The 279,513-nt window shown below is 37.8% G+C and overlaps 31 protein-coding genes and 3 long non-coding RNA genes across 66 annotated transcripts in view; 24 read left to right on the top strand and 10 right to left on the bottom strand.

Moving 5' to 3' along the window:
* The first annotated feature begins 7,624 nt into the window (after nt 1-7,624).
* On the top strand, nt 7,625-8,101 carry LOC103451365 (GCN5-related N-acetyltransferase 3, chloroplastic-like). Its single transcript, XM_008390779.2, has one exon. It carries the CDS (start codon nt 7,625-7,627, stop codon nt 8,099-8,101), a length of 477 nt encoding a protein of 158 aa, XP_008389001.2.
* Nucleotides 8,102-8,969: 868 nt separating this feature from the next.
* Nucleotides 8,970-10,063, top strand: LOC103450986 (pre-mRNA polyadenylation factor fip-1-like). The gene is made up of 2 exons (XM_008390402.4): nt 8,970-9,438; nt 9,619-10,063. The coding sequence occupies exons 1-2, from the start codon at nt 9,347-9,349 to the stop codon at nt 9,872-9,874; spliced, it is 348 nt and encodes a 115-aa protein (XP_008388624.2). The 5' UTR covers nt 8,970-9,346; the 3' UTR covers nt 9,875-10,063.
* A 760-nt stretch (nt 10,064-10,823) lies between these two features.
* LOC103430578 (uncharacterized) lies at nt 10,824-22,425 on the bottom strand. 4 transcript variants are annotated; one of them, XM_029090111.2, is made up of 16 exons: nt 22,015-22,355; nt 21,208-21,438; nt 20,471-20,785; nt 17,547-17,651; nt 17,278-17,467; nt 16,216-16,478; nt 15,614-15,743; nt 14,873-14,949; nt 13,585-13,833; nt 13,428-13,504; nt 12,973-13,064; nt 12,788-12,823; nt 12,456-12,538; nt 11,937-12,005; nt 11,508-11,633; nt 10,824-11,153 (listed from the first exon to the last, which is right to left on the bottom strand). In XM_029090111.2, the coding sequence occupies exons 1-16, from the start codon at nt 22,147-22,149 to the stop codon at nt 11,094-11,096; spliced, it is 2,238 nt and encodes a 745-aa protein (XP_028945944.1). In that variant the 5' UTR covers nt 22,150-22,355; the 3' UTR covers nt 10,824-11,093. The 4 variants fall into 4 exon arrangements, with proteins under 4 accessions (XP_028945944.1, XP_028945945.1, XP_028945946.1 ...); XM_029090112.2 differs by lacking the exon at nt 12,788-12,823 and having other exon boundaries at nt 22,015-22,425; XM_029090113.2 differs by lacking the exon at nt 17,547-17,651.
* A 5,693-nt stretch (nt 22,426-28,118) lies between these two features.
* LOC103423578 (sodium/hydrogen exchanger 2-like) lies at nt 28,119-31,990 on the top strand (the record flags this gene model as incomplete). Its single annotated transcript, NM_001328858.1, is given in 15 exon segments — nt 28,119-28,152; nt 28,400-28,768; nt 28,890-29,008; nt 29,344-29,441; nt 29,556-29,615; nt 29,692-29,738; nt 29,824-30,018; nt 30,125-30,171; nt 30,277-30,343; nt 30,454-30,554; nt 30,671-30,772; nt 30,873-31,011; nt 31,101-31,163; nt 31,310-31,393; nt 31,653-31,990. Coding segments are annotated over 14 exon segments (1,635 nt in total). The 5' UTR covers nt 28,119-28,152; nt 28,400-28,591.
* Nucleotides 31,991-32,501: 511 nt separating this feature from the next.
* LOC139189924 (cysteine proteinase inhibitor 5-like) lies at nt 32,502-32,837 on the top strand. Its single transcript, XM_070809194.1, has one exon. It carries the CDS (start codon nt 32,502-32,504, stop codon nt 32,835-32,837), a length of 336 nt encoding a protein of 111 aa, XP_070665295.1.
* A 23,254-nt stretch (nt 32,838-56,091) lies between these two features.
* Nucleotides 56,092-57,372, top strand: LOC103423667 (aspartic proteinase nepenthesin-1-like). The gene has a single exon (XM_008361753.2). The coding sequence runs from the start codon at nt 56,092-56,094 to the stop codon at nt 57,370-57,372; it is 1,281 nt and encodes a 426-aa protein (XP_008359975.2).
* Nucleotides 57,373-77,419: 20,047 nt separating this feature from the next.
* LOC114820043 (cysteine proteinase inhibitor 5-like) lies at nt 77,420-77,788 on the top strand. Its single transcript, XM_029089930.1, has one exon. The coding sequence runs from the start codon at nt 77,420-77,422 to the stop codon at nt 77,786-77,788; it is 369 nt and encodes a 122-aa protein (XP_028945763.1).
* Nucleotides 77,789-80,537: 2,749 nt separating this feature from the next.
* LOC139189923 (cysteine proteinase inhibitor 1-like) lies at nt 80,538-80,921 on the top strand. The gene has a single exon (XM_070809193.1). The coding sequence runs from the start codon at nt 80,538-80,540 to the stop codon at nt 80,919-80,921; it is 384 nt and encodes a 127-aa protein (XP_070665294.1).
* An 82-nt stretch (nt 80,922-81,003) lies between these two features.
* LOC103446138 (FRIGIDA-like protein 1) lies at nt 81,004-83,833 on the bottom strand. Of its 2 annotated transcripts, XM_029090109.2 has the most exons (4): nt 82,802-83,799; nt 82,163-82,338; nt 81,577-82,075; nt 81,004-81,460 (listed from the first exon to the last, which is right to left on the bottom strand). In XM_029090109.2, exons 1-4 carry the CDS (start codon nt 83,700-83,702, stop codon nt 81,402-81,404), a joined length of 1,635 nt encoding a protein of 544 aa, XP_028945942.1. In that variant the 5' UTR covers nt 83,703-83,799; the 3' UTR covers nt 81,004-81,401. The 2 variants fall into 2 exon arrangements, with proteins under 2 accessions (XP_028945942.1, XP_008383437.3); XM_008385215.4 differs by having other exon boundaries at nt 81,004-82,075; nt 82,802-83,833.
* A 580-nt stretch (nt 83,834-84,413) lies between these two features.
* LOC103413973 (superoxide dismutase [Cu-Zn] 1-like) lies at nt 84,414-86,020 on the bottom strand. Its single transcript, XM_008352399.4, has 5 exons — nt 85,897-86,020; nt 85,735-85,766; nt 85,544-85,619; nt 85,018-85,071; nt 84,414-84,631 (listed from the first exon to the last, which is right to left on the bottom strand). The coding sequence occupies exons 1-5, from the start codon at nt 86,018-86,020 to the stop codon at nt 84,609-84,611; spliced, it is 309 nt and encodes a 102-aa protein (XP_008350621.3). The 3' UTR covers nt 84,414-84,608.
* Nucleotides 86,021-90,563: 4,543 nt separating this feature from the next.
* On the bottom strand, nt 90,564-93,675 carry LOC114820066 (FRIGIDA-like protein 4b). The gene is made up of 3 exons (XM_029090108.2): nt 92,412-93,675; nt 91,772-91,947; nt 90,564-91,684 (listed from the first exon to the last, which is right to left on the bottom strand). Exons 1-3 carry the CDS (start codon nt 93,310-93,312, stop codon nt 90,722-90,724), a joined length of 2,040 nt encoding a protein of 679 aa, XP_028945941.1. The 5' UTR covers nt 93,313-93,675; the 3' UTR covers nt 90,564-90,721.
* A 285-nt stretch (nt 93,676-93,960) lies between these two features.
* LOC103450984 (superoxide dismutase [Cu-Zn] 1-like) lies at nt 93,961-96,772 on the bottom strand. 4 transcript variants are annotated; one of them, XM_008390400.4, is made up of 9 exons: nt 96,468-96,734; nt 96,112-96,158; nt 95,839-95,928; nt 95,625-95,726; nt 95,415-95,510; nt 95,253-95,284; nt 95,062-95,137; nt 94,532-94,585; nt 93,961-94,177 (listed from the first exon to the last, which is right to left on the bottom strand). In XM_008390400.4, the coding sequence occupies exons 3-9, from the start codon at nt 95,912-95,914 to the stop codon at nt 94,155-94,157; spliced, it is 459 nt and encodes a 152-aa protein (XP_008388622.1). In that variant the 5' UTR covers nt 95,915-95,928; nt 96,112-96,158; nt 96,468-96,734; the 3' UTR covers nt 93,961-94,154. The 4 variants fall into 4 exon arrangements, with proteins under 4 accessions (XP_008388622.1, XP_070665732.1, XP_008388620.1 ...); XM_070809631.1 differs by lacking the exon at nt 96,112-96,158 and adding an exon at nt 96,026-96,060 and having other exon boundaries at nt 96,442-96,648; XM_008390398.4 differs by lacking the exon at nt 96,112-96,158 and having other exon boundaries at nt 96,468-96,772.
* A 757-nt stretch (nt 96,773-97,529) lies between these two features.
* On the bottom strand, nt 97,530-102,756 carry LOC103451360 (coiled-coil domain-containing protein SCD2-like). The gene is made up of 17 exons (XM_029090107.2): nt 102,462-102,756; nt 102,012-102,339; nt 101,214-101,842; nt 100,827-100,899; nt 100,635-100,676; nt 100,464-100,526; nt 100,232-100,281; nt 100,106-100,133; nt 99,841-99,969; nt 99,694-99,754; nt 99,367-99,474; nt 99,098-99,219; nt 98,860-98,929; nt 98,725-98,763; nt 98,385-98,425; nt 98,027-98,156; nt 97,530-97,866 (listed from the first exon to the last, which is right to left on the bottom strand). Exons 2-17 carry the CDS (start codon nt 102,321-102,323, stop codon nt 97,748-97,750), a joined length of 2,016 nt encoding a protein of 671 aa, XP_028945940.1. The 5' UTR covers nt 102,324-102,339; nt 102,462-102,756; the 3' UTR covers nt 97,530-97,747.
* A 604-nt stretch (nt 102,757-103,360) lies between these two features.
* Nucleotides 103,361-105,609, top strand: LOC103450983 (protein CANDIDATE G-PROTEIN COUPLED RECEPTOR 2-like). The gene is made up of 6 exons (XM_008390397.4): nt 103,361-103,844; nt 104,325-104,516; nt 104,685-104,847; nt 104,946-105,048; nt 105,148-105,229; nt 105,310-105,609. Exons 1-6 carry the CDS (start codon nt 103,542-103,544, stop codon nt 105,385-105,387), a joined length of 921 nt encoding a protein of 306 aa, XP_008388619.1. The 5' UTR covers nt 103,361-103,541; the 3' UTR covers nt 105,388-105,609.
* Nucleotides 105,610-107,162: 1,553 nt separating this feature from the next.
* LOC114820065 (uncharacterized) lies at nt 107,163-110,925 on the bottom strand. Of its 5 annotated transcripts, none has more exons than XR_011573792.1 (5): nt 110,554-110,899; nt 110,305-110,451; nt 109,314-109,395; nt 109,106-109,192; nt 107,163-107,613 (listed from the first exon to the last, which is right to left on the bottom strand). It is a non-coding gene; the product is annotated as an uncharacterized lncRNA (long non-coding RNA). The 5 variants fall into 5 exon arrangements; XR_011573793.1 differs by having other exon boundaries at nt 107,163-107,374; XR_011573794.1 differs by having other exon boundaries at nt 107,163-107,374; nt 110,305-110,445.
* Nucleotides 110,926-115,947: 5,022 nt separating this feature from the next.
* On the top strand, nt 115,948-117,600 carry LOC103414133 (ankyrin repeat-containing protein BDA1-like). The gene is made up of 2 exons (XM_029090106.2): nt 115,948-116,595; nt 116,674-117,600. The coding sequence occupies exons 1-2, from the start codon at nt 116,023-116,025 to the stop codon at nt 117,481-117,483; spliced, it is 1,383 nt and encodes a 460-aa protein (XP_028945939.1). The 5' UTR covers nt 115,948-116,022; the 3' UTR covers nt 117,484-117,600.
* Nucleotides 117,601-121,000: 3,400 nt separating this feature from the next.
* Nucleotides 121,001-130,881, top strand: LOC103451353 (ankyrin repeat-containing protein BDA1-like). Of its 3 annotated transcripts, none has more exons than XM_017336324.3 (3): nt 121,001-121,146; nt 129,260-129,847; nt 129,926-130,881. In XM_017336324.3, the coding sequence occupies exons 1-3, from the start codon at nt 121,060-121,062 to the stop codon at nt 130,781-130,783; spliced, it is 1,533 nt and encodes a 510-aa protein (XP_017191813.3). In that variant the 5' UTR covers nt 121,001-121,059; the 3' UTR covers nt 130,784-130,881. The 3 variants fall into 3 exon arrangements, with proteins under 3 accessions (XP_017191813.3, XP_070665730.1, XP_070665731.1); XM_070809629.1 differs by having other exon boundaries at nt 121,002-121,153; XM_070809630.1 differs by lacking the exon at nt 121,001-121,146 and adding an exon at nt 126,454-126,488 and having other exon boundaries at nt 129,286-129,847.
* A 6,327-nt stretch (nt 130,882-137,208) lies between these two features.
* On the bottom strand, nt 137,209-167,312 carry LOC103451352 (acyl carrier protein 1, chloroplastic-like). 4 transcript variants are annotated; one of them, XM_070809628.1, is made up of 5 exons: nt 167,181-167,312; nt 161,931-162,046; nt 161,500-161,610; nt 150,013-150,135; nt 137,209-137,496 (listed from the first exon to the last, which is right to left on the bottom strand). In XM_070809628.1, the coding sequence occupies exons 2-5, from the start codon at nt 162,000-162,002 to the stop codon at nt 137,368-137,370; spliced, it is 435 nt and encodes a 144-aa protein (XP_070665729.1). In that variant the 5' UTR covers nt 162,003-162,046; nt 167,181-167,312; the 3' UTR covers nt 137,209-137,367. The 4 variants fall into 4 exon arrangements, with proteins under 4 accessions (XP_070665729.1, XP_070665727.1, XP_070665728.1 ...); XM_070809627.1 differs by lacking the exon at nt 137,209-137,496 and adding an exon at nt 149,301-149,585; XM_070809626.1 differs by lacking the exons at nt 161,500-161,610; nt 161,931-162,046; nt 167,181-167,312 and adding exons at nt 150,444-150,554; nt 150,868-151,088.
* LOC103451355 (ankyrin repeat-containing protein BDA1-like) lies at nt 146,115-147,818 on the top strand. Its single transcript, XM_029089929.2, has 2 exons — nt 146,115-146,807; nt 146,886-147,818. The coding sequence occupies exons 1-2, from the start codon at nt 146,235-146,237 to the stop codon at nt 147,699-147,701; spliced, it is 1,389 nt and encodes a 462-aa protein (XP_028945762.2). The 5' UTR covers nt 146,115-146,234; the 3' UTR covers nt 147,702-147,818.
* Nucleotides 167,313-169,760: 2,448 nt separating the features above from the next.
* LOC103450980 (vesicle-associated protein 2-2) lies at nt 169,761-173,971 on the top strand. 4 transcript variants are annotated; one of them, XM_008390393.4, is made up of 9 exons: nt 169,761-170,358; nt 170,789-170,842; nt 171,132-171,202; nt 171,313-171,394; nt 171,802-171,917; nt 171,992-172,171; nt 172,387-172,833; nt 173,040-173,117; nt 173,590-173,971. In XM_008390393.4, the coding sequence occupies exons 2-9, from the start codon at nt 170,794-170,796 to the stop codon at nt 173,704-173,706; spliced, it is 1,140 nt and encodes a 379-aa protein (XP_008388615.2). In that variant the 5' UTR covers nt 169,761-170,358; nt 170,789-170,793; the 3' UTR covers nt 173,707-173,971. The 4 variants fall into 4 exon arrangements, with proteins under 4 accessions (XP_008388615.2, XP_070665725.1, XP_017191560.2 ...); XM_070809624.1 differs by having other exon boundaries at nt 170,047-170,235; XM_017336071.3 differs by having other exon boundaries at nt 170,217-170,362.
* Nucleotides 173,972-177,303: 3,332 nt separating this feature from the next.
* Nucleotides 177,304-180,211, top strand: LOC103423575 (uncharacterized). 2 transcript variants are annotated; one of them, XM_017329055.3, is made up of 4 exons: nt 177,304-177,510; nt 178,136-178,253; nt 178,347-178,572; nt 179,905-180,211. In XM_017329055.3, exons 1-4 carry the CDS (start codon nt 177,407-177,409, stop codon nt 179,931-179,933), a joined length of 477 nt encoding a protein of 158 aa, XP_017184544.2. In that variant the 5' UTR covers nt 177,304-177,406; the 3' UTR covers nt 179,934-180,211. The 2 variants fall into 2 exon arrangements, with proteins under 2 accessions (XP_017184544.2, XP_070665718.1); XM_070809617.1 differs by having other exon boundaries at nt 177,350-177,516; nt 178,142-178,253.
* A 1,435-nt stretch (nt 180,212-181,646) lies between these two features.
* On the top strand, nt 181,647-182,692 carry LOC139190015 (uncharacterized). The gene has a single exon (XM_070809613.1). It carries the CDS (start codon nt 181,796-181,798, stop codon nt 182,555-182,557), a length of 762 nt encoding a protein of 253 aa, XP_070665714.1. The 5' UTR covers nt 181,647-181,795; the 3' UTR covers nt 182,558-182,692.
* Nucleotides 182,693-183,410: 718 nt separating this feature from the next.
* Nucleotides 183,411-185,858, top strand: LOC139190016 (FRIGIDA-like protein 5). The gene is made up of 3 exons (XM_070809614.1): nt 183,411-183,844; nt 184,684-185,217; nt 185,543-185,858. The coding sequence occupies exons 1-3, from the start codon at nt 183,673-183,675 to the stop codon at nt 185,746-185,748; spliced, it is 912 nt and encodes a 303-aa protein (XP_070665715.1). The 5' UTR covers nt 183,411-183,672; the 3' UTR covers nt 185,749-185,858.
* Nucleotides 185,859-189,609: 3,751 nt separating this feature from the next.
* LOC108170932 (uncharacterized) lies at nt 189,610-202,704 on the top strand. 6 transcript variants are annotated; one of them, XM_070809621.1, is made up of 11 exons: nt 191,167-191,308; nt 192,514-192,582; nt 193,412-193,489; nt 194,187-194,248; nt 200,907-200,944; nt 201,084-201,136; nt 201,246-201,360; nt 201,568-201,608; nt 201,988-202,017; nt 202,142-202,218; nt 202,467-202,704. In XM_070809621.1, the coding sequence occupies exons 6-11, from the start codon at nt 201,131-201,133 to the stop codon at nt 202,579-202,581; spliced, it is 384 nt and encodes a 127-aa protein (XP_070665722.1). In that variant the 5' UTR covers nt 191,167-191,308; nt 192,514-192,582; nt 193,412-193,489; nt 194,187-194,248; nt 200,907-200,944; nt 201,084-201,130; the 3' UTR covers nt 202,582-202,704. The 6 variants fall into 6 exon arrangements, with proteins under 6 accessions (XP_070665720.1, XP_070665722.1, XP_070665724.1 ...); XM_070809623.1 differs by lacking the exon at nt 201,084-201,136 and adding an exon at nt 201,693-201,781 and having other exon boundaries at nt 202,467-202,606; XM_070809618.1 differs by lacking the exon at nt 201,084-201,136.
* Nucleotides 202,705-202,872: 168 nt separating this feature from the next.
* LOC139187565 (leucine-rich repeat receptor-like serine/threonine-protein kinase BAM3) lies at nt 202,873-204,221 on the top strand. Its single transcript, XM_070809192.1, has 2 exons — nt 202,873-203,733; nt 203,946-204,221. The coding sequence occupies exons 1-2, from the start codon at nt 202,873-202,875 to the stop codon at nt 204,219-204,221; spliced, it is 1,137 nt and encodes a 378-aa protein (XP_070665293.1).
* Nucleotides 204,222-205,140: 919 nt separating this feature from the next.
* LOC139190017 (uncharacterized) lies at nt 205,141-206,762 on the bottom strand. The gene is made up of 2 exons (XR_011573980.1): nt 205,632-206,762; nt 205,141-205,550 (listed from the first exon to the last, which is right to left on the bottom strand). It is a non-coding gene; the product is annotated as an uncharacterized lncRNA (long non-coding RNA).
* Nucleotides 206,763-214,363: 7,601 nt separating this feature from the next.
* On the top strand, nt 214,364-216,955 carry LOC103450981 (uncharacterized). 2 transcript variants are annotated; one of them, XM_017336348.3, is made up of 4 exons: nt 214,364-214,593; nt 215,221-215,338; nt 215,432-215,657; nt 216,646-216,955. In XM_017336348.3, the coding sequence occupies exons 1-4, from the start codon at nt 214,442-214,444 to the stop codon at nt 216,672-216,674; spliced, it is 525 nt and encodes a 174-aa protein (XP_017191837.2). In that variant the 5' UTR covers nt 214,364-214,441; the 3' UTR covers nt 216,675-216,955. The 2 variants fall into 2 exon arrangements, with proteins under 2 accessions (XP_017191837.2, XP_070665717.1); XM_070809616.1 differs by having other exon boundaries at nt 214,400-214,599; nt 215,227-215,338.
* A 2,012-nt stretch (nt 216,956-218,967) lies between these two features.
* Nucleotides 218,968-224,646, top strand: LOC103451351 (FRIGIDA-like protein 5). 2 transcript variants are annotated; one of them, XM_029090087.2, is made up of 4 exons: nt 218,968-221,263; nt 222,224-222,766; nt 223,085-223,260; nt 223,381-224,646. In XM_029090087.2, the coding sequence occupies exons 1-4, from the start codon at nt 219,136-219,138 to the stop codon at nt 224,305-224,307; spliced, it is 3,774 nt and encodes a 1,257-aa protein (XP_028945920.1). In that variant the 5' UTR covers nt 218,968-219,135; the 3' UTR covers nt 224,308-224,646. The 2 variants fall into 2 exon arrangements, with proteins under 2 accessions (XP_028945920.1, XP_008388988.2); XM_008390766.3 differs by having other exon boundaries at nt 218,977-221,263; nt 223,088-223,260.
* Nucleotides 224,647-224,951: 305 nt separating this feature from the next.
* Nucleotides 224,952-227,281, bottom strand: LOC139190014 (uncharacterized). Its single transcript, XR_011573979.1, has 4 exons — nt 226,812-227,281; nt 226,536-226,668; nt 226,282-226,367; nt 224,952-225,312 (listed from the first exon to the last, which is right to left on the bottom strand). It is a non-coding gene; the product is annotated as an uncharacterized lncRNA (long non-coding RNA).
* On the top strand, nt 226,562-232,467 carry LOC103423662 (FRIGIDA-like protein 5). 3 transcript variants are annotated; one of them, XM_070809612.1, is made up of 5 exons: nt 226,562-226,702; nt 227,763-229,366; nt 230,125-230,703; nt 230,972-231,144; nt 231,256-232,467. In XM_070809612.1, exons 2-5 carry the CDS (start codon nt 227,773-227,775, stop codon nt 231,922-231,924), a joined length of 3,015 nt encoding a protein of 1,004 aa, XP_070665713.1. In that variant the 5' UTR covers nt 226,562-226,702; nt 227,763-227,772; the 3' UTR covers nt 231,925-232,467. The 3 variants fall into 3 exon arrangements, with proteins under 3 accessions (XP_070665713.1, XP_070665712.1, XP_028945923.1); XM_070809611.1 differs by having other exon boundaries at nt 227,757-229,366; XM_029090090.2 differs by lacking the exon at nt 226,562-226,702 and having other exon boundaries at nt 227,607-229,366; nt 230,128-230,703.
* A 4,147-nt stretch (nt 232,468-236,614) lies between these two features.
* LOC103423663 (FRIGIDA-like protein 5) lies at nt 236,615-241,050 on the top strand. 2 transcript variants are annotated; one of them, XM_029090086.2, is made up of 5 exons: nt 236,615-236,746; nt 236,973-238,646; nt 239,049-239,618; nt 240,296-240,468; nt 240,580-241,050. In XM_029090086.2, the coding sequence occupies exons 2-5, from the start codon at nt 236,993-236,995 to the stop codon at nt 240,862-240,864; spliced, it is 2,682 nt and encodes an 893-aa protein (XP_028945919.1). In that variant the 5' UTR covers nt 236,615-236,746; nt 236,973-236,992; the 3' UTR covers nt 240,865-241,050. The 2 variants fall into 2 exon arrangements, with proteins under 2 accessions (XP_028945919.1, XP_028945918.1); XM_029090085.2 differs by having other exon boundaries at nt 239,046-239,618.
* Nucleotides 241,051-245,865: 4,815 nt separating this feature from the next.
* Nucleotides 245,866-250,615, top strand: LOC103430495 (bifunctional 3-dehydroquinate dehydratase/shikimate dehydrogenase, chloroplastic-like). Of its 2 annotated transcripts, none has more exons than XM_029090083.2 (11): nt 245,866-246,308; nt 246,787-247,019; nt 247,987-248,092; nt 248,181-248,399; nt 248,493-248,839; nt 248,914-248,977; nt 249,123-249,231; nt 249,341-249,484; nt 249,679-249,827; nt 249,981-250,143; nt 250,267-250,615. In XM_029090083.2, the coding sequence occupies exons 1-11, from the start codon at nt 246,288-246,290 to the stop codon at nt 250,308-250,310; spliced, it is 1,599 nt and encodes a 532-aa protein (XP_028945916.1). In that variant the 5' UTR covers nt 245,866-246,287; the 3' UTR covers nt 250,311-250,615. The 2 variants fall into 2 exon arrangements, with proteins under 2 accessions (XP_028945916.1, XP_028945917.1); XM_029090084.2 differs by lacking the exon at nt 245,866-246,308 and adding an exon at nt 246,341-246,479.
* A 5,062-nt stretch (nt 250,616-255,677) lies between these two features.
* Nucleotides 255,678-260,613, top strand: LOC103430484 (uncharacterized). Its single transcript, XM_070809768.1, has 3 exons — nt 255,678-255,802; nt 257,198-257,351; nt 257,439-260,613. The coding sequence occupies exon 3, from the start codon at nt 257,555-257,557 to the stop codon at nt 260,105-260,107; it is 2,553 nt and encodes an 850-aa protein (XP_070665869.1). The 5' UTR covers nt 255,678-255,802; nt 257,198-257,351; nt 257,439-257,554; the 3' UTR covers nt 260,108-260,613.
* Nucleotides 260,614-277,714: 17,101 nt separating this feature from the next.
* Nucleotides 277,715-279,513, top strand: part of LOC103430494 (uncharacterized) — a 1,868-nt gene continuing 69 nt past the window's right edge. The window contains exons 1-3 of one of the 2 annotated variants that reach the window (XM_017330978.3): nt 277,715-277,935; nt 277,996-278,771; nt 279,029-279,513. The exon at nt 279,029-279,513 is cut by the window's right edge and continues 69 nt beyond it. In XM_017330978.3, the coding sequence (XP_017186467.2) occupies nt 278,727-278,771; nt 279,029-279,481 (498 nt within the window). In that variant the 5' untranslated portion in view covers nt 277,715-277,935; nt 277,996-278,726 and the 3' untranslated portion in view covers nt 279,482-279,513. Of the gene's footprint in view, nt 277,936-277,995; nt 278,772-279,028 lie in introns of those variants that run through there. The other variant, XM_017330979.3, reaches the window with a different exon arrangement.

Here is a 279,513-nt window from a genome sequence, read left to right as displayed (position 1 = left end):
AAGATAGACTCAAAGGGAAATGTAAAGAGACATAATGTCAAATTGATGCCCAAGGGATTCATTCAAAGAGAAGGTACCGATTATAAAGAAACTTCTAGTCTAGTACCAACGAAAGATGCATTCGGAGTAATCATGGTGATGGTTGCACATTTTGACTTGTTTTGCATCAAATGGATGTAAAAACGATTTTCTTAAATGGTGATTTGGAGGAAAGTATATATACACGACACAACCGGAGAGTTTGAAGGAGAAAGGGAGAGAGCATTTAGTTTTTGTAGATTGAAAATAAAAAAACAAATCTATGGTTTAAAACAGGCGTCGAGACAGTGGTATTTAAGGTTCCATCATGTTGTTAAGGATCATGGCCTTGTGAAAAACCCTTATGATGCCTGCATTTATTTGAAAGTCAGTGGGAGCAACTTCATTATTTTGGTACTCAATGTTGATGACATATTATTGGCAACAAATGGTTTGATTTTCTTAGATGATACAAGGTCTTTCATGCAAAACAATTTTGAGGTGAAAGATTTAGGTGAGCCCTCTTATGTGATCGGCATCGAGATTAAAAGAGAGAGAGAGAAAAAAAAAGATTGTTAGGGTTGTCACAAAGTAACCATTGAGAAAGTTTCAAAGAGATTCAACATGTCAGCATGCGACATAATTGAAATGTCTATATCGAAGAATGCTAAGCTAAGCACTATGTGTTCATGATGGCTAATGGAACTGTCTCTTAGAGGAGTGCCAAGCAAGACATCGTTGCATTCTTCGACAATGGTGGTTGAGTACTTGTCTTGCTGTGAAACTGTGCATTAGGTAGTTTGGTTCAAGTATTTTATCACTGGTCTTCGTATTGTTGACTCAATCTCTAGACTCATTCAGCTTTACTGTGATAATAGTGCAATGATTTTCTTCAAAAAGAACAATAAGAGATCCAATGCTACAAGGAACCTGGAGATAAGTTTCTTGTTGCTCGTGAAAAGGTGATGGATGGTTTAGTTAAAATTAATTATCTGGAGATAGGTTCTATGATAGTTGATCCGTTGAACAAGGCCATTCCAGTGGCAGTATTCAAGAAACATATGAGGAAGATGGAAGTGCTGGAAGTTTTTGATACTGCAGAACGGTAGGAGTTTTGATCATGTTTAAGACATTTGTTCTTGGACATTGGTTGATTCAGGTATTTTTGGAATTTACATTAAAGTATTTATGTTTAGATCATCTTAACTAATAAAGTAATACGCTGCTAGTCGCAAAGGTTTCCCAAAAATTGCAGTGTTATAGTTATGATACAGATACATTATGAAAGTGTATTTTGGATGACAATTTGTTTGAATTGTTGTAACAGAAAAGCAACTTAAGGGTCTCAATACGAGACAATAAAGTGGACTAGTTTACTGGTTCTGAGGGAGGACCATAATGCAGGTGTATTATAGAAGCATTCATATTATTAGAGCGTGACTTCCCTTTAGTTCTTCATGAATACTAACTTATGACAGAAACTTGTTATCGGGGCTTTGTTAATCTTATTCTCACGTCCATTCAAGTATGATTTCTTATTAGGTGGTACTGTGATAAACAAGTGTTGGCTCTAGTGGGAGAATGTAAGCTTTGTTAGAGCTGCTCACTTGTTTAACACGTGCTTAAAGGATTGAGATCATAAGAGATTAAGATTGACTATACTTGTAAGCTATCCAAGAATGTACGTGGACTGATATATAGCTAAAGTAATTTTGATATGAGTAGATATATATATATATATATAGTGATATGAATAGTATGGCTTCGTGGTGATAAGGGTTATCAGTTTGATAGTTTGATAAGGATTACATGATGGGAAGTATCCTTATCAAACACCACCGTTTAGGATATATAATAGGGTCCTTGCTCTCACACTAATTACGCACAAAAAGATATCAAGCCCCATTGATTGTAGCAGTGCATGCGGTCTGTGTTGACAGTAGAAGAACCCTTAGTTCATTGCAGCAATGGCATCACAAGGTTAGTGGTTAATTTGGTATTGTGATTTACTTAGTTCGCATATATTGATCGTATATTCTCTAACCAAAGAGTATATTCCTGCCCATGTGGTTGTGATATAGAATCAAAGCGGTTTTTCATTTGTACATACTAGATCATGAATTAGTAACATTCCTCGTACTTGACATATATATATTCCTCAACAGCCTCATTCACAACTGATTACTTTTACAATGCATCGTATACAGTTTTTCTTGAAAGCCAAAGAAATCTCATGGTTCTTAATGCTTCCATATTTTATACCTAAATTTGAGTTTATTTTAAGAGGCCCAAATCCATATTAGTCTTATGGTAAAAGACTACTAGATTTTTCATTAACCATATGATTTGTTCTCCATTAACCTTGACTAATGGCGATGGATGTTGCATGCACGATAGTTCAAACGGAAATTAAAGTCATACCTTAAGCAGCTAAGAATAAAGAGCTACAACGTTAGAAAATAAATTTTCTCGTCTATTCAATTTGGACAGCCGACCCCACATAGTGAGATCTAAGGCTTTGTTGTTGCTGTTGTCTATTCAATGTGGGGATATACAATCATATTCTCCATCATTTCAGTAACTAAAACTTAAAATTCATGTGATCAGGAGATCTTTGGTAAACTTCCTTATTTACATATAATCAATAATTATTATTATATGAACAATGTTATTCTAATTCACACATAATTAGTTGTTTACAAACATATTATTTTTCATAAAGCAACGTCTAAACTATTACTTTAATTTACTAGGAGGAGGGAATTCAAACTCAAGTGTAAAGACTAAGTACACTACTTTAACTAATTGGTCTAATTCATGGATATATGCTACAAGTACATCACATATATATATGTGTGTGTGTGTATATATTATGTATAAACTTACATATATGTCTTGATACAGTAATAAAGACTTTTATGTAGACAATGGCCAATGGTGTGACAAACTTTTTCTTCCCCTTCTAGTATAACTTGGTTGTTTCAAAATATATTGACATGTTCAAATAAAATTTCATCAAAGATGATGAACTTCATGTAAATAGTTATTTCTTAGTCTATTGAGGCATCTGTTCATCAAAACATCATGTTTCCTATATATTTTTTTAACTCAATTGTCATACTCTCTACATATGCATGACCTATGATGAAAACCGAGTTTAACTTTTTCTTTTTCTTTGTTTGTACTAGAATAAAACCAACGAAACTTTGCGACCAACAGACATGTCAAATTTGTTTCTATATTGCATATGACATGTAAATGCAAGCCAACAAAAGGAACCTCATCACTATATTATTCTTCTATCAAAGTATGATGTGAAGAAATATCTACCAATTTTGTACCTTTCCAATATTTTTATATCCAATTGATGACTAAAAGGAAGCAATTCATTCTTGAAGGTTTATTTTCTTACATTTTGTACGGTACTTTTTTATTATGTGAATCATATAATTAATTTGGCATAGAAACTGTCTTTTAATATGTTCCACACAGGTGTGAAATCAAAATGGAGGTACATGTGCAATGTTTGGACCATTGAAATGCATCATATGCTGAATATAGTGTTCATTATATATATATAAACGCTTTTAAGTATACAGTTGACATGCTAATATTTCTATACGGTCGAACTCATTAATAATAATCTGAACTAAGAATATAGTTTGAGGGTTAGGACATCTAAAATTACCTAATATTTCCCCTACTTGATTGTCCTACGTGATGCAATTGATATTTGTGACCTTAAGTGACAAAGCAAAGACCAAGCAATAGTGGATTCATGTACATAATGAAATTGGCACACGAGGAGGGAAAGAACTCTTTGTTTTGATCCAGCTGTGGATTCATGTACATATTGAAATTGGCACACGAGGAGGGAAAGAACTCTTTGTTTTGATCCAGCTTGGTGTCCTTCCAGGCTTCCACACACTGAAAAAAAAAGTACTCATGCATGCCCGTGACCTACTGTTATATCATTCCATCATATGATCTGCTGGGTCTTGCATTTACACAATGGTTAAACTTTTCATAAATTAGGGTTGTGATGAAATGGTCGGAACCAAGTGTTTGTTTTCGAGGCAGGACATGACTACATACTCCATAAGTGAAATACTATAGTAAAAATTAAATTATATCGATCTTCTCGTGAGCATCTCCAACATCCTAACTAAATGAGGTTTTTTGGCATATTAATAAAAAAGTAAAAAAAAGCCAACTCCAACATGTTAGTTAATAGATCTACAAGATTTGGGACCGGAAGATAGAAAATTTACATATTAATATAAATTAAAAGGTGGAAAACTTCAAATCAAGACCAAAGTGTACACTCTAAAATGAAATTAAAGTGTAAATAATGCATGAAGATAAATGAGGAAAAGAAAAGAGGAGAGGGATGAAAATTTGAATGTGAACTAGTTGAATGGATGAGGTGAGGTAACTACCAAAGGTTTGACTTTTGGGCTTGAGAATTTTTGTATAGATTTTTAGTTTGGGCTTTAGTATTTATATAAAACAAGGGCTAAGGATTAGATTTAAAAAAAAAAAAATATATATATATATATATATATATATATATATGACCCTTCAATTTTAGTTGTGCATACTATATTCAATCACACCTCATCAAACAATGAAATATAATACATACGCTATGTACATAGCTCTAGTGGCTAATGCTAGAGATTAGTACTAATTATTAAGTTTAAATCGTGTAGGTACGTGTCATGCATATCATAACACTGACTAAAAAAAACTTACGAAATAGCTTAATCTAGTGTTTTTTTTTTTAAACTGCAAAACCGCAACAATATATAAAAAAAGAAATGGTCGGTCCACGTATAAGACATCTGTGTTAAAAAAAGTTAAAAAGTCAATACATATACATTATGAACTTTTTGCTCTGGTGCCACGATAACCCATTTCTATTTTGCATTTATTTTTAGGATAATGTTAAGGCGTTAAATTTGTAGATCAAATGATGTGTTATTGTTTGGATCTAAAATTACACAATCGGCCAGTGCAATCAAGACTGATGAGTGAGCATAGCTCCACACATGCGGATAGGAAAGTTAAGATAATTTTGTTGTTGTTAAGGGATAATATTATGATTTTTAATCATGATAATTATCTTTTAATAATGAATTATCTTAACATTTTTTTTATACGAGATAAATGTGAAGCAAACTATATCGAAGCAAACAGAACATTTCAATTTAATTCGGGATTCTTAGCATTCAACCCGGGGATTGAGCATCATGCATTATGAGAAAAGTCCTAGCACATGGTGGCATAAGTTGGTAACCAAGGTGGAGTCCAACTTGAAAGATTAATTACGTGAAGTAAGCCAATGCGATGCATGCATGGGATAATTATCAGCAAACTCGAGGTTGCCAAATGAAGTGGATAAAGCCTGATATGCCAGGGCTTTGGAAATGAAGTTTGAACGACAATGCTTATCTTTAGCAAAGATGGAATTGGCATGCCATGATTTGTTACGTGGTTTTGGTTGAAATGCATGGTTAGCACCAAAGACGCTGAGTGCCACGACTTTCATTGGATAATCATCTACGCATAACGATTATTATTTGTGGTGATTGATGGCCACGGCTAGATTTTGTGCTAAGTTAGTTCTATAAATAGAGAAGGGAGTGCATCATTCAAAGCCTCTCCAATTCAACACACAAAACTACCATGCGCAAACTCTCGCTCTATGCGAAACCTCTCAACAACCTTGAGATCTTTATTTTCTTTTTCTCTCGCCAACACATCTTTAGTTTGGATAAACAACACTGGAGCTGTAGAATAAGCCGATCAAGGAGCACCTTCAGTTTGGATAAACCTCACTGCTTCCCGGCCGACTGATAACCTATCCAAGTCTCAGTCAACAAGGATTTTCGAATCCTTGTTGGTAGAGGTCATCTCATCAGCCTTATCGGCGAAGCGAGGTGTTACCAGATTACTACATTCGGCACATTGAAAGCTGAATCTGATATTGAACTTTGCAAAACTAGCAGCCTTGTCTTTAGGCTTTAGAACCCAAAGGCCGAGATGTGTTCCTTCCTCGGCCGCAGTCGCAAGATCAAGAAATCAGTAGCGCGCTCAACACAAAATCAACACATTTTACTCCCTGGCCGAGCTCGGCCGATGAGTTGGCATGCCCCGCACACAATCGAATGACGTAGTTAGCTTATTAATTAATCGGTCTGCGCGCCACGTAGGCTTGGTAGTTTTTAGGGTCAACAGTTACTGATAAGAAATAAGCACGTTAATCAATAGGGATCACAATTCTAACCGTTAAACCCGATAATCGTGGATAACCGTCCAAATGGATTGGATTTGGATATGAAAATTCGGGTATGGTATGGATATGGGGAAAAACTGTGAACTTTATTCGGTTATGGTTTTGGATATTGTTATAAGGGTCCCCAATCCATATCTGTCCCCGAATCTAACCCGAATATATTGTGTGTGTATATATATATATATATATATATATATATATATATATGTGTGTGATATATAATATAATTTTATTCAATTTACCGAACCCTCCCTATACTAATTCATTATGCATGCATCAAACCCTATACTATCTTTATTATGCACCAAACATCATGCATGGGGCATACCAACAACCTCATCAATTCAATACTCTTAGAGCAACTCCAGCGTGAGAACCCTCCCCCCAGCTATTCACTATTCAATCCATCATGTGAACAGTAACTGCCCTTAGAACAAGTCCACCGGAGTGGACTTTGCCCAGCACTCAGTCCAAATAGTAGCCCAGCACCTTGTCCATGTCCTCCAGCCCGCACAACAGCCTGGCACCCAGCCCATGTTGGTCTCTGGGCTAGCACAAAACAGGTTGACCAAGAAGTCGGGCCATTTTGCTGGTGCATGGCCATGTGGCCGATCCTGGGCTCTTGGATTTGAATATTTTTCAAATCCAACAGTCCAAATTAATTAACTACATTAAAATTAATTAAAAATATAAAAAAATACAGAATTTTTTTTATTCAAAAATACGGTAAAATTTTAAAAAAGTTATTTTTTTTCTATAAATACCTAACCCTCATCTTCCACCTTACACCACATTTATTTAGTGTGTTTTTTTTTTAAGTTTATTTGATGAGTATGTAATTTTATTTTAGTGTGTATTTTTTTTTTTAAGTTTATTTGAAATTTTATCCGAAATTGGTTAAAAATCTTATCTGAAATAAACTTAAAAAAAAAACACACCAAATAAATGTGTTGGGTGCCAGTGCATTTTTTTAGGGGTGGAGATGTCTTGGCCTATTACTGTTCACTCCAGTCTATTACTGTTCACTTGAGTGGATAAATGTGCTAGGTGCTGGCGCAAAGTCCTTAGGGGTGGACTTGCTCTTAATGAATAGTAACTACCTTTTGCATCTCTACCGTTGCACTTGAATAACCCTGGCAATAGGCAATAAATTTTTTTTTTTAAATAATACAGAATAATTTTTTAATTGTAATTTCGGATAAGATTTTTAATCATTCTCATTGCGCGACATGTCATTACCCGAAAAGACAATTATGTATACCCATTATCTTCCACTATCAACACAGAATAAAAGCAAAGAGAAAGAGCATGGAGGTCAGTGCAGTGGTGGCTACGGCGGTTACCGCCATGTCCGTCAAGAGCATGGAGTTGAAATGGGTGAGCAGTAGAGGCAAAACCCAGATGGAAAAAACCATAAAAACGCCATCAAAGTCCAAATCGCCATTTCCCCTGCAAGCCATGGTCCCAATTTTCATATCCACAAACCCATCTCACGTACACCCATCCGACCTTCGAGACCTCTTCACCACCTACAACCTCTCACCTCACCGGTTCCCCAATTACGCTGACGATGGCGGCGTTGAAGCCGTTAACTTGCACAAGTTGTGCATTGCTCTCTCCCAAAGCTCAGTCCTAGTCTCGGTCTTCTGCAAGCCAAGTGATTTAATTGGTGATTCATCATCGTTATCGTCTTTCATCGAAACACAGCAGCAAAAGAGAAGGAAGAAGAAGAAGACAATTGGTTTTGGGGAGTTGCTTCAGAATGTCGTCGTTGCGCCAGGATGACGTCATGTCCACTCGGGCTCTCGGGCTGGCAATTCCTCACAGGCCCAGAGCTCGAGCCTCCACTCTCCCTCGAGCTACCCACGTTGGAGCTTAAAGGCCGGGCTATCTGGCCCTATTTCGTCCCCCATCCCCCGAGCACCAGCCCACGCTGGAGTTGCTCTTATTGTTATACTCAACCAAATTAATTCATTGAATCATTTTATATATCAATTATCAAATGTTCCAAGTTTATCAGATTCATCTCTCTTCAAGAGTCTCACTGTCAAGAAATTAATTCATTGAATCAATTTGTTTTGTCTTCCTTCCGTATTTGTTTTTGTCCTTTTTTTTTATTGGACCAATTTATCATATTGGCTTATCATAAACAGCTTCAAATATATTGTTATGTTTTTTGTAATTGGATGTTGCTATTTAATGATGGAATTAGTATCTACTAAAATTTATAGTACATCAATTGGATGAATATAATTTTTTTTTAAAATTTTTTGACGAAGATGGATATAATCGATAACCGATTGAAAATCCATTACCCAGTGAATATGGTTATGGATAATCACCGGTGGTTAATTTGCGGTTATGGATATGGTTAATTTTCGTGGTTATGGGGATGGATATAGCATTTCCATCCCCAAACCGAACCGTTGTCATCCCTATTAATCAACACTTAAATAATGATCCAATCATTAGCATCTACATTATTTGGTTTACAAAATTTGATTTAGAAATTTAGTCTTTCTAACATTACCCTCATTTTTATGTTGTTGGGGACAAAAGGGGAGGTTTGAACGTTAGGTTTATGCATGAACGTTTGGTTTGTTACTTGCCCGAGAAGTAGATGAAACAACAAATGTCCCATTGCTTTTTCAATCTAACAACCTACCAGCAAAAAGATGGAGAAATATCAAGAATATTGAATGCAATACTTGGCCATTAAGCTCTGTCTCTCTCTCTCTCTCGGCCATTAAGCTCGCTCGGTCGCTCTCTCTCTCTATATGTGTTAACTTAATTATACAGCCGACATGAAACTATACAGCCGACATGAGTTTCATGCATATATACTTAGCCATTAAGCGTGCTCTCTCTCGCTCTCTCTCTACAAGAGTTTCATGTATATATAGCGGACAAACTTCAATAGCTGCATTGCAAGTTCATTAAGAAAGGAAGCTGCAGAAATATCCTTAGGGCTTTTTTTGATCAAGAGAGAGTGAGAGAGATTGATCAGATCATCATCATCATCAGAGAGACATGCCACCAGGAGGAGGGCCGGGAGGAGGAGGACCGGGAGGAGATTGCTTAGGTTTCCTATGTGGCGGTCTAAGCAACTTTATATCATCTTGGTGAGTTTAGTAAAACTCAGAAATTGTTTATTTACGAGTAAAATCATGTCTGACTAGTCAGGATAATATAAGTATTATCCGTGAAATTATCCAAAATGTAGCTTCATCAGCTAGCTGCTTATATCATTGTTTTCAATTTTTTTCTTACTTATATCATCTTGGTGTGTACTACTACTGCAGTGCTTATTTCCTGTGCTGCTGCTGCCTGCTTGAGGGCTGCTGTGGGCCAATGTTCGGCGGAGGACCTGGTGGCGGTGGTGGACCTGGTGGCGGTGGTGGACCTGGTGGCGGCGGTGGATGGGGCGGCGGTGGACCTGGGGGCGGACCTGGTGGCGGTGGGGGATGGGGCGGCGGTGGACGTGGCGGCGGTGGTGGTGGTGGACCTGGCGGCGGCGGTGGTGGTGGGCCTGGAGGCGGCGGCGGTGGTCGTTGGTGAACATCATCAGCTCATGATGTTCCAGGCTTCTGGGTCATGATGTTGTTGTAACCTGTCTGAAACTGTTTCTGTTTAGTTTGAATATATATGTTGGCATGTTGCAACTGCTATGTCTGATGCAACTTGCACCTCAGTATTCTTTCTTTGATATGTAGCCAAACTGCGTGTTTAATTTAATTTGTTTGCAAATTTCCTTCATGTTTCTTACACCTTTGGGCAGAGATAATTGCTCTTATGCTGCTGCTCTGCATCATTTCAACAATCTAACTATAAAAGGTCGTACCCAGTGCACAAGGTTCCCGCTTTACGCAGGGTCTGGGAGAGGTGAATGTCGGCTAGCCTTACCCCCATTTATGGAGAGGCTGCTCTCAATTCAACAATCTAACTATACTAAAACAAATAGACGAACGCAATATTTTCCTACAAACAATGAAAATTTTCACGATAACAGTCAAACGATGAAAACAAATCCAATATATTTGATTAATCTTTTGAGGTGATATTAGTTTGAAGATAATCTAAAAAAATGAACAGAAGATATCATGAGATGATATTGTAAGGCAAGTCCAAACAGGTGGTTAGCGTCATTTTCATGTTACTAACTCGTTAACGTCTTTATTTTTTTATTATTTTGATCAGAGGTTAACGCCTTCAATAATGTTCTTGCAACTTCATATTGTCGGATCATCAGCAATACAAAATACGTAGCGTAAATTTGTTTATGGAAATCTGAAATATCATGCTCATACTTTTTTTCTGCTGGTGTTTGTATTTATGACAGAGGTTTGTATTAGAGGGGAAATTTTTTCAGTGTACCGCAAACACAGTCCGGTACACCAAATGTCACAAAACTATTGGTTGAAAGTTTTTTTTTTTTTAAAGTATCCAGCTAATTGTTTTGTGCCATGTGTTGTGCCGGATTGCGTTCCCAGTACACTTAAACACAATATTAACGAAGAATCATTTGACATTTCTCATTGCCTCAGAAATATCATCGGACAATACTAAAAATACACAAAATGTTACTATTGATTTTTCTGTCTAAAATTACACACATGCGAAGTGCATGATAATTTGTAAAACCCATTTTCCGGCTTATGGACAAAGCCTCCCCCTTTCTACCAATCTATACAACATCATCACAGACACTTGTTCAACATTATAACCCGCTTCGTTGAAAGCATCCGCTGCGAAGTTGGATCTACGTATCAACTGCTTCCTATTCTTCATCTTCTTCATCTTCTTCATCTTCATCTTCTTCTTCGGCTTCTCTCAACCACTGAGACATAAGACACACAAGACGTAACTGCTGTGAAGCAACGCGAACATCATACGAAATTTAACTAGAAAAGATGTACTATGTAGTACATGCCATCAATTTTTGGTTGCCAGAAATCAACTTTGTCTTTTCCGGTCAATAAATTAACCCAAATTGTAAACTGTTCTCATATGTCGAATGCATATGGTCATAACAGACTTCTATGTTAAATTTCGACGTATTTCAGGTGAATTTGCAAAATGGAAAGAACAGATAATTGCACTCGTGCAATGGCAGCATGCGTGCGTTATATTATATAATGATCATTAATTATCGCGTAAGGTAATAGAACTGAAATCAAATAATAGTACTTACTTGAATAAAGTCTGCTGATTGCTTGACATAAACTCTATCTGCTTCCTCAGCATTTTTCTTTTCGGCGTCCCACCTCATAATGGCTTCTTCTTGTATAATTTCTAGTTCGTACAGTTGATGCAAAATCTGTAAAAGAAACTTATAACGGTGAGAAAATAAATTAAACTCATCAAAATTGCAAACGAAAGTAAGGATACTAAAAAGGCCTAAGTTACAACAAAAGACTCATTAAACTTTTGTAACGTGTTTATTCAAAATTGTTTCAGCGATGGCTTTATCCGTAGGTTTTCATTGTTTAAGAAAGCCAGCCTGGCAAAAGCACTCGGCAGAAACATCCACCAGTTCTATGATCTTTGACATACTTAATATGAAAGTAGAATTGTTGTATCTAGTCATACATATGATCATAAACTATGCAGGAAGACGTACCTTGTCAAACACAGGAGAGAATTCCTTAAGGGACTCACACATTTCTTCAAATCTAAGTATCACTTCAATCTGGAAATTGAAAAAATACTCGGTACATAACACTAACCAAAATAAGCATCGCAATTCTGTGAAGATAAAACTTAGATCACAGTTTCTACAGGAATAATCAGCATCGCATTAGCAACCATTGAAACTAAGGGATCACGGTGTCCAGCATGTTAATGCGAAACATGGAAATAATATTTACTGATTGGACTTAAGATGCATTAAATAGAATATGATATTCGACATACTCAGGGTTCAAGTCAAATGGAAACAAAGGTTAATATGACTGCAAAGGGAACACACACACTATATCGTCATGTGAAAGTAACTGAATAATGCAGATATAAAAATGAAATCATCACATCCGCAGAAGCTTTAGAAGGGAGGGGACATTTCACATGTAACTCCATTGTAGAGTTTAATGGTTGAAGAAGTGCATACAAGCATGAAAGAAAAGGATTTTCAAGTACAAACCTCCTCGTCTATTTCTGCTAGGTAAGACTTCAGCACTTTTTCCCATTTTGTAAATATGTTAACAGTAGCTTGAACCAATTCACCTAAGAAAGGAATTGAACAAGATTTGTTGAGACCATATGTCAAGAAGCAAGACAAACAATGTTAGCAATACGAAAGTAGCTCCCACACTGCAGCTGAGCAAAAATTACAGTGTAATAGTAAAAGTAAGATATGGATGCTGTAAAACAGACTTAGGAAACCTTTGACTAATTCGTGCATGCACATCTTCCCCCAAATGTGATCTTAACTTGTATAATAGAGAAAAACTTTCCAAAACCCAAACCACCCACCTTTTCTTTGGCACCTCAATGAATTATTCCTGTGTACTATTCCAAGAGAATGCTGATTGTTAAACAAGGGAATAGAAGCATATTTCTCAAAGGTTATTAACACAAGTTCCCAATCATAAAAAAATTTCTTTACATGAAAATTATATAAACATTGGGATGAGAATAGCAAGCTGAGGAAAATTTACCTGGTGAACCATATGGAGTTTCTAATGCCAATTTCATCATTGAATAAAATAAAGCTCCAGCACAGTCTGCAGCTACCTTGTTGTATGACAACCTGCAGCAGACAAAAAAGTGGCAAGCACCAATCATAAAAGTCTACATACTAAAGAATTATCTTGATAAAAAGTATACAAAATATGGATATAAGATTGTGCAAGAATTGAAGAAATTAAACAAAGAATAACATTTTGCCAACAACTTGAAATATACATTTTATCAAAAAAAAGTAATCATGAATGGTTTAATTAAAAAATTCAATATACATTAGCACCATTTCATCAGATACATGTTTGTGCCTACAACTTGAAATATTAACAGAGAATACCATTTTGTGTACCTTCAGAAAAGTAAAAATAAAAGATGGAATAACAAGGAAAAGAGTAATTGATAGAGTTGTAAGGGAAAACCGAAGAAATACCTCAGTGAATTCACTTCTAATATGACGTGGTCTACTTGTATGTTTTCATGCACAGCTCTTAAAAAGGTTGCTTCAACCTGCAGATAACATTGTAACTTTTGAGGATCGACTTTGTATACGTGTATTTACCATCAGCATTCTAATTGACATTGTTCACCTCTCTCTCAAAGTCGGCAGAATCCTCTATAGACACTACATCGTCGCCTTCAGAATCATTAGAATCAGGTTTTAACTCTCCTGAAGGTGGGAGGGAGCTGCCATCTTGAACATGCTCCAAATCATCATCTGCAGCATGTATTGCCTCCAAAAGTTTGTCAGCAGGAATGGGAGCAACTGAATGCCTCCACTCCTCATCGTGGCCTCCTTCACAAATTGACCAAACATAACCAGCCCCACCAGTACCAAGCTGATCAATAATAGCAACTGGTATCAGAGAATGTCAAGATATATGCAACAGTACAGTCAACAATATATGAAAAATTGCAAGTGAGACACAATATTCTCATTATTTACAAGAGGGAATTAAGGAACTAAAACAATGTTGTAGATCATAATTGCAAAAACATGACCACTATATAGAGAAATGTACAAGTTTCTTTATGTAGCAAAAAATGGAATGGGTTTTGTTCAAAGTCAAAACAAACAGTGGTCATTAATTTACTTTCAAATGTTCTTTCAAGTCAACGATCATTTTCAACACTCTCCCCTCCCCTGTTAGTGTTTGAATTCAAACTATACTCACACTTGGGGGCATCCATCTCTCAGGGTCATTCAAACACTGATGAGGAGAAAAAATGTACACCCTCCCCCACATTTACCTATAAATTGGAGGGACCATGCTGTGAGCAAGCTAAATCGTAAGTTCGTAACTAATTTGTATACATGGATCCACACATGTAGTCGTATTTCAGTCTAGATTTCAAGGGATTGTGTCATCCGATGCCATGTCTGAGTGAGAGTATAATAATCAAACACCCATAATATTAATGCTAATCTAAGCCCATTTTTTTCTTTTAATTGTTTGTCTTAAATAGAGGTCGCACTTGGTGCGATGGCAAGTGCCTTCGCCCATGAGCGGTAGGTCTCGGGTTCGAGACTTAGGAGCAGCCTCTCCATAAATGGGGGTAAGGCTAGCCGACATTCACCTCTCCCAGACCCTGCGTAAAGCGGGAGCCTTGTGCACTGGGTACGACCTTTTAATTGTTTGTCTTAAATCTTCAAAACCTAAGTATCTACCCTAACGAGCTTAGCCCTTCACCAAAGCTTGACTGCACTTGTGGTACAATTTATGCATTTACAGGTAGAGAAAGTACAAGATATCTTTAATAGATTGTCTGATGTTGCTGGAACAAAAATTAATAAAATATGTGACTGAAAAAATACTTCAAAGTTTACTTGACGCCCTACGGACAACACAGAATCAAGCTCCATAGTATTGAGCTAACCTCAGATGTGGGCCAACAGTTAGCCTCCATTCGTTGGTTCGTTGTTTCCTCATTTAGTTTATCAACAGGTGTGATAGCTGCAGGTAACCACACAATAAGGTTAAAACATCTCTTACTATTAATAACTAGTATAAACAAAAGGAATTAAATGAAGTTAAAAGTACTGAACGGCTGTCCCAAACAAAGTATGCAATATCCACTACTAAATCCAGACAAACAGAGCTGAAAATCAATACAAATTTCATCAAACAGACAACTAACAAGTATAAATACATTATTTCATGAGTAATTTTTCCACCAAAGATGTTATAAAGCTTATGCCCCCACCTCAAGTTCCTTAATTTGAAATACAATTTCCGTAAAAGCAAATAGCAATCCATTTACAGTTCTGCATTCTGGATGACATGACCCAGAAACTTAGGAGACATTTCTTACTAAGTTATGGAAATCAATAACCATCGTCATCCACAAAATAGAACAAAGAATCCAGTAAGTCATTCTGTTACAATTTCTTTTCATTAGATTGGTTCATGTGACAGAAATTTCCATGTTCACCTCATAGAAACCATTCTACTCCAAAAAATTTACTGCCTAATTATATGTAGTATCTAAAGAGCAGCAATATGACTAATAAGAAGCAGATGCCTTACAAGTCACACATGGCTAAGGCCATTCTTTTGCACTTAACAGATCTCAACAAGACCAAACATGAAGCTTAGGGGCAAAATTTGAAAGAATTACATGACATTTCTGCAATCCCGCTGCTATTGTCAGCATACTCCAGCTCGTCGTCACTATCTAGCTTAGTTGGCTGCTGAAGTAGAGATACCTTTGAGTATGAAAGGACATTAAATTTTTGTCCTATAACAACCTGAAGGGTAAACAGTGTAGAAGCACATTAAGATCGAAAAGACATCAGAAAGCCACAAGCAAAAACATATGTATCTGGCTCATACAAATTTAGAAAGAAAAAAAAAAGGAGGAAAGATCAATTTGCAAAGAAAAACTAAATTTAGCAGGCAAAGGTTCACATTCCCTTCTAAGAAAATATCAGGCATGACATCAAAATAACAGTAAACAAGAGAAATGCAGGTATTCTCAGAATTAAAGGCAAATACACTGCAAACTGAAAATGTGATTTAAACATGGAGTTTGCAAAAGATAACAAGGCACAATTTTAATATCAAGGGTACATAAGTTAAAATGTACATAAGTTATAATGTAAACTGCTTAGTAATTGTTTTGTACAATTTTTTTCAGGTTTTTTTTTTAATTTTTGGAGCATTATAATGTACACATTAGGCAGTTCAAAATAGTGCTATAACATGATTAATGGCACGTACCTTGAAAGACAAAACTACACCAGGTTCCAAAACTGCTCCAGACCTCATGATCACTCCATCACATACAATAGCATGCCTCAGCTTGCAGCCATCTTCAATAGTGGCATTATCCCATATATAGGAGCCTTCTATTGACACATTTGATCCAATAGAGCACCCTTCCCCAATAACAGAATTTGAAATTTTGGTGTTGTTCCCAATTTTGGTGCCACTCCCAATGACTGTAAAAGGCCCAATCTGTGCAGAGCGCGATTGCCCTGTGTCTGAAGAGTAGCTAATTTATCAAATCACACATAATGAGATAAAAATAGTTAACCGGTTAAGTTCGCAATTAGAAGACAATCATTGCAGAAGCAACGATGCTATTACTATGTTTATAGAACAGATCACCTGCGATATATAAAAACTTATAGCAATGCTACGAATTATTGGTCAAATGGGAAAGAGTGTGCAACTTTAGTATGTAAAGGTCATGTTATTACAGCAGTTGAGCAAGGAATTATTATTATTATTATTATTTTCAAAGTTCACCGCTCATGATTAAAAGACACGTATTTGTTTAATTAGGCAAGGATTAGGAAATAAAGTCAACTTATTAACAGCATTGGATACCTTTGTAATGCCTCTTAATGTTTTTATTATACCAAATAGTTGGTAGTCAAATCTTACTTTCACTAGGGAAGGGCAGATTGTAAAGGTAGGAGAGGATGACAGAGAACATTTATGGTCATTATAGATGCGAATTAGAAGAACTGGCGCAACAAATTTTTAACTACCCAAAAAAAATAATAATGATTTTATTGAGACGGCCAAATATAATAGAGAACAATTACTGAAAACTAAACCATGTTTAAGATTGTGGGTTAGATCAGATGTGACAGAACATCATAATTTTTTTAGAAAGGGACGGGGCACTAATCATACAGCATCAGAAAGAACATGCATTAAGACGTTCACTGTTAATAGCAACTCCCTCCCCAGGAAAAAAAATAGTAAAATAAAGACATACATAAGTATATGCAATTTATGTCACGACTCACATGTCAATATACTGAACATTACCTGATGCTCGATACATCCCCTGTCTTTCCAGTTTTATCGAAGAATTCCCAAAAAACTTCACATCTGGCACCAATGGGTAAGTCCATCTCTGAATTATGTCCTTACTAACTGTATCATAGCTTCGGAAGTTGTCAATCCTAGCCGCATAACTCGAGTGAATTTCATGTGTGAATATTTTGTAACCCATAATCTGAACGGATAGATGGGAAGAATTGCAAGGTTAATTATAAACAGAGAACAAACAAAAAGATCTCCAGTACAAGACATACATCATCAACAAGCAATCCCTTCACAAAATGACGTAGATGTTGATAATCAAAATTGTCTGTGAAAAGGCTAAGGACTTCAGGAGAGCATATATCAATATAGCAATCCTGCAGATTTTATCAATAACAAGTTGGTAGAACCGTTGTTAGAATAGAACACACAATTAATTCAGGGGAAAACACAATTAAAATGAGAATAGTAATTGTGCAAGAAAGAATATTATCTACACAGAAGAAACTGAAGCATCTTGATCACAAATTTATTTCATAATATTGATCAATGTTTTAAAAAACTCGCCTTGAGGCGCGCCTAGGGCGCCCTTGAGGCTGGGCACCATGGCTAACGCCTCAGTTTAGCTGGAGTGGGCGAAAGGCTTCGCCGGAGCCGCCTAGGCGCGCCTCAGTGAGTTTTTTTTTTTTTTTTACTCCCAAACCCAAATTTTGGGTAGGATTTTAACTGCCTCATACCTCTTCCTTGCACTTTTGTCTCTATGCCTTTTTTCTGATTTTTATTTTTTATACAGCCTCTCCATAAATGGGGGTAAGGCTAGCCGACATTCACCTCTCCCAGACCCCGCGTAAAGCGGGAGCCTTGTGCACTGGGTACGACCTTTATATAATGGATGTGTGTTGTTTGCGTGCATTGTTATATGTGTGCTCATTGTGCTTTTCATCCTCTATTTTATGCATATATAATATAATATATGTATATATATGTGTGTATATATATATTTATAATATATGTGTGTGCTCAGGGTGATTATTGATTAATAATCTTCTTATTTTTAAGAGGTATTCATCAATTCCCCCTGAACTTGTGATCATTGGCCAATTTCCCCCCTCAACTTTAATTTTAGCCAATTTCCCCCCTCAACTCTCATAATTAGTCAATTTCCCCCCTCAACTTTAATTTTGGCCAATTTCCCCCCTCAACTCTCATAATTAGTCAATTTCCCCCCTCAACTTTAATTTGGCCAATTTCCCCCTCAACTCTCATAATTAGTCAATTTGCACTCTACTGTTATTTTTTTTTAATTTTCCATCTATTCTTTTTTGTTTTCTTTCAATATTTCTAATAACTTCCAACAAAGTACTAAAATTAACATAAACTCACCTACATAATATAGGGTAAAATGTACAAAAACATAATACAATTAGTATGTGATATGGGTTGATTATAAGAAAAAGTTATGAATCGGGTTTAAAGCATGTAGAAGAAGAAATAATAATCATAAACTCATGGATTAGACCTATTTCAATAAAATGTGTTATTCTTAATAAGGAGTCGAAAATTATGAATTGACTAGCCATTTTTGCCCTAAAACTCGATTCTCCACAATTTACTTGAACTTAGCTTTCACTTTTATAAAGAAAATTGTATTCACATACAAAAATGTACACATCAATCCTTTTCGTTATCAATTTTGTATAGTAAAAAATCAAATAAATTTACTCCATACTGATTTATTATGACTAATAATACTATCTATGATAAATTGTAAAATTCTAAATTTTAATCTATTTGTAATAGGATAAAGACATAGGAAAATGATTAACATACATCTTATTTAGTTTCTTACACTCACTTGTTTACTTATGATCAAATTAAAAAATTAACAGTAAGGTGCAAATTGACTAATTATGAGAGTTGAGGGGGGAAAATTGGCCAAATTAAAGTTGAGGGGGGAAATTGGCCAAAATTAAAGTTGAGGGGGGAAATTGGCCAATAGTTACAAGTTCAGGGGGGAAATTGATGAATACCTCTATTTTTAATATAATATATGTCCGCTCAGTGTATATATTAAAAAATTTAGGTCCCGTGAGGCTTCGCCTCATGCCTAGGCCGGGCTTCCCCTCGGACGCCTCGCCCACGCCTCACACTTTTAATACACTGATATTGATTCAATTCTTTCTTAGGGTTCATGCGCTTGCCACACACAGAGAGACTATAAACCACTGGGGGGATCATAAGCCACATTGCCCCAAGAAGATAAAACAGCCTTTTAATAATATGAGACACATGGCCTAAACCCCTTTATACCCCCAGAGAATTCAAAATCTATCACCAATAAGTTCTAAACTTCTACATAACAGGAAGGACACCTTAACTTCAAGTTACAATTGGTATTCCAAAAGTAGTGGAAACATGTGAGGCAAAAACTAAAACTACTACAGCTTCCAATTGGCGTTATGCTAAATATAATATCTTAATATAGGTGAACTGATGAATCAAATAAACCTAAAGGGATGCTTCTATAGAAACAGAAAACTTCAACAGTAAGTTTTCCTGATTGTATTGAATGAATAATTCAGTTACACAGGTGTCAATATATATAGCCTTAGCTGCCTTAGGCTAATTACAAAAGTACCCTCAACTACCTAAACTAATCACAGTTACTAACAAAAACAATTACATTTATCTTTAACAACTCTTTAACAGTAACTATATTGGATGACTTATCATTCTCCCTAATAGCTTCATCATTCAGTTTTGTTAATTACAGAAGCAATCAGGGTCAATCCATACCAACTCTTATAATAAGAGATTTAGCCTGAATCATAAGTAAGGCTACTTTGCTTCATTTCACATGGTGATACTTGGAACAAAATTAGCAAAGAGATTCCGCATACTAAAGGTTTTTAATTTCTGAATTAGGAGTTTTTTCAAATCTCCTTTGTTTTGATATTCTCACAAATTCCATGTCGGATGTCAACTTTTTCTTCTGGATATCTATTTTACTGGGTAAGTACAAATGTAGACCTCATGGAGTAGTTGAACATCCACAAGCACATTACAATAAAAGACCCCACCAGATGACACTAAAACAATGAAGAGTTACTGAGGCTCACTACAAAAAGATCTAGTAGACTTTCTACAGAGATTAATAAGCAACCACAGAACTTTAAGGGCAAGGTTGAGATGTTACCTGTTTGTCATTATGTAAAGTAATTGAAGGGTTATCAGCAATCAACAACTTGTCAAGATAGATGGATCCTTTTGTATGGTCTTCCTTGTCCTCATAATATAAAAGTTGCTTTGTATTAGGATCTGTTGCCATAAACAGCTCATCATTGCCCAGTCGAGATTGATGAGTGATCTGAGAAGGCTTTGACCGTTTTATAACTATTGTCATCACAGCATTACTATCTTTTTTTCTTCTCTCTTTATGTTCTTGAAGTACCTGAGTAAGCGACATGTTGCTCAGAGTGTCCCCACTAATTAGAACAAAATCTCCATGTATCTGTAGAGAAAAGAGGAAAAATAATAAAAATTCTAGTGTATGAAAAATGTAGCAACTGTAAAGTTTCAGAAAATGTTTAGATTAACCTCACTAAAAATAAATCATTGCAGGAGTAGCAGCAAAACAGGAAACTAACACCCTACAAATTCTCAGATTCTATTGCACTATCTAAAAATTTCGGAGAAAGTCGAGTAACTCTAGTACAAGTTAACCATATTAAGAATTAGTGACCAGGTGTGATAATGTCATTTGGATTAGTGGGAAATTTTTCTCAAATGCCATCGATCTAGTCTGCTTTTCAAACACAAAACGTCATGCCAATATTGATCTTACGTCAAAATGGAAAATATAGACCTGATTCTGAGTATACTTGGAAACATAAGGAAAAAAAAAACACAAGAAGGTTAAGATATGAGCAATACCACATTGCGCTCATATATCAAGCGCAGAGCATCTCCAGCACTAACAGAATTATGTGATTCAATCGTTGTGACTGTGAAGTTTGGTTGAGCAAACCACTCTGAACTCTCCAAATAATCAATCACTTGCTTAGAATGAGCACAACAAAAAACAAAAACCTCCTCGACACCAGCGGACTCAAGCCATGCTAGCGTGTAATTGATCATCGGGACATTTACCAATGGCAACAGCACCTTCATCAAAGAAATAAAAAAATTAAAATTCATAGTTTTTTGTCATGCATATCAATGGCACTACCTATAAGTTCATCACTACACCAAAAATCCAAAGAAAAAACAAAAATTCGTAATACCCTTCTTCGTTTTCCAGCTTCACCATCAAGTGTTAGCATTTAACAAGAGCAGTCGAAAACATGTTAAAAGTTTTAATCCAGTAGCCTAGTAGTAGAAATTTAGTCATCAACATCCACTAATCTCAATTAAATCAATTATCTATCGTATTAACCCAATTAGCAACACTAACATCTGTTTACTTGCTAATTTTCGAAACTATCATAGAAACCCAACAAAAAAAATATCGAAATTTCGCAAATTTTCCGAAAGCCCTTGTTTCCATTCCACTAAAACTGCATTATAAATTATTTGAATCATTTACATATATACATTTACATATATACATTTATGTATATATTATTATACACACATACATATATTTAGGTATATACATATATAAAATATGATACATATATATATATATGTATATGTATATAATGCATGCATAAAGATATACTGAGAAAGAAAGATACATACTTTGGGGCGCTCGAGAGTGATGGGTCGGAATTTGGTGGTGAAACTATCAGCTAAGAGGATGGCCTGCAAGGGGACACGTGCCAGTTCCTCAGGGTCCTCTGAAACCCTGGGTGCACCTCTTTTCTGTGCGCCCATTGTCGTCGTCTACTTCCGATGAATTAATCGAAGAACGGAGAATTGGAGCTGTCAATTTAGAAAAACCCTAATAAAAACCCACAGTGCGACCAGAGAGAGAAGCAATATTCCGACTGTGGTTCTGCGAGTCGTTTCCTCTGCGGTAACGGCGTTCGCCGTGAGACTGCCTGGCCAATAAATAGTGGCCACGTGGTCGAAATTGTAAAAGGAATAAATTGTCCAATTGGGCTTTGGTTAACGGGATCGGCTCGTTATTGAGCGAACAAATCACGGTCTCACATGATATAAAAAGCAAAGCCTTTTTAGTCGTAAATACTAATTTGGTACTCAGGTATTTTTATAAAAAATGGATATAAAAAAAAGTTAAGCTCAAAAAGGTATTTGGTAAATAATTAAAAACAGTTTATTTTCATAGTTTTAGGTGAAAAAAAAAACTGAAAACGTGAAGCAAAAAAAATGAGTTTATTCTCACAGCACAGTAGAAGCAGTTTTTTTTCAAAACACAACAATACCAAACCAGCCCTAAACTATAGCATTACTTTGTTAAACATTAAAGAAAGAAGAGTCAGTGGAGATTAAACCGGCACTAATATGCACATGCGTGATTGCTCAGTATTGAGCTATAGTGTCATCTGCAATATTTATTTATTTATTTTGAAACTAGTGTATTCGAGTCTTTGACCCAACTAAACACTAGCCCCCCTCCTAACCCCACAACATTTGGGGGAGCGAGAAGCTCTATCATTTGTTAGGTGGGTACCGTGGGAGAGAGTCGAACCTCAAACCACTTGGGAGCAAAATCAAGGACCTGATCGCTAGACCAACCACTCTTAGGTCATCTGTAATATAAGAAACAAACTTAAATGATGAGTAAGGATTTAACATAAACACAATATGTGTGAGCAACGAAAAAACAATGGATAGAATCATGAAGTTCAATGGTTGAGCAAAATATGAAACTCTTAGCTACAAAAGTAAACCATATCATAAAAGAGAGTTATGATAATTTATGAGAATTTGGATAGTAGGTGTGCTAATGTATCTTATTAGAGTCCTTGATACGATGTTAGGGTTACTTGGATGCTACTCCAAGTTTTTCTTCTACTTTACATCATTAAAAACTTGACTAATAATAATAATGATATATTATACAATGGTCCAAATAGATAGTCACATAAGTAATAATGTTTACAACACGAATTAGAAAATTGGATAAACATTGAAAGAGTAGGCACAAAACATAGAGAAATTCTAAGGTCCGCCTATGTGACCACACTCGCAAAGACCAAACCCAGCCCTTGTATTATAGTTCCACACAATAATCTTGTCTATGGTCGCATGCTTGTGTGAGGCACAATAACTTGTCCCAAAACATGGCTTTACTAAATAAGTTAACCCAAAACGTTTCAGGTTCGATTAAGATGACAATAAATCATGTTCAAGTTTACTTATTTATGTGTCGCTCATGGGATGATCAATATGATTTTTTTTCCCCTAAGTAAGATGCATAATACTTGTAAGAATATTATAACATTTTTGTTGTGAATATTTTTACTGTTGATTGGGCATAAAAGTATGAACAAGAAAAATGCATGTCTCAGAAAAGGCAGACCCCAAAAAAGAGGACCTTACATATGCATGATTCATGATCAACTAGATGCAAACTCAATATTTACTTATTCCTTGAAGATGGTCCATCTAAAACACCACTAAAATAAGAAAAAATAAATCGAAACATTTTTTTTTATCGGAGTCAGATTCTTTTCCCTACAAACTCTCACCTCCATTCCTTTTCCTCTTGTTGTTCTTTTTTTTTTTTCTCTCTCTCTCTCTATAAGACGTCAGTATCAAATATTAATATGATTTAATCGTGACCGTTCAAATGAGAGAAAACCCAAAAAGATGGGACTTTAAAATACTAGTTTTCCCGTCTTTCATAATTTATTTCCTTCAAGTTGTTGGCTGATAAATGTCAATTAATTTTACTAAATCATGTCAAAAAGAAAAAAAAAACTAAATGTTTCCCATCCAAATGAACTTGTTAATGAATAAATCTTTTTATTACAAGATTGTTAATCAATCTTTAATTTTTAATAGAATTTTCCTTTGAGATTCAAAGCTTCTTTATTCGCATTATAATACGATGGTGGAGTCACCTCATGCTGCTCGTGAGACTTGTCAGACAATTGCTGTGCTGGCTCCTTGTTCGTGACTTGCGAATATGATGGTTAAGATGAGGGAAAATTTAATAATAGTTTAATTGAACATTTGCATTTACTAATTTACATAAAAACATTTCATCATTATCCATTAATTTGGTACTTAGTCCTTTGCATATGTCTATTAAAGTAGGATGATTAACAAATAGAAATTTTTTTTCTGCGAATAAATAGAAAGTTATAGTTTTTTTTGTCAAAATAGAAAGTTATAGTTAATGTGTTTAAAAATACCATGATATGCATATTGATTGCTTTATTCACTTTTCATATACTTTTGACTACAAGTCACTTAATACTTTCATATTAATTATTTTAAATTAAAATTATCTTAATACACTCTATAAATTTTTCAATACTACCCTCGAACACCACACTCTTCATCCCACATCAAACTCTATGTTTGTTCAAATTGCGTGTTAGTCCCACAAGTCGTTTTCTTTCTTTTCCGAATAAGTCAGTTATTATCACGTATTCACAATTTAAGATAAATATTATTTATACTCGTTATTTATATTTTTTATGTCTTGTGGGAGTTTAATATTAAGACCAATATCAATCCTGCTAAGCACAAGATCCAGAATGTTCCTGTTTATTTTACAAACATTAATATTAATATATAATAATTCAGCAGAACTCGCAAAAGAAAACATCGTTGTTGAGGAGAAAATACTTGTATAGATATTTTGGATGCATTTCCACGTGAACCCCGCCATACGGCATGCATTTTCTGATACGTTAGTTTCAAAAGTTGGCCTACTTTTTTATTATTTTCTATCAGAAAGTTGGCCAAGTTGGCTCAGCATCAGCCCCACATGAATCTCATACCCCACCAAGATCTATATCCATCCACTTAACACGTGGAAGGACAAAGCCCTCAACCTCAAATTATCGTTGATAATTATTATTAGCTATTTAAAAAAATGTTTATGTTTCGGATAGCTGTTTAGCCGAAAGATTTTTTTAGTGTGCTGGAAATAAGGAGTGGTCATAGGATCCTTACCGGATTATTGTAGTCGTGTTTGTTCATCGTATATCATGCGGTCAGTTTTTATTAGGTACTATTTATATTTAAATTTTAAATTTTAAATGATTTATAACCATACAATATACGATAAACTGACACAATTGCAGGATCCGACGAGGATCCTGGTTCTAAGGAGTGGTACACTGAATGTTATTAAACAAGTGGAGGAACAATTAAAAAAAAAAAACTTTCCTCTATTTATATAATGATATATAATGTACTATCTCGTTTTACGAGTACACCGAAAAACTTCTCATCTCTGAGGGCTGATAAACTGATAGTACAATGGAATTGTCCTGCTATAGCTTGCAGTCACGTGACTATCATATAATACACTTTAAAAGATAGATTGGTAGTCTTCCATAATATAAGGACCTATTTATTTTTTTCCAAAAAAAAAGAGTGTATAAAGTTAACTTTAAAGGGTAAATTAGATATTAGATTCACAACTTATAAGCAACGTAAAATGGCTTAATAGGCAAGAAAATGACGTAATTACCCTCTAAAATGTGTCATGTAGCTTTAGTTGATGAAAAACTGGATAAAACATCATTGAATATAATATTATGAATGAAATTAGTAGTTTTTAATTAATTTATGAACTTATTTTACCGAAAAAATAATTTTCACTGAGATGATAATTTAAAAACTCTATCGATAGTCCACTCTTTCTTTTATTATTTGGTCGAAGAGTCTAAAGCATTTGACAATCTAAAATCCGATGAATGTTATACTCTGATACATAGTAGAAAAACTCAAATAAAACAGTGTAATGCTTAAGCAAAACGAAAGACAAACACAAACGGATATAGTAGTAGTCCACTCGGGCACTAGAGTCTTTTGATCCTTTTCTGTCCCAACACACACGTACACAGTCGAATCTGTGGATCCAATCTCAAATAAGATTCTACCGACATCACTAAATTGGGGCGGATTTGTAATTATCGAAAATAATAAGAAGTGAAAGCAAAGAGAAACACAACCGAATACAAATAAAAAAGAAGAAGAAAATAGTGGAAAGAGATATTCTCCGAATCCCTTCCACCAAGTTCTCTTTATTAAACAATTTGAATTTTTAAAATTTGATCTAATGATTAAGATTATTATAATTTTTAAAAGTAAATTATTGTTTATAACTATTGAATTAAATTTCAAGAATCCGAATTAATTGATAAGGAGGATTTGATGAAGCAAATCGAAGATGATTTCTTTTCGAAAAAAGTGGCGTGATTTCGCAATTTGACATCAACGTGGATGAAGTTAAGAGTGAAGGGGTCCACTTTGGACAGAGCCAGCTTAGCCAGATGTGGTGCTTTCAGTGGAAAAACTCAATTTTATTTATTAAATCAATTTAGTATTTGGTTAAATCAAATACATAATCCTCTAAACTTGTCTTTTACTTCATAATTATCCAAACAATACTAATAAAAATAACATAATAAAACATGCACTTACATAATTTGCATTAATCAAAAACTCCTAAGTCCATACAAGGTGGAGATGTTATTGGGCATATTTGACATAAAAAATTCTTTCAACCGAAATGTTATTTGCTGAATGAATTAAAAATCTTTGTGATTAGAAATTAAAAACATTAGCGTCAAGTTTAATTTGAATTAATTTGAATTATGGGTTTTTGTATTCAACTAACATTCAAATCAATAGAAATTTTGTTTCAACAAATTTTTAGCAAATACAATCATTTAGAGTCCTATATAAACAAAATAACATTAAACAATTTATTTGGAGAAGTACAATTGTAATTTACCATTTTCTTTGAAGATTGTCTAAAGGTGACAATAAAATGTTTTTATTGGAAAATAATTTGTGGCATGAATCAAATTACAACAATTTCAAAATGGAATATTTTTAGGGAATTATAACGAAAAGCTCCTAGTACTGTTCACTTTAACGAAAAATCATATTTTTACACTAAAAAGTCAATCTTGGTACTATTTATCTTATCATTATCATTAAAACTCAACAATTTAAAGCTCTTCTCATTAATTTTTATATATTTTTAACTCAGACCTTTTCTTCTTTTTTAAATAATTTTACTTTTTGGAAAATTTTTTATTTTTTATTTTACAATAATACAGTTATTTCTCAAAAGGAAAACAGCGACGCGAGTGGCTGAATTTTGGTGTCTTTGCCCTTCCTCAACGGCCATTTAATCAGTAAAACACGCCCAGGCACCCGATAATTTAAGATCACCAAACCAACGGATCCGATCCCCACCGCCCGCCGCATTCCGCTACATCCCGGCCGCATTAGATCAAGCATCGCCTCCTTCCCTCTTTCGTTTTCTGTCATCCGTCTGTTTTCCCCAAGTTAAAAAATCACACGCTTCTCTCTCTCTCCCCTCCCTCGCCTTCTCTCTCTACAACTTTTTCTTCCATTTATAAGTCCACGGATTTTCTCTCGTTTTCTTCCAATCTCCATATCTCCAACTATTTATCAAAATTTTCTCTCACTTTCCTTCGTTATCCTCCATTTTCTCGGAAAATTACGATTGTTTTGGTTTGAATTAAGCAGAAGCGATTTTCTTATTTGTCATTTGAGCTCGGGAATCCTCGCATTTGCTGTCCATTTTGGGGTTTCCGGAGAATTTCGGAGCTGAAATTGAGTTCCAGCTTCCTCTGTTGGAACTCTTTGAGTCTTTGTCTTCGTGAATTTTAGACCGTTCGATCCAGAATCACGAGGTGGATTTACCGTTTTGCCCAATTTGCTCCTGCTATGCATGTTCTTCGAACCTCCCTGGTAAGCATTTTGTTATATAATTGTTGGAATTTTGGACAAATTGGTTTGTTAAATTTTCTGTTTTATGCGTTTGGATGCCGAGAAAATGGAGGAAAATAAAAGAAAGTCAGCCGCTTTCTGTCGTTTGAATCCGAAAACATTCTTAAAGTAGTTGCTTTCCTGCATTTTCTCAATTTTCTCAGCAACCAAACGATGCTTTTTGAACTTTTAGCATTCTAAAAGTTGTGTTTTTTTCGTTTTAATGCAGAGTTCATAAGGTTTACGATATTCGAAGATTATTGAGATGGACAGTGCGGAGAGATAGATTCCACAAATTCGAAGATTCTGCAAATACGAAGCTTGAAAGGGAATCTCAATCTTTTGTGCTTTCTGTTGAAAGATTGTTCAATTAGTTTGTCATATATTTCTGCTGTGTAATTTATTCCAAGAGGTGGATACAATGGCGGTTCCACATTTGAGCATGTTGATCTCAAAGTTACAAAATCTATCCACTTCGGACCACTCGTCTGTGGTTTCGATGAACCTTTTCGTGGCACTACTTTTAGCTTGTATTGTGATCGGACATCTTCTCGAGGAGAATCGATGGGTGAATGAGTCGATCACCGCCCTTTTGATTGTGAGTATTTGCTTAGGTTACTGATAGAAACGAAACAGAACATACGAAAAGAAAAGTTTGAATTATACGCGATTGGTGTGTTTCGGCAAATTGTGATTGATTTTATGTGGTTTGTTTGTAGGGTATATGTACTGGAGTAGTTATTCTTCTGATCAGTCGAGGAAAAAGTTCGCATCTTTTGGTTTTCAGTGAAGATCTTTTCTTTATATACCTCCTTCCGCCTATTATTTTTAATGCCGGGTGAGTTTTCTTGCCGTTTATATATTTTTCTAACAAGTGTATTAAATGAGGTGTTGGTTATATCCTGATAGGTAGTTGATGTTTGTTTTGCTTTTAGTACGTACGTGCAATCCTCGGCACAAGTGTTTCTATTTATGTTTTTGATGTTTCCCGTAAACTATTACAGTTGTTTTCGCCTATTTCCATCCTGCAATCAGGACACCAATTTTCCTTTTTTGTGTCGAAGTTTCCATTTTCCATTATGTTGGTTGATCTCATATTGGTAGGTAATCAATAAAAATTTTCCCCTCCGAGCTTATGGTTCGTGTTTTGGTCTTTTGCTATGTGTGTATCAGGTTTCAGGTGAAAAAGAAGCAGTTCTTTGTTAACTTCAGCACCATTGTACTGTTTGGTGCCATTGGTACATTAGTATCCTGCACTATCATATCATTAGGCATGCTCGTAACTCTGAACATGCTGTTTCCCCGATGTGCACAGGGGTGGTTATGACTTATGAGTTATACTCGAATTTGAAAAAGTTCACTTACTTTGTCTTTGCTTGATTCAGGCGCTACACAATTCTTTAAGAAATTGGATATTGGAACTCTGGAATTGGGGGACTTTCTTGGTATTTCACTTTCTTTGCTCCATTTGTTTCTTTGGATTCTATTTGGGTTCTAACTATTTTAATCTCATATTCGTAGCGATTGGTGCAATATTTGCTGCAACGGATTCTGTTTGCACGTTGCAGGTATGACACATCCTTGTCGCATCTGAGTTTTCAAACAAATAAAATATGAATAGTTTGACACTAAATTTGTTTGCCCAATGTCCAGGTGCTCAATCAAGATGAGACACCTTTACTCTACAGTCTTGTGTTCGGGGAGGGTGTCGTTAACGATGCGACATCTGTGGTTCTTTTCAATGCTATTCAGAGCTTTGATCTCACCCACCTTGATTCCGGCATTGCCTTGCACTTTCTGGGAAACTTCTTTTATTTGTTTTTCGCAAGCACCATGCTAGGAGTGTTTGTAATTCCCTTTCCCTCTCTTTTCCGTGTGTCCATATACACAAATGTGCTATATTGTTTTTTTCCCCTTACTTTTTGTACCTTAGCATAACTTCCCTCTCTTGCAGGCAGGGCTGCTTAGTGCTTACATTATAAAAAAACTTTATTTTGCAAGGTATATCATTATTAATTTATGTATTCAAGTTATGCCTCGTTCACACCACAAACCAAGTAGACAAGATATTTTTGCTGACACAACCTGGTTTGTGTCATAATTCAGGCACTCTACGGATCGTGAGGTTGCTCTTATGATGCTCATGGCATACCTGTCATATATACTGGCTGAAGTAAGCTTTTCTTCTACTCTCCCTTCTTCCGGCTTCAAGTCTCTAGTTGGATCTTTTTGCTTTGGTCATACAAACAACTATGACAATGACATACTTGACGTGTGTTGCAGTTATTCTATTTGAGTGGCATTCTCACTGTGTTCTTTTGTGGGATCGTGATGTCGCATTACACTTGGCACAATGTGACTGAGAGTTCAAGAGTTACGACCAAGTATGGCTTCCTTAATATTACCTCCAAGCCATTCGAATGCAATGGTCCTGTTTAGGACACAGTTTAATAATAGGTCATTTAACTAATGATTTCAATTTTTCTACACATTTTTACAGGCATGCTTTCGCAACCTTGTCATTTGTTGCCGAAATATTTATCTTCCTTTATGTTGGTATGGATGCCTTGGACATTGAAAAGTGGAGATTTGTAAGCGACAGGTATGCCCTTGGAAAGCAGGATGTTTTGGACCTTGTACATATCTGTTCATAATGTTATGACTTATACTAACTCGTGCGGTGCCTGACTTTGCATTCGTAGTCCTGGAACATCAGTGGCGGTGAGTTCAATACTGCTAGGTCTTCTTATGCTAGGAAGAGCAGCTTTTATTTTCCCCCTATCATTTTTGTCAAACTTAGCAAAGAAAAACCAACATGAGAAAATCAGCCTCCGGCAGCAAGTAAGCACACTGTTTCTTCAGCGATGCTTTTTTTCCCTCAGATACAGTGAATTAACAGATTAAACTAACAAACATTTTTCTTCTTGTAGGTGATAATATGGTGGGCTGGTCTCATGAGAGGTGCTGTTTCGATAGCACTAGCTTACAATCAGGCAAGTTATATGTTAATTACTACCTACTCGTCATAGAGAAAAGCAAAAAAATATGGCGTTCCATGAGAACTTATTATAACCAAATTCTATATACTATGTAAGGAAAGAGAGATGGTCTCATGTAATACAATTTTCATTCAATGCAGTTTACGAGGTCAGGCCACACGCAGTTGCGAGCAAATGCAATCATGATCACTAGCACGATAACTGTTGTTCTTGTCAGCACAGTGGTAAGACATCTGCTCTGGATTATGTACTTGTGAACGTTTTTGTTTCCTCATTGATCCTGTTTTCTTACGAATAACGGTAATCTGCCAAAGATTTATCCGTTTCTCAGAGAATTAGCTGGCTGGGCTTTTGTGGTCTGCCAGAAGTTTAGTCGTTCTATCATACTTAAAGTTTTATTAGATTTGCGGTAGTTCCAACGTGCATCATACAAGTTAGTTTTGTTGGACACCATAGTGATTATCATCTTTGGACTTTGTTCAGGTGTTCGGATTGATGACAAAACCTCTTATAAGGTTCTTGCTGCCTCATTCATCAAAACAAACAACCAGCATGCTGTCATCAGAACCAACCACTCCAAAATCAATCATTATTCCACTTCTAGGGCAGGATTCTGTAGATGATCTCGTTATCCAAGATATTCGACGGCCAGCCAGCATTCGCGATCTTCTGACGACTCCATTTAATAGGCACACTGTCCATCGCTATTGGCGTAAGTTTGATAACGCCTTCATGCGACCGGTGTTTGGAGGCCGGGGTTTTGTTCCCTTTGTTCCCGGCTCACCAACTGAACGGAACAACAACGTTCAGTGGCAATGAGAACACCGGGAAGATACATAGCCGGGCAAAATGTGAAATAAATTGTACCATATATTCACCCGAACTCACTCAGCGTGCGATATAATTCTTCGATCCTTGGTTTTTTATTAGCTTATGAAAGGAAGTAGTGTACCATAATATGCGACCATGTTTGATCTACACTGTATTTTGTATAGCTTGTTCTTTTAATTGGGGTTGTCTTGTCTTGTCTTTTGTCCCAAGCACATCGGTTGAATCTGAGACTTCAATGTTAATGTAATGTAACAATGTTCTGTTTTCTGTTTTTTTACATGTAACAATGTTTTGTTTGTTTCCAACAATAATTGTAATGTTTTTTTTTAACTTTTTTGTCTTTGCAAATTAACCCATCAGGGTTAGTAAAAATACGGGATAAAAGTAAGGAAAACTAATAAAAAAAGATTGAAAACTGCATTGATTACAATGCATCCTCAAGACTTGGAGTTCGAATTACCCAAAATAATATTAATTCTTGAGCAGAACTCATTGGTTACAATGCATCCTCATTGCTTCTTTCTCGCACTCTTTGCTCTACTGGTTTCTCTGGTAACCACTACTGCACCAAACAACGTTCCCGGTACCTGGAAGCCTACAAACTGCATTGATTTAAACACGACAGAGATCGGAGAGTGGGCCGTTTCTGAGTACAACAAGAATGTCACAAACAAGTTAGTGTTTGAAAATTTGATTTCGTCTGAGATAACATTTATATCAGGCACCTTATATTTGCTTCTTGTTGCTGCTAAGAACGAGTCTTTGCACAATCCCGCTGAATACTACAAGACATCAGTCGAGGACAGGGATCCGGCGGGAATTGATAGCCTTTTTTAAGATAAAGGCCATAGAAACTAATATTTAGTGATCTCAAAATTGTTGAGCATGTCAATTTGGATGCTTTACTTGCATCACCCTTTGTTAAAATAAAGAAATTGACGATTTTATGTGGATCTGCTTTACTGGTATTTAGTTTACTTATTGTCCTCACGTAATAGTTGCTCTGAAGTATCTTTCAATTTTTTAACCACAAAAATATGATATGAAAAGTATTAATATTGAATTATATCCATTTTTTAAGTTTATGATAATTATAGCAAAAGATCGATATGAAAGTACTTATATACTCTTAAACTGAAGTTTTCTCAGAAGAACCAAAAACCAAACAGGTGCTTCAAACTCAAAACAAGAAGTTCAAAGTAGTCTCCAACTTCCAAGTTAACCCATAAAAATTTAAAATTTACTAGAGGATTACAAAAAACCCCCACAAATCATATTTCCATTGCGGATCGAACGGGTTGAAGAGATATGGGAAGGTCGTTCGATCCCTATGATAGGATCCCAAATTGAGCTTCGAAGTTGATTGACCGAAGTCGCGCGACTTTGTCTATATAAAAACAGATTGGATCTCAACAAACCTTATTTTTATTTATGGCCAAAACAAGAAGAATTCAAACCAAGAATCTCAAATTGTTGTGCTAGGACAGAACCAAACCAATTGGAACCAACTCAAGCTAACCCACAGGAAATATATCAAATGAAATGCAAGAATAAAATATAAAAGACACCAAGATTTTAATGAGATTCCTGAACAGTCAGTGTAACTGGAGTACGTTCTCGAAGCAGTAGAAGCTCACCTTATAATCCACTATCAATCAAATGAGAGTTTACAAAGTTTTGGCAAGCTCACAACCCAAGACCCTAATACAACCAATAGCTCTCACATACCAAAGAAACAAATAGAGAGAAATATAATGAACAATTTCATCTATATACAAAATTCAAAACTATTACAACAACAACTACCTTGGTGGATGATTACTAACAAAAAGAGAGGAGCCCTCTTCCAATGGGGATACGGCACCCCTTCTTCTCTACTCTGATGCTCTGCTGCTCTTTGCTACTGCAATCAGAAAATGCTCTCTGTTTTCTAGTCCTTTTTCAACTCTCCCTCGGTTTCTCTCTTTACCAAAGGCAACAAGTGGGAGCACGAAAACCGAATTCTCTACCTTTGAAAAAGCCAAAGCAAAAGGAATAATCATTCTGGGGTGTGCTATCCACACACCCCTTTTTACTTCTCCCACACCCCTTATTAATTTCTATCATTTGATCTTCTTTAATTCATCCAATCTGACCACCGAAAATTAAAAGGGTGTGAGAGAAGTAAAAAAGGGTGTGTGGATATCACACCCCAATCATTCCTCAACAGACATCATCATTTTCTTTTCACCAAAGACACATGATGTTGTCCACCTTCCTTTTGTTTATATTATTGATTGTTTATTAGCCGAAAGTTGGCCACTTGGCCACTAATTCTACAATCTCCACCTTGGCCAAGTTCCGAAAACGCCATGACAAGCCAAAACAACATAATTAACAATCAACACAAAAAATTACTCCCAAATACTAGCAAGAGAACAACTCATGCCGAGCCAAATGCTTCAAAACTTTCTTTTCTTTTGGTCTTCAACCTAGGACAATCTTTCTTCCAATGACCCTTATTACGACAAAAGACACATTCATCCATTTCCAAGGTTTTTCTACCTTTAGAGTTTCTTCTAAGTCGAGAGTGTGATTTTTTCCTACTAGAAGAGGATCTCCTTGATCGGATCATATTTATATATATTTTTACTTCGAATTCACTCGTCTTTTTTTAGTTAGTTCCTTATATTTTTAAGCTATTTACGTTATTTTTGTGAAACATCATCATATTTATGTTTTGTAGAAAGAATAAAGAAAAGAAAAAAAAAAGAATAAAAAAATAGCAGAAAAAGGAAATGTGTGCAGGGAGAGAAAGAAGTGAGATGTGAAGAATGGAAGGAAATAATAGAATAAAGAAGAAGTGGAAGGAGACAGCGTAAAAGAAGGAAGAGAAAGGAATAGCTGCGTGGGCAGCTGAGGAGAGAGGTAAGGTAGCGAGGCTGCCAGGAGGAAAAGGAATAAAATGAGCAGAAGGCAGTGCGGAAAGGGAATAATGCTGCCCTTTGGCAGCGAGGTCAGAGAGAAGCAGCAAAGCTGCAGTGCCAGCGCGGGGAGACGTGAGGGACGGCAGAAAAGAAGTCAGAGAAGTGAGGTGCATGCGGGAATAGAAAAATAAAAAAAGAAAGGCTGCGTTGGCAGCTATGTAGAGAGAGAACTGGCGCAGGAGATATAAAAACGTGAAAGGGAGAGAACGCAGGGGGGGAGCTGCCTTTGGGCAGCTCGCAGAGACGCAAGGGACAGGGTGAGCACAGGGAGCTGCCCTTTTGGGCAGCGTGAGAGTGGAGAGAGCAAAGGAGAGGGCAGTGAGGCAGAAACGGGGCAGCTTGAGCATGAGGTGAGGTCAGAGAAGAAATCAGCGCGAGGGGAGAGAATTGCAGGCGCAGGAACGAGAAACCAACGGCACAGAACGCTACCCTTGGCAGCGTGGGCACGAACGCAGCAGATTCTCTTTCGGTTAAATCTTTTCAAACTTCTATTTTATTTCGGTTTTAATAATGTGTAATTAAATTTATTTTGGCTAGAGGTTAATTCAAAGCCATGAATATATTTGTAATATGAATTGATTACCTTCGGTTGTGATTTTATAAGTTGTGAATTCAATTTACTTATCCGTTCGTATAAAAACTGATTTGTGTATGTTGGTTGAGAGTGCACGCTTAATTTACATGCATGAATTTGATGCTAGAATATAAGTGAATTTCACCTAATCGTTATGAACTTATATTCACAAGTAGTAAAGGTTGCTAGTCACAATCACGTTAAGTAAATTCTTGGCATAAGTTTCATGCAAATCATAGTAACGAGTGTCCCGTCAATGCTTATGTTTTTCATAAAACTTAATGATTCTTGCTTGTATCTCTATTATGCAACTCATGTAGGGAACTTGTAGGGAATGTTTTGGGTTGTCGTATGCAATCATCCAACCCAATAACTTGTGGAAAAACTGAGGGTTAATTAGTGCAATTCACGGTTAATTTGGGGCGTTGAGTATTCATAGCTTATCGAAAAGCAACTGGAAATCATTTTGTATGCAAGTATAACATGTGTGGAGAAGAACCCTCTAGCTAGTCCGTCATTTATCATTTTACCTTAATTTTATGTTTTTGTCAATTCTGTAATTTAATTAAGTTTAATTTACTTTTCATCAAAACCAAACACCCATCCATTATTAAATTATATTATTTATTTAGTTTTCTTTATTGTTAGTCTTTTAATTTAATTTCCGTCCATTTCAGTTCCTAGTGTTTAATTTAATTGTTTTCATTATTTTGAGTCATTTTAAGTGTGTTTCGAGTTATTAGAGTTTTTAGCCTAGTTTTGTGTCCTTGAGTCTTATTTAATATTTTTAAGTTAATTTAATAGATTAGCAATCCCTCCTAATCCCCGGCCTAGAACGATACCCTACTTACATCTATACTACAATTGTCAAAAAGAGGGTTTAATTTGTGTGTCAAGTAATTTTCGCATCAAATTTTGGCGCCGTTGCCGGGGATTAGCAACTTTGCTAATCCTTTTATTTTTGTTTTTGTTTATGTTTATATTGGTGTTTGTGTATTTTACTTTTGATATTTGATTTATTTTTCTTTCTTTGATTTTAGGTTCAAATGGAGCCGAGGGAAATTTAAAGGAAAGATGCGTCCGGCTAAAGACGTTAAATCAAGCGCTTCTTGGGAGGCAACCCAAGCATTCAACGAAGGGAGACTTTGGAATCACTAACCCAATCAGCTTTGCATTCTTCCACCCTTATCTTTACTGCTTTCATTTTGTTTTGTTTAGTTAGTTGTGTTATTTGGTTGATTTCTGTGAGTTTGTGTTATTTAGTTTAAGTGTGGGGGAAGGTTAACCAAAGTCTCTTTACATTAATTTACATATAAAAAAAAAAAAAAGATAAAATTTAAAATTAATGAAAAAAAAAAAATACATAAAAAAAAAAAGTACAAATATTTTACAATGATGTAAACTAATAGTATTCATTGGTCGGGTGGTGCTTCAGTAGTAGGCGGGGCTTCAGCAGTCGGCGGGGCCACAGAAGGAGGAGGCGGCAGAGGTTGATCAGTTGGAGCTTCACTACGCGGTGCCGCTCCAGAAGACGAAGGCAGATGTTGTTGGAACAAACCCACAAACCTCCGATGATCAAGTAAAATTTGACCATTGGTGTCCTGCATCTGGTCAATCTTCCTCTTCATGCTGGTGGCATAGCTGTGTGCGAGCTTGTGCAATTCTTTATTCTCATGCTTGAGCCCTTTAATCTCTTGTTTGAGACTCTGTATTTCAGCCACCAACGACTCAACATGACGTGTTCGAGCATATAGGCGTTGGGCCATGTTGGACACAGAACTCGCACACTGCACGCTAAGAGCCAGAGACTCCTTAACCGCCAATTCATCAGACCGTCTAGCGAGCAGTCTGTTATCTCTGGGAGTGACAAGGTTCCGGGCCACCACCGCAGCGGTCATGTCATTTTTTATCACCGAATCCCCCACGGTAAGAGGACCGGTGGGAGATATGAAGGATGGGTGCCATATGTTGTCTGGTGAAGGCGGAGCTGCCTCTTCACCAAGGTTCAAGTCAAAACGACGATCAGAAGGGTCAGACATTTTTCAGAGGTGGTGAAGAAAGAAGAGAGTCGGAATGATCAAGATTAAACAAGTGCAAGAAGGGAGTGTTTACAAGAGGGAGCTCAAGTGTGTTGTGGAACACAATTAGCGCCTCTATAAAAAGAAGAAATCGGAGAGGCGCTCCTCAGAGAAGCGTCCTCTCGCAAATCGAAGAGTCGGGGCTCCTTTCTCAAACGCCTGATTCTTTTCTCAAAAGAGGAGTTTCCTTTCTCAAAAGCCGGATTCTTTTCTCAAAAGAGGCGTTTTATTTCTCGAAATTATGGGCTTGCTCAGAACCCACGAGCCGAACCCCGGATTTCAAAAGATAAATTTGTCTAGACGTGTTGTCACTCGTCACAGCTTTGCGGAAATTACGGGCAGCTTTGTCAGAAAGCGCGTAATTTGTACTATTCATCCATCCACCGGCTGCCGACAATGAGTGAGAGAACAGTTCCGGTTGTGAAGAAAAGCCCTATAAGTATCTACCTTCGCCTTCCACAGCAAAGGCACACCCTCTCAACACTTCTTCATCTCTCTGAAATGGCTTTCCAACAAACCCTCTCGAGTCACTCTGTATTTCTTATCCCCTGGGATACCCCTGCAACCAACCCATCCAGAGCACAAGTATTTCATATCATAAAGGTTGAGAGCACGAGTATCTCATATCATGCTTTCTCCTGGTCCTTTCTCCAGCCAGCACTTGCTCTCGAGTGCTCATCATCTTATGTTTCCGCTTCGTCTCTCACTTATAAGGGAAGAAGATGAAACCTCGAAGCATGTGGAGACAACGTGCTGATTCATCCTCAGCTAGGGAAAAAAGGGGAGAAAGAAAGCAAGAGGTGGGCACTTGGAAAGATTGAACAAAGAAACAGACCAACACCTCTACCTCGTGCCTGCCCGCCATGCTAAAGAAACAAGCAGAGAAGAATGCAGACTGTGCAATTCTCGCTCAGAATTCCAAACCAGTTCAAGAGGAAAGCTGTGGAAAGTCAACAAGCACGACCAATGATCACTTATTAGTTCTATTCATTGTCTTTTATCGTGATTTTCAATTTTTCGTTTGCATTTTTCATATTTTCTTGTGTTACTTAAATGAATTATTTCTTTTCTTTGCAGAAACTTTTGGTTATTTCCACCCTTGAAGTTGATTGCAGAATTTTAGCTTGGGGGGTCATCGCTTGATTTTACTGCAAATTAGGGAAGTTTTCAGTCCAATTGTTTTATTTTGTTTCTTACTATTTATTTATTTTATTTTTATTTGCATTATAGTGTTTTCTGACATTGGGGACAATGTCCAGTTTAAGTTTGGGGGTAAAGAGTATAAAAAAATGACCAACTTGAAATTTTTTGTACCTTCGACTACAAACTGGTTTCATTTGTTTCTGTGTTGTTGCTTTTTGTTTTCTTAATTAGTTTTGTTTTCTGTGAAAAAAAAAAAAAAAAATAAATCGGAAAATTTAAAAATCCAAAAATATTGTCTTGTTTCCCTTATTGTTTTGAATTAGATTTTTTTTGTTAGTTTCCCGACCCAATGATATAATTGGATAAAATTTGAACCATGATCATCAAGAACTTAGTTAACATGTGTTTTGTGAGATTCCTAATTCTCTTGTTAGTTTTGTACATGTTTGATCATCTTTGAAAAACCAAATGCACATAGCCTTGTTAATGTGAAACTAAAGTATAACTTAAAGCTTCATATGTGAATTTAGTGACCATATACATCCTATGTGAGTTTTTGAGCCGATTGAAAGTGTGTGCATTTTTCATACACTCCTATTCTTTCATGTGTGATGAACTTATGTGAGATACATCTCTAGAACTTGCGTAACGATCTTTCGAAATGTTTGTCATTGATTGCATGAACTTGGAAATGATAGAGGCATTAGGTTTACTACTACGGCCCAAATAACCATGTTTCCCAAATAAAAATGATATCATTAGATTGCCAATTTGAACCATGTATGTTGAGCCTTTTATTTCTTATCACCAGATATGTCTACCATTATGCCTGAAACATTTTTCCTTACCCTTTCCAAGCAAGCTAGTGAGCAATGTGAGATTGCCTTATGAGAATGTTTGTGAAGTACTTTGAAGGTCTTTGTCAAAAGAATAAGTGTGGGGGTATTTCATGTTTGTAGTGAAAAAAAAAAAAAAAAAAAAAAAAAAAAAAAAAAAAAAGAGAAAGATTGTATACAAAGAAAATAAAAAGTTTTTCAAGTTTCAGTTAAGGGTGTGGTTGGAGGTGTTAGAAGAATTGTTGGAGAGCTTGAGTTCTTATAAATCTAAAGAAAAGAATTGCTTGCAATGTAGCTTGGAATTTGTGTTTTCCTATTCTTTCGTTTCAATAACCCTATCCCTAAGCCTCATTACATCCAATAAAAGTCCTCTTGATTTAAGTTTTGCAATTATGACTGTGGAGAAGTGATCTTTATGCAAGCTTATAGTAGAAATTTCACATTTGGTTCTTTGAGCGAAACACATTAAAACTAAACACATGTGTGATTGAGTGCATATCCCGTGAGAAGGTTGCTAGTTTGCATATGATGATTTAAAAAAAATAAAAACGTGAAATTGCATTAGCATGGCTATCTCACACACTACACTTCAAGGATGATTTAAAGATTACTGCTAATATTTGAATAAGGAAGATGAACTTGGATTAGTTTCTTGATGCTAGCTATGATTCTTGATGATTTGTTTTCTTAAATGAAATTCTATGAGGGTCACATAGAGGGAAGCTAATGTTTTTCTTGTTATTTCTTGTTCTTGTTTTCTTTGTTTTGCTCGAGGACTAGCAAAAGTTAAGTGTGGGGGTATTTGATCGGATCATATTTATATATATTTTTACTTCGAATTCACTCGTCTTTTCTTAGTTAGTTCCTTATATTTTTAAGCTATTTACGTTATTTTTGTGAAACATCATCATATTTATGTTTTGTAGAAAGAATAAAGAAAAGAATAAAAAAAGAATAAAAAAATAGCAGAAAAAGGAAATGTGTGCAGGGAGAGAAAGAAGTGAGATGTGAAGAATGGAAGGAAATAATAGAATAAAGAAGAAGTGGAAGGAGACAGCGTAAAAGAAGGAAGAGAAAGGAATAGCTGCGTGGGCAGCTGAGGAGAGAGGTAAGGTAGCGAGGCTGCCAGGAGGAAAAGGAATAAAATGAGCAGAAGGCAGCGCGGAAAGGGAATAATGCTGCCCTTTGGCAGCGAGGTCAGAGAGAAGCAGCAAAGCTGCAGTGCCAGCGCGGGGAGACGTGAGGGACGGCAGAAAAGAAGTCAGAGAAGTGAGGTGCATGCGGGAATAGAAAAATAAAAAAAGAAAGGCTGCGTTGGCAGCTATGTAGAGAGAGAACTGGCGCGGGAGATATAAAAACGTGAAAGGGAGAGAACGCAGGGGGGGAGCTGCCTTTGGGCAGCTCGCAGAGACGCAAGGGACAGGGTGAGCACAGGGAGCTGCCCTTTTGGGCAGCGTGAGAGTGGAGAGAGCAAAGGAGAGGGCAGTGAGGCAGAAACGGGGCAGCTTGAGCATGAGGTGAGGTCAGAGAAGAAATCAGCGCGAGGGGAGAGAATTGCAGGCGCAGGAACGAGAAACCAACGGCACAGAACGCTACCCTTGGCAGCGTGGGCACGAACGCAGCAGATTCTCTTTCGGTTAAATCTTTTCAAACTTCTATTTTATTTCGGTTTTAATAATGTGTAATTAAATTTATTTTGGCTAGAGGTTAATTCAAAGCCATGAATATATTTGTAATATGAATTGATTACCTTCGGTTGTGATTTTATAAGTTGTGAATTCAATTTACTTATCCGTTCGTATAAAAACTGATTTGTGTATGTTGGTTGAGAGTGCACGCTTAATTTACATGCATGAATTTGATGCTAGAATATAAGTGAATTTCACCTAATCGTTATGAACTTATATTCACAAGTAGTAAAGGTTGCTAGTCACAATCACGTTAAGTAAATTCTTGGCATAAGTTTCATGCAAATCATAGTAACGAGTGTCCCGTCAATGCTTATGTTTTTCATAAAACTTAATGATTCTTGCTTGTATCTCTATTATGCAACTCATGTAGGGAACTTGTAGGGAATGTTTTGGGTTGTCGTATGCAATCATCCAACCCAATAACTTGTGGAAAAACTGAGGGTTAATTAGTGCAATTCACGGTTAATTTGGGGCGTTGAGTATTCATAGCTTATCGAAAAGCAACTGGAAATCATTTTGTATGCAAGTATAACATGTGTGGAGAAGAACCCTCTAGCTAGTCCGTCATTTATCATTTTACCTTAATTTTATGTTTTTGTCAATTCTGTAATTTAATTAAGTTTAATTTACTTTTCATCAAAACCAAACACCCATCCATTATTAAATTATATTATTTATTTAGTTTTCTTTATTGTTAGTCTTTTAATTTAATTTCCGTCCATTTCAGTTCCTAGTGTTTAATTTAATTGTTTTCATTATTTTGAGTCATTTCAAGTGTGTTTCGAGTTATTAGAGTTTTTAGCCTAGTTTTGTGTCCTTGAGTCTTATTTAATATTTTTAAGTTAATTTAATAGATTAGCAATCCCTCCTAATCCCCGGCCTAGAACGATACCCTACTTACATCTATACTACAATTGTCAAAAAGAGGGTTTAATTTGTGTGTCAAGTAATTTTCGCATCAAATTTTGGCGCCGTTGCCGGGGATTAGCAACTTTGCTAATCCTTTTATTTTTGTTTTTGTTTATGTTTATATTGGTGTTTGTGTATTTTACTTTTGATATTTGATTTATTTTTCTTTCTTTGATTTTAGGTTCAAATGGAGCCGAGGGAAATTTAAAGGAAAGATGCGTCCGGCTAAAGACGTTAAATCAAGCGCTTCTTGGGAGGCAACCCAAGCATTCAACGAAGGGAGACTTTGGAATCACTAACCCAATCAGCTTTGCATTCTTCCACCCTTATCTTTACTACTTTCATTTTGTTTTGTTTAGTTAGTTGTGTTATTTGGTTGATTTCTGTGAGTTTGTGTTATTTAGTTTAAGTGTGGGGGAAGGTTAACCAAAGTCTCTTTACATTAATTTACATATAAAAAAAAAAAAAAGATAAAATTTAAAATTAATGAAAAAAAAAAAAATACATAAAAAAAAAAAGTACAAATATTTTACAATGATGTAAACTAATAGTATTCATTGGTCGGGTGGTGCTTCAGTAGTAGGCGGGGCTTCAGCAGTCGGCGGGGCCACAGAAGGAGGAGGCGGCAGAGGTTGATCAGTTGGAGCTTCACTACGCGGTGCCGCTCCAGAAGACGAAGGCAGATGTTGTTGGAACAAACCCACAAACCTCCGATGATCAAGTAAAATTTGACCATTGGTGTCCTGCATCTGGTCAATCTTCCTCTTCATGCTGGTGGCATAGCTGTGTGCGAGCTTGTGCAATTCTTTATTCTCATGCTTGAGCCCTTTAATCTCTTGTTTGAGACTCTGTATTTCAGCCACCAACGACTCAACATGACGTGTTCGAGCATATAGGCGTTGGGCCATGTTGGACACAGAACTCGCACACTGCACGCTAAGAGCCAGAGACTCCTTAACCGCCAATTCATCAGACCGTCTAGCGAGCAGTCTATTATCTCTGGGAGTGACAAGGTTCCGGGCCACCACCGCAGCGGTCATGTCATTTTTTATCACCGAATCCCCCACGGTAAGAGGACCGGTGGGAGATATGAAGGATGGGTGCCATATGTTGTCTGGTGAAGGCGGAGCTGCCTATTCACCAAGGTTCAAGTCAAAACGACGATCAGAAGGGCCAGACATTTTTCAGAGGTGGTGAAGAAAGAAGAGAGTCGGAATGATCAAGATTAAACAAGTGCAAGAAGGGAGTGTTTACAAGAGGGAGCTCAAGTGTGTTGTGGAACACAATTAGCGCCTCTATAAAAAGAAGAAATCGGAGAGGCGCTCCTCAGAGAAGCGTCCTCTCGCAAATCAAAGAGTCGGGGCTCCTTTCTCAAACGCCTGATTCTTTTCTCAAAAGAGGAGTTTCCTTTCTCAAAAGCCGGATTCTTTTCTCAAAAGAGGCGTTTTATTTCTCGAAATTATGGGCTTGCTCAGAACCCACGAGCCGAACCCCGGATTTCAAAAGATAAATTTGTCTAGACGTGTTGTCACTCGTCACAGCTTTGCGGAAATTACGGGCAGCTTTGTCAGAAAGCGCGTAATTTGTACTATTCATCCATCCACCGGCTGCCGACAATGAGTGAGAGAACAGTTCCGGTTGTGAAGAAAAGCCCTATAAGTATCTACCTTCGCCTTCCACAGCAAAGGCACACCCTCTCAACACTTCTTCATCTCTCTGAAATGGCTTTCCAACAAACCCTCTCGAGTCACTCTGTATTTCTTATCCCCTGGGATACCCCTGCAACCAACCCATCCAGAGCACAAGTATTTCATATCATAAAGGTTGAGAGCACGAGTATCTCATATCATGCTTTCTCCTGGTCCTTTCTCCAGCCAGCACTTGCTCTCGAGTGCTCATCATCTTATGTTTCCGCTTCGTCTCTCACTTATAAGGGAAGAAGATGAAACCTCGAAGCATGTGGAGACAACGTGCTGATTCATCCTCAGCTAGGGAAAAAAGGGGAGAAAGAAAGCAAGAGGTGGGCACTTGGAAAGATTGAACAAAGAAACAGACCAACACCTCTACCTCGTGCCTGCCCGCCATGCTAAAGAAACAAGCAGAGAAGAATGCAGACTGTGCAATTCTCGCTCAGAATTCCAAACCAGTTCAAGAGGAAAGCTGTGGAAAGTCAACAAGCACGACCAATGATCACTTATTAGTTCTATTCATTGTCTTTTATCGTGATTTTCAATTTTTCGTTTGCATTTTTCATATTTTCTTGTGTTACTTAAATGAATTATTTCTTTTCTTTGCAGAAACTTTTGGTTATTTCCACCCTTGAAGTTGATTGCAGAATTTTAGCTTGGGGGGTCATCGCTTGATTTTACTGCAAATTAGGGAAGTTTTCAGTCCAATTGTTTTATTTTGTTTCTTACTATTTATTTATTTTATTTTTATTTGCATTATAGTGTTTTCTGACATTGGGGACAATGTCCAGTTTAAGTTTGGGGGTAAAGAGTATAAAAAAATGACCAACTTGAAATTTTTTGTACCTTCGACTACAAACTGGTTTCATTTGTTTCTGTGTTGTTGCTTTTTGTTTTCTTAATTAGTTTTGTTTTCTGTGAAAAAAAAAAAAAAAAATAAATCGGAAAATTTAAAAATCCAAAAATATTGTCTTGTTTCCCTTATTGTTTTGAATTAGATTTTTTTTGTTAGTTTCCCGACCCAATGATATAATTGGATAAAATTTGAACCATGATCATCAAGAACTTAGTTAACATGTGTTTTGTGAGATTCCTAATTCTCTTGTTAGTTTTGTACATGTTTGATCATCTTTGAAAAACCAAATGCACATAGCCTTGTTAATGTGAAACTAAAGTATAACTTAAAGCTTCATATGTGAATTTAGTGACCATATACATCCTATGTGAGTTTTTGAGCCGATTGAAAGTGTGTGCATTTTTCATACACTCCTATTCTTTCATGTGTGATGAACTTATGTGAGATACATCTCTAGAACTTGCGTAACGATCTTTCGAAATGTTTGTCATTGATTGCATGAACTTGGAAATGATAGAGGCATTAGGTTTACTACTACGGCCCAAATAACCATGTTTCCCAAATAAAAATGATATCATTAGATTGCCAATTTGAACCATGTATGTTGAGCCTTTTATTTCTTATCACCAGATATGTCTACCATTATGCCTGAAACATTTTTCCTTACCCTTTCCAAGCAAGCTAGTGAGCAATGTGAGATTGCCTTATGAGAATGTTTGTGAAGTACTTTGAAGGTCTTTGTCAAAAGAATAAGTGTGGGGGTATTTCATGTTTGTAGTGAAAAAAAAAAAAAAAAAAAAAAAAAAAAAAAAAAAAAAGAGAAAGATTGTATACAAAGAAAATAAAAAGTTTTTCAAGTTTCAGTTAAGGGTGTGGTTGGAGGTGTTAGAAGAATTGTTGGAGAGCTTGAGTTCTTATAAATCTAAAGAAAAGAATTGCTTGCAATGTAGCTTGGAATTTGTGTTTTCCTATTCTTTCGTTTCAATAACCCTATCCCTAAGCCTCATTACATCCAATAAAAGTCCTCTTGATTTAAGTTTTGCAATTATGACTGTGGAGAAGTGATCTTTATGCAAGCTTATAGTAGAAATTTCACATTTGGTTCTTTGAGCGAAACACATTAAAACTAAACACATGTGTGATTGAGTGCATATCCCGTGAGAAGGTTGCTAGTTTGCATATGATGATTTAAAAAAAATAAAAACGTGAAATTGCATTAGCATGACTATCTCACACACTACACTTCAAGGATGATTTAAAGATTACTGCTAATATTTGAATAAGGAAGATGAACTTGGATTAGTTTCTTGATGCTAGCTATGATTCTTGATGATTTGTTTTCTTAAATGAAATTCTATGAGGGTCATATAGAGGGAAGCTAATGTTTTTCTTGTTATTTCTTGTTCTTGTTTTCTTTGTTTTGCTCGAGGACTAGCAAAAGTTAAGTGTGGGGGTATTTGATCGGATCATATTTATATATATTTTTACTTCGAATTCACTCGTCTTTTCTTAGTTAGTTCCTTATATTTTTAAGCTATTTACGTTATTTTTGTGAAACATCATCATATTTATGTTTTGTAGAAAGAATAAAGAAAAGAAAAAAAAAAGAATAAAAAAATAGCAGAAAAAGGAAATGTGTGCAGGGAGAGAAAGAAGTGAGATGTGAAGAATGGAAGGAAATAATAGAATAAAGAAGAAGTGGAAGGAGACAGCGTAAAAGAAGGAAGAGAAAGGAATAGCTGCGTGGGCAGCTGAGGAGAGAGGTAAGGTAGCGAGGCTGCCAGGAGGAAAAGGAATAAAATGAGCAGAAGGCAGCGCGGAAAGGGAATAATGCTGCCCTTTGGCAGCGAGGTCAGAGAGAAGCAGCAAAGCTGCAGTGCCAGCGCGGGGAGACGTGAGGGACGGCAGAAAAGAAGTCAGAGAAGTGAGGTGCATGCGGGAATAGAAAAATAAAAAAAGAAAGGCTGCGTTGGCAGCTATGTAGAGAGAGAACTGGCGCGGGAGATATAAAAACGTGAAAGGGAGAGAACGCAGGGGGGGAGCTGCCTTTGGGCAGCTCGCAGAGACGCAAGGGACAGGGTGAGCACAGGGAGCTGCCCTTTTGGGCAGCGTGAGAGTGGAGAGAGCAAAGGAGAGGGCAGTGAGGCAGAAACGGGGCAGCTTGAGCATGAGGTGAGGTCAGAGAAGAAATCAGCGCGAGGGGAGAGAATTGCAGGCGCAGGAACGAGAAACCAACGGCACAGAATGCTACCCTTGGCAGCGTGGGCACGAACGCAGCAGATTCTCTTTCGGTTAAATCTTTTCAAACTTCTATTTTATTTCGGTTTTAATAATGTGTAATTAAATTTATTTTGGCTAGAGGTTAATTCAAAGCCATGAATATATTTGTAATATGAATTGATTACCTTCGGTTGTGATTTTATAAGTTGTGAATTCAATTTACTTATCCGTTCGTATAAAAACTGATTTGTGTATGTTGGTTGAGAGTGCACGCTTAATTTACATGCATGAATTTGATGCTAGAATATAAGTGAATTTCACCTAATCGTTATGAACTTATATTCACAAGTAGTAAAGGTTGCTAGTCACAATCACGTTAAGTAAATTCTTGGCATAAGTTTCATGCAAATCATAGTAACGAGTGTCCCGTCAATGCTTATGTTTTTCATAAAACTTAATGATTCTTGCTTGTATCTCTATTATGCAACTCATGTAGGGAACTTGTAGGGAATGTTTTGGGTTGTCGTATGCAATCATCCAACCCAATAACTTGTGGAAAAACTGAGGGTTAATTAGTGCAATTCACGGTTAATTTGGGGCGTTGAGTATTCATAGCTTATCGAAAAGCAACTGGAAATCATTTTGTATGCAAGTATAACATGTGTGGAGAAGAACCCTCTAGCTAGTCCGTCATTTATCATTTTACCTTAATTTTATGTTTTTGTCAATTCTGTAATTTAATTAAGTTTAATTTACTTTTCATCAAAACCAAACACCCATCCATTATTAAATTATATTATTTATTTAGTTTTCTTTATTGTTAGTCTTTTAATTTAATTTCCGTCCATTTCAGTTCCTAGTGTTTAATTTAATTGTTTTCATTATTTTGAGTCATTTTAAGTGTGTTTCGAGTTATTAGAGTTTTTAGCCTAGTTTTGTGTCCTTGAGTCTTATTTAATATTTTTAAGTTAATTTAATAGATTAGCAATCCCTCCTAATCCCCGGCCTAGAACGATACCCTACTTACATCTATACTACAATTGTCAAAAAGAGGGTTTAATTTGTGTGTCAAGTAATTTTCGCATCACTCCTCTTCGATGATCTACCTCTAACAAATAAAGTTTCAGAGGTACTATCATGATTTTTATCTCTATGCCTCATTTCATAATTCATCAAGGCATTTGACACATCTTCAAATTTCACAGTTTTTTTACCATGCATAATAATGGTAACAAAATGCTCATAAGAGTCCGGCAAGGAATTCAACAATATAAAGGCTTTATCTTCATCCTTAATATCCGCATCTAAATTTAACAAGTCGGCAATCAACTTATTAAAAGAATCAAGGTGTCTAATCATTTTTGTACCTTCTTTGTATTGGAAGCGGTAGAGCTTTTTCTTCAAGTGTAGCCGGTTCTCTGCACTCTTCGTCATATATTTGTCTTCCAATTTTTGCCACAACACACTTGCTAATGTTTCCCGCATCACAAAATACTTTTGAGTTTTTGCAAGGTAAAACCGAATTGAAGAGCAAACCTACAAATTTAATTTCTCCAATTCCGGCTTCGACATAGCTTCTGGCTTCTCTCCCAAAACGGCAAGTAGATCTTGTTGAGCTAACACATCTTTGACCTCACATTGCCACATCCCGAAGTTGTTTGTGCCATCAAACTTTTCCACTTCGAACTTTGCATTTTGCACCGTAGTTCTTGCAAACCGGGAGCTGCTTCCAAGAGGATTCTCATCTTGCCCATCTGACATATTTAGCAACTAGTCAGTACCCAAGAGCAACCAGTGCTCTGATACCAATTGTTGTGCTAGGATAGCACCAAACCAATTGGAACCAACTCAAACTAACCCACAGAAAATATATCAAATGGAATGCAAGAACAAAATATAAAAGACACCGATTTTAACGAGATTCCTCAACAGTCAGTGTAACTGGAGTACGTCCTCAGAGCAGTAGGAGCTCACCTAATAATCCACTATCAACCAGTGTTCTAAAAAACGCCCTAGGCACCATCCGAGGCGTTTTATTGCAAATCGGCTTGAAAAATCGGTCGAGCTCTAGGCGGCCGCCTAGGTGATGCCTAGGCGGCCTAGGCGGTGCTAGGCGGCTGGGCGGTTCTTTTTTTTCTCTATTATGAGTTTCTAACTTCTAATTCATAATTTCAGATTCTATGAAGATGAGGGAAGATAGAGTGTGAAGAGAGAGAGAGAGAGACAACAAGTGAATTTTTGCAACTTGTCTATGTGAAGACGAGGGAAGAAAAAATGCATCTGCAGCTCGTCTGTGAAGAGTGCGAGAAGAGAGAGAGAGAGGGTTGAGCTTCATAAGGAGGCCGATGCTACCGGCGGCACCGAGAACGGTGACCTTCCATTCGGGGACGGAGGCGGATGAGTAGCTACGGTGAGCGGCGAGCGACTTGGTGTACGGATCTGGCGATGGAGATTGATGGCCTCATTTTTTTTTTTGATTTGGGAGTGTCGAAAGCTTGCTGCTTCGAATTGCTAAGACTGAAACAACAATAAGAAGTTAACAATGACTAATTTACAGACAGAGTGAGAGATTGGGTACTGTATATATTTATGGTTGGCTCCTAGGGAATCCAAGGTCAATAGCATGGTTTTAATAATGAAAACCATGGACTCTGACAAGGTTTTAAACTTTTAATTATGAAAACCACCTATGGACAGGTGATGTGAAAGAGTAGAGATGAGGTGGACGGTTTTAAACCACCCATGGGCTTTTTATATTTTTAAAAGTTTTGCATGTATACATTGTGTATATATATTATATATACACATGTATATAAATCTTATATAAATTATAAATTATTTAGATAATATTTTTTTTCTTAGGCAAGCATATTATATATGTACAAAAAACATTCACATATGTATGTTCTTTTATAAGAAATAACATATTAGTAAATAATTATTTACATTTGATATAATAAATTTAATTAATTCATAAAATATATAAGAAATTTACCTAAATCCACCTAGGCTGCCTAGCCGCCTAGGCGCTAGCCCGCCGCCCGACTAGCGCCTAGCGTTTTTTAGAACCTTGCTATTAACCAAATGAGAGTTTACAAAGATTTGGCAAGCTCACAACCCAAGACCCTAATACAACTAATAGCTCTCACACACCAAAGAAACAAATAGAGAGAAATATAATGAATAATTTCCTCTCTATACAAAGCTCAAAGCTATTACAACAACAACTACTTTGGTGGATGATTAGTAACCAAAGAGAGGAGCCCTCTTCCAATGGGGATGCGGCACCCCTTCTTCTCTGCTCTAATGCTCTGTTGCAACTGCAATAAGAAAATGCTCTCTATTTTCTACTCCTTTTTCAACTCTCCCTCGGGTTCTCTCTTTACCAAAGGCAACAAGTGGGAGCACAAAAACCGAATTCTCTACCTTTGAAAAAGCCAAAGCAAAAGGAATAATCATTCCTCAACAGACATCATCATTTTCTTTTCACCAAAGACACATGATGTTGTCCACCTTCCTTTTGTTAATATTATTGATTGTTTATTAGCCGAAAGTTGGCCACTTGGCCACTAATTCAACACAAATATAATGGTTTATACTTTTAACAGCTACCAACTCTCGCATTATGAATTATATATAACAAATATATCTAGCACAACAAAATATGGGCCAAGTTTTATTCTGCACTCCGTTCAGTCTCTCTAATATAACCCAACAGCGAGACGATTGAAATTGACATGCACTAAACCCTAAATGTGAAATACTAAACATCAGAGCCATCATCTTGTCTTAAGAGCAATTCCAATGTGTAAGGGCTCCTCATGACAATTGGCAATTGAATCCCCTCTAATGAATAGTAATTGCCTTTAATGAACAGTAATTGCCTTTTGCATTTCCACCTCTAAGATGAATAGCCATGGCAATAGGCAATAAAATATTAATATTTTTTATTTTATAAAATGATAAAAAATAATTTAAATTTAAATTTTGAATAAGATTTTTAACTGATCTCGTCACGTCACGTGTCATTATCCGAAAGTACAATTTTTTTGAATAGATTTCGAAAAGATTTTTAACCAATTATGTCGCGCGACATGTCCTTACCTATTTAGAATCGTTGAAAATATTGAAATGCGGTGTAAGGTGGGAGAAAATGGTAAGGTATTTATAAATTAAAAAAAAAAAAAATTTTAATTTTTTTTCTTCAGATTTTTAATTAGTTTTAAAAAAAATTATTAACTTAATTAATCTGGACCGTCGAATTACAAAAAATTTGAAATCCAACCATCCAGAATGAGACACGTGGCCCACCCAAACATTTCTTATTTTTTCTTTTTCTAAAAAAGATTTAAAGCTGAAAAAACTGGACTGTTGATCTGGAAATCAAACGGTCCAGATTCAAAGTGACTGAGTGGGGATGACACGTGAGTCCCATCGTCTAAAAATACGCTCGAAACGCACGCCTGACGCAAAATTTTTTATAACGTGGCTGACGTCATGCCAAAATCAACCTTGCATCACTCCCCCTCAGGCACTTGGGCCTTTGACTCCCACTACCCTCTCCCACAAGCTCCCCTTTAGCCCAATTGCCCGAATAGGCTGGGGCTAGTTTGGGAGGGGATTGGATTGCAAATGGAGCTTGTCCACAGGGCAAAAGAGCACGCTAAGTGCTCTAAGCTCCTGAACAACCTCGTTTGAAATCTGTCCCGTACACCAAGTCTATACTCTTCTGGCGGGATAGGTAACGACTCATTTTTTGCCGCAATGACAAGACCATAAAACGTGCTTGAAATAAACACGGTTTGCCCCCAAGTCACTTTTTGAAACACTAACTTGTTCGAGCCTGTGACATTCTTCTTGTATTCTCAGACCCCCACCTCTGCGATGCCTATCACATATGGATCCTTGAGGTCTTTAATTCCCTTCCAAGGGTGATTCGCTTCCTAGTCGCCGCAGCAGCGACAAGAAGAGTAACTGAGTAAGCAGAGTAAGGAGTGCAGGAAGCAATGAGGATGCATTGCAAAAAGTTTTTTTGGTCTCAGTAATGCAAATCCTAATATACAGATCAAGAACAGTCTTACTGGTGCTTATGGTTTTATATAGCAAAGCTATACCTTGAATGCTGCCTGATTCCGTTTATCTTACAAATTGGAAAAGATGGATTTTGCTTTTTTTTTTTTTTTTTTTAAATTATTCCATTCCAAATAAATCAATGTCATAGATAAGGACTGTGTATGTAAAATGAATGTGAGATGTCAAATATACAAAGTTCATATATGTGATTAAATTGCCTGAATAATTAGAGCATCGTGTAATGGTTTGCACTTTTTTCTCTCTTTAGTATTTTTAAAGTTTTAATTATACAAAAGGAAATTGATTTTTAATTAATCAATCTTTTTTATTTGCTTTTATTCCACGTGGATCATAGTTAGCATCCATTTCAACAAAAATGTTGACGTCAGATTTGCCATGTCATTACTTCATGGTCAAATTGACAATTTGATTAACGGTTGTATGAAATTTCTAAAAATGATAAGTAAATATATAAGATTGAAATATTTTAAAATTTTGTATAAGGTTACACTCGCACCTAAACTTGAGAGTGTAAATTGTAATTCACCTTTTATGTCTTTTTAATTATATTTTATTAGCTTTTAATAAAGTACTAAGACCTAGTTTGGGAGTGAGGTGCTTAAAAAAAAAGCACCTGTGAAAAAAAACTATGAGGGTTTTAGGTGTTTGGTAAACTGAAAAAAAATGGCTTATTTTGGAAGCTGCTGTGAGAATAAGCTAAAATCAAAGGAAAAAGCTGAAGCTGCTATTTGCAGCTTTGGAAAATTGGCTTTTTTTCAAAGCACACGGAGCTATAGTGCTCCTTTAATGAAAAGACTCACTATCAGATTGTTTTTTTTTCCAAAAGCACTTTTACAAAAAAGTTTACCAAACGCTCTGCTGATTTATTTCACAGCCGCTTATTCTCACAGCACAGCCGCTTATTCTCACATCAGCTTTTTTTCAAAGCACAGCAATACCAAACCAACCCTAAGTAGTCTATCACCATTAATTGAATGAAAGCAGCTTTGGTACCCATGCAATGCATGCATGTACATAATATGGAAGCTCTAATAATTCATGAATGTTAAGAGAAAAACAAACTCAGTTTCACTGATCTCGTGATAGAAAATGGAAAATTAGGGTTTGGTGAAAAATATCTTCATTGCATATGAAAACAACCATGAGGAACTCGGAGATCGACTAGGTCCAAGATATATTTTCTCTCGATCGATCGGTTCCATCTGGCCTGGCCTCGACCTGCTAGAGAGTTCACTTGCGCAGTCAATCGAATCCCAACCACGAACAAGATGAATCCGAAATCCTTGTCTTTCAAATTCACGTGTCATTATACCTATGATGGAATATATGTGCTAAAAAGTTGATAACTTAAAAAATACAATTTTCCACCACTTATGTAGAAACACACCACTCATATTCCAGTCACAATGAAAAATTTCTCATCCAGGTCATTCTTTATCCCGTTGAAAAAAAAGAAGGAAAAAAGCATGTTAAATTCCGGCCGCACGATCTCTTTAAAAGAGACCCAATGGCTAAGCGCATCATCCCCATTTTTTTCGTTAAAATCGGATCCCTCTCCTTAGAGAGTCTATATATGTGTGTGCACGCGCCTATGCATTACTTGATGGCTTACTTGGGTCAACGTTCACATGGTGGCCAGTGGAAATTCCAGCCATGTATCTACGTGAAAGGCTATAAAGCATGCATGAATGTATGGGTCGATGAAAGTTACTACTACGTACATCGGTACATGCACGTACATGATAGCATTTGATTCAAGACCTTGTAGTTGTAGCTAGCAATCGAGAAGAATATCTATAATATTAATGTACATATGCTAGTGAAAGAAATGAATTCAATCATCATATGATCGAGTTCATTACTTGGATCCCATTTGCAAGTGCAAATCACCTGGCAAAACTTGATTGAATTAGAAACTTAATGAGAATATTGCCTCTTAAATTAGTGGGTTGTTTTCACATGCAATGCAATGATGGAAATATTATGGGATCAAGCAACGAAATATTGTTCTTTTTTTTAATGACCAACTAGTGATCTTGTCAGGGCAATCCACATTTTTTGGGACCGAAAAAACTCACAGAAGCATTTCAACTTTATCCTAACCACTATCGTGTGAAACTTAATGAGAATAATATTGAATCTTAAATTAAACGGGTTGTTTTCACATGGAATAGTGGAAATATTATGGGATTAAGCAATGAAACTTAATGAGAATAGTGCATCTTAATTTAATGAGTTGTTTTCACATGGAATGCAATGGTGGAAATATTATGGGATTAAGCAATACCTTAATTGTTTAATCTGATGTAAGTATATACTACTAGATTAAGTAATGCCAGCTTTAATTAATTAACTAATTTAGCATAGAAATTAGGCTCTCTCTTCTTTTACAATAAATTAGCATATGCCTACAAACTAATTAACACATATACACATGTAAATACTCCAAAAAGAAAGAGAATCGTAACAAAAGGGAATAGCTAAAAGAAAGGAATGAGTACTGCATATGATTTTTCATTTTGGTTGTTCACGTGCAACAATGGCAAAACTATGGACTAAAAAAAGTAACGCCCTATATATGTACATGCACCCTATATATAATATAATTAAGTAATGACAAAATTAATATAACTTATGGACGTAGAACATTTAAAAAGATTAGATAGGGACGGTGTGGTTTGGACGATGTTTAGGGGTTTTAGTAATTTGATTATTGAAAGTGATTCTCTTCAGCTTGTTGGTGTCCTCTCGGACCCTTCCATCAATTTGTTGAGTATTGGGCATTTTGTGGAAGATGCCAAGGTATGACTCCCCACAGTCATTGAAGAAGTATGTATCCATGTCCGCCGCCAAGCCAACGGAGTTGCCCATCGTCTCGCTCGTTTCAGCCTGAGTACTAGGGACCATTGCGAGTGGATCGACTGCCCTCCTCTTTTATTATTGACCTCCTCTTTGAGGATTGTTTGTAATTTTGAATCTGGGGATAGTCCTCTGCTTGGACGTGTAACTTTTTAAACTCAGGTTCCTGAGCTCTCTAAATGAAAATCATATTGTTTCTATCAAAAAAAGAAAAAAAAATCATTAATTTTCTTAATTTACGTTGTAATTTCAATGTGTGACACAACAAATACATCCCAAGTTGCATGATTATTTTTCTCTCATACATATATAGAATATATATTTCTTTTTTTCTTTCTTGCTAATGACATCTTGTAACATGTTAATTATAAGTCTCTTACATACAAATTAGCATGCCTAGCAAGTAATTGACACATCACACACACATGGACTGACTGCTACACTTGTAAATATTCCAAAAAGAAAGATAATTATGCAGAAGGCAATAGCTTAAAAAAATGAGTACTGCATGCGTCTGAAATGTTTTCACATACACTAATGGCAATTTTATGGATAAGAAAGTAATATAACGATGATAGTGGATTGTCAAATACACGGCAAAGTTGGTGGCAAATTCATGATAATCTACCATTTTGATGGCCAGAAAGACACATAAAAAATTCAACTTATCCTGCATAGATAATAGTGGATTGTTAAATACACATCAAATAATGTTCTTTCATAGTAATATCGATGTGTCCCACAAAAAATATCCAAAGATCCATGAATCTTTATATTATCGGTCATAACTAGCAAGCTATGAATGCATAAACTCCAAAACCTTTAACGCTTTAATTTAAACGGAAAAATAGAGGATTGATCGATAGGGGTAGAACCATTCATGTGAACAAGCTATTTTGGATAATCCTTGCTTAGAATATCAAACCAATGACATATATTATATATAGTAATTTTATTGCGTGTACACAAAAGACGTACGCATATATCAATCGTTACTAATCAAAATTACTTATTAATAAAACTTTTTTTGCCAATTAAAAAGTAGTGAAAAGACCAAATCAAATTAACTAAATGCTAAACTAATTACAACACAGTAACTTTTAACTGCTATAAATACCTGCAATACTAACACTTAATTAATCAGTACAATCTGCCAATTGAAGTTTGTAACATAACCATGGCCATCAAAATTCTGTTTCTGATCCTCTTGATATTTGTTTTTGCCCCCCCCCAAGTCCAAGGTAAAGGCATAACCCTAACCCTGAAAAAACTCCCTTTTCGTCCGAATACTACCACCCAAATGTCTGCATTAGCTAGCACTAGCAGCCGCCCTTTGAGTGCCAGAAAGTCATTTTTCGGTGTATTTTACGTCGAGCTCCTAGTCGGAACCCCACCGGTCAAATTGAACTTGTTGGTCGACACTGCGAGCAGTCCTATGTGGGTCCAGTCTGCCCACTGCACGGACTGTTTTCCGGTATCCTCCGTCCAGTTTGATCCCAACAGGTCCATGACTTTCCAATTCATGCCTTTCGACCACCCGATCTGTGTCCCTATCTGGCTCCATCCGTCCGGGAACTTCTGCTCGTACGAGCTTGAGTATGCCGATAACCAGGTTACAATCGGCACCTTCGGTCTGGACACGTTGACGACCGTCACTACTTCAAGTGCTGCTGATCAACCAACTCAAATTCAGGGCGTTGCTTTTGGATGCGGTGCAATCAACCGCATTAATCTTCCTGGCGACGCGGGTCACCCCAACAAGATATCCGGAATATTAGGACTAGGGATAGACCATCCCTCCAGTTTCTTGCTCCAACTGAGTTCGATAACCCTTAAAAGATTCTCTTACTGCATCCCGTACAGGGTCGGAGCCGTGTCCTCATTACGCTTCGGTGAAGACGCACAACTTACGGGCACGGACATTCAAACCACTCCACTTCTGGAATCCTCCTCTGGCTTCTACTACATAAACATGACGGGGATTAGTTTAAATGGATCCCGTCTCCCAACGGACCCCAGAATGTTTAAGGCGTGGGGCAATAGCGGGGTGGTCGTCGATACTGGCACAGAATATTCTCTCTTTGCTTCCAAGGTGTACACACTGATACACCAAGCAATGAAATCTTATTTTACTGAGAACTACTCAATGAAACCGCTAAACAAAACGCGGTCTGGTTTGGAGCTCTGCTACAGCATGGTAGACGTGCTGAGGACAAAGAAGCGCAGAGGGTTAAAGTTTGTTGCTCCAGAAGTTATCTTCCACCTGGATAGAGCCGACCTCAAGCTCAACGAGGCCACTACTTTTAGAGCTGATGAGGACTTGCAGGAGTTCTGCATGATGATGGCGGCGATATCATCGGGAGAACCAAACATTTTGGGAGCATTCCAACAGTACAATAATAGGTTTCTAATTGATGTTCCGGAATCTAAATTTTCGTTCACCGCAGAAATGTGTTAATTAAATTTTTATCCTGGATGAACGAGAAATCTTAACTTAGTAATAAGAATAAAAGAAAATATTTTATCCAAACCCATAATTTTATCTCTAAACCCAATTATCAAACTTTATACCTTTTTTTTTCAAAGTTGTGTAAGATTTTATAGGGTGAGTGTAAACAAACCTTAATGTAAATATATATGCCAACATTAAGATAAGAGATTAATATGGCCATATTGATAAATGGTGGGAAAATCATCTCTAATTTCTAATCTTGAATCTCTAATCTCTAATCTATAATATTAGAAACCCATAAAACTACTTTGGTGTCTCAAGGCTTTATCAATATCAAGACTAAAACACCCCTCAAACAAAAAAATGTAAAACTGATCGAATTTGATGCATAAAAAAACGCAGGGGCAATTTTGTTAGAAAATAATTAAAATTGTTTATTGAAAAATAAAAGATAAAAAACATATAAAAAAGGGAACGTGCCGATCAAACTCAAAATAAAAAACCAACGTGGGAGAAGAGGGGTAGAAAAAACTATCTGCAGTTGCCATCAGTTTTAAACTCCCCCACTTTGAATCAAATTTAATGTTTGGCAAATCTCCGCTCTCATATTTGGCTGCAACTAAATCCTAAGCAGACCTCTGCTCCCGCTGGTCCACCTCCACCTCCTATCCTTCTCCCTCCCTTTCAATTCTAACCTACCCTAATTTAAATTATTTAAGGGTTCTTTCCATATAGACCCATACAACTCGTAATTTTTAGAAAAACCCACCTATCTTTAAACATCCAATATAAACCCAAAATTCAAATATGTAGCCACATTAGAAATTAAGTGACCTATTACTTCAGATAATTTACAACATATGCCACAACCCTTCTAACGTTTTCTCACACACAACCCTCCAATTTTGGCTTCATCGTGCCCGCAGAATATGGGTGTAAACACGGAAAATTCCTGAAACGAAAGAGACAAGAACAACGTGCACAAACAAATATTTGCGTTTGATGATTTTGGGTTACAATCTCTCTTAAATTTGATCCTCTAATTCGATCTCCATAAGGTATTGATTTGTGGATATTTCGTTGATCCAAGGGCCGTCGAGGCTTGATCTTGGATGAACTGTTGGAAGTTTCTTCAAGGGGGCCGTGGGCTTGATCTTTGAAGTTGGATTTGAGCGGATCTTCAAGGAGCCGCTGGGGCTTGATCTTGAGGATGAATGTTTCTTCAAGGGCCGTTTGAGGCTTGATCTTGAATAATGGTGATGAGCGGATCTTCAAGGGCTTTTGGGCTTGATCTTGAAGAACAGTGATGAACGGATCTTCAAGGGCTTTTGGGCTTAATCTTGAAGAACGATTGGATGTGTGGATTTGTCTACGTTTGTTGATCCAAAGGGCTGTTGGGGCTTGATCTTGGAAGAACAATGAACGAAGAACGAAGAACACTTTCTTCAAGGGCCGTCGGGGCTTGATCTTGAATTGGTGGATGATTGTTGATCCAAAGGGCCGTTGGGGCTTGATCTTGGAAGAACGATGAACGAAGAACGAAGAACGCTTTCTTGATTCTTCGGGAACCTGGATGCTTGAGAGCTTCGGAGTTTCAGAGCTTCAGAGCTTCAAGGTGTAATATGAATTGGTTCCTTTAAATGAATGAAATGGGCTTGTATTTATAGAATTTTCCAATGCCTAATTTTGAATATAATATCCCAGATGAAATAAGTCGTTTCTGCCAAGTGTTGACACGTGTCCTATTTGATGACTTTTCCAACTCATTTCAATTTTCGTTGAGTCATACGCTACGTGTAAAATTTATGTAATACATGAGCGTTGACACTTTGATTTATCGGTCAACATTTATTTACGAAATTTCGATGCCTACAATGGGCATTAAATTATAAGGAAAACTAATGAAAATGACTTGAAAACTTTGAGTTTTAACGATAAGGACAAAATAAAAGGTAAAGTGAATGATACCATGATTGCTTTTTTAGTGTAAAAATATGGTTTTTCGTTAAAATGATCAGTACCGGAAGCTTTTCGTTAAAGTTCCCTAAATTCTAATTACTCCTCTTGACGTTGTTTTAGCTGCTTATAATTATATAGTTACATGTATTTGAAATAAAGTAATATTTTTTTATTTTGTAGGTAAACCATTACATATATTCGTCACATTATTATTAGGGTTAATTACACTAACATCTCATGAGGTTTATTGAGTTTTCACAAAACCCCCTCACATTTGAGACATTACACTCATGTTTTAATTCATTTTCACATAACCCCTTCAGTCAAAATTCTGCTAATAAATGGACAACGTTACCCTTGTCACTAATTAATTAAATAGTAAAGAAATATATTAGAAAAAGAAAATATTAAAAAAAATAAATTAAACATTAAAAATAAATTAAAATGAAATAAATCAAATGCAAACCTCTATCAAGTTACTGTTAGTAAAAACATCAGGCTGGCATTGCGGGAGGGTCTTCATCAGGTTAAGAACTGAAAATGCCTCATCAGTCAGATTGTTCAGAGACAAGGATGAAAATTTTCTTAATTTTTCTTTAGATTAAGGGCAAAAACCTCAAGAGCATAGAGATACTGCTTCTTCTCAATAACGTCGGACAGGGCCTCGGTGACAGTGTTGACCTAGGCCTTGGCATTGTTCTTCCGATCCACCTTATTCTTCACATTTTTCAAACCGGAACGAACGGAGATGAAGCGGAAGGATTGCAGGTTTTTCTGTTAGTCGCCGGAGTTGATGTATCCGAGACGCCAGGGAACTCGCCTCTCTTCCAGTGGAGTTTTTGTTGAGAGGAAGAAGATGCGGGATGAGAGAGGAAGAGAAGGAGAGAGAGAGAGAGAGAGATTGAAGAAGCCATGGATGGCTTTGGCCTGCAACATTGTTAAACCAGTGGCAGGGTAGTGAGTAGTGAGGGTGGGGCCGGGGAGAGGAAAAGGATGAAGGTGGCAATGGTGGGACGACGAGAAAGGAAAACGGCGGGGAGTGGAATTGGGGAAGGGGTTTAGGTTTACTCTTTTTTTTCCTTTTCTATTTTTAAGTTTTTAATTTAAGGAGTTTTAACAAAACATTTCCATTACTATTTATTTTTACTTTTGCCTGGTACTAGTCATTACACATTTATTTGTCTTTTTTTATATTAAAACTAAATGTATTTTTGTTTACTTTTAGTTAGTTTTCCTTTTAATTTACTCTTTTAATGTTTAATTAATTTTTTCAATGTTTAATTTATATTAAATGTTTTTTTAAAATATATTTCTATTTAATTAATTAATTATAAGGGTAAAGTTGTCAATTTATTAGTAGAACTCCGACTGAAGGGGTTATTTGAAAGTGAATTAAAACGTAAGGGGGTGTTAGTGTAATGTTTTCAATGTGAGAGAGTTTTGTGAAAATTCGATAAACCTTACGAGGTGCTAGTGTAATGATCCCTTACGTATGTAATTATATTTGAAAAGAATATGTAGTTTGATTATGGAAGTAATTAAGCTCACAAATTAACCTTCCTATAAAAAATTAACCGTCAGTTGCTTGAAACAAAACCCAACAACAAAGATGATGAGGAGAGCAGTCGAGAGAAAAAGATGATGAGGGACCATTAATTCACCAAGGACTGAAGCGGCAAAACAGGATACGGAATGCACTAAAGCATCTTGATGACTTTTATTACAAACAATGTGAGTCTTTGTTCGTTGGTTGATGTATTTTAATTTTTAAAGAACTTTTATGAAAAGGGCTTGAGTTCAATTTATTTTAATAAAAAAATTATGCTATAATTTTATTTAATGAAAAAGACTTAAATTTTAATAAAAATGACAAAAGAACTTAAATTTTAATGAAAAAAACATAATTTTCGTATTAATTTAAAAAAAAAAAAGATATTTGACGTGCGGATCCACGCATCCTCAAACAAACTGTTTATGAAACTTTCTACATTGTTTATGAAACTTAACGGTATTACACTATTTATGAAACTTAATGGTACTACATTCTTCTTTCTCCTCTTCTTGAATTTTCTTGGCACATTCTCATCTTCCAAACACATTTTCTTCGATACTTATCAAATTTTCTCTGTATCTCTTCAATTTCTTAACTTTCTACATTAATTACTTAATTTTCTTCTATTGTCCACCCATCTGTGGCTTCCTCTTCTCCTCCACCTACAATCTCACCTTCTCCCCTTGCAAATGAAATCAATACAATCAAATACACCCATGGACATGAGCCCATATCGTGCCCCCACTTCATGTTCTTCAATTTTAGAAGCATCTCAAGTCTTCAATCATTTCAATATTTGTGTGGACTTAAAAACCTTGAATTTTGGTTACCATACAATTTCCGAAGCATCTCACAGCGCTGGCGGTTTCATGGATGAAAATTGTTGGGAACATCGCATTCATCTCAATGGTGCATCATGTAAATCAAAATTATAGGTATAAAAGGTAGTCTTCAATGCTTCATATGTCCATAATATATAGTTTGTAGTGTGAAATCTCATCCTCGGAATTTCACCATTTATTACGTATTTAGTAATTTAAATTCGTATTTTGCGATTACGTTATCTTTACTAATTATAAGTTTAGCAATTGATTAGTTATCGAGTTGGAAGTTTCATAATCAATCTTTATCTTTCGTTGACATTTCGAAGTTACAACTAGTGTTTTTAAATAAATCTTGAAACCACGAACGTATAGGCGAAAGCCGTTTGCGAGTCCGAATTATAACGGTATAGTTACGGACGTTTGAAGTAGTGAAAATATAGATTGTGGGAATTATTCTAATTTCCACTTATGGGGAAAAGGCCCAAACTTTTTTTTTTGGATTAATGGACCGGTTACTGTAAGTGGAATTGGACATTTTAGGTGATGGAAAAAGATTAGTCAGGAGCCTTAATAGGGGACACATCAGATTTTTTTTTTTTTTAAGAAGGAGAAAGAACCATAGGAAGGAATGACCAAAAAGAGGAAAAAGAGGATTTTACCCCTCCATTTCCGTCAACCCATTTGCACACGCCCACTGGAGTGGGTTCCAACCATTTCCACCATTTTTTTCAGGAGAAATTCAACCATCCATCACCTGCAACCTCTTCCACCATCTCCCATCTTCCATCTCCACCCAAGTTTGAGGGTTTTTAGGTCCAAAATAGTGTAAAACCGTGCGGGTGACCCAAGGAGTTTTGCCGGCGATTCCGCCATTCTGGCTAGCCTCACCACCCACCACCACCCTTAATCAACTCCCCTTGGACCCAGGAGCAAGACGCAATCAGTTGTAGGGGCGTTGGAACACCAAGGAAGCCAAATTGAAGAACACTCACCTTAGGGTTTCGTTGGGTGAGAGCCAATTTGAGGGGCATTCCTGGCCAAATTGGACTCGACTACAGGTATAAAGTTTACTCTACTTGTTGAAATCTTCATTCTAGTAAAATTTGAGAATTTTTGGGAAAAATCGAATTTTCCGATACGTGACATTCGATTCATGAAAATGCTGTTGATTGTATATTTTATCGGTAAGGTCTGCCACTTGATTATTCTATTAATTGACAATCTTATCATTGAATTGAGATAAGATTTTAATATGCTATTGTAGATATTGTTTAAGGACTCTAGGGACTTATAAGTGAAAATCTAGTGATTAGATTTTACGAAGGAAATGACGTAAGATCATGGACTCTACATTAGAATGACGGTTCGATTCCTCATTAAATGTTGTTGTGGGAAATATATAAGAGTTTTAAGTATGTGAATTATCTAAGGAAATCTAAATGTGGTTTGTACCTTGTTAGGCGGTGATAGAACATGATGCCTTGACTCTCGTGTTTGAGTGCGTTAGTGTGGATCTCAGGTGAGTGATTCTAATCTATGTGTTATGGTTATTGCTTTGAAATCTTTTGTGCTAATAAACTTTGTGATTACGCTATGGATTCTTAAAATAGTTCTGATGCTAAATAATTGTTGCTAGTAAGTTGTCGTCGATCTACTTATGAAACATTAGGTGACTTGGATATTTGAACTGTGATGGATTGTGTTTTGAGATATATATGTGATGGTTGATAAAAATGATGGATTGTGTTTTGGGATATATATGTGATGGTTGATAAAAGTGATGGATTGTGTTTTGAGATATATATGTGATGGTTGATAAAAGTGATGGATTGTGTTTTGGGATATATATGTGATGGATGATAAAAATGATGGATTGTGAAGAACCATTACCCTAGTGTCATGGGGTTAGGTGACACTAAGTTTGCACCACGTAGCAATGGTCCTGGATGGTCCTGCTTGGTTTATCCGCGTTAGGGGACCATACTATTTGTGGATCGCGCTTGGTTAATCCGCGTTGGGCGATCCTTATAGCCTAGGTATGGCCATACACATTTAAAGGTGATCATGCTTGGTTAATCCACATTGGGTGATCACCTTTCAATAGTTATAGGAGTGACTCTGCTTGGTTAATCCGCATTGGGGGGTCACTACCTATTTGGTTACTTTCTTAGGGGTGGCTTTGCTTGGTTGATCCGTTTTGGGGGGTCACTTCCTATTTGGTTATTTGCGTAGGCTTTGGCCGAACGACGTCTCTCTAAATCTAGTTTTGAATATATCTATGAATGTGGCTTTGAGAACTTTGAGTTTTGATTTAGAAAACTCGTTGGACGTATGTGTGACCCCTTCGGAGGTTGCAAGGTTTGGTAGAGATTTCTTATAACTGATTTATATTCAAGGTTTATAATTTTGAATGATGGTTGGTTTTATTATTAGTATCATATACTTGTATTATTTATCGCTCACACAAGCTTCGTAGCTTATCCGGGTTGTTGTTTGCCCGGTGCACCATTTCGATAGTGTAGGCACTGATCTTACAGGTAACAAGTCTGAGTATAGCTTCGAGAGGTTCGTAGGTGGGGTAGCGGTACAGTTATTAGAGATTTGGAGTGCTAGGTTACCCCTCTATCCTATCTTGTACTTTATCTTTGGGACTTTCTTTTGACCATCTCAATCTTGTTCTTAGTAAAGCAAAGATTATGCTTCTTTTTGGGAGGTACATATTTGTAAATATTTAGTGGAGAACTTAGCCACCTTCATATTATTTTGGTTTATTAGTTAAAGTATTTTATTCCTTAACTTATACCGTATTCAACGGACGTTATTTTCCTTGTCACGTGTCGATTCTCGACGTATGTTGGGATTGAGGCGTGACATGTAGTATGGTGTGTATGTATATATATAAATATATAGTATGTAGTATGGTGTGTGTGTGTATATATATATCTATAGTGTGTGTGTGTGTGTGTGCGCTGTAAAATAGATATTGGAGCAACCATGAGTGGAGTTGCTTCGGGCAAGGCAATTTTTGGATCCCAGTTGATGAGTACTGGAAAAAGAAGTAGCCGGAAGATGTAGTGGCAAAGGAGACTGCACGCGCATTTGATAACTGTTTCTTTCCTCTTGTCCTTATCATTAAATAAAGTTATTAGATGTTTTTTTTTTGTTAAAATTCAAAGTTTTGAAGCCCTTTTTATTAGTTTTCTTTATTTTTTATATGCTAGCTTTTCATGTAATTTTGTTGTTCATTGTATTGGGTGGTTTTTTCTTTTCTTTACACACTATTTGATTTGCTTTGCATCATTGTTAGTTTTAATAGGTACAAGAGGCCTATGACTAGCGTTCTACCATTGTTTTAATGATTTTAATTATGTTTTTACATGTAGAATATAATGTGAGAGGAAAACAATGAGAAAAAAATGCTACCAATAGAAAATAAAAGAAGAAATTAATAGAGAAATTATACATTATAGATTAATCGAAAGTAAAAAATAGATAGAGGGAGTTGGAGCAAGATTACAAATAAACTCATATAGATTCTAGGGCCGCGCAGCGCCCATGATAGATAAAAGGCTAACAAAGGAAGAAATCAGTAGAGAAATATAATCTAAAGTAAAAGATAGAGGGACTTCGAGCAAGATTACAAACAAACATCGTATATTAATTAAAAGATTTTAGGGCCACATAGCGCCTATGTTTAATAAAACTCTGTATGTCGCGCATAACGTGCGTGATGTAAAAGAGAATGCGCAAGGCATGAAGAACACGCATGAATTGTTTTTGTAGTAAAGATGTCCTTACATATGCTATAAAATATAAAGCACAAAAAAATATGGGCGAACTTTTATTCTGCATTCGGAATAGTCTCTCTATTATAAACCAAAGAAGAGAGTTATTGAAATTAACAGACACTATACCTTAAATTTGAAATACTAGACATAATGGCCTTTTGCTAAGCCCATGAATAGCCTGGTTAGAAATCGGTCCCATACACTGAGTTTATACTCTACTGGTGGGATAGTTAACGACTCATTTTTTGCCGCAATGACCAGCCCATAAAACGTGCCTGAGATAAACGCACTTACCCCCCAAGTCACACTTTGAAACACTAACTTGTTTGTGCCTGTGACATTCTTGTTGTATTCTGAGACCCCCCACTCTGCGATGCTTATCACATATGGATCCTTGAGGTCTTTAATTTCCTTCCATGGGGGACCCATTTTCTTCGTTGCGGGCACCGCGGCAAGAAGAGTAAGCAGAGTAAGGAGTGCAAGGAAGCAATGAGGACGCATCGTAGTAGGTTTTCGGTTCTCAGTAAAGCAAATCGAAATGTACAGATCTTCTTTCTGGTGCTTATGGTTTTATATAGCAAAGCTATACATCGAATGCTGCCCGATTCCATGTATCTTTTAAAAATTGGAAAGGGTGGATTTTGGTTTTATTAAAATATATACTTTCTAAATAAATAGAGCATCGCGTAACGGTCTGCATTGAATTAAATTTTGGAGCATCGCGTAACGGTTTGCATTGAATCTAGTCTTTTTTTTTTCACAATAATTCTATTCAGACACAAATATTAAGTATGGAAAAGTGGGTACAGAAGATTAAAGCCAATTTAAGTCGCTTGTTTCACTTAGTACTACGGTCTAGTGGTATTCCTCTTCATTTGTAAGTGAGAAGTTTTAGATTCAATTATTGCCAAAGGCAAAGTTGAACCACATTATTATGGCAAGTCTATTGTAATGTTTAGCCCATTCCCCCACTTCTCCTTTGTGTAGATACTATTGTTTGCTCAAAAAAAAAAGGACAGTATATGATAGGATTTTTAGTACCTGCGCAAATAGGGTTAAAATCATTGAAAATACTTGCAAGAATACAAAGTAATTGTAATATAAATGCTCATGCAAGGTTGTTGTCCCCAAAGATTGTTTGAATAATTTGTGTTTAAACTAACTCATAATTGAATATTAAAACATATTTTATCAAAGATTTGAGATTTATGAATTTAAATAGATTAAATTAACAATAAAAGAAATCTGAAAGTTGTAAATAATGGTAGCAAAGAAGAAAAATATTTTAAAATTATCAATTTAGAGAAATATAGGGTTTAGCCATCACAGTCACAATCCTATGCAATTCTATCAATTACTTATGAAATTCCACATACATGCTTTGAAGGTTAGGTTTTCCTAATGCATATTTTCCTTGTGATGTTCAAGCGAAAACAAATATCTAACATGCAATTCGTCAGTAATGTTCGGATCAAATATAAACATGCAAGACTCATTAAGCTTTGTGAAAACCCTCTGAAAAACCATGCAACCCTTAAGAGCGTGATGTTCGCCGTGAACTTACAATTACTAATCACAAGAAGCCCTCCTCAATTTTAGGGTGATGTTCCAACATAAATTGCATCAAATTACTTGTCTAAGTATCCTAATGGTGATCAATCATTAAAATATATAGAAAGTTTTAATCGCAGTGATTAATAATTCAAAGCAAGCATACATTCATTCATAAGCAAGTTAATAAAATTAGATATTCATGCTAAGGCTTATGGCCTTGCCCTAGCAAAGGAATTAGTTACGCATGCTCTTAATAAAAATTAAAGAAAATATTATTAAGAAGAAAATGAATGAAAACACCTTAAAGTATAAAATCTCCAAGAGCCCTATCAATTATTCTCTGTCTCCAAAGTTGTATAAAAGAAAGCGTAGCCCAAACTAGGGCTAACTAAAACCTTAAGGGTGCGTTTGTTGCACCGGACTGTCTCGGACTGGACTAACTTTAGGGACTAAGTTGGACTGACTTAGACTAGACTAAGTTGGACTAGCTTAGTGAAGCGTTTGGTGCAGCGTCGAACTAAAAAACAGGATAATTCATAACTATAATATTATATTATATAATACACATCTAATAATATTTTATTATTAATTCAATAATATTTTATTACTAAATCAAGCTTTTTCTTTTTTATTTCCAAAGTACACAGCCAGACACTCCACTGCTCTCTCTGGAGAGTTCTTCCCTTTTCTTCCTCTCTAGTTTCGTTCCCCATCACTTCTTTTCTCCTTCTTCTTTCCTGCAAGACAACATCCTTCAAATCATTTTTCTTGCAAATCGTCCCCCGTGCTACTTGAACAGAACTCATTGTTTACAAAATGCATCCTCATTGCTTCTTCCTCGCACTCTTTGCTCTACTGGTTTCTCCGGTACCCGCCACTACAACAAACAACGTTCCCGGTAACTGGAAACCTATAGACAGCATCGATTTAAACGCGACAGAGATCGGAGAGTGGGCCGTTTCTGTGTACAACAACAATGCCACAAACAAGTTAGTTTTTGAAAAACTGATTTCGTCTGAGATAACATTTGTATCAGGCACCTTATATTTGCTTGTTGTTGCGGCTAAGGACGAGTCTTTGCCTAATCCCACCGGAAATTACAGAGCTTCAGTACACGACAGGGATGGAGCGCCGCGGGAATTGATAGCCTTTTTTAAGATAGAGGCCGTAGAAAATAATATTTAGTGATCTCAAAATTGTTGAGTATGTCAATTTGGATGCTTTACTTGTATTATCCTGTGTTAAAATAAAGAAATTGACACGTATAAATGAAGGATTTTCTGCGGTGTGGCTTTACTGGTTTTTGGTATTTGGTATTTGGTTTACGAATCCTCCTCATCTAAATTACGGAGAATGAAGGATTTGAATTCGGATCACAGTGGTCTAAACGGGAAGGACCTATTCACCATAACAATCCACGTTCCTTTTTCTTTTTGTTGACAAAAAGTTTAGGGGGAGGGTCTTAGCCCCATTTTTTGTTTTTACAAATTGTCCACCGAGGGATTGCTGACATCAAGGCTCGAACATTAGGAGCGGTCTGATCAAATAAGGGATCAGACCACTCTTAGAAACATGAAAAAAAAAAGCAATCTCTCATAGTTCAGTCACATACGGTCCCACATAAGTTCTCCATATGTAGCGTCGTCCTTCAGAATTATTTGGTAAGTTTTGAATAGGCTGCTAGACAGATGTACTGAATGATGTGCATTGTGATATTATACGCGATGGCCATTGTTCGATTACTGAAACCCGTGAAAACGGTGCCATAAAATTATGTTCTTAGAAAATTTGTTGGAAATTTATGTAAAAAAATATGAATCTTGATACTGGGTTGGATGATACTGTACAATTATCCTTTGTGTATTACATGGTATACCATGTTTTGTGTGTGACATAATAGTTTTGTACACTTCAATTATTAGTCATGTGTAGTTAATTAATAATTTGGATTAATTTAATTAATGTATTATGTATGATCTGCTTACATTTTACAATGGTTTGCTACTGTTTGTTTCATTCTTATTTGTCTTCTAATTATTTTATATTTTTAGGCTTTTGGTTTCTATTGGCTTTTTACTTGGGTTTGGGATGGAGAGTACTGATGTATGCTTTCTGATTAAAGAATTAGATGGTTGCGGTTATAACGACACGTTTCATTTTGGTTAAGTTGATATTTTTTTTTTTGGGATCTCTTTACTTTGTGTTGGTTTTTCTATGAAGAAATGCGATAACATGCTTCTAATAAAATTAGTTCTTCATATAGGGTTTGCAACTGCAGATCAATAAATTTCAAAAAGAAAAAACAATGTTGGACTTCATTGGTCCGTGGAGAGGAGAAAGCCAAAAATTTTATTATCTTTTTACGAAAAAACAGGCTTTATAGTTTGTACTTTATGTATTACTTTAATGTATTCCTAGGAAAAGAGTGAATCTCATATTTCATTATTTTCTTTTAAGTATAAACATATCTTTGTATACTGTTTAAGGACTAAAATTATCCATTGCAGTTTGAATTTGTCATAATTAAAATCAAGTTCATTATTACCTAATGCGTGTTCTGCCAATGCTTTGACGTTAAACAATTGTAGAGAAAAAAATATCGTAAGGAGATAATTGAAAGAAAAAAAATATAAGAATATCTAAAGCAACATATATTTAGGGCGCGTAGCGCCCGTGATGCAAAAATGCCTCTTGCATATGCGTGAGCTCGTGCGGAGAGGCTAGTTATATTTAAAAATAATTTGTAGTTTGATTATGGAAGTAATTAAGCTCACAAATTAACCTTCCTATAAAAAAGTAACCGTCAATTGCTTGAAACAAAACCCAATAACAAAGATGATGAGGAGAGTAGTCGAGAGAAAAGGGAAATGGATCCTCAGTCCAGGGCGGACCACTTCCCGGGCCCGTTCCACCATTGTAGCACGATATTTTCCGCTTTGGGCCCCGACCACGCCCTCACGGTTTTGTTTTTGGGAACTCACGAGCAACTTTCCAGTGGGTCACCCATCATAGGAGTGCTCTGGCCACCTTCTCGTTTAACTTCGGAGTTCCGATGGAACATGAAGCGAGTGAACTCTCAAAAGGTCTCGTGCTAGGTAGGGATGAGAATATACATTTAAGGATCACTCCCCTGGGCGATGTGGGATGTTACAATCCACCTCACTTAGGGGCCCGACGTCATAGTCAGCACACTTCCGGCCAGGGATTGGCTCTAATACCATTTGTCACATCCTGGCCCGGGACGGACCATTTCCCGGGTCCGTTCCACTACTGTAGCACGATATTGTTCGCTTTAGACTCCGACCACGCCCTCACGGTTTTGTTCCTGGGAACTCATGAGTAACTTCCTAGTGGGTCACCCATCATGGGAGTGCTATGGCCACCTTCTCGCTTAACTTCGGAGTTCCGATGGAACCCGGAGCCAGTCCTCACGGTTTTGTTCCTGGGAACTCACGAGTAACTTCCTAGTGGGTCACCCATCATGGGAGTGCTATGGCCACCTTCTCGCTTAACTTCGGAGTTCCGATGGAACCCGGAGCCAGTGAGCTCCCAAAAGGCCTCGTACTAGGTAGGGATGGGAATATACATTTAAGGATCACTCTCCTGGGCGATGTGGGATGTTACAATTGTCACATCCTGGCCCGAGTCCACCACATTCCGAGCCCGCTCTACCACCGTAACACGATATTGTCCACTTTGGGCTTACCATTCCCTCACGGTTTTGTTTTTGTGAACTCACGAGCAACTTCCCAGTGGGTCACTCATCCTGAGAGTGCGCTGGCCTCCTTCTTGCTTAACTTCAAAGTTCCTATGGAGCCCGAAGCCAGTGAGCTCCCAAAAGGCCTCGTGCTAGGTAAGGATGAGAATATACATTTAAGGATCACTCCCCTGGGCGATATGGGATGTCACAATCCACCCCCCTTAGGGGCCCGATGTCCTCGTTGGCACACTTCCGGCCAAGGATTGGCTCTAATACCATTTGTCACATTCCGGGCCCGCTCGACCATCGTAGCACGATATTGTCTACTTTGGGCTTAGCATTCCCTCACAGTTTTGTTTTTGGAAACTCACGAGTAACTTCCTAGTGGGTCACCCATCCTGAGAATGCTCTGGCCTCATTCTCGCTTAACTTCAGAGTTTCTACAAAACTCGAAGCCAGTGAGCTCCCAAAAGGTCTCGTGCTAGGTAAGGATGGGAATATACATTTAAGGATCACTCCCCTGGGCGATGTGGGATGTCACACCGGATCCCTTACTTCTAATCCACAAAATCAGGGAATCCGTGCCGTTAAAATTTGATCAAATGACTACCAAGAAGGGCCCACTTTAAAAGTTATAATAACTTCAGTCGTTGGATCAAATTTCAATGGTACAGATTCTCTAATTTGGTAGATTAAGAGGAAGGAATCCGGAGTGAAATTCCAGAGAAAAAGATGATGAGGGACCATTAATTCACCAAGGACTGAAGCGGCAATACAGGATACAGAATGCACTAAAGCATCTTGATGACTTTTATTACAAACAATATGAGCATTTGTTTGTTGGTTGATGTATTTTATTTTTTAAAGAACTTCATGAAAAAAGTTTGGGCTAAGTTTATTTTAATAAAAAAATTATGCTATAACTTTATTTAATGGAAAAGAATTTTAATGAAAAACTCTTAAATTTTAATAAAAATGACAAAAGAACTTAAATTTTCATGAAAAAGACATAATTTTAGTATTAATTAAAAAAAAAACTGACGCGCGGATCCCTGCTTCTTCAAACTGTTTATGAAACTTACAACACTGTTTATGAAATTTACTACATTGTTTATGAAACTTACTACACTGTTTATGAAATTTACTACATTGTTTATGAAACTTACTACACTGTTTATGAAACTTAACAGTACTACACTGTTTATGAAAATTAACGGTGCTACATTGTTTATGAAATTTAACAGTACTACACTATTTATGAAATTTAATGATACTATATTATTCTCTCTCATCTTCTTGAATTTTCTTGGCATATTTTCACCTTCCAAACACATTTTCTTCTCTAATTTTCTTCAATACTCATCAAATTTTCTCTGTATCTCTTCAATTTCTTAACTTTCTACATTAATTACTTAATTTTCTTGTATTGTGCTCCCATCTGCGGCTTCCTCTTCTCCTCCACCTGCAATCTCACCTTCTCTCTACAAATTAAAAAAATAATGCAAATGAAATCAATACAATCGAATACACCTATAGACATGAGCCAAGATCGTACCCCCACTTCATGTCCTTCAATTTCAGAAGCATCTCAAGTCTTCAATCATTTCAATATTTGTATGGACTTAAAAACCTTGAATTTTGGTTACCATACAATTTCCAAAGCATCTCACGACACCAACAGTTTCGTGGATGGAAATTATTGGGAACATTGCATTCCTCTCAATGGTGCATCATTTAAATCAAAATTATAGGTATAAAAGGTAGTGGCTTGGTAAATAAAGTTGCACAAGGTACTCTTAAGTGCTTCATATGTCCATAATCTATAGTATGTAATAGGGTGTGTGTGTGTGTGTCTATATATAGTACAAATATATAGAGGTGTGTGCTGTAAAATAGATATTGGAGCAGCCATGATTGGAGTTGCTTCAGGCAAGGCAATTTTTGGACCCCAGTTGATGAGTACTGGAAAAAGAAGCAGCTAGAAGATGCAACAGCAAAAGAGACTGCACACGTGTTTGATAAGTGTTTTTTTTCCTCTTGTTCTTATCATTAAATAAAGTTATTAGATGATTTTTTTTGTTGTTGTTAAAATTCAATGTTTTGAAGCCATTTTCATTATTTTTCATTATTTTTTATATGCTAGCTTTTCATGTAATTTTGTTGTTCAATGTATTCAATTGGGGTGGTTTTTTCTTTTCTTAACACACTATTTGATTTGGTTTGTATCATTGTTAGTTTTAATAGGCACAAGAGACCTATGACTGGCGTTCTACCATTGTTTTAATGATTTTAATTATGCTTTTACGTGTAGAATATAATGTGAGAGGAAAACAATGAGAAAAAAATGCTACCAGTAGAAAATAAAAGAAGAAATCAATAGAGAAATATAATCAAAAGTAAAAGATAGAGGGACTTCAAGCAAGATTACAAATAAACTTCGTATATTAATTTAAAAGATTTTAGGGGCACGTAGCGCCGATGATTAATAAAACTCTGTATGTCGAGCATAACGTGCATGATGTAAAAGAGGACTTTTGCACGTGCAAGGCATGAAGAACACATATGAATTGTTTTTGTAGTAAAGATGTCTTTATGTATGCACAAATAAAATATAAAGCACAACAAAATATGGGCGAACTTTTATTCTGCATTCGGAACAGTCTCTTTATTATAAACCAAAGGCGAGAGTTATTGAAATTAACAGACACTAAACCCTAACTTTGAAATACTAAACAAATTTGCCATCATCTTTTATTAAGCGCATGAACAGCCTGGTTAGAAACCGGTCCCATACACCGAGTTTATACTCTTCTAGCGGGATAGTTAACGACTGATTTTTTGCTGCAATGACCAGTTCATAAAACGTGCCTGAAATAAATGCGCTTACCCCCCAAGTCACACTTTGAAACACTAACTTGTTTGTGCCTGTGACATTCTTGTTGTATTCTGAGACCCCCCACTCTCCGATGCTTATCACATATGGATCCTTGAGGTCTTTAATTTCCTTCCACGGGGCACTCACTTTCCTCGTTGCGGGCACCGCGGCAAGAAGAGTAAGCAGAGTAAGGAGTGCGAGGAAGCAATGAGGACGCATCGTAGTAGGTTTTCGGTTCTCAGTAAAGCAAATCGAAATGTACAGATCTTCTTTCTGGTGCTTATGGTTTTATATAGCAAAGCTATACATCGAAAGCTGCCCGATTCCATGTATCTTTTAAAAATTGGAAAGGATGGATTTTGGTTTTAATAAAATATATATTTTCCAAATAAATAGAGCATCATGTAACGGTTTGCATTAAATTAAATTTTGGAGCATCGCGTAACGGTCTGCATTGAATTAAATTTTGGAGCATCGCGTAACGGTTTGCATTAAATCTAGTCATTTTTTTTCTTCACAATAATTCTATTCAGACACAAATATTAAGTATGGAAAAGTGGGTACAGAAGATTAAAGCCAATTCAAGTCGCTTGTTCTACTTAGTACTACGGTCTAGTGATATTCCTCTTCATTTGTAAGTGAGAAGTCTTATGTTCGATTATTGTCAAAGGCAAAGTTGAACCACATTATTATGGCAAGCCTATTGTAAGGCTTAGCCCACTCCCCCACTTCTCCTTTGTGTAGATACTATTGTTTGCTCAAAAAACAAAAAAAGACAGTATATGATAGGATTTTTAGTACCTGCGCAAATAGGGTTAAAATCACTGAAAATACTTGTAAGAATACAAGGTAATTGTAGTATAAATGCTCATGCAAGGTCATTGTCCCCAAAGATTGTTTGAATAATTTGTGTTTAAACTAACTCTGAATTGACTATTAAAACATATTTTATCAAAGATTTGAGATTTATGAATTTAAATAGATTAAATTAACAATAAAAGAAATCTGAAAGTTGTAAATAATGGCAGCAAAGAAGAAAAACATTTTTAAAATTAACAATTTAGAGAAATCTAGGGTTTAGCCATCACCATCACAATCCTATGCAATTCTATCAATTACTTATGAATTTCCACATACATGCTTTGAAGGTTAGGTTTTCCTAATGCATATTTTCCTTGTGATGTTCAAGCGAAAACTAATATCTAACATGCAATCCGTCTGTGATGTTTAGATCAAATATAAACATGCAAGCCTCATTAAGCTTTGTGAAAACCCTCTGAAAAACCATGCAACCCTTAAGAGCGTGATGTTCGCCTTAAATAAACTTACAATTACTAATCACAAGAAGCCTTCCTCAATTTCAGGGTGATGTTCCAACAAAAATTGCATCAAATTACTTATCTAAATTTCCTAATGGTGATCAATCATTAAAATATATAGAAAGTTTTAATCGCAGTGATTAATAATTCAAAGCAAGCATGCATCCATTCATAAGTAAGTTAATAAAATTACATATTTATGCTAAGGCTCATGGCCTCGCCCTAGCAAAGGAATTAGTTACGCATGCTCATAATAAAAATCAAAGAAAATATTATTATGAAGAAAAGGAATGAAAACACCTTAAAGTAGAAAATCTCCAAGAACCCTAGCAATTATTCTCTGTCTTCAAAGTTGTATAAAAGAAAGCGTAGCCCAAACTAGGGCTGACTAAAACCTTAAATATATCCCTAAAAGCCAACGGCACAATCCCTGAGAACCAAGTCTCTTATTTCCACTAGGAAGCTAACTAATAATAAAATATATTAAGGGGTGTGCTATCCACACACCCCATTTTACTTCTCACACACCTCTGGATGATTTCTGTTCGTTGATCTTCTTCAATTCATCCGATCCGACGGCCGAAAATTAAAAAGGTGTGTGAGAAGTAAAATGGGGTGTGTGGATATCACACCCCTATATTAAAACATAAAGTCCTAATTAAGTTAGGATAAACTGCACATAAAATGTCCAGCCACGTTTTTGCCTCAAATCTCCTCCAAATCCGGCACAAGATAGTTTGTTTTGAAGATCGGGACACTCTGAACACATCTCCAGAAGGCCGCAAACCCATTCGAGGTCATCTTGGGCTTTAAAAATGCAATTCAAGCAAAAAAAGGTCACTTTCCAGCACCGCGCACTGCTCATGTATTCTATCGTCAGAAAATCATCGTTTGGTAGAAAAAATCTGATATTTTGATACGATCAACCCAAGTGACTCACGAACGTCCTCCAACTGGAATTACTCAAAAATTCGTCCATTTGGTCATGTTTTGCTCTAAAGGAAGTCGAAAGTCCTATATCACAAATACAACTCAAAGTATCAAAATTCTTTCAAAATATTAACCAAAATATACTAAGAATAGGATTAAATATATAATATAAAATTCACTCATCAGTATATTAATATAGTTTGGAGTGTTGGTACGTTTACAATATCACCGTTCTTTTGTTACAAATACTATCGTTTTTTTTTTAGAGAAACAACATAACAATTTTATTCATCATCATGGGGAATTACAATTAAGGAGGACATTCTGGATTATTTATGGAGCTCACTTTTTTTTTTTTCTTTTTTTAACAAACAACATTATTTATACTAAAGGAGAGTGGATGAGCTTAACCTCATAATGAACTAATAATAATGTCCTCATCAAACCAACAACTTGAATAACTAGAAATTAAGACCAACTTGGCCAATCTATGGGCCGCCGCATTGGAGGTTTTACGAACATGACAGTTTTGAAATCGCAAAATCAGTGAGACAAGCTTTAATATCTTCAATAATTAAATCGAAGCCAGAGGATCGCCCATGTGCACACTGTCCAGTGCTTCAGTAACTTGCAGAGCATCAACTCCAGAAAAATCTGCTGCCAGTTCCGCTCCAAGGCTAGGAAAACTCAGTCACGAGCTGCTAGGACCTCAACAATTTTTGGGGAGGTGACGTAGAGATATTTTGCGAGCGAAACCTCTAGCGCTACCGGCTTCATCGTGGAATACAATCCCGATAACCCCAGTATTTGTCGTGGCGTTGAACGCTTCATCAACGTTAACTTTAAACCAACACGGAGGAGGAGGGCGCCATCATTTTTTTGTTACAAGTACCATCATTTTTTTCACCCACAATTTAACGTTTTATTTGTTTAATTTTATAGATATTTTGTTGGTTTTTTTCCTTTGAAATATATCAAGGATAGTCTTAGCAAAGCTATACATTGAATGCATTGCTTCCTGATTCCGTTCATCTTACAAATTGGAAATGATTGGTTTTGGTTTTATTAAAATCTTTACTTTTCCAAATAAAATAAAATAACCTGAATAATTAGAGCATCGTGTAATGTTTTGCATTGAATCTAGTCATGTTTTGCACAAAATTTTTATTTGGACACATATTGAGTATGGAGAAGTGACTTAAAGTCAATTTAAGTAATTTGGAAGCGTTAAAATACAATGTATTAATTTTTAAAATAATTACATTGAACTGCTCAAATTTTACATTTTAAAAATAATATAATTTTTTGTATTTCTGCATATCTATTTTATGACACGGAAGAAATACCGATCATTTTGAAAAATTTCGCAAGCTTATCAATCTTGACAATTATTACTTTCTATACCAGCTAGTCTGTCTCGATTCAGTGCACAATATCCATGCTTATCTAATATATAAACAAGTATTTGACGCTATGTTGTACAATTCTCCATGCACCAATAAGAATTGTCTCGAGTCTTATTGCTCCTTGAACAGAACTCATTGTTTACAAAATGCATCCTCATTGCTTCTTCCTCGCACTCTTTGCTCTACTGGTTTCTCTGGTAACCGCCACTACAACAAACAACGTTCCCGGTTCCTGGAACCCTATAGACGGCATCGATTTAAACGCGACAGAGATCGGAGAGTGGGCCGTTTCTGAGTACAACAAGAACGCCACAAACAATTTAGTTTTTGAAAAACTGATTTCGTCTGAGATAACATTTGTATCAGGCACCTTATATTTGCTTGTTGTTGCGGCTAAGGACGAGTCTTTGCCTAATCCCACCGGAAATTACAGAGCTTCAGTACACGACAGGGATGGAGCGCCGCGGGAATTGATAGCCTTTTTTAAGATAGAGGCCGTAGAAAATAATATTTAGTGATCTCAAAATTGTTGAGTATGCCAATTTGGATGCTTTACTTGTCTCATCCTTTGTTAAAATAAAGAAATTGACACGTATAAATGAAGGATTTTCTGCGGTTTTTCTTTACTGGTATTTGGTATTTGGTTTACGAATCCTCCTCACCTAAATTACGGAGAATGAAGGATTTGAATTTGGATCACAGTGGTCTAAACGGGAAGGTCCTATTCACCATAACAATCCACGTTCCTTTTTTTTTGTTGACAAAAAGTTTAGGGGGAAGGATCTTAGCCCCATTTTTTGTTTTTACAAATTGTCCACCAAGGGATTGCTGACATCGAGGCTCGAATCTAAGCCTTGGTCTAACGAAAAGAGATATTTACAACTCAACCAACTTTCGTTGGCACCACTTGTGATTTCTTTTTTAGACAACCACTTTGCCAATGGTTGAGTTGAGTATGTCAATTTGGATGCTTTATTTTTTATTTTTATAAGAATCTAATGACTATTTATCTACACCCAACAAACATCCCAAAATTACCCTCATCAAAATCAAAATGGATAATTTTATCATCTACTTAAAAGGGTAAAAGGCAATGAATGAAAGCGTCCATAAACATAACAAATCAAAAGTTTCCAACACCGTCAGAAATCATTGGTTGTGAATATAAGTTACCAATAACTACTGGATTGAACTAAAGGTGAAAATGGCCGGGGTGCTGAGACGGCACTACATAGCCACCGCTGGAAGACACTGACCGGTCATTGTATTTAGGCGCTCCAAGCGGATCCCTATAGGCACAAAGGATGGAACTGTTCAGGCTTGCATTGCGCACCGGTGTAGGGCTTGCTGCTGATCCAAACTGTCCAGTTCTTCCATTTGCAGGTATACTTGTTCTGTATCCTGCGACTAATGGGATCAGATCTGAAGTTACATGACCACTGCCCCAATTCTTTTTCGTTAACTTCAGCACATTAGTATCCTGCACTATCATATGATCATTAGGTATGCTCGTAACTCTGCACATGCTGTTTCCCCTACGGGCATGATGGTGCTTATGACTTATGAGTTATACTCGAATTTGAACAGCAAACTTACTTTGTCTTTGCTTGATTCAGGTGCTACACAATTCTTTAAGATATTGAAAATTGGAACTCTGGAATTGGGGCACCTTCTTGGTATTTCACTTTCTTTGTCCCATTTGTTTCTTTGGATTCTATTTGTGTTTTAACAATTTTAATCTCCTATTCGTAGCAATTGGTGCAATATTTGCTGCAACGGATTCTGTTTGCACGTTGCAGGTATGGCACATATCCATGTTGCATCTGAGTTTTCAAACAAATACATACGAATAGTTCCACATTGGATTTGTTTGCCGAATGTCCAGGTGCTCAATCAAGAGGAGGCACCTTTACTCTAGTCTAGTGTTCGGGGAGGGTGTTGTTAACGATGAGAAGTCTGTGGTCCTTTTCAATGCTATTTCATAGATTTGATCTCACGTCATAATTCAATTATCGACTTCTATGTTATTTATTTTACAAAATTTTCTCTACAAATTTATTCTCCCTAGCATTGTCCATATTTTTAACACTTACAAACCCTAATACTAAACCGTAAATTTGAAATACTAAACATCAGAGCCATCATTTTTTCTTAAGCCCCTGAATAGCCTGGTTAGAAATCTGTCCCATACACCAAGTCTATACTCTTCTGGCGGGATAGTTAACGACTAATTTTTTGCCGCAATGATCAGCCCATAAAACGTGTCTGAAATAAACGCGCTTTCCCCCCAAGTCACATTTTGAAACACCAACTTGTTTGTGCCTGTGACATTCTTGTTGTATTCTGAGACCCCCCCACTCTGCAATGCTTATCACATATGGATATGGATCCTTGAGGTCTTTAATTTCCTTCCACGGGGGACTCACTTCCCTCGTCGCGGCGGCAGCGGCAAGAGTAAGCAGAGTAAGGAGTGCGAGGAAGCAATGAGGACGCATCGTAGTAGGTTTTCGGTTCTCAGTAAAGCAAACCCAAATATACAGACGAAGGACAGTCTTACTATTGCTGAACTGCTGATGGTTTGATATAGCAAAGCTATAAATTGAATGCTGCCTAATTCCGTTTATCTTACAAACTGGAAGGATGGATTTTGGTTTTTATTGAAATTTGTACCTTTCCAAATAAAATAATGTCACAGATAAGGGCGATGTATGTAAAAAGTAATCTTTTAATATGTTCAAAACACGGAGCGATATGTCATATGTTATTATACAAGTGAAAAGAAGTGTTTCTTTCAAGTTTTTCTCCACTTCTGTAATGACATATGACGTATGTGCTTATATTCCGAGCACATTGCAAAATCTCTTGCATGTAAATTGAATGTGAGATGTCAAATATACAAAGTTCATATATGTGATTAATTGCATTGAATCTAGCCATTTTCACAATATTTCTATTTGGACACATATTGGGTATGGAAAGTGACTTCAAGCCAATTGAAGTCATTTGGAAACGTTAAAATACAGTGTATTAATTCTTTATCTCTTCACATACATTATAACTAGTGAAGCATCCGTTTGAATACTGATTACTTCGAAAATTTTGTTGTTATTATTGCTTACTATACTAGCCAGTTTGTCCCGATTCAGTGCACCATATCCATGCTTATCTAATATATACATACACAAGTATTTGACCATATGTTGTATAATTATCCATGCATCAATAACAATTTTCCCAAGACTCGTCGCTTCTTGAACCGAACTCATGGGTTACAAAATGCATCCCCATTGCTTCTTTCTCGCTCTCCTTGCTCTGCTGGTTTCTCTGGCAACCGCTACTACAACAAACAACGTTCCCGGTACCTGGAAGCCAACAGACGGCATCAATTTAAACGCGACGGAGATCGGAGAGTGGGCCGTTTCCGAGAACAACAAGAATGCCACAAACAAGTTAGTATTTGAAACAGTGATTTCGGCTCGGACATCGTTTTATGAATCAGGCACATTATATTTGCTTGTTGTTGCGGCCAAGGACGAGTCTTTGCCCAATCCCACTGGAAAGTACAAAACAGAAGTACTCGATAAGGATGGAGGGCCGCGGGAATTGATAGCCTTTTTCAAGATAGAGGGCGTAGAAACTAATATTTAGTGATGTCAAAATTGTTAAGGGCATGTCAATTTGACTGCTTTACTTGTACCACCCTTTGTTAAAATAAAGAAATTGATGCATATAAATGAAGGTTTTTCTGCGATTTTGCTTTACTCTAAATTACGGAGAAACAAGGGTCTGAATTCGAAACACAGTAGTCTAAACGGAATCATTGGTTGTGAATGTAAGTTACCAAGAACTATAGGATTGGACTAAAGGTGATAAATGCCTGGGGGGTGCTGAGACGGCGCGCCATAGCCACTGCTGGAAGGCACCGCCCGGTCATTGTAGTTAGGCGCCCTAAGCGGATCCCTATAGGCATAAGGGATGGAACTGTTCGGGCTTGCAATGCGCATCGGTGTAGGGCTTCCTGCTGATCCTAACTGTCCAGTCCTTCCATTTGCAGGTATACTTGTTCTGTATCGTGCGACTAATGGACTCAGATCTGAAGTTACACGACCACTGCCCCCAAGTTCTGGGTTAGTATGTACATGAGACGGACCCGTCAATCCATAGTCTCGAGCTGTTAAGTTCACGAGCTGGCCACGGGTACCAGGAGAGGAACCCACCAAATCATATGATCGAGCAGATAAGTTATTAATAGTATCAGGAGCGTAGTGTGCTGAATCATAGTATCGAGAAGGGTATTCCGCACCTTGACCGATGAATGAGCCTCCTTGCTGATGATGAGATGCTCGCAGTGGGTTCAAGGTGGAAATGGTGCCATAAGAAGTACTGGGCGGGGTGGTTGCTTGTCGGGGCATTCCAGCCGACGATAGCAAGTATTCTGCACTTCGACTGTCATACAAGCTTTCTTGGCGAATATAAGATGGTTGTATAGCGTGTACTGTGGCTGGTCCTCTGAGAGAAACAGTTTGAGCAGCTAAAGCTGGAGCTGTTCGAGGATGCTTATTTCTGTTCTGCTTATTTGGCTGATCTGGGGCAGTACGTTTCTTTCCACTCAGGGGTTGCGGCTGAGCCTTAGGGCCAAGAGCTCTTAGAGTTGCTTTCCTCTCTTTTCTCCCCCTTTTCAGCTGCCTAATGCGTTTTCCGAGGGTCTTGGGATAATATTCTGGTTCAACAACAAGGTTGTAGTTCTCAACGCAATGTTTTATGCCTCTTAGAGCAGCTATTTCTTTGTCTATGGACTCATCCTGCAGGGGATTTAATGATCAACACTATATAAAAGTTCATTCTGAGTCTAAGGACGGTTGATGAGGCAAAAGAAACACCACCTATACCTGTGCTTTAAGACTGTCTTGCCCCCTCTCGGAACTAGTCCTTGCATCTTTCGTGATGAACTTTAAATGTGCTTTAAGCAAGGGTACAGGGGGGAACTTGTCAAACTGTCCAAATGCACGACTGAATCTAACAGCATCAACCCGCTTATTCTCTGATATAAGCTTTTGGATGAAATCTGCGTCACAAAAAAAAAAAAAAAAAAAAAAAGAGTTAACCGACTACAAAAAAAGGAGGTAGCAAAAACCAAAAACTAAACATTTTCTATTTCAAGACATATATATCAGGAGAATTTCTAGCAGAACTTAATAGAAGACATCTAAAATAACAAGAGCATAACCTTCTTCCCATGATTTCTTCTAAAACCGTAAAGGCAACCTCACAAGGTGACATTCGTTGTATCAACTATCAACAGATACTTACATAACTTTGTCCGTAAGGGTGCACTCAAACTAAGTAGATTTCCCTGAAACTATGTATGCTTTTGTTTAGAAAAATATCACACAATCTCCACCATACCGAACCCATCATTGAATTCATAGGAGTAAAACTACAAGTACTCAACACTGAAAGCAATCTATAAATTAAATGTCTCATAAAAAGATAGGAACAACAATAAAGAAGGCTCTCCAAAAACTCACCAGAGGCTTTATCGGCGAAACCAAGGGACCTAAACAACTCCGGTGCAGAATTCTGATCTGCTACGCAACTAAAAAGCTTCAAAATCTCATCACTGTCAAACTCACCACCCATCCCAAAAGCATCCAGAAGCTGAAAAAAAGCCCAAACCTCCGAAGAGTTCGACATTTGAGTTATCACCTTTGCCTTCCAAGCCAATGCAAGCTTCATTGCCTCTCTGATGATATCGGGTTTAATCACTGGTTTCACATTCACCAGCGCTTGTAACAAAATCGCACAACTTTTCCTAGTAACAGTGACGTCAAGCTCCTTACCTCCCATATTCGATTCTGATGGATAAAACCATTTCACTGCCTCGAGCACTAGCTTCCCAGCATCCACAGAAGCCTTAAGCGCATTCGCAACACCGTCACGCACCAAACCCCTCTCTTTCAAATGCTCGTTCACATACAACAGCAACGCCTTGCCGTCATTTATCGGGACGCCATTGCAGGTCGACATTTCCGGCAAAGGCTCGTCGGTTTTGACTTGGGTTTCGACGGAATCGAATTGGGTTTTCAAGGATTGGAGGGTGGCGGTGACTTGGGATTCTTTCGAACTCAATTGGGCGTCACCGGAGCCCAATTGGGGTTCTTCGGAATTGGGTTTAAAATTCAATTCGGGTTCTTTGGGTTGCGATTGCGGAGCCGGAGCGACATGGGCCTCTTCCGATTGTTGTTTTTGGAGTTGGTCGAGCTTGGATTGGATGGAATTGTCGATGGAGCGGAAGTGCTCCTCGAGGTCCTGCCATTGGAGGGTAAAGTTGGCAACTTTGGAGGCGTGGGTCTTGAGGAGGTTGAAGGATTTGCGTAGCTCCGGCGTCATGTGAAGGTCGCCCGAGATTTTGTCGACGGTGGTCGACATCGCTTGGCGAGATTATATAGTAGAAACCGGAGAGCGGATTCGATTGTAATTTGCTAAACTAATAATGGAACCCTAGAAATTGTGGAGGAGGAGTGGCGTCAACCGAAACCAGTTAACGTAAGTTCGTTTCGCACGTGAGTTTGTGTTGTTGCTATTAAGCAAATTTTGGCCCAAAACTATTTGTTTGGGCCAAATCTGTATAAACTCAAATTTGACCCCGTGTCCGTTTGTGATTTGCTTACGGAAGACACACTTTTGTTTGTAAGTGCTTTTGACTCACGATCTTTTTTGTTGTCAAAAAAAATGTTTTAGCTCTTTCAGAAGCAGTTTCGATTTGCTTATGTAGGACGCACTTTTGTTTATAAGCACTTTTATGACTCACAATCTTTTTTGATGTCAAAAAAAAATGTTATAGCTCTTTCAGAAGCAGTTTCATGCTCCCCAATCCATTTGCGATTTGCTTATGAAAGACACTTATGCTCATAAAACGTATTTACAAGTTTTCTTATGACTCGCAATTGCTTTTGATTGTCATAAAGCGTTTTTAGCTTTTCCACGAGCAATTTCAGGCCTTGATCCATTTGAAATTTGCTTTTGTAAGACGTACAATGCTATTGGAACGCTTTTAGAACAAGCGTTTTTTTATCACTTCCAGAAGTAGTTTCAGGCCTTGAAATAACGATCAACGAATGAGAACGAAAGAAACACACATGATCAAACTCATAAGCACTTTATGCATCCAAGATTTCCAGTCAATGAAGTTTGGACAGAATTTTAAACACCAAACACTGTCAGCTAAACAAGACATGTATTTTTCTTATTCAAAAGAGTTCTAAATTTCTCTCAGGCTTATAGAAACTTCATACATTTAACTGAAACTCCATGTCTTTCGCTTGGTGCTCAAGTTCATCCTTGCAGACCGATAATACCTGCACAAAAGTAGACACACCGGAACATAATTAGAAGCATGTTGACGGACACGAATCAGTATAACTACGCAACACAGAGATCTCCACAATAACATTATAAAAACTACGCAACCTAGGTAGATGCCTATAGACAAACACAAAAACAGGGGCCGTGTATATAAACCACAACTTGGTTTAAGTTTTCCATCCTCATCTGGAATGGTGACGGAGACGGTCCAAGATTTTGCAAATAGTCATCTATTGTAATTTTAGGGAAGACATTCCGTTTTCTATCGATGTTGAAAGCGCCTTACCATGATCATCCAACAAGAATGGTCCAAAATTATATGACATTTAATTCTATAGCAAAAACATTGGGTTTGATGAGATTAAGCAAATTAGCTTACCACAAGCTACCCTGCCACCAGCATTTCCAGTGGATTTGCTAAGCTCATGTCCACCTGTGTACAGAAACACAAGTATTGGATTACATTGGATATCGGATTCCAAGTGCATTCACTGTGAGTAGAGAAATAATGTAGCCGTAAGGTTGTTCATGCTTAAACCTAAATGGTAACTAAAATTTATAAGGAAATAGAAAATAACTCTGAGGAACAACAAACTGACAGTCACCCGCTAGTCTGTAGCTCATTTGAAAGGATGAGGAGCACAAGATAGAGCAATGATGAAAACCAAAATACCGATCCCCAAATGATTTGCACCTATGTAGAAGCTATTGTATACCAATTGGAATCAGAAGCAGGCTAAAACTACCCGTACGTACAAGAGTGCTCACTGCAGGTCACAGATAGACGTGAAGTGGGGTGACCCACTGAATGATGATAAGGCGCGCCCATCACACTGACTAGCTAATCAGTACTATAAGATGGAACCACTTAAGAGAGAGAGGAGTGAGAGAACAATAAAGATTACCCTTGCCCAGGTCATTTGGGTCGCCATGGACAACAACTGCCCTACCAATGACAGAGTGTGGTCCGGTTAGAGGTATCTGCAAACAATAATGTAACCTTTATAAAAGATGAAATGAAACTCAAGAGCTATCTGAATACGTAAGTTTTAATAATAGCATAAACAAATAATAATTGGGGAGGTCAATCACAAACCTGCTTGTCAATAAGAGTGAAGGTTGCAGTTCCTGAAGCAAGGAGATAAGAAACACATTAAGCTGTCATTAGCCCGTAAGTATCAAGGCGTGAAAACATAAAAGAGTGTTCCAGGCAATTACAAAACAGTTAGAAAGAGCAAAAGAAGAAAAGGTTATCTACCATCATCCCCAACAGTGACATTTCCAAGGTCGCCAGCATGACGATCCTCATATTTTTTTTCTTTCTTCTTGCCTTTTTTTTTTTTTCTGCCTTCCCTTCTTCTCAAATTTTCTTCCGCTTCCATGGCTGCTTCTTCTTCTCTTCTTACCAGCTCCCTTCCTAATATTTCCTATCTGGTTTCCATCAAACTTGATCGAACCAATTACATGTTGTGGCTTGCCCAGTTTAATCCCTTACTTAAAAGTAATGATCTTGTTGCCTATGTTGATGGTACAAAAACATGTCCAACCAAGTTTCTTGAGAATACTTCTACTCTCAATCCCGAGTACGTAACTTGGCAGCGACAGGACCAACAATTGTTAAGTTGGATTAACTCAACTTTGACACCCAATGTGCTTTCCATCGTCGCAACCTGTGACACATCCCAAGCTGCTTGGGATACTCTGAAAACACGTTTTGCTTCTCAATCTCGCACCCGTGTTCTTCAACTTAAGCACCAGATGCAGTCCACTAAAAGAGGTAACATGTCCATCACAGACTATGTTGATAAATTAACTAACTTTGCTGATCAATTGGCTCTTGCGGGAAAACCTGTTGATGACGATGATCTTATGGAGCTGATTTTGAATGGTGTTGGTCCTGCTTTCGAAAGTATAGTTACTTCGGTTCAAGCAAGAGAAAATCCTATGAGTCTTGACGATATGGTTGCTTTGCTCTTGAGCGCTGAAAGCCGTATGGACGACTATAGCACTACTTTCAGTCCTGATCACACCACAACAGCTCTCTTTGCCCCTTCTGGCTCCACTCCCAATCCTGGTCGTGGAACCACACTTCACCGAGGAAATGGTCGTACATCCTCATTCCGTCGTGGTGGTTTTCAAGGTCGTGGCTTTTTTCAAGGTCGCAGTGCTGGTAATCCTTTTGTTGGCCGTCGTGGTGGTTCAAACAGTGGTTTGTTTCATGGTGGATCCGGTCGTGGCTCGTTTCAGAATCGAGGACTTCTTCCTACACCAAATGCTGGTCTTCGTCGCTCTTCCTATCTTCCCAACCATGCTGCGGATGCTCCTTCTTCCTCTAATATTTGTAACTATTGTGGTGATCATCGTCATTCTACCGCAAATTGTTTCAAGTCTCCTTTTTCCGAAGGCCGCTATCCACAATCACATGCTATGATGGCTGCCTCTCCTGTGGTTAATGCACGGTTCCCTACATGGTATACCGACAGTGGCGCATCGTCCCATATCACCAATGATTTAGCTAATTTGAGCCTTTCCACAGAATATACTGGCCAAGACCAGGTCGCGGTTGGTAATGGTGCAGGTTTGTCTATAAAGCATATTGGTTCTGGTTTTGTGTCTCAATTTCCTTTAAATTCTGTTTTGCATTGTCCTTCTGCTTCTGCTAATCTATTGAGCGTTCATCGCTTTTGTTGTGATAATCATTGCTACTTCATTTTCACTCCTACTGATTTTTTTGTGAAGGATCTATCCACGGGGAAGACGCTTTTCCACGGCAAGAGTGAGAATGGATTGTATCCGTTTCGTGTGGAAAAGTTTCCTTTCAAGAACGTGGCATTATTTGGACAACGAACCTCTTCATTTATGTGGCATCAGCGTTTCAGTCATCCATCTCCTGCAATTTTTAAAAAAATTATGTCCTCTATTCCTATTAAGGATTCTAGTTCCCTAGTTTTTGCTCTGCTTGCCCATTGGGCAAAAGCACTAAATTACCTTTTGCTTTGTCTCCATCAGTTTCAGTTTGTCCTCTTCAATTGATTCATTGTGATGTTTGGACTTCACCAATTGCCTCTGTTAAGGGTTCCAAGTATTTTATAATATTTCTTGATGATTACTCTCGTTATACTTGGATATTTCCTATGAGATTTAAACATGAAGCTTTTTCTTATTTTCAAAAATTTAAATTGCTTCTTGAAAATCTTCTATCTATCCATACTGTTTATAAGATAAAATCTTTCCAAACTGATGGCGGGGGTGAATTTATGAGTAAGGAATTTCAACAATTTTTAATTAATAATGGTATTGAGCACCGGTTAACATGCCCTCGACTGCTTTAATTTGGTGTGATAACACAAGCTCCATTGCATTGGCATCTAATCCCGTGTTCCATGCTCGAACAAAACATGTTGCTGTGGATTATCATTTTGTGCGTGAGCTTGTAGTGGCAAAGTCATTAAATGTCTATCATGTGTCTACTACTTTTCAGATTGCAGACATATTCACCAAGGGCTTATCTGCTGATCGTTTTCATTTCTTAAAATCCAAGCTCGTTCGTCGTCCGCTCATGAGCTTGCGGGGGGATGATGAAGCTAATAATGATGAAGCTAATAATCCCACTAGCTGTCCACTAATAATCCCACTAGCTGCTGTACAACCTGGACAACAGAAGGAATACTCCCACTAACTAGCTGTACAACCTGGACGACAGAAGGAATACTCCCAGCCAGACAATCACATGGTTTCTGCCATCTTTATTTTTCTTTAGTTTCTGTCACCTTTATTGTTGTTTATTGCATGCGTGTATGTAAACTGTATATAAACCATGCTGCCATTGCAGCAGTGATAAGGTTGAATGATAAGTCATCAAAAGACAATATTCTTTACTCTACAGTCTAGTGTTCGGGGAGGGTGTTGTTAACGATGAGACGTCTGTGGTCCTTTTCAATGCTATTTCATAGCTTTGATCTCACCCACCTTGATTCCGGCATTGCCTTGCACTTTCTGGGAAACTTCTTATTTTTGTTTTTCGCAAGCACCGTGCTAGGAGATTAATTTTGTAGGCAAAATTTGCAATCATAAGTGTATATACTTTTATGGTAATGCTAGGGAGACTAAATTTGTAGACAAAATTTACAAACTAAATAGTATGTCACCAATAGGAATGAATATGTTCATCAACGCTTAAGTCATAATTCAATTATCGACTTCTATGTCATTTATTTTACAAAATTTTCTCTACAAATTTACTCTCCCTAGCATTGTCCATACTTTTAACACTTACAAACCCTAATACTAAACCGTAAATTTGAAATACTAAACATCAGAGCCATCATTTTTTCTTAAGCCCCGGAATAGCCTGGTTAGAAATCTGTCCCATACACCAAGTCTATACTCTTCTGGTGGGATAGTTAACGACTAATTTTTTGCCGCATATGATCGGCCCATAAAACGTGTTTGAAATAAACGCGCTTCCCCCCCAAGTCACATTTTGAAACACTAACTTGTTTGTGCCTGTGACATTCTTGTTGTATTCTGAGACCCCCCACTCTGCAATGCTTATCACATATGGATCCTTGAGGTCCTTAATATCCTTCCACGGGGGACTCACTTCCCTCGTCGCGGCGGCAGCCGCAAGAGTAAGCAGAGTAAGGAGTGCGAGGAAGCAATGAGGACGTATCGTAGTAGGTTTTCGGTTCTCAGTAAAGCAAATCCAAATATACAGATGAAGGACAGTCTTACTATTGCTGAACTGCTGATGGTTTGATATAGCAAAGCTATAAATTGAATGCTGCCTAATTCCGTTTATCTTACAAATTGGAAGGATGGGTTTTGGTTTTTATTGAAATTTGTACCTTTCCAAATAAAATAATATCACAGATAAGGGCCACGTATGTAAAAAGTAATATTTTAATGTGTCCAGAACACGAAGCGGTACGTCATATATTATTATACAAGTGAAAAGAAGTGTTTCTTTCAAGTTTCTCTCCACTTCTGTAATGACATACGACGTATATATGTGCCTATGTTCTGAGCATACTGCAAAATCTCTTGCATGTAAATTGAATGTGAGATGTCAAATATACAAAGTTCATATATGTGATTAATTGCCTGAATAATTAGAGCCTCGTATAATGGTTTGCATTGAATCTAGCCATTTTTTCACATAATTTCTATTTGGACACATATTAGGTACGGAAAGTGACTTAAAAGACAATTGAAGTTATTTGGAAATGTTAAAATACAGTGTATTAATTCTTTATCTCTTCACATATATTATAACACGTGAAGCATCAGCTTGAATACCAATTATTTTGAAAAATTTCTCGTCGTTATTATTGCTTTCTATACTAGCTAGCCTGTCTGTCCCGATTCAGTGCACCATATCCATGCTTGTCTAATATATATACCCACAAGTATTTGACCATATGTTGTATGATTATCCTTGCATCAATAACAATTTTCCCAAGACTCATTGCTTCTTGAACCGAACTCATGGGTTACAAAATGCGTCCCCATTGCTTCTTTCTCGCTCTCCTTGCTCTGCTGGTTTCTCTGGCAACCGCTACTACAACAAACAACGTTCCCAGTACCTGGAAGCCTATAGACGGCATCAATTTAAACGCGACGGAGATCGGAGAGTGAGCCGTTTCCGAGAACAACAAGAATGCCACAAACAAGTTAGTATTTGAAACAGTGATTTCGGCTCGGACATCGTTTTATGAATCAGGCACATTATATTTGCTTGTTGTTGCGGCCAAGGACGAGTCTTTGCCCAATCCCACTGGAAAGTACAAAACAGAAGTACTCGATAAGGATGGAGGGCCGCGGGAATTGATAGCCTTTTTCAAGATAGAGGGCGTAGAAACTAATATTTAGTGATGTCAAAATTGTTAAGGGCATGTCAATTTGGCTGCTTTACTTGTACCACCCTTTGTTAAAATAAAGAAATTGATGCATATAAATGAAGGTTTTTCTGCGGTTTTGCTTTACTCTAAATTACAGAGAAAGAAGGGTCTGAATTCGAAACACAGTAGTCTAAACGGAATCATTGGTTGTGAATGTAAGTTACCAAGAACTATAGGATTGGACTAAAGGTGGTAAATGGCTGGGGGGTGCTGAGACGGTGCGCCATAGCCACTGCTGGAAGGCACCGCCCGGTCATTGTAGTTAGGCGCCCTAAGCGGATCCCTATAGGCATAGGGGATGGAACTGTTCGGGCTTGCAATGCGCATCGGTGTAGGGCTTCCTGCTGATCCTAACTGTCCAGTCCTTCCATTTGCAGGTATACTTGTTCTGTATCGTGCGACTAATGGACTCAGATCTGGACCACTGCCCCCAGGTTCTGAGTTAGTATGTACATGAGACGGACCCGTCAATCCATAGTCTCGAGCTGTTAAGTTCACGAGCTGGCCACGGGTACCAGGAGAGGAACCCACCAAATCATACGATCGAGCAGATAAGTTATTAATAGTATCAGGAGCGTAGTGTGCTGAATCATAGTATCGAGAAGGGTATTCTGCACCTTGACCGATGAATGAGCCTCCTTGCTGATGATGAGATGCTCGCAGTGGGTTCAAGGTGGAAATGGCGCCATAAGAAGTACTGGGCGGAGTGGTTGCTTGTCTGGGCATTCCAGCTGACGATAACAAGTATTCTGCACTTCGACTGTCATACAAGCTTACTTGGCGAATATAAGATGGTTGTATAGCGCCTACTGTGGCTGGTCCTCTGAGAGAAACAGTTTGAGCAGCTAAAGCTGGAGCTGTTCGAGGATGCTTATTTCTGTTCTGCTCATTTGGCTGACCTGGGGCAGTACGTTTCTTTCCACTCAGGGGTTGCGGCTGAGCCTTAGGGCCAGGGGCTCTTAGAGTTGCTTTCCTATGTTTACTCTCCCTTAGAGTTGCTTTCCTATGTTTTCTCACCCTTTTCAGCTGCCTAATGTGTTTTCCGAGGGTCTTGGGATAATATTCTGGTTCAACAACAAGCTTGTAGTCCTCAACGCAACGTTTTATGCCTATTAGAGCAGCTATTTCTTTGTCTAAGGACTCATCCTGCAGGGGATTTAATGATCAACACTATATAAAAGTTCGTTCTGAGTCTAAGGACGGTTGATGAGGCAAAAGAAACACCACCTATACCTGTGCTTTAAGATGGTCTTGCCCACTCTTGGAACTTGTCCTTGCATCTTCCGTGATGAACTTTAAATGTGCTTTAAGCAAGGGTACAGGGGGGAACTTGTCAAACTGTCCAAATGCACGACTGAATCTAACAGCATCAACCCGCTTATTCTCTGATATAAGCTTTTGGATGAAATCTGCGTCACAAAAAAAAAAAAAATAATAATTAAGAGTTAACCGACTACAAAAAAAGGAGGTAGCAAAAACCAAAAACTAAACATTTTCTATTTCAAGACATATATATCAGGAGAATTTCTAGCAGACCTTAATAGAAGACATCTAAAATAACAAGAGCATAACCTTCTTCCCATGATTTCTTCTAAAACCGTAAAGGCAACCTCACAAGGTGACATTCATTGTATCAACTATCAACAGATACTTACCTAACTTTGTCCGTAAGGGTGCACTCAAACTAAGTAGATTTCCCTGAAACTATGTATGCTTTTGTTTAGAAAAATATCACACAATCTCCACAATACCGAACCCATCATTGAATTCATAGGAGTAAAACTACAAGTACTCAACACTGAAAGCAATCAATAAATTAAATGTCTCATAAAAAGATAGGAACAACAATAAGGAAGGCTCTCCAAAAACTCACCAGAGGCTTTATCGGCGAAACCAAGGGACCTAAACAACTCCGGTGCAGAATACCGATCTGCTACGCAACTAAAAAGCTTCAAAATCTCATCACTGTCAAACTCACCACCCAACCCAAAAGCATCCAGAAGCTGAAAAAAAACCCAAACCTCCAAAGAGTTCGACATTTGAGTTATCACCTTTGCCTTCCAAGCCAATGCAAGCTTCATTGCCTCTCTGATGATCTCGGGTTTAATCACTGGTTTCACATTCACCAGCCCTTGTAACAAAATCGCACAACTTTTCCTGGTAACACTGAAGTCAAGCTCCTTACCTCCCTTATTCGATTCTGACGGATAAAACCATTTCACTGCCTCGAGCACTAGCTTCCCAGCATCCACAGAAGCCTTAAGCGCATTCACAATACCATCACGCACCGAACCCTTCTCTTTCAAATGCTCATTCGCATACAACAGCAACGCCTTGCCGTCATTTATCGGGACGCCATTGCAGGTCGACATTTCCGGCGAAGGCTCGTCGGTTTTGACTTGGGTTTCAACGGAATCGAATTGGGTTTTCAAGGATTGGAGGGTGGCGGTGACTTGGGATTCTTTCGAACTCAATTGGGCGTCACCGGAACCCAATTGGGGTTCTTCGGAATTGGGTTTAAAATTCAATTCGGGTTCTTTGGGTTGCGATTGCGGAGCCGGAGTGAGATGGGCCTCTTCCGATTGTTGTTTTTGGAGTTGGTCGAGCTTGGATTGGATGGAATTGTCGATGCAGCGGAAGTGCTCCTCGAGGTCCTGCCATTGGAGGGTAAAGTTGGCAACTTTGGAGGCGTGGGTCTTGAGGAGGTTGAAGGATTTGCGTAGCTCCGGCGTCATGTCAAGGTCGCCGGAGATTTTGTCGACGGTGCTCGACATCGCTTGGCGAGATTATATAGTAGAAACCGGAGAGCGGATTCGATTGTAATTTGCTAAACTAATTATGGAACCCTAGAAATTGTGGATTTTTGGATTTGGGGGCGGAGGTGGAGGAGGAGCGGCGTCAATCGAAACCAGTTAGGTAAGTGCGTTTCAAAAGTGAGTTTGTGTTTTTGCTCTTAAGCAAATTTTGGCCCAAAACCAATTGTTTGGGCCGAATCTGTATAAACTCAAATTGGGACTCAAATTTGACCCGTCCGTTTGTGGTTTGTGATTTGCTTACGTAGGACGCACTTTTGTTTGTAAACGCTTTTATAACTCGCAATCTTTTTTGTTGTAAAAAAAAGTGTTTTAGCTCTTTCAGAAGCAGTTTCATGCCCCAATCCATTTGCGATTTGCTTATGAAAGACACTTATGCTCATAAAACGTACTTACAAGTTTTCTTATGCCTCGCAATTGCTTTTGATTGTCATAAAACGTTTTTAGCTGTTCCATGAGCAATTTCAGGCCTTGATCCATTTGAAATTTGCTTTTGTAAGCCGTACAATGCTATTGGAATGCTTTTAGAACAAGCGTTTTTTATCACTTCCAGAAGTAGTTTCAGGCCTTGAAATAACGATCAACGAATGAGAACGAAAGAAACACACATGATCAAACTCATAAGCACTTTATGCATCCAAGATTTCCAGTCAATGAAGTTTGGACAGAATTTTAAACACAAAACATTGTCAGCTAAACAAGACATGTTTTTTCTTATTCAAAAGAGTTCTAAATTTCTCTCAGGCTTATAGAAACTTCATACATTTAACTGAAACTCCATGTCTTTCGCTTGGTGCTCAAGTTCATCCTTGCAGACCGATAATACCTGTACAAAAGTAGACACACCGGAACATAAGTAGAAGCATGTTGACGGACACGAATGAATATAACTACGCAACACAGATATCTCCACAATAACAATATAAAAACTACGCAACCTAGGTAGATGTCTATAGACAAACATCAAAACAGGGGCCGTGTATATAAACCACAAATTGGTTTAAGTTTCCATCCTCATCTGGAATGGTCATCTATTGTAATTTTAGGGAAGACATTCCGTTTTCTATCGATGTTGAAAGCGCCTTGCTATGTTCATCCAACAAGAATGGTCCAAAATTATATGACATTTAATTCTATAGCAAAAACATTGGGTTTGATGAGATTAAGCAAATTAGCTTACCACAAGCTACCCTGCCACCAGCATTTCCAGTGGATTTGCTAAGCTCATGTCCACCTGTGTACAGAAAAACACAAGTATTGGATTACATCGGATATCGGATTCCAAGCAAATTCACAGTGAGTAGAGAAATAATATAGCCGTAAGTTTGTTCATGCTTAAAACCTAAATGGTAACTAAAATTTATAAGGAAATAGAAAATAACTCTGAGGAACAACAAACTGACAGTCACCCGCTAGTCTGTAGCTCATTTGAAAGGATGAGGAGCACAAGATAGAGCAATGATGAAAACCAAAACACCGATCACCAAATGATTTGCACCTATGTAGAAGCTATTGTATACCAATTGGAATCAGAAGCAGGCTAAAACTACCCGTAAGTACAAGAGTGCTCACGGCAGAGTCACAGATAGACGTGGAGTGGGGTGACCCACTGAAAGATGATAAGGCGCGCCCATCACACTGACTAGCTAATAAGTACTATAAGATGGAACCACTTAAGAGAGAGAGGAGTGAGAGAACAATTAAGATTACCCTTGCCCAGGTCATCTGGGTCGCCATGGACAACAACTGCCCTACCAATGACAGAGTGTGGTCCGGTTAGAGGTATCTGCAAACAATAATGTAACCTTTATAAAAAATGAAACGAAACTCAAGAGCTGTCTGAATACGTAAGTTTTAATAATAGCATAAACAAATAATAATTGGGGAGGTCAATCACAAACCTGCTTGTCAATAAGAGTGAAGGTTGCAGTTCCTGAAGCAAGGAGATAAGAAACACATTAAGCTGTCATTAGCCCGTAAGTATCAAGGCGTGAAAACATAAAAGAGTGTTCCAGGCAATTACAAAACAGTTAGAAAGAGCAAAAGAAGAAAAGGTTATCTACCATCATCCCCAACAGTGACATTTCCAAGGTCGCCAGCATGACGATCCTCATCTTCAGGGGCACCATGCTCTTTTCCATTAGGATTGAAGTGTGGCCCTGCAAATTGATATTGGTCATTAGATACAACACAAAGACAATTTACGGATACAGAGTGGAGATTAACTCCTTCAGAACATAAAGGAGAGACAATCACCGGTCAATGGTCCTTACCAGTTGACAAGCAACCGTTTGTTGTGTCTCCGAAAGCATGGACGTGGAAACCATGAAGTCCAGGCTTGAGGCCAGAGATACATCCAGTCACAGTAGTTGGACCTGCAATGAAATAAAACAATAATCAATTCAACCGATTGTTTCCCCTTCTTCGGAAAACACAGATATGATAGCAAAAAAACCATCCCGAATAATCAATTAAAATTTAACCTACCATCTCCCTCCTGGACGAAGTTGATGGTTCCTTTAACACCCTCACTGGAGCCGAGAACAGCAACACCCTTCACCATGATTTCAACGTGATCTGAACAAAGTAACTATTAGATAATGAACTACGCAGGGCCTGAACAAAAGAACCGGAAAACAACTCAAGTGAGTAAAGAAATTAAACTTAAAACTACCATGTTCAATTTCCATATATTTTCATCAAGTTCCTCTGCAGGCCAGAACAATTTTAAATTTTTATCATAAAAAGACATAAACATACCAAATTATTTTTATCAAAATTGAGCAACCACTGAGAACTGATGTGATCTATGATTAAAGTAAAAAACAAATTAAAAAAAATACTAAATTAAAGTAAATAATCAAGAATTTAAGCTGAGTCACACTAATCCAATTCACAATTAAAACAAAATAAAAAAAAATTAAAACAGCTGCTAAGTTATGAAGGATAATAAAGGCAGATCTTCAAGATCATCATCAAATTCAAGCTGTAATTACAACAATAACCATTTCAGATAAAAGAATCAAAACCCATATCACAAAATCTTATCTTTTGATTAAGAATTAAAAAAAGCTGAGAAATTTAAGCTGCAAGATATCAAAGATTCAAGCTTTTACCTCAGGACACCCCTTTGAGAGCAGAGAGAGAGAGAGAGAGAGAGAGAGAGAGAGCGGAGAATACAACGGCGCTTGATAGATTGAACAATCTGAACCAGATGCCTTGTGCAAATGTGGGAGCTTTGACCTTCCCGTTATAAAACAAGTGGTGTGTGACTAACAGCAGACAGTCTCACTCTCTCACACATACACAGTGACGCATGCCGAGCCATTCTGTCACCACCTACCCGGCTTTGGGGTAAGACGGGGATTTCACAGTGCCGTACTGGGCTGGGCTTAGCCGGAGGAGCTTCTCCAGTGCACATGCCTATATACACATGCTATGTGCACATTTTTCTATTAGCCGTTTGATCAAATCTTAAATGGTAGACATTAACTTAGGTCCTAATTAGGTCTTTCTAACCCAGTAGCAAAGGCAGAGATTCATTCCGGATCTCATTATCGGGAGCACAAGGACCAGTAAATCTAGACTATTCAAATTGAATATGACAGTTCTCATCAACTTATTTCGCTGATCCATCTTATATAAACCAAGCACTTCGGTTTCTTTTTCACACAAACCAAGAGCTCGTGTTTCTTAATTCTTAAACTCCATACACTAGAGATTGGAATTATGAGGGATTTAAAATAAAATTGAATGATGTGGCATGTCTAACTCATTTGCGTGATAGAAATATAGTATAGAATTATGATAAGAATAACATTACTTGCAAGCATTGTTTAAATTCAATAATATTTTCATTAGTCTAATTTAAATTGTAGATATAGAATTCAAACTTGAGTGCATAGTTCTAACCAACTTCACCTTAATTATATAATTTTATTTGTATGTGCTTGTGACTATTTTAGCGACATCATTGTGTGCCAATTTTTTATGAGAATTTTCCCAAATAAGCTAGTAGACTTTAAACTTTTTACACTGTTTCTAGTTTCAAACTTTCAGTTCAAAAAAAAAGAAAAAAGGATCCCGAGTTAACAAGGCTCCTCGCTTTATACAGGTCGAAGAAAGAACCTCTATCGTACACAGCCTTATCCTTACTTTGCAAATAAACTGTTAACGACTTATTAACGACTTTGACTTATAGTACCAAACGCTTCAATCTGTCCATCAATTGGTAGCTTCAAATGTACAGTAAGAAATCTTGTACACAAAGAATTGATTGAATATCTGATGATTGAGTATACTTTGGTGTTTCTTGAGATGAAGAGACCTCTTTACATTCAGCTGTAGCATAACTGGTTAGCATTGATCTTAAGCTTGCTCAACAAGTTTTCATCGATCAGAAGTCGTACAGACTTTGCGTTCTATGCATCGAATCATGCTCGAGCCATTTCCGAGATTCTCTCCATAACTGGGTTTCGATTCCCAGCTTCTTCAGCTCCAGAAGACCGCGCTCAACTGTCAAAACCGGAAGAACCCGCCATATCAGATTTGAGCAGATATCATCTATCATGTGTCGCACTAAATCAAGAGCTAGTTGTATGTTGACGGACACGAAGAAAGAGATGAGTTTAGCTAGAATGTTAACTATTAGAGTAAGAGAGAGAGAGATGAGTACTATCAACTGCATCGTGCGAGGTGGCGGGTGACTTGGAGTTGTGGTTGATCCAGAATTGCAAACGCTCATCTGCTATATCTGGTTCCACGCCATGGTTTGTAGCTCTTCTCCAGAAATATGCAAGCCAAGCCTGCAACAGCATCGATCGTCTCAAAGTGTCATATATAACTGTTTTTTTATTCGAGCGATATTCTATTCTAACCTAAGATTACAAGATTGGGGATTCGAACTTAGGTGTAATCACTGTAGCGGGAAGCTCACTACTCTAGTCAACTGCGCTAGGCCTGAATTTTGCGTAGCATCGTAAGTGTTTACATGTTGGAAATATAAGAAGAATGCAGAAGGCGAAAAACAATACCTGCTTGAAAAGCACATCTTCAGACTCCTCTTTGCTGAGTTCTAAAAACAATCAAAACACAAGTATCAAAATGTGGCAACTTTGGTCGACGTGAAAAGAGACCATAGCTTGGAGATGTGCGAAGGGTGTTCAGATGAACTTGTAATTGCAAGGGACGCGTTGCTCAAGAAGATGCTGAAGAGGGTTAGAGTGGTGACCGGTGCATGACGATGGTGTAGGTGAAAAAGGAGGATCATGAGGAGGGTCGAGAAAGAAAAAGAAGACGTGTAGTGCGCGAAAATGATGTTTGCAGTGTTTGTATGAAGCGACCGGGTGTATATTTTATATGGTGAAATCTTACCAAATGCTTCAAACTGTCCATCAATTGGTAGCTTCAAATCTACATGTAGAAAAGAACTTGTCAGGCAACTATCATGATATTTCTCTCGATTTGATTCTAATGAATTGCTCAACTGTGAATAAAAAATCCCTTCACCTATAAGACCAGTTTTCTTTGAACTAGGGCGTCGATGTTTAGCCATTGCAAGTGCCACTGCTTCCTCTACCTTCGAGATATGACACGAAAAACTGGTCATTGCAAGCAATGAATACTTAAAAAAAAATGGCAATACAGATCAACAGATCAATCAAAAGCTTTTTTTGTTTCATAAACTGACTTGCTAATCATGAAAGAAACAGGTAATATTTTTAAGATCATGAGGATTGGGGAAAACCTTCAACGAAGCAAGTTCGCGCAGACCCTTCTCCACCAAGAGCATGCTCTCAATGTTTCTCTCGCCCAAGAGTTCATTCAAATCTCGTGGACTATCTTCTCTTTCATCTAGATCATTGTTGTCTTGACAGACCAAAATTAAACATGAGTGAAGCGGATCGCTAGAGGTTCAGTTTTAAAGATACTGAGAAATTAGGTCTGTGTTTCTAACAGAGAAGGCAAAGATAAATGTACAAGACAACCAATAAAGATGGAAGCACTCAAACTAACCCATCCCCTCTTTCGCTTTTTGTCCGGCTTCTAATATAGCTTGAACAGGAAGAGGAGCAAGCGATGACCAGAATTCGGATCTTGATGCCGCTATCTCAGCATGAATACCTGCCAAAATACCCTATGGTCATTCAGTAATCACTCCTAAACCGTTTATTTGCATCATTCGGACATCTTAGAGACCTTCAGTTGAACAGTATAAATTCTTCAACAGAAGGCTTTTTCTGTATTTTGATGACTAGGCATTAGAGGATTTGCATTTCCATGTTCCGGAAACCTTTCAATGGATAGGAAGTTTTATTTTGGGGATTAAAATTACTTGCTTACCATGCTCAACGCATAAACTCCAGTACCGAGCTAGCCAAGATCTCTTCAAGACCACCTCTTCCTATGATAAAAAAACTGAAAATCATGTAAAAAGGGTAAGAAAGAAACAAGAACTGACCAATAAAAGCTAAAAATATGAGCACAAACCATCTCTTCGCGACTCAGTATCATTCGTTGAGTCGTAATCCGAAGCGATCTGAGTTCGTACTCTGCTTCGTCATTTCTACCACCATGAGCGCTACCACCATGAGTCTGTGCAGCCTCTCTCAAAGCAGCCTGTGATGAATTGTGTTCAAACTCATTGGGTAAAAATTTGTTCAATCAACTCAAATCAAATCACGAAGACATGCGCTATGACATGCACACACATGAAAGACAAGGCAAAGTGTGTTTGTTGAAACACAGCACACACCTCCCTATGCTGCAGTGCTGCCTCCTTTCTGAAAATAAAACACATCGACGTAAAAGTTAGCATTCTCAAAGTAATAATCAATCTGGATTGGTATGCAGGTACACGCATGAAATCTTTGAAGCTTGCCTGCTTAGAAGACGGGCTTCCAACGTCACACCTTCGCCAAGATTAGCAACCTAAAGATCACACACAAACAATGAAATAATACCGGATTGGCCAGCACATCATCATACATGCTCATGCTGAAAATCAACTGTATTTACACCATGAAACAAACCAAAAAATTACGAACCAATAAATGTGATACTTAATAAGTACATTGCACTTGATTTCTGCCTTGATAAATTTAAAACATTACCTGTTGCTCGAGCTGTCGAGCTCTTGCTTCTGTTTCGTCGCACCTCTCTTCTGCAACTCGAAGCTGGGGAAGCACATATCAGAATGGAGTGGCAGAAAGAAATATACGATAACCATAGCACATTATAAATGTTACATTAACACCATTAGAATGTTTAGTTCATTGCATCACCTTTTCGAGTAAATTTTCATTTTCTTCCTGGAGCATATCAAGCTGCAATGAAATTCACCTCATTAGTTGATTTTCCACTAGATAACTTTTCTTTTCAACTATCCTAGTCTTCGCCCGGCAAACTTAAAATTTAGAGTCTATTAACTTGAAAATTGTTTCAAACAAGAATCAACCGGAGAGAAGAAAATATACCTCATCTTCTAAAGCAGAAGAACGCTGCGCCCGATTTTCTCTCATGTTAAAAGTCCCTAAATCCAAAGACATCCTGACAGTCGACCAGAGCAAGAAACGATTAGATATAACACGTGTCGAAGGGAATTGAAAGAAACTGCTTTAAAGAACTAAAGAGAAATGATTTCAGCACTCCCTTTCTCTCGACCTGCACTCGTCTCCTTTCTTCTAGCCATTGCATTTATAAACAAAAGGAGAGTTAACTAACAGAAACAACGAAAGGAGTGCAGAATGAAAAATGAGAGTGCGGAAATCATCTCCCTAATTTATATCAAATCACCACGGATATCAAGACATGAAAGTATTGATGATGACTCAGAAAGTAGTAAATCTTTAAGTGCTTGATACCTTTTATCTCTCCGAGTATCAGCTGAAGCGTCTGATCCACCGGCAGTAGATGGTGGCCGTAGTGGTATAGGTGCTGGCTCTCTCCGATTATCAGCTGGAGGATCAGCAGAAGAGGGTGGCCTAAGTGATATAGGTACACTAGCTGGCATGATGTGGACTGGCTTGGTTCCTAACTGCGGACGGGCAACAGCTAAAGAGCGTGCAGAGGTAGGTTGTTCGACAGCACTGGTAGCCTGAGATGACCGGGCAGAGTTCAGGCCTGAAATAGAACGAGCAGAGGTAGGTTGTTCGACAACATTTGTTGGCTGAGATGATCGAGCAGAGTTCATGCCCGATATAGTACGAGCAGAGGTAGGTTGTTCGTTGGAATTCGAAGGCTGGGATGGTCTAGTAGCGATTGAAGAGCGAAGAGAATGTGGTTGTTCGACAACAGGGTTAATGGGTTTTGTGTTGATGGATTGGTATGTTCGGCTTGCTGGTGTTGAATGAGCTGATGACGGTTGTTCTGCGTACTGATATGGTCGACTAGATGGTGTTGAATGGGTAGAAGATGGTAGTTCCATGGAGTTAAGAGACGGTGATGATCGTCCCCGTGTAGATGTAGAATGTTCTTGAGCGGCACGAACTGACTAATACCAGAATAACATTTAGGCTTCAATTCAAAGTAAGCACATATTATGTTCATAAAGATATAATCTCACATTCAAATACGAATCACTAAAACGCTATGTTGTCAGACTGTGAATCGGAACCATTGAATCCACTATGTAACATCAACATTAACCATAATCCAATTACCATTGGAGACCGTGGGCGCATTGATCTTCCGCCGACAAGTCCAAGGCTGCCTGTGCGGCTTGACAAGCCAGGATCATAAGAAAGATCGTCATCATCCTCACCGTCGTCGTCAGCTGGTTTGTGAGCCATCACATGTGCAAGCCTTTGCGCTGCGGCTTTCGTGTGCTGCACTTTCCTGGCACCCACCATTCCAACCGACCCTGACCTCCCATGGTGGTTCATTGGCGACATCATTGGCGAAGTTGGTGCCCCCGGGGTGCCGCCACTACTATTGCTCTTCTGCCTGACATACACCGGCCTCATCCGATCCATAGCTTAACTGCCTCCACTGCCATTGAAATTTGATGAACGCCAAGAGAAATTACCAATGCAATTAATTACATGCATAAAAATCAACAAAAAAAAAAAAAAGAAAAAAAAAAGAAGATGAAATCTTGAGCAGAAGGAAACCTGTCTGTGAATCTTTGAAGGCAAATGCAGCTCCAAATGCCTCAAATTTCGTGATTTAACGGAGTGCTATTACTTGCAACGCAAGAAACTAAACTCTGATGGCTTCGGTTTTTCGACGAAACTCAACAATGTCACATTATCCAACAGAATCAAAATCTTGAAGCTTTTACGAATTCTGGAGCGGGAAGCTGAAAGGATACGATCCGAAGATTGAGGCGCCGAGGGAGAAGAGTTAATGGAGCTTCTGGCGTTGATTGGGACACGTTTGGTTTGAACCAGTTGGTGCTAAAAATTGAAATAACTTTATTTTAAATATTACTAGATTTTGATTAAAAACAAAACAAAATAAATATCAATATGATTTTGGTGTTTTCATTATAAAAGATTTTGTTCGATGTATTCCATCTGATGACTTAAATATAAAAGAATGTGTGAGAAGTTAAAAAAAGTGTGTGTAAATTATCTTTTATATTGAATTTCGTTATACTTTGATGACAAATGGGTGAGGGAAGAGAAAAATACAGTTAAAAAAAATTGTGTGAAATTATCTTAATGGCTATGATTTTTTCTTTTATAAATTTTTGCTGAATATAAGTAGAGGACCAAATCAAATTTTCATGCTTTTCTAGATGACAAAGAGGGCCATATAGTAAATATTCGGTCTAATTAGTTTTTCAATTGGAGATAGTTTATTTTATCTTATTATTTAAAACAAATCTCAATATTTGGACGTTTCCTAGTTTATGCAAACGATATTAGGGGATGCACGAGTTAATACACTTAACTAAATTTGTAAGTTGTTTTTAATCGAAGGCGTATTACATGAACAAATAATCTTGACTAACTAAGTATAAAATAAAATAATAATAAAAAAATAAAATAAAAAAAGGAAAGAAAAGCCCAAAGCCTACCCGCCAGCCAAACACTTCCCCAACCTTTCTAGTCATCGCTTCTTTACCCAACTTTGGTGTACTTATTTTCCAATCATCCCTGAAGCCTCAAAACCTAGGGTTAGGGTTTTCGATTTCAGTCCCCAAATCGCCACTCAAATTAGGACTAATCTTTTCCCCCAATTTAAAAATGCAAGCTCCCCAAGAAGCTTCCTCGCAATCCGGACTCCCAATTCCACTCACCCAGGCCCCAAATTCAACCATAGACGACGGCGTTTCGGGCTCCGAATTCTACAGCTGGCTCGGCGAATGTCATGGGTTCTTCCACAATGTGGCTCTGATGGTGCCCTCGCTTCTCTTCGTCCTGTATTTGGCGTTTCAATCGAGAAAAAGCTTCTCGAAGCTCTCCCATGGCCGCTCTTATATCATGATTGCCTACTACGGGTGCCTCTGGCTTGTTAGCTTGCTCAATCTTGCTTGGTGCTGTTTTCAGGTTCGTGTTTCATTTTCCCCTTTTTGAAGTTTGCGGCTTTGTCTTTGTTCCTCGTTTAAAACTTGAATCTTTTAGCTGAATAGTAGCATGGTTATGGGTAAAGTTTAAGGCTTTCGGTTATTAGTTTTGGTGGAATCTTGTTAATTAGTAGTATGATTGTTATTTGGGGCTCATCTCTGACTGTTTCGGTAGGAAGCACTTCTGCAAGTAGTGCTTTTATTATAAACAAGTCGAATTTCTTATAAAAGTCCCAAGTGCAGGCGCTTCTACAAAAGCATTTTAAGTTTTTCTGTCAAATGTAGTTACAAGTGCTTTTGGTTGTGAGAAAACACTTTTGCCCTTCTAGTTGTAGAAGCAGTCCCAGAAAGGCCCTTGGTTTGCTAGCTGTATTTGATTTGGTGGATGATGGTTGTTCCCATTTCGAGACATTTATTGATGGTTTTGCTAAGATGTGGTTGAATTGTCACTGCTTTGGTTCAGGCATGGGAGTGCAGTCCTGGAAAAGAAGTAACATGGAATATATTATCTTTGTTCACAACCTCCGGGATGCTATTTTTGGAAGTAAGCTTGCTGGCATTTTTGCTTCAGGGGAATTATGCAAGTGGACTGGAAGCTTTGACACGGACTTTTTTTATCTCAGGGATCCTTGTTGTTTTGGATATACTTCTCAAGGTATCGCTCGTTCTTTTTCGTGAAATGGATTTTCACCCTTATGACCTATGTATGCTTGTTAGTTACTTCAAGAATATACTAATGGAAACATATATGTTGTTGGAAGTGCACATTGGTGCATTATTGTGGTGCATAACGGACTTACAATTATACTCTGTTTTCTTCCAGGCAATATATCTATTTGGACTTGGCATTCCATTGTTCATTGACAATAATGACCGTGCACATCGAACAAAGTGGGCCTTGTGGGTTGTCCACAGGCTAGTGATTACTGCAATTTACGGCTTCATATTGTTCATGTACCATTCCAAGTGGAGAGAGAGGTTACCAGGTAAGTTCACTGTTCATCAGCTGTTTAATAAAATCTGATGTCTTCATCGATTTCATAGATATTTAACAAACTCTGATGTCTCTTTTCTTGTTCTGTAGCAAGACCTGCATTCTACAAGTATACCGCTATCATGTTTACGTTAAACGTACTAGTACTGTTTGCTTGCTTGCTTACTGGAAATGGGGCTGGATTTGGATTCTGGTATGTGTGTAAATTGGTCTTTGGTCTGAAGTTTCTATGTTGCCAATAGTTTAATTTCTAAAGAGCTTCTATAATTAATTTTCAAATTTTTATTTACAGGCTATATAGTGCTACTATTGTCTGTTATCACGCCTTTTATCTTCCACTTCTGTACGTAACATTTCTGGCAGACTTCTTCCAGGTATTTGTAACTACGCATTTCTTATAGCATTATTGTTATATTTCTTTCCCTATTGGTAATCGACGTTTGGATGAAAACAGGAGGAAGATTTAAATTTGGAGAATGTGTACTATTCAGAAATGAAAGATGCCGGTTTCTTTGACGCGGATTGGGAGTGATGCACTAACCTCCGTATCGAATATGGTTTTGGTTGTCCGGGAACTCTAGAACTTAATCGCTAGATGATCCGGTTATCACACGCTGTACATAGAAGTCGATATCTTACTGGATTAGCAAAATATGTCAATGGATTGTGTCGTTTTTAAGTGTTTGTATGATGTTATAGTGTATCTTGTGTTGCTTTTGGCAGTCACAGAATAATGGAAGATGTATTTCAGAGATTCTTAGCGCTTATGCAACTGAGTTAAAATTTGATATGATCAATTTGTTCTAGTGCTGTTTTGCTCATCGTGCACCGGTTAAAATAAAATGAACCTTAACTTATTTGTTAGTGACATGATTAGTGGAAATTAGTGCTTTTAAATTAATTAAAAGCTCTTGAAGTGCGTTTGAAAGAAGCATTTGCCATGTACCACAGTTAAAGACGTGTTCCTCTTCGCTTATGAGATGTTTTAGATTCGAATTTCGTATACTTCATGTTCGATTAAAATAAAAAAACTTATTATATTAAATGTTTTATAAGAGGAAATTAGAGCAATGATCCTGTAATTTTAATTGAATTCGAGCAATGGTCCCTCCATTAAAAATCTTTAATCATTGATCATTTAACTCATCAAAATGTGCAGTTATGGTCCTTTTCGTCAACTTCTATCAAAATGAGTCAAGTGTCATGTGCGTGAGGTTGAACCAACGAGCAAATATGGAAAATCAAATGTGGTAATAGGGGCAATGGTCCCACAAATTTAATTCAATTAGAGCGATGTTCCCCTAAACTTTAACCAATTAGAGTAATGATCACTCAACTTTAACCTAATTGTAGTAATGGTCCGTCCACCATGACTCATTTTGACGGAAATTCTGATGAAGTTGACGAAAAGAACCACATCTACACATTTTAATGAGTTAAGGACCAACGCTCTAATTGGATTAAATTAAAAGACCATCATTTTCTTTTTTTTTACAAATAGGGGTAAAAATAAAATAAAAATGGGGACAAAAGTGACTTCATATATTCTTTATATTCGCAAATTTTTCCCAAGATCGTTTTGTCTTATCTGAAAAATATTCCCGTTGGGACACAAAACTTGATTCACTTAAACCAGTGCACCTGTTAAAAAAAAACCGCGGGTAAAACCCAACTGCAAAAGGATCTGACCTCTCTTCACAATTCCGACCACCAACTATGGCGGCAACTCAACCGTCCGCACGACCCCTGCTTGTATATTTCCGAAATATCTCCGCCTCCACCACCGCCTTTCCAACCCACACACATCATCGCTTCTCTCCGCTACCAAAGAATTTCAGCAATCGGATCCAGACGGAGATTGCCCTGAGACTGAGAGCTCCTCTCTCCTCCATTTTTTTGTTCTCCGAGCTTCTCTTGAACCCCAAATTCTCAAAGGTATGGACTTTTTATTTTTAGTTTTTGTTTGCATTTGGGTTGTTTTTGTTCTGCCTCAATTTTGGTTCTTGATGAATTTTTGTCAATTTTATTTGCTGATTTGATTTGATTTTCCTTCATATTACCCATAACTTATGTTGCTATCCCCGAAGCCGCCCGAAGCAAGAAATTTTAAACGCGTCGAATGGTTAAGTTGGCAATGGAAAGTCATGTAAAATTATGGAGTGGATGCATTTGAATTACAGTGGCGACAGAGTTAACGGCCGGTGCTGTAGTTTTGATATTACTAGAAAAATTGCCCGCGCGCTGCTGCGGATTTTGAAATCGTAATGTAGGACATGGATGAATAATTTCAACAGAAAGACACATAAATTGTGAATCATGGGACGTCTTAACAAATCATATTCAAACAACATCCTTAGAATAAGATTTGACAGTGCATTGAAGACAGCAGAGTATGAAACCATCACAAAAATTTCACCATTCCAAAACATACACTTGGGGAAGTATGGAAAAAAGTTTACAAAATGAAACGCAGATATGAGTACAACAGTCGGTCAACGCTTTGCGAAAGAAAACTTCAGCTACAAAGAAGAATTAAACACAACAAATTAGCAGCCAGCAAAGCAAAATAATGTCATCCACAACATTGGCAGTGTCTTGTTAAAAAGTTACATGACAAAGAATGAAGGTTCCCATCCAGTTCCACAAATGTTCCTTTCTCAGCAAGGAAATAGAAACCATAAAAAGAATACCAAAGAATGATGTGGAGCCTTTATTTCTTACTCGGCTGGTTCCATATTGTTTGAGCAATAGTAGTTCACTGGGAAATGAATAATGATAAAAAAATAAAAAAAATCTGTGCAAATAGTTTAGCCTAAATCCAAATTCCAAAAATCCATAAAACACTAAAACCAAAAAATACACATCAAACACCACAGAAATTAGAGAATCCACAAACAATTGAGGTCTAACTCTCTGTTTCAAAGAGGAGAAAGTCCAAAAATAAGGATATCCCCTTGATTAAGCCTTGAATAAAAAAACAGGGTGTATAATGATATACCTCAAAATGTCAAGGAACCAACTTCGCCCTCCAATGATCTAAATTCCCAAAATTCCCAAACATAGTAAATCCATTAGCAATTCTCAAACATGCTCAATTTGGACAGAAGGTAAACCCTTGTAAAAAATTTCCTTTTATTTTTCACTGAAGAAAGAATTACTTCTATACTTTGTAGTAATCAATTGTTCTCAGACAAACACATACAAATTAGGATGTTCAAAGAGTTGTTATTACAATGAGCTATAATCCATACAGACACCACAAATTAGGATGCTCAAAGAGTTGTTATTTCTGGCAGGCATCACATCATTTTTTTACACTCAGCTATAATCCATATGGACACAGATATCGCAAGAAACCATCCCTTTCATTTCTGTATATTCAAGTAATTGTGCTACGGCCACAATTAAAAGGAATTAAATTGTAAACAAACACACCACACTGAATGATTAAGTAAGCAAGCAGATCTCAATTAGGAGTCATGCACCAAGATTTTTTTGGCATCACCAAGTTTCTTCTTATGCAGCCTTGGGTGTGTGTTTGCTAGATCAAACCCAAATAGGAAATTACTAAGTCAACTAACTAAGAAAATGAGTATATAATGCTTTTGAGTAAATACCAAAATGTTTAAGATAATAACCAAATGGTAAAACCATAGTTAGCCAAGTCTTTTGAAGAATATAGTTACATCTGGACTTATGAATTTGACGGTTTGAACCACACATTGAAAGGTCTTGTTTCTTATCAAAATAGATCCCTCTTAAGAAATGGACTTATATATGCACTAAATTTGAATACTAATTAGGAGATAAACCCACAAATTCATAATCAATCAAGTTACCAAGGTCCTAAATTCCTAATCACAAAAAATCACACTGATCAAATTAATTAGTTTCAGCAACCCAAAAATAACTTTTAAGAAATTACAAACTTTGACAGAAAGAATCCTAAGAAAATTAGCAGTATACACAAACCCAAAACATAATTTAGTTTAATCACACATCAAGCCTCATCAAAAAGAGAAAATACAGCAGTATAAACCATAACAGAAGCTTGGAAATGGAAAAAAGAACCTGCAGTTAGGTTTCTTCAGAAGCAATGAGAGAAAGAAATGGCAGAAAGGAACCAAGAGAGAGGGAAAATACAATCTATCAATCCCTAAATTATAAGAACAGAGGCCGAACAGTGAAATAACAAATGAAAAAAATTTCTTACATTCAACTAACACAAAAAGAGTTACTCTTGAGCTTACAATTACGATTGTTGTTTGACCGAGATCATTCAGCTCAATCTCCTCCCTTCATCTGTTTCTTACGCTTTCTCTGTTAATCTCTCAAACCTGAAAGGAATAACAATATCAATACAAACACGGTCAAACATAGCCACAGAAGCCAAACACCAACAACCTCTCACATCCTCCACCCAAAAACACACAGAAAGAAAAAGGAAGAAGAATGTACGTGTTTTCTCCTCTTTTCTTTTCCTCCTCAAAGTCACCATGTTTCTTCGCTTTTGAGCCACCTCTTTCCCATCAATGTGTACCTGAGTGAGAAAGAATGTATAAAATACCTGGAACGCGAACAGAAATAAAATATAAAATGAAAGATCTTAATTATGAAGGCCTATTACCACAATAAAGTTTTGTTAAATGAAAGTAAATTCCATTAATTTGTCATGAATTTCATATCACGTTCATCATCCATTCATGCAATAAAACCTCATGGCCAGCACTCCTAAGTGCTTAGGATAAGTACACACGTAAGATTAGACTCCTTACCAATGAAAAATATATCATCTGTAAAAAGAGCTTGTCTGATGCTAAGTGCTAATTAACTACATTAATCATGCTTGTTAAAATGATCTCTCGCCATTTAATTAACGGGACCATTGTTTTCTCACCACTTTTACTCATGGTGCATGCTCACAACCTCTCCAAAAATTTAAGAGGGGTAATAATAGATCTTGGTTTAGTTGAAGAGCAAAATGCTCCCTTAACTGGCACAAGTGTGTTAAACGATGTGGTAAATCTCATACCTCCAAGGGTTGAATGCAAGAACACTTTTATTAAAAAGGCAAGGGAATCCTACTTGACTATAATTACCAATAATCAAAAGCAACTACAACCAAGAGGTACTTCTCCTCCTTTTTAAAAGTGGGTATACATATCAACTTGTTATGGGACAGGAATAAATAGGAAGATAATTGCTATCTATACCTAGCATCACGATTTGATGGAAATTAATTGACTGGTAAATAAATTACTCTAAATTGATCAACAATAGAATTGTATTCACCTATTCAGAAACTTATCTCAAATTAGGGTCCCGATGGTATAAGATATTTCCTAAAATAATTGGAGAGGGACTAAATTCAAAGCTGAAAAAGAAGAAACTTTTGGGGAAAAGTGACTGGAAAACAAAATGATAAATCAGCTAAGCAAAAAGTAGTTACATTTCTTCTTCAGGTTCATTCTTCAGCGCGTTTTTGGCTATACACTGGAAGGCATCATCTACATGGCAGCCCTGTTTTGCAGAAGTCTCAAAGTATGTTTCCCTTGGAAGCATACCAGGCCTTTGCTTTCTTATCGGACACCTACACCTAAAAGAGTATAACCACATGCATACACTAAAAGAGAGGAACGACTGATGCAGAAACGTCCTAGAACAACAACGTAGAACCTCCAGAATCTAGATAACTTACCGCTCCACTATTTCCACCATTTGATGACAATTTGATGTTTAGGCCAGTCCATCTGACCCAGAGAGACGAAGCTCCGAGTTACAGAAATGGAGGCCAGGTTTGTGCGGTTTTGGTTTTCGGAAGCAGGAGCCGACACTATTGCAGAGATCGGCTAGAGTTGGTGGTGTGGCTGCTAGGGTTTCACTTTGAGAAAGGGAAATGAAGGCGTGTGTTACTGTCTCTCTCAATCTCTCAATCTCTCAATCACCGACACCAACCCTTGATTTGAGGAGAAAAAATCAACCCTAGCCCTTTTTTGGCAGCCTCACTCCTCCATGTCTCTTTCCCTCCCTGCCATCCCACGCCTATCTCCCTCTCTGCATGTGCAGCCCTTGCCTTCTGAAAATGGCAGAAACGTAAATAATGCAAAATCAAGGGCCCATCTCACAACAAAACTGGCAAAACTGTAAATATACGAAATCTGTTCAGAGACAATATTACCCTCCTAATTTTTAATAATTACCCTCCAACTCAAGCACAAATATGATGGTATTGGAGTAAATAAAACAAAATCAAGTGGCAAACATTTGACTGTAGCTTAGTGATGGTATTGGAGTAAATAAAACAAAATCAAGTGGCAAACATTTGACTGTAGCTAAGCTACAGTCAAATCCCTCCTCAATTTTAGAATAGATAATTTATTGGTTCCCAATTGTTCAATCGCCATCAAAGAATAGAATTTTACGGCTTAATTTTTCTGTATTCTACAATTCTGAATAAAGGGTACATACAATTCTTATTACAAAAGAAAACAAAATAAGGGACACAATATTCTTCCAAAAACATGATTCTAATTATTACAAAATATTTTCATTCCTTTTTTTTCCTAAATATTGACTTATTCAAATACTCCCCCTCAAGTTGGAACATAGATATTACGCATGCCCAACTTAACAAGCGAGTCATCGAACCTCCTACTACACACAACATGGGTAAGAATATCTGCAAGTTGTTCCTCTGAGTTCACAAACGGTATTGACACAATCTTCTTCTCCAGCTTTTCTTTGATCAAAATGTCTAGCAACCTCAACATGCTTAGTCCTGTCATGTTGTACTAGATTCTCAGCAATTTCTCTAGCGGACTTATTATCACAATACAACTTCATTGCCTCCTTATGTTTAAAACCAAGACTCCAAAGCAATTTTCGTAGCCAAAGAATCTCACACACACCATGTGCCATACCCCTATACTCGGCTTCGACAAAAGACTGTGATACCACATTCTGCTTCTTGCTCCACCACGTAACCAAATTACCTCCAACAAATGTAAAATACCCAGATGTAGACCTTCTATCAGTCACATCACCTGCCTAATCAACATCAGTAAATCCCTCAATTTTCATATGTATATGATATTCATACAAAATTCCTTTACCTGGGGCAGACTTCAAATATGCCAAGATTCTCATTACTGCTCCCATATGATCTACACTAGGTGAGTGCATAAATTGACTTACCACACTTACGTCATAGGCAATATCCGGACGAGTGTGAGACAAATAAATCAGCCTCCCCACTAGTCTTTCATATCTACCTTTGTCAACCGGTTCCTCATTTGGATAAATCCCAAATAATGTTTCTCGACGATGGGAGTGTCCACGGGTTTACAAAATTACATCCCAGCATGCCTGTTTCTTTTAATAAATCCAGAACATATTTACGTTGAGACAAGAAAATACCTCTAGATGACCGAGCGACTTCCACACCAAGAAAATATTTCAAATCTCCCAAATTCTTCATCTCGAACTCGACTGCAAGGTTTTGTCCTAACTTCATCATCTCTTCAGAATCATTACCCGTTATTATCATGTCATCCACATAAATAATTAAGGTCGTCACTTTACCACTTATCCGCTTCACAAATAATGTATGATCCGAGTGACTTTGATAATACCCTATCCTCCTCATAACTTGAGTGAATCTACCAAACCATGCACGAGCTGATTGCTTAAGTCTGTAAAGTGACTTTCGCAGCCTACATACTCCAGTTTTCCCTTCGACATTGTACCCCAAAGGAAAATCCATATATACCTCTTTTTCCAAGTGCCCATGAAGAAAAGCATTTTTCACATCAAACTGTTTTAGTGGCCAATTCAAATTTGCAACTAAAGAAATCAGAACTCGTACTGTATTCATCTTCGCTACTGAAGAAAAAATTTCCTGATAATCAACACTATAAGTTTGAGTATAACCCTTTGCTACTAACCTTGCTTTATACCTGTGTACCGATCTGTCTGCCTTGTACTTGATCGTAAAGACCCATCTACACCCAACCGGTTTCTTGCCTTTAGGTAGCTCTTTTACCTCATATGTATCATTCTTGTGTAGTGCCATCATTTCTTCATCCATTGCAGCAGCCCATTTAGGATCCTTCAAGGCCTCCTCAACTCGGGTTGGTGCTTGGATTGCTTCCACATTATTTACCCAGGCTTGGCGTTCCGGTGCAAGGTTCTTGCATGACACATAATTTGCTATTGGATAATTTACTTTTCCTTCAGGAGAAAACCTGTTCGGATGAACACCATGATTTTGCCTTGACGGCAACTTATACGTACTTACATCATTATTTGGATTAGTTACATGAGCATCTATAGTACTTACCTTAGGGATATTTAGAGTAGACACATTGGGTGGCACTATCAAGCTAGAGAGAGAAGGTGATGTGGGTTCTGCAGGCGGCACTTCTTCTCTTTAAGTACTTGGTTCTGCAATAGGTTGCTGGACTGTTATAGCTTCCTCGGCAGTTTCTTATCGAGAGACTGGTGTCCCAATTTCATCCTTGTTGTCAACACATGCTCCCCCTGAACTACATATCACATTCTCTGGTACCTCTAACCACCCAAGATCAACTTGATCACCATTAGTGTTCTCCCTCTGGTGATCTAAAGGTGATGGGATCAAATAATAAAAATACTCTGATTTAGAAAAAGTAACATCCATAGTCACATACATATGTCGAGTTTTAGGATGATAACACTTATACCCTTTTTGTTGGGAGGCAAACCCAACAAAAACTCACCGAATGGCACATGGATCCAATTTGCTACAATGAATCTTGTGAATATGAACATATGCTACACATCCAAACACATGAGAAGTAAAGGTATTAGTGGATACTACAGGAACATGTTCAGTCAATACTTGAAGAGGTGTACAGAATTCTACAACCCGAGATGGCATACGGTTAATCACATACACGTCATAGGTAATGGCTTCAGGCAAAAAACGTTTAGGCACTGACGCACTAATAAGCAAGGCACGAGCAGTTTCCAAGATATGACGATTCTTTCTCTCAGCAACCCCATTATGTTGCGGAGTATGCAGACAGGTAGTTTGATGAATAATTCCACGATCTTGTAGAAACCAGGATAACTTAGAATTTATGTACTTTCCACCATTGTCATACCGTAAAACTTTAATATCAGTGGAATACTGAGTTTTAACCATCTGTTGAAACAGACGAAACACATCACAAACCTCACTTTTATTTTTCAACATATACAACCACGTCATACAAGTGCAATCATCCACGAAAGTAACAAACCACCTAATTCCTGAAGTAGTACTAACAGGGGAAGACCCCCACACATTAGTGTACTAGTGCAAATGGAAAAGATCTTCTATTCATACTTGGAGGGAATGAAGCACGATGATTTTTGGCTAAAATACATACTTCACATTTCAATTCTGAATCTTCAATACCACTGAACAAATCAGGTAATATATGTTTCAAATAACCAAACGATGCATGCCTCAAACGACGATGCAATAACAATACCTTTTATATATTACTATTACGTGACGAATGAACCAAATTAGCTCTTCTAGGAACCATGTCATCCACATAATATAGCCCCTCTCTCTTAGTGTCACGCCCAATGATCTCCTTTGTCTGAATATCCCTAAAGCAAGCAAAATGAAGGATACATTACTACAACACAATCCAATTGTTCAGTGACTTGAGGTACAGACAATAAGTGATGGGACAATGACGGAACCAATAAATAATTTTGTAACGGAATAGAGGGTGTAAGAGACACTGTTCCCTCCCCAACAACAACATCAGTAGTATCATTGGCAGTTGCCACACACTTTCTATGAGAATCTTTCATTGACTAAAACAAAGTTCTATCATACGCCATATGATCCGTTGCACCAAAATCCAAAATCCAATCTGTATTCATCATAGTAATAGTCCATGAAAACTACTTGCAATAGAATATTCTCACAGCAATCACACCAATATTCAATTATTGCAGTAGACTCCACAGATAAAACTTGTAGATACTCAGCAAAACCAATATAATAACATACGGACAGTAGCAGTGCTATAACAGCAGCATGCCACTGTGAGCTTCTGTGATTATTGATGCACGACAAGTAACCAATCAACTAGTTGATAACTCACGTAATACCTCACGCTGCAATCCAAGGCAGCAGCAAAAAACACACTCACGGGGTCAATTGCAAGATCACAGCAATTGTAGACCACTTTTCACGCTGCAAAAACACAAGCAGCAGCACTAAAAGGCAAAAGGTCGTACCCAGTGCACAAGGCTCCCGCTTTACGCAGGGTCTGGGAGAGGTAAAAGGCAGAGAAAAAAAATGGATTGTACGCTGCAATTCCAGCAGCAGCCAATCCCTATTTTTTTCCCCTTTTGTTTTGGCAGACAGCACGGCAAAACAATACAGGGACAGCAGCAAAGCACGAAACTTTATACTACTCACGGTAAAACTTGTAGCAACACGTTTACAGTGCTGGACTTGATTACAGTCGCAACAGCATGAAGTTTTTGTTTAGGGTTTTGGATTGAAAACTAGCTCTTGATGCCAAATAGAATTTTACGGCTTAACTTTTCTGTATTCCACAATTCTGAATAAAAGGTACATACAATCCTTATTACAAAAGGAAACAAAATAAAGGACACAATATCCTTCCAAAAACATGACTCTAATAATTACAAAATATTTTCATTCCTTTTTTTTCCTAAATATTGACTTATTCCAATACAAAGCTTGTATATTCTTCACAATGGACGAGCTTTGATGGCGATGTAACATCTTGAAACATCGACATTTTACATGTCAAATGTTATTTCTTTGTTCCAAGAAACTTCCAACAATGACGCTGAGGCCACTATACGATGTCACGAAATTTGACTGAAAGATTTTTCTAAGTTTTCCTGAATTATTATAGTTATCTCGTAAATAGATTATGAATTTACATTAATAGAGTTCAAACAATTAGTCTGCTACGTGTCTGATCCTGGAATTTTGTACCTTAACAAACCCGAACAGGTTATGTTTATATAGTGAAGATTTCTTTGACTTTGAGAGTGCTGCATCTAGTGAAAACCTGTTCACCCGCTAAGGCTATATATAGACACTCAATGGAGATGAGGTGCTTATCAATTAACACAACCCTTTGCAATGGATGCAAGGCTGTTTGACGCTTCTCAGAAGGGAGATGTCCAACTTTTGCATCAATTGCTGGCAGAGAATCCACTTCTACTCCATAGCCTTGCGCTAACTTCCACAGATAATCCTTTACATGTTGCTTCGATTGCTGGGCATGTCGACTTTGTCAAGGAGGTTGTGAGGTTGAAACCAGATTATGTCGAAGAACTGAACCAGGATGGTTTTAGCCCCATGCATATTGCATCCGCCAATGGGTATTTGGAAATTGTAAGGGAGATGCTGAGGGTTGACCGGAGACTCTGCCAGCTAAACGGAAGAGATGAGTGGACTCCTCTTCATTATGCCGCTAGCAGGGGGAGGGTAGACGTAATTAGAGAAATGGTCTTGGCTTGTCCAGAAAGTGTTGAAGATGTGACCGTACAAGGGGAGACTGTTATTCACCTTGCTGTTAAGTGCAGCCAGTTTAAAGCAATCAAATTTTTGGTGGAATTGGTTGCAGAAACGAACAAGGTGCACATCCTGAACATGAAGGATAAGCATGGCGACTTAGTTCTTCATCTAGCAACCTGGAAAAAACAACATCAGGCAAGTACTATTTGAACCGTTGATCAGTACCCATGAATTTTAGTCCATATTGATTTGTTAGTTGACTAATGATCGCAGGTGGTGGAAGGATTAGTTGGCAGTGAAACAATTGCAGGAGCCTTGGAAGTAAATTCTGTAAACGATAGGGGTCTCACAGCTTTGGATCTGGTCTTCCCAAATGAAACCGGTGATTGGGAAATGGAGGCAATCCTTCGTGGTGCTGGAGCTTTGAGAGCAGGAGATATAGTCCACTCTGGTTTCCAATTCTCCAATTCTCATAGCCATAACCATAACCACACGTCATCAGAGACTCATCAGTTGCAGCAGGAGCCGCAGAAGACAAATAGGTGGGAATACTTCCAGTTCAAAAAGGGCAGAGACAGTCCTAGCGATGCACGTAACGCGCTGCTAGTTGTCGCTTCACTAGTGGCTACGGCCACCTTTCAAGTGGGACTCAACCCTCCAAATGGAATTTGGCAGGATAGTAGTGATGTGAATAATAATGGGACTGGCAGCAGCAATGAACCAGTACACTTGGCAGGAAGGTCCATCATGGGTTCTTATAGTGAAGTTTCATTCGTCATTTTTGTGGTTTTCAACTCGATTGGATTTTACTTTTCACTTTACACCATGATCGTCCTCACAGTCAATTTCCCTCTCCAGTTGGAGCTTCAAATCTGCATCATAGCGGTATACACCACCTACAGCACTGCGGTTGTCAACATTGCACCATCATATAACACTTGGCTCTTTATCACTGTGTTCACATCGGTTTTGCCTTTTTTGGTCGGAATTTCTGCCAAATTGGCTAGGCACCCGGTCACGATCAGGCTTACAAAACCTCTCGGAAAATGGATCCTTCGGTTCTTTGAATTAATTTGGTGGTAAAATTGTTATTGACGGCTGGAAAGTAAGGTTCTAAAAGACACTAGGCACTAGTTGAGCGGCGAGTTGGGGCCTAGCGCCTAGGCGGCTAGGTTGAGCCTAAGCAGGCGCCTAGGCAGATCTAAGTAAATCTATTGTATTTCGTGTAAATTAGTGTCTGTTTATACTTAAAATATATGTAATTTCATGATAAATTAGAAAATAGAATGACATATATATTATGAAATATTGGAACATAATATAAATATGGGGAGCAAACATATAATGTTTGTTTATTGAAGTGTTCAATAAGTTTCTTACAATTTATTGGAAACAATAAAATGCAAAAAGAAAGTTATCTATTTTCTATCTAAGTGAGTTGCAACCTAGGCAGGTGTCTAGACGGGTCTGGACGGGCTATGCGGGTGCTTAGGCGGTCTACACGCCATTTCTTAATTTTCAAACACTTAGGCATTAATCGAGACAGTGGGCAGTTACCTAGCGCCTAGGCCTAGGCGGAGATTTTTATCAAGCTATTCTTTATCTCGTGAAGAACTCAATTCCCCCGAACAGGTGTATGAAGGACAAACATGAGAACTCAGTTCTTTACCTAGCAATCTCTACGAAACAACGCTAGGGAAGTAGAATCTGATCACCTGTTATTGTTAAGAACCCCGTTAAGATAACAGGTATAAAACGAATACGACAAACATGAACCGTTTGCCAGGTATTTTCAAACCTATAAATGTTGACTTAATTAATTTACTTCCAAGGGTTAAGCCTGATGCAGATGTTCCACCCTATGATGTCAACTGAAAGATTATTCAAAGTCTATCTTGATTATTATAGTTATCTCATCAATAGATTATGAATTTACATGAACAGAGTTCAAACAATTACTCTTCTGCATCTCGGATTCACGCGCATTTGAAACTTGAGTCTCAAGCTACTCTTCATCTACTAAAAACGACCGCACCTATTGGATGAAGTGGGACTTGTAGGTTGTCCACAACCTAGTGGTTGCTGCAGCTTACGGCTTCATGTTGTTCATGTACCGTTCCAAGTCCATATCGAAGATGGTTTCAGTTCTCCAGGAATTCGACAAGTTCATCACAAGACGATATGATTAACACGCTCACTGTATATAGGGATTCAATCTGTTACTGCATAGCAAAATACCTGAGTTGATTGTGTCCTTTTGGTGTTGGTATGATGTCGTATTGTATCTTAGTTATGCAATAAGTATGCATTGACGGTTTTTGAGTAATTGATTTCAAGTTTTTTTTTTTTTTTTTTTTTTTTTTTTGGAGAACCTCGGCGGTACGAGGGAATTTTATTGATAGGAAAAAAGAAGTTACACCTAGACAAGGGGGACATAAACCTAACCCCTCATAGAACAAGAGAAAAGAAATACAAAAGAGAAAGGGGGGGACATGCACCTTACCCCTTTTGAGAAAGGAAATGCCGGAAAAAGAAGGGGGGGACATAGACCGTACCCCTCTTGGAAAAGAAAATACAAGGAAAAGACTAGGCGGACATAAGCCCATTGATCAACTGTGGTTCATAGCGTATTAATCAAAAGAAAATGAACTTTAACTCTTTTGTTTCAAATCATACAACGACATGATTAACGGAAACGGATTGAGATCCTCTCCGGATTTTACACTCTGGAGTCCAGGAACCAAGAAATTCGAAATCCTGCTGTCACTATTAGCGCATCACACTGGCCCACCTCACTCAGACTAAAAAATTCAAACCGTTCAACTTAAATCATGTAGTCCGAATTTCTCAATCTGTGGGCTCCAGAGTGTTCAAATCGTTCAATTTAAATCATGTAGTCCGAATTTTTCATTCTGGCTCCAGAGTGTTGAGATCCAGATAAGATCTCAATCCAATAGAAACTAGTGCTTTTAAAGCGTTTTCAACTTTTCATATCATCAAAAACATAGCACCCGACTTTTTGGAATAAACACTTGTTGTGTCATTCTGTTTGGAAGCAGTTGCATTTCAATGTGATTAATATTAGTGCTCTTACTAAAAATGCTTATAAGGGGATAAGTGCGTCTAAAAGAAATATTTTCAAACAGGGCCTAAGACTAGTTTAGGACTAGCAAAGATGTTATAAGTTTAATTTGCCTTTTCCGTGAACTGTTCTACCTAGCATGTCACTTGAACTATGTCAGCAGACATTGTAAGTTTATTCTTCAAGTGATCAGAATTCCACCGAGCAAAAGAAAGGGACCGAAAAACATACACAAACTCGAAAATTCATAACTTCATAAGAAAACCACTCAACCACAAGGTTCGGATTAACACAAAAAGACTGAGTACAAAACCAGTTTACCACGTACTTATCTCTAAAGGGCTAGGATATGAAAATATTACTCGACTCTGTTTCCATCGCTTCTAAGCCTTGTTCTTCTCAATGAGCTTCTTAATAAGATCCGCGGCATCCTGCACAGTTGCAATGGCCTGAGCGCTATCCTCTTCCACACTAACACCGAATTCCTCCTCATGTCCCATCACAATCTCAACCTGGATGCAGATTTACATCAAAATAAGTTGGAAGTACAACATATTACAATGCATGTAACTACAGGAAAGGTAACTAAGGCATAGAAAAACACGAGAAGTTTAAAGTTTGATGGTCATTGATTTTTAATTGATGGACTAGGACAGGTTTTAAGCCAATCCTAGTTAAGGAGGCCAAACAAACACGGTCTAATGGTCATTGATTTTTAGTTGAGGGACTAATGCTCAAATTTGGTGTTTTTATTATTGTTAAACAATAAATTTGTTAGATTAAATATTAGATAAATAGGGGTAAAAAATGAGCGACTAATGATCAAATTTGATTAAAATTAAAGGACTATCGTTATAATTTTTTTTATATAAATAGGGGGAAAAATAAAAAAATGGGGACATACTTAATATTTAGAGAAGGGTAAAGAGAACATAGGTAGTGCTCTTGCCTTTGTCAAACAGTGGGCAAAACTTACTTTATATATTCTTCGTATTCGCAAATTTTTCCCAAGATCGTTTTGTCCTATCAGAATTATATTCCCATTGTGACACAAAACTTGAATCGTTTGAACTTGTCAACCTGTAAAAAGAAACCGCGGATAAAACCCACAATTTATGTTGCTACTGCTGAAGCCGCCCGCCATAGTGAAATAGTAGTTTGAATAAACTATGTGTTTGTCTCCACCAAGTGAGATTGCGTGTGTTCTGAATAAGCTTTAGTTCTGGTTTCATCAGATGCAGATGAAACCGCAGGTTGATATTGTCGTTGATATGGCGTATGACAATCCCGTTGATGCGCGAAACTTTGAGCCAATCTTATAGATTGTAGGAAGAGAAATAAACAGTGGGTTTAATCTAATGAAGTAGAAATTTTAAAAGCGTCGAATGGTTAGTTGGCAACGGAAAGCCTACTAAAATTTTCATGGAGTGGATTCGTTTGAATTACAGCGGCGATAGAGTTAAAGGGCCGGTGCTGTTAGTTTTGGTATTATTTATTGGTTCCCGATTGAACAATGAAAGGATTCTTTGACCGTGAGGGTGCTGCATCCCGGATTCACGTGCATTTGAACCTTGAGTATGTCAAACTATTCCTCATCTAGTGAAAAACTATTCACCTGCTCAGGCATGTATATATATACACACACTCCAATGGAGATGATGTTGGTATATGGTCCAGCCCATGATCAATGTTCTAGATTATTCTAGTAAGCAAGAGAGATGGCTGGAGCATGCTAGACAATTCTAGCATGTTATTAAGTTGATGGAAGAAGCTAGAGAGTACTAGCTTCCTTGGTTGCAAATGGAAAGATCTAGAAGCCACACTTTTGTGGCTAGTCTAGATCTTTCTATGCTAGAGGTTTGAAGAATACACTAGAAACTAGTAGAATGCCAAACCCTCACCTATAAATATGGGTGTGATGTTGTAGTGAAACAACAAATCAAGAGAAGAGTGAGTAGCAAAGGATCAAGTCCAAAGCTAGAGTTCCACTCCAAGAGTGAGAGTGAGAGTGAGAGTGTTCCACTACACATTGTGTAAGTGAAGTTTAGAGTGATAGAAAGTGTGTGTTATACTTTCTTGTATCCATCAAGCCTTGTCTTTGGCTTGGTAAGACTACTCTTGTTGTATTCATCTTTTTCATATAGTGAAGATTCCTTGTTTGGTGGACGTAGGCATAAATTGCCGAACCACATAAATTCTTGGCGTCCATTTTCTACTTTACCTTGTGCATTCTCTATCTTGTAGTACCGACATTCCTAACAAGTGGTATCAGAGCCCGGTTGGCTCGTACTACGAGATGGAAGGAAGTGGCACTATGATCAAACTCACCAACTCCAATTGGGTAACATGGAAGCCAAGGATGGAGGACATTCTCTATTGCAAGGATTTGCATGAGCCAATTGAAGGAGATGCCGCTAAGCCCGAGAGCATGTCCGATGCCGAGTGGAAGAAGATGAATCGCAAGGCTATTGGCACAATTAGACAATGGGTGGATGATAGTGTTTTTCACCATGCGTCTAATGAAACCAATGCTCGCGAGTTTTGGACGAAGCTTGAGTCCTTGTTCGAGAAGAAGACCCCAGCCAAGAAAGCCTTCTTGATCAAAGAGCTCATCAATGTGAAGTACAAGGATGGTTTAAGTGTAGCAGAACACTTGAACAATTTCCAGAATATCATCAACCAGTTGGCTACTATGAAAATGACGATCGAGGACGAGCTACAAGCGCTCTTGTTACTTGGATCCTTGCCAGACAGTTGGGAGACCTTTGTGGTGAGTATAAGTAACTCTGCTTCTAATGGTGTTCTTACTCTTGATAATGTTAAAAATAGCATGCTCAATGAAGAAACAAGGAGAAAGACTTCTGGCACAGATAGCAGCCAAGTATTTGTCACAGAGAACCGCGGAAGAAGCAAGAGTAGAGGGCCTAGAGGTCATGGCAGGAGTCCTAGCCGATCCAAGTCAAGGTTCAGGGGTGCATGCCACCATTGTGGCAAAGAAGGCCATATGAAGAAAAATTGTCGAGTTTGGAAGAGAGAGCAAAGGGAAGGAAACAATCAGAAGAAAGATGATACTGGCAATACCACCGCTGTCATATGTGGTGATGTACCAGAAATATTGTCTGTTGGTGAATGTCTGCATATGGGCAACTCTGACAGAGACATTGAATGGATCTTTGATAATGGAGCTTCCTTCCATGCTACGTCCAAACGGGAGTTCTTCAGTACATACAAAGAAGGTGACTTTGGCATAGTGAAGATGGGGAATGAAAGCTATTCCAAAATTCTTGGAATTGGTGATATCTGCTTAAGAACTAATCTCGGCTGCCAATTGATGTTGAAAGATGTGAGACATATTCCTGATATACGTCTCAATCTGATATCCATCGGTACCCTTGATCGACAAGGATATTATCACCATATTGGCGAAGGAAAATTGAAGCTTACTAAAGGCTTAATGGTGGTAGCAAGAGCACGACTTTGTTGTACGTTGTACCGGTCAAATGCCAAGGTTTTGAAAGGTGAGTTGAATGCTGTGGAAGACTCATCTCTAGACTTGTGGCATAAGAGGCTAGGCCACATGAGCGAGAAAGGCCTACAAGTTTTGGCAAAGAAGTCTCATATTCCCTTTGCCAAAGGTACGTCGTTAAACTCTTGTGAGCATTGTTTATTCGGAAAACAAAGAAGAGTTAGTTTTTCTGTTCCATCTACAAAGAAAGGAAACTTGTTAGATCTTGTTTATTCAGATGTGTGTGGTCCCATGGAAGTCGAGTCACTTGGAAGAAATAAATATTTTGTTACTTATATTGATGATGCTTCACGAAGGGTGTGGGTGTATTTGTTGAAATCCAAAGACCAGGTGTTTCAGACATTCCAGGAGTTCCATGCCATGGTGGAGAGGGAAACTGGGAAACCTCTCAAGTGCCTTCGTAGCGACAACGGCGGCGAGTACACATCTCACCAGTTTAGAGAGTATTGTGTAAAACATGGCATACGTCATGAGAAGACAGTTCCTGGAACTCCACAACATAACGGTGTTGCTGAAAGAATGAACCGAACCATCATGGAGAAAGTCAGGTGTATGTTGAGGACTGCAAAGTTATCTAAGCAGTTCTGGGGTGAAGCTGTAAGGACAGCCTGCTATTTGATCAACCGATCTCCATCAGTACCATTAGGTCTTGATGTTCCAGAGAGAGTATGGACTGGTAATGATGTGTCTTACTCTCATCTGAAGGTGTTTGGTTGCAAAGCTTTTGTGCATGTGCCCAAAGAGCAGAGATCGAAGTTAGACTACAAAGCTACACCGTGCATCTTTCTTGGTTATGGCGGTGAAGATTTTGGTTACAGATTATGGGACCCATACCAGAAGAAGTTTATCCGAAGTAGAGACGTGGTCTTTTATGAAGATCAAACAATTGGGGATTCGGATAAAGAGGCACAACCAGATGGCGCAGTCAGAGGAGTTGATCCATTAGTTTCAGATGAAGAAAGTCACGATGACATCCCTGAAGCAACTGCCAATGAAGTGCCTGCAGAATCAGATAATGCTGATCAAGAGGAGCCTGATCAAGATGTGCCAGACCATGAGATTGCTGATGAGGGGGAGCCTAGTCAAGAAGAGCAGATTCAAGGAGAATCCAATCAGGGGGAGCCTCTAGCCCCGCAAGAGAATGAAGATCAGGTCAGAAGATCCAGCAGAAGTCGAAGACCGTCTACCAAGTATTCTTCATCAGAGTATATCATGTTGACTAATTATGGAGAGCCCGAAACTTATGAGGAGGCCAGGGCTCATAACGACAGTGATAAATGGATGAAGGCAATGGAGTCAGAGATGGATTCCTTATTAAAGAATAATACCTATGAGCTGGTGGAGCTTCCAAAGGGCAGAAAAGCATTGAAAAACAAGTGGGTGTTCAAATTGAAAAATGACGACAACATGACAAGGTACAAGGCTCGTTTGGTTGTCAAAGGTTTTGGTCAAAAGAAAGGAGTTGACTTTGATGAGATTTTCTCACCGGTGGTGAAGATGACTTCCATTCGAGTTATCCTTGGTATGGCAGCAAGCATGGATCTTGAGCTCGAGCAGTTAGACGTTAAAACTGCATTTCTCCACGGTAACTTAGAAGAGGAGATATATATGGAGCAACCCAAAGGCTTTGAAGTCAAGGGTAAAGAAACTTTGGTGTGCAAGCTCAAGAAAAGCTTATATGGTCTTAAGCAGGCTCCGAGACAGTGGAATAAGAAGTTCAACTCATTCATGGTGAGTAATGGGTACAAGAGAACTCATGCTGACTCTTGTGTCTATATCAAACAATTTTCTGGAGGTAAATTTATCATTTTGTTGCTTTATGTTGATGACATGTTGATTGTCGGTCAAGATGCTTTTATGATTAAAAAGCTCAAAGAAGAGTTATCTAAGTCCTTTGACATGAAGGACTTAGGGCCAGCCAAGCAGATTTTGGGCATGGAGATAATTCGTGACAGAAAATCCAAGAAGTTGTGGCTGTCACAAGAAAAGTATGTTGAACGGGTGCTTGAAAGGTTCAACATGAAAGCAGCCAAATCGGTAAGCTCACCTTTAGCCAATCATATCAAGTTGAGCAAAGAGTCGTGTCCAAAAACATATGAAGAAAAGGAGAAAATGGCAGTTGTTCCCTACTCTTCAGCAGTAGGAAGTATCATGTATGCAATGGTGTGCACACGGCCAGATATTGCTCATGCAGTAGGTGTGGTGAGCAGGTTTCTCTCTAATCCAGGGAAAGACCATTGGGAAGCTGTTAAGTGGATTCTCAGATATTTGAAGGGGACTTCTAAGATGTGCTTGTGCTTTGGCGGTTCCAAACCAATCTTGGAAGGATTTACAGATGCTGACATGGGAGGTGACCTTGATGGTAGAAAATCTACGTCTGGGTACTTGTTTACTTTTGCAGGGGGAGCCGTGTCTTGGCAATCCAAGTTGCAAAAGTGTGTTGCTTTGTCTACAACCGAGGCTGAATACATAGCCGCTACAGAAGCATGCAAGGAGTTGTTGTGGCTGAAGCGGTTTCTCCAAGAGTTGGGTTTGAAACAAAGTGATTATGGCGTTTATTGTGATAGTCAGAGTGCTCTGGATTTGAGCAAGAACACTGCATACCATTCACGCACCAAGCACATTGATATTCGTTATCACTGGATTAGAGATGCTATCGAGAACAAGATGCTACAGCTGAAGAAGATTCATACCGATAATAATTCTTCAGACATGTTGACAAAGGTGGTCACAAAATCAAAGTTGGAATTCTGCATTAAGGCTGCTGGGATGGACTCCAGGTAACTTGGAGTCATGATCAGAATTCCTTCCTCATGGACTGGAGGGGGAGATTGTTGGTATATGGTCCAGCCCATGATCAATGTTCTAGATTATTCTAGTAAGTAAGAGAGATGGCTGGAGCATGCTAGACAATTCTAGCATGTTATTAAGTTGATGGAAGAAGCTAGAGAGTACTAGCTTCCTTGGTTGCAAATGGAAAGATCTAGAAGCCACACTTTTGTGGCTAGTCTAGATCTTTCTATGCTAGAGGTTTGAAGAATACACTAGAAACTAGTAGAATGCCAAACCCTCACCTATAAATATGGGTGTGATGTTGTAGTGAAACAACAAATCAAGAGAAGAGTGAGTAGCAAAGGATCAAGTCCAAAGCTAGAGTTCCACTCCAAGAGTGAGAGTGAGAGTGAGAGTGTTCCACTACACATTGTGTGAGTGAAGTTTAGAGTGATAGAAAGTGTGTGTTATACTTTCTTGTATCCATCAAGCCTTGTCTTTGGCTTGGTAAGACTACTCTTGTTGTATTCATCTTTTTCATATAGTGAAGATTCCTTGTTTGGTGGACGTAGGCATAAATTGCCGAACCACATAAATTCTTGGCGTCCATTTTCTACTTTACCTTGTGCATTCTCTATCTTGTAGTACCGACATTCCTAACAGATGAGGTGCTTATCAATTAACACAAACCTTTGCAATGAAGATGAGGCTCAAGACTTCAATGGCTGCCTGGCTGGTGATGGCTGCAAAAAGCCAACAAGAATCAACTTTCCAAACTTTTCCGTTCCGTTGGGCTTGGGCAGTTGGGCGTTGGCTGCTGGGATTTTGGGGGCAAAGCTGCTCTCTCTCTCTCTCTCTCTCTCTCTCTCTCTCTCTCTCTCTCTCTCTCTCTCTCTCTCTCTCTCTCTCTCTCTCTCTCTCTCTCTCTCTCTCTCTCTCTCTCTCTGATTGGTGAATGAGATGTTGAAACAATAAAGGGAGACAGGACATGAATAAGTGAACATGACATTTAGTATAACATGAATATGCATGTGGATAGTAAATACTAGGCAAGAATATGCATAGGTAAATAGTAACTATTAATTAACCATTTTAATTAACACTTTACAAAAATTGTTTAAGTATAAAAAAATCTAATACAAAGAATAGAACACTCTGAATACAAGACCACAACCATTCCAAGCAGCTTCGCGTATACAACAGAACCACAACCAACCATTCCAAGCAGCTTTGCGTATACTTTCCCCTTTGATTTGAACTTTGATTTGGTGGTTTTTGAAATGGGGGAATTTGATTTGATGGGAAGATAGGGAGTTATTATGGCAGTTTCGTGCTGGATTGAGGTTGGTAAAGAGTCAGGACAATATCGAATCATTTAGGGGTATTTACGGAAGTGTAGATTTGTAGTGTATTGGGCTAGTAAGTTTGGACCGTAGACAATAGTTTGGGATGATTTTTTTTATTAAACTTTGAGCCATTTTGGTTAAATAACATTTTGAAATGGTTTTTGGTTAAATATTTGTTGGCTCAAGCTCTTTTCATTAAAGCTCCAAAAAAAAAAAAAAAAAACACCGCGTGTAAAACCCACAATTTATGTTGCTATTGCCGAAGCCGCCGGCCATAGGAATATAGTAGTTTGATAAACTATGTGTTTGTCTCCATTAAATGAGCAAAGCAGGTTCGCGTATACAACAGGACCACAACCAACCAACCATTCCAAGCAGCTTCGCAAATACAAATAAACATTCCAAGCAGCTTCGCAATAATGAACATATGATTCGGTATAAATAGGGAGTACGAATAAGGCACTTGGCTGTGGAATCAGAACCATCATTGATTCCCTCTCCGCTCATAAGCTGCAACGTGGCAGCACCCCAACTCACCATCTCTCTCCTTTTCCCCCCACCCCGTGACCCTCTCCTCTCTCTCTCTCTCTCTCTCTCTCTCTCACTTCCAGTGCACTCTCTCGAAACCCTCTTCACGGCAAATCGTAGGTATAAACCTCTTCATTTCGCCTTGTACTTCGTTTTCATACCTAGATTGCACCTCTAGGTTGTTGGTTATGGCGTTGACCGGAGCTAGGAAGCTCCGGCCTCCTTCTCTGGCGAGATCAGGAAACCAAGACCTTCGGGCCTAATCCCATTCGAACCAGGCCCTTTGGACCGTGCCTAAACCCAGCCCAACCCTTTTAATATTTATTTAACTATTTAATTTGTTAAAACCGTAAGGCATTTGGGCCATTTCCCTTTGGAGCCTTAGGCCCGTGCGCCTTAAAACCCACCCTTTAAAGGCTTAAGGCCTTCGGGCCGTTTCCTTTCACCTCAGGCCCTTGGCCTTTATGGCTGGGCTCTAAGCCCAAATCCCAAATCCCTTAAGCTCTTTTCCCCTAAACCCAACCTACCTAATAACTAAACCGGGTTATATACCTTTTAGGCTCTATATGATGCTATATATTTATTTAGAGGTATTCATCAATTTCCCCCCTGAATTTGTAACTATTGGCCAATTTCCCCTTTCAACTTTAATTTTGGCCAATTTCCCCTCTCAACTCTCATAATTAGTCAATTTCCCCCCTCAACTTTAATTTGGCCAATTTCCCTCCTCAACTCTCATAATTAGTCAATTTGCATCCTACTGTTAATTTTTTAATTTGATCATAAGTAAACAAGTGTGTGTAAGAAACTAAATAAGATGTATGTTAATCATTTTCCTATGTCTTTATCCTATTACAAATAGATTAAAATTTAGAATTTTACAATTTATCATAGATAATATTATTAGTCATAATAAATCAGTATGGAGTAATTTTATTTGATTTTTTACTATACAAAATTGATAACAAAAAGAATTGATGTGTACATTTTTGTATGTGAATACAATTTTCTTTATAAAAGTGAAAGCTAAGTTCAAGTAAATTGTGGAGAATCGAGCTTTAGTGCAAAAATGGCTAGTCAATTCATAATTTTCGACTCCTTATTAAGAATAACACATTTTATTGAAATATGTCTGATCCATGAGTTTATGATTATTATTTCTTCTTCTACATGCTTTAAACCCGATTCATAACTTTTATTATAATCAACCCATATCACATACTAATTGTATTATGTTTTTGTACATTTTACCCTATATTATGCAGGTGAGTTTATGTTAATTTTAGTAATTTGTTGGAAGTTATTAGAAAGATTGAAAGAAAAAAAAAAGAATAGATGGAAAATTAAAAAAAAATAACAGTAGAGTGCAAATTGACTAATTATGAGAGTTGAGGGGGAAATTGGCCAAATTAAAGTTGAGGGGGGGAAATTGACTAATTATGAGAGTTGAGGGAGGAAATTGACCAAAATTAAAGTTGATGAGGGAAATTGGCCAATGACCACAAGTTTAGAGGAGGAATTAATGAATACCTCATTTATTTATGTAATTACGTGAAAATTTATTTTTATCTTTAACTTTTCTTAACTTGATTTTTTTGGAGCCAGGCCCAAACCTTTGCAATGGATTCAAGGATGTTTGACGCTTGTCAGACGGGAGATGTCCAACTTCTGCATCGATTGCTGGCAGAGAATCCACTTCTACTCCATAGCCTTGCCCTGACTTCCACAGAGAATCCTTTACATGTTGCTTCGATTGCTGGGCATGTCGACTGTGTCAAGGAGATTGTGAGGTTGAAACCAGATTATGTTGAAGAAATGAACCAGGATGGTTTTAGCCCCATGCACATTGCATCTGCCAATGGGTATTTGGAAATTGTAAGGGAGATGCTGAGAGTTGACCTGAGATTCTGCCGGATACAGGGAAGAGATGAGTGGACTCCTCTCCACTATGCCGCTAGCAGAGGGAGGGTAGACATAATTAGAGAAATGGTCTTGGCTTGTCCAGAAAGTGTTGAAGATGTGACCGTACAAGGGGAGACTGTTATTCACCTTGCTGTTAAGTGCAGCCAGTTTAAAGCAATTAAATTTTTGGTGGAATTGATTGCAGAAACGAACAAGGTGAACGTCCTGAACATGAAGGATAAGCATGGCAACACAGTTCTTCATCTAGCAACCTTGAAAAAACAACGTCAGGCAAGTACTATTTGAACCGTTGATCAGTACCCATGAATTTTAGTCCATATTGATTTGTTAGTTGACTAATGCTCGCAGGTGGTGGAAGGATTAGTTGGCAATGAAACAATTGCAGGAGCCTTGGAAGTAAATTCTGTAAACGATAGGGGTCTCACAGCTTTGGATCTGGTCTTCCCAAATGAAACCGGTGATTGGGAAATGGATGCAATCCTTCGTGGTGCTGGAGCTTTGAAAGCAAGAGATATAGTCCACTCTGGTGTCCAATTCTCCAATTCTCATAGCCATAACCATAACCACACGTCATCAGAGACTCATCAGTTGCAGCAGGAGCAGCAGGAGCAGCAGAAGACAAATAGGTGGGAATACTTCCAGTTCAAAAAGGGCAGAGACAGTCCTAGCGATGCACGTAACGCGCTGCTAGTTGTCGCTTCACTGGTGGCTACGGCCACCTTTCAAGTGGGACTCAACCCTCCAAATGGAATTTGGCAGGACAGTAGTGATGTGAATAATAATGGGACTCGCAGCAGCAATGAACCAGTACACTTGGCAGGAAAGTCCATCATGGGTTCTTATAGTGAAGTTTCATTCGTCGTTTTTGTGGTTCTCAACTCGATTGGATTTTACTTTGCTATTTACACCATGTACGTCCTCACAGCCAATTTCCCTCTCAAGTTGGAACTTCGAATCTGCTTCGAAGCGGTATACTACGCCTACAGCACTGCGGTTTACAACAATGCACCATCAGATAACACCTCGCTCTATATCACCGTGTTCACAATGGTTTTGCCTTTTTTGGGCCCATATCTTGTCGAATGGGCTAGACACCCGGTCATAATCAGGCTTACAAAACGTCTCCGAAAATGGATCCTTCGGTTCTTTGAATTAACAAGCAATTTTGCCCGATGCCGTGGGTCTAAAACCATGTTAAACGTATAAAATATATTAAAATATATTTACTTCTATATCAAAACATATTTACATCTTTATGATCAATAAAAAACAAAAGATACATGTTTGTACAATATGTTACAACACTCTGAGGCTTATGTCTTTAGTTCTAGTGATTCATACTTCCTCAGCAAATCAACCATTTGTTCTTTACCAATGTCCAAGGCCTGTTATGGAGAAGGCAAATGGAGTATAAATGTCAATGGGGCTACCAACACGTAACTTAAATTTAGTTACGAAAGTATATTAAATTTAAAAGCAACAAATTAGAAGATAGCTAAATTATGTAGAAAGTCATAATAATAATAATAATAATTTGGATGAAGCACATAAAACTGGAGTGGCCTTAATGCATTTATATTGAAATCAAAATAGAAGAAAATTCAATTAGGCTGGAATGGAAAATTTTAAGCTTTTAACATAATAAATTCGCCGGCACATATTGCACATTCGATATGTGGTATGACAAAACTCTAAAACTTATCCGAGTTTACACAATTATACTTGGCACTCGTCAGTTTTCACCTATTACAAATGCAAAGCAGCACTACATTCCAAAGTTAATTTCAATAGGAAATACTACTCTCCAATGATTTTTCCGAACAAAGATAAAGAAGTCTCCAATGATTAGATGATGCGACTCAATCGACAAAGTCAAGCAGAGATCGCCACCTACCTATTCCAAAGCCAAAATTTCAAGCGGAAATCTATATAATGATTTGATGAGATGACTCAAATGTGAGAACCAAGCAGAGAGCACTAAAAAATAAACCTCAGTAATCGAGCAACAAAATCACAAACCAAGGGATCCAGCTATTAGGATGTACTCGGTTATCTTTAAGAATACATAACCTACTACCTAAAGCCTATAATGTTACGTCACCAACAGTCATAGATAAGAACCAAAATAAGCACCATAATCCAAAACACATGATTTTATCAAGCAAAGAGAGGGAAACAATTCACCATACCAAATTAAAGGAACCAAGTTTCAACCAAAAGTTGCACCAATTCCACACAAAAATGTAAACTTGTACGGAAATTACTATGACTTGAACAAAATTCAAGCTACCCATCAACAACTAACAGAAATACCAATATTTCCAACAGAGAAAAAAAAAACCGCAAATAAAAAATCCAACATATTGTATACAAAGATAATAGCTTTACCTCCCCGAAGAACAATAATTGAAATTTTAGCACTTGGATTTGTTGGGTGGAAGCAGTGGAATTAACTCGGTATTCGACTGTTCATTCTCAGCTTTTCATGTTGTTGTTCAGTCCTCTTTATCTTGATAAAGTTTATTTCCCGAAAAAAAAAAAAGATTTTGAGAAAAGTATTTCATGAGCTGCCAAAAAAAAAGTCAAGAAAATGAATATAGTTGTTCTATATCATCCTATTGAAACCATTAAAATAGTTTTTACATTATGTGAAGCAATTTATATGAAAGTAAAATTCAATTGAAATGTCAATAACAGAAGATCTAAATTGTTCATATATTAAATCATCATATAAGCGGAGGACCTTTTTACCACAACTTGATCCACACTGTTAGCAACTGAAATAGTTTGATTCTTTATAAACAAAAGGAAAAGGAAAAGAGAAAGACAATCAGCATTTGAAATCAAACGATCAAATTGAGATACAAAAACTTAATATGTGCTTACCTCCTCCTCTTGACTTTCAACTCCCTGCATATTTTAAAAAAATTACAGATTAAATTAAATAAAAACAATTCAATAAAATTAATCACAAATTTCATTTGAGTAATCATCAAAATCGAGAGTGTACATAGGTGAATTATGGACAATTTACTATGGCTCAGTCAAGTAAGGACCAATTGTAAAAAGTAACATGAAGTCAAAGTGTAATGAAAAAAAAAAAAAAGAGGAAATAAAGATGGTAATATTATGACAAAAACAGCAGCAAGAGACCTTAATTAATTAAGGTGGCTTATTTTAGTGAGCAAAGAAAAGCTAACAATTAACAAAGCATGAATTTATTTGAGAAAAAAACACAGGATGAAATAACATTATCTCTTTTCAAAAGAATATAAAAATACTACCAGGGATTCAAAAATATTAGTTAACGCAAACAAACAGCAACAAAAGCCATTAGACATAAGGTAAAGTACCAAAAACTTGATCCAAGAAAAAAACTTGTTCCAGGTATTTGTAATTATGTGTTTCTTATCCATAGTATTATTATTAGTATTCGTTTCCTATTGGTAATTGACGTTTGGATGAAAACAGGAGGAAGATTTACATTTGGAGAATGTACTATTCAGAGATGAAAGATGCCGTTTCTTCGACGCAGATTGGGAGTGATGCACTAACCTCTTGGATGGAGTCTCGTCCATAGATGGAGGAAGAGTATGCGCTCTACGGCTTACGCAGTATCGAAGATGGTTTTGGTTGTCCGGGAACTCTAGAACTTAGTCGCTAGATGATCCGGTTATCACACTCGCTGTACATAGAAGTCGATATCTTACTGGATTATCAAAATATGTCATTGGATTGTGTCGTTTAAGTGTTTGTATGATGTCATATTGTATCTTGTATTGCTTTTTGCTGTCACAGAATAATGGAAGTGTATTTCAGAGATTCTTAGTGCTTATGCAACTGAGTTAAAATTTGATATGATCAACTTGATCAATTGTTGTTAAAATAAAAATGAACCTTAATCTATTCGTGAATGATTAGTGGAAATTAGTGCTTTTAAATTAAGCCCTGGTTTGGTATTGAGGTGCTTCTGAAAAACGTAGGTATTAAAGCTTTTTTGTGTTTGGTAAACATTCAACTTCAGCTTTTTTTTCACAGTTTTGGATGAAAAAAAAAACCAAAAACACAAAGCTACAAAACTCAGCTTTGAAAAATTGGCTTTTTTTGCTTGCCCCCTCGTGAGATTGAATCTCTTGACACAAATGCAATGCCGATAACTCCTTGTAATGCTTCCCTATCTGCCTAACTTTGACCCACTCCGATGAAGCCGATGAAGAAGAACTCGAGTTCTTGGCAAGTTTTTGCTCCAACGGTGGTGACAGCAGCGGCGTCGTGTTTTCCCTCTCTTTCTCCCCAATCAACACACTTACAACGGTCCCCACGCCTCGTATGATGTTCTTCAACAAAGCAACCCCTATTCTCTTACTCATGCTCAGGCTCTTCGAAACAAACAAATTCGCCCTTGCACCAACCTTCCTGTCATCGCCACTGCCTTCGCTGGAAATGCTCTGTCTTCGCATAACCTCTTTCACCACCGGCGAGTAGCCGACACATTTCTCGAACTCGTCCATCATCAATTGCTTCCCCGTTTGGAGATTAGGAATGTGATTGTGTAAATACTAGTATATCTTGGAACATCTCTTATATTCCTATTAGGAGTAGATTACCTATTAAATGTTGTAATCCTAAAGGGTAAGGAATTAACCTTCCATACTCCTATAAATAAAGGCACAATGGGATGGAATAGAACACATCCACAATTACATATCTATCTCTTCTTCTCTCTCTATGCCGCACTCTCTCCCTCTCTCTATGGCCTCCATAATTGTTTAGTAAATTATGCCTACAACATGAATTGATTTTTCTTTTTTATTCAGTGGTTTGTCTAATCTCCAAATTTGAATGGTTTTTTTGTTAATATAAATTTTTGAAGGCTGTTTTAGTCAAAATGGACGGCATAACTCTTCAGTTTGATCACATACAATAAAAATTGATAGAAGTAGTCCCTGAGTTTGTCTACCTTCAATCATTTTAGTCTTTCCCTAAAAAATATGTTAATATCCTCGTTAAATTGTCATGTGAGCGACCACGTGACCCCCTTTTTAAGGTATTTTTTTGTTGACTTGTATTAGGATTCCTATAATCTTGGGCTTAGTTTAGGGCGTATCCCTTGTAATCAATTGTAATTATTCTTTTCTTATTATGATAGCCATTGTATATGATTGTATGTATATCTCTAAATAAGAAGATTACAAACACATTGGAAAGCATTCTTTCTTCTTTTCTGTCAAACCGAACTCCTCCAGTTAACAAGTATATTGACAGATTTTTCACGAAAGGACGACAAACTCAGAGACCATTTCTATCTTTTTTCAATGTCAGTGTCTAAAGTGAAGAATTGTGTCAATCTCAAGAACTATTTTAGCTAAAAAAGAAATTTTGACACTTAACACTCCGACTCCTTACCATTCAGAATCCACAATGTTGTTTCAAACTTCCAAGGGTTAGGGTAGAAGCCCTAACCTTGAGGCCTGATAATGGTTCGGAATGTCACACGTCATGACACAATATTTGAGCATTCATGGAATCCAACAACACTGCAACCCAAAGACTATTTCTATCTTTTTTCAATGTCAGTGTCCAAAGTAAAGAATTGGGTCAATCTCAAGAACCATTTTAGCTTAAAAAAAAAGAATTTTGACACTTAACACTCCGACTCCTTACCATTCAGACATCCACAATGTTGTTTCAAACTTCCAAGGGTTAGGGTAGAAGCCCTAACCTTGAGGTCTGATAATGGTTCGGAATGTCACACATCATGAACCAATTTCCCTCTGCAGTTGGAGCTTCAAATCTGCACCTCAGCGGTATACTTCACCAACAGCACTGCAATTATCCGCATTGCACCACCATCTTCTTCTTACATGACGATCTTTATCTACGTGTTCACAATCGTTTTGCCTTTTTTGGTCGGACTTGCCTGCAAATGGGCTCGGCACCCTGTCGTAATCAGGCTTACCAAACCTCTCGAAAAATTGATCCGTCGGTTCTTTGAATTTTTTCGGTGACAAAATTATTATTGTAAAGTTTGTGATTAAATTATTGTTGTAAAATGTTTTAGGCAGTTTTTTGTACGATAACATGGAAAGAAAACAAAATAAACAAAAAACTTTGAATTAATTTTTCTTTTTTATTCAGTGGCTTGTCTAATCTCCAAATTTGAATGGGTTTTTTAATATAAAATTTTGTAGGCTGTTTTAGCCAAAATGGACGGCATAACTATTGATCACATACAATACAAATTAATAGAAGGATTCTCTGAGTTTGTCCACCGCCAATTATTTTGGTCTTTCTCCCAAAAATTTGTCAATATTCTCATTAAATTATCATGTGAGCGGCCACGTGACCACTTTTTAAAGGTATTTCTTGTTGACTTGTATTAGGATTCCTATAATCTTGGGCTTAGTTTAGGGCGTATCCCTTGTAATCAATTGTAATTATTCTTTCTTTATTATGATAGCCATTGTATATGATTGTATGTATACGTCTAAATGAGAATACGAACACATTCTTTCTTCTTTTTTGTCAAACTGAACTCCTCCAGTTAACGAGTATATTGACAGATTTTTCACGAAATGACGACAAACTCAGAAACCATTTCTATCTTTTTTCAATATCAGTGTCCAAAGTGAGGAATTTTGTCAATCTCAATAACCATTTTAACTAAAAAAAAGGGAATTTTGACATTTAACACTCCGACTCCTTACCATCCAGACATCCGCAATGTTGTTTCAAACTTCCAAGGGTTAGTTTCCAAAAAAAAATAAAAAAATAGTTTTCAAAAGAACTTCCAAGGGTTAGGGTTGAAGCTGAGGCAGACATATTCCACCGCTATGATTGACGCGCAATCTTGAGGCTCAAGCTATTCTTCGCCTACTGAAAACCCATATAGAAGTCAATCTGTTTTTGAGAAATTGATTTCAAGTTTGAAATTATCAACTTTGTCAAGCATGGCTTCATAGCTTACCAACAACAACAAAGCCTTATTTCTCACTTAGTAGAGTTAACTGTGTGAATTTTAGTACGTCGTTGTGCTCGGTTTTGTACTAAGTCTTCTGTTAGCTCTAAGTACTTCATGTCTTTTCTCAAGTCTCTTTCCAAATCTTTTTAGATCTTCCTCTACCCTTATGCCCTGAGCCTCCATCTCGTAATCGTATTTTCTAACCGGAGTATCTGTAGAATTTCGGTTCATATGTCCAAATCACCTTAACCGATTTTCTCTCATTTTATTTTTAATTGCAGCTACTCATACTTTACCTTGGATCTCCTTGTTCTTAATCATGTTTTTTTTCGTGTGCCCACACATCCAACGAAGCATTCTAATCTCTACTACCCTCATTTTCTGCAAGTGTTGATGCTTGGCTGCCCAGCATTCTGTGCCATAAAACATTGTTGGCATTATTGCCGTCGTATAAAATTTTCCCTTGAGATTTGGTTGCATAGCATACCAATGAAAAGAAAATGAACCTCAACTCTTTTGTTTCAAATCATGCAATGACATGATTAATGGAAAGTAATGCTTTTGAAATAACTAAAAAGCGTTTTCAAATTATCAAAATTCAGTTGTTGCAGATTTGCCATCGTTATGTCACAGAATACGTCTCGAGCAAAAAAATAGGGATCGAAAAACATAACACAAACTCAAAATCTTCATAACTTTTTAACAAAACCACGAAACTACAAGGTTCGGATTAACACAAAACGACCGAGTACATAACCAGTCTACCAAGTACTTGTCTCTAAAGCAGGCTAAGAAATGAAAACACTACTCGACTCTGTTTCCATCGCTTCTAAGCCTTATTTTTCTCAACGAGCTTCTCAATAAGATCCGCCGCATCCTGCACGGTTGCAATGGTCTGAGCGCTGTCCTCTTCCACACTTATACCGAATTCCTCCTCAAATCCCATCACAATCTCAACCTGGATGTAGATTTACATCAAAATAAACTGGAAGTAGAATACATTAAAATGTACTTAACTACAGGATGGATATACAAACAAGAGAGATTTAAAGGTTGACTCCAATAAAATATCCCGATAGTCTCTTAATTCTTCACTGCTTAAGAATAAATCATCGAAATTATAAAGAGGACAACTTTTGCTACAAGAACAGGATAGAACGACTCCGGTTGAAGAGAGATCCATTTTATGTAACAAGTTTGCAGATGAATAACAACCGGGAAAAAAATAACATCAACGACTAAACTCTAGTTTACAAACAGAGCAAAACCATGCTTATAGGAAGACAAGATTCAGGGAAAACAATGTGTCAAGTAGCATGTTAGCATATTAACAATTATAGAATGTACCGTATCGAGAGGATCTGTTCGCGTCAGGAATTTCCGTCGGGGATGTTTCCTGGCCGACGAGCACACAGCTCCCCGGGAGGTTGGCGCCGGTTGAGGGCTACTGTCGGGCTTCTGCTTCACTGTCGGGCTTTGTCGGGTAAATCTCGTCGGGCAAGTCTTGTCGGGCAAGTCTCGTCGGGCAAGTCTTATCGGGCAAGTCTTGTCGGGCAAGGCTCGTCGGGCAAGGCTGAAAGAGAATGACAGAGTTAACTTTGAGAGGTGCCTTTGTGGGGCCTTAGGTGTAGGCCTTGAGGCTCACAATCAAGGTTAACTTTTAGGTGCTCAGGTGTGCCACTGCCATCTTCAGTATGGTAGATGTGAAATGGATGTCGAGTTTTGGTTGTATATATGTATATACCCAAGAAACCGTGTTAGTTATGACAAGTGCCTTTGTGGGGCCTTAGGTGTAGGCCTTGAGGCTTCCTATCAATAACTAAACCAGTGCTCGAACACATCATATTTGTTCTCGTGAATGCATGAGTCTTATAACTATTATACTTCTGATTACCCGAGTCCGAGAGGTAGAATGAACCCAAATAGGTGCCTTTGTAGGGCCTTAGATGTAGGCCTTGAGGCTTCCCATTAGAGTTCGTTCTTATACTCAAACGTTCTAGACCGCAGAACGGAATGAATCCAAATAGGTGCCTTCATAGGGCCTTAGGTGTAGGCCTTGAGGCTTCCTATCAGAATCCTTCCCATTCTTAAGCGTTCTATGATAATCATAATGTAATAGAAATAAGACTAAGAGGTAGGTCGATTACTTGCACCCCAAGTAACTTCGGACTTCTCGTTTATCAAGGATTGTTATGGATGGGTTAAGTCCACATAAGGTTTTTTTTTATGCCTTGAGGCCAAGGACTTTTAACTAATCAGATTTACATGCCCGAGGGCTTAGGACTTGGATCTGGTTTGAACACTGAAGATATATTCAAATCGGATCCGAGTACTGAGACAGCCTTTTAATAGTCATCTTGCTAGAAATAACTTGAATATAACTGGAAGTATACAACATATTGCTAGGCTAATGAATGAAAAGACAAAAACAAAGAAGGTCGGGCAAGGTTTAACCTTGTCGGGTAAGGCTGATGGTCTTGCAGGTTCCTATCTTTGTAGTTTATCAAGGGTCTGAAAGCCTTAGAGAGAGAGATTTACAAAAGATGAATCGATACTACAACAAGGTTGAACAAGGTAGCAGAGCTATTACAAGGGCTTGAGTGAAGGTTTTATCCTGCGAGGGATGAAGGCTTGTCCCGAGAGGGATGAAGGCTTCGGCTGACTACAGCTTCATTTTGAAGGCAAATCTGGCTTTGAGCTGAGTTTGTGCTTGCATTTGTTTGTTTGATTGAGTGTCCTTATTCCTGGTTTCTCTTTCTTCTTATATAGACAACTCGACTTGATCTCCTGTAGCAGCAACCTTGCCCGAATGCGGTTTGAAAAGTGATGACTCATCAGCTATTTTACATGTACTGCCACCATAAAGTACTTTATGGGCTGTGTAGCTGGTCAGTCTATACCACTTGGCCTTTGGATAGGTAAGCAAGTGGTCCTCATGAGCTGCACCAAGTCAGAAAAGGCCCCTTCTGCTTTCTGGGCTTTGACTGGGCTTCGGCTGACTTTCCCTTCGGGCCTCCTTTTGGGCCAGCTCCTTTCTTGAGCCCAAAGTTCAAGTTTTGATCCAAACAGAATCAGCTCCAAGTTCAGAAAACTTTGACTCGCCAGTAACAGCAGAGTCATCTGGCAATGCAAGTTGCTTCCTTACTATCTTAGACACCTTCGCCATTGTTTCTGGTTTGGCCTGCTCAATGGCAAACAGTTAGCATTACTACAACTCACAACAACACCATGATTGTCAACTTATTACGTTTTTCAAATAAAAGGTCGGCTTTCTCACTATCGGTCATAAAAATGTACATGCCTACGGGTCCCTGGCCACAAAAGAATGTTCACGTTTCACTTCAAAACCAAGTTTTACTCTGTTGCGTTGCAAGTATAAAGCTCGGATTGAATTGTGCACATAAACTAAACCTTGAACTTGAAGACTGAAACTTTTGACGCTTACGACGAAACACCAAATTATTGTCCATAAAGAATACAATGTGTAAAGATCTAAGCATAAAATAAGAACAATTCAAACAGAAACACATACAGCGCAGGAAACGCGAAGCCGCAAGGAGCGTTGCTGTAACCCGAAAGATCTAAGCATAAAATAAGAACAATTCACTCATACTCCAGTATTGGTACTTCCTGACGATAGTGGTAACTTTGAGATTTATAGTGATGCTTCCTTGAATGGTTTAGGATGTGTCTTGATGCAGCATAATAGAGTAATCGCCTATGCTTCTCAACAGTTGAAGATTCATGAAAGGAATTATCCTACTCACGATCTTGAGTTGGCAGCCATTGTTTTTGCTTTGAAGATTTGGAGGCATTATCTCTATGGTGAGAAGTGTAAGATCTTCACAGATCATAAGAGTCTTCAGTATCTTTTTACTCAGCCTGATCTTAATCTTCGTCAGCGAAGGTGGATGGAATTACTAAGTGATTATGACTGCACTATTGAGTATCATCCGGGTCGTGCAAATGTGGTAGTTGATGCATTGAGTAGGAAACCTCAAGGTCGACTTAATGCTTTGTATGCTTGCCGTGTTCCTCTTCTTGCAGACTTGAGAGCTACTGGAGTAAAGTTGGAGATCAAAGAATAAAGAGAAGCTTTTCTTGCTAGTTTCCAAGTCAGGCCAGTTTTGGTTGATCGTGTATTTGAAGCTCAGATGGTTGATGAAGAGATTCAAGAAATGATTCGATTGAGAAATGAAGGGAAAAAGAAAGACCTCAGGATTCGAGAATCAGATGGCATGCTTATGCAGGAGAACAGAATGTATGTACCGAGTAATGAGGAATTAAAGAAGGAAATTCTGGATGAAGCACATTGTTCAGCTTATGCGATGCATCCAGGAGGGACTAAGATGTACCATACCATTCAACCATTTTATTATTGGCCGGGTATGAAAAGGCAAATTGCAGAATATGTAAGTGGGTGTATTGTTTGTCAGCAAGTCAAAGCTGAAAGAAAGAACCCTTTTGGACGGATGCAACCACTTCCCGTTCCTCAGTGGAAATGGGAAAATATAACTATGGATTTTGTATATAAGCTTCCACGTACACATAATGGATTTGATGGCGTTTGGGTGATTGTAGATCGGCTTACCAAGTCAGCACACTTCATTCCAGTGAGGGACAAGTATCCTCTGAATAAATTAGCTAAGTTGTTCATCACGAAGATTGTGAAGTATCATGGAGTTCCAGTGAGTATTATTTCTGATCGAGATCCAAGATTTACTTCTAAGTTTTGGATAGCTTTTCAAGAAGCTTTTGGTACGAAACTGCTATATAGCACTGCTTATCATCCTCAAACAGATGGACAATCAGATAGGACTATTCAGACGTTAGAGGATATGTTGAGATCTTCAGTGTTGTAGTTTGGGGATTCTTGGCATGATCGCCTAGACTTGATGGAATTTGCCTACAATAATAGTTTTCATTCGAGCATTGGTATGTCACCATTTGAGGCACTTTATGGTAGAGCTTGTCGTACGCCATTGTGTTGGTCAGAGGTTGGCGAAAGAGTGCTAGAGGGTCCAGAGATTGTGGATGAAACTACTCAAAATGTTCAGGTGATTAAGTCTAACCTGAAAGCGGCCCAGGATCGACAAAAGAGTTTAGCAAATAGACATGCTACTGATCGAGTATATGATGTGGGTAATTTGGTATTCTTGAAATTGTCACCTTGGAGATGTGTAGTGCGATTTGGAAAGAAATGCAAGCTAAGTCCTAGGTACATATGACCTTATGAGATCACTAAAAGGATTGGTGAAGTTGCTTACAGATTGGAGTTACCTCCGGAGTTATCTAAGATACATAATGTGTTTCATGTCTCGATGCTTCGACATTATGTTTCAGATCCTTCACATGTGATTCCTTCTCAACCTTTGGAGATTAATCCAGATTTGACGTATGATGAGGAACCAGTGACTATCTTGAATTGGAAAGATAAAGTTCTAAGGAATAAGACAGTGAGCCTGGTAAAAGTAATGCAGAGGAACCACTCAGTGGAAGAAGCTACTTGGGAGACAGAATATCGAATGAGAGAGATGTATCCAAGGTTATTTTATGAGTGTTAGTGGTTTCATTGGTTGTATGAATTTCGAGGACGAAATTCTATAAAGATGGTAGATTGTCACAGCCCGTCCCGGAATTTCATTTCCGAGGACTTGAAGTTACGAAATTACCCTTGGTCGTCAAGTGGGGTTGTGTGTGTGTGTGTGACTTAATTAAGTTGGTTTTTTTTTGGGTGATTTCACTAAAGTTTAGACCTAAAGTGATCTAGAGACTTAAAGAAAGTTGGATTGTGGTTTGGTTTGGATGGATCACACACACGGGACATATACACTATTTCCTTCCCCGTACCCTCTCTCTTTTCTCTCTCAGCTTTTCTCTCTCTCTCTTCCTCTCGAAACCGTACGGACACATTCACCCACGATCATCCAAACACGGTTCGAAGTTTTCAAGGACACCATTGTACTCGTGAGGACCCTACGAACACATCCATACCCATTTCAGGTAAGAAACCTTTCGATTTCACGTTGAAACCTCGAGGTCCGATTTGAGTACTGCTCATGAACTTTGTAATGGTTGGTTTTTAGGACAATCCAAGCTCACATTGAGCTTTAGGAGGTTCCCACGAAGCTCAGGGACGTTCGTTTGAAGGTTTTGAATGTCGGGATCACAAGGTTCGAAGGTGACCGGTTTTGGTGAAATTTCCTGACGTGATTTCGAAGGATTTGGAAGTTTTTAAAGGTATAGCCTTCTTCCTCTCATAATTTGTGAAGTTTTGGTGAAAAGTTCATGGAAAATGGTTGAGAATCGAGCGAGAAAATGGCGATTACAGGCCTGCCCAGTTTCCGGCACCGGCGAGTTTTTCCGGCGACTGGAGGTAGGGGCGCGTGGCTATCCAGACGTGTGGGGGCGCGTGGCTAGTCCAAATGTTTTTCTAAAAATACCTCGACGTCCGTGACGTCGAGTAGGTCACTGTGGTATATTCATATACCCAAATTGAGCATCGTATGAGAAGTTATTACGTATTATTGCCTATGTGATTTAAATAACGTTTTTATAATTGTTTCGCATATAGGTGAGACCTATCCTGAGGACGAGCACGTTCAACGACGTCACGGGGGTTACGACCCTTCGACTTATCAGTGAGTGGGCAGTATTTTCTGTATTTACCTATATACTATTGATTTTTCCCAGAAATTGAATTTAAATGAAAGTTTGTTTTTAAATGCTATGCATACATTATATGAATTAATAATTGATGCATATATATATGTGAAATTGTGTTGTGGACGCACAGGTGAGTATCAGGTGAGTTCTATATTAATCATGTGATTTATTGTGATAGGAATTGTATTGAAAGCTCAAACATGCACCCCTGGTGTTAGTGCTTATATTATTCACCCCGCACCACACGCTCACCTTGGATCCAAGTAGGTGCATGTCGTACAGACCATTAGAGGGTTCCGACATATCGTACAGACCATGAGAGGTGGTTCCGACTCGTAGGTGACTTTAGATTATTATACAATTGTTGATGAGAGAAGCACTAGAGCGTATTTTTACACCATTCTTATCGTACATACTATTTTAGGTGGTTCCAATTTATGTGCAGAGTAATGCCGTACAGGTCACTGTGGTGACTCTGGTTGGATTGGATATTGAGCTATAGAATTAACCGTACAGGACCAACTGCAGGGTCTCCGGTTGATTCCTTATTTCACCTGTTATATTGATGCATCCTTATTCTGATTGACGTTTATGGCATGGCATACTTTCTGGTTTTTGGTAAAGATTTGCGATTTGAGATATATGAAGATTTATATGTATATTATGTTATTTTCTGGGAAAGTATACAGGTTTTACAGCGAGGGGTTAGAAATGTTGTTAAATTGAAATGTTTTCGAAAAGCTTTGTTTTACTGACCCACTCAATTTTGTTTTGCGCCCCTCCAGGTCCTAGTTAGCAGTTAGTGGTTGACGAGGACTTCTACGGCGTTCTGACAGACTCCTTGAATGTAGGACTCACGTGCGGGTGTTGTAATTTAGTTATAGTCCTACTTGATTGCACCTAGTACTTATGCTCTGAATTTGTGTGTTTCACACTTAAACTCACTCTAGCATGTTAGTTGGATATTACTGCTAGTAGTTGGTTTTTATTCCTTCGTATTTCCTTTATCTTTTGCTTCCGCATCGCACTTTTGGTTACGTCACGCTTACGTGACGGCCAGCACGCCTTGATTCTAGGATCGGGGTGTGTCATTTAATGTGTATTTTTATTTAATCTCTCCATATTAAATTTTAATTTTATTAATATGCACATATTTAGGTTTTTTTTAATTAGAAATGAATTTAAATGAGAAAATATTAAATAAAATTTGTGATACAAAAATATATAAATACATAAGTGTACAAAAATAATTGTGCCAAAATATATAAAATTGACTTTTTTGTACCGAAATATTTGCCCCTACATGGTTGTACCGAAATATATTATAATGAACCTAAATGTATGTACCGAAATGTATTATATTGAATTAATGATCTAAATGTCAATACTGAAATGTATGTACCAAAATGTACGTACTGAAATGTATATACCAAAATGTATGTACCTAAATGTCAATACCAAAAATGTATGTACCTAAATATCAATACCAAAATGTATGTACCTAAATGTATTTACCGAAATATAATAATTGAATTAATGTACCTAAAAGTCAATACTCAAATGTGTGTACCAAAGTGTACGTAACGAAATGCAATATATTGACCGAAATGCATTATATTGAATCAATATAACTACATGTTTGTACTGATGGATATAGCAAAATATTCAAATGTATTAATGTACCTAAATGAAGAACATACAAAATTGTTATCGGAATATATATTGCAAATTTTTTACAAGATCGTTTTGTCTTATCTGAAATATGTTCGCATTGGGACACAAAACTTGAATCACTTATACTTGTCAACCTGTAAAAAAAACCGTGGGTAAAACCCACAATTTATGTTGCTATTGCCGAAGCCGCCCGCCATAGGAATATAGTAGTTTGACTACTACTATGTGTCTGTCTCCAGTAAATGAGATTGTTTGTGTTCTGAATAAGCTTTAGTTCTGGTTTCATCAGATGTTCATGGTGGCCTAACTAGGGTTGATATTGTCGTTGATATGGAGTATGACAATCCTGTTGACGCGCGCGAAACTTTGAGCCAATCTTACAGATTGTAGGAAGAGAAATAAATAGTGTAGCCTTAGTACTGGTTTGGTACTGAGATGCTTTTATAAAAAGTGGTTATCAACAAAAGTTGAACTCAAAAGGTTGTAAACACTTAAAAACAGTGAAGCAACAAAAATGAGCTTATTCTCACAGTACAACAGAAGCAGTTTTTTTTTCAAAGCACAGCAAAGCGTCGAATGGTTAGTTGGCAATGGAAAGTCTACTAAAATTTTGATGGAGTGGATTCGTTGGAATTACAGCCGCGATAGAGTTAAAAGGACCCGTGCTGTAGTTTTGGTATTGTTTACTGCTTCCCGATTGAACGATGAACGAGCTTTGATGGCGATGTAACATCTTGAAACACCGATATTTTACTTGTCAAATGTTATTTCTATGTTCCAAGACTCCTTACCATTCAGGTATCCGCAATATTGTTTCAAACTTCCAACGAATGACGCTGAGGCCACTATATGATGTCACGAGATTTCGACTGAAAGATTATTCTAAGTTTATCCTGAATTATTATAGTTATCTCGTAAATAGATTATGAATTTACATGAATAGAGTTCAAACAAGAGAACTTTAACGAAAAGTTCCCGGTACTGTTCACTTTAACGAAAAACCACATTTTTATACTACAAAGTCAATTATAGCACTATTCATTTTACCCTTTATTTTGTCCTTATCGTTAAAACTTAAAAGTTTTCAAGTCATTTTCATTAGTTTTCTTTCAAACAATTAGTCTGGTACGTGTCTGATCCTGGAATTTTGCCCCTTAACAAACCCGAACAGGTTATGTTTATATGGTGAAGTATTCTTCGACCTTGAGAGTGCTGCATCCCGGATTCACGCGCATTTGAACCTTGAGTATGTCAAGCTATTCTTCATCTGGTGAAAAACTATTTACCTGCTCAGGCATATATATAGACACATTACAATGGAGATGAGGTGCGTATCAATTAAAACAACCCTTTACAATGGATGCAAGGCTGTTTGACGCTTCTCAGACGGGAGATGTCCAACTTCTGCATCGATTGCTGGCAGAGAATCCACTTCTACTCCATAGCCTTGCCCTAACTTCCACAGATAATCCTTTACATGTTGCTTCGATTGCTGGGCATGTCGACTTTGTCAAGGAGATTGTGAGGTTGAAACCAGATTATGTCGAAGAACTGAACCGGGATGGTTTTAGCCCCATGCATATTGCATCCGCCAATGGGTATTTGGAAATTGTAAGGGAGATGCTGAGGGTTGACCGGAGACTCTGCCAGCTAAACGGAAGAGATGAGTGGACTCCTCTCCACTATGCCGCTAGCAGGGGGAGGGTAGACGTAATTAGAGAAATGGTCTTGGCTTGTCCAGAAAGTGTTGAAGATGTGACCGTACAAGGGGAGACTGTTATTCACCTTGCTGTTAAGTGCAGCCAGTTTAAAGCAATTAAATTTTTGGTGGAATTGGTTGCAGAAGCGAACAAGGTGTACATCTTGAACATGAAGGATAAGCATGGCGACACAGTTCTTCATCTAGCAACCTGGAAAAAACAACATCAGGCAAGTACTATTTGAACCGTTGATCAGTACCCATGAATTTTAGTCCATATTGATTTGTTAGTTGACTAATGATCGCAGGTGGTGGAAGGATTAGTTGGCAGTGAAACAATTGCAGGAGCCTTGGAAGTAAATTCTGTAAACGATAGGGGTCTCACAGCTTTGGATCTGGTCTTCCCAAATGAAACCGGTGATTGGGAAATGGAGGCAATCCTTCGTGGTGCTGGAGCTTTGAGAGCAGGAGATATAGTCCACTCCGGTGTCCAATTCTCCAATTCTCATAGCCCTAACCATAACCACACGTCATCAGAGACTCATCAGTTGCAGCAGGAGCAGCAGGAGCAGCAGAAGACAAATAGGTGGGAATACTTCCAGTTCAAAAAGGGCAGAGACAGTCCTAGCGATGCACGTAACGCGCTGCTAGTAGTCGCTTCACTAGTGGCTACGGCCACCTTTCAAGTGGGACTCAACCCTCCAAATGGAATTTGGCAGGACAGTAATGATGTGAATAATAGTGGGACTGGCAGCAGCAATGAACCAGTACACTTGGCAGGAAGGTCCATCATGGGTTCTTATAGTGAAGTTTCATTCGTCATTTTTGTGGTTTTCAACTCGATTGGATTTTACTTTTCTCTTTACACCATGATCGTCCTCACAGCCAATTTCCCTCTCCAGTTGGAGCTTCAAATCTGCATCATAGCGGTATACACCACCTACAGCACTGCGGTTGTCAACATTGCACCATCGTATAACACCGGGCTCTTTATCACCGTGTTCACATCGGTTTTGCCCTTTTTGGTCGGACTTGCTGCCAAATGGGCTAGACACCCTGTCGCAATCTGGCTTACAAAACCTCTCGGAAAATGGATCCTTCGGTTCTTTGAATTAATTTGGTGATAAAATTGTTATTGTAAATTGTTATTGACGGCTGGGAAGTAAGGTTCTAAAAGACACTAGGCGCTAGTCGGACGGCGAGTTGGGGCCTAGCGCCTAGGTGGGTGCCTCGGCGTATCTAAGTACATTTATTGTATTTCATGTAAATTAGTGTCTGTTTATACTTAAAATATATATAATTTCATCATAAACTAGAAAATAGAATGACATATGTATTATAAAGTATTGGAATATAATAAAAATATAGGGAGCAAACATATCATGTGTGTTTATTTAAGTGTTCAATAAGTCTCTTACAATTTATTGGAAAAGAAAAGTTATCTATTTTCTATCTAAGTGAGTTGCAACCTAGGCAGGTGTCTAGGCGGGTCTAGACGGGTTATGTGGGTGCTTAGGCGGTCTAGGCGTCATTTCTTAATTTTCAAACGCCTAAGCATTAATCCGGACAGTGGTCAGCCACCTAGCGCTTAGACAGGACCTAGGAGGCGCTAGACGGAGATTTTTAGAACAGTAAGAAGAAAACAAAATAAACAAGAAGCTTTGAACTGATTGTTTGTTTTTTATTCAGTGGTATGTCCAATCTCCAAATTTGAATGGATTTATTTTATAAGAGTTTTGACATTTAACACTGACATCTTTGAATATTCGCTCGCATTTGGATCTTGAGCCGCAAGCTATTATCTCGTGAAGAACTCAATTCCCCGGAACAGGTGTATGAAGTGAAGGACAGACATGGGAACTCAGTTCTTTACCTAGCAATCTCTACGAAACAACGAAGCAAAGTAGAATCTGATCACCCGATATTGTTAAGAACCTGTTAAGATAACGGGTTTTACACAACATAACCCGTTAATATAATGGGTATAACACGAACACAACAAACATGATCCGTTTGCCAGGTATTTCAAACCTATAAATGTTGACTTCATTAACTTACTTCCAAGGGTTAAGCCTGATGCAGATGTTCCACTTTATGATGTCAACTGAAAGATTATTCAAAGTGTATCTTAAATTATCATAATTATCTCATCAATAGATTATGAATTTAGATGAACAGAGTTCAAATAATTACTCTTCTGCATCTCGGATTCACGCGGACTAAAAAATTCAAACCGTTCAACTTAAATCATGTAGTTCGAATTTCTCAATCTGTGAGCTCCAGAGTGTTCAAACCGTTCAATTTAAATCATGTAGTCCGCATTTCTTAATCTATGGGCTCCAGAGTGTTGAGATCCAAAGAGGATCTCAATCCAATAGAAAGCACTAAAGCGTTTTCAACTTTTCATATTATCAAAAGCATAGCATCCGACTTTTTGGAAGAAACACTTATTATGTCATTCTGTTTGGAAGTGCTTGCATTTCAATGTGATTAATATTAGTGCTTTTACTAAAAATGCTTATGAAGATAAGTGCTTCTGGAAGAAATATTTTCAAACAGGGCCTAAGACTAGTTTAGAACTAGCAGAGATGTTATAAGTCTAATTTGCCTTTTCCGTGAACTGTTCTACCTAGAATGTCACTTGAACTATGTCAGCAGACATTTTAAGGTTATTCTTCAAGTGATCAGAATTCCACCGAGCAAAAGAAAGGGACCGAAAAACATACACGAACTCAAAAATTCTTAACTTCGTAAGAAAACCACTCAACTACAAGGTTCGGATTAACACAAAAAGACGAGTACAAAACCAGTTTACCGCGTACTTATCTCTAAAGCTGTCTAGGATATGAAAATACTACTCGACTCTGTTTCCATCGCTTCTAAGCCTTGTTCTTCTCAATGAGCTTCTCAATAAGATCCGCGGCATCCTGCACAGTTGCAATGGCCTGAGCGCTATCCTCTTCTACACTAATACCGAATTCCTCCTCAAGTCCCATCACAATCTCAACCTGGATGCAGATTTACATCGAAATAAGTTGGAAGTACAACATACAACATATTACAATGTACGTAACTACAGGAAAGGTAACTAACACGGATAGAAAAACAAGAGAAGTTTAGAGTTTGATACTGAAAAATACCCCGATGGTCTCTTAATTCTTCACTCCCTAGGAATAAAATACTTAAAATTATAAAAAGGACAAATATTTCACCAAGAACAGGATAGAACGACTCCGGTTGAAGAGAGATCCATTATAAGGGGGATTAAGAATTATATGTAACAAGTTTACAGATAAATAACAACCGGAAAAGAAAAAAAAACAACGGCCGATCTCTAGCTTACAAACAGAGCAAAACCAGCTTATAGGAAGACAAAATTCAGGGAAAACAATGTGTCAAGTAGCATGTTAACATATTAACAATTACAGAATGTACCGTATCGAGAGAATCAGCTCCAAGTTCAGAAAACTTTGACTCGCCGGTAACAGCAGAGTCATCTGGCAATGCAAGTTGCTTCCTTACTATCTTAGACACCTTCGCCACTGTTTCTGGTTTAGCCTGCTCAATGGCAAACAGTAAGCATTGCTACAACTCACAACAACACGATGACTGTAACCTTATTACGTTTTTCAAATAAAGGCCGGCTTTCTCACAAAAGAATGTTCACGTTTCACTTCAAAACCGAGCTTTACTCTGTTGCGTTGCAAGTATAAAGCTCGGATTGAATTGTGCACATAAACAAAACCTTGAACTTGAAGACTGAAACTTTTGACACTTACGACGAAACACCAAATTATTGTCCATGAAGAATACAATGTGTAAAGATCTAAGCATAAAATAAGAACAATTCACACAGAAACACATACAGCGCAGGAAACACGAAGCCGCAAGGAGCGTTGCTGCAATCCCAAAGAAAGGGAGCTTCTTCCATAACCAGCAAGTGAAACCGACTTCAAACCATTTGTCCTGGATAATGCCTGTTCAAAAATGAATAATTCAACAAAATTCAAATAAAAAAATTCAGTAAAATTCAAATTGTTCATGCATTTTTTATCAGTACCAATCAAAACATGTGCAATTGGGTACAATTTCAAAATTACAATTATATATGTAAAATCATATAATTCCAACACCAACACAACAAAATATAAAGCTGTATAATCGATAAAACTATACAACATAATTAATTGTTACTAAAATTAAAAATTAACAGCAAATAAAATGAACTATAAAAAACTAAAAATGATCAAAATTGTAAATTAACAGTGAAATCAAAGAAATGGGGTTTACGAGATTTTGGTGGAACTGTTGGGTGGCGGAGCGGAGGAGAGAGATTGAGGAAGCTCCGGCGACGGCGGCCATTGATGGAGCTCCGGCGAGATCAAATTACAGGAGGAGGGGGAGAGACTCAGACGGCGGGACCGAGGAGGGGAGAGTGAGGAAGAGGGGTCATTGGCAGGTTGGTATTTATGGAGCGGTGAGAAGGATTCTGTGGTTGACACGTGTACTGTGACAGAAGGCAAGAGAGAGTGAAGCGAAGGGAGCCGGATCTCCGGGCCATAGTGTCTGGAGTCTAGGGATTAATTCATTTGGGTTGTTGATTAATGTGTAAAAGAAATCAAAATCGAAGGCAAGAGAGGGTGAAGCGAAGGGAACCGGATTCATCTAGGTTGTTGATTGATGTGTAAAAGAAATCAGAATCGTTGATTTTGTGTAATGGTCAGGAAAATGAGTTAATAAAGACTGTTAAATTGAATTTATGTGACCTAAATGAATTAATCCCTATGATCTAAACACTAAGGTCCGGATCGGAAACAATTCCGAAGCGAAGGGAAGCGAATAGAGAGAGTGACTGCTGCAATGGTCATCTGACTCGTTATGAACCGACGGTACAAATGATTTCGACTTAATGGGCCTTATTGGGCCTGAAAAGTTGGCTGTTAAACTTCTGAAATTTTTTTATTTTTTTATTTTTACAAACAACAATATTACTGTGTTAATTGTTAATGGTTAAAAACAGGTGGATTTATACGAATTAAACTCGCACCAAGGTACATAAGTGATATTGCTTCATGAATATCAATTTGTGATATAAAAACTGCGACTGTTTGAGACTTTTTGTAACGTCAAAAAGTGTACTCTTAAAATTAAGTGTTAAAAGTTTAAAATATTTCTGAATTGTGGAAACACATTTTAGGCGCTTCTTCCTAAGCACTTCCAAATACTTTTCGAGTAAACATTTGAAACCTTTTTCCTAGCAAAACTACTTTTTACAAAAGCACTGATGTACAAATGTGCCTCCACTCTCAAACGAGCCGTAAAATATGAAGTTTTTTTTTTTGTTTTGAATTTTTGATTTAAAATAAGAATCATTTGAACTTGAATTTTTAATTTGGTTAACTTTGGATGAGCATGAAATTCGGATGGGATAAGACAAGATGCAACAAATTTTTCTTGGTCTTCTCTTTTGCATGACCAAATTAATAGCTTCTCCTTAAAAATTATGAAAACCTTTTGGGTGCATTTTTGTTAATCACCTTTAAGTAGTGGTAATTCTCATCATCCTATTTATTACCATTGAATAAGTTTAAATTTTGAAATTTGTGTTTTGGATGAGTTTAAATTTTGATATTTATGTCTATTTACCGCACGAATCTCGAAAGTTAAACTTATTAACCGATTATAAATAGGGTGATGAGCAAGGGGAGGAGCAAAAACATTCCCAAAACTTTTTTGAGAAATGCCAAAGAGGCCCTCTCAAAGTGAGCATTTCTATGAACTTTCCGTCATCTCATAATTTAACGTCAATTTCTATATCAACGTTATAAAACTTTATGGTGAAGACATGAGATGTAAAAAATTCCACTTTTAAAAGAATCCTCCATGTATTTCTCAACTTTTATATTAGTTTTCACTTTTAAGAAACTTTGACCTTGATGTTATAACTCTGGAACCTTCTCACATCCCAACTTTATTCGCTAATTTTATACAAAAGCCCAATTTAATTGGTATTTATTTGGTTTGATTCGATTGGACGGAAATTCTCGTCATAAAATTTGAAAAACTCTTTAAGTTGGAGATGTGATTCCAATGCCACGATGAGGAGAAATTTTTAGTTGTGACCGAAACACAAATAGTACATCACGTGTTTTAATATGAGTGGTGAGAAATTTTATTTTTTAAGTTATTAACTTTTTAGCACACATATCCCACCATTTGTATAGTGACACATGGTGTACCATCCCGTATACCGGTCACACTGAAAATTTTCTCCACAATGAGCTTCTGTCAAAGAATGTGATGCTTTGATATTTGAAGTATCCAATCACACATGGTCACATGGAAATACTTTTATGTCCCATAAAATGCTTTTATGACAGAAATTGTAACATCTCACATCGACTAACAAAGAGAGGGTGATGTGCCTTATATGTACATGCTCACCTCTATATAGCACGAAGTTTTTTGGGGACTCACTAGCTTGGGATTCCATCGGAACTCCGAAGTTAAGCAAGTTCGGGCGAGAGCATTCCTAGGATGGGTGACCTCTTTGAAAAGTTTTTGTGTGAGTTCCCAGAAACAAAACTGTAAGGGCGTGGCCGGGGCCCAAAGCAGACAATATCGTGCTACGGTGGAGCTGAGACTAGGATGTAACATAAATACTTTAAGCGTTGTAAACGCTCATTTCTTGAACAAATAATATTATCTATACTAAAAAGAATGGACGTTATAAACGCTTTTAATTACTAAAAAAACTCTTTTAGAGGTTATGGAAGCAAAACCCAAAAAATATACTCGTTAGAGTTTGGACGTGCCTATAGTCAGAAAGATCCACTTCAGATCTATGTGCCCATAACTCGCCGATTAAGAGATTCAGACCGTTCAAGAGAAAGAAATAGATTGTGGCCGTTCAATTTTTCAGATTTTTAAGTATTTGTCAGCATGCTGCAACTCTTGATTTATTCTCTAAGATATTTCATCATTTTTATACAAGTATTTGTTTCTCTCAAATCACATTGAATGACATCCACTCTAACCTTGATTAACTAAATGTCATTCCTCATTTCATCTAGATATGCAATAACATCTGGAGAGATGGCAGCAGTGATGGTAACAAGGAAAAGTAATAAAAATATGGGAGCATGATGTGATTTGACGGAAAGTCATTTAAGGTGTTATGAGACCCTAGAGTAAAACAAAGGGAGAAGAGTGCCGGAGAACATTAATTGAAACAATAAAGAGAGTCAACAATTAGATTTGTCTATCACATCAAATAAAAGTAGTAAAGCAGCCAATTCCAAACCTTGTTCCGTTTTAATAAAATATTTATGATAGGGGTGTGCTATCCACACACCTCATTTTACTTCTTACACATCCTTTGTTAATTTCTATCCGTTGATTTTCTTCAATTCATCCTATCCGACGACCGAAAATTAGAAGGGTGTGTGAAAAGTAAAATGATGTATGTAAATATCACACCCTTTTATGATATGAGGTACCCTATATCTTTTGGGTAATGGATGAGATGTTCCAAGGATACCAAAAGACTCGTTAACGCAAAATCTAAGGAACAACTTTTGGCTTTCTTTATGTTGAGTAATTTTCATTGTGTCAAAAACATGATATGATATTTCAAGTGTCATAATATAAGTAGTTGAAAATTTTCTTTCTCAAGTATCCAACTATTTGTGCTATAAAACGGGTACCTGCGTTTCTTTTTCAAGCCATCCAAAAACAAATTAACATACTGAGAGTGTGGTATGAAATTTGGTACCTGCGTTTCTTTTTCATGGATGCTTTATTTTTTGTACAATAACTTTCTAAAAGCTTTATATTCCCAAGATCTTGTGGAGAGGTAAATACGTTTCTATGTCTTGGCTGAAAATGATACATTTCTATAAGATTTGACTTTGGCTAAAAGAAGATATGTTCCTGTAAGACCAAATGGGAAAATGATACATTTCTATGGAATTGGATCCTCTCCTGAGGCAAATCCTCGGGATCCTCTTAACATAATAATACGGACCGTTGGATCAATCCAACGGTTACAAATAGGAATGTTTCTTTAAAAGTTATAATAATTGTAGCTGTTTGATCAAAATCCAACGATCTGTATTAGTGGGTCAGGAGGATCCTCGGTGAGGATCTAATTCCCATTTCTATGCCTTGGCTAGAAATAGATATACAACTTTGGTGACTCATGCAATGTAGCAGAAGTGTACCCTTAGAGCAAGTCCACCCCTAAAAAAATGCGCCAGCACCCAGCCTATTTAATCCACTCAGTGAATAGTGATAGACCCTAATGAACAGTAATAGATCAAATGCATCTCCACCTCTAACAAAAAATAGCCTAGTCAAATTTATTAAAATATTATTATTTTTTACTATAAAATAATAAAAATAATAATTTTATTATTAAAAAAAAAAAAAAAGGTAAGTCTAGCACCTCCACGGTTCCACTAGAACCCTTTATACTCTCCCTCTACATCCTCCTCAATTTGTTTCTCCGATCATCCCCAAACACCAACTCTTGCCACTCCCAAAGCGTCAACCTCCATTTGCATCTCTCTCTCTCTCTCTCTTTCTCTCTCCATTCGGATTTGGAACTGCGTCTGTTGGGTAGAATTTTTGGGGTGGGTTGGTGATGGGTATTGGCAGTCCGAGAGATGCTGCAGTGGTATGCGTTGGTTCAGGGGAGGGGATGGGTGCGCTTTAGGTGCTCATATTCCTCTCCCTCCTTGGCTCCTTCCCTCCCAACACTTTCTCCTGTCTCGACCAGCTTCGCTCCTCAACCTCCACAACAACTCCCTCTCTAGCGCAAAAGAAAAAAAAGGTGGTCGACGTCATGCTGGTGTCAGCATGACGTCAGATGGGCTGGTCCATGGCTCTATCGATTCTAGGCTAGCCTAGAGACCAACTTGGGCTGGGTGCCAGCCTATATGCTGGGCTGGAGTGGATTGGCTGGGTGTCAGCCTAAAGAGTCCCTGGTGGAACTGCTCTTAGAGAGAGGGTGAAAAACAATTTTGTATTCGTGTAAGATAGAAAAGATTCCATACCCTTATATGGCAAAAAGCTCTGTGACCAATTTGCCAAAACTTTCAACATACGCACATGAAAAAAAATGAATAATGTGCATCTCTAAATAATATACAAAGTATCACGCACGTTTTTTACGCAACTAATTTGTTGTTTATTTTAGGAACCTTATCTTATCACTATTTTCAATGATTATTTTGAACAAAAATATACAAACCATGACCTCTATTTCCTAAAGGATTCTTTTTTAACTATCGTCACACAAAAATATTAAAATTCTAGAAATGCACATCATGTGAATAAAAGAAAAAACTATGGTGGTCACGAAAGCTAACCAAAAACTTTGCACACAAAATTTCTTGCTATGATATGCATGCCCATATCTATTAAAAAATAGCATACCAAATTATTGGTATGTTACGTAATCCAAATTTGTGTACAAATTAGTATTTTGATATGTTATTTATTTTTTATTTGGATACATACCAAGCTACTGGTACATTTATATTATCATAATTTTGGTATGTAAAAAGTTAACAGCAAGTTATGTGTAACCCTAAAACTTATCAGTATGTTTCAAGCCAATATGGGTACATTTTCATTCGGAACGTGTATGTTTCAAGTTAGTAAGCATATAGTTTAATTAGATATGAATAAGTCTAATCTAGCACATGTATGTTTTAGTTTGAGAATAAATTGTGTACATTATAATTTGAGAATAAATTGTGTTGGTACATGTCAATGTTTATTTTTAAAGAACGATAATACATTTCAATTCAATCATACTCAAATTTTTAGAGACTAAAACAAAGAATGATAAATCTTTACTATCAAACAGGTGGTCAACAACATAAAAAATAAATAAAAAATTAGGGCCACCACCTACATCTATCGCATTCTCCTCTCGTCTTCCCCAAACCCTTTTCCTCTTTGCACTTCCGAACAGCCGCCATTGATCACCACCACAGCGGGCCGTCAATAGCACTCTGATTTTTTTATTAGTTTCTAAAAATCAAACATAATCCTCAACTAAAAAAAATTAAATTCTCTCTAAACAGAACATAACTTGACAACTGGAATCTAAAAAAAAAAAACAATAATGTTAGGAAGACCAAATTTTGTGGTTATAGATGATTGGATTATTAATCACATATCGATTAACATGTTTGTTTTTTATTGATAACACATCATTCAGTTTACAAACTTGGTTTACAATTTTGATCTCCCTTGCATTATCCAAAAAATAAAAAAAAATCAAATTCACAACAAAAAATGAAAACCCAGATAAGTTCAAAGAAAATGAACATAAAACACAAAACGGTATAGTCCACAATCCAAAGATGTTGTAACGACGCCAGACGAGCAGCAAAGCCCCAATTTCTGTGCCTTTATTTATATAGTAATAAGAAACTTCTCTCCATGTAATACAAACTATGTTTGGATGAGAGAACTAAATTTGGAATTTTGATAAAAAGTTAGAATTTATAAATGACATGGACCAATTCCCTTATTTGGATATATAAACAAAAAAATTTAGAATTTCCGCGTGGAAAAAAAAACTTATGTTATAAATTCAAATAAGGGAATTGATGCATATCAATTTATAAATTTTGACTTTTATCTAAATTCCAAGTTTATTTCCCTCATCCGTTAGAATTTGGGACCTCCAATTCCAAGTTTAAATTTCATGTAAATATATGTCATTTCTAAATTTTCATGAGTGAAAATTTAAAAATAACAAAATCCGTTTCAAATTCCATTGTTTTTTTTTAGGTTAACCAAATAGGAACATTCACAAATTCTAAAATATAAAATTCCGTCATTTCTATTTTCATCCTTTAGAATTTCTTAGTAATCTTAAATTTCATCATCAAAACATAGTATCAAGATTCCCAAGTCCTAATCTCTCTACATTAAAATTTACACCATCACAATATATATTAAAACTTATGTCACAAGAATATTTTACTTACTAATCAGTACTTTTTGACTATTTTTTTTTATCCCTACTCAATACTTTTTGATATTTCCCTATCAGATACCCTGCATAGGTCTATATCTCTTTTACTCCATCCCTAACCATCTCTTTGCTTCCCAACGCCCTTGTTTATCAATGCTTCCCCCTTAAAGCTGCAAACTCAGTCCTTTCAATTTCCCATCAATTCAATCTATCGACAAACAGTGTGAATGGCTACAATTATCATTTTCTCAGGAGGCAGTTGCATAGCTATGTACTTCGCAAAGTTTAAATACAAGGTACTAATATTTACTTCACAAAGTTACTCCCTTCAATTTCTGCTTCTTTCTCTCTTCCCAAATCTTGAAAATGGCTAGCCCACCATTTCAATTTTCTGTAAACGCTACTTTGCCGATAGTTGAATCCGTTTCAGACTCGATCTATAATGCGTTTTACTATCCATTAGACTTTTGTTCCCCTGCAACCGAACACGGTTTGTGGGTGCAAAATCAAATATTAATGATGCATAATAAAATTTACAAAATTAAAGGACGGGTCACTTTCAACAGTAGCAGCCTGGGTAGTGTAATGGAAAACCAGATTGCTTTATGCGAGTCTGTGGTAGTGTTGCAAAACAAGTGTATAGAAAATAGGCGGGATGCCCAAGTTAATGTTATGGTTGCCATAATACAGGTGCGATTTCAGATTTTTTTATTTTATTTTTTGCGTATGTTTTAGACTTGATGAGAGTAGCGTACTAATCAAACTCATCATTCTGGCTATGAGAAGCTTAGGTTTTTAGACTTCCAACTCCTTTTCAGCTATCTGAGCTTCCATTTGTTCGCATACTAGTTGGAAGGGAGCAATAGTCTTAAGCCTGCTTCTAGTTCATTTTGTTCTGCTTCAAGTTTATTTAGTTTCATCCGTAAAACATCAACCTGACCATAGATGACATTTAGCCTTTCACCAATGGCAGTACAGTCATCACAAAAGATTTGAATGATAGAGGAACTAACAGAATGATGATCAATAAATTGCTTTGCTTCTTCTGCTCTTGCGAGTGCCTCTAGGAATTCCTGATGAGTTTCAAGAATGACAGTAAAATGAGGGACAAGTGCTTCCTGATGGACTTGAGGAATTACGCATGTCCTAGCTAAAAGAGATATGGCATCAAGCACATCTTTGGTTGGCTTGGCAACTTGTCCCACATCAAAATCTTGATTCACCCATGCTTGCAGAAGATCTCTGGCCTTTTCAATCTTTTTCTTTTGAATTCTAAGCTTGGGATGACTAATGAACCTTTGGAATTTGGCAAGTTGGAGCAACACAGATGAGCCAGACCCAAGAGTAGTTGTCACTAGTTGAGTTGGTACTCAGAAGTTATTGCATATCTAGATTAAATGAGGAATGACATTGAGTTAATCAAGGTTAAAGTGGATGTTATTCCATGTGATTTGTGAGAAACAAATACTTGTATAAAAATGATGGAATATCTTAAAGAAGAAATCAAGATTTGCAGCAAGAGTTGCCGCATGCTGACAAATGCTCAAAAAGCAATGGCAATCAAGTTGGACAACCTAATTGAAGTCATGGAGAAGGGACTTAAGAAGGTATTACCTGCAAGGCCTCAGCCTACACCAACGACACCAAGAGTCAGAATTTATGAAGTTCCCGATAAGCTTCTTATCCTAGATATGTCAAAAGTATTGTTTGCCAATGGATTGAATTGATAGGAAATTAAAAAGCATTGATAAACAGGGGCGTTGGGAAGCAAAGAGATGTAGACCCATGCATGGTATGTGATAGGAAAATATCAAAAAGTACTGAGTAGGGATAAAAAAAATTAGTCAAAAAGTACTTATTAGTAAGTAAAATATTGTTGTGACATAAGTTTTAATATATATTGTCATTTCACTTCAAAACCGAGCTTTACTCTGTTGCGTTGCAAGTATAAAGCTCAGATTGAATTGTGCACATAAACTAAACGTTGAACTTGAAGACTGAAACTTTTGACACTTACGACAAAACACCAAATTATTGACCAAACAGCCGGTTTGTCTCGAGAAGCTTCTTATTATGGATGTTAATAGAGTTCTCGAGAACTTCATAAATTCCGACTCTTGGTGTCGTTGGTGTAGGCTGAGGCTTTGCAGGTAATACCCTCTTAAGTCCCTTCTCCATGACTTCGATCAGGTTGTCCAACTTGATTGTCATTGCTTTTTGAGTATTTGTTTGCATGCTGGAACTCTTGCCACAAATCTTGATTTCTTCTGTAAGATATTCCATCATTTTTATACAAGTATTTGTTTCTAGCAAATCACATTGAATAACATTCACTCTAACCTTGATTAACTCAATGGCATTCCTCATTTCATCTAGATATGCAATAACTTCTAAGTACCAACTCAACCAATGGCAACTACTCCTGGGTCTAGTTCATCTGTGTTGATCTAACTTGCCAAATTCCAAAGGTTCACTAGTCATCTCAAGCCTAGAATTCAAAAGAAAAAGATTGAAGAGGCCAGGGATCTTCTGCAAGCATGGGTGAATCAAGATTTTGATGTGGGACAAGTTGTCAAGGCAACCAAAGATGTGCTTGATGACATAGCTCTTTTAGCTAGGAATTCCTAGAGGCACTGCCAAGAGCAGAAGAAGCAAAGCAATTTATTGATCATCATTTTGTTAGTTCCTCTATCATTCAAATCTTTTGTGATGACTGTACTGCCATTGGTGAATGGCTAAATGTCATCTATGGTCGGGTTGATGCTTTAAGGATGGAACTAAAAAGACATGAAGCAGAACAAAATGAACTAAAAGTTGGCATAAAGAGCAGGTTTGAGGTTATTGCTTCCTTCCAACTAGAATGCAAACAAATGGAAGCTCAAATAGTTAAAAATGAGTTGGAAGTCCAAAAACCTAAGCTTCTCATGACCAGAATGATGAGTTTGATCAATGTGCTACTCTCATCAAGTCTAAAACATACACAAAAAAATAAAAAATAAAAATAAAAATCTGAAATCGCACCTACATCATGGCAGCCATAACATTAACCTGGGCATCACACCACTTGTTTTGCAGCACTACAATAGACCCGCATAAAGGAGTCTAATTTTCCATTACATTACCCAAGCTACTACTGTTGAAAGCGACCCGTCCTTCAATTTCGTAAATTTTATTATGCATCATTAATATTTGATTTTGCACCCACAAACCGTGTTCGATTGCAGGGGAACAAGAGTATAATGGATAGTAAAACGCATTATAGATCGGGTCTGAAACGGATTCAACTGCCGGCGAAGTAGCGTTTACAGAAAATTGAAATGGTGGCCTAGCCATTTTCAAGATTTTGGAAGATAGAAAGAAGTAGAAATTGAAGGAAGCAACTTTGCGAAGTAAATGTTAAGTACCTTATATTTAAACTTTGCGAAGTAAATAGCTATGCAACTACCTCCTGAGAAAATGATAATTGTAGCCATTCACACTGTTTGCCAATGGATTGAATTGATGGGAAATTAAAGGGACTGAGTTTGCAGCTTTAAGGGGGAAGCATTGATAAACAGGGGCGTTGGGAAGCAAATAGATGGTTAGGGATGGAGTAAAAGAGATATAGACCCATGCAGGGTATGTGATAGGGAAATATCAAAAAGTACTGAGCAGGGATAAAAAAAATTAGTGAAAAAGTACTGATTAGTAAGTAAAATATTGTTGTGACATAAGTTTTAATATATATTGTCATTTCCCTTCAAAACCGAGCTTTACGCTGTTGCGTTGCAAGTATAAAGCTCAGATTGAATTGTGCACATAAACTAAACCTTGAGCTTGAAGACTGAAACTTTTGACACGACGAAACACCAAATTATTGTCCATGAAGAATACAATGTGTAAAGATCTAAGCATAAAATAAGAACAATTCACACAGAAACACATACAGCGCAGGAAACACGAAGCCGCAAGGAGCGTTGCTGCAACCTGAAAGAAAGGGAGCTTCTTCCATAACCAGCAAGTGAAACCGACTTCAAACCATTTGTCCTGGATAATGCCTGTTCAAAAATGAATAATTCAACAAAATTCAAATAAAAAAAATTCAGTAAAATTCAAATTGTTCATGCATTTTTTATCAGTACCAATCAAAACATGTGCAATTGGGTACAATTTCAAAATTACAATTATATATGTAAAATCATATAATTCCAACACCAACACAACAAAATATAAAGCTGTATAATCGATAAAACTATACAACATAATTAATTGTTACTAAAATTAAAAATTAACAGCAAATAAAGTGAACTATAAAAAAAAAAAACTAAAAATTATGAAGATGGTAAAATAACAGTGAAATCGAAGAAATGGGGTTTACGAGATTTTGGTGGGACTGTTGGGGGGCGGAGCGGAGGAGGGAGATCGAGGAAGCTCCGGTGATGGCGGCCATTGATGGAGTCCCGGCGAGATCAAATTACAGGAGGAGGGGGAGATGTTGGAATTTATTAGGTTTATTTAGGAAATTAATTAGAGATTTGTTTTGATTTTGTAGTAGGGTATTTTTGGCATTTACGCATTAGGGTTTCTTAGGTTTATTGCTTTATAAATAGAGCTTGTAATTTAGTTTGAGGATCAAGTTAGTCACAATGTAGTCTCTAGGGTTTTTGTAGCCGTCTCGGCATTCTCAGTTTGTTCAATAAAATTCTTATTATTTTATAGTCTTATTTGTTCCGCACTCTGATATTCAACTTGGTATCATAGCGGGTTTGATCCTTAGGGTTCAATCCGTTCTTGTTGGTATCAATTTGTTTTGTCGCATTTTGTTTTTGGGTTTACTTTTGGTCTCGTTTAGGCTTCGCTTCCGCTTTGCTCTGTGTCCCTTGTTCTTGGTCACTCTGTTTGGTCTCGTTTAGGCTTTCCCTTCTGCAGTTTGACTTTTCACTAGATGAAATGTAAATCCAACCGTGAATCTGCATGAAATGTAAATAACACAAGATGTATCGTGGTTCACCCCAAGGTTTGGGCTACGTCCACACTGATTATATTATATTTCTCTGTTGAAGAGGGAGAGAGAGAGCTTAGAGCTTAGGGGGTGTGAGGAAGCTTTGAGAGGGGGTGAGAGGCTTCAGAAATGGCCTCTGAGAGTGAGAGTGAGGCCTCCCCCTAATTGTGAGGGTGATGGGTCCTTTTATAGAATAAGGACTCCTCACTTATTACATATTTGCCCCTTCCTTTATCCCATAATTACATTTAAGTCCCCCGAGTATTTGTACGAGATCTAAATACGAGGCCCTAAATATGGTATAAACAGTAGTCCCCTAAGTCTTCAGTCAAGAGAGTCTTTTGGCTGGAGACTTGAAATTCAGTCCATGTGTGGGCCGAAGTAACTAGATGTCATCTTGAACTGGTGCTTGATATGAGGCGGTGCCCAATCTGAAATGATGCTCAACTAGAAGTAGCACCTGTTGCGAGGCCGCTCTGCTTGTGGCTTATATTGCCTTGGTTGGCTCGGCTTGTGGTGTTGAAGGTGAGGGAGTCCCTTTTATAGAATAAGGGCTCGTTCCTCAATACATAAATGATGGGTTAGAGTTGATGCTCGCGGCGAGGCGGTTGCTCAGCTGGCGGCGTTTCTCTCTAATGAAGGTGAGGGAGTCCCTTTTATAGAATAAGGGCTCGCTCCTTAATACATAAATAATGGGCTAAGTCCCCCAAATATTTTTCATGAGGCCCAATTGAGGCCCAATATATGGTACATAATGTAGTCCCCCAAGTCTTCGGTCAATAGAGTCTGTTGGCTGGAGACTTCAAATTGAATCCATGTATGGGCCGAAGTGGCGGTATTTGTATACCCTGCACTGAAGCTTTGTAGGTGAAGCTTTGCAAGTGAAGCTTTGAAGCTAGAGCTCTGTAAATGAAGCTTTCGAAGCTGGAGCTTTTGTAAATGAAGCTTTTGAATCTAGAGCTCTGTAAATGAAGTCTTTGAAGCTAGAGCTCTTGTAAATGAAGCTTTTGAAGCTAGAGCTCTGTAAATGAAGCTTTTGAAGCTAGAGCTTTTGTAAATGAAGCTTTTGAAGCTGATTGACATGAGTGATGCTCATGAATGTTTATGTTGATTGACATGAGTGATGCTCATGGATGTTGTCATGAGTGATGCTCATGAATGTTAACATGAGTGATGCTTATGAATGTTGACATGAATGATGGTCATGAATGTTTATGTATGATTGTCATGAGTGATGCTCATGAATGTTTATGTATGATTGACATGAGTAATGCTCATGTATGACTTGAAGTACTGGGCGTACTTTTGATCACCTGATTGGTGGTAATAGCGGCAGGTTGTCGAATAATTGTGGAGTACTTGACGTATTTTTGATCGCCTGGTTGGAGCTATTTTGGGTTTCTGGGCCTCCGCCCTCCACAACATTCCAGTCCAACCCATTTATTTTGGGCTTGTCGTTGTTCTTTTTTTTTTTTTTTTTTTTTTTTTTTTTTTTTTTTACCCTCTGATGGGGTTTCTACAGATGTCTTCGAAAGATAAGAAAAATAAATTACATCACTTTGTAAGGAAACCTTTATCTTCCTTCTAGGTCTTTCCGTAGCTTTCTCAGAAAATAGGAACATGCATGATGCAAGTGTGAGCATCTTATTTGGCTTTAGTAAGATCTTATTTTTTCTTTTTCTTTTGCGTTGTCCCCATGTGCTCTCGAGGAGAGCCTCCATTTTTCTTTTTCTTTTCTACTTTTGCTTTCTTAGTGACATGATGGCTGGATTGCTTCACTGCAATTGGCGCATGCCATCTCCACAAACTTCTTCAGACCCTTTCCTCCTTTTCCTTTTTCTTTTCTACTTTTGCTCCCACTGCATCTCTGTCTCTTGGCGAAACTAGAGGGTTACCTCTCCTTGCTTTTCTTGGACAGCAAGGTCGTGCCCATCACTTTTATTTTTTCTTTTTCTCCACTCCATTTCTTTGCCCATCCATGTTCCTCATCCCTGTCTGATGGGATCCTTTAGGCGCAATTTTTGATAATCTTCAAATCCCTAAAGTAAAATCATCACTGCAGGTAATCATTTTGTTTGCCAAACCACTTGCTTTTCTTGGACAGGTTGTGCCCATCCATTCCCACTCCTCGTGCCCATCAACAAAGAAAAACTGAGTAAAGGGAACTTTTCCAGGTCTTTGGTACTACCACCTTTTGACTTGAGACTTTTTCTCTTCCTAACTTGGTAGACATAGAGAATCACCAATCATAGTGCAGCTATTCCGGCCAACTTATGACGTTGAGAAATTGGAGGCCCTCGAGGCCGGAGACCAACTGATCTGGCAGGTCGCCGGAGATCACCTTGCTGGAGAGACAGAGGACCTGAAGTTCTACGTATTGAAGGTCGCCAACCCAGATGGTCTGATCTCATCGTTGGGCCCCTGTTTTTGTGACGGCGGCTGCTGCTGCTGCAGCTGCTTCGGCGGTTGTTGATGCACCACAGCCTGAGGCTGCTGCTGGTACTGATTGTGGTGAGGATGACCGTAAGGCATGTAACGCTGCGGTGTAGAGAGCGCGGCCGGAGCCGTCATTGTCGACAAGCATGGTGGCAAGGATGACTTCGATGCTAGTACTGGTGACGAGTTCGAAGAAATCGACGATTTGAGCATGGACGTCGCCAGTTTTGGGTTGGATCTGATCTTCGAGATGGATCAAGGTGGCTCTGGTTTATGGATATATTTCTCTGACACCTGTTCCCCTTGGATGAGCACTTCCTGGACAGTTTTGGATCCTAATAACTCCATCTTCGCAAGCTTTTGTAATTTTGAGCTGTAAATTAAAGATCTGCAAACTGGGCGAGTATGATGACCTAGTCATCCTTGTGGGCACCCCTGTAAATGTTAGTGCCACCACATGGCGGTGATGCAGAAGAAGATGGTGATCCCTGAAGGAGCGAGCAAGTGCGGAGCAGAATATTGTGATCGAATGGTGCCTAGAAGCCGTTGTTGGGCTTTAGCATCAGGTGAGTATGGTTGGTTAACAATCGCGAAGAGGTAACGCAAAGCCATATAAAGTAGCTACTGTGCAGATTTGGAGGTTTGCCGATGTTGAAGGACAATACTTTGAAGAGGAAGACTGGTGAAGTTTGAAGGACAGTGCTTTAAAGCAGTGCACGCACATACGCACAGGGTGTGCGTTTTGGTGTTAATGGGTTTTGTTTTTTGGGCCCATTTCGGCTGGCAACTCCGGAAAACTGATCCACGACAGCAACATGGAGCCGAGAAATGCACTGCAGCGGCTCCAACTCCAGAAAATCTGAGAGGGAGCGACCGAGACGCTGCGAAGTGATTACTGGGAAAACTGAGAACCTGCAGTTAGGATTGGGCTTGTGGGCCTGGGCATGATGACGAGCTCGTGTGTTGATTCACCGTTTTGCAGGATTGTGGGCTTGTGTTTTTGGCAGTTAGGATTTAACACTGTGAATTCTTCTACTGCTGGACCATGTACACGGAGTAGTTGATAGGAGGTTCTGGGTTCTTGCAGATTCACAGTGGATGTGAAAAAATGAAAGAGAATCGACGCAACTTTTCGTATCGATTCCCACAGACGGCGCCAAATGTTGATGCACAAAACCGGATGGTCTTGGAACAACGTAAATCCAACCGTGAATCTGCATGAAATGTAAATAACACAAGATGTATCGTGGTTCACCTCAAGGTTTGGGCTACGTCCACACTGATTGTATTATATTTCTCTGTTGAAGAGGGAGAGAGAGAGCTTAGAGCTTAGGGGGTGTGAGGAAGCTTTGAGAGGGGGTGAGAGGCTTCAGAAATGGCCTCTGAGAGTGAGAGTGAGGCCTCCCCCTAATTGTGAGGGTGAGGGGTCCTTTTATAGAATAAGGACTCCTCACTTATTACATATTTGCCCCTTCCTTTATCCCATAATTACATTTAAGTCCCCCGAGTATTTGTACGAGATCTAAATACGAGGCCCTAAATATGGTATAAACAGGTTGCAATCCTTTTATTTTGCAAAACTTGTTTGCTGCATCATTTGGTTTTGCGATCTGGAGAAGACCCCAGGTCATAAGAAAAGGAAAAAAGTATGGCTGGTTTGAGACTTAGGCCCACACGGGCAAAGAAAAAATATGGTTTTGAATATGGTTTTTTGTTTGTTTGTTCGGAAGTTGGAATTTGCACTGGCATTGGAATCTTGCACTTGCATCGGTGAAATTTCGTATTGAAATTGGCATCGGAAATTGGCATCGGTATTGGCATCGGCATTGGAATCGGCATCAACGTCGGCATTGGAATTTGGAGGCTTGCATCCACATCTGCTTGTTGGCAAACTCATGTCGTGTACCGCCATGAGTTTGACGGGGGGTGTTGGAATTTATTAGGTTTATTTAGGAAATTAATTAGAGATTTGTTTTGATTTTGTAGTAGGGTCTTTTTGGCATTTACGCATTAGGGTTTCTTAGGTTTATTGCTCTATAAATAGAGCTTGTAATTTAGTTTGAGGATCAAGTTAGTCACAATGTAGTCTCTAGGGTTTTTGTAGCCGTCTCGGCATTCTCAGTTTGTTCAATAAAATTCTTATTATTTTATAGTCTTATTTGTTCCGCACTCTGATATTCAACTGGAGAGACTGAGACGGCGGGACCGAGGAGGGGAGAGTGTGAGAAGGAGAGGATAGTTGGCAGGTTGGTATTTACGAAGCGGTGAGAAGGATTCTGTGGTTGACACGTGTACTGTGACAGAAGGCAAGAGAGAGTGAAGCGACGGGAAGCGAATAGAGAGAGTGACTGCTGAAATGGTCGTCTAACTCATCATGGACCGACGGTACAAATGACTTCGACTTAATGGGCCTGAAAAAGTTAGTTGTTAAACTTCTGAAAAATATTTTTTATTTTTACAAACAACAACGTTACTGCGTTAATTGTTAATTACCAAAAAACGGGGGATTTATGAGAATCAAACCGTACCAAGGTACATAAGCAATGTTTCTTCATGAGTATCAGTTTGTGATATAAAAACTGCACCTGTCTGAATTGTGGAAGCACATTTTAAACGTTTCTCCCTGAATCACTTCCAAATGCTTTTCGAGTAAATATTTGAAACCTTTTTCCTAGTAAAACTACTTTTTACAAAAGCACTCATGTACAAATGTGCTTCCACTCTCAAACGAGCCGTAAACTATGTAGGTTTTTTTTTCTTCGAATTTTTTATTTAAAATAGAATCATTTGAACTTGAATTTTTAATTTGGTTAACTTTGGATGAGCATGAAATTCGGATGGGATAAGACAAGATGCAACAAATTTTTCTTGGTCTTCTCTTTGCATGACCAAATTAATAGCTTATCCTAAAAAATTATAAAAACATTTTTGGCTGTGTTTTTGCTAACCATCTTTCAGTAGTGGTAATTTTCATCACCTTATTTACCATAGTTGGCTAAGTTTAAATTTTGAGATTTGTATCTTGGATGACTTTTAACTTTTAATATTTATGTCTATTTACTACACGAATCTCGAAATTTAAACTTATCAACCGATTATAAATAGGATGGTGAGCATCATTATCACTTGAGGTGAGGAGCAAAAACATTCCCAAAACTTTTTTGAGAAATGCTTAAGGGATCCTCTCAAAGTGAGTCTTTCGATGGATTCTCTGTATTCTCACAGTTTAACATCAATTTACACATTAACATTATAAAACTTTGTGCTGAAGACATAAAGTGGCAAAAATTTCATAAAAATTCATACTTTTGAAAGAGTCCTCCAAGCATTTCTCAACCTTTATATTTGAGAAAAACTAATGAAAATAGTTTGAAAACTTTGAGTTCTAACAAAAATGACAAAATAAAAGGTAAAATAAATAATAATAGAATTGACTTTTTAATGTAAAAATTTGATTTTTCGTTAAAATAAACAGTACCGTGAGTTTTTCGTTAAATTTTCTTTATAATTGTTTTAACTTTTGAGGAACTTTGACCTTGATGTTATTGCTCTCGAACCTTCTCACATCCCAACTTTGTTCGCTAATTTTATACAAAAGCCCATTTTAATTAGTATTTATTTGGTTCAATTCGACAGGACGGAAATTCTCGTCCACAAAATTTGAATATTTAAAGTCTTCCCAAAAAGTCTTTAAGTTGGAGATGTGATTCCAATGCCCCGATGAGCTTCTGTCAAAGGATGTGATGCGTTGATATTTGAATTAATTGTCCAATCACACAAAGTCACATGGAAATATTTGTATGTCCCATAAAATGCTTTTATGACATATAAATACTTTAAGCGTTATAAACGCTTTTTTTTTTCAACAAACAATATTATTATATGGACACACACAAGTGTGTGAGAATTTTTTTTATTTTTGTTTTTGAAATAAAAGAAGAGAGGAAGAGAGTGATAGAGAATGTGGAAGTGGAAAATTTTGTTTTTTTTTTAATTAGATATATGTTAGGATTACATGTAGGTGAGGTTTTGAAAAAGAAAAAAAGCAAAATTTGGTTGTGTAAAATTACATTTCTACCTCATATTTCTTATCTATGTTATGTTTTAATTAGAGAGTTAAACTGGTAATTTCATAGGATTTTGGTTGACAATGAGTGTTTTATTAATTAGTAAAAATTATTTACATTAAAAAAATGAGATGTTATAAACACTTTTAATTACTAAAAAACTCTTTAAACGGTTATAGAAGCAAAACCCAAAAAATAGACTCGTTGTAGTTTGGACGTGCCTATAGCGAGAAAGAGATTCACTTCAAATCTCTATGCCCGAAGCCTTGTCGACTAAGAAATTCAGACCGTTGAAGAGAAAGAGAAATAGATCTAGGCCGTTCAATTTTTTTAGAATTTTTAGAGGGGCTAATAAAAGGCGTATGATTGAAATTGAGCAATCCGAATCTTTCGCTCCACGGCTCTGAACACAAAAATTTAAAGTGAATCTCAATAACTAAGAGCGGTTAGCGAAGAGGGAATTAGGATCCTCTTCAGATCCATTTTGTAGAGATCCTAAAGATCTTCACATCCTAATCGTTTATCGTACATTGTGCGTTCAGTTTTCGTCACGTACTATTTTTGTTTAATTTTAAATAAAAAAATCAAATAATTTATAGCCTCACGATACACGATAAATGATTAAGATGTAAGAATTCCTAAAACGCCCAAAATTTGGATCAAGATAGAATTCAAATCCGCGAAGAGGGACTTGCGAGATCGTACATTCCACGGTGTCAATATTTGAACGAAGGTATCCGGGGTAGTTTTCCCGGAGCCTGTTTTTTCGTTGTTTGGGCTCCCGCCTCATTTCAACCCGACCCATTGAGTTAAAATACCGAAAACAGGAGTCGGTAGAACCCGACCCAGTGATAGCAAGACGGAGTCTCCCAGGGTCCTAACGGCGGGTACAACTAACGCTCACCAGCAGCAATGCTACTTTCGGGTTGGTTGCCCGTCACTTTCTCCCGTCAATACATCATTAAGCTTCCACCGTAATACTTCAGACCACCACACACACAAACACGGCCTTCTCTCTCTCCTCTCCCTCTCTCTCTATCTCTCTCTAGAATCCAGCGACTGACCACCCACTTGGATTTATCGATTCCGCCAAATCACCTTTCCTTCCTTATTCCATCGATTCTGTTATATAATTCATCCAAACGCGGCCTTTCTACTTCCTCACCGTTTCTCCCCCGGTAAACGCTTCCTCAACCTCCCCTCCTCCTCCTCCTCTCTCTCTCTCTCTCTCTCTCTCTCTGTGATCTAAACGTCGTCGTTTTCCGAAGTCCATCCCCGGTGAGCGCGTTCTGACGATCCGAGTGAGTGAGAAGCGAGTCAACTCTCTCTCAACGCTGTGTTATTGATTTTGTACTTGATTTGTTATCTGGTCTGTGTTGTGTCCTGTTTGGTTGCCGAGAAAAAAAAAAGAAAAAAAAAGCAGAGTGCGGGAAAATGGAATTTGATTGATTTCGATTTTCGCGGCAAACTTTATTGCGAATCGCGAATCTCTTCTTTTTGTTTTGGGATCTAGTGCTCCAAAACTTTTTCACGATCGTTAATTATTATTCTGCTGGGGCCCGAGGATTCGATAATTTGAATCATATTCGTAAACGATTAGTAAATTTTTGTTTCTTTGATTTTCTCAGCAACCAAACAGCCGGTTAGTCACTAACATATACTATCATATATGTGGATTCTGCAGGAATTTTTAATTTTTTATTATATTTTTATTGTTTCATTGCTGTGCAGTAACAATGAGTACGCAGTTGTTAGAGATTCAGCCAAAGGAATTGAAGTTCTTATGTAAGTTCATCGTTGATTGATGACCAATGCTAATCATTTTCTTTGTGATGTAGTGTTTATTCGATTGCTACAATAATCGTTGTTTGAATTTTTTTTACGTTTTGGTGTTGCTGGTTTTGCTGATTTCATGTAGTTTACATATTTTCTAGATTTTTTTTTGTACCGAACAGAAGATCAATTTTGAAACTATGAACACTGAACAGATTGATTCACATTCTTGTTATATATGTTATGTTTTGTTTGCCCATTGCTTTTGAATTGTAGACTGATGGCGAAATATTTCTCGTAGTTGAATTGAAGAAGCAAAGCTCATGCTCGATTCGGCTTACCAACCTGACTGACAACCATGTTGCTTTTAAGGTGCATATTGCAATTTGTTTGTTTTTCAAATTAGTGAAAACTGCATTTGTGCATTTTGTTGAGTATGATGAAATATTAGATGGGTTGTAATTAAGTGATGAAATTCGCAGGTTAAGACTACATCCCCTAAGAAATACTGTGTGCGCCCAAATGTTGGTGTTATCTTGCCGAATTCAACTTCTGAGTTTTCAGGTATGCTTTTTCATGTATCTCATTTGGTACATTTCAAGCGCGTGTTAATGTTTGATTGTTCATGTAAGCATTACTTCATCGGTTTGTAGAGAAGCATGAACTTTGGCGCTTAAGTTCCGCTTCTGAATTTTCAGTTTAAGATGACAGGAGAAAAAGATTAACCATACTTTGACATTTTTTATATATGCTGTCTCCTTGTGGATGGAGTAGATCTGCTACTATAAGGTTTTCAGGTTGCTTTTACATGCTTTAGGCATCATATTTTTTGGCATGTGATTCTTTTTTTTTGGCATGTGATTCGATCACAATGTAATGACATCATTTCTTTAGGTTTAAATTGCATAACTTTCTGATAGTTTTCTTCTTTACTGGGCCTTGTTATAACCATTTAAATTTTGTCAACATAGTTACGATGCAAGCCCCACGAACCAGTATGACAGATATGGATTGCAAAGATAAGTTCTTAATCCAGAGCACGGTTGTTTCTTCTGCAACAACTGACGAGGATGTTACATCTAGCATGGTAAAGTCTTGGTAGTTATTTTTGGTCTTGAGATTTTGTATTGATTTCTCATAGTTTATGTTTTACATTCACAGTTTTCTAAAGATGGTGGCAAGTACATTGAAGAGAAAAAGCTAAGAGTTACCCTCGTTAGTCCACCCAACTCACCACTGCTGTCACCAATGAAGGTAGACTTGAAGCAGGGGCTCGGCCATGAACATTCATTTCTAAAAGATCAATTTGGTGGAGTTGAAATCCTCCCTCCGCTGAACAAGGTTAGAGAATCTATTTAGGCAATGTTTGATTCTCTTCCTCTCTCCTGCTCCCCCTCCCCTTCCTTCCTTCCCTCCCATGGGCTTGCAGAAAACTCAGCGTCGTAGAATTTTTTCAGGAAGTCGGAATAATTTCTTGGTATACTGTTATGTGGTTCAAGTACACCGTGCAAAATTCCCTTTCGGAATCTCATTTTCAGGTTCTTATTTTGGACCAGGTTACTAACGATGTGAAGTTCACCGCTACTAGTGAGAAGCCAAAGCCATCAACGAAGACTGAGTTGAAACCATCAAAGGATGTAGAGTTGAAACCAGAAGAAGACGTTGAGCTGAAACCAGAAAAAGATTCTGAGTTGAAACCAACAAAAGATGTGGAGCTGAAGCCAGCAAAATATGAGGCGTTGGAACCAGAAAAAGATATGGAGGTGAAACCAGAAAAAGAGGCAGATTTGAAACCAAAAAAAGAGGCGGAGTTGAAACCAGTTATAGATGTGGGGCTAAAATCAGCAAAGGATGTGGAATTGAAACCGCTGAAGGCTATGGAGTTTAAACTGGCAAAAGATGTGGAGTTGAATGCAACAAAGATTGTGGAAGATTTGGAGTTGGTTAAGGATATCCAAGAGATGAAATCAAAGCTAAATGCACTTGAATTAAAGCTGAGCCAGGTTTTCGTCTTGAACAGAATTTTCTTTCGAAACACATGATATTATTGTGGTTCTTATTATTAGTCTGTGCGTTGCTTGTAGAAACTGACCTCTACGCTCTAGCAGTATTCCTCTACATCATGCAAAGAGTTTGTTTAGTGGTTATACACTATGCGAACAGTTTTCAAAATGCACTATTAACTAGGTTTCCGTTCTTCGTTTTTCAGGCTGAAGTTACTATTTTAAAGCTAACAGAGGAGAGGAGTTCAAGCATTCAAGAAACGAGAATTATGCAGCATCAATTAGTAAATTTCTCGCACCCCTTCCTTTTTATATTCTCGCAACTCTTTTTGTTTGTCTAGTGATGAATCCGCGGAAGTCTGAATTATCTGGTCGTGTGGTTATTACCTGTGGAAGGCTTGGATAACCCACTGTCAAATGATCTGAGCTCAAATGTTTTGAACTGTTTTTCAAGTTTTACTTCGGGCTTGTCGTAATGTTCATCCTACTGTGCTTTCTTCAACTGCGCATATTTTACCATGTACTGTAAATTGCGCAGTTGGGTTTAACCCAGCTGCATTGCATTTACAAAATATAAAATTTTCAACCAGGTGCATTGCATTTACAACATTTATACTAAGGAAATTTCAGAAACGCGTTCGTTGAGCTAACAAGTCAGGATTTCTAATGACTGCAGCAAGTTTTTCGAACACAGGCTAATCTCTTTAACGCTACACGCTCGTGTTTGCACTTATTAAGACTTGTTCATGATTGCAGGCACGACTGAGTACAAGAGGTGTGGATGTGAAAAGAGTCCATGTTGGATTTCCTCCCCTATTTGTTTGTATGGTGGCGATCATCAGTGTTGCTCTCGGATACTGTCTACGCCATTGAGAAACATGTGCATGAAGCTAGAACCGTCGGCGGCAGTTAGATAGATACGTATAAAAGAACCCGTCTTCCCCGTTATAGATGTACAGATGAGGTATAGAGGGGAGAATCTAGCCAAATTTTCTCACAGTAGAGATATACACTGTGTTTTAGTTTTCGGTAAGGTTTGCCTTGTGTACTTGTTTTGAAAGCATTGTGTTTTGAAGGAACTATGTGTGCTACTCTAATGGTGTTTATATTTGATGATCGTGGTCTTATACTATGTTAATCGCTTGTTTAATCATAAATTTAAATTGGAAAAATATTATATGCATGGAGCGGCCCGGTGTGTCGACATATAGCATCTCGATGTAATAATGTATTATCGGACTGAGACGTCACAATAACAATAAACTGGTGTCATATAAGTTACTTTCCTAGACATGATCTCTATGTACTCCTTGTTTTGAAAGCAAGCATGGTGTTTTGAAGGAACTGTGTGCTACTCTAATGGTGTTTATATTTGATGATCGTCTTATAGTATGTTAATCACTTGTTTAATCATTAATTTAAAATGGAAAAATATTATATGTATGGAGCGGTCTGGTGTGTTGACACATAGCGTCTCAATGTAATAATGCATTATTGGACCGAGACGTCACAATAACAACGGGTGTCATATAAGTTACTTTCCTAGACATGATCTCTATGTATCCAATCGATTATATGCAAACAAAGCTTTGAGCTTACTGCCAGTCGGATCCACGCTATTGGCTACGACGTTGACCACCAACTCTCCGACCGGTACACCTTCCTTCCCAAACCCGGGAAATTTTTCAATGTGCTCGGGATCTTATTATATAAATGGAGAGAAGTTTCTCTCTTTCCAAGTGTTCCTGGACTCCATACACTTGTATAATGATATATAACGTATGTAACCGTGTTTCGAGCACACTAAAAATCTTTTCCCTTTTATGCCCTGCCCTCTTTAAATGTTCCCTTAAATTTTTATTTTATTTGGATTGGATTTGTTTGATTTCATATCCATATTTTCAAGGGAAAATTTTCCAATTTAGAAACGAAAAAAGCATACCATTATTTGCTACCAAGTAATGTGCATTTTGGTCATTATAATTTTAAATACTTTATAGTTTACTATATCTAGAAGATTTTGTTTTCCAATCATTTGACTCATTACCATAATGGTACTCCTACTATAAGTAAGGGTACATCAATCTCCGTAATTTCATCTTGTACTCGAAATTTCATTACTAATCACACATTTCGACTCTCAAAAAAGAGAAATGGAGAAATCCACACTCAAGTTGACTTTCTTGGTGACTCTTCTGGTCTTTGTCTCTTGTAAGTCTTTCTCACATTGCGTTTTGTTAACATACTTGTATGGTTATTTGTCCGCGTTCCACATACTTGAACATACCGCTTCATGAGCTCATTGTTGATGTCACGTTATTAGTTGTTTTCAACTACAAGAATATTGACAGTGTTTAAAATATCGATATGCAAATTTATGGAAATAACGATTGATAAATCGATATCGATGCCTTCGATGAAAATTACAGAAATTTGCAATGGGGTGGGTATATTATCTCATTCATATTTAGTTGAAATTAGATAAAAATTTCTCAAAAATAAATTCAAAAGTTCGAAATCTGCAATAGGTTCCGACCAAATTTTTGTAGTAAATTAGTAAATATCGTCGATATTAATTGATTTTCTTATATTCCATAGATACATGATGAAGTTTGCATTTCACCCCCTTGCAATATCGATCCTTGATTTTTCGAACATTTCGACAGTAATATCGATAATTCCGTAGATAATTTAAACAATGCATATTGTTATGATATGGATAACTATATAATCTATGTATCCATGAAATCAATAAATAGACGACATGTCTATGGTTGGCAACATGTCGATATGATTTTTGACATCTGGTGGTCGGACATGCCACGTGATCTCGTGGCATGCCCCATGGTTCTCTATATGAATAATATTTTATAAAATGGCAGGTTTTTCAAAAGAAACTGAAGCAGCAAGAGTCCCAACAGATGGAGTTGGACTTGGAGGTTTGGCATCAGTGGAACCAGCAGAAGGTGAAAAGAGGTGCAGTTTTTGGTGGCAATGCAGCCAGATATGCCCTCCGGGATGCGACGGCAAAGTTTGTTATCGTGATGGACGTTGTGGATGTACTTGCTAAACCATTTTTTGTTTTCTTTGGAGAATAAAAAAAGATGATGTCTTTGAACAAGAAAAACAATAGAAAATAAATATTAAAAATCTAGATAAATTGAACATAACGTTTCAATTTGATCTAATTTACATAAAGATGATATCCACGTGGAGTGTCTCGAGAGATATTTCAATGTGATCAGTATACAGGATGGTACATTACGTATCACTATATAAATAGTGAGATATGTGTGTTAACAAATAATTACGTAAAAAATAAAATTTCCCACCATTTATATAAAAACACATAATGTATCATCCGTATTCCATTCATAATGAAAAATTTCTCTAATGCCTCGATTTCAATTTTTTTGGTCATTGTGATTGGTTTGGTTATAAATTTTAGTCAGTGGCGATTTATGTTTGGAAAAAACAAATCCGTTTGTTTTCAGAAAAAAAAAAGTTTTTTTTAAACCAAAATGATCTGTGAGATTTTCATAGCATCTCATGTTGGTTGCTGAGATTTAAATCAATAGAAGTGGTATTTACCATCAATCATTTTGTCCATTTGTGAAAAATCTCCATTAAAATTCAAGAAACCACCAATTCAAGGTGAGGGGGTGATTTGATACCATCAATTTAATGAAGATTTCTTACTGAAGAATCAAAATGATTTTAGGGTGATTTCAAATTAGTCTCAACTTTTTAAAACATTTTAAATAACTACCTAACGTTTTAAAAATTAGACATCCGTTAGGTCACCGACATTAAGTTATGACTTTACCAACATTAACTGATGATGTTTTTAGTATTAAATGATGGGATAGACAAACAATAAAGTTGGTCTCTACTAATCGGCATCTTTGGAGCTCTGATTCACCAAACCTACTCCTTTCAACCAAGTTAAACCATAAATTTGCTTAACTAAAATGCGTCGATTTGGAAACTCAAAGCTTTATAGACGACTTCAGAGTAAAACTACGCTTTAATAATTGTCCACATCATCAATTAACGCTAGTGAATCTATCAAATTTTTACTTTCTAAACGTAAATAGCTATTCGGAATGTTTTAAAAGATTAGGACCAATTGAAATTACCTATTAAAATTTGATAGTTATCCGACTAAATTATTTATATTTATTCTTCACCATTAACATGTCGTATGGTCGCCATTCAGTACTACGATCTGGTGGTATTCCTCTTTACTTGAAAGTGAGAGGTCTTAGGTTCGAACCTCGTGGATGAAAAATTTGATACCAAATTAGGTTGTTCATTATGTGGTTTAGCCAAACTCTCCATTCCCTAATATAATATCGAAAAAAAAAAAAAAAAAAGTCGTATGGTCACCCAATGGGCCACTTATCACATACCCACATGTCTATATTCTATAAGGCCCAGCAGTCCACTCTCAAAATCTATTTTTCTTTCTTATTTTTCTGAAAATAAAAATTAATTTAGAAAGGAAAGAGCAGAGAAAAATTGAGAGAGAGAGAGAGAGAGAGAGAGCTGCGTGGATAGTCTACTAACAGAGATGGTCTCCATTTACTGCAATCGGTTATACGCCAACAAGCCCGAGCTCGCCGCCAGTAGGATCGACGCTATTGGCTACCAGGTCGGCCACCAGCTCTCCGAGCGGTACACCTTCCCGCACTCTATCCCAACCACCCTGCCCTCTCTAATTGTCCTTTAATTTCATTGTAATTGAATTGGCTTTGTTTGATTTCACGGATTATGGGTTTTTAGATCTGAAAATGCATATTTTCAAAGTGTTTGATTTCAAAATTTGTCCTCTTTTTTCCGTTTTTAATCGTTTGGTGGAGTGTTTGGTTGCTTAGAAAATGTGGGAAAGTAATTCCAAGTGTTTGATTTCGAAATTTGTTCTCTTTTTTCCGTTTGTAATGATTTGGCAGAGTGTTTGGTCGCTGATGAAATGTGGGAACGTAATTCGAAGTGTTAGATTTCGAAATTTTTTCTCTTTTTTTTGGTTTGTACTGATTTGGTAGAGTGTATCGTTGCTGATGAAATGTGGGAAAGTAATTCGAAGTGTTTGATTTCGACATTTTTTTCTCTTTTCCCGATGATTTGGTATAGTGTTTGGTTGCTGGGAAAATGTGGGAAAGGAAAGCACATGTATGTGGCATTGAATCCTATGCTATTTTAGGTCTGCTTATAACTTAAAGTAAACAAAATAATGCTCATTGTAAATCCTAATCAAATTGTAGGAATAGGAGTGTGATTATGGTTATATTTTACTTGTTAGGTACACAATGGAGCGGCCTCGGTTTACTGATCATCTGGATGCAATTAAGTTTATCTGCAAGGACTTCTGGTCCGAGCTCTTCAAGAAGCAGATTGACAACTTAAAGACGAATCATAGAGTAAGTTTTGAGAATCATTTACTGAATTGGGGTTCTTTATAAGTTCTTTGTTAAGATTAATTTGATAAGACTAAGACGGTGTTTGTGTTGTAGGGTACTTTTGTATTGCAAGATAATCGATTTCGTTGGGTTTCACGCATGTCACTTGATCCTTCCGAGAATGGAGACTTGTCTCAAGAAAATGCTGAGGCGGCTGAAAACAAGGCAGCACAAGAACCAAACATGCATCTCCATTTCTCGTGTGGAGTCATAAAAGGGGCTCTTCATAACTTGGGGATTGCTTGTGCCGTTTCTGCTGACCCGTCCCACCTTCCTGCATGTAAGTAGTTCTCTGTTTAGTGCTTTAGAATTATGAATACAATTTCTGTGCACATTTTAGATTCATCTAGCAATGCTGTATATGATATTTTGTTTAACAATATTAAACCCATTGATGTAAAGTTGGAAAATTTTATATATCTGCGATAATTCATTGTTTTCAGAGTAAATCGTCTGTAGAATCTATACCCTCCGCAATCCACTTATATGTTAAGCATCACTTTGCAGTGTCAGCTGCCAATATCCTCTTTGTAATCTTACCAAAAGTGGGTTAAGTTATGAAATTTTGGGCTAGTGAATATGTGTCCGTCTGTATCCCGCTAGTCAAGAGATGGTGATTTGAACCTATGATAGTTGCTTTAGTGTTTTTTGACTTATTTTAGGTGGTTCATGTTTAATTAGAGAGCACTATATTACTTTGAAGTGTAGTAGACGGTAGGAGGACGGGAATTTTGTTGTCCAGCCATGCTTAGAATTCCATATTTCCTGGATAAGATGTGATGAAGGGCTGGTTTGGAATTGCTGTGCTTTGAAAAAAAACTGCTTCTGCTGTGCTGTGAGAATAAGCAACTGTGAAATAAAGCAGCAGAGTGTTTGGTAAACTTTTTTGTAAAAGTGCTTTTGAAAAAAAAAACAGTATTATAGTGTTTGGTAAACTTTTATGTAAAACAGATGTGAAAAAAAACCGGTTTTTCAAAGCCGGGTTTTGCAGCATTATGTTTTTGGCTTTTTCCACCCAAAACTGTGAAAAAAAAGCTGAAGCTGAATATTTACCAAACACAAAAAAGCTTCTAGCTTTTTTTGATACCCACTTTTTTCAAAATCAACTTAATACCAAACCAGGCCGAAATCAATCATAATCTGCCCTGTGTATTCTGCTCGTGGGCTCAAGTTTCTGTTTCCGAGAATCAACACTTGGTGTATCACGGGTTTCACTTTGGCTGCCTTACTCTTGGAATACAAATGGTGTTGGTTGATTCAATAGCTTGTCATGCAAACTTGTTTTATCCTATAAAAGCATCAAAAGCCTCAACTCTTGAATATTTGGAGTTTTAATTGGTTTTCTCCTTTGGTTTTTTGACGTCGTGCTGCTTGCAGCTTGTTCCGTTCTTGCAATTTGACATCAATAAATATCTGTGTCTATTTTCTTTCATACATATCTGTCTCATTATTATTTCATGCACTGAAATACTGAAACTGATATGATCTCACGACTCTCTCGACATATATTCCATTCGTTGGCAAGTTGGCTTAAACTAAAAGATTATATCTGCTTGGTTTGCTGGCCTCCTTGTAGTAATGATCGATTCTCTTTGCTGAAATTGTTGAACAGGTTCATTCGTGGTTCGTATAAAGCCCTGATGAATGCTTGTCCAAGGAACTTTCGGAAAAGTAGTGGTTTAATTCATCGGCTCGTCAAGATTTGTAAATCTTCTCCTTTCTCTTATGTACAAGAATTTATACTTTGATTTCGGAATTTCGTTGTAACCTTCAAACTGAGAAGATTCATCCGGGAGAAATCACAGGATTGTACCTACTGGTGTTGTGAGGGTGCTAATGTAGGAGAATGTCGACAAACATAAATTGTTTTTATCCTAAATTCCTAATACAGGACGTTGAGACCACAAGATTTACTTGAACCTTGTTTCTAAATTACCCAATCGATTGCCACTTGGTACTATGATGTAGTAGTATTCTTCTTCACTTGTAAATGAAAAGTCTTAAGTTTTATTCTAGTTAAAGGCGAATTTAGACTAAATTAGTAGCAATTGGATTAGGCACTGTCATCTATTTTCATTGTTAAAATATGAAAACCAAAAGCTCTATGCTCCTCGTCTATCTATCCAAGGACCCTTAGACCAACAAACTAAGTCGTCACACTTAGAAGACCAATTGACATGAAATGGGTTCATCACCATGTAGCATCTCAATCCACTAAAACAATGACATGTGTTGAAAAAGGCTTATATATGTTATTATTCTATTAAACACAATGTCATGGTGACAGTAAACCGTTTCCATATAAGTCGCCACTTTTCATCCTGGTCGCACCCACCCCCTCTTGGTCCCACTCGCAGGGTGTTGGCCGTGCTGCTGCATGTTGTTAGTGTACTGCCTCATGCTGTTAGTGTGAGCGTCTGGACCAAAGACTTTCTCCATTGCAAGAGATGGAAGAGGCGGAGGCCTCATCTTTTTTTTTCTTTCTTATTCTTCATGGCCATGTGTTACTTACTATGCAAGGTAGGTGTATTGTTTATCATCTAGTTATGAACAACACATAGGTTTTTTACAAAATAAAAACAACACCACTTAGGTGTGTCCTACCTTAACGTTAGTTATCGCAAGGTATTACATCACTAAACAATAATGAGTATATTTTTTTTGCCGTTAATCACGCGTCATTTTAATTTTATTATTTTTCATATTTCAAGTGAGTAATCATGTCATGTTAATGATTCCAACACCTATTTTGAATTATTTCAAGTAAATAAATACGTCATTAAATCTGAATTATTACTAATAAGAGCAGTTAAAAGCTTATTAGGAAATTTACTAGATTTAATTAGCAAAATAAAAGTTCTTTATCATCACCGACGTATTTGCAGCGGTCTGGCACATTCCAATTGTCGTCTACAAAAGGTCAAAATAAAACCAAAGTCAAAAAGTAAAGCAATTCAATTCAAAGGAAAGGGATAGTATCCGGATCACTTCCTTCTAATCTACTACGTTCGAAGATTTACGTTATTGAAATTTGATTAAACGATTAAAATTATTATAATTTTTAAGATGAACTCTTATAGTCATTTGATTAAATTTTAATAATCATTATCTTTAAATTTGATGGATTAGAAGGAATGGACACAGAGATGATCCCTTTTCCGATTAAAATCCAATTGGGAAACGTATCGACCATCCAGATTCACACACGTGGCAACCTGCACGCTTTCGTGGCCCAACCACTCACCCCTCTCCTCTTTGCGTACGGAAGCAAAAGTCGGTTTTCTCTCGTCCTATTTAAACGATATGCAGTCGTGCTTTAACCACAGTTGTTTGAGAGAGTTTGAGAGAGAGAGAAAGATGGAGAAGGAGGGGAGAGAGCCCAACGGTCTAATCCTCTGTTTTTTTTCTAGGGTTTCTGAGCACAGATGATTTTCTTGTGCTCTTGTTTTGCTTCTCCGCCACCCCGACGCCGTTTCGCTCAGGTTTAAGCGGCGGCGGAGACAATGGAGAAGATAGAGGTAGAATTGAAGGAGGCGGAGACGAAGCAGAGGAGTCTGAGCAAGGCGTACGAGTGCGTACACGCGCAGGCGACTGCGCTTATTATCTTCGCCGTGCAATGGAAGGACCTGGAGGAGCACTTTGAGTCGACTCGGTACTCGCTCGAGTCGCGATTCCGGGAACTCACCCACCGCGAGACGGCGGTCCGTGTGCGGGACGAGGAGTTGGCGGCGAAGGAGATGAAGTTCAACTCGGAAGTTGAATCGAAAGCGGACGAGTTGGGGAGGATTCAGAGTCTGATCGACGAGAAGGCTGAGGAGGTTATACAGAGTAAGAACCACTTGCAATCTCTCCAGTCTTTGATTCTGGAACATAACAATGAGGTTATGGTGCAAGAGAAGATTTTAGTGGAGGTTGAGAGTTTCGTTGGGGAGAGGAAGAGGGAGTGCGATTCGATTGAGAGACGGGTTAAAGAGAGGATGAAGAAGTTGAACTGGGTTGAGAGAATGGTGGGGGAGAAGTCGAAATTGGCTGAGTTGAAGGCGGAGAAAGTGAGGGGGTTTGAAGAGGCGTTGGAGAAGTGTGTAGAGAAGACTGAGTTGAAGGAGAGGGAGTTGAATGAGATTATCGGGTCGATTGAGGAGCGCAAGGAGGAGTTCAGTTGGATAAGAGAGCAGATTTTGGAGGCGGAAAAGTTGATTAAGGTGCAAGAGGAGCAGTTGGATTTGAAAGGAGAAAAATTTATGGAGGTGCAAAAGGCGGTTTAAGAGTGTGACAAAGAGTTGAAATTAAGAGAGGAGCGGATTAAGGAGGCGGAAAGGGCAGTTGAAGAATGTGACAAGGAGTTGAAATTGAAGAAGGAGAAACTTAGTGCGATAGAGAAATTGTTACTGGAGTGCTCGAATGCCCTGGAATCAAGGGAGACAAAGATTAGGGAAATAGACTCGAAAAAAGATAAAGAATTATGCTTGCGTGAGAGATCGTTGGAGGAGTGATCCTGTAAGCTTGAGTTCAAAGAGAGGGAACTTTTATTGAAAGAGAGAAATGTCGAGTTCAAAGCTAGGGAACTCAGAAAGTCAAAAGAAGAAGGCGAAAAGTATTTGAAATCTCTCACAGGGACTTAAGGAGAAAGAGAACCAACTTCAAGGCCTTGACAAAGAGCTCAGATTGAAAAAGAAAGAACTTGATTTGATAAAAAAAATCCACTGAAGAACGCGCCAAAGACCTGGAATTGAAAGAGAGGCAACTTGAGGATCAGGCCAAAGAGCGTTCGTTGAAGCAGAAAGAATTTGATTTGATCAAAAAGTTCACTGAAGAACGCAGCCAAAACCTTGAACTGAAAGAGAGGCAACTTGAAGACCAAGCCAAAGAGCTTGAATTGAAGCATACAGAGTTTGATTCGATAAAAAATTTCAGTGAGGAACACACCCAAAACCTGAAAGCTAAAGAAAATACTAGTATTCTTCTTTCTCAAGTGAAAATCGAGCAATTGGAACATATCCCTGCCAACAATGGTGTTGTTCCTTCTCCTGCAAGTAACCATGCTGTTCCTTCTCCAGCAAGTAACCAGTCCAGTGTCAATATGGATGGTAGAGGCTTGCTGTTGTTCATAAATTAGCATCTGAAGAACTATGTTCTAGTGGGTAGTGAAATCTCAGCTGTTCTTCAGGCGTTACCAGACCCGGCAAAACTGGTTTTGGATTCTGTGCAAGGGTTTTACCATTCAAATTCAAGAGCGGACAAAAGCGAGTGTGGTTTGGATTTGAGCATTACTAGGGTGAGTTGTATCCTTTTGTTGGAGACTTTAAAGAGTATCTCCCCCCAAATTAACCCTAAGGTGAAAGAAGAAGCAATTAAGTTGGCAGGTGATTGGAAGGTTAAAATGACGATTAGGACGGAGAATTGCTTGGAGGTTTTGGGTTTTCTGCGGTTTGTTAGTACATACGGAATCACCTCGTTTTATGATTCGATTCAAAGTCTTTGTGCAATCGTTGCAAAGGATGAACACACAACTGAATTATCCTGGGCCCTTGGTACCACTGATAAGGCACCCGGTAAGCTCTTTTTTCATGTTCATATTTATATCTAAATATCCAATGTACTTTTAAAGGTCGAGGGTTTCCTACTATGTTTCTCATCCTTGTTAAGTCAATAAGTAGAACTCTATATCAGTAGCAAGCCAGCAACGATGCCTTTTAATGGATCGTTTGTTGCCTTTTAATGGTAATTTGCCCCTAAGTTACAACTGCGTTGTGTATCTAGTTCTCTTCTTATATCTCTGAAGAATCTCTTCTTTTGATACAGTTTCATCTCAAATCTTATTCCAAAATTGTTTGTTGGAAATTATTCTCATTGAAAATTTTTCACTTCTTAATTTTTGTTTTATATCAACTCTTGCTTCAAGTTTTCTTCTCATTTATCTCATCTTCTTTTGATACCATTTCATCTTGGATCTTCTTATTGCACATTTTACATATACTTCCGAATTGGTCTTTTAGGCCTTCTTTATCTCCAATGTGCCCACAATACCATCTTCTGCTCTCAAATTTGCAAAACAAGCCCCGTTCGCTCTAGCCAGTCTTGGTACTCTCCCTCGTTATCATCGAATATGTTCTGCTCCTTTTCATTTACCCGATCTCTTAACGAATCTTCTTTCCGGCTTGAAAAAAAAAAATGCTTAAATTCACTTCTCTCCTATCTCCTGTCTTGAACTTATTTACTTTGGCTTTGATAGGGTATTTAAGTAATAGCTTATGACCACCACACCCACACCACACCTTATCGATTGACTCAAAGCACAACGGGACACAGTGCTTTAGATATATTTGATATTTTAAACTTGGAACTACAATCTCTAACCTGCCTGCTGCATTTTCTTTGTTTCTTACCACAGTCAAAACTGAGACACCAGAATCTTTACTGGCAAAAAATGCAGGAACTTGTTCTTCTCCGAAACTTCAACCATCTGCCACCACAGATGCTAGTCATTTGCAGGGGGTTTTAAATGAGATTTTCGGTAGGGATCGTCTGTTGCAAAATGAAACTTGGGCTACTTTTCAAATGTCATCAGGTCCAGAAAAGTATGTGATGGAAACTTCTTTTGCTAAATACTGCACAGTAGAAGATGTTGGTTTTAGAGAAACTGTCATGTCGAAGTGCATTTCACTACTCGACAAGCTAATGAGAAATAAACCACATGTTGGACCTCATGTTAACAAAGATGCCCTAAAGCTAGCAGTCCACTGGAAATCGAAAATTGGTGCAGGCACCCAAGCCTTCGAGCTTTTGGGTTTTTTGCAGTTCATCGCTACATATGGACTGCTTTCTATGTTTAATAGAGAGATTTTAGTGTTTCTTGGGAGGATTTCTCAGCAGAAGCAGGCGCTAGAAGCATGTCAGACACTTGGTTTAGCTGATAAGACCCCTGGTAAGTGTATAATTTAATGCTTTATAGATGACGGAGTCTTTTTTATTTCTTTCCAATTAAAACATGCGCGAAATTGAATACAATATTAGAGAAAGAAAAGAAAATATGTCGATAAAAGGATTTAAAAAGGAGAAATTTTCTTTTGCACATGAAAGAACTTCATCGCTTCGTCCCTCTTCTTCAATGATGTCAATAGCGAAGCTTTCTTAATGTTCTATGATCTTTCTTTCTCAAGATGTGATCTTCAACGTTATCTTCTTTATGATATTTGAAACTTCTTCAGAGCAGTTTGATAAATCCTGCAAATCTGTTTTATATGCAGCAGATTTCATTCGGAATCTTATTGAAAAGAAGCAACTAATTGAAGCTGTTGGATTGATTTGCCTGTTCAAGTTAATTGACAAGTTCCACCCAGTACCTCTCTTGAAAGAATTTGTGGAGAATGCAAAGAGGTTGTGCATACAAAATAGCAAGAGAAGTAAATCACTTGATGAAAAGGTACCTTGTAACTTGTTTCGACAACCAATATAGATGTACTGACACATACATTTACCTTTGTTCATAGGATAAGTGTTTAAACAACCAGATTGATGATCTTAGAGTTGTGATTCAATGTATCAAAGATTGCAACCTCGAGTCCGAGTACCCTTCCAGGTTCATTGAAACGCGAATAGCTTTTCTGGAAAAACTAAAGGAGGATCGGAGACGTCCAAAGATATCTCCTCCCTCCAAGGTTGAACAACACAATGAGAAAATTTCTTCTGTCTCCAAGGTTGAACAACAAGAGCAGAAAAAGGCTCCTGCATCCAAAGTTGAGGGACAAGAGCAGAAAAAGTCTGCTGCCTCCAAAGTTGCGGGGCAAGAGCAAAAAAAATCTCCTTCCTCTAGGGTGGAGGGACAAGAGCAGATCAAATCTCCTGCCTCCAATGTCGAACAAGGGGCAGCAAAGCCCCTTGCTTCCATTGTTGAGGGATGAGAGCAGAAAAGATCTGTTCCCTCCAAGGTTGAACCAGAACACCACAGAAGAGGTCAGAAAGTTGAGGGACAAGAGCAGAAAAATAAAATTAATTTTGTCAAACTTGCAAATATAAAAAAAATACAAGAGTTTTGTCTATGGATTGAGCAAAATCGACCTTTTAATTTGGCAACAACATAATCAAATGACTTTGAAATTAAAAAGTAAATAAGAGATTAAGCGCTTAATCCAAATTCAAAACATAATAAAATGGTAAAAAGAAAAGAAAAAAGAAAGAGCTTAAGCTTAATCCAAACTCAAAACAAGTCAAACGAACTAGAGATTTTTTAGTGTGATTGGAACTCAGAGTGGTACACTATGCGTCACTATATAAATAGTGAAATTTGTGTGTTAAAAAGTTAATAACTTAAAATATAAAATTTTTCACTACTTATATAAAAACACGTGATGTATCATGTACCATTTGTGTTCTAGTCACAATAAAAACAAATTCCAAGCGAACAGCCCGGACAAAAAAGTTGAACACGTGGCAAGTTGCTTGGTTACGTGGTCCCTCCTTTTTCTCTAAGTGGCAAAAATACGTGAACATAGTAGTGGAACGAAGCATAAACTCTTTCCAATTCATGCAGAAGTTGATAAGGACCACTGTTACGAAATATTAAATGTTATAATATAATTAATTAAAATTTAAAAAAAAAAATTTAACAAATCATATTATATCATTTGGTATTCCGTGTTCACTAAAAATTTTATCCACTACCAGCTCATTAAACAGACTGTGTTGCCTCTGGTCTCTGACGCCATTCCTTAAATGTTTTCATAACTTTGGTTGCTTGGTTAAATGGTAAATTCACTTTTTAAGAAAAACAAAACAAAAGAAAATTTGAAAATGCAGGACACGTGTCGAATTTTAAAGGCGTGTCCAAATGTCATTTGAAAGATATGATCTTTGAAAAATCACCTGCATGATTCAGAAATGTTGAACTCCAGAGCTCCAGACACAGACAAAGCTTCAAAAAAGTGACAAAAACCTTGCAGGCGCTGGCTGGAGGTTGAAGACGAAGAAGCTTGCCCTAATTTTCCCACAAAATCCACTGCAAGAAAAAATTTGAAAGACCCAACTCAAAGGTATGTCAAATGATTCCCTCTCCCTTTCAATTTCTGTGAAAATGAAGAGTATTTCTAGGGTTTGGAGAAAATGAACAGTCTTTTAGGGTTTTTATACTTCGAAGTGGATTGTCTGCCCTCCCCTCCTGTAATATCCCTAAAAAATTTAAGTGGTGATTAAGAGTAGTTTACTTGTAACCATTAAAAGTTCACTTATTATTTTTGGAGACCAAGTTTGACTTGAAAAGAGAAGAACTAAAAAAAAAAATATATATATATATATATATAGTATAGAGAGAGAGAGAGAGAGAGAGAGAGAGAGAGAGAGAAGGTGATTAAGAGTAGTTTACTTGTAAGTTGTAACCATTAAAAGTTCACTTATTATTTTTGGAGACCAAATTTGACTTGTTATTTTTGGAGACCAAGTTTGACTTGAAAAGAGAAGAACTAAAAAAAAATATATATATATATATAGAGAGAGAGAGAGAGAGAGAGAGAGAGAGAGAGAGAGAGAGGAGGAAGCTGACGTTAACAAGGGGTGGAGTTTCTAGAAAACCCCTCAAAAGGGGCTGCTTTCCCTTCCAGCGGCAAACAAAGAAACTTTCAGCAGAAAACCAAGAAAAAAAAGTGAAAGGGTTTACCCCTTTTAGCTCTTAGCTTGTCAAAAAGGAAAATCTAAGGAAGAGGAGCTTAGTTCTTTTTATTTGGGAAGCTTAGAACAAGTAAGGATCTTTTCCTTGTCTCCATTTAAGGTATCTATTTCTTACATTTGGGATTTAATTGTTATCTGGTTGTAAACCCACGAATTAGTTGGGTGGGAGTAGGAAACATGAAGGTACCATAGTGCATGTTCTGATTTTAGAGTTGAGCACCAAATGTTTGATTAAAGTCCCCAATTAACCTTGAATTAGGGTTTGTTTGTTTTGTATTTTGTGTAAGTAGTGTGTAATGTTTTTTTTCTTACTTATAGATAAGGAAGAGAAGGACAAGGGGACTACGAAATAAGTCGACGAACACCCTAGAGATTAAGCGCTTAATCCAAACTCAAAACAAGTCAAACGAACTAGAGATTTTTTAGTTTGATTGGAACTCGGAATGGTACATTACGTGTCACTATATAAATAGTGGAATATGTGTGTTAAAAAGCTAATAACTTAAAATATAAAAATTTTCACTACTTATATAAAAATACGTTATGTATTACTTGTGTTCCGGTCATAATAAAAAATTTCTCAAAGCGAGCAGTCGGAACAAAAAAAGTTGGACACGTGGCAAGTTGCATGGTTACGTGGTCCCTCTTTTTTCTCGAAGTGGCAAAAATACGTGAACATAGTAGTAAGATTGTTACGAGAGATTAAATGTTATAATATAATTGATTAAATTAAAAAAAATAAAAAATAAAAAATTATATTATATCATTTGGTATTCCGTGTTCACTGAAAATTTTGGAGGATTCTCTCCTCCTTTTTTTCCATACACTTTCATCATTCTTCTGTTTTTTGTGGTTACAGTTAAGTTACGTCCCTTTGTCTTATTAAACCATGAGAAAGGCCACCTGGCGTCTACCCTGCCCTTGATTTTGGATCATCGTCGCCTTCAATTGATGAACCACCAGATGAATTTTCTCCAATATCGTGCGGCTCAAAGAATTTTGTATGTGTTTACACGTATTTTTGTGCTCTGAATAATTCTAATCAAATTCCATTGCTCCTAAGTTAAAGTCAGAATTTGTAGCATATAAGGGAAGGTTAGCAGATACTTGCCAATTATCCAAAGCTGGATATTAAGGTCTTTAAGCTTAATATCTGTTTTGTATGTGTAGCATCTGCTTGGAAAAGGTTTCAACTTTAATATCTCTATGTGTTATTACTCTTAACTGATTGTCAAGAATTAGGATTAAAGAAAAGCATCCTTTAAAGTTTATAAACTGGAAGGGGGCAGGTAATAAATTACAGGTGAAATGAAACTAGAAATATATAGTCTTATGATTTGTGTCTAAAAACACAATAAAGGATATTACGTCCATCCATGATACTAATAAGATTGTTATTTATGTGGTTATGAGTTTCAAGTCTCTTTGATTAAACATTTTCTTTCTCACTCAGGGGTTCACCACGAACCACCTCTTTTTGACCAGCTATTATACTTGAATATGATTATCTATTTGTTGGTGTGACAACAAAAACATGTCCTTAACTGTGAGAGGAATCCTCCTTTGTGACTTTGGTTACCGATTTATGATGAATATGATTTTCTTAGCTTATTATCGGGACAATGTTAATTTCACTTGATTATTACATATTTTCCAGGTCAATCTTTGATTTTGAGTCTTTCCGAAAGCTGCATCATCTCCAAAATCATTATTATGGTATGTAGATAGCTGCTAAGTGCTGCAGCTCACTAAGTTTGGCCTCATGCCTTCATTGTAGCCCCTCTTTGACAAGTAAGCATTATAATTCCACTTTGTGGATTGATATTAAGTTGGCTTACTTTGTTCAGTTGGTTGAACATATGATGAAGAATCACAAATAAAATTCAACCCACAAGGGGCTTGAGACCACCATGGTTCCACACAGCTCCGTCACTGTTTTTAGTCGGGATCGCCCAAGTTCCTATGTAGCTTTGCCAATTCCATTTTCTTTTTTAGGACTTGAAATCGATTTTCCCTGTCTTACTAGCTTGTATTAAAATACAATAAAACTTCTCTACAATAATACTTTATAAAGGAATAACCTCTTTATAGTCATAAAAAATTCTGGTCCCAACTTGGGCTAGTTATATATAGAAATAAACTTCACACTGTAATAAGTTATAATTTTTCGAGATTGATTTAAGGAAACGTCTCTACATAGTAATAATTATCAATAAGTACAAAAATATTCGAAATCACAAATAAAAATTTAAGATGAACTAAAATATTTCTCTAAGTTATCTGGGATAATGTTTTGTTTATTAGAGTTGGTCAAGCTTCTCAAGCATGTTACAGCTTTTTGGCATGAAACTTTTAGTATTTTCGTACACAACTTTTTGCGTAACTTAACACAAATATGTTCAGCCACTCACATATCGACCTTGACTGGAATGACTAATGTGATAGAGGAAAATGGAAAGTATTCACTTAAATTAGCTGAAGATTCTCTGCTTTTTCAATTTTTTTTTTCAGTTATTTTTAAAACTAGTAATGCCACTTCAAAAACTTAACTGTACACTTTTTAGTAAGAATATTTTTCTTTTTAAATATAGAAAATTTGAAGTGCACAATCAAATATTTAGAGTGTCAATACAATTCCATTATTTTTTTGGTCGATTTATTTTTTAACCCCTTGTTTTACAAAAAAAAAAAAGCACTCTTTTTCTAATTTTACATCTTTGAAATTCGTATGCTCCACTACTAAGTCAAAAGCAAATGTTTTAACTACCGGCTCGTTTGGATGTGCTTTTAAAATGATTAAAAGCGTTTTGTGAGAAAATGTCTTTGTATTTCAAAAGCACTTTAAGTGCTTTCTACAAGAAACACAAATTATGTACTTCTTCTTGGAAGTACTTTAAGCGTTTTTTTTCTTCAGGATTTACTTGCATTTTTACAAAGGATTGGTTCTAAAAATATTTTCACCAAAAGCGTTTTCCAGTCATTTTAAAATTACGTCCAAATGAGCTCTACATCTCTGTCAAGTAACCGGGACTATGTAAAGGTTTTACTGTTAAAGGAAAAAAAAATGAAGGTGATTTAGAATAGTGGGCCGAAGTCCAAAGTGTAGACGTGAAATGGGCTCATAAGAGAATACGGTGGTTCGTCGGGCCACAAGAAAACCCGACTTCTCCTTCTTCTTCCTTTTCCTCTCCCCTCCAGAACTTTGACGACCAAAACGACGACGTGCAACGTTCCTGCGACCGTGGCCGGACCGATTCAGAGACATCAAAAACACGACGACCCTTTATCGCATGGATTACAACGATTCGTGGCGTGGAAGCGATTAAATACTTTCTCAATCGCCCGGAAAAGTCCTGGTAAAACCCTAAAACGTAATCGTTATTAGCACATTTTGTGACATTTGGATTGCTTAATTATTTGGTTATTTAATTCAGTTTAGTTAAACAAATGGCTAATTAAATTCATTTTGGATTGATTGCAAATGCATTTGTATATATTTCTTGGAAGTCAGTTCATGCTGGATGGGGATTATTTTTAAGGAAAATTAATGAAAATTGTTTGAAAATTTTGAGATTTAACGAAAAAGGCAAAATAAAGGGTGAAGTGAATAGTATCAAGATTGATTTTTTAATGTAAAAATGTGGTTTTTCGTAAAAATGAATAGTCCCTAAAGCTTTTTGTTAAAGTTCTTTTTTAAGAATTAGATAAATGGCTAATTAGTGATTTAATGGAATTTATCTGTGTTTTTGCTCCGAAATATAGTAGGATACAACAAGGTAGGGTCACAATTTTTTTTTTGTTTGTTACAAATGATAGGATAATCTATGCTATATTCTAAACTATGGGTAGAGAGTGGGGTTTGAGAGGTGGGATGCAATGGGTTGAAGTGGAAGGCTGAATCCACCAGGGTGGAACACCGGTTTCAATTTTGTCCGAAAATACTATGCGAAATTATTCACTTGTTCCTGGAATTTTAAAATTTTTGATGAAACCAACAAGTTATTCCTTCTTGAATAATTTGGACTGATATCTCATTCATTTATTTATTTTTTGTTCGATTTTCATGAATTTTGCTTGTATATGGTTTCTTTCGTTCACTAGTCTACAACAATAAGAACAAAGCCTTTTCCCACTAAGTGGGGTCGGCTATATGAATCCTAGAACGCCATTGCGTTCGGTTTTGTGTCACTAGTCTGAGGCGAAGATGAGCACTGTAGAAAAAGTATATCATAAAATAACACAAGCACTGGTATTTGCAACTAGAAAAACATGAATTTTTGCAGTGTCCTGGTGACCCGTGTTTGGCTTTTGTTTTAAGTCCTGCAGATGTTTAAGCCTCTCTACATTTCAGAGGCATTTTCTCTGTTTTTGGTTGGTTCTTATGAGGCAAATGAGTTTCATTTCACCCATTTTTTATTTAGGACTTAAACATCAATTTTAGTCCGGGACTCCGAGTTTGCATCTCATTGCAAATGCGTATTGAGATTTCTTCATTCAGTTTGGTAGTATTTGGCATAGTATTGATATCAGTCAAATATGGTGTGCCATGTCTTATTTACAGCTTTTGGGGCTCTATTCACTTGGTGTTCTGGTGCCCTCGGATGCTCATGTATCCTAGACTCCTAAGTAGGTGAGTTACTACTGACTTGTGCCATTTCCGTTTCCTGCTATATTTAAATCTAGATTCCTTGTATTTGGGCAATAATTTTGTTTCTCAAAACAATTGTGCAATATTCTCTTGTTTAATGCGGTGTCACGAAATTTATGTTTATTCGGGAGTTGAGGATTTAGTTTCTGTTTCTTATTAGTTGTGTTTTAGCTGTTTTCTGAGATTCGAAAACAATAACTACGACTGACTTACGAGCGGAAAAAGACACTACTTTACCATTGCCATAGTATTGAGTTGCTGTAGTGAGAGGCGGATCCATTCAGGCCGTTGTGTAACAAATTAGAACTGAAATACTTGGAACTGAAATGTTGGTCCCTATTGGGAAATTGAAAGTTTTGATACCTCATAATTCTTCCGTCCTTTTTTGGATCACCGTTTTCAATTTCGTTGATAAGTACTACACGAAAATACACATGTTAATGGAGTTTCAAAGTGTTTTATCAAATAGTTTGAAGATTGGTATCTCATTTACTTTGTTATCGGATTTACATGTTTTCGCGTCTATATGGTTGCTTTTGTTCACTAGTCGATCTGAGGCGAATTATTTCGTGTCAATGTATCAGCACGAATGCTGTTAAAAAAAAGTAATATCATAAAATGACACAAGCACTGGTATTTGCAACTAGCAAAACATGAATTCTACAATGTCCTGGCGACCCGTATTTGCTATCTGTTTTAGGTTCTGCGGATGTAATGGTTCGTATGAGGCAAATGAGCTTCATATCACCCGTGTTTTATTTAGAACTTAAACATCCATTTTCGTCTGAGTTTGCAACCTCATTGTTTGCAGGTGCCTATTCCCTTTGGTGTTTTGGTGCCCTCTGATGTACGTGTATCCCAGACTCCCTAGTGCTTTGTGTGAAACAGAGTAAGTGAGTTACAATTGGCTCTGGTCTGTTCTGTTCCTGCTAGTTGTAAGTTTTATCGCTAGTATTTATACGATAATTTCTTTTCTCAAAATTTGTTTGCAATAATTTTTTGTTTATTCGTAGTCTAACTGCGTGAAATTTCAGAGGCATAGAGTTTCTAATCCTTTCTTTACGCTTGGAAATTTGGAAAGGATTTTTCAACTCAATTAAGAGTTGTCTTGGTCAAGTGTGAAGTTGACGAATAAATGTCAGGCGTCAACGTCTAGTGTGTGGGTTGAGGCGTGGAAATGTATAAGGTCATGTCATGGTTGAACATTTCTACATTCCTTATAGCTTGGATTATTTTTTTCTTTGTGAAATTTTGACCTCTTGCTTTTCAGTTAAGAAGCCCGATTACTGTTGCAATTTTATAGCGTGTCACTAATAAATATTCATACATTATTTTGATTAACCAATTTTCTGGGAAAATGGCTTTTGTGAATTGTGGTTAGACATAGTATTTGAAATTTTTTTTCCTGTTGAAAATTGCATGGCACAGTTAATAATTTCTCTATCATTATTTTGTTTGAAAAATTAGCTTCTCTATCAAATTTGAAGTCTTGAATATGCCATATAATTATAATAGTTGGGACAGTTTCTGCTAGTTTTTTTTTGGTGACTTTTTAATGGGTATATTGTTCCATTGCTTTCTTGCAGGTATATATATATTTTGGCTATTTGAGAATGTGAATGAATATGCCAAGTCTTAATGATACTATGTAGGTACAATTTAGACTTTTAGTGTTTACAATCTGATACCTCATTGACCGTGGGTTTGATTCTATTTTATCCCGTTAGTTTGATTCTAATATCAGTGAGGGTACTGACCTTCTGGATTCTATTATATCCCATTACAAAATTCACCCAAAGATAATTTTCTGGATTCGTGGGTTGGGAGGAAGATTAGAAAAAATTTCATTATTTTTCTGGATTTGTGGTTTTTTTAATTTAGGGATTAGAAAATTTATCAATCAGAACCTGGATGTCGTCATTGGAGAAGCCGTAGCGGTCGACGGGGCATCAGTGCATTCGTCTGACATCGTTTATGCAGCCTTTGAGCTCCGCCTTCGTTCCTTGTGTCACGGGCCGCATGTTAAAAACAAAGAAAATGCCCAAGACATCATATATCTAAGCCCATAAAGCCTTGTCTTCATGGAAGCTTCTGGAACGTCCCGGAGAAATCAAGAACGTGGCGGAGCATTCAAGATAATCTAGGGCATTCCGGAACATTCCACACAAGTGTACATATTTAAGCCTCACCTAGAATAATCTAGATTAGGCAAGTTGTATCTAGAACTATGCTAGATATTTTTGGATGTAAGTAGAGGATTCTAGAACCCTCCATTGAGGAGGTGACTTAGGCCTATAAATAGGAGGCAAGGCCATTTGGCCAAACCATCCAAGAATTGTAAGCAATTGTAAAGTTCTCTTAACTTTCAATACAAAGCTTCCTTTCTCCCATCTTCTAAGTGATCTTAGCATTCTCCAAGCTATCTTAGCTTTCTTTGTGATTCGATCCGGGGAAGCGAGGCTTCGAAGGCTTACTTAGCTTGTTCATCGAGGTATTCAAGTCTAAGTGCCGCACGGGCGGAAGGCTTAAAGAGTCATCCCGTGACAGCTGGTATCAGAGCCAAGCTCGTGAATCACTTGAAGGAAAGTAGGATATGGCAAGTGGAGAGATGGTGTCCGGAGTCTCCGATCTAAGGGAGCGTACTGCCGAGGTCCAAGACGTTGCCAAGAGCAAGCCAAAGTTAAAGGACTTGCAAGCATCGATGGAGACCATGGAAGAGCGACTCGAGAAGGTGGAACAAACCATACTCGAGTTCGATACTCGACTTGATGAGGACGTTGTCGACAAGGAGGAAATCCAAACCATGGTGGACAATGGTAAGGATGAACTGCGTGGCTTGGTGGAAGGGCTACGAGATGAGCTCCTTGGCGCTCTCAACACCATGGCAGACAAGATGCGGAGGGAAGTCCAGGTTCACCTTGACAACATAGAGGCAAGGTTTGTGGCGCTTCAAGAAGAGATAAAGGACACAAGGGAACTTAAGGGAGATGTGGCGTTTTGTAAAGAAGCAGTCGTGAAGCAATTCGTGCAAGGGCCGAGGGAAATCAAGTCGTTGGACTCCAAGGTAATCGACTCCTTTAAACCCAAATCCTATAATGGGAAGAGGGAAGCAAAGGAGCTCGACACATTCGTGTGGAACGTGGAGCGATACTTCAAGTACCTGAAGCTTGAAGATGATGAGTCCAAAATCTCAACGGCAACCATGTTCTTAGCTGACAATGCCCTTATGTGGTGGCGTCGTCGGAGCATGGAGATTGAGCAAGGTACGTTCTCTCTCACCACTTGGGATGAGTTTAAGAAAGATCTTATGCTGCACTTCTATCCCCAAAATGCCAAGTACGAAGCCAAGGAGAAACTAAGGTGGCTCAAGCAAACGGGGAGCGTCAAAGACTATGTCAACGCCTTCGTGAGCTTGTTATTCGAGGTGCCCAACATGTTAGAGGAAGACAAGCTCATGTACTTCATGAGTGGACTGCAAAATTGGGCAAAACTCGAACTACAAAGGAGACACGTGCAAACATTGTTTGATGCCATTGCCGCTGCCGAATCCTTGATTGAGTTTAAATCAAGCCACCAAGGTGATTCCAAGTCCACGGGAAGAAGGGTAACCATGAGAGAAGTGGGGGAGAACATAAGTCGAAGGACAAGGCCGAGACAAGCAAACCGAAGGAGAAGAAAGCCGATAAGCATGACAAAGGCAAAGGTAAGTCTTGGCAACCCACTTGTTACCTATGCGACGGCCCTCACATGATGCGAGATTGCCCACAAAAGAAGGCCCTTAAGGCCATGGCCTTCAAGGAGGACAAGGCCGAGGAGAGTAACGATGCAACGATGGGATGCATCCGTCTACTGAATGCCATCCAGACAACCCTCCCACAACCTAAGGCTCAAGTTGGGGGAGGATCATTGTTCGTCGACGTCAAGACTGGTGACAAGACGACGCGTGTGTTGGTGGACACGGGAGCAACACACAACTTCATGACGTCGGAGGAAGCCACAAGGCTTGGCCTCCGAGTCACCAAGGAGCCTGGTAGCGTGAAGACGGTAAATTCCGCTGCCACCCCCATTGTTGGAGTTGCGCGTAATGTGCACGTAGACATTGGCACATGGAAGGGAAATATCGACTTCACCGTAGTCAAGATGGACGACTATGGCGTAGTCATTGGGTTAGAGTTCATGGACAAGGTACGAGCCTTTCCCATTCCCTTCTACAATATCTTCTGTATCCTAGCCGACGGAAGACAACCTTGCCTGGTGCCATTGGAAAGGCAAGCCAAGAAGTGTACCCAGCACTTGTCGGCAATTCAATTTGCCAAGTCTTGGAAGAAAGGCGAGGCCACATTTCTTGCAACCCTAATGTTGAATGAAGGGGAGGAGAAGCACGGGCCTTTGCCGAAACAAGTGGAAGACGTCCTTGTGGAGTTTGCGGACGTGATGCCTAAGGAACTGCCAAAGAAGTTGCCACCAAGGAGAGAGGTCGACCATGCAATTGAGTTGGAGCCTGGTGCTAAGCCTCCCTCCAAATCACCTTATAGGATGTCGCCACCCGAGTTGGAGGAATTGAGGAAGCAACTCAACGAGCTACTTGATGCTGGCTACATCCAACCCTCCAAGTCCCCATATGGTGCACCCGTCTTGTTCCAACGCAAGAAAGAAGGTAGCCTAAGGTTGTGCATCGACTATAGAGCATTGAACAAGATTACCATCAAGAACAAGTACCCACTTCCGTTGATCGCCGACTTATTCGATCAACTTGGTGAAGCAAGGTACTTCACAAAGTTAGATCTTCGATCGGGATACTACCAAGTGAGGATAGCCCCTGGAGACGAATCGAAGACGGCGATGGTGACCAGATATGGATCGTTCGAGTATAAAGTCATGCCATTTGGTCTGACCAATGCCCCCGCAACATTCTGCACATTGATGAACAAGGTATTCCACCCTTATCTTGACAAGTTTGTTGTGGTTTACATTGATGATATCGTTGTCTATAGCAAGACATTGGAGGAGCACGTCAAGCACTTGCGCATAGTGTTCAAGACCCTTCGGGAGCATGAACTCTATGTCAAGAAGGAGAAATGCTCCTTTGCCACAAAAGAAGTAGAATTTCTAGGCCACAAGATAAAGGAGGGGAAACTTATGATGGAAAAGGGCAAGATCAAGGCCATTCAAGAGTGGGAACCGCCGACCAAGGTACCAACACTACGATCTTTTCTGGGGCTAGCCAACTACTATCGGAGATTCATAAAAGGGTATTCAGCCATAGCAGCACCCTTAACAGACCTTCTTAAGAAAAACAAGGCATGGGAATGGACGGACCGGTGTCAAGAGGCCTTTGAGAGGTTGAAGAAGGCCCTAATGGAGGAGCCTGTACTAAGGTTGCCCGACCTTAGTAAGCCATTCGAGTTGCACACTGATGCTTCCGACTTTGCCATAGGAGGAGTGTTGATGCAAGAGGGACATCCGATAGCCTATGAAAGTCGCAAGCTAAACAATGCCGAGAAGAGGTACACGACCCATGAAAAGGAGATGACCGCCATCGTCCATTGCCTTAGAGTTTGGAGGCATTACTTGCTTGGTACCCCATTCATCATCAAGACGGACAACGTTGCCACTAGCTACTTTCAAACCCAACAAAAGCTCACACCTAAGCAAGCAAGGTGGCAAGAGTTCTTAGCGGAGTTTGATTACAAGCTAGAGTACAAGCAAGGAAAGGAGAATGTGGTGGCCGATGCTCTAAGTAGACGAGTAGAGTTAATGGCTACGGTACTCAAGCCGCAAAGCCATCTCTTGGGCCGTGTCCGAGAAGGTTTATCACATGACGTCCAAGCCAAGAACATTGTGGAGTTTGTCAAGGAAGGGAAGACAAGAAGGTTTTGGCTTGAGGACGGCTTGCTATACACCAAGGGCAAGCGGATCTATGTCCCAAAGTGGGGAAGCTTAAGGAAAGAAATCCTTAAGGAGTGCCATGACTCAATGTGGGCAGGACATCCTGGCACTCACCGCACGTTGGCTTTGGTGAGCGATGCTTATTATTGGCCACAAATGCGGGATGATGTAGATTCGTACGTGAAGACTTGTCTTGTGTGCCAACAAGACAAAGTGGAACAAAAGCAACCGGGAGGACTGTTGGAACCACTTCCCACCCCATCAAGACCATGGGAGTGTTTAACCATGGATTTCATCACACATTTGCCCAAGTCTGATGGATGTGGATCTATCTTCGTCGTGGTCGATAGATTCACCAAGTATGCCACTTTCATACCCGCACCCGTGGAGTGCACAGCCGAAGTAGCTGCACGCTTATTTCTAAAGCACGTGGTGAAGTATTGGGGTGTTCCGAGGAGCATAGTCAGCGATCGAGATGCTCGCTTCACGGGTAGATTTTGGAAGGAGCTCTTCAAGCTACTTGGCTCAAAGTTAGACTTCTCCACAGCTTTTCATCCCCAAACTGATGGACAAACGGAGCGGGTTAACGCATTGTTGGAGACTTATTTGCGGCACTATGTTAGTGCCAATCAACGAGATTGGGCTAAGTTACTTGATGTTGCCCAATTCTCTTATAACTTGCAACGTTCGGAGTCGACGGGGAAAAGTCCGTTCGAGTTGGCTATAGGGCAACAACCCTTGACCCCGAACACGGTCATGACTGGCTACACGGGGAATAGTCCAGCCGCTTTCAAAACCGCTAAGGAGTGGCAATTAGCCCACGAACTTGCTCGAGCTCATTTGGATAAGGCTTCAAAGAAGATGAAGAAATGGGCGGATCGAAAACGAAGGAATGTGGAGTTCCAAACTGGCGACCAAGTCTTTGTGAAGCTCAATGCGTCTCAGCACAAGAGTACTCGTGGCTTGCACAAGAGCTTGTTGCGGAAATATGAGGGACCATTCCCTATCATCAAGAAGGTTGGCAAAGCCGCGCATGTTGTGGAACTCCCACCCCGCCTCAAGTTTCACCCGGTGTTCCATGTGAGCAACTTGAAGCCTTATCATGCGGACGATGAGGAACCAAGTCGAGGTGAGTCTCATCGAGCACCCTTTGATGACAGAGGCATTTGACAAAGAAGTGGAGAACATTGAAGCTAAGCGTGTCGTGGTGCGACCAAGACAACCAAAGCATGTGGAGTACTTTGTCAAATGGAAGGGGCTACCATACTCCGAAGCAACATGGGAGAAGGAGTCGTCCTTATGGCAATATAAGGACTTGATCGAGACATTCGAGAGGCAAGAGTCGACGAGGACGTCGACGGCTTAAGTGGGGGAGGATGTCACGGGTCGCATGTTAAAAACAAAGAAAATGCCCAAGACATCATATATCTAAGCCCATAAAGCCTTGTCTTCATGGAAGCTTCTGGAACGTCCCGGAGAAATCAAGAACGTGGCGGAGCATTCAAGATAATCTAGGGCATTCCGGAACATTCCACACAAGTGTACATATTTAAGCCTCACCTAGAATAATCTAGATTAGGCAAGTTGTATCTAGAACTATGCTAGATATTTTTGGATGTAAGTAGAGGATTCTAGAACCCTCCATTGAGGAGGTGACTTAGGCCTATAAATAGGAGGCAAGGCCATTTGGCCAAACCATCCAAGAATTGTAAGCAATTGTAAAGTTCTCTTAACTTTCAATACAAAGCTTCCTTTCTCCCATCTTCTAAGTGATCTTAGCATTCTCCAAGCTATCTTAGCTTTCTTTGTGATTCGATCCGGGGAAGCGAGGCTTCGAAGGCTTACTTAGCTTGTTCATCGAGGTATTCAAGTCTAAGTGCCGCACGGGCGGAAGGCTTAAAGAGTCATCCCGTGACACTTGGTAGTTGTATCCTATCAGCACTGCCTTCTTCACTATTTCTGAGGATTTCCGATCACTCACTCTGTTTTTTGTTTGTTTTTTTTTTTTTTTTGTGAGAGAAGGAGAATTGCATTGTGATGCTCTGTTTTTTATTGCCTTAAAAATTAGAGTTTTATCATTTATTCCGGAATTACAATAATATTTTAATATACAAATCTTTTGTTTAATTAATATACAAGTTGAATAGTTTTTTAATTTGGTTTTGGTTTGGGTTGGTGCCGGCAAAGAAGGACAAGATAAGGACTTGGATGCACGTCCAGGCTTTTAATTGCATAGCAATTGCTGCATGGTATATTTTGCATATTGGCAAGATATTGTGCGAATGACCTATCTTTTAAAATTGCTACAAGTGATCTTAGAGTTATCTTGAAAATATTTGTAGTATCTTAAGCAGTCTTGAATATACCCATAACTTGGCTGTTTAATTCCTGTTTGAACTGTCTTTGGCTGAACGCAGGCGCCACTACCGCCACTCATATACGTTTTTCTATTTGTGTAAGCCTTTTCACTTTTTCTAAAATCAAATTTCTTTCTATGTAATTTGCATGTTAGGTGGGAGACTTGGTCTCTGAAAATTTTCTGTTTTCCGATTGTGTTTCTTGCTGGAATTTGATGTCGATATGGTTATTTGTAGAGATTTTTTTGGTATTTATAGGATACTTGGGAGCAGCCTCTCCATAAATGGGGGTAAGGCTAGCCGACATTCACCTCTCCCAGACCCTGTGTAAAGCGGGAGCCTTGTGCACTGGGTACGACCTTTTATAGGATACTGATTGTATTATGCATTGCATGGTAGGTGGGAGGTAATATTTGGGCGTTTTGGCACCGGGTGTTTCCAGCAACGGGGATAAGATACAGAAAACTGGACGTTTTCAATTTTTGGTCAAACTTATCTACTAGAGGGAGACCAGGTGTTTGACTAAACACATATTTTTTTTTGTAATACTTCTTTTACATGTTTTTAATTGCACTTTTTAAGCAGTATGAAAAACGTGGGAAGAATTGAAGAGAACATATTAGTGATCCTCAATTCTTCCAAACGAGGGAGACCAGGTTATTCAGGCTATTGCATTTGGTTCTAAACTCCTATACATGTGTTGCTCATTGTGGAAGGAAAGACGGATGGAAAAGCCGAGCTCTCTCTCAAGCATGCAAGAAGGTTCGTCTCTCTCTCACCCTTCTCTCGCTCTCAAACCTCGACTTCTCTCTTTCAATTTCTTGCTGAAAACGATTGTTTCTTCAGTACTTTCACTCTAAAACAAACCATAATGTCTTCTTGCTGAAAGTAGTGAATCTGGTGTCGATTCGAAAGAAAAACTTAGCCCATAAAAGGTATTGTTTTCTATGAGTTATCTACTGGAGTAATTTTGTGTTTTCAATATTGTGTGTTTAGATGTGTAAATTTGGATTTAAAAATAGGTTTTGTGTTCAAATTTTGTTTTTGTAATTTTGGGGGATTTTGTTTCTAACCTCGGATTCTATATTTGTGTTTAATTTGGTTTTGTTTTCATACTCGGGAGACTTTTTTTTTTCTTCAGATTTTGGGGCTTTTGCTCTCTGTACTCAAGGTAACATTGGCCTCGAGGTGACATCTATGAATCTGACATATTGCTATTTAAATTTAATGAAAAGAATATTATGCTTGCTTCGAGCAATGAGGAAATTAACAAGATTGCTGTTTTCCTTTATTAGCATTATGTTGAAAGGTTGGGTTCAATGAAGAAGTATGTACCTGTTGTGTCATTGCCTTCAAAGTCATTTTTCAGAAAGTGAGTATCTTTCTTCTTATACACTTCCATTTCTATTAATCAGTAACGATGTTTTATGCCTGACAGCTTCAATCCTTTTGATTCCCACTTATGGCTTGAATTTTATGGATCCCCATCTGATCGCACTGTTGATCTCTTCGGAAATTTATATCCGTCCACCTGCTTTGTTTATGTATTTTCGACATTCAACATCAAACACTCTTCTATTATTTTGACTAATCTGTAGGTTTATTGGGATATTTGTGCAGGTTATTCAATCATAGTGTGTCATGGGATGCTTGGGTGCCTATATTGTTATTCTTACCACAAAAGAGTAATGTTATTCTTACCACAATTTTATATCACATTTCTTTACCATATTAGGTGGTAGATAAGTTGGACAAGCTACATCATTTAATTTTAATCTTTTTATTAATTAAAACGCTTAAATAATCTTAGGTGGAAGAATGAGACTTCTCATATACCACAATCATCATTTAATTAACAATTTTTTATTAATTATTGATTAACATTTTGATTAAATGCTAATTAATTTAGATTATGTGCCTGTCCAACTCATCTATTACCTAAAATGGTAAAGAAATATAATATAAAATTGTGGTAAGAATATCATTTTTCACAAAAAAATAATAGATCATCATGCAACTCAAAACCATGATATTTCATTATATACTCCTGTTGCTGTCCGCATTGCCACTGATCAAAACGACATCAATATCTCCAGGAAAACAAGCAGAATCACTCATCAAATGGAATGACCACTTGTCTCCATCATGGCCACCTTCGCCACTCAATTCATGGTCCCTCACCAACCTCAACAGCCTTTGCAACTGGACTGCCATAGTCTGCACCAAAACCAGAACAGTTTCCGAAATAGACCTCTCCGGTATGAACATGTACAGAACATTGGCTCATTTCGACTTTTCCCTATTTCCAAATCTCACGCACTTCAACCTAAGTGGCAACCATTTCCTAGGGCCTATACCATCTGCCATTGGAAATCTCTCCAGGCTCACAACTTTGGACTTGAGTGGCAACTTCTTTCTTGATGACACTCCATACTCTAAAGGCAACCAATTCTCTGGCCCAATTCCGGACAGTATAGGTTTGATTTCTGGTCTTCAACATATTGACCTGAGTTGGAATCGTCTGGAAGGGAAAATTCCACCCTCTATAGGCCAACTCAGGGAGCTCCAGTACCTTGATCTTTCAGCCAACTCATTTATCTCGTCCAAACTTGAAAACAATAGCTTCAGCGGAACCATTTCAGTAGAAATTGGGTTGTTGATACAATTGCAGTATCTAAGCTTTTATTCCAACAAATTCAGCGGAGAGATTCCTCAGAGTCTAGGCAATTTATCTCAGTTTCAGGTACTCTATTTGTTCGATAACCACTTGACAGGAGAGATTCCTCAGAGTATAGGCAAATTGACTCAGCTTCAGGTACTCAAATTGTCCCATAACCACTTGACAGGAGAGATTCCTCAGAGTTTAGGCAAATTGACTCAGCTTCAGGTACTCCATTTGTCCCATAACCACTTGACATGAGAGATTCCTCAGGCCTCGTTTGGCACGTCGTATAAGAGCACCGGATAGTATTAATAGTACGAAACAGATGTTTGGTGAGTTTCGTATTAAATAAGCACCGGATTATTTAATCCGGCCCACTCATTTTATACACCTCCCACCCGCTTATTTATCCCAACCAAAACCTCTGTATAATTTAGTCGGGTAGAATGTCCATCTCTCTCACTCACTTCGTCCTCCCCCTCTCTCGCTCACTTCGTCCCCCTCTCTCGCTCACTTCGTCCCCCCATTGCTCCGCCACTCCTTCCTTCCCCAATAACACCGACCCCCGAACCTCCACATCTCCTCCGCCGCTCCCAGCAACCCAACTCCTTCTTTCTGCAGAATTCTCAGAACTCGAGCTGCAAAACGCTAACTTTTCGAATTGGGTTTCTCTAGGAATTGCAGAGAATTATAGGACTGGAGATGTTTTATGAGTTTTTAGCTTAATTGTTCCCTGATTTTGTTGATGGATTTGGGCGATTTGGGGGTGGGACGGAGAGATTTGGGACAACTTTGTGGCTGCTGGGTTCTTCCTGCATTTGACAACTTTGTTTTTTTCTATTCTTTTTCTTTTCCAGTAATCATCAAACTGGGTTTGGGGGGTGCAGAGAGATCTGCGAAAGAGAGAGAGGGATGGAGTTTGGGGGGTGCAGAGAGATCTGCGAAAAAAAAAGATGATTTCACTTCTTTTTTTTTTTAATTTTATTTTAAGTTTGATTTCTCTTATCCGGTATAATACCAAACACAGTATAAATAATACGGTCATTAATCCGATACTGCACCAAACGCCCGATTAATTTAGTCAGTACTATCCGATGACTATTTATCCTATCCGATAGAAATAGTCAGTACAGTCCGAGCTGCCAAACGAGGCCTCAGAGTCTAGGCAATCTATCTCAACTTCAGATATTCAATTTGTCCTCTAACAACTTGACAGGAGTGATCCCACGAATTTCAGGTATGTTGGACCTTAAGCTTCTTTCATTGTCTAATAACAATTTGACAGGGGTAATACCAACTCATCTGTTTCTCGCCGCAGGCTTAACACGTTTGTTCCACTTGGATCTCAGCAGCAATTCACTATCGGGTGCAATACCATCAGAATTGCGCATGCTCACAAGATTAGAGTATTTCAATGCCTCACACAATAATCTCTCAGGCGAAATCCCATCAGCATTATATCACATGTTTACTCTTAAGTAGATATGACTTCATATAATAAATTGACAGGGTCATTCCCAACTTGTGGCATTTTAAAAAATGTGCCAAAAAATGCTTTTGTTGGGTTTTGCAACAGTTGCAATTGCCTCCGTAAGGAAATAAAGAAAACATATACTATATTCTTGATAGCACTTTTGGAATTTGTATTGGAGGATTTACATTCAAATGTCCTTCTGCATGACTCCGTAAGCCATGGTTACCAACAGATACTATATTCTTGATAGCACTTTTGGAATTTGTACTGGAGGATTTACATTCAGTTAGTCCTTCTGCATGACTCCGTAAGCCATGGTTACCAACAAAAGCACTTTTTGGCGCATTTTTGAAAATGCCACAAGTTGGGAATGACCCTATCAATTTGTTATATGAGAAGTCATATCTACTTAGAGTAAACATGTGATATAATGCTGATGAGATTTCGCCTGAGAGATTATTGTGTGAGGCATTGAAATACTTTAATCTTGTGAGCATGCACAATTCTGATGGTATTGCACCCGATAGTGAATTGCTGCTGAGATCCAAGTGGAACAAACGTGTTAAGCCTGCGGCGAGAAACAGATGAGTTGGTATTACCCCTGTTAAATTGTTATTAGACAATGAAAGAAGCTTGAGGTCCAACATACCTGAAATCCGTGGGATCACTCCTGTCAAGTTGTTAGCGGACAAATTGAATATCTGAAGTTGAGATAGATTGCCTAGACTCTGAGGAATCTCTCATGTCAAGTGGTTATGGGACAAATGGAGTACCTGAAGCTGAGTCAATTTGCCTAGACTCTGAGGAATCTCTCATGTCAAGTGGTTATGGGACAAATAGAGTACCTGAAGCTGAGTCAATTTGCCTAGACTCTGAGGAATTTCTCCTGTCAAGTGGTTATGGGACAATTCGAGTACCTGAAGTTGAGTCAATTTGCCTATACTCTGAGGAATCTCTCCTGTCAAGTGGTTACGGGACAATTCGAGTACCTGAAGCTGAGTCAATTTGCCTATACTCTGAGGAATCTCTTCTGTCAAGTGGTTATCGAACAAATAGAGTACCTGAAGCTGAGATAAATTGCCTAGACTTTGAGGAATCTCTCCGCTGAATTTGTTAGAATAAAGGCTTAAATACTGCAATTGTGTCAACAGCCCAATTTTTGCTGAAATGGTTCTGCTGAAGCTATTGTTTTCAAGTTTGGACGAGATTAATGAGTTGGCTGAAAGATCAAGGTACTGGAGCTCCCTGAGTTGGCCTATAGAGGGTGAAATTTTCCCTTCCAGACGATTCCAACTCAGGTCAATATGTTGAAGACCAGAAATCAAACCTATACTGTCCGGAATTGGGCCAGAGAATTGGTTGCCTTTAGAGTATGGAGTGTCGTCAAGAAAGAAGTTGCCACTCAAGTCCAAAGTTGTGAGCCTGGAGAGATTTCTAATTGCAGATGGTATAGGCCCTAGGAAATGGTTGCCACTCAGGTTGAAGTGGATGAGATTTGGAAATAGGGAAAAGTCGAAATGAGCCAATGTTCCGTACATGTTTATACCGGAGAGGTCTATTTTGGAGACTTCTGGTTTTGGTGCAGACTATGGTAGTCCAGTTGCAGAGGTTGGTGAGGGACCATGAATTGAGTGGCGAAGGTGGCCATGATGATGGAGACAAGTGGTCATTCCATTTGATGAGTGATTCTGCTTGTTTTCCTGGAAATATTGATATCGTTTTGATCAGTGGCAATGCGAACAACAACAGGAGTATATAATGAAATGTCATGGTTTTGAGTTGCATGATGATCTATTATTTTTTGGTGGAGTTTTTCCCTTTGTCCAAGGCACAAATAAATCGTACGCGAATTGACTTCCAAGGGACGCGTAATGACAGCTTTCCAAGGGACGCGTAATGACTTCCAAGGGACGTAATGATAGCTTTCCAAAAAATAAAAGGGACGCGTAATGACAGCTTTCAAGGGACGCGTAATGGCTTCCAAGGATTGCGTAATGACTTCCAAGGGACGTAATGATAGCTTTCCAAAAAATAAAAGGGACGCGTATTGACTTCCAATAAAGGACTTCCAAGGGACGCGTAATGACAGCTTTCCAAGGGACGTGTAATGACAGCTTTCAAGGGACGCGTAATGACTTTCAAGGATTGCGTAATGACTTCCAAGGGACGTAATGACAGCTTTCCAAAAAATAAAGGGGACGCGTAATGAGGACGCGTATTGACTTCCAATAAAGGACGCGTAATGACTTCCAATAAGCTCAATGGATTGCCGCTGCCGGGCCCGCCGAAAGCTTCATTGGGTCGGCCGTTCCGAGAAGCTACCAGAAAGTACAAGTTTTTCTGAATTTCCTTTGTTTTTTTTTGTCGCAAGGTTTTTCTGTTTTTCATTTACTTTTTATTATATTATATGCATATGTTTGTGGTTCCTGAATTCTGAATTTCCATGGGCATTTGCAAATTTGTCCATTTCATTAGCCAATTGGCTAATTTTGTCGAGTGTGAAGATGTTTACAAATTTGTCCATTTGAATTTCTAGTTTAATTAATTTGATTAATTGTTACTTGAAGATTTTGCAAGTGTTTTGGTAAAAGACATGATCAACTCGGTTCACTTGCTGCTCTGCTGTTTGCTTTATTTGAAAATCACTCATCAGAACATCTGCTGCACTCTTCTAGATATTCTTTTTATTATTATTATTATGTGTTATGTGTTGTGTTTCTCGTGTTCACATGTGACACATTTCCAGTGTTCTAAAAGACGCTCTAGCGGCCGCCTAGACGGCGGTGCTCCGCCCCGATTAACCCAAAATCGTTTACTAAATCGGTAAAGTTATTAGGCGGCGTAAGGCGGACTCCTGGGAGGCCTAAACGGACGCTGGGCGGGCTAGAAGGAAGCTAGATGGTCTGGGCGGCCTGGGAAAATACGACTGGTCTAGCAAGAAGCAGGCGGACGCTGGCCAATCTGGGTGCTCTGCGCCTCACCGTCTTCTCTCCCCAAGCAAAGTCCACCTTTTCTTGCACAAGGATATCGACTACCTTTTGGCTGAAACCACACTTGGGTTCATCTGGTTTTCCCTTCATAACAGCACAACAGGGCTTTTATTAATCAGGCTTTCGAGTCGAGAGTTAAGAGTATCACTCACACCAGTAGATGCTGAGATTCCACCCTTTCCGCTTCCAGCATCAGTTACTTTTGCGGCGCGCCGTCTCCCTCTCGGTGTGACGATGGTTTACCAGACGAGAGAGAGTATGGATCTGCAATTGCGGATGTGATGATATGGCTGACGGCAACAATGGTTTTTGCAGTGAGCAGCTTAGGGTTTTATTGTGAAAAAGGTGAGTCGGTGAATGCATTGATTGGGAATCGGGAGGCTGTAGGAAATATAAGATGACAAATGGATAAGATGGCTTTGGGTTTTTGGTTAGGGTCCATTGCGCCCATCTATAATGTACTGGACAATTCTATTCAATGGTGAAACAAGGAATACAAGGTCCAAACCTTACATTTTATTAATGAAAAAGGCCCAAAAAAATTTATAGGCTTAGAAAATAATACAAAAGGTTAAAAAATAACATATTATTCAATGTATATTCACATATTATGTAGTAAATTGAATTAATTTATATGATGTACAATAAAATTACTTAAATCCGCCTAGGCCGCCTAGGCGCCCGCCTAGACCCGCCTAGGCGTTAGGCGCCAACCTGCCGTCCGACTAGCGCCTAGCGTTTTTTAGAATCTTGCACATTTCCATGCCTCAACCCACACACTAGACGTTGACGCCTGACATTTATTCGTCAACTTCACACTTGACCAAGACAACTCTTAATTGAGTTGAAAAATCCTTTCCAAATTTCCAAGCGTAAAGAAAGGATTAGAAACTCTATGCCTCCGAAATTTCACGCAGTTAGACTACGAATAAACAAAAAATTATTGCAAACAAATTTTGAGAAAAGAAATTATCGTATAAATACTAGCGATAAAACTTACAACTAGCAGGAACAGAACAGACCAGAGCCAATTGTAACTCACTTACTCTGTTTCACACAAAGCACTAGGGAGTCCGGGATACACGTACATCAGAGGGCACCAAAACACCAAAGGGAATAGGCACCTGCAAACAATGAGGTTGCAAACTCAGACGAAAATGGATGTTTAAGTTCTAAATAAAACATGGGTGATATGAAGCTCATTTGCCTCATACGAACCATTACATCCGCAGAACCTAAAACAGATAGCAAATACGGGTCGCCAGGACATTGTAGAATTCATGTTTTGCTAGTTGCAAATACCAGTGCTTGTGTCATTTTATGATATTACTTTTTTTTAACAGCATTCGTGCTGATACATTGACACGAAATAATTCGCCTCAGATCGACTAGTGAACAAAAGAAACCATATAGACGCGAAAACATGTAAATCCGATAACAAAGTAAATGAGATACCAATCTTCAAACCATTCGATAAAACACTTTGAAACTCCATTAACATGTGAATATTTTCGTGTGGTACTTATCAACGAAATTGAAAACGGTGATCCAAAAATGGACGGCAGAATTATGAGGTATCAAAACTTCAATTTCCCAATAGGGACCAACATTTCAGTTCCAAGTATTTCAGTTCTAATTTGTTACACAACGGCCTGAATGGATCCGCCTCTCACTGCAGCAACTCAATACCATGGCAATGGTAAAGTAGTGTCTTTTTCCGCTCGTAAGTCAGTCGTAGTTATTGTTTTCGAATCTCAGAAAACAGCTAAAACACAACTAATAAGAAACAGAAACTAAATCCTCAACTCCCGAATAAACATAAATTTCGTGACACCGCATTAAACAAGAGAATATTGCACAATTTTTTTGAGAAACAAAATTATTGCCCAAATACAAGGAATTTAGATTTAAATATAGCAGGAAACGGAAATGGCACAAGTCAGTAGTAACTCACCTACTTAGGAGTCTAGGATACATGAGCATCCGAGGGCACCAGAACACCAAGTGAATAGAGCCCCAAAAGCTGTAAATAAGACATGGCACACCATATTTGACTGATATCAATACTATGCCAAATACTACCAAACTGAATGAAGAAATCTCACTACGCATTTGCAATGAGATGCAAACTCGGAGTCCCGGACTAAAATTGATGTTTAAGTCCTAAATAAAAAATGGGTGAAATGAAGCTCATTTGCCTCATAAGAACCAACCAAAAACAGAGAAAATGCCTCTGAAATGTAGAGGCTTAAACATCTGCAGGACTTAAAACAGAAGCCAAACACGGGTCACCAGGACACTGCAAAAATTCATGTTTTTCTAGTTGCAAATACCAGTGCTTGTGTTATTTTATGATATACTTTTTCTACAGCGCTCATCTTCGCCTCGGACTAGTGACACAAAACCGAACGTAATGGCGTTCTAGGATTCATATAGCCGACCCCACTTAGTGGGAAAAGGCTTTGTTCTTATTGTTGTAGACTAGTGAACGAAAGAAACCATATACAAGCAAAATTCATGAAAATCGAACAATAAATAAATAAATGAATGCGATATCAGTCCAAATTATTCAAGAAGGAATAACTTGTTGGTTTCATCAAACACTTTAAAATTCCAGGAACAAGTGAATAATTTCGCGTAGTACTTTCGGACAAAATTGAAACCGGTGTTCCACCCTGGTGGATTCGGCCTTCCACTTCAACCCATTGCATCCCACCTCTCAAACCCCCCTCTCTACCCATAGTTTAGAATATAGCATAGATTATCCTATCATTTGTAATAAACAAAAAAAAAATTGTGACCCTACCTTGTTGTATCCTACTATATTTCGGAGCAAAAACACAGATAAATTCCATTAAATCACTAATTAGCCATTTATCTAATTCTTAAAAAACTGGTGTCATATAAGTTACTTTCCTAGACATGATCTCTATGTACTCCAATCGATTATATGCAAACAAAGCTTTGAGCTTACTGCCAGTCGGATCCACGCTATTGGCCACGACGTTGACCACCAACTCTCCGACCGGTAGACCTTCCCGCACTCTATCCCAATTCCCAAACCCGGGAAATTTTTCAATGTGCTCGGGATCTTATTATATAAATGGAGAGAAGTTTCTCTTTTTCCAAGTGTCCCTAGACTTCCTGCACTTGTATAATGATATATAACGTATGTAACCGTGTTTCGAGCACACTGAAAATCTTTTCCATTTTATGCCCTGCCCTCTTTAAATGTTCCCTTAAATTTTTATTTTAGTTGGATTGGATTTGTTTGATTTCATATCCATATTTTCAAGGGAAAATTTTCCAATTTAGAAACGAAAAAAGCATACCATTATTTGCTACCAAGTAATGTGCATTTTGGTAATTATAATTTTAAATACTTTATAGTTTACTATATCTAGAAGATTTTGTTTTCCAATCATTTGACTCATTACCATGTTTGGTAATTAGAAAATAATGGTACTCCTACTATAAATAAGGGTACATCAATCTCCGTAATTTCATCTTTTACTCGAAATTTCATTACTAATCACACATTTTGACTCTTGGAAAAGAGAGATGGAGAAATCCACACTCAAGTTGACTTTCTTGGTGACTCTTCTGGTTTTTGTCTTTTGTAAGTCTTTCTCACATTGCGTTTTGTTAACATACTTGTATGGTTATTTGTCCGCAATCCACGTACTTGAACATACCGCTTCACGAGCTCTTTGTTGATGTCACATTATTAGTTGATTTCAACTACAAGAATATTGACAGTGTTTAAAATATCGATATGCAATTTTATGGAAATAACGATTGATAGATCGATATTGATGCCTTCGATGAAAATTACAGAAATTTGCAATGAGGTGGGTATATTAACTCATTCATATTTAGTTGAAATTAGAGAAAAAATTCTCAAAAATAAATTCAAAAGTTCAAAATCTGCAATAGGTTCCGACCAAATTTTTGTAGTAAATTAGTAAATATCGTCGATATTAATTGATTTTCTTATATTCCGTAGATACAGGGTGAAGTTTGCATTTCACCCCCTAGCAATATCGATCCTTGATTTTTCGAACATTTCGACAGTAATATCGATAATTCCTTAGATAATTTAAACAATGCATATTGTTATGATATGGATAACTATATAATCTATGTATCCATGAAATCAATAAATAGACGACATGTCTATAGTTGGCAACATGTCTGTTGATGCACAAAATCAGTAGGGACTTTGGTACAACATAAAGTGTCAAGTTTGTGACATTCGCTAGATTGCTCCGGTCACTAGTGTAGATAAATATACAAATGGATAGAGACAGGAAAGCAAACACGAGATGCACGTGGTTCACTCAGATTGGCTACGTCCACGGAGTAGAGGAGTTCTCATTAATTGTGAAGGGTTAACACAAGTAGATAGGTTCAAACTCTCCTTTAGTGAGTACTAGTGAATGATTTAGTACAAATGACATTCGGAAATATTGTGAGAAAATGATCTTTATTTATAGAAGAGAGTTTCTAGTTTCATTCTGACATTGACACGTGTCGTGTTGTGATTGGCTTATGATGTTGACACGTGTCGCGCTATGATTGGCTTCTGATGTCGACACGTGTCGCGCTGTGATTGGCCTCCTGGTTGGAGGGAAACTCTTCTGGGTCCTTGACGGTATATCGTTGACCGGTGCTCAGTAGTTTCGGGATTGATCAAGTATAGTACAAACAATGTCGATATGATTTTTGACATCTGGTGGTTGGACATGCCATGTGATCTCGTGGCATGCCACATGGTTCTCTGTATGAATAATATTTTATAAAATGGCAGGTTTTTCAAAAGAAACTGAAGCAGCAAGAGTCCCAACAGATGGAGTTGGACTTGGAGGTTTGGCATCTGTGTAACCAGCAGAAGGTGAAAAGAGGTGCAGTTTTTGGTGGCAATGCAGCCAGATATGCCCTCCGGGATGCGACGGCAAAGTTTGTTATCGTGATGGACGTTGTGGATGTACTTGCTAAACCATTTTTTGTTTTCTTAGGAGAATAAAAAAAGATGATGTCTTTGAACAAGAAAAACAATAGAAAATAAATATTAAAAATCTAGATAAATTGAACATAACGTTTCAATTTGATCTAATTTACATAAAGATGATATCCACGTGTAGTGCCTCGAGAGATATTTCAGTGTGACCAGTACACAGGGTGATACATTACGTGTCACTATATAAATAGTGAGATATGTGTGTTAACAATTAATAACTTAAAAAATAAAATTTCCCACCACTTATATAAAAACACGTAATGTACCATCCGTGTTCCATTTATAATGAAAAATTTCTCTAATGCCTCGATTTCAATTTTTTTGGTCATTGTGATTGGTTTGGTTATAAATTTTAGTCAATGGCGATTTATGTTTGGAAAAAACAAATCCGTTTGTTTTCAGAAAAAAAAAAAGATTTTTTTAACCAAAATGATCTGTGAGATTTTCATAGCATCTCATTTTGGTTGCTGAGATTTAAATCAATAGAAGTGGTATTTACCGTCAATCATTTTGTCCATTTGTGAAAAATCTCCATTAAAATTCAAGAAACCACCAATTCAAGGTGAGGGGGTGATTTGATACCATCAATTTAACGAATATTTCTTATTGAAGAATCAAAATCATTTTAGGGTGATTTCAAATTAGTCTCAACTTTTTAAAACATTTTAAATAACTACCTAACGTTTTAAAAATTAGACATATGTTAGGTCACCGACATTAAGTAATGACTTTACCAACATTAACTGATGATGTTTCTAGCATTAAATGATGGGGTAGACAAACAATAAAGTTGGTCTTTACTAATCGACATCTTTGGAGCTTTGATTCACCAAACCTACTCCTTTCAACCAAGTTAAGCCATAAATTTGCTTAGCTAAAATGCATTGATTTGGAAACTCAAAGCTTTATAGACGACTTCAGAGTAAAACTATGCTTTAATTGTCCACATCATCACTTAACGCTAGTGAATCTATCAAATTTTTACTTTCTAAACGTAAATAGCTATTCGGAATGTTTTAAAAGATTAGGACCAATTTGAAATTACCTCTTAAAATTCGATAGTTGTCCGACTAAATTATTTATATTTTTTCTTCACCATTAAAATGTCATATGGTCGCCATTCAGTACTACGATCTGGTGGTATTCCTCTTTACTTGGAAGTGAGAGATCTTAGGTTCGAACCTCGTGGATGGCAAATTCGATACCAAATTAGGTTGTCCATTATGTGGTTTAGCCAAACTCTCCCTTCCCTAATATAATATCGATGTACTCAAAAAAAAAAAAAAAAAGTCATATGGTCACCCAATGGGCCACTTATCACATACCCAAATGCCCATATTCTATAAGGCCCAGCAGTCCACTCTCAAAATCTATTTTTCTTTCTTATTTTTCTGAAAATAAAAATTAATTTAGAAAGGAAAGAGCAGAGAAAAATTGAGAGAGAGAGAGATGGGGAGGGAGGTATCAGAGAGCTGCGTGGATAGTCTACTAACAGAGATGGTCTCCATGTACTGCAATCGGTTATACGCCAACAAGCCCGAGCTCGCCGCCAGTAGGATCGACGCTATTGGCTACCAGGTCGGCCACCAGCTCTCCGAGCGGTACACCTTCCCGCACTCTATCCCACCCACCCTGCCCTCTCTAATTGTCCTTTAATTTCATTGTAATTGAATTGCCTTTGTTTGATTTCACGGATTATGGGTTTTTAGATCTGAAAATGCATATTTTCAAAGTGTTTGATTTCGAAATTTGTCCACTTTTTTCCGTTTTTAATCGTTTGGTAGAGTGTTTGGTTGCTTAGAAAATGTGGGAAAGTAATTCCAAGTGTTTGATTTCGAAATTTGTTCTCGTTTTTCCGTTTGTAATGATTTGGCGGAGTGTTTGGTTGCTGATGAAATGTGGGAAAGTAATTCGAAGTGTTTGATTTCGAAATTTTTTCTCTTTTTTTTTGGTTCGTAGTGATTTGGTAGAGTGTATCGTTGCTGATGAAATGTGGGAAAATAATTCGAAGTGTTTGATTTCGACATTTTTTTCTCTTTTTCCCGATGATTTGGTATAGTGTTTGGTTGCTGGGAAAATGTGGGAAAGGAAAGCACATGTATGTGGCATTGAATCCTATGCTATTTTAGGTCTGCTTATAACTTAAAGTAAACAAAATAATGCTCATTGTAAATCCTAATCAAATTGTAGGAATAGGAGTGTGATTATGGTTATATTTTACTTGTTAGGTACACGATGGAGCGGCCTCGGTTTACTGATCATCTGGATGCAATTAAGTTCATCTGCAAGGACTTCTGGTCCGAGCTCTTCAAGAAGCAGATTGACAACTTAAAGACGAATCATAGAGTAAATTTTTAGAATCATTTACTGAATTGGGGTTCTATATAGGTTCTTTGTTAAGGTTAATTTGATAAGACTAAGATGGTGTTTGTGTTGTAGGGTACTTTTGTATTGCAAGATAATCGATTTCGTTGGGTTTCACGCATGTCACTTGATCCTTCCGAGAATGGAGACTTGTCTCAAGAAAATGCTGAGGCGGCTGAAAACAAGGCAGCACAAGAACCAAACATGCATCTCCATTTCTCGTGTGGAGTCATAAAAGGGGCTCTTCATAACTTGGGGATTGCTTGTGCCGTTTCTGCTGACCCGTCCCAACTTCCTGCATGTAAGTTGTTCTCTCTTTAGTGCTTTAGAATTATGAATACAATTTCTGTGCACATTTTAGATTCATCTAGCAATGCTGTATATGATATTTTGTTTGACAATAATAAACCCATTGATGTAAAGTTGGAAAATTTGATATATCTGCGATAATTCATTGTTTTTGGAGTAAATCATCTGTAGAATCTATACCCTTTGCTATCCACTTATATGTTAAGCATCACTTTGCAGTGTCAGCTGCCAATATCCTCTTTGTAATCTTACCAAAAGTGGGTCAAGTTATAAAATTTTGGGCTAGTGAATAAATGTCCGTCTGTATCCCGCTAGTCAAGAGATGGTGATTTGAACCTATGATAGTTGCTTTAGTGTTTTTTGACTTATTTTAGGCGGTTCATGTTTAATTAGAGAGCAGTATATTACTTTGAAGTGTAGTAGACGGGAAGAGGACGGGAATTTTGTTGTCCAGCCATGCTTAGAATTCCATATTTCCTGGATAAGATGTGACGAAATCAATCATAATCTGCCCTGTGTATTCTGCTCGTGGGCTCAAGTTTCTGTTTCCGAGAATCAACACTTGGTGTATCACGGGTTTCACTTTGACTGCCTTACTCTTGGAATACAAATGGTGTTGGTTGATTCAATAGCTTGTCATGCAAACTTGTTTTATCCTATAAAAGCATCAAAAGCCTCAACTCTTGAATATTTGGAGTTTTGGATGGTTTTATCCTTTGGTTTTTTGACGTCGTGCTGCTTGCAGCTTGTTCCGTTCTTGCAATTTGACATCAATAAATATCTGTGTCTATTTTCTTTCATACATATCTGTCTCGTTATTATTTCATGCACTGAAATACTGAAACTGATATGATCTCACGACTCTCTCGACGTATATTCCATTCGTTGGCAAGTTTTCTTAAACTAAAAGATTATATCTGTTTGGTTTGCTGGCCTCCTTGTAGTAATGATCGATTCTTTTTGCTGAAATTGTTGAACAGGTTCATTCGTGGTTCGTATAAAGCCCTGATGAATGCTTGTCCAAGGAACTTTCGGAAAAGTTGTGGTTTAATTCATCGGCTCGTGAAGATTTGTAAATCTTCTCCTTTCTCTTATGTACAAGAATTTATACTTTGATTTCGGAATTTCGTTGTAACCTTCAAACTGAGAAGATTCATCTGGGAGAAATCACAAGATTGTTGTACCTACTGGTGTTGTGAGTGTGCTAATGTAGGAGAATGTCAACAAACATAAATTGTTTTTATCCAAAATTCCTAATACAGGACGTTGAGACCACAAGATTTACTTGAACCATGTTTCTAAATTATCCGATCGATTGCCACTTAGTACTACGATATGGTATTTTTCTTCACTTGTAAGCGAAAAGTCTTAAGTTCGATTATAGCTAAAGGCGAATTCAGACTAACTTAGTATCAACTGGATCAGGCACTGACATCTATTTTCATTGTTAAAATATTAAAACCAAAAGCTCCACGCTCCTTGTCTATCTATCCAAGGACCCTTAGACCAACAAACTAAGCCATCACACTCAGAGGACAAACTGACATAAAACGGGTTCACCGTCATGTAGCGTCTCAATATACTAAAATAATGGCATGTGTTGAAAAATGCTTACATATGTTATCATTCTATTAAAACATGATATTATGATGACAGTAAATTGTTTCCATATAAGTCGTCACTTTTCATCCTAGTTGCACGCCCGCCCCTCTTGGTCCCACTTGTAGAGTGTTGGCCGTGCTGCCGCATGTTGTTAGCGTGAGCGTCTGGACCAAAGACTTTCTCCATTCCAAGGGATGGAAGAGGCGGAGGCCTCATGTTTTTTTTTTTTTTTTTTTCCCCTTATTCTCCATGGCCATGTGTTACTATGCAAGGTAGGTGTATTGTTTATCATCTAGTTATGAACAACACACATGTTTTTCACAAAATAAAAACAAGACCACATAGGTGGGTCCTACCGCAAGGTATTACATCACTAAACAGTAACGAGTATATTCTATTTACCGTCAACTACTCGTCATTTTGATGAACAACACACATGTTTTTCACAAAATAAAAACAACACCACATAGGTGGGTCCTACCTTAACGTCAGTTATCGTAAGGTATTACATCACTAAACAGTAACGAGTATATTCTATTTACCGTCAACCACTTGTCATTTTAAATTTTACTAGCATATGAGCACACACGAAGTGTAAGAAAAATTTTTATTTTTGTTTTTGAAATAGAAGGAAAGAGGAAGAGAGTGATAGAGAATGTGGGAGTAAGAGAAGTTTTTTTATTTTTAATTAGAGATATGTTAGGATGACATGTAAGTGAGGCTTTGAAAACAAAAAAAGCAAAATTTAATTGTGTGAAATTACATTTCTACCCCATATTTCTTATTCACGTTCTGTTTTAATTAGAAGGTTAAACTGGTAATTTCATAAGATTTTATTTGACAATGAATGTTTTATTAATTAGCAGAGATTATTTTTCGGATTTCAAGTAAGTAATCATGTCCTGCTAATGATTCCAACACCTATCCTTAATTATTTCAAGTAAATAAATACGTCATTAAATCTGAATTATTACTAATAAGAGCAGTTAAAAACTTATTAGGAAATTTACTAGATTTAGAGATTGTTTGGATGTGCTTCTGAAATGATTGAAATTACTTTTGATGAAAATGTTTTTAGAACCAATCATTAGTAAAGATGCACGTAAATCCTGGAAAAAGCACTTAAAGTGCTTTCTGGAAGAAGCACATAACTGATACTTCTTGCAGAAAGCACTTTAAGAGCTTTTTAAACCAAAAAAATATTTTTTCTAAAAATGATTTCAATCATTTTAAAAACACATTCAAACGAGTCATTGATTAGGTAAATAAAAGCTCTTTATCATCACCGACGAATTTGCAGCATTTTATTTAACATCCACGCTGGCACATTCCAATTGTCGTCCACAAAAGGTCAAAACAAAACCAAAGTCAAAAAGTAAAGCAATTCAATTCAAAGGAAAGGGATTTCTTCGGATCCCTTCTTCCTAATTCATTAAATTCGAAAATTCAAATTATTGAAATTTGATTTAACGACTAAAGTTATTATAATTTTTAAAATGAATATCTATTTGTAGCCGTTGAATCAAAATCAAATTTCAGTAGTTCGAATTCTCGAATTTGATGGATTAGAAGAATTCAAATCCAATTGGAAAACGTATGGACCATCTAGATTCGCACACGTGGCAACCTGCATGCTTTCGTGGCCCCACCACTCACCCCACTCCTCTTTGCGTACTGAAGCAAAAGTCGGTTTTCTCTTTGACCTATTTAAACGATAGGCAGCCGTTCTTTAACCACAGTTTGAGAGAGTTTGAGAGAGAGAGAGAGAGAGAGAGAGAGAGCCCAGACGGTTTTCTTGTGCTCTTGTTTTCCTTGCTTCTCCGCCACCCCGACGCCGTTTCGCTCAGGTTTATGCGGCGGCGGAGATAATGGAGAAGATAGAGGCAGAATTGAAGGAGGCGGAGACGAAGCAGAGGAGTCTGAGCAAGGCGTACGAGTGCGTACACGCGCAGGCGACTGCGCTTATTATCTTCGCCGTGCAATGGAAGGACCTGGAGGAGCACTTTGAGTCGACTCGGTACTCGCTCGAGTCGCGATTCCGGGAACTCGCCTACCGCGAGACGGCGGTCCGGGTCCGGGACGAGGAGTTGGCGGAGAAGGAGATGAAGTTCTACACGGAAGTTGAATCGAAAGCGGACGAGTTGGGGAGGATTCAGATTCTGATCGACGAGAAGGCTGAGGAGGCTATACAGAGTAAGAACCACTTGCAATCTCTCCAGTCTTTGATTCTGGAACATAACGATGAGGTTATGGTGCAAGAGAAGAGGTTGATGGAGGTTGAGAGTTTCGTTGGGGAGAAGAAGAGGGAGTGCGATTCGATTGAGAGACGGGTTAAGGAGAGGATGAAGAAGTTGAATTGGGTTGAGAGAATGGTGGAGGAGAAGTCGAAATTGGCTGAGTTGAAGGGGGAGAAATTGAGGGGGTTTGAAGAGGCGTTGGAGAAGTGTGTAGAGAAGACTGAATTGAAGGAGAGGGAGTTGAATGAGATTATCGGGTCGATTGAGGAGCGCAAGGAGGAGTTCAGTTGGATAGGAGAGCAGATTTTGGAGGCGGAAAAGCTGATTAAGGTGCAAGAGGAGCAGTTGGATTTGAAAGAAGAGAAATTTAAGGAGGTGCAAAAGGCGGTTGAAGAGTGTGAGAAAGAGTTGAAATTAAGAGCGGAGCGGATTAAGGAGGCTGAAAGGGCGGTTGAAGAATGTGACAAGGAGTTGAAAATGAAGAAGGAGAAACTTAGTGCGATGGAGAAATCGTTAGTGGAGTGCTCGAATGCCATGGAATCAAGGGAGACAAAGATTAGGGAAATGGACTCGAAAAAAGATAAAGATTTTTGCTTGCGTGAGAGATCATTGGAGGAGTGGTCCTGTAAGCTTGAGTTTAAAGAGAGGGAACTTGTATTGAAAGAGAGAAATGTCGAGTTAAAAGCTGGGGAACTCCGAAAGTCTAAAGAAGAAGGCGAAAAGTATTTGGAATCTCTCTCACAGGGACTTAAGGAGAAAGAGAACCAACTTCAAGGCCTTGACAAAGAGCTCAGATTGAAGCAGAAAGAACTTGATTTGATCAAAAAATCCACTCAAGAACGCGCCAAAGACCTGGAATTGAAAGAGAGGCAGCTTGAAGATCAGGCCAAAGAGTGTTCGTTGAAGCAGATAGAATTTAATTCGATCAAAAAGTTCACTGAAGAACGCAGCCAAAACCTTGAACTGAAAGAGAGGCAACTTGAAGACCAAGCCAAAGAGCTTGAATTGAAGCAGAAAGAATTTGATTCGATAAAAAAATTCTCAGAAGAACGCAGCCAAAAACTTAACCTGAAAGAGAGGCAACTTGAAGACCGGGCCAAAGAGCTTGAATTGAAGCATAAAGAGTTTGATTCGTTAAAAAAATTCAGCGAGGAACACACCCAAAACCTGAAAGCGAAAGAAAATACTAGTATTTTTCTTTCTCAAGTGAAAATTGAGCAATTGGAACAAATCCCTGCCAACAATGCTGTTGTTCCTTCTCTCACAAGTAACCAGTCCAGCGTCAATATGGATGGTAGAGGCTCGCTGTTGTTCATAAATGAGCATTTGAAGAACTATGTTCTAGTGGGTAGTGAAATCTCAGCTGTTCTTCAGGTGTCACCAGACCCGGCAAAACTGGTTTTGGATTCTATGCAAGGGTTTTACCATTCAAATTCAAGGGCGGACAAAAGCGGGTGTGGTTTTGATTTGAGCATTACCAGGGTGAGTTGTATCCTTTTGTTGGAGACTTTAAAGAGTATCTCCCCCAAAATTAACCCTGAGGTGAAAGAAGAAGCAATTAAGTTGGCAGGTGATTGGAAGGTTAAAATGACGACTGGGACGGAGAATTGCTTGGATGTTTTGTGTTTTCTGCGGTTTGTTAGTACATACGGAATCACCTCTTTTTATGATGCGATTCAAAGTCTTTGTGCGATCGTTGCTGAGGATGAACACACAACTGAATTATCCTGTGCCCTTGGTATCAGTGATAAGGCACCCGGTAAGCTCTTTTTTCTTGTTCATGTACCTAAATTTCCAATTTGGTTATATCTTAATTCCTGATTTACTTTTATAAAGTCGAGGGTTTCCTATTATGTTTCTCATCCATGTTATGTCAATAAGTAGAACTCTATATCAGCAGCAAGCCAGCAACGATGCCTTTTAAGGGATCGTTTGTTGTCCTTTGAAGATGAATTTCTCACTAAGGAAACTTATCTCTTCCGATCCTCTCCAAAATGGTAGGATAAGAATGAGAAAGTTTCTTTTCGACATGCCTTATAGTTGTGCCGTTTAGAGCAGGATTGTATACTAGTCCCTTCAGAAATTCTCAGCAGGGTAATTTGCCCCAAGTTGCAACTACGTTGCGCATCTAGTTCTCTTCTTATATCTCAGAAGAATCTCTTCTTTTGGTACAGTTTCATCTATCTTATTCCAAAATTGTTTTTGGGAAATTATTCTTACTGAAAATTTTGCACTTTTTAATTATTATTTTTTTATATATCAACTCTTGCTTCAAGTTTTCTTCTCATTTATCTCATCTTCTTTTGATACCATTTCATCTTGGATCTTCTTATTGCACATTTTACATATACTTCCAAATTGGTCTTTTAGGCCTTCTTTATCTCCAATGTGCCCATAATACCATCTTATGCTCTCACATTTGCAAAACAAGCCTCGTTCACTCTAGCCAGTCTTGGTACTCTCCCTCGTTATCATCAAATATGTTCTGCTCATTTTCATTTACCCACTCTCTCAGCGAATCTTCTTTCCGGCTTGAAAAAAAAAGGCTTATATTCTCCTACCTCCTGTCTTGAACTTATTTACTTTGGCTTTGATAGGATCCTTAAGTGATAGCTTATGACTTCCACACCTTACCGATTGACTCAAAGCACGATATGTTAAATTTGGAACTATTCACTCTCTAACCGGCCTACTGCATTTTCTTTGTTTCTTACCACAGCCAAAACTGAGACACCAGAATCTTTACTGGCAAAAAATGCTGGGACCTTTTCTTCTCCGAATCTTCAACTATCTGCCACCACAGATGCTAGTCATTTGCAGGGGGTTTTAAATGAGATTTTCAGTAGGGATCGTCTGTTGCAGAATGAAACTTGGGCTACTTTTCAAATGTCATCAGATCCAGAAAAGTTTGTGATGGATGTGATGCAAACTTCTTTTGCTAAATACTGCACAGTAGAAGATGTTGGTTTTAGAGAAACTGTCATGTCGAAGTGCATTTCACTACTCGACAAGCTAATGAGAATTAAACCACATGTTGGACCTCATGTTAACAAAGATGCCCTAAAGCTAGCAGTCCACTGGAAATCAAAAATTGGTGCAGGCACCCAAGCCTTCGAGCTTTTGGGTTTTTTGCAGTTCATCGCTACATATGGATTGCTTTCTATGTTTAATAAAGAGATTTTAGTGTTTCTTGGGAGGATTTCTCAGCAGAAGCAGGCGCTAGAAGCATGTCAGACACTTGGTTTAGCTGATAAGATCCCTGGTAAGTGTATAATTTAATGCTTTATAGATGATGGAGTCTTTTTTATTTCTTTCCAATTAAAACATGCACGAAATTGGATATGATATCAGAGAAAGAAAATAAAATATGTCGATAAAAAAATTTAAAAACGAGAAATTTTCTTTTGCACATGAAAGAACTTCATCACTTCGTCCCTCTTCTTAAATGTCAATAGCGAAGCTTTTGCAATTTCTATAATCTTTCTTTCTCAAGATGTGATCTTCAACGTTATCCTCCTTATGATATTTGAAACTTCTTCAGAGCAATTTGATAAATCCTGTAAATCTGTTTTATATGTAGCAGATTTCATTCGGAATCTTATTGAAAAGAAGCAACTAATTGAAGCTGTTCAATTGATTTGCCCCTTCAAGTTAATTGACAAGTTTCACCCAGTACCTCTCTTGAAAGAATTTGTGGAGAATGCAAAGAGGTTGTGCATACAAAATAGCAAGAGAAGTAAATCACTTGATGAAAAGGTACCTTGTAACTTCTTTCGACATCCAATATCTCTTGCTTAAAAATAGTTAAACATAGCACCATCTTCAATGTAAATATACATATACTGAGTCATGGACACTTTTTACGTTTGTTCACAGGATGAATGTATAAACAACCAGATTGCTGATCTTAGAGTTGTGATTCAATGTATCAAAGGTTGCAATCTCGAGTTCGAGTACCCTTCCAGGTTCATTGAAACACGAATAGCTTTTCTGGAAAAACTAAAGGAGGATCGGAGACGTCCCAAGACATCTCCTCCCTCCAAGGTTGAACAACACAATCAGAAAAATTCTCCGGTCTCCAAGGTTGAACAACAAGAGCAGAAAAAGGCTAGTGCCTCCAAAGTTGAGGGACAAGAGCAGAAAAATTCGCATGCCCCTAGGGTTGAAGGACAAGAGCAGAAAAAGTCTGCTGCCTCCAAAGGTGCGGGGCAAGAGCAAAAAAAATCTCCTTCCTCTAGGGTTGAGGGACAAGAGCATATCGAATCTCTTGCCTCCAATGTCAAACAAGGGGCAGCAAAGCCCCTTGCTTCCATTGTTGAGGGACGAGAGCAGACAATATCTGTTCCCTCCAAGGTTGAACCAGAACACCACAGAAGCGGTCAGAAAGTTGAGGGACAAGAGCAGAAAAAGTCTCACGCCTCTAGGGTTGAAGGACAAGAGCAGAAAAAATCCGCTGCCTCCAAAGGTGCGGCGCAAGAGCAAAAGAAATCTCCATCCTCCAATGTCGAACAAGGGGCAGAAAAGCCTCCTGCTTCCACCGTTGAACAAGAACAACACAGAAGAGGTCAGAAACGGAGACCCAACACTTTGCCTCGTCAGTTTCAACCACAGCAACAGCGTCAAAGCAAGTATCATCGGACATCTGAATCAATCGGCCCAGGGTATCGGAAGCCATCTTTGTGGCATGAAAACCATAGACACCGTGGTCAGTTCGGTAGGGATGCCAACAGCTATGAAATTGGTGCTAATGCTGGTACCGGTTTTACTGCCATCCCGAATCCTCGTCCTTGTGTTCCTCATTAGACCCTGTATAAACCTGCTATACATGCTAACTACGAAAGACCGGTGCGTAACTCTGGCCCGTCCCAGTTCACAGTGCTGCTTACGGGTAACTTCCTCGTAACGTTCCTCCTAGTTTTTTTGGTGGCACGACTTTGGTAGGTTGGCAGCCCGCTCTCTTCTGTAAGTTGCACTACTGCTATTTAGGAGAAGCAACCTAATCTGGCCTTACTATTGTAGATACCCTTTGACATAGTGTCATTTTTTTCCCTTTGTTTTTGTCCAAAGTTGACATAGAGCTGTTTTCAAATAGGATAATGCTGGGATATCAAAAATTTTAAATCAAATTTACAAATTAAATGATGTAGTTGTTAATGATTGGATTGTTACTTATGTGTTGTTTAACGTTCTTATTTTCTAATTTTTTATTTGTGACACGTCATTTGATTTGTAAATTTGGTTTAAATTTTTTGTCTCACTAGCATTACCCAATTTTTTTGGTTTGGACGCTCGCACCACTCTTGTTGTCTGACTAGGACTCATTGGGTAACACACATTTATTTTATCAATTAAAATTAATTTTATCAAACTTGCAAATATATATAAAAAAAAATTACAAGAGTTTTGGCCCCAAAATTTATAGATGCTGAAAGATTTTTGTCTATGGGTTGAGCAAAATCGACGTTTAATTTTTTTTTTTTTTTTTTGAATAGGTAACATTCATTACCAACAACAAACATTACAATACAAAAGACTAAAATTTACAACACAAGGAACCAAAATTTACAACACAGGCCCAAAAAACAAAAAACAACAGTGGCCCAACCAAAAGGTAAGACCAAAACAAAAGAAAACATAGAAACAATCGGATCCGTTGTGTCTTCCGCCATAACCGCAACTGCAACCACCAAAACGGCAGGCATGCATGTCGATCCAGCCAAATTTTTGCCCCAAATGAAGCCTTACCTCATCGATATCAGCATCCAATCCCAAGCTTCACTCTTAGCACAACTACAGACAACTGACAACCTAAGCAGTCCACAAGCAACACTGCCAGCAAGGGCAAACAACAAAGAGAAGGTGGTGGTGCAAGGAACACCTGACCCAGTGGAAGCACTAGATCTACACACCAACTCGAAACACCACACCCAATCATAGCAAAGAGTGACTGAAGCTTAGAAATTGGATGTATATGGATGAGAGACAGCAGAGGGGAGAGAAGAAGGCAAATCGGCCAATACATTATAAAACCAGGGAAAAAACAACTTAAGGAAGAAGAGAGAGAGAGAGAAATAAACAAAAGAAAATCGACCGATTCCAGCCGGAGCTAGGATCGGCAACACCAAAATTGGACACGATTAGAAACCATTCGCAAAGATCGGTGAGAATAACCCTCAAACAGAGGGAAGGTCTCTCATTGAGAGAGAAAGGAAAGTTTTTAATCGACGTTTTAATTTGTCAACAACATAATCAAATGACTTCGAAACTAAAAAGTAAACAAGAGATTAAGTGCTTAATCCAAACTCAAAACATAATCAAATGGTAAAAAATACAAAAAAAAAGAGATTAAGCGCTTAATCCAAACTCAAAACAAGTCAAATAACGGCCAGGACAAAAAGGTTGGACACGTGGCAAGTTGCATGGTTCCGTGGTCCCTCCTTTGTATCTAAGTGGCAAAAATACGTGAACATAGTAGTGGAACGAAGTATAAATTCTTAGAAAAATTAATGAAAATGGTTTGAAAACTTTGAGTTTTAACGATAAAGAAAAAATAAAGGATAAAGTGAATAGTATCAGAATTGACTTTTTAGGGTAAAAATATGATTTTTCGTTAAAATAAACAGTACTAGAAACTTTTCGTTAAAATTCCCTAAATTCTTTCCAATTCATGCAGAAGTTGTTGCTTAAGGTTCACTGTTACGAGATTACATGATATAATACAATTGATTAAAAATTTTTAAAAAAAATTAACAAATTATATTATGTCATTTAGTATACCGTATAACGTGTTTCTAACGTAGTGAAAATTTTATCCACTGCCAGCTCATAAAACAGACTGTTTCTTCTGGTCTCTGACTCCATTCCTGAAATGTTTCATAACTTTGGTTGCTTGGTTAAATGGTAAATTCACTTTTTAAGAAAAACAAAAAAAACAAAATTTGAAGATGCGGGACACGTGTCGAATTGTAAAAGCCTGTCCAAATGTCATTTCAAAGACATGATCTTTGAGTATTTGTATTGTACAGAATCACCTGCATGATTCAGAAACGTTGAACTCCAGAGCTCCAGACACAGACAGAGCTTCAAAAAAGTGACAAAAACCTTGCAGGCGCTGGCTGGAGGTTGAAGACGAAGAAGCTTGCCCTAATTTTCCCACAAAATCCACTGCAAGAGAAAATTTGAAAGACCCAACTCGAAGGTATGTCAAATGAATCCCCATCTCCCTTTCAATTTCTGGGAAAATGAATAGTATTTCTAGGGTTTGGAGAAAATGAACAGTCATTTTAGGGTTTTTATGGGAAATGTACCTTCCATGGCAGTGATACCAAGCACAATGTTTTTTTTCTGCTCTCCCCTGTTACTCTGTTTTTAGGGTTTTGGGAAAATGTGTTGTGCGGAAGCATCAAATATGACAAGACAAATAATTCAAATAACACAATGATTTATACTGATTCGGCTTAAGCCTACATTCAGTTTAGAGACGGCGAGAAAATTTCACTAATAATCAAAATAGAGATTACAAATAGAGTTCAACTCTCAAACTCCAAATCCCACATACATCCGCTAGCTCTCACTCATACAAAGAACAAATGGAGAAGATGGAAACACATACCAAATCCTTCTCTCCTCCCAAAAGCCACGAAACGTAGCACCAATATCTTTGATTGAGTGATTAATATCCAAAGGGGTTACAAACAAAGGGGGGAAGCAGCAACTCTTTTTCCCATGGGAGAGCCGAATGTTCTCCCTGGTATGGCTCTCATCCACTGCCGCTCCTTCAAAACCGTAAGGCATAACAAATGCCTTAATATATGCTGCCAAAAGAAGGCTCTGCCTTCTCTCACAACAAAAGGCCACCGCACTCTTCCTACTTTTCTGCTTCTTTTCCGAAGCTTGTCTGCTGCAAACAAAAGTCAGCAATGGCTGCCAGCTTTCACACTTCTTTCGGCTGCTACATGAAACCAACAGCAGCTTCAGCTGCCTTCGAAAAATGCCAAAAGAAAAAAGGAAGGCTACTTCCTAGCCTTTATTTTTTCTTCCCCTAGCAAACGTCATCATTGCTAACTTTTACTATTAGCCGAAAGTAGATGCAATTTGGCCACATATTCAACAAAATGTACCTTCCAATTTCCATGGCGGGGGAGCTTTTCAGGGGAAACCAGGGTTTTTATGTTTATTTTTTATTTGCTTGAGCTTTTCAAACTCTCTGTTCTCCGTGGCTGTGTTGTCTTAACAAGTTAGGGTTTTTACAGGGGCAGGAGAGTAAGAATGGAAGAGAAAGGTTTGAACTTGGAAGAATCAGAGTTGAGGCAGAGAAAGGTGGCCCTGCAATTTAAGGACCTTTTGGACTCTATTGATTCCATCCGGGACGAGATCCTCAGTCTAGTTCAAGAGGTCCAGGATAAGGAGAAGCAAAGTGGAGTTTTGCGGAGCCAAGTCAAAGCCAAATCCGAGGAATTGCATGGACTTGAGAGGTTGATTGAAGAGAAATCAAATGAGGTTGAATCACTTAAGTCCTCCTTGTGCGACTTTCAGTCATCGATCGAAGAGCACAATGAGGAGCTTTCTGCTAAGGAGAAGCGTTTGGAAGAAGTTCAGAGATTGGTTGGAGAGAAAGAGAGGGAGTATGATTCGATCAAAAAAGGGATTGAACATGGAAAAAGTAAATTGAACTGGTATGAGGAAGCTGTGGAAGAGAAGTCAAAATTGGTTGAGTCGAAGGAGGAAAAATTGAAAGGGGTTCTACGAATGTTAAAGAAGTATGATGAGGACATTGAGTTTAGAAAGATGCGATTAAATGGGATTCGGGGGTCAATTGAGGAGCGGAAGAAAGAATTTGCTTTGAAAAAAGAGCAAACTAAAGAGGCGGAAAGAAAGGTTGATCAATGTGACAGAGAGATGAAGGATAAAGAGAAGAAACTTAGTTCGATTCGGAAATCGATTGAGGAGTCCTATAAGAAAATTGAATCGAGAGAGAAAATAATTGATGCAATGAATTTGAAAGTGAAAGATTTTTCTTTGCTGAAGAAATCCATGGAGGAGTGGTCCACTAAACTCGAACTGAAAGAGCGAGAATTTGAGTCAAAAGTTAAGGATCTTACTTTCATTCAAACGAGAGTGAATGAATGCCTCAATGAGGTTCAGTTGAAAGAACAACATTTCGATTCACTTGAAAAATTGATTCGAGAAGGAAAAAAGAATTTGGATTCACAAGAAAAGTCGTTACAAGAATGCTCCAATGGTCTTGAATTAAAAGAGAGGCAGCTGGAGCAGCGGGCTAAAGAACTTGAATTGAAACAACAAGATATTGTTTCGATTCGAAATTCTGCCTCTGATAACAGTGTCATTGTTTCTTCTTCCACAAGTAATCAGTCCAGCATCAATAGGGATGGTGAAGGCTTGCAGTTACTCATGAAAGAGAGTTTGAAGAGAATTGATTCATTGAGTAGTGAATTGTCAGCTTTTCTTCAAGCGTCATCAGACCCAGCAAAATTGGTTTTGGACGCAATGGAAGGGTTTTACCCTTCAAATTCGACTGAGGACAACATGGGGCTTAATTATGATTTGATAGTTATTAGAAGGAGTTGTGTTCTTTTGCTACAGGAGTTGAAGAGGTTAACACCACAGATCAATCCTCTGGTGAGAGAAGAAGCAATGAAGTTGGCGGATGACTGGAAAGAAAAGATGACGGTGGTGGCTGAGAATAGCTTAGAGGTTTTGGGTCTTTTGTGGCTTATTACGGCATTTGAACTGACCTCAACTTATAATGCGAGAGAGCTTCAAAGTCTTCTTGCTTTAGTTTCTCAGCCAGAACATGCACCTCAACTGCGCCAGGCCCTTGGCATGACACATAAGGCATCTGGTAAGAACTGCCATTTTCTGCTAAGCTAAAACATATTGCGCGTGTGTGTTATATCATACGAGGGATATTCTTCTCAACTAAACATATATTTATATCTAAGTTACTTTTGAATGATATGCGAGGGTTTCACATTCTCATTATGATTCTGATTTTGGAATAATAACAGATGGGATATCAAAGTTGGAATGTTTATAATGATTGCATTGCCTATATAGATACAATTTACTATATATAGCTAACCCTTGTTAAAAATAATCTTGGCTCCGCCACTGCGTAGAAATGATCCCTGCATTAGCTGGTATTTATTTAGTCATTTGGATGGTAACTGGCATGTTTTTAGCTATGCATCACACACCTCCTTTGGATCTAGCTTTCAACCGCGTAGAGTACATTATGAGAGTTTAATAATCAGGTACACCCCGGGGAAGGCTACTCGTTCTCTAATATTGGCCGGTGGTGCAAATTTGGCATATACTCTTAAGTTTGCCTTCTAGGCTGTGCCCTTCTAATTTACGCATAATACCATCTGATATCTGAACTATGGAAAAGAAGCATTTTCTTATTTATGTTTAGGTACTTTTTTATTTATATGAGTTTTTCTCGGTATAATTTGAATCAAAAAGTATGCCCACCGCCACCTATTGGTTAACTCTTAGAAGCACAAATGCCACATAATGTTGTAGATATCTTTTATTCAAAGTTATTCGTGTACTGACCCTGTGCACTGCCTCGATTTGTTTCCTTTTGCAATTCCATAGCAGATAGTGCTCTTTCTATCCCTATCAAAATTGAGGAACCAGAGCCCTCAACAGTCAGAAATGTGACTGCTTCTCCTTCTCCAATTCTTCAACTAAATGCGAATGCCCCCACCGATGCAAGGAATTCGCAGGGGCGTCCAAATGAGCATTTAAGTGGGAATGATTCAGCTAATAATGAATTGCTTGATGTTTTACGACTGCCGGTAGACCGAGAAAAAATTGTTTTGAACTTGATGCAAAAATCTCTTCATCAGTACTGGAGCAATAGAAATGTTGGTTTCATAGACAATCTCGTGAAGACCTACATTCCCATGTTGAATGAGCTGATGATAACCTCATCAAATGTTGCCCTCGATGTGAAAAAAGAGGCAACAAGCCTAGCAGTCCAGTGGAAAGCAAAAATGAGAATAGATAAGGAAAATTCATTGGAGATTTTGGGTTTTTTGCAATTTTTGGATGCATATGGATTGCTTTCGACCTTGAGTGTAGATAATACTGTGATGCTTCTTGGGATTATATGTCAGAATAAACCGGTCCTACAATTATGCCAGATACTTAGTTTTGCAGATAAGATCCCTGGTAAGTTTCTTGACCATTGACATTCGTACGTGATGTTTGTATTCCATTACATTTCTCTACAGTTTACTATATTTTGGCTATAGATGTTTGTAACTGTGAATGCCTTAGATGTCATTTCTGTGTCCATAGTGTTGGGTGATAGCTTGGGGTTGGTTACTGCCTTAAAAAAATCGTGTTTCTTGTAGATGGCTTTGCTAACTGTAACTTCAAGTTTGGGTGGTGAAACTGATCAGGAGCAGTTTGACGAACCTGCCTCTTTGTTTTGCAGGTTTGATTTGGAATCTGATTGAAAGGAAGCAGCCGATTAAGGCTGTTAGATTGATTTGCACCTTCAAGTTAACTGACAGGTTCCCGCCAGTGGTACTCTTAAGTAAATATGTGGAGGATGTAAGGAAGTCTTTCCGTGCAATATTACAGGGAAAGAAAACAATTTATGAAAAGGTATCTTTACTTCTTCTGGACATCCAATAGCGCTTCTTCTTAAATAGTTAAACCGAGGACTCCTTAGTGTATGTATAATATATATTTATCAAGGCTTATTTTTTCTCACAGGATAATGTAATAAACAACCTAATAGCTGATCTGAGGGGTGTCCTTTGTTGCATAAAGGATCACAATCTTGAGTCCGAATACCCTTATAAGGACATTGAATTGGAAATAGTTCAGCTGGAAAGTCTAAAGGAGAATTTGAGACGCTTGCCAACGGCTATTGCCTCCACTTGTGAACAACAAGAACATGAAAGAAGGAAGAGATGCAGTACTAGTTCTGCCCCCCAGTTTCAACCACCAGAGAAACGTCAAAATAGAAGCCATCCAACAGCTGTAGCAGCTGCTGCTAGATCCTGCACATCTTTCCGTTTGCAGTTAAATCCGTCATCTCAGCTATTTGGAAATAATGGACACCCTGGGCAGTTTAGTATGGCTGCCAACCACCATGAAACTGGTGGCAGTTTTGGTTCTATGCAGTTAACTTCGTCGTCTCAGCTGTATGGAAACTATGGACACCCTTTTCAGTTTGCTATGGACCATGAAATTGGTGCTAATTTTGGTCGCATGCAGTTCAGTTCGTCATCTCAGCCGGCTGAAAATTTTGGATTCCCTCCCTTGGCTTCCAACGAGCATGGGATTGGTGGTAATTTCAGTGCTGTGCAGGATGCCGGTTTACATAACTCTAATCAGTTCTCTCCCGGCGCTCATGGTTCTGACCCTAGCGAAACCTAGCAGGGAACCCTCCACACAAGCTAACTTTGACGAACCACCTTCAACCCCTGTGTACAGTTCTGATTCTAGCGTACACCGTCCTTGTACGGTTATAACTTCTTCCTTGAGTCACACGTAATTGTATCTACGACACGAATTCGGTAGGTCGCCAGCCTGCTTTCTGTTTGTGGATTGCATTACTTCCCACTGTTGTAGTGTATAAACCTGGAGATGGATAGTCCTTGACATGTTTAGAAAACGTTATTGCTTAGGATGTTGCACAAATTCTAGCTAGTGAAGTTCAAGGCATTTTGGGGATTTTCTATGGTGCTCTGGGGTATGTTATACAACAGAGTTTTTAACCGTTAGAATATTATTGGTCAAAAATACACTGACCAAGTTTTAACGGTTAAACCCACGGTATAGGATGGTTAAACCCACGTTATAGGATATTTTGAAGCATCGTAGAAATTTCGACCATTTGGATAGCAAGTCAAAACAAATGTCTTTCCTATTTTGATGCCAAATTATAAGTTTTTGTTTGCTCTATGCAAAACACAACCATACTATGAACTCTTTCAGCTGATAACTCAAAATATGTCATCTTTCTGTTTCTGTATAAGCTATATTGGAAGAGGGAGAATTAAACACATGACTACAAGTGTAGAGGTCAATGCTCGTAACTTATTGAGTTATAAGCCATAAACGCTTTTAACTTATTGAGTTATAAATCATAATGGTCGCAATGAATATCAACTTCCTCAGTATTTTCTCCTAAAGAAAATACTTATCAAATTTTTTCATTGAAAGATAACTATTGATCAATTTTTATTTAAATAGGTATGATGTCACACCATATAATGGAGAAATTTTCAATATGTCAAAAAAACAGCTCGATATACCAAGTGTCACAATATAAGTGATTACTTTTTTTTAAAAGTATCTATACTTATATTATGACCAAAATATGGATCTATTTAACCACAAGCTGGTAGCCTAGTGGTAAATGGTGGATTGCGAGACTTCCTTCAAATAAAAAACTGGAGGTCTCGGGTTTGAAACCCGCTGCTGGGCTAGAAACCAGACTTGTGGCCAGGGAGAAGCTGAAATGCTTCTGTGAGTATTTCCAACCTTTGAAAAGGGTGAATAACCGTGATTTGCCACAAACCTTTTAAAAAAAAATGGATATGTTTCCCTGAAAACGGTATTTCCTTGGAATCCCCATTTCCTTCTAACATAAGACCAATTTTGACCGATCACAGGCCAAGGCGGGAAAACGATAGACACGTAGCATGTTGTGTGGAAGCGTCAAATATGAAATCAATAAGCAACAACGGCAAAATATGATAAGACAAATAATCCAAATGACACAAGGATTTATACTGGTTCGGCGTAAGCCTACGTCCAGTTCCAAGACTGCGAGGAAATTCCACTAATATCAAAATGGAGATTACAAATAGAGTTTTAACTCTCAAACCCAAATCCCACATACACCCAATAGCTCTCACTCTCACAAAGAACAAATTGAGAAGATGGAAACATATACCAAATTTCGTCTCTCCCAAAAGCCACAAAATGTAGCACAAATATCTTTGATTGAGTGATTACTAACAAAAGGGGATTACAAACAAATGGGAAGGATAGAAAACAGCAACCCTTCTCTTTCTTCTCTTTAATCTGCCGTTCCCAACTCCTATTCCAAAGGCATAACCAAATGCCTTAATATAAACAAAAGGCCCCGCCTTCTCTCTCTCATCTTCTCTCTTTCGGCTGCATTCATCACACAAGGCCACATATTCTTTGCCTTTGTAAAAGCCACAAATCAAGGGCTAGACATCATAATGATGTCCCCCTTTTCCTTATTCTATTTTATTAGCCGAAATGTATTTTGGCTTGTTGTCCACTTGGTCACAAATCCAACAATCTCCACCTTGACCAAGTTCCGAAAGCATCACAGAGAATCGAATCAACAATCACCATAAGCACCCAAAGTACAAACTAAAGACAACGGAAACTAAATCAAATTCCCCAAACTTACCTGTGCTCATAACAATTTCCACCTCGACTCAAACTGTACCAAAGCCAACGAAAGTGAACATTTCTCTACCGTCTTCTCCAGATTTCCAAACCATAAGTGTCTTGACCAAAACAAAAGTGATTCAAACGAAGAATTGAAATTCTTCAATATCGCCAACAAAAGATCAAGCACACCATACCAAAGTTGGACACACAACGAACTCCACCTGCTCACAAACACCATGGTCTTAAACTGCACCAATAGACTCATTCACATAGCATGGCACATTCTCCAAGTCAAAACTGATTACAAATTTGGCAACAAGGTCTCACATACCACATACAAAAAATATGCCCTTCACTCAAGTTTACCATCATCACATGAGCACCAACAGGACAACCAAAATTTCAAATTCAAATAATCAGCAGAAGATCCAAAACCATACCTCAACTGGAGTCTTCAAGAAAACTAATTGCAGATGATGGAGACCAACAGACCAAATAGCAGTGGCAAACAAATCCAACCAAATGTCCATAGACCAAAGTTAGAAAGCATATAACTTGCCTTCTACAAGAGGGTTCCACACAAATGTTCCGCATTAGGTGTCTCCAAAATAGTGTGGTGTCTCACTATCCAAACTTGCAGAACTTAACAAATTGGCCCTCACTGAATTCAACTTTACCAAAAAAAAAAGCAAAACCATACCAATATCCAAAACAATAAAAACACCGATGAAGAGCAACTGACATAACACAAACATACATAGAGGCTACTAAGCAACTTTCTCAAATCATAACAAATAATCCTTACAAACTCTTAAATCTCCATATGTAGCAAAGAGATTTAAGAGTACCCACAACACCAGATTCCTTTTTTTTTTTTTTTTTTTTTTAATTTCAAATCTGGTGTAGCCAACTGTCATCATAGAACAAAGTCGAAGTCGTCATCGACGACATTCGCACTCGCACCAGCATTATCTTTCAATTTTGGGCAATCAAATTTCCAATGCCCTTCCTTGCGACAATAGTTGCATGTGTTGTTTCTGGTCTTAGACTTCGATCTCAAATTTCCTTTATTACTACCTGAACCATATTCCCTATCTCTGCCTCTTGCTATAAAAGCCTCAGAACGAGAATCATTCAAATTTCCAATGCCCTTCCTTGCGACAATAGTTGCATGTGTTGTTTCTGGTCTTAGACTTCGATCTCAAATTTCCTTTATTACTACCTGAACCATATTCCCTATCTCTGCCTCTTGCTATAAAAGCCTCAGAACGAGAATCATTCAAATTTCCAAATACTTTGTTCTTTAACTCTCTTGAATTCAAAGCGGCTTTTACATTCTCCATACAAATAGAATCTCTCCCATATAACAAAGTTTCAACAAAATTCGAATACGAAGGAGGTAAAGAACACAACAAAATCAAAGATTGATCCTCATCATCAATTTTATTATCCATACTTTTCAAATCCATAATAACCTTATTAAACTCATCAAGATGGTTTTGAATAGGTGTACCTTCAGTCATACGGAGAGTGTACAAACGTTGCTTCAAATACAAACGATTGGTGAGGGATTTGGTCATGTATATACTCTCCAACTTAAGACACAAACCAGCTGCAGTAGTTTCATTTTCCATCTCACGAAGAACTTCATCAGATAGTGATAACATAATTGCACTATGTGCTCGATTCAAAGTGTCTTCTTTTTCTTCAGTAGACCAATCTTGTGGCAAGGCCTCCACACCCCGTAACGCCTTAAGCAACCCTTGTTGAACTAGCACAGCTCGCATCTTAACCCGCCACAGGCTAAAATCATTCCTCCCATTGAATTTTTCAATATCATATTTCACCGACATATTCGAAGGTTTCATAGACATATTAGTACAAAGCCTCCAAGTCGAAACCCGAAGCTCTGATACCACTTGTTGTGCGGAAGCGTCAAATATGAAACCAATAAGCAACAACGGCAAAATATGATAAGACAAATAATCCAAATGACACAAGGATTTATACTGGTTCGGCGTAAGCCTACGTCCAGTTCCGAGACGGCGAGGAAATTCCACTAATATCAAAATGGAGATTACAAATAGAGTTTTAACTCTCAAACCCAAATCCCACATACACCCAATAGCTCTCACTCTCACAAAGAACAAATGGAGAAGATGGAAACATATACCAAATTCCGTCTCTCCCAAAAGCCACAAAATGTAGCACAAATATCTTTGATTGAGTGATTACTAACAAAATGGGATTACAAACAAATGGGAATGATAGAAAACAGCAACCCTTTTCTTTCTTCTCTTTAATCTGCCGTTCCCAACTCCTATTCCAAAGGCATAACCAAATGCCTTAATATAAACAAAAGGCCCCGCCTTCTCTCTCTCCTCTTCTCTCTTTCGGCTGCACTCATCACACAAGGCCACATATTCTTTACCTTTGTAAAAGCCACAAATCAAGGGCTAGACATCATAATGATGTCCCCCTTTTCCTTATTCTATTTTATTAGCCGAAAGGTATTTTGGCTTGTTGTCCACTTGGTCACAAATCCAACATGGCAGTCGCCGGTACGGAACAAGACTCGTTTCTGATTGGCCTAATGGCCATACCCGGTTAGACTCAATCCTATCCGTTGATTCACCACATCTCTAAACCAACAGCCCAGATGCATCTTACAATTAATAAACCCACTGAGCTCTGTAGAGAATGATTTCTGCATGAGCTCACTCCTCTGAGGCTGAGCTACTGAGAACGTCGAGCTGAAGAAGAAAGCTTGAAGCTTCCGCCATTGCCGACACGGAGTCGTATTGTAGCAAAACTGACTCAGGTACGTCGACACGGTGTCGTATTGTAGCTCTCTCCCTCGCATTCTGGTTCAACATCTCACCTCCTCTGTTTTAGGGGCTTTTTTTTTTTTTTCCTGAGAAAATTGGAAATGTACCTTGTCTGATCGCCATGGCACATCAGGGTTTTATCGTTTTTCTTTCTCCATTTTCATAAGGCATAGTATTGCGGAATTTAGGGTTTCGATTTTTTGTTTTGTTTTGTTGCAGAAGTTGCAGAGACGTCAAAGATGGAAACTATGGTGTCCGGTTCGGATGAACCGGAGTTGAAGCATAGGAATCTGGTCATGCAGTGGAAGCATCTTTTGGACCACATTGACTTGCTCCAGACCCAGTTTGAAGAGCTTCAGGAACGGTTCGACTCGGAGCGGAACTCACTCCAGACCCGGCAGCGGGAGGTTGAGGAGCGCGAGGAGGAGTTGGGGGCTAAAGTTCTGAACTTTCAATCGGAAATGGAGTCCAAAGCTCAGGAATTGTATGAAATCGAGAGAATGGCGAAAGAGAAAAGAAGGGAGGTTGGTGGTAGGGAGAAATGGTTGTTGGAAATTGAGGAGTTGGTTAGGGGGAAGGAGAGAGAACGTGATTTGATAAAAAATGATATCGAAGAGCGAACGGAGAAATTGAATTCGGTTGTGAAAAGTTTGGAAGAGAAGTCGAGGGAGCTGAAGGTGAAGAAGGAGGTCACTGAAGTGAACGGAAGGCGATTAAATGCGATGAAGGGGTCTATTGATGAGGCCGTGAAAGATTTGGTTTCGACACAAGAGCAGGTTAAAGCGGTGCAGAAATCTCTCCAAGAATGTCACAAGGAGATTCAATCGAAAAAGGTGATACTTGGTGGCCTTGAGAAATCGATAAGGGAATGTTACAATACACTCGAATCTAAAGAGAAAACCATCAGGGCAATGGAGTTGAAACAAAAACAATTTGAGTTGATGGTTCAAGAGTGCCAAAAGCACTTGGAGTCAAAAGAAAAGTTGTTGCAAGAAGGTTGCCATGGACTCGAAATGAAAGAGAGGCAACTTGAAGAACAGGTCAGAGTGCTTGAATCGAAACAAAAACAATTTGAGTTGATGGTTCAAGAGTGCCAAAAGCAATTGGATTCAAAAGAAAAGTTGTTGCAAGAAGGTTTCCATGGACTCGAAATGAAAGAAGGGCGACTTGAAGAACAGGTCAGAGAGTTTGAATCGAAACAAAAACAATTTGATTCGACGACTCAAGAATGCCAACAACATTTGGATTCACAAGAGAAGTTGTTACAAGAAGGTTCCCATGGACTTAAAATGAAAGAGAGGCAGCTTGAAGAACAGGTCAGAGAGCTCGAATCAAAACAAAAACAATTTGAGTTGCTGCGAAAATCCAAGGAAGACATCCAAAATCTGAAATCCAAGGAGAAGAATAATTGTCCCTGGGATGGCAGATGCTTGCAGTTGCTCATGAATGAGCACTGGACGAGAACCGATTTTGTATGTAGTGAAATTGCAGCTGTTCTTCAGGCGTCATCTGAGCCAGCAAAGCTCGTTTTGGATGCAATGCAAGGGTTTTACCCTTCAAATCGGACCGTGGACACCACTGAGTTTGTCTATGATTTGACAGTGATTAGGAGGAGTTGTGTTCTTTTGTTACAGCAGTTGAAGAGATTCTCACTACAAATCAATCCTCAGGTGAGAAAAGAAGCAAGGGCTTTGGCGGCTGAATGGAAGGCTAAGATGACTGTGGCGACCGAGAATGGATTGGAGATTTTGGGTTTTCTGGAGCTTGTTTCTGTGTATGAAATCACAACTGTTTATGATTCGAAGGAGCTTCAGAGTTTTCTTGGTATAGTGGCTCAGCATGAGCAAGGAACTGAGCTATGCCAGGCCCTTGGTATCACCGATAGGGCACCTGGTAAGCTCTTTGTCAGTCCTATTTATGTGATCTGTTTAGTCATTTCAGAATTGCAGATTATTCCTCCCAATTTTATAACTGTGTTATTTAAGGATTTCGCATCTGCTGTTTCATGTTCTCTTCTCATTTGTCATATAAGTATCTTAGTGAAGGTCTCTGGTGCCGCAAATACTCTTGCTTTGAACCGCTTCATCCCAGATCTCGTTATTGGAGTTCTGCAAATTCTTCTAATTCGATCTTTTAGTTAGCCTCCATCTCCAATTTGCACATAACACCATTGGTGTCTGATACATGCAAAACACAATGGCATGCCATACTCCAATCCTACTGCTTACCACTTTAGTAAAGCACAACCCCGGCAAGTAATCTTTTTCTTTGTTTCTTCTTGCAACTGCACAGCAGGTAACAGCGTTTCTTTGCCTATAAAAATTGAGGAACCAGAATTTTCACCTGTTATAAATGTAGCAACTTCATCTTCTCTGGATCTTCAACCGAATGCAAACACAGATACAAGGAATTTGCAGGGCTCTACAAATGAGCATTTAAATGAGAACGAGTCAGTACAGACCAAAATGCTTTTTAATCTACAAATGTCAAGGGACCCAGCAGAAGTTGTTTTGAAGTTGATAAAAGAATCTTTGGCTCAGTGCTGGAGAAAAGGAGATGTTGGTTGTGAATCTGCTGTCATTGAGGATAGCATTTCCCTGTTGAATGATCTAACGGATGTCTCCACACCTATTGGACCAGATGTGATAAAATATGCAAAAGAGCTAGCAGTCCAGTGGAAAGCAAAAATGAGAGTTGATTCCGAAAATTCAATGGAGATTTTGGGGTTTTTGCAGTTTATAGTTACATATGGATTGGTTTCTACCTTTAACAGAGATGAGATTGTAAAGCTTCTTGGGACGATTTGTCAGCATAAAAAGGCCTTGGAATCATGCCAGGAAATTGGTTTTGCAGATATGATCCCTGGTAAGTATCTTGAAAATCAACTTTCATAGTGTGGTGTTTTGTTCCGGAACCATTGCTCTTATCTGTTTCTTTTGGTAGTTCACAAATTTTCGGCTTTAGCTGGTTGCAATTATGTGTCCTAGCTAGATGCCATTCATGTGTCCATTGTACTAGGGTGATAGCTTTGGCTGGTTTTACACTACCTTTGGGATGTAATTGGTTGAATATTTGCCAATGGCTTGAAGATGATCGATGGAAAACTTCACGATTCAGTATAAACAATCATGAAAATGTACATGAAGTTCAGAAAGAGATTGTTTACAGGCTAGACTGAATTTTCTTTGTGGATGGATGATATATTGTAAGGCGAAAATTTTATTACTGCGGTTCAGAAGCTCCGAAAAATTCACACACAAGTGTGTCTTGATTCGTTTGATAGATAGTTTTTCTGAATGGTTCTCTTCTCCTCGGGTGAGAGTTCCAGTAATTGGGAACCAAGTTAGGATTGCGTTCTGCGTTTTACTTGCATAATTAGGTTGCGTTCAAATTTCTTTCCCACCTCAAATATGTTTTCTTTTGATAATGCATTTGCTAGTGGTGACTTCTTTAAGTTTAGATAGTTATAATTTGCAATTCTCCTTAGGGAAATTCTCTGGAGCTGTTTGATGAATCCGTCAATTTTGTTTTACACGCTGCAGATTTTGTTCAGGATTGTATTGAAGGGAAGCAACTGATTGAAGCTGTCAGCTTGATTTGCACCTTCAAGTTAACTGACAGGTTCCCGCCGGTGTTACTCTTAAAAGAATACGTGGAAGTTGCAAGGAAGTCTTACTGCACAAAATGGCTGGTAAAAAGATCACTTGATGAAAAGGTACATTACATCTTCCTTGGACATCATATAGCTGCTGCTGCTTAAATAGTTAAATTCGGGATCATTTTCGATGTAAATGTACATGTTTCAAGCCTTTACTTGTGCTCACAGAATGAGGTGCTGGACGACCACATAGCTGGTCTGAAGGCTGCGATTCAATGTATCAAAGACAACAACCTCGAGCCAGAATTCCCATGCAGGGACATCGAAAAAGAGATAGTGAAGCTGGAAAAGCATAAGCTGAATTGGAGATGCTCGGTTCCACTTGCTGCCTTCAAGGTTCAACGAGAGCCCGAGAAAGGGAAGAAACCGAATACCACCCGTGTATCCTTCAAGATCAAACCGCCAGAACAGCGTAACAGTAAGCGCCTCAAAACGGCTGGCCTGATGGACTAGTGTGCATAGTAAAACCGGAAACCTTGACCGTAGTTTTAGCCTCTAATTACCTGCTAATTGCAAAGTTTGATAGGTTGTTGTCAGCTGCTTTCTTTGGAGTTGCATTACTTGCATTTAGGAGAAGCAACTGTTTTAACTGAAAGGAAATGCCTTGAGAGATATATGAAGAGAAATGCCTTGACTAAAGCAGAATCCCTTTTGTTTATAATATATATATATATATATATATATCTGCTTGGTTATTGTTTTTGAATTTCAAAGTTAACTGATAAAATTGCAAGAATTGGAGTTTGGTTGATTTTATTTTTGTAAAGTTTACAATATTATTTAAATCAATTTCTATGTACTTTAAAGCATAAATATGAGGATGGTATTTTTTGGAACTGGATCCTCTCCAAGGCAAACCCTCGGGATCCTGCTGAGTGACAAACACGGACCGTTGGATTTCGATCAAACGGCTATAATTATTATAACTTTAAGAGGGCCCCTCTGCCCGTGTTTGTTGCGCATGATCTCGAGGGTTTGTCTCGGAGAGGATCTAGTTCCAAAAAAATCACTACGAGGAGGCCTAGTGGTTAAGAGCGGATTTTAAACCCTTATTCCATACAACGTATTTTGCGTTCCATTTATAGCGTTGGTGGTCAAGAAAGGCTAAAATGCATCTATGAGTCTTTTCAACCTTCAGCTATTAGGTTGTTTGTTACATTAAAACATTTAACCGTTAGATCTGTCTTTAATGAAATTCTGTGGTTGAGATTCTGTGGCCTGTAATTTAATCTCAACCACAGAATTTCATTAAAATTAAATCTAATAGTCAAAAGGTGTTCCCATTTTTTTGAAAAATGGATATCTCTTCCCTTAAAAGGACCTGCAAATATATATTCACTGAGGAGCTCTCGGTTTAACTATTTAAGAAGAAGCGCTATTGGATGTCCAGAAGAAGTAAAGGTGCTTCCCTGCATTTGTAGCATTTGAAATGATGGCAGTACCTCTTCGTGTAGCATTTGTGTTCGATGAACTAACGTGTTATTCTTGTGTTGCGTTGGCGTTTATGATTTCAGTTTACTGCCTGGATCTTCACACTAGCAATGGCGGATTGCAGAGCAGTCCTACGCTGCTATGTACGGAAAAAAATTCATTGGAACGGAATACGGGTGGTACACCGCGTGTTTTTATGTAAGTGGTGGAAAATTTTATTTTTTAAGTTATTAACTTTTTAACACACATATCCCATCATTTGTATAGTGACACGTGGTGTATCACCTCGTATGCCGGTTATGTTGTGCTAGGATAACATCAAGCCTTATGGAACCAACTCAAGCTAACCCACATCAAATATATCAAATTGAATGCAAGAACAAAATATTAAAGACACCAAGATTTTAATGAGGTTCCTCAGCAGTCAGTGTAACTGGAGTACGTTCTCGGAGCAGTAGGAGTTCACCCAATAATCTACTATCAATCAAATGGGAGTTAACAAAGTGTTGGCAAGCTCATAACCTAAAACCCCAATACAACCAATAACTCTTACACACTAAAGAAACAAATAAAGAGAAATATAATGAATAATTTCCTCTCTATACAAAACTCAAAACTATTACAACAACAACAACTACCTTGATGAATGATTACTAACAAATGTAGCAGCTTTCTTGTTTTAGGCCCTCTGCATCTCTCTCTGCTCTCGGCAGCTCTCACTTCTCTCTGTGGTGCTCTCCATTTTCTCTCAAATTGCTCCAAAAGCAACAACTTTCTGTTAAGAACCAAAACCCACGGATGTAGATGGCCAAACAAATAACTTTAGACAAGGTACCTGTTTTTTCTCCCCAAAACAAGGAAGGGACACAATGATGTTATCCACTTTTTTTTTCTTTTATTTAATCAAAAAGCATTTGCAAGTTGGCCACTAATTTTGGCCACTATCCAACAGGTTAATTACACTAAAAAATTTCTCGCTATGTACACTGCAAATGGGAACAACGGTGGACCAAATGCTGATTGAGAGATGCACAAGGCTAAGGAAATCGGAGCAGATATTGTGGCAATCAGGCTTGCCTGTTTGAGAAACTTCAATCCTCAGGGTGATCTCGAAATTCTTATTAAGCAGTATGCTGCCTACCCTCTTGTTACTTATAGTTAGAGGTAACGAAAACTTTTCAGTTGTCCCAGCTGAAAAATGTCGCAAATCATACTATCCTAGCGGCTGACGAGGAAGGTTATCTACTTAGGACACTTTAACGAACGTACAAACATCACAACCAGAATCGATCATTCTCTTTATCTTATCTAATTAAAGAAATAGATGGTTCATCATGTGGGCTACATGTTATTATAACCGTTTATTTGTTTGTCACATATAGATGCTTAATCAATTTCCTAATCGAATGAATTTTTCTAAATGTTGTTTCTATTAGTTTATATGATTACAAAAAGAATGAAAGATTTCATTAATTATGAAGTTTGTACAGTAAAATGATACTTGAGAACTTTCATAAAAGGATCAAACCAGCACTAGTTGCACTGATTAGTGCAAAATTGAGGGGCAACAAAAAATCAAATACAACAATAATAGATGTTTGCTCACCTACACACCTAAGTAGTGCGCATGATCCGGTAGATGATATATTGAAAATATAACTTTATTATAATGATAATACATAATGTATTGTCATTATATCATCAATATAGTGAAGAATCTACCTCGTCAATACGAATCATACGGAAACCAACCCAAAACGTGAGTACTAATGTCCAATAATGATATGGGGAGGTCAGGTAACACACATTCTTATACTTTGTTTTCTCTATACACATCAAATCAACTACATTTTTGGAAAGCTCAAGAAAAGTTTGAATGGCAAGGGCGGGGCCAACAAAATGGACTGACCATCTGGAAAGCTCAAGAAAAGTTTGAATGGCAAGCGAGGGCCAACAAAATGGACTAACCAACAAGTTTGTGGTGTAGTTTGAATGTTATGTTGTATTGTTATTCCATCAACATCGAACCCAATACGTAAAAGTACATGCATAAAACATAAGCGCTCTTGAGCACATGAACTACAAATACTATTAATTAACATTTTCGGTTATGTATCGAAGATGGAATAAATATATGAATAGATGCCTTAAACTACTTGAGTAGCAAATTCTACTAAAATCTTCAGTTCTGTGTCTAACACATACAACTTAAAACTGAAAAAAATAGGTTTGAGTTTTTTTTGGTCTTCAAATGAAGAAAGATTAGGCGAGATTAGCTTTTTGACAATGGTCGCATGCGAGTCACCTACTCGCCCTCGAAGGGGTGAGGACCATTACACCTAGAACTCCCCGCAAATCCATTCTCCACTTTTTTTTTTTTAAATTTTAATTTTTAAAAAAAAATTTATAATAAAAAAGGTAAACGAAAAAGATACATACCAGGGACTATGCCAAGAACCACAAAGACAAAAACGATCAATGAAAACAGTAATAAGGACAAAACGAAATGTCACGAGTATGAGCAGAGGCTACAAAATCTGAAATCGTGGACCATCGGTAATAAGCATAACTATCTACCCCAAAAGAAGCTAAAGCATTTGCAACCTGATTTCCTTCTCTATAAATATGTGTACACTTCAATCGCATTTAACAAATTCACTAGAGACAATTTTATTCTATTATGAAATCAATTGACAATATAAAGGGTAACAACTATTTATAAACACATACAACATTAATTGATTCTCGATACGAGATTAATACTCTCAACAAAACGCTCTTATCCACTTAATTTAAATTCCAAACCTAACCTCTACATTTAAAGAAACACAAGTACTAATTGACTACTTTGTCGTCCCAATCACTCGAGAGTCAAGATCCATAAGGTGGTTGTGGACCAACTCCATCGGATGAAAAGCATGGACTCCCGTGAAATCACATGTAACATTCAGGATTCAGAACCAAACAAGTATAAAACATTGTTGACCAAGAAAAATACATATGAAACATTAGTAGATAAAACATGTTTTGTACGGATATCTAGAAAAACAGTTCCCACCTTACAAAATACAAATACAAAAAAAATAAAAAACTCGAAAACGTTAGCTGTTTTTATTTTTGTTTTTTTATTTGCACAGTTCCTCTGCAACTTGCATAAACAGATGCAGATACAACCAATACACCCCAGCTCCAGGACATGCAAGGGAAAGAGACAAAATAATACCTACACAAGTGTTATATTATAAGTAGTCTGAATTTTTTTTTTTTCCAAATATCCAACCATTTATATTATGACGCTTGTATTGGGTCATGTCCCCCAGCACACTAAAAAATCTCTTCAATTCTTAGCTCACTCATAAGTTAATTTTTTTTATAGGTAACAATATGTAACATCCCACATCGTCCAGGGAAGTGGATCTTGTAAGCTTTATATGTATATTTTCATTTCTACGTAGTACGAGGCTTTTTGGGAGCTCACTGGCTTCGGGTTCCATCAGAAATCTGAAGTTAAGCTCGTTCGCACGAGAGAAATCCCATGATGGGTGACACATTGGGAAGTTCTCGTCTGAGTTCCCAGAAATAAAACCGTGAGGGCGTGGTCGGGGCCCAAAGCGGATAATACCATACTACGGCAGAGTCGAGCTCTCGTCTGAGTTTCCAGAAATAAAACCATGAGGGCGTGGTCGGGGCCCAAAGCGGATAATACCATACTACGGCAGAGTCGAGCTCGAGATATGATAGGGGTCCGGACCGGGATGTGACAATATATGTCGAACAAATCGACGATTATAATTATGGTAACAAATAATATTTTAATGATTGATTGTCAATTTATTGATTCATATGAATAATTAAATAATCTTTAAATCGAAATAATTTGTAGACTTAATAAAAAAAAGTGAACAAGTCAAGATCGAATTGATAACTATAAAAAAAGTCGTACCCAATGCACAAGGCTCCCGCTTTACGTAGGATCTAGGAGAAGTGAATGTCGGCTAGCCTTATCCATTTAAAAGAAAATCCAGACATATGAAAACTTATCAGAAGTACGGAAGGAGAACAGCTTGATAATTCCCACTTGCTTCGTCTACCTACTACCTTCGCGGCTGCTGCTTTGCTCCTCTGCCCCTCTGTCGATGAACTACCGATTCCAAACTTTCAAAAGTTAGTTAGTGTCGGTGAAAAATTCATTCACACAAATGCAAAAGCGAATAGAAGATTAATTTACTGCCATTTACAGATTGAAAATCCTCCATTTTTTACTTTGCAGGATCGGAAAATCCTCCATTTCTATATATTTCCACCTAACCCCAACCACCAACCTCACTTTCTCTCTCTCTCTCTCTCTCATCTCTTTTTCTCTCGCTTTGTATAAAATAGGAGTTTATTTTGCTGACATTGGTCGCCACCTTTGAACCTCCAAAGCTTCACGCAATCGACGGACAATGACGCTCGACACCCTTCCGGTAAACTTTCTCTTTCTGCACCTAAAGTTCTCTCTCTACTCTGTTTTATCTCTCCTCTCTCGCTCTCTGTGTGTTCTGTTTTGTTGTTAAGAGGGCAGTGAGGATTGTCATTAGTATTTTTCGGATTTGAATGCTACTTGTTTGATTCTTGGCTTTCTGGGGACCGAACTGGTAAATAATCCGACCCTTTTGTTTGGTTGCTGAGAAAATGGAGGGAAAAGGAAAATGAAACAGAAGATTTGGGGTTTTGGGTTTAGTGGGTTTTTTTAACTTTTTATTTGTTTTCATTGCTAACCAAAAAAGTCAGTTCATTTTTGCTTCAAATGTATGAAAAATCTGATGCCATTTGGTTCTTCTCGCCTGTTTTCGAAGAAAATTCAGGGGAAGAAATTTAATAAGTAGGTGTTTAAGCTTGATTTTACTTTCCTGCTTTGAATTGTATACTCATTTTTGTTTGATTTATTTGGTGAGTTTTCAGTTGGCTGCTTCGGATCTTCATATCATGGATAGAAGTCGAAGAAATTCGACACTGATATGTGCGCCGGTGATGGCGAAATCAGTTGATCAGATGCTGGTCCAAATGGGGAAGGCAAAGGAAGTTGGCGCTGATCTCGTTGAAATTCGGGTGGATTTCTTGAAGAACTTCAGTCCAAGACGAGATCTCGGCGTATTGATTAAACAAAGTCCTTTGCCTACACTTGTCACTTACAGGTAATTGTCGAATATATTGGTTTATCACCTAGGGCAGGTTTGTTTGCCCTCACTAAGCTTCATTAGACTATACTAGCTTGGCTGGGATTACTAGTCCGTGTTTAGTGCGAATAAGGACTAAATTTAATGAGACTAAGTTGGACTTGTGTCGACTAAGTCCTTCACTAGGTGATCTTAGCAACACCCCCCGACACGTATGGGATTGCTAATCCCATCTCCAAACCTGCGTTATTTGCATGCTTGCAGACCCATGCCCAGATCTGAAACCCAGCCCCACCCACCGCCTAAATCTCATACTTCACCCCCAAAAATTGAAGCAAAAAAGTAAAACAATAACAACGACAATCCAATAGAAAATTTCTTCTTTTTTTTTTCCAGAAAATTTCGAGATTTTTAGAAAAAAATCAAAGGAGGCACGAGAAAAGAGAGAGTGGCTGCGAAGTCCATGGCGATGGTCCCGAGAGGACGAAGCCATTGCACAATTTGAACTTGCCTTAAAAATAATTTAGTTTCATACTCCGATACTGAATTAAATGCTTTATTATTTTTATATTACTTAGTCCAATTCAAGTTAATTTTTAGTCCTTGAAGCTAGTCCAATTCAAAATAGTCTAATGCAACAAACGCACACATAGTTTGATACAATCTGTTCACATTACTAGTTAGTCACAGTTCCGGATTTTAAGAATTTGATAACGAATGCATTGCCTTTTATGCGTATGGGATCGAATAATGTCTGCCGAGAGTCTCAAGTTATGAGTTTTTCGGTGCTGAGCAAACGCGTTAGATTAAGGTCTACAAGCAGTTTGATCGATTGCTTTGTTTATGTTGTTTTAGTTGCTTCATGTTCAAGTGGCCTTGTTGCTATTGATATGTTTTCGTATTTATCGAATTCAATTCGGCAGTGTAGTGTTTCTGTTAAGTGTTGTAGTCTAGCAACATTTCTTACGCATCATCTACCTTGTAGGCCATCATGGGAAGGTGGACAGTATAAGGGCGACGACAAACAGCGACAAGATTCACTGCGTGTAGCCATGGAATTGGGAGCGGATTTTATCGATGTTGAACTTAAGGTACGAATCTCATGTATCGTTGAAAAGTTTCTATAGAAAGCTTTTATCTTCTTCCGATTTTACTGACTAGAGTTTTTCTGTTTTGAAGGTAGCCGATGAGTTCTACAATTCCATAAAAGGGAAGAAGCCAGAGAAGGTCAAAATCATTGTTTCGTCGCACAACTATGAGAAAACTCCGTCCTCTGAGGAAATAGGTGATCTTGTTGCAAGGATACAAGCTACGGGAGCTGACATAGTTAAGATCGCAACAACTGCCTTAGACATCACCGACTCTGCACGCGTATTTCAAGTATTAGTGCATTCTCAAGTAAGTGACTCAAGCGCGTTGATCTGAATTTGAGTTGTCTCATTATACGACATCTTCTGCAGCGTGTGAATCACATTTCAACTGATACTGTAGGTACCAATGATAGCGCTTGTTATGGGCGAGAAGGGTTTGATCTCACGCGTTCTTAGTGCAAAGTATGGTGCATTCCTCACATTTGGTACGATAGAGGCAGGAGTAGTATCAGCTCCTGGCCAGCCCACCGTAAGAGATCTATTGGACTTGTACAATTTCAGAATTATAGGGGCCGATACCAAAGTACATGGCGAGATAGGAAATCCTATCGGTCATGTCAAAAGCCCTCATCTTTACAATGCAGCATTTAGATCTATCAATTTCAATGGAATTTATCTGCCCTTGTTGGTTGATAACGTTGCGAATTTTATTGATACCTACAACTCACCGGATTTCGCTGGATACAGGTATAATCTGATCTCAGAAGTTTCAGAATAGCATACTTTTGAATCTGGAAATAACTTTTGCATGTGTGTAACAGTTATACAATTCCTCACAAGGAGGCAGGATTGAAATGCTGTGATGAAATCGATCCACATGCCAAGGTACCTTATTTCTTTCATATCTTTTCGGACATTTTGTCATAGCATCCCATCCCGACTCCTTTCAATATTTTGACATTAAATTTCTCTAGGCAAGATCGTTGAGCCTTCTAGCAGTTGTATTTTTCTCAGTAAAATCATTTTACAGGAAATAGGAGCTATTAATTGCATGATCAGGAACCCGGCTGATGGGAAATTAAAAGGCTACAATGTTGACTATCTAGGAGCAATTGCAGCAATTGAGGAAGGACTGCGAGGTTGCTTTGCATTTCACAAGCTATAGAATATTCATGTACTAACCATTTAAAAAAAATATGGACTGAGCTATTTTAGTAGGTTGAATAACCGCTATAACTTTCTCCGCAGCGTTGAATGGTTCAAGTAATGGATCTGGTTCCCCGTTAGCTGGCAAATTATTCGTGGTCATGGGAGCTGGTGCTGCTGGAACAGCACTTGCCTATGGCGGAAAACAAAAGGGAGCAAGAGTGGTAGTTGCCAATCGCACATATGGTGAGAATCCAAATTTCTCGGTCTTAAACTCTTAATCCGTGATGAGTTAAATGTTTAAAATGATGGGAAATTAAGAAAAAAATGGAAACCGAAACATGTTGTAAAGGTTAATTAAATCCATTCTCTCCTTGTCAGCTTGAATTGGCCATCACATTTCTTAGGAATTCATTTTTTTTTTTCCTTCCAAATGCTAGACAAAGCCAAGGCACTTGCAAATAAAGTTGGGGGAGAAGCTATTACTCTCGCAGAACTGGAAACTTTCCATCCAGAGGATGGAATGGTTCTTGCAAACGCCACATCGGTTGGAATGGAACCAAGAAGTGATCAAACACCGTTATCTAAGGTTTGTCTGGATGACATGTGAAGTGATCAATTTGATAAAAACATTATGCTTTCTTGGATTTGTGTGGCAATTATGTAGCGGTACATTATATGATTATGATTGTCTTGCAAATCTCTTTATCGTTTGACATATCTTCGCTCTTTCTTTTGACAGAACGCTTTGAAGAACTATTCTTTAGTGTTTGATGCCATTTATACTCCTAAATGGACAAGACTCTTACAAGAAGCACAAGAGTCTGGAGCATCCGTTGTTTTCGGGACAGAAATGTTCCTCAATCAAGCATCTGTACAGGTTGAAAAGTTTTCTGGTTCACCTGGTAAGTTCAATAGGAAAGGCTTAACAATTTTGTAACTTTCTCCCTAAAATCTTCCTGCATACTACCCGCCATTTCAACCGTTATCTTATCATGCTCCTTTTCTTTCATTGTTCACAAATGCAGCACCAAAGCATCTGATCAGGGATGTGCTGGCAAGAAATACATGAGGAATGTGTCTCAAGTCTCCCGTTCCCGATCAATCCTGAACTTTTCCAGTTGTGGTTAATTCATTTCGATTTGGACTTTTTGGCAAGTAGCTATTCACTTATCCTGTTGTACCAATAAAAGTTTCAATTATCTCGCCTATGGGATGTCAAATTGTCAAGTAATTCTGTGAACATGAAGTTAGAAACTTTTCGAGTCTACGCCAGACTGTAAATATTTGGCGACAAGGGTCCTTCGACAAGAAAGGATTTTTCTTTTTTTTTTTGTAGCGAAACCCCTAAAACTTCTAGAGAATGTTTGAAGTCCATTCTGGTCTCTTGTGTTTGAGATTTCAATGTCACTAGCACAATGCAATGCAAAAAGAAAATATGGAGAAACAATAAGCACAAGTCTATTAGGTAGATATATATAAAGCCAACCATTTTGGTGGGGAAAATTGGTATGTGACTACATGTAAATGCAAAAGAGATTGACTTGTATTGCAATCTGCATGACTTTGGAAGGCAAGAAATAAGCTCTCTGTTTCACTGCATGAACAAATTATAAATGTATTTTAATTGTGAAAAATACAAATTCATAATTTGTTCATGCAATGCAACGGAAACCATATTTCTTACTTCCCAAAATCATGGATATTGCAATAACAGTCATCTAGCTCTTTTGCATTTGGATTTAGTCACTACTAATTTTTCCCACCAAAATGCTTAGTTTTAGGTTGACTTTATGTTTATCTACGTAATAGACTTAGTGCTTATCGTTGTCCGCATATTTTGTTTTTTTCATTTCATTGCGCTGGTTAAAATGGTTTATGCTCTTTTACTTTTTTTTTTTTTTTAATTTGTTTGTCTTGCTTAATTTTTGCTTAATTTCTTTTAATTTTTTTTAATCTTTTGCAATGTTGAATTATAAATATATTTTAATTGCGAAAAATGCGACTTCATAGCTACCACCCAGGAAGACTTAACTAATCACTATGGACTAAAGCGTAGAAAAATACATGTGCTACGTATGCAAACAACTTTATAATTTTAAAGATGGGATGGTAGCAAATGCCTTTGTCTCACACAAAAAAAGGAGAAAAGTTCTTCAATATCCGCTATAATATGTATTACATGGAATCTGACAAGAAGGAGCACAAGTGCTACATCAGATTCCATGTAGTACAAATTACAGCCTTCTAGCAGAAGAACTTTTCCTATTCTTTTTTGTGTGACACATAGGCATATGCTACTATCCCACCTTGAAACTAAAAAGTTGTTCGAATATAGACCTATAATTTTCCGTATTGACATGCTTAAGTCCATCGTGGTTGGTGAAGTGTTCCTTGATGTTAGCTATGAACTCGCAGTTCTCACAATTATAATATATTGTTAATTAAACAATGCAAAAGAGGAAAAAAAAAATATTTAAGGAATTAAGCAAAAAAATAAGCAAGACAAACAAATTAAAAGGAGAAAATAGAAAAAGGAAAAGGGAAACAAAGCACAAACCTTTCTAAGAGCAATGAAATGCAAAAAGAGAGATGGGAAATAAGCACAAAGTCTATTAGCTTCATATATATAGGTACAAAAATGCGAAAGAGATAACTCTTATTCCAATCTGCATGACTTTGGTAGGTAAGAAATTTGCGTCAAAACACACACTTTCATGATTTATGGAAGAAAATAAAAAAGCATCAAACACTTTTTTATTGTAGTGTTGCAAAGGGAATAGAAAACATGTATATATAAGCTAGGTTTGTATATAAGTGCTTTTAAAATGACTTAAAGCATTATCGATAAGAGTGTTTTTGGAACTAATACTTAATAAAAATGCAAGTGCATCATAGAAAAGAATTTGAAGTGCTACTTGCAAAATATACATAACTGGTGTTTCTTGCCGGAAGCACTTCAAGTCTTCTTGGAACTCAAAAATTTTCAATCATTTTGAAAGCGCTTTCAAATGAGCTCATATAAACTGCTACGTCATATGATTTACAAAATTTAATCTAAATAGTTGGTCTCCTTAGCATTACCCAACTATAAATATGTGCATCATGGATGGATGTACGTATTTATAAAAAAAGGGTAAATACCGCTTCCACCTCTTGAGAGCATCACCTTGTCCACGTATTTTATATTAACGTATTTTTAACGTAAATATTTTATATTTATAGCTATTCATTTACTTAAGGAGAATTAAACCCAAAAATGGAATTTCATGGAAAACTCAAGACTCCTCCCCCAACCCCCCACCTCACCAGTACCCCCCTCTCGCTAAGTAATTAATTACATGAATCTTCCTCTTTACATTACGAGAAAACTTTCACTGTGCTTGAAACACAAGGCGAAACATTACATGTTATTATATAATTAGAGAAAAGTTTTTTTAATTTTCTTTATGGTTGGAGTGTTCCTCTAATTGTACAATGACATGTGGTGTTTCATTCCGTCTTCCAAGCACACTGAAAACTCTTTCCTACGGTACAAGAATCTCCTCTACACACCATATGAAGTCTACTCACTCTAACATGCTCTGCCTCCAAATGTTCCTTTCACATTCGCTTCCTCTCTCTCAGCGGAAAGCCTAGCAATCTACAATCACCAGTAAGCTCTCTCTCAGCGGAAACCCTAGCAACCTCTAGTGTCGATAGGAGGAATATGGGGACATTTCTTTGCTCCAACCATTTTCTGTGATTTTAAAAGGCTAAACACTTGTAACTCGAGTGAAAGGAGAAGACTGTTGGTAATCAAAGTTTACTAACTCAATACCAAAATATGTGGGTGATAAGTTTACAAACTCTATCACACCTCTCACTTTGCACTCTCAATAAAATTGAACAAACGAAAGGAAAGGAGTAGCAAGCTTGGTGATAACAAACACTTTGAAATATTAGAAGAGTATAGGGATTGGAATGGAATTGAATTGGATGATTCTAAAGCCTAGCAAGAAGACCTATTTATACAAAACAGAAATTGATAAACAATACAATAACACATGCAATGAATGATGGTGTTTACCTTCTTTACACCCTTTCAAACACATGCAGCAACTTTGGATAGTTGGCACACACATGCATTGCATCATTCCAGGTTGGAATCACAACCTTTGGGCTAGCACACAGCAGCTCACATCTCTGCTGTCTTTCAACACACTTTCAGCTAGCACATGGAGGAAACTTTAGTCTTTGTAGTTGCAGCAAGTGTAAATACAACCCGTAAAGAAACTAACAGCTAGCAGCAACCATTTACAACCTGTTTTTATTTGAATTTCCAACAAAGACCTAATGTTTGTCTTTCTCCCAAAGACCAGTTGTTTCTTCATTGTCTGTATTGCGTTGTGCTTATGGTTGTTTGAGTTGGTTTTCCTAGCTCTTTTTTGTGAAAGGCACGGTGATTTTGGGATGGGAAATTAATAAGAAGATTTTAGAAGGGAGGGCTGGATGTTTTATTTATGGGATAAAAGTATGCTTTTGGGGTTCACTTTAGGCTTGTTTCTTTGAAAATCTGGGGACTTTCCATTTCTCCGTTACTTTTATATTTGCTGTTTTTACAACTACTAGTCTCGGCTTATGGTTTTTGTTTTACGTATGCTAGAGCTTTACTATGGTTTTTATCCTCATAGATTGTATTTGTTTTGATTCTAAATCAGTCATGGAGTGCAACAAAGAGGAAGCGTCAACGACTCTTCCCTTGGCTTGAGTGCATTGAGAAATTACATACAGTCCGTGAAGTTCACTGTTCATCGGAGAACAAAATAGGTGGATTTGAAATGGACTGGTATAGAATTCTTCAGATTCAAAAATCGGACGTGATGATGTAACCATCAAGAAACAATACGAGAAGCTGGCGTTGTTACTTCATCCTGATAAGAATACGTTTGCTGGTGCGGAGGCTGCTTTTAAGTTGATCAGGGAAGCAATAAGCGTGGCAGACCAAGCAAAGCGCTCTACGTATGACATGAAGCGTAGAGCTCAAGTGAAAACCGGTTCTTCACCATCAGCTCATCCGACAAATGGAAATTTATTTGTCAGGAAACAAAACAATACTCCTCAGTCACAGTTCCCACCAGACACATTCTGGACACTTTGTCCTTCTTGTAAGACAAAATACCAATACTTCAAAGACTTTGCAAATCGATTGTTGCGTTGTCAAAAATGCAGAAGAGCCTTTGTTGCTCAAGATTTGGGTATTCAATCTCAGGGTGCTCATCCAGAATCTGCCGGAAATATCAACTTCCAAACCAAAAAGAACCTAAAAGTCAGGGTACTTCAAATGCAGCTCCACAAAGCAATGGTGGCACTGGAAAACCATCCTCCGCACGATTTAATAACGGAAAGGCAGCCTCAAATCCGGCACCAAAGGTGGGAGTTGCTGCTGATGTTAAGATGTCCAAGTCTGGTCCTGTGAAGTCCAAGGGTTCAAAAACTTCAGGAAACATGAACAAAAAAAGAGGAAGGGAACCAGTGAAAGTTAACTACAAGAAGGAACAACCGAACAAGTATGTGAAAACTGAAAAATCTCTTACACACTGTGTTCCAAGTTCAAACTCTCCTCATTTTCTTAATGTAGATTAGTGTACAGTATCTCTAGTAATAAAAAAGAAAAAAATCTCTTTAACAAATCAATATTGACCAAATCGACGATTCTAGTAACAACTAATATTGTCATTATGAATGTGCGATCAAAGTTTGCTCGATCAACAACTCCTATCGGCATCATCGAAAAGAATATCCCTTCATCAACGGAGCAGAGGGTGCCACATGTCACACAATAGAGATAAATGTCATTCATTGAATTAAGAATTTCGAAGTCGTTCACTAAATCGACAATTTCAGAACTCTCAACAACTTTTCAGCTTTTCAAGAAAATATCTCTAATGCATTGAAGATCGATAATTTCAAAGTTATACATTAAAATCGACAATTTCAGAACTCTCAACAACCATTCGGTTTTTCAAGAAAATATCTCTGACGCATTGAAGATCGATAATTTCGAAGTTATGCATTAAATCGACAATTTCAAAACTTTCAACAACTATTCAGTTTTTCAAAAAAATATTTCTAACGCATTCAACTTCTAAGGCTAACACCGCACCATTTTAACTAAGTGATCATCCTAATGCTAGTCAATGCATAAAAACCCTAACACTGCAAAGTCATCCAATCCAAAGGTCCTTATTGGAGATCAAGACCACCTCGAAGACCAGAGTCTCTAGACATTTCCTGAAAAATTCAAATTTAAATAATGGAAGCCAATGTCATTGAGAGTTTGACACAGTAAAGTGAAATTCCCAAAAAACCCAATCATCCCGAGAACAAAATTAAAAAATCCGGAGAAGTAAAACCCAAAATTGGAATTTCACATAAAACCCAGAGACTTCCCCCATCTCACCAGTACCACTGTACCACCCCCCCTCTCTCTCTCTCTTTGTCCGCTCTGCCTGTAAATATTTCGCTCACTTTCGCTTCCCGCTCTCTCTCTCTCTCTCTAGAAGCCGAAAAATACATTCCCCAGTAAGCGCTCTCTCTCTCTCTCTCCATATCTCCGAGCTAACTCTGGTCAGCAACATTTCTAGGTTTTTGAAATTTTTGCATAATTACAAATTGCCCCTTCCGATCCTGGGTAATTTTATTCCAGCTCCTTGCTTTGTTCGAATTCTTATTTTCTGAGCTTAATTTTGGCTGTTTGGTTCTCCAGCTCTGGTTCTCCGATCATGCATTTACTTAGATTTGTAATTTTTGTTTTGTTTGGGGTTATCATTTTTGGGTTTTTTGTAATTTATGTATATTTTTGGTTGATTTTATTGTGCACCGTGAAAATAGGATTGTTTGTGAGGGTGTGTTTGGTAGCTGAGAAACTTAGTGTAAAGAGTAAGAAAATTGAGTGCCTCAAGTCTTGTTCTTTTTTAAAGTATGCTGAAGTTTCTGTGATTTTTTAATTAATATGGTCTTTTGGGTAATGTGGTTGGTTTTTTTTTTTTTCTTTTCGAGTTTTGAGCGTTTGATTTGAAGGACTAATTGGATGCATCGGATACGGATACTTTTGAAGGGGATTACATTAATGTGAATTTTCGTGTAGCATAGCGCGCACGCATCGCATATGCATGTCTGGACATGCATTGATGCATACAAATTTTCCATGTATCATAATGTTCCCACAGCTAGAATGGCTTCTGTGGCCTTCTTGTAATCGTTATTGGGAACTTTTATTTTGCAACCCTCGTGTCGGTAGAAGGAGATGGAAGTAGTTGGGGGATATTTTCTTTGGTTCAACCATTTTCTGTGATTTTAACAGGCTAAGCACTTGTAACTTGAGTAAAATGAGAAGACCTAATGTTTGTGTTTCTCTCAAATGGTGTTTCATGTGTTGGGACCGTGGACCAGTCGTTTCTTCATTGTCTGTATTGCGTTATGCTTAGGGTTGTTTCGGTTGGTTTTCTTGGATATTTTTTGTGAAAGGCACAATGGTTTTGGGATGGGAGGAAGACTAAGGTAGTATAAAGTTGCGGGGTGTTGGCTGTATAATGGGGAGTGTGGCGGGAAAGGAATAAGAAGATAAATGAAGATTTTATAAGGGAGGGCTAGATGTTTTATGGGACAAAAGTAAGCTTTTGGGCTTCACTTTAGGCTTTTGTTTCTTTGAAATTCTGGGGAAGTTCCATTTTTTCTCCATTCTATATTTGCTGATTTTAATATTCATCTTGGATGATGGTTTTTGTTTTACGTATGTTAGAGCTTTATTATGTTTGCTCGGTTGTATTTAATTGATACCTTGTCCTCATAGATTGTAATTGTTTTGACTTCAATAAAAGTTTGTTTATTATATAAAAAGTTAAAAACACCCCTATACATATGTGCAATTTATATGCTAATTGTTTCTGATTCTTTAAATATGGATTGGGTCTGCAGGTTTGAGATCTCCTAATAAGGCTTCTGTGCTTTGGGTGGTAGTTTCATGTCATTGGGACTGTCCTGAACCTTTTGGTCATGAAAAGCCAGATTGTTGATTCTCATACTTTACAGGATATCTTCTTCTTATCATTTTGATTATACTTACTGAATGGTAAGTGAAATTATTGTATCATGTTAATTAGATAAATACGTACCAGGGGGGTGCATGCTTGACTTAAGTTGCTTCGCTTGTATACAGGGTCAAGATTTTGGATGAGTAGAGAGTGGGCAGGCAGGGTGGACTTCATTTGCTTTGTCTTGGTGTATATCCTGTATGTGAAAGAACTTTAGGTGAATTTTAAATCTCAATCACCCATGGAGTGTAACAAAGAGGAAGCGTACAAGGCAATGCAACTTTCTGAAGTAAAGATGCAAAACCATGATTTTACAGGAGCAAAGAAGATGGCACAAAAGGCACAACGACTCTTCCCTGGGCTTGAGAACATTGAGAAATTACTTACAGTCTGTGAAGTTCACTGTTCATCGGAGAACAAAATGGGTGGATTTGAAATGGACTGGTATGGAATTCTTCAGATTCAAAAATGTGATGATGATGTAACCATAAAGAAACAATACAGGAAGCTGGCGTTGTTACTTCATCCTGATAAAAATAAGTTTGCTGGTGCGGAGGCTGCTTTTAAGTTGATCGGGGAAGCAAACAGGGTGCTAACAGACCAAGCAAAGCGCTCTGTGTATGACATGAAGTGTAGAGCTCAAGTGAAAACTGGTTCTTCAGTACCATCAGCTCATCCGTCGAATGGAAACGCATTTGTCAGGAAACAAAACGATACTTCTCAGTCACAGTCCCCACCAGACACATTCTGGACACATTGTCCTTTTTGTAAGATAAAATACCAATACGTCAAGGACTTTGCAAATCGATTGCTCCGTTGTCAAAAATGCAGAAAAGCCTTTATTGCTCAAGATTTGGGTATTCAATCTCAGGGTGCTCATCCAGAATCTGTCGGGAATCAATTTCCAAATCGAAAAGAACCTACAAGTCAGGGTGCTTCAAATGCAGCCCGACAAAGTAATGTTGGCACTGGAAAACCAAATGCAGCCCGACAAAGTAATGTTGGCACTGGAAAACCATCCTCCACACGATTTCATTATGGAAAGGCAGCATCAAATCTGGCATCAAAGGTGGGAGTTGATGCTGATGTTAAAATGTCCAAGTCTGGTCCTGTGAAGTCTCCTGTGAAGTCCAAGGATTCAAAAACTTCAGAAAATATGAACAAAAAAAGAGGAAGGGAATCCACTGAAAGTTGTAAACCTTCCGAACTCAATGAAGGCCATTGCCATAGGAGATCTTCGAGGATCAAACAAAATCTTTCTTACAATGAAAATATAAATGATGATGATGGTTTTGTGAGTCCGCCCAAAAGGTCGACGGATTGTCAATTTTCCCGTGCTACTGAAATGGAGAGGAAGAATGCTGCTGCGGATGGTGCTGTATCTGAAAATAATAGTCAACCCGATTGTGCTACTACTGCTGCTGTGGGTGGACAGAAGAAAGAGGCAAAACAAAAAGTGATTCCCCCTCTAGAAGAATGTTTGCCCAACAAAAGAAGCAAAACTGGTGAATTTGAGCAAAGGGTGAAGGAAGCAGCTATGCCAGATAACGTTGACAAGAAGTCCAAGGCTGATGATGGTTCTAGATCAAATTCAAATGTCACACCCATACCAGAGAGCGTTGTGGTTCCTGATCCTGAATTCAATAAGTTCATGCTTGATGTGGATACGTTGGAGAATATGTTTAGTGCTAATCAAACGTGGGCTCTTTACGATCCACTAGATGGAATGCCAAGATTCTATGCTCGTATCAAGAAAGTATTCTCTCCTGGATTTAAGCTGAGATTCACCTGGCTAGAGCCCAGTCCAGATGACCAACGTGAGATTGCTTGGTGTGACAAGGAGTTGCCTGTTGCTTGTGGCAAGTACACGCTTGGTGCCACTGAAGAAGTTACAGATCATCTTATGTTTTCTCATCAGATGCACTGCATAAAAGGCAGTGGCAGAAGCTCTTTTTTCGTATATCCTAAGAAGGGAGAAACCTGGGCCCTCTACCAGAATTGGGATATTGGGTGGAGTTCTGAGCCCGAAAAGCATGCACCCTACAAAATTGAACTTGTGGAAGTCTTGTCGGATTTTGTCGAAAATCATGGCTTTGCAGTAGCTTATCTGGGCAAAGTAAAAGGATTTGTCAGTCTATTTCAGAGAATTGAGCAGCATGGGTTTGTCTTGTTTCAAGTACCACCGAATGAGCTATATAGATTTTCTCATCGAATTCCCTCTTTCAAGATGACAGGTACTGAAAGAGAGGGTGTTCCAGAAGAATCCTTTGAGTTTGATCCTGCTGCTTTGCCCACCAGTTTTGATGATTTCATTGATTCGAAGACGGACAACAGAACCAAAAATACTGAAGCTAACGGTTCGTCCTGTGACTTGACCGAAAGTAAAGCCAAACCTTTAATGAGTTCTGGGAGAGTGTGCTTAGCTGAGAAACAGGAGAAGAACTATCCAGAAAGAGTGACTTCAACACGTAGATCTCCACGAATGTCGAATGGCAAGTTTGCAAATTCTGTTAAGCTAGAAGCAACTCAAGGTGTTACCGAAGACAATGGCATAAACCAGAGTAACCGAACTCAATCTAGGGGAAGTTCTACTCCGCAGAAGGCTGATGAGAGTATCAACACACCAAAGAAACATCAGAAAAATGATTCCGATAGTAAGTCTTTTAGTCTCAGAAGATCACCAAGGGATTTAAGCAAGAAAAGTCCCAGACCAAATGTACCTGATACCTGCCCAGATTCCTCCAACGATGCAAGCCATGCCAGCTTCACTCCAACTAAACTCAACTCTACTTAGATTTAGACAGATGGCAGGATGCATTCGAGCGTGAAGGATCATCCTTCTGTCAGTTCCGTTACAAGCCCTGTTACCCCTAGTGTATCCAAGCTCAGTTCTACGACTTTGATCGGCAAAAGTCCGAGGACAATTTTCAAGCTCGATCAACTCTGGGCACTGTATGCTGAATTTTCAACCGCACGTAGGGTTGCTCGAACCGTGCCTACAGGAAGACACGACTGAATGTTGACGGATCCAAATAGTTATTCAGGGCCTCAAGGATCTACAGATCGAAGAATGGCATGATCGACATACAGCAGCCTGAGTTCAGTAGATTCTCTCACCAAGTTCCTGCTTTTCTTCGTACCGGATAGATAAACTTCCGGCTTGCAAGCCGTTAGGATCCTTTTGAATTAAATTTGGCATGTGGTAAATTGTGGCGTCCTTTTGTTTACCGTTGATGTATCGATTAACTCTTGAGGGGTTGCTGCATGTGAAAAATGGAATGGACTTCAAAATTATTTCTCTTTGCTTGCCTTGCATTGTGGATCGGCTTCATATGTCGCATCGTATGCATGTTCTGTCATTGGGACGCTATTGTGGCGGTGTCTCGCAATTCTTGAGTCTCGAGTGCAAGAAAGGTCTAAATTAATGACATGTTACTTACATCGAATGAGTATTCGTTTTACTCCGACTCTTGACTCGCTAAAATATGAGAGCAAGTCCAGCCATTGGACTTGGACGGGGGACAGGCCCCATGTGGGAGCTCGAGGGCCAGTCAATCCAATTCCAGCGTTGAAGGGCCCGAGTGAGGGTGGGAGCCCGAGCTCAAGGCCCGTGGAAAATCGACAGGCCTGTGGCCTGAGCCCAGTGACGTCAGCGTGACGCAAGGGTTGGGTCCGGCCTTTTTTTTTTATTTTTTTTGTGTCAGGCGCGTGCCCCTCACTCGCGAGTTGGGGCACGTCGCCCGACAAGATTTCAGGCGCAAGTGGCCGGCGTCAATGACCGTTGGGAAGCCACGTGGCTTCCCATGGTCCGTTCGATCCTAACGGATCTTTAATAACAACCGTCCGATTTACAACGGTAAAAAAAAAAAGCTGATTTAATATCAACCGTTCGATCTGAGATCAACGGTTGATATTAATCTGCTTTATAAATTTAAAAAAAAAAGAAAAAATAGTTTTAAAATTAAGAAAAGTTACCATTGTGACACGTGGCACAATCTGGAGTGTTGGAATTCAAATTTTTTAAATCCAACGGTAGAGATTAATTATTTGAATAAAAATTTAAAAAAAATGTAAAAAATCCGAAAAAAATGTAAAAAATCTGAAAAAAAAATTGTAAAAATTTGTTTTTACTTTTCTATAAATACCACTTCTTCTCCATCTACCTTACACCACAATTTCATATTTTCTCAACTACTTTCAATTAAATTCCTATCTTTCTCTCAAAGTTTCAATCCAATTTTTTTCCACAAAATGGCTACTGATGCAGGTTCGAATTGGTTGCTTCTTGAAGATGTTGCGTTGTGCACTAGCTGGGTTGAAGTTACTCATAATTCCCTTACGGGTAATCAGATGCAATTGCGAGAAATGTGGAGTTTAATTCATACCAAATTTGTTGAGCAAATGAGTGGGAAAAGAACCAAAGAATCGATATCCAGTCGTTGGAAAATACTTAGTCATTCCTTTACTACGTGGAGAGATGCCTTGACACAAACTAGTAATAATGTTCGAAGTGAGGCAAATTATGCGGATGAGGTAAGAATATATTATAATTATTTGTTTGTATTATTATTTTGTTACCTAATTTGATTATAATTATTTGTTTGTTTCATTTATTTGTTACCTAATTGTTTGTATTATTTCTTTGTTTGCAATATTTATTTGTGACCTAATTTCATTATTATTATTTGTTTGTATTATTTATTTGTGACCTAATAATTTCATTATTATTATTTGTTTGTATTATTTATTTGTGACCTAATAATTTCATTATTATTATTTGTTTGTATTATTTAATTGTTACCTAATAATTTCATTATTATTCATTTGTTTGTATTATTTATTTGTGACCTAATAATTTCATTATTATTATTTGTTTGTATTATTTATTTGTGACCTAATAATTTCATTATTATTATTTGTTTGTATTATTTAATTGTTACCTAATAATTTCATTATTATTCATTTGTTTGTATTATTTATTTGTTACCTAATAATTTCATTATTAATCATTTGTAGCAACTTCAAGCACAAGCATGGTATGGTGCCAAAATCAAATCAAGAAACAAATCATTCACCCGGTGGGAATGTTGGAATATTGTTAAAGATTGTCCTAAATTCAAAGTTGTGTCTGTTGGTCCAGAAGTATGCATGAATAGCATCCCTCTACACAGCACCCCTCCACACTCTACACCCGATCATGGCCCCCATGTTGATGAAGAAGATGGAGAAGAAATGCCTGAAACGCCCATTCCTGAACAAGCGTTGGGGTCGACCCGTTATCCAATTAGGCCTCTAGGTAAGAAGGCTTCAAAGAGGAAAGGGAGTGCTTCCAAGAATGATTATGGAAAGTACATGCAAGAACTTGCTCGTCAAGGTGAATTGACGTTGGCGCGGGAATTAGCGAAATATGAAGCTGACAAGGCTAGAGATGAGGTAAAAGCTGCAGCTATTCAACAAGCATTTCAAGCTGAACAGAGGGAAAGAGAGCTACTTAGGCAAGAAAGGGAGTTGCTTAGAGAAGAAAGAATTGCACAACGAGATCGTGACATTATGAACACGCGTTTAGAAGGGATGTCTCCAAATTCTAAATATTTTTGGCAGTCGGAGAAGCGAGATGTGGTGCAAAGGAGGCGTGCAAGAGAAGCGAGATCAAGACAAGATGGTCCTAGCACAACAAGACAAGATGATCCTAGCACCACAGATTGGTTAAGTGGTGAGGAATAAGGTACTTTTGTAATCGGAGCCCATAGTTTTCCAATCACTTTAGGTTGTAATTTATTATTTATGTTGTTTCCATGTAATCGGAATAGGGTACTTTTGTAATCGGAATAGGGTACTTATGTAATTTATTATTTATGTTGTTTCCATTTTATTGAAGTTAGTACTTTATTAAAAGTGAGAGTACATGTATTTAATTTCGTAATATATTTATCCTAATAAAATTACATAAACATACCAAACAATTCACACCAAATAAAATTACATAAACATACGAAATAATAAAAAACTCACTACAAAAAACACACCAAATAAAATTACATAAACACACCAAACAATTCACACCAAATAAAATTACATAAACATACGAAATAATAAAAAACTCACTACAAAAAACACACCAAATAAAATTACATAAACACACCAAACAATTCACACCAAATAAAATTACATAAACACACCAAATAAAATTACATAAACACACCAAATACAAACAAACATACTAAATAAACTTAAGTATCTTCGGCTTGTTTCAATGCGCACTGGTGCTCTATCAAGTCAATTTGTCGATCAATGTGCATAGATGACCTTTGAAGTGCAGTATATCGTTGAATGACCCTTTCATTGTAACGTCCATCCCTTTCTAATGGGTCGTGTTGCACGGGTTCTTCGGTGGCATCATGCGCAAAATATATCCGTGTTCTTGAATTGTTCATCGTGTCTGCCTCTGGCTCATATTCATCAACCGCATCATAATCGAACTCATCTTCCACAATCATGTTGTGAAGAATGACGCACGTCATCATGATGGATCGAAGTGACTTTACATCGAACATTCTGGCAGCACCCCTGACGATCGCCCAACGAGCTTGAAGGATACCAAAACAACGCTCCACATCCTTCCTGCACCCCTCTCGACAGGTTGCAAAGTGTTTTTCCTTTGCACTTCGCGGACGTGGCACTGTTTTGACAAATGTTTCCCACCGTGGGTAAATGCCGTCAGCTAGGTAGTATGCCCCTTCGTACCTACGTCCGTTGACGACGTACGTGACTTTTGGTGCATTTCCTTGCAGGACGTCGTTGAACACTGGGGATTGGGCAAGGACGTTGAGATCATTTTGAGCCCCCGGAACCCCGAAAAAGGCGTGTCATATCCATGTATCAAAAGATGCCACTGCCTCCAAAATGATAGATTTTGATCCTTTTCTGTCCCCATATGCGCCTTGCCATGCACTTGGACAGTTTTTCCACGTCCAGTGCATACAATCGATGCTTCCTATCATCCCAGGAAAACCTCGCATCTCGCCCTTCTTCAGAAGCCTTTGCAAGTCCCAGCGAGTAGGTTTTCGGAGGTACTCTGCGGTGTACAAAGATTCGACTGCTCCGCAAAACCTCATCAGGGCCTCAAGAATGGTTGATTTCCCCATCCTCGTTATCTCATCCACTTGGTCTGCAGATGCTCCATACGCAAGCATCCGCAACGCAGCAGTGATTTTTTGCTCAGGCAGGAGACCCATAACACCACAAGCATCCTTCTTTTGCACAAAGTAAGAATCATGGTTGCAAACATCAGTCATGATTCTGTTGAACAAATGTCGTTCCATTCTAAAACGACGTCTGAAGTACGTATCAGGAAATGCACTGTTATGGACAAAGTAATCGTCCAACAGCTCTTCACCCCGTCGTTGCCTGCTTCTATCAAGGTTTCTTGAACGATTGGGCCTGCATATCTGAGCAACAGTCTGGATGACTCGACGGGAATGTGAGGCTCTGGCCATTCTTGTTTCGTCATCTCTCATTCTACGCTCCTCATCCTCTTCCATCTCATTTTCGACTATCTGAAGGTTGAACATTCCTTCAGATTGGTTAAACAATTCTTCCTCTTGTTGATCGATTTCCCACATCATCCTTGATGAAGAAGAAGACATTGTAATGATGGATGGTGAAGAAGAAGCAGAAACTATGATTAATGAGATAGAGGTGTTGAGAAAATTGGTGTGAGATTTGTGAGGATGGATGGTGGATTATATGGACGATTCAGAAAGGATTGGATTGTATATAAGGCCACGTGGCATGCCGTCATTCGTTAAAAATCTGATCGAAATCTATCCTCAAAGATTCTGAAAAGATAATGACACGTGGCACGATCGTATTGGATAAAAATCTTATCGAAATCGATCTCCAATAATTATATTTTCGGATAATGACACGTGGCGCAATTTTGAACGAGTTAAAATCTAATCGAAATCTATCGTCAAAGATTCTCAAAAGATAACGCCACGTGGCACGATGACATTGGGTAAAAATCTTATCGAAATCCCTTGCTAAAAATAATTGTTTTTTTTATAAAATGACACGTGACGCAACGACAACGATTTAAAAAATCTTATCCGAAATTACAAATAATTTTATTTTGTATTATTTAAACAAACAAAAAAAACTAATATTTTATTGCCTATTGCCAGGGGGGAGGGCTCCAAGGGTGGAGATGCAAATGACAATTACTGTTCATTTATGGCAGTTACTATTCATTAAAGGCAGTTACTGTTCAAAAGGGTGGATTCAATAGTGGATTGCCAGGGGGAAGGGCTCCATGGGTGGAGTTGCTCTGAGTATTGGTTTTACTTCCAATGTGATTACTAACATATTCGAAATAAAAATATGAGTAAATTACACTTGCATACCTCAGGTTTGGGGTCTATTTCAATTTCTTACAACATATTCAAAACATTTCACTTTCATACCTTAAGTACTATTTTATTTTAAAATAATAACTCCGTTACATTTTCCATCCATTGATCCGTTAAATGATGACGTGATTGCCACATATATGCCACGTGGCTGCCAAATGTTTGCCACGTGGCAAAAAAAATATCCTTTTTAAAAAACCTGAATTAAAAAAAAAAAAAAAATCGAAACCCACTATCCCTTCCCCCAGCGACCCTAATCTCGGGTGGAATTTTTGGAGGTGGGTGATGGGGGATTTTTTTGTTTTTTTTGGGGGGGGGGGGATGAACTGGGGCTTTTTTTTTTGTTTCCTTCTTCTTCTTCTTGTTGTTGCTGGGTTAGGGTCGCTTGGGGGTGGAAGGGATAGTGGGTTTCTTCTTTTTTTTTCCTCCCTCTTCTACTTCTTCTTCTTCTTGCTGGGTTAGGGTTGTTGGTTTTTTTTTTTTTTTTTTTTTTGTTGTTGTTGAGAAAATTCAGGTTATAAAAAAAATTAAAATTATTTTTATATGCCACGTGGCAGACATTTGGCAGCCACATGACATATATGTGGCAGCCACGTCAGCATTTAATGGATCAATGGATGGAAAATGTAACGGAGGTATTATTTTGAAATAAAATAGTACTTAAGGTATGAAAGTGAAATGTTTTTAAGATGTTGTAAGGAATTGAAATAGACCCTAAACTTGAGGTATGAAAAAGTAATTTACTCTAAAAATATTGGTAGGGCAACTCGGGAATCAAACTCGAGATTGTCGCACACAAAGCAAGAATCCAAATGTCCCGTCATGTTAATAATTTCTACTATTTATCCAATATGTGTCCTCCAACTTAACTAAAACTTAACGCTGTTAATTTTTATTATTTTTTGTTTAAAAAAAATCAAATTAAACAGATGTCAAAGCCCCCCACACCAACTCAGCCGCACAACCATTCTTCTCGTTGTCGTGGTCGTCGCATATTTGATTAGATTCTTAGAAAAACTAATGAAAAATGATTGAAAACTTTGAATTTTAATCAAAATGACAAAAAAGTATTGTAAGTGAATAGTATCAGAAGTAACTTTTTAGAGTAAAAATGTCATTTTTCGTTGAAGTGAACAATATCAGTTGTGTTTTGTTAAAACTCTTTAGATTCTTCTACCCCGGTTCATATTGATTGTTTGTGGTTGGTTTGGGAATTGTTAGACAAGTTTATTGTAGTATATGTTTAAATTTGGTGCAGCAGCAGACATAAAGTGAGCAAACTGTAACGCGTGGATGGGTTGTTCGCGTCAGGAATTTCCGTCGGGGATGTTTCCTGGCCGACGAGCACACAGCTCCCCGGGAGGTTGGCGCCGGTTGAGGGCTGCTATCGGGCTTCTGCTTCACTGTCGGGCTTTGTCGGGCAAGTCTTGTCGGGCTAGTGTTGTCGGGCAAGACTCCTCGAGCAAGGCTCGTCGGGCAAGGCTGAAAGAGAAGGACATAGTTAACTTTGAGAGGTGCCTTTGTGGGGCCTTAGGTGTAGGCCTTGAGGCTCACAATCAAAGTTAACTTTTAGGTGCTCAGGCGTGCCACTGCCATCTTCAGTATGGCAGATGTGAAATGGATGTCGAGTTTTGGTTGTATATATGTATATACCCGAGAAACCGTGTTAGTTATGACAGGTGGTATAGACTGACCAGTTATCTGTTTTAACCGTGTTAGTTATAACCATATCCAAAACCATAACCAAATAATATTCACGGTTTTTCCCCATACCCAAAATACACCCAAATTTTCATACCCAAATCCAATCCATTCGAACGGTTATCCACAGTTATCTGTTTTAAACGTTAGAATTGTCATCCCTAGTATGAAGGTACATTAACCAACAAGATTGTTAAGGACATTTTAGTAGAAGTACTACAACAGACATGTTTGAATTGAAGTCACTTAGTTGATAATTAGCCTATTGTACGATGTTTTCACATTACATATTCTGTACCAAAACTTATGTATCGATACATTCGTACCGAAACTTATGTATCGGTGCAATCGTACCGAAACTTATGTACTGATACATTCGTACCAAAACATATGTACTGATACATTCGTACAAAACTTATGTACCGATGCATTTGTACCAAAACTTATGTACCGATGCATTCGTACCGAAACTTATGTACCGATACAATCGTACCAAAACTTATGTATTCGTGCCGAAACTTATGTACCGATGCAAACGTATCGAAACTTATTCTTTTGTTCCAATCAAATATGTATTTTCTTTACCTTTCTCATTTAAATTAAATATGTAATTCAGCATCAGATTTTTTTAATTCTAATATTTTTGTAATCCATTTGTGATGAGTATTATGGCGAAAATATGTGGGGTTTAATCTCTATTTTGAATTTGTGCATGCATGTCATCACAGCGACGAATTCCGACGAATGTTGTTTAAGTTCGAAGCTAGGTGGTGACTGTCTTCTTGGGAACCCACTCATCGTCTTCGTTTCGCCTCAAAGATCCGAGCTTTAAACTTTTAGCTGGATTTTTGTATGTATATATATGTGTATGCATTTGTGTTTCTGGAGACTTGGGTAAACTCAATTGGATCAAGTAAGGCCTTTGATTTTCTGTGTGTTTGTTCTAGTTTGTATTTCGTGAATTTTGAATTTGCATGTTTCATCAATTAAAATTTTGCTTTTTACACTTGTATTTGCACCTTTTGGTAGAGAGATGATGAATTGGGTTTTGTTTCCTGTTCTGTTTTCATAATTTATTTCCAAATTTGGTGTTAGTTATGCGAAATTTTGTAAAACTTGAGTGTTTGTTGGTTTGATTTGGGTTCATTTCTTGTTGCTTTTGAATTTGTTTCAGGGCTTGGTGTTACTAATGATGTGGTGTGGATTCAGTATATTGAGCTATGGTAACAATAAATAGCGAATTTAGGCGATTTTTATGGCTTTTTCGATGTATATGTTGTTGAATGGACGAGATCCTGGTATTTTCTTTGGCGGTGTGGTCTGGTTATTGCTTAGTTGTAGTTTCAGCTTTGCTGTTGAGAGTGATATAAACTGCTTGAAAAGTCTAAAAGCATTGCTTCAGGATCCTTTAGGCTACTTAAACTCATCATGGGATTTCAACAATAAGACCGAAGGTTTCATATGTAACTTTCTGGGAATCGAGTGTTGGCACCCTCATGAAATCAAAGTTTTAAATATCAAGCTTTCGGATTTGGGACTCAAAGGCTCGTTTCCTCGGAGTGTAGCAAATTGCACAAGCTTAACAGGATTAGATCTTTCGAGCAACAAGCTCAGTGGACCTCTTCCTGAAGATATCGGGAGAATTATTTCGTTCATTACAACTCTTGATCATTGTGTAGAATGAATACACTAGAGGTGTGATTTGTATGTGTGTTTTGGTTCCTCCTATTTAGTTCTTAAGAAGAGATTATTGCGTAGAAAGTGGTTGTTTATATTTTTTTTAATTATAAATATATTTTCTGTCGGTTTCATCCGACAAGAATGCTTTTATTGATTTTTATTGATAAATTTTCTGTCAGTTATAGCCGACAGAATTCCTGGCGGTTTTAGATTTTCTGTCGGTTTTATCCGACAGAAATTCTCTTATTTATTTATTATAAATATATATAATGTCGATTATATCTGATAGGATTTCTATCGATTTTAGAGTATTTTATGTCGGAAAATTCATTTCCTGACGCAGACAATTCTGTCGCTTATTATATCCTCCACTGCATCCATTTCCTGTCGGATTTTGCGTAATATTCGACAGTAATATACATTTTTTTGTCGGTTTTTGAACCGCCATTTATAGATAATTTTGTAAATATTATTTTTTCATTAAATATTAGATGTATAAAATGATTTAATAAATGGATCTTGTGGAGCATAAAATTAAAGCTAAACATTAATAATGTTAGCTGATCTTTGATATCTCCCATAAGCACCATTGAATTTAATAGATTTTGATTCTTACCAAAATTTTTGAACTATCGCACAAAATGCAACTCACACAATGCAATTTTTGTATTCTCAAGGTAATGGATTCGGTGAATAATGAATATATATATACTTTAATATTATATATAATTATATTATATATTATTCGGTTCAGATTCGGGACTCTTATAACCATATCTAAAACCATAACCAAATAATATTCACGGTTTTCCCCATACCCAAAATATACCCGAATTTTCATATCCAAATCCAATCCATTCGGGCCGGTTATCCACAGTTATCTGTTTTAACCGTTATAATTGTCATCCCTAGTATGAAGGTACATTAACCAACAAGATTGTTAAGGACATTTTAGTAGAAGTACTACAAGACATGTTTGAATTGAAGTCACTTAGTTGATAATTAGCCTATTGTACGATGTTTTCACATTACATATTATGTACCAAAACTTATGTATCGATACATTCGTACCGAAACTTATGTAATTGTGCAATCGTACCGAAACTTATGTACTGATACATTCGTACCAAAACATATGTACTGATACATTCGTACGAAACTTATGTACCGATGCATTCGTACCGAAACTTATGTACCGATGCATTCGTACCGAAACTTATGTACCGATGCATTCGTACCGAAACTTATGTACCGATACAAACGTATCGAAACTTATTCTTTTGTTCCAATCAAATATGTATTTTCTTTCCCTTTCTCAATTAAATTAAATATGTAATTCAGCATCAGATTTTTTTAATTCTAATATTTTGCAAGGACTAATGTTCAAAAACCCCTAAAAAAACCTTTTAATTTTTATCCAATTAATTAGTTTGCTATATTTGGTATAATTTCAAGGACTAATGTCCAACTAATTATATTATATTACAAGGACTAATGTTCAAAACAGCAACAATGATGCATATTTCGGTAGCGTTTGGTACGCAAACAGGACGGGACGGGACGGGACGGAACGGGACGGGACGGGATGGAACAGTGGTCCCATGTTACGTTTGGTACGCGCAGGATAGAGAACGGAACCAAAATATGAAAATGACTAACTTATCCCTGTTCAATTGAACTTCAGATGTGCAATTCGTATCCTAAAATGGTTACTGGTACTAATTCTATCTAAAAATAATACCCATTTCTGCTATTTCTTTTAATTTCTTCAACCTATTTGTAATTAATCCGCACAAAAGAACAGCTGCGACTAGACAAAAATAATAATATGGCTAAAGGGCTCCAATTCCAGGAATGAAACTGGGAACTCAAGGAGTTCAAATTAACTGTGAGAATTTTTTTGTTCAGAAATGAACATGTTTTTTAATTTTATGATTTTATTGCTGCAGCAAACTAAATAGAAGGGAAATCCCAAAATCAAGTCTTATATTTTGGAGGCGTGTTTTCACCAAATCAGTGTTCGTGTGTCCCCAACAAATTGAGTGAGTTGATGGCTGTTGCATATAAAGCTAGATTGGAACTCTAATACATTAGGATGGTGGGTTCCAAAAATTTAAGAGTATAAACAGAAAGAAAAATGCATCAGATCTCCTGGAAGCAATTTTTTTTTTTTCAATTGCAGATCGAAGCAATACAAAGAAAGAGAGACCGAGAGGCAGATCGTACCTGGACTGGAGATGCAGAGCTGAAGTTCACAGAGAAGGTTGCAAAGGGGAGATGCAGAGGATGAGGAGGAAGGTTGCGAGGGGGGGAGATGCAGAGGAGAGGAATGAGGAAGACAGCGGTAGGCAGAGAGAAGAGATATTGTTTTAGGGTTTGTAATGATTTAGATGGTGTAATTTTTGAAAAAGATATGGGGTATATTTGTCTTAAAATTGTAAAATATTGTGTTCCACAGGCATGGAACAACCCGTTCCAGGGGGTAGACGCGGGACCAAAAAACACTCAAATTATGTCCCGTAGAACAGCGCGTTCCACCCTTTTTTAGCGTACCAAACGCGGGACGAAACGCTTCGTCCCGTTCCTTCCCGTCCCGTCCCGCGTACCAAACGCACCCTTCATGTTGTTAGTTGGATAGAGCCAATAATTACATGAAAAAAAAATTCCATGGAAGGGAAAAGGAGAATTCAAAAAACCATCCACTACATCATGCAATTAGAGAAAGGATAGGCCTAAACAAACAAAACAACAACAATCAAAAACATAAAAAGAGGGTGTTTCCTAAAGGAAAACAATTCAGGACCAGCTCCAACTTGTTATCTTTTTCTGGTGAGACTCTCATCTGATTTGGGACAGGGTGGAAAATCATCCTTGATTTCAATAGAATCCTCGTCTTCATTATCACTTTCTTCTATCTCAAGCACCGTTTTTCCCCATCACATTTTTTTAAATACAATTTAGGTAATTTTTTTGAAAAATTAGGATCCTTTGATTAAAGTCCTTTGTCTTTGTACACATCAACATATTTGCATTTAAAACATGACATTAAATGTAATTTCATTACCTATCAAATTTTCATAAGATTGGTGAGAACTAATCAATTCCTACATTTTAGGCAAAAGAAAATATGTTTTCGTGGATACATTTTGATTTCATTTGTATCTTAGTTTGAATTCAAATTATTATTTCTTTAATGCGTACATGTGTAAATTAAATGTACCCATTAGTGCATTTGGGATATTTGTACCCATAAATATGTTATGGTTTTTCTGGACTTTTAACATGTACAATTTTTATAACATGTATATAATATACAATATATTTGAGTTCCACATTACAATTGGTACGCATTCATTCTCTCACAATTTCTTTGTTCATATAACATGTATATAAACATGTTTCATCCAAATTTTCCCCAGATATTAGTCCCAACCCAAGAGTAATTTGCACCTAAAATCTTTTATTTTGTTCTCTCTTTGGACAGTCAGAAAATATAACAAGAAGTCAAGTGCAGGTACTAATTTCAAATGATCAGTAGAGTTTAAACCAATGATTTCAATTTTGTTCCAAAAAAAAAACAATTATTGAGCTGCAGATTAAGCCATCCAATGAGCTTGCTTTGGAAGACTTGGTGGGGCATTTCTGTGGTTAATTTTAGGGCCCACTGCATGTGTATTCATCTTGTGTTCGTATTTGTACGTAAAGGGGTTTTTCGCCATCTAAACATGTAGAGAAAATTTTCAAGACACAACCAATTTTGGAAAGAAAGATGGTTGCTCCTTGTTTAATTCGATGGTGATGTGCATTTATAGTGGGATCAAATGTAAGAGTTTAGGCAACAACAAAGTGAAAATTCTATCAAAACTTAGTGTTGGTTGAAGCGACTAATTGTTAAACATTATTTTCCGATTTATACAAATTGTATTTGGCAAAGACGGGTCAATCAATTATTAGAAAGAAGCTAAAATCATGGAGACTGATATTTTATTATGCCAAGCAACCATAGAGGTCAAGGTGGAAGACAAAGAACAATTTGAGATATTGTTGCAAAATATTTCCCAAAACATGACAACTCACAAGTGGAGACTTAAGAAATTCAAGATATGGGTGATTCTAAAATTGTTATGGTTTTGGAGAATCAGCAATCTAATAAATTGGAATTAAATTTCATTGTTGACCAAACAAGAAAACTGGGGAAGAAAAAATAATTTGATTATCGATTGGCATATTTCAATCTTGATTATGAAATTAATTTCATGATTATTCCACCTAAATACATTGAAATTGGGAAAGAAAAAATATTTTGATTGTCGATTGGCATATTTAATATCTTATTTAATTTTAATTTTAGAACAAATATTCTATTGCGGTCTTACTTTCCTGATATGATTATTCAATTTTGGGTTTTAATATTTGTAATAAAATTTATGCTATTTTGATTTAAATAAGACCCCTACTTAAGCTTTTTGGCTTCTGTTGTAATATACATTCAAGAATTAATCAAATACAATTCGATTTTCTTCCTAACTCGGGTGGATTCCAGAACATTGTTCTTTTGTGGTTTACGTGTGTATCTCTTGTTAGCTTGGGCCATGTCATTATGACTAATTAACAAACGAATTAGAGAAAAAATATCAGTTAATGAAACGAAATACACACGTAAACCACAAAAGAACAATGTTCTGGAATCCACCCGATTTAGGAAGAAAATCGAATTGTTTATAATTTGATTAATTCTTGAATGTATATTACAACAGAAGCCAAAACGCTTAAGTAGGGGTCTTATTTAAACCACGCATATATATATATATATATATATATATACACAAGACATTGTTCTTCATTGCAACCACGCATCCAATAATCTTTCTTCAGGAATCAGAAGAAGAATCCGATCGAAGATGAATTCCCAAGAGTTCCTTTCGGGTTTCCCTTGCTGCCATGGCCATATCTGCTGCTTTAGTAACCTCGAGTACTCTTCCTATCTCTCTCATCATTATTATTTTTATTTTTCTCTAATTGATGCTACAAACCCAACACTTTTCTCAACTTTATCATATAGATTTATCTTCGTTTTAACATGACGTGGCAGTGTGATAGAGTTGGGAAAAGAGTTGCACCGATTTAATTTTTCCCTATATCAAAACTTACAATTAAGCAGGTAATTTAGAGGTTGAAGCTTTTGTGTGTTTTTGTTTGAATATTGCAGGAGTTGTGGTATGTGAAGCGAAGGTGCGCCCGGTGCCCCCCCCCGACCCTTTTTGCTACGGACTCTGCAGCAACACGTTTAAAGATGCCGAGTGTCATGCAGTGTGCCAAGCCAAAAAACTCAGTGGCGGGCATTGCATTTTCCAAACCGAGAAGCTACGTTGTTGTTGCAGTATTCCTGACCGTGTCAACAATGCCCTACGCTCACATCAACCTTAGCAGTCATGTTTTAAATTATCTTAATCTTTAAAAGTCTATAAGAATAATGATTAATCTCGTTTGTAAGGGCACATGTCTCCAACTGATCTGCCTCCTCAACTCTGCTATCTCAACTCTCAGTTCATCATGTCTTCTTTTTCCTTCTTCAATATAATCTAAAGGGTACTATGGTCTCACATTTTTTAGAATATAATTCTAAAATACTCTATTTTATATAAAAATAATAATTAAACTAGTGTACATTGACACATAATCTATGACAGCAGTACATATAGCTCACCATATTTCAAAGAACTCAAATATGTCAACGAGAGACAAAAACAACTAAAAGATTTTTGAACAATTAAAATGTCTCTTTAGGGGTTTTTGAACATTAGTCCTTGCAATATAATATAATTAATTGGACATTAGTCCTAGAAATTATATCAAATATAGCAAAATAATTAATTGGAGAAAAATTAAAATGTTTTTTTAGTGGTTTTTGAACATTAGTCCTTGCAAAATATTAGAATTAAAAAAAAATCTGGTACTAAATTACATATTCAATTTAATCCCTTAAGCTTTGTTTGGCACCCCGTATAAGACACCAGATAATACTATATAATACAAAACAGATGTTTGGTGGGCCTTATACTAAATAAGCATCGAACTATTAGTCCGACCCCACCTATTTAATACCCCATATGCCTGCTTACTTATCCCAAACAAAACCTTGGTATTATTTAGTCAGGTTCACCGTTCACGCCTAAAACTAAAGCAAGCTGGCTTTTCTCCAACCCATCTTGCCATCTGCTCTGCAGATCGCAAACTCGTTTCTCTCCCTCTTTCTCCATCCCCACCTCCGATCAGCATCAAGAAGATTTCGAACGGAATCCAGAGGTGGCAGATCGAACCCAAGTCCCGCCGGTTCTGTTCTGGAGACATTATCTGAGTTTTTAGCTTAATTGTTCCTTGATTTTGTTGATGTGTGGTGAGTAAGCTCAAAACTGGGCAAGATTTCTTCTGGGTCTTGATTTCAATGGATTAGAAACTCAAAATTGGGTTTTTGGCTGCACTGATTCCCCTGTAAATCATGGAATTTCTGCTTCAGTGTCGTCATCTTTCATGGAATTTTTGAGTTCCAGCATTTTGACAGAGGACGATATTGAGTTCGAAGATGAGAAGCTGTTGGTTCAATTTGAGAGAAGCCATTAATTGATTCGAAGATGATTGCAACGAAAGCTAGGAGAATCTGCTTGAAGCTTCCATTAACAAGGGATTGTGGATTTTTATTGTTGGATTGTGAATTGTATTTTGAAAAACACTTTGTGAATTTTTTTTTGTTTAAATTATCAATTCAAAAGTATTATTAACAAGTACTAAATACATTATAAATAATATAGTTATCAATCTGATATTGCATCAAACGTCGACAAATTTAGTCAGTTGTATTTGAAGACTATTTATCTTATTCGACTAAAATAGTCAATACAGTTTGAGCTGTCAAACAAGATCTTAAGGTGTACTTTTATTAAAATGTATATTCTATTTTTGTTATTTAATGTCTCCACATTAAAATTTTAATTTTATTAATATGCACATGTTAGCTCTTTCCATTGTAAATGAACATAAATGAGTAAATATTCAAAAAAATTAGTGACACATAAATATGCAAATACATAAGTGTACAAAAATGACTGTACCGAAATATTTGTACCAAATTGCTTCAACATTAGAGAAGGAGGGAAGAACCTTGGTCGTTCCTGCTGCTTCGAATGATTTGAGTAAATTTTTGTCTCAATTCATGCCACGGCGCTGCCAACAGTTACTAGACTCCAGCACAAACACAAATTTTGCATCTATATACATACTGATTGGATTGTATCAAGCACTTTTGAAGAAAGCCATTTCATGACTCTTGAGAAGCCAACTTTGTATTGCAGGTTCTTCCTTTTTTTTTTAAGGAAAACTAATGAAAAAGGCTTGAAAACTTTGAGTTTTAATGATAAGGACAAAATAAAGGGTAGAGTGAATAGTAACAGGATTGACTTTTTAGTGTAAAAATGTGGTTTTTCGTTAAAATGAACAGTACCGGGTGCTTTTCGTTAAAGTTCCCTTTTTTTTACTAAAGAAAACATCATGGCTTATTCCCATTTGTGCTTCGCCTACGATGTTCATGGTTACGTTCTGCAATCTACTTGCTTATCCTTTCAGGCACTTCTCATACAGGAGTGGTCTTCTGTCCCTTTGATTTGGTTGTCAATGAAACGTAATCTGTTTTTTCGCAACCCTTTTTGCTTTCGAAGTTTACTGCTCGGTTAAATATTTGTACTAAATTTTTCATGTTGTTAAGATTGGGTAAATTTAGGCATTCATGATTGGGTCCATGGTTGAAGCTCCGGAAAATTAGCTCAGTCGGATCTGCAAATGTACCTCCATTTTTTCTATGGTTTTTGAAGAATGGATTTGATAGGAATCTAATTGCTCTGCAAATATGGTTGCGCCTCTGATTGTTTGCTTTCTCTTGGGTGCCTGTGATTCACACAGGGTAAGAAAGTACGATAATTTAATTTTAATTTTCAAAACATTTTCCTTTAATTTTCATTTTTTTGGTAATCAATTTTTTTTTTTTTTTTCAACTGTTTTGGTGTATTACCGAGTCGATTCGCAAGTAAAGGAGTGAGTAACCCTTTTCAGATCAAGTTCTAAATTTTACTTTCAAAATCCTAATTGTTTATAGAAATTTCACTTTTTTGCTTTGCGGAAATGGGTATTTTGAGTAGATAGTAGACAAGAGTTGAACAAAAAGCCTTCATTTGTGTTTGTTGGTCCTTTCGAATGTTGGAATAAAGTGCCTATCACTGTTAAAAGTAAAATTACTTCTCTCGGACCTCTAACATAGCATTTGGGTGATGGAGTGTTAGATCAAGGAAATTCAAAATGATGGAATCTAAAAAAAAATAAAAATTTATCATTTTCTTGTTTAACGTTTCAATTTTCATTTTGTTTACATTAATACGATTCATTTACCTTCACATAAAAGAAAAAAAAAACACATTTTTTTACTCGATCAAAATATAGAAGTCTTCAACCTAAACAGCTACTGCAAAGACTATAACTTCCCACGCCTAATCTCTTGAATGCTTTTTCTTTGCTTTTTCGTTCAAGTATGTCTCTTCTTAGCACATTTTGTTATTGTCAAATACGTATTGGATTGATTTAGACCCGCCCTTTTGTGTCAATCGAAGTCATTGCTACTAGGTAAGCTAAAGTATGATATACATTGACCTTTCTCTCTTGGTGCAATTCAAAATGTACTGAGTTGTTAGAGAAGGTGATCGTGTTTCTTTTAAGTTTCTAATTTGACTTATAAATAAAAAATAAAAAATATTGAAGCAATTTATGTATATAAATACATTAAAAATATGTAAGTTAAGTATAATACGTCGTAATTTAAAAAATACTTTTCGCACGGACATGTAATTAGAAAGAGACACTAAAATGGGTCAGCAGACCGCGGCCCACAAAATCACGAAACCAGCAGAAGTGCACGGCGCCAGTTTCTGAGCTTCCGAGTTGTTCATTACCGCTGCCTTCTTTTCTTCTGTTTCTTCGCGTCTTTCCACCGCCGCAACCGTATTCTCCTGTTTGAAATCTCCCATGACGACGCCGTTCCTTTCCACACGCCGAAGGGGGCTCCTCTCTCTTATCTCCGGGTCTCTCTCTCCCCCTCTCTCCCTCTCATGTTTTTGTTTGAAATTGGGCATTTGCCAATGTGGATTGCAGTCTCTGTAAACTTGAAGAATCTCATAGAAAGTAATACTGATATTAATTGTTTCAAAATTTCCAGTAATGGGTTTTGTTAAATTTAAAATACTTGAATTTCTAGTGCTCCATTAGCTTCACACAAAAGGGAACAAATTTGGAAGCACAAGTTTCGTCCTTTTCCTTTTCTTTTTGCATTGCCTCTCACCTGTTCGATGAAATGCTTCAAAGAAGTGACTGTATTTCTCTGCGTTGGTAAATTTACATTTCTCAAAGGTGTTCAAAGTGTCTTTCTTTATGGTTATGTGTTTTTGCTTGGTTTTCATCTGATTAGACACGAGTAGGACGACTCTCGTTAAGGTGTCTTGTGTGAGTGAAAAGGGAACAATGTTAAAGTAAGCCTTTGGGAAGGCGTGGAGCAAAGGGGTTTACGCGTATGGAGGAAACAGAGCCATGCCTTGCTTGTATGTGCCCACGAGTGATGTTAACAATGGACAGGTACATTCGAAATCCCAATTTCCGACCCCCCATTTGGCTTATATTCTCGAATTATTTGTCACAGAGCCTTGCATTAGTTTCAAACCAATGTTTATCTCCGGAAAAAATCTATGAAAGTTGATAAAGATTTATGCTTGAACGAGGTTTGAACTTTTTCTGTGCTTGGATGATGCCATGAAGATCTGCTAGCCATCTAGTTTCTTTCCCGTAGAAATTTTGCGGTGATATCAACTGCCATCTGATTGTGCAATTTACAGGTCCACTGCGCACCGAGAAGTTTTTTCGGGGTAGAGGATTTCCTCGATGATGACAATAGCCGCCCATACACTTACCAGAAGGAGAAGAAGTCCAAAAATCCAACAAAACATATATCATTTAAACAGCGCACCGTAGCCTACATTGAACCGTTTACACTCGATGTGTTCATCTCAAAGCGGTTTGTGTCAGCCTCGATCACCCACGGGGTCACAACCAAGCAGGTTGCAACTGCCGGTACCAACTCCAAAGACATTAAAGCTGTACTCAAGTCACGTTGCGACATACCTGCCTGTTTGGCGGTCGGCCAAATTTTGGCCGATAGGGCAAGAGAAGCCGATGTTTATACTGCTGCTTATACTCCCCGGGACAGGGACAAGCTTGAAGGGAAGATTAGAGCAGTTGTTCAATCCCTCATTGACAATGGGATTGATGTTAAAGTTTATCTTGACTGAATTAGGTTTTATTTTTCTTTGAATTTGATTTT

The sequence above is a fragment of the Malus domestica genome, chromosome 12, assembly GCF_042453785.1.
Source record: "Malus domestica chromosome 12, GDT2T_hap1".
Taxonomy (NCBI): domain Eukaryota; kingdom Viridiplantae; phylum Streptophyta; class Magnoliopsida; order Rosales; family Rosaceae; genus Malus; species Malus domestica.
This window is presented reverse-complemented; position numbering and strand designations above follow the sequence as displayed.

What these genes read in the sequence shown, in the direction of transcription:
- LOC103451351 (XM_029090087.2), top strand. Translation starts at nt 219,136, where the DNA reads ATGGAGAAGATAGAGGCAGAATTGAAGGAGGCGGAGACGAAGCAGAGG. An exon ending in TATCAGTGATAAGGCACCCG is followed by an intron (nt 221,264 to 222,223) that starts GTAAGCTCTTTT and finishes TTCTTACCACAG; the next exon opens with CCAAAACTGAGACACCAGAA. An exon ending in TTTAGCTGATAAGATCCCTG is followed by an intron (nt 222,767 to 223,084) that starts GTAAGTGTATAA and finishes TTTTATATGTAG; the next exon opens with CAGATTTCATTCGGAATCTT.
- LOC103413973 (XM_008352399.4), bottom strand. Translation starts at nt 86,020, where the DNA reads ATGGAAGCGGAAGAAAATTTGAGAAGAAGGGAAGGCAGAAAAAAAAAA. An exon ending in TGTCACTGTTGGGGATGATG is followed by an intron (nt 85,767 to 85,896) that starts GTAGATAACCTT and finishes TCCTTGCTTCAG; the next exon opens with GAACTGCAACCTTCACTCTT. An exon ending in TCACTCTTATTGACAAGCAG is followed by an intron (nt 85,620 to 85,734) that starts GTTTGTGATTGA and finishes TATTGTTTGCAG; the next exon opens with ATACCTCTAACCGGACCACA.
- LOC103423662 (XM_070809612.1), top strand. Translation starts at nt 227,773, where the DNA reads ATGGAAGAGAAAGGTTTGAACTTGGAAGAATCAGAGTTGAGGCAGAGA. An exon ending in TTTTGCAGATAAGATCCCTG is followed by an intron (nt 230,704 to 230,971) that starts GTAAGTTTCTTG and finishes TTTGTTTTGCAG; the next exon opens with GTTTGATTTGGAATCTGATT. An exon ending in AGAAAACAATTTATGAAAAG is followed by an intron (nt 231,145 to 231,255) that starts GTATCTTTACTT and finishes TTTTTCTCACAG; the next exon opens with GATAATGTAATAAACAACCT.
- LOC103451355 (XM_029089929.2), top strand. Translation starts at nt 146,235, where the DNA reads ATGGATGCAAGGCTGTTTGACGCTTCTCAGACGGGAGATGTCCAACTT. An exon ending in CCTGGAAAAAACAACATCAG is followed by an intron (nt 146,808 to 146,885) that starts GCAAGTACTATT and finishes TAATGATCGCAG; the next exon opens with GTGGTGGAAGGATTAGTTGG.
- LOC103450981 (XM_017336348.3), top strand. Translation starts at nt 214,442, where the DNA reads ATGGGGAGGGAGGTATCAGAGAGCTGCGTGGATAGTCTACTAACAGAG. An exon ending in ACTTAAAGACGAATCATAGA is followed by an intron (nt 215,339 to 215,431) that starts GTAAATTTTTAG and finishes TTTGTGTTGTAG; the next exon opens with GGTACTTTTGTATTGCAAGA. An exon ending in CCCGTCCCAACTTCCTGCAT is followed by an intron (nt 215,658 to 216,645) that starts GTAAGTTGTTCT and finishes ATTGTTGAACAG; the next exon opens with GTTCATTCGTGGTTCGTATA.
- LOC108170932 (XM_070809619.1), top strand. An exon ending in ATCTACTAGAGGGAGACCAG is followed by an intron (nt 201,361 to 201,567) that starts GTGTTTGACTAA and finishes GTGGAAGGAAAG; the next exon opens with ACGGATGGAAAAGCCGAGCT. An exon ending in TCAAAGTCATTTTTCAGAAA is followed by an intron (nt 202,219 to 202,466) that starts GTGAGTATCTTT and finishes ATATTTGTGCAG; the next exon opens with GTTATTCAATCATAGTGTGT.
- LOC103414133 (XM_029090106.2), top strand. Translation starts at nt 116,023, where the DNA reads ATGGATGCAAGGCTGTTTGACGCTTCTCAGAAGGGAGATGTCCAACTT. An exon ending in CCTGGAAAAAACAACATCAG is followed by an intron (nt 116,596 to 116,673) that starts GCAAGTACTATT and finishes TAATGATCGCAG; the next exon opens with GTGGTGGAAGGATTAGTTGG.
- LOC139187565 (XM_070809192.1), top strand. Translation starts at nt 202,873, where the DNA reads ATGATATTTCATTATATACTCCTGTTGCTGTCCGCATTGCCACTGATC. An exon ending in GCAAATTGACTCAGCTTCAG is followed by an intron (nt 203,734 to 203,945) that starts GTACTCCATTTG and finishes TGTATAATTTAG; the next exon opens with TCGGGTAGAATGTCCATCTC.
- LOC103450980 (XM_008390393.4), top strand. Translation starts at nt 170,794, where the DNA reads ATGAGTACGCAGTTGTTAGAGATTCAGCCAAAGGAATTGAAGTTCTTA. An exon ending in TTCAACTTCTGAGTTTTCAG is followed by an intron (nt 171,395 to 171,801) that starts GTATGCTTTTTC and finishes TTGTCAACATAG; the next exon opens with TTACGATGCAAGCCCCACGA. An exon ending in TTGAATTAAAGCTGAGCCAG is followed by an intron (nt 172,834 to 173,039) that starts GTTTTCGTCTTG and finishes TTCGTTTTTCAG; the next exon opens with GCTGAAGTTACTATTTTAAA.
- LOC103451352 (XM_070809628.1), bottom strand. Translation starts at nt 162,002, where the DNA reads ATGGCCGCCATCACCGGAGCTTCCTCGATCTCCCTCCTCCGCTCCGCC. An exon ending in AACAGTCCCACCAAAATCTC is followed by an intron (nt 161,611 to 161,930) that starts GTAAACCCCATT and finishes ATTTTTGAACAG; the next exon opens with GCATTATCCAGGACAAATGG. An exon ending in GAGCTGATTCTCTCGATACG is followed by an intron (nt 137,497 to 150,012) that starts GTACATTCTGTA and finishes ATCTACATCCAG; the next exon opens with GTTGAGATTGTGATGGGATT.
- LOC103423575 (XM_017329055.3), top strand. Translation starts at nt 177,407, where the DNA reads ATGGTCTCCATTTACTGCAATCGGTTATACGCCAACAAGCCCGAGCTC. An exon ending in GGCCACCAGCTCTCCGAGCG is followed by an intron (nt 177,511 to 178,135) that starts GTACACCTTCCC and finishes TTTACTTGTTAG; the next exon opens with GTACACAATGGAGCGGCCTC. An exon ending in ACTTAAAGACGAATCATAGA is followed by an intron (nt 178,254 to 178,346) that starts GTAAGTTTTGAG and finishes TTTGTGTTGTAG; the next exon opens with GGTACTTTTGTATTGCAAGA.
- LOC114820043 (XM_029089930.1), top strand. Translation starts at nt 77,420, where the DNA reads ATGCATCCTCATTGCTTCTTCCTCGCACTCTTTGCTCTACTGGTTTCT.
- LOC103430484 (XM_070809768.1), top strand. Translation starts at nt 257,555, where the DNA reads ATGGAGTGTAACAAAGAGGAAGCGTACAAGGCAATGCAACTTTCTGAA.
- LOC103451365 (XM_008390779.2), top strand. Translation starts at nt 7,625, where the DNA reads ATGGAGGTCAGTGCAGTGGTGGCTACGGCGGTTACCGCCATGTCCGTC.
- LOC103450984 (XM_070809631.1), bottom strand. An exon ending in CCCAGATGACCTGGGCAAGG is followed by an intron (nt 94,586 to 95,061) that starts GTAATCTTAATT and finishes TTCTGTACACAG; the next exon opens with GTGGACATGAGCTTAGCAAA. An exon ending in TGGTGGCAGGGTAGCTTGTG is followed by an intron (nt 94,178 to 94,531) that starts GTAAGCTAATTT and finishes ACTTTTGTACAG; the next exon opens with GTATTATCGGTCTGCAAGGA.
- LOC103451353 (XM_017336324.3), top strand. Translation starts at nt 121,060, where the DNA reads ATGTCAAACTATTCCTCATCTAGTGAAAAACTATTCACCTGCTCAGGC. An exon ending in CTCCAATGGAGATGATGTTG is followed by an intron (nt 121,147 to 129,259) that starts GTATATGGTCCA and finishes TTTTGGAGCCAG; the next exon opens with GCCCAAACCTTTGCAATGGA. An exon ending in CCTTGAAAAAACAACGTCAG is followed by an intron (nt 129,848 to 129,925) that starts GCAAGTACTATT and finishes TAATGCTCGCAG; the next exon opens with GTGGTGGAAGGATTAGTTGG.
- LOC139190016 (XM_070809614.1), top strand. Translation starts at nt 183,673, where the DNA reads ATGACGATTAGGACGGAGAATTGCTTGGAGGTTTTGGGTTTTCTGCGG. An exon ending in TACCACTGATAAGGCACCCG is followed by an intron (nt 183,845 to 184,683) that starts GTAAGCTCTTTT and finishes TTCTTACCACAG; the next exon opens with TCAAAACTGAGACACCAGAA. An exon ending in TTTAGCTGATAAGACCCCTG is followed by an intron (nt 185,218 to 185,542) that starts GTAAGTGTATAA and finishes TATATGCAGCAG; the next exon opens with ATTTCATTCGGAATCTTATT.
- LOC103450986 (XM_008390402.4), top strand. Translation starts at nt 9,347, where the DNA reads ATGCCACCAGGAGGAGGGCCGGGAGGAGGAGGACCGGGAGGAGATTGC. An exon ending in AGCAACTTTATATCATCTTG is followed by an intron (nt 9,439 to 9,618) that starts GTGAGTTTAGTA and finishes CTACTACTGCAG; the next exon opens with TGCTTATTTCCTGTGCTGCT.
- LOC103423667 (XM_008361753.2), top strand. Translation starts at nt 56,092, where the DNA reads ATGGCCATCAAAATTCTGTTTCTGATCCTCTTGATATTTGTTTTTGCC.
- LOC139189924 (XM_070809194.1), top strand. Translation starts at nt 32,502, where the DNA reads ATGCATCCTCATTGCTTCTTTCTCGCACTCTTTGCTCTACTGGTTTCT.
- LOC103451360 (XM_029090107.2), bottom strand. Translation starts at nt 102,323, where the DNA reads ATGGATCGGATGAGGCCGGTGTATGTCAGGCAGAAGAGCAATAGTAGT. An exon ending in TGGACAGTTTGAAGCATTTG is followed by an intron (nt 98,426 to 98,724) that starts GTAAGATTTCAC and finishes GATTGTTTTTAG; the next exon opens with AACTCAGCAAAGAGGAGTCT. An exon ending in CTCGCACGATGCAGTTGATA is followed by an intron (nt 97,867 to 98,026) that starts GTACTCATCTCT and finishes CGGTTTTGACAG; the next exon opens with TTGAGCGCGGTCTTCTGGAG.
- LOC103446138 (XM_008385215.4), bottom strand. Translation starts at nt 83,702, where the DNA reads ATGTCGACCACCGTCGACAAAATCTCGGGCGACCTTCACATGACGCCG. An exon ending in TTTCGCCGATAAAGCCTCTG is followed by an intron (nt 82,339 to 82,801) that starts GTGAGTTTTTGG and finishes TTTGTGACGCAG; the next exon opens with ATTTCATCCAAAAGCTTATA. An exon ending in AAGACAGTCTTAAAGCACAG is followed by an intron (nt 82,076 to 82,162) that starts GTATAGGTGGTG and finishes AATCCCCTGCAG; the next exon opens with GATGAGTCCATAGACAAAGA.
- LOC103430495 (XM_029090083.2), top strand. Translation starts at nt 246,288, where the DNA reads ATGACGCTCGACACCCTTCCG. An exon ending in AATTGAGGAAGGACTGCGAG is followed by an intron (nt 249,232 to 249,340) that starts GTTGCTTTGCAT and finishes CTTTCTCCGCAG; the next exon opens with CGTTGAATGGTTCAAGTAAT. An exon ending in AAAGTTTTCTGGTTCACCTG is followed by an intron (nt 250,144 to 250,266) that starts GTAAGTTCAATA and finishes TCACAAATGCAG; the next exon opens with CACCAAAGCATCTGATCAGG.
- LOC139189923 (XM_070809193.1), top strand. Translation starts at nt 80,538, where the DNA reads ATGGGTTACAAAATGCATCCCCATTGCTTCTTTCTCGCTCTCCTTGCT.
- LOC139190015 (XM_070809613.1), top strand. Translation starts at nt 181,796, where the DNA reads ATGGAGAAGATAGAGGTAGAATTGAAGGAGGCGGAGACGAAGCAGAGG.
- LOC114820066 (XM_029090108.2), bottom strand. Translation starts at nt 93,312, where the DNA reads ATGTCGAGCACCGTCGACAAAATCTCCGGCGACCTTGACATGACGCCG. An exon ending in TTTCGCCGATAAAGCCTCTG is followed by an intron (nt 91,948 to 92,411) that starts GTGAGTTTTTGG and finishes TTTGTGACGCAG; the next exon opens with ATTTCATCCAAAAGCTTATA. An exon ending in AAGACCATCTTAAAGCACAG is followed by an intron (nt 91,685 to 91,771) that starts GTATAGGTGGTG and finishes AATCCCCTGCAG; the next exon opens with GATGAGTCCTTAGACAAAGA.
- LOC103430578 (XM_029090111.2), bottom strand. Translation starts at nt 22,149, where the DNA reads ATGGGCGCACAGAAAAGAGGTGCACCCAGGGTTTCAGAGGACCCTGAG. An exon ending in TCACTCTCGAGCGCCCCAAA is followed by an intron (nt 21,439 to 22,014) that starts GTATGTATCTTT and finishes TCTTTGATGAAG; the next exon opens with GTGCTGTTGCCATTGGTAAA. An exon ending in AATCAGCAGACTTTATTCAA is followed by an intron (nt 11,154 to 11,507) that starts GTAAGTACTATT and finishes CTTATGTCTCAG; the next exon opens with TGGTTGAGAGAAGCCGAAGA.
- LOC103450983 (XM_008390397.4), top strand. Translation starts at nt 103,542, where the DNA reads ATGCAAGCTCCCCAAGAAGCTTCCTCGCAATCCGGACTCCCAATTCCA. An exon ending in TTTTGGATATACTTCTCAAG is followed by an intron (nt 104,517 to 104,684) that starts GTATCGCTCGTT and finishes GTTTTCTTCCAG; the next exon opens with GCAATATATCTATTTGGACT. An exon ending in GTGGAGAGAGAGGTTACCAG is followed by an intron (nt 104,848 to 104,945) that starts GTAAGTTCACTG and finishes CTTGTTCTGTAG; the next exon opens with CAAGACCTGCATTCTACAAG.
- LOC103423663 (XM_029090085.2), top strand. Translation starts at nt 236,993, where the DNA reads ATGGAAACTATGGTGTCCGGTTCGGATGAACCGGAGTTGAAGCATAGG. An exon ending in TTTTGCAGATATGATCCCTG is followed by an intron (nt 239,619 to 240,295) that starts GTAAGTATCTTG and finishes TACACGCTGCAG; the next exon opens with ATTTTGTTCAGGATTGTATT. An exon ending in AAAGATCACTTGATGAAAAG is followed by an intron (nt 240,469 to 240,579) that starts GTACATTACATC and finishes TTGTGCTCACAG; the next exon opens with AATGAGGTGCTGGACGACCA.